Raw genomic sequence first — 288,358 nt, forward strand, 5'->3', positions numbered from 1 at the left:
GGTCCGGGTTAGCAAGTGCGTAGCTAGCAAGAACATCCCACACAAATACAAAAAATGGAAACTTGGTGCTTTCCTTCTCTCCCTAAATTTTGCACATCTTTGACACGACACAGGCACGTTTCACCAAGTCAGCACTTTCAGCGGATGCTGCCACACGGCTGCATTGGGCTCACTCCTCAGTCCCGCTTTTAATTCCCTGGCGCACCGCGTCCGGCAGCAACGGGCACGTGTCCTTCAACCACCCTTCACTAACGCCCTGCCCGGGTCCCCGCTGCCCTGGTACCTGCCTCTCTTCTGAGGACTGATTTTTTTTTTTTTTTTAATTAAAAATCCCCTTGCTTTTATCATCCCAAGCATGACCCAAAGCACCATCAAGCTCTTGCATCTGCTTTAGGGTGACACAGTCATGCCTGTAGGTCCCCCTCTTTACCTTCCGCTAAACCGTTTCGCTTTGGTTTTACGGAGACGGGGCAGGGTGGGAATCACACTGCCCACCCGAACGAGGCACCTATCCCAAACCTCTCGGTGCCGGCTCGCTCGACGCAATGTTTCCCACCCGGGGGGAGATGTGATGCTGTTCAAGCAGCAGTGGGTATTTGGTGGGAGCACTGCAAGGCTCCGGCTGCGCGCAGCCATGTTTTGGCACGTTACAGCTGTAGCCAAAATTGAAGCTGCCAGGGCAGGTTGTCGAGGAAGGGGATGGAAACACGAGCAAAGCAAAGCGCTGGAGATGGAGGAGGAGAAACTGAGCACACGCCGAGAGGCTGGTGAAGAAATGACTTTTGAGGGAAAAACAAAAGCAAAACAAACCACTATTTAGCTATTTCTGTTCACAGCATATTTGGAATTCCTCCTCCAATACTGCGTTTTCAAAAAGGCAAAAGCAGTTTTCAACTCTCATTTCATCATCAAATGAAAAACGCCCCACGCATCTGTCCCCATTCCACCCACGGCTCCGCGCCCCGAGCCACGTCCTCGTGCCCGCAGGGGACAGTGGGATGGGGCAGGGGACAGTGGGATGGGGCAGGGGACAGTGGGACGGGGCAGGTGAAGCCGACCCCGGACGGACGGTGCTGCCCGCGGCAGAAGCGGCCCTGTGCCGTAACGACGGGCTCAACTTCGGGAGAACCAGGATCCGCACATGGGAAGGGTTCAGAAGCCCCGAGTTTGGGTTCTCTCCTCCTCTCCCACGCGTTTGCTTTCCTATCGAGCTCTGCAGAGCTGCACCTGCCCAAAAACGCAGCGAGCACCGTGCAAGGGAGGGCCCGAGCATCCGCCGCCTGCGTAACACCGGCCGCGGCCGCATGCGACGTTTCTTCCCGAAACCTCAAAGCAGCAGGCAGCGGCGGTGTGTGCCAACAGTGCCACAACACCCGAGCATCTCCCTCCAGCTTCAGAGGGTGAGCTTCTCCTGAGCTGCTTGCGCTGGTGATTGAGCTCGTGTTGAACGCACAGAGCTCTGCTCGGGAGGGCGGGGTGCTCCGTAAATAACAACAGAAATTGTTATTTCAGAATATATCCACAGAGAGCAACCGCAATCCCAGTGCGCTGTTCATTTTCGGCGCGTATAACCCATATAAAGAAGACGTAACCCACCTCAGCAGACAAGCTAAACAGCAGGCTTCCAGATGTCCACCCCACTCACCCATCTCAGACTCCTAATCCCCTACTTTGTCTGAGCTCTAGCTCATTTCTGATGCATTCAGATTATCCAGCGAGCATAACTGCTAGTGAACATCTGAATATTTCCCCCCTCCATCTCACATTTCACCTTGGAGGAGAAGCACTTTACAGAGCCCGGGCCCTTCTTTATCAAGCCAATTAGTGTAACACAAAAGCAGGACCAGGCAAAGCTCAATGGCCTGTAAAATCCCCAATATTTCGAGACGAGCTGAGGCCAAATATGACTGTTTTTAAAAAAAAAAAAAAAAGGAAAAGCCAAGGGTGAGTAACTGGAGTGCTGGCCTTTCCAACTGCATTAAAAAGAAAACCCAGCAAATTTGTCTAACATACAAGCCAGTTCACGTATCGTAAAGGAAAGTTTACAAACAGAGTGGCTATAATTCCTTCTATAACATCGGAGGACCAAAGTTTGTGAGGAACAAAAGGAAATGATTAACAGGGGAAATATGCATGGTACAAAAAAGACTTTTTAGTCCAAAAAGGGATGTCCATATTTAGAAACACTTGATTCCTGTTGTCAGGGCCCTGCTTTTTCCTGAATGTGTTTCTCCCCTGCGAAAGAAGTCACAAAGGGAGTTTGTGCACAGCCATGTCACATGCACACAGGGCACCGCTGATTTTCCTCCAGGATTAAGGGAAAAATGCAAAGATTCCAGAGCAAGCAAAGAAATAAATAAAAATAATCACATCCATATTTAAGAGACGGCTTCTAGCAAACCAGCGGCTTCTCTGGCAGGATCCCCTCTCCCGCCACGGGCACCCCGAGCCCTTTTTGGGGTGGGCTTCCCCCACGGGACCCTCCCCGCGACCGAGCACCCGCGTGTCCGTGGCGAGAAGGTGGCTCTCGCTTCCCTTGGGCTGTGGGGCCGGAGGCAATCCCGCTCCGGCTCGCGGAGATTTGCGGCTCTGCTTTGGGAGAGGCTGTTGCCTGGCAGCTCTGCAACACGCTCCGGCACAGCCTCGCCACCTCCTGCGAGAGCCGGCGCCTGAGCACGGCCTGGAAGGGGGTAAACGGGGAAAAGATCCAGCCAGAGCACCGCCGAAGGGTGGGAAACTCTCGTTTAGCAGGATGAGAATATATACGAAGGTCCTTCCCATCCACACGTTAATTAACACCTTATCTCAGCCCACAGCAGCCTATTCCTGCTCCCTGCCACGAGAAGGTGTTCCCAGCCCAGCCCAGCCCAACAAGGAGGCGACAGAAACCCAGCACGGCCACGGAACAGCCTGATGTATTCCACTGGCCACAACCATCTCCACGAGAGACCCGAGCACCAGCAAGAGCAAACATTTTTGAGACCACCCGTTCTCTTTCATCCATACTAGCTGCCGAACCTTATCTCACAGGGCCAGCTGTGAAATACAGCACCATATGGTCCCCGACACAGAGAGAGACCCTGCGGGCTGGATACCGTCTGCTCAAGACCTGGAGACCCACATCCCTCAGCCGCCTCCCGCTCCCGCTTCCCACCTCCATCACGACCGCCCGGCTCCACGTGGGCCGGCCGGTCCGGCACGCTCCCGGCCAGCGGCGGCTTTTGCGTCGCCGTAGCCTCCACCCTCGCCCTGGCGCTGCCTTGAGCGCAAAATCTCAGGGGAACAGCACCAGTGGGTGCTCTGAGGTGGCACTGAGCAACAGCCCACGCTGCCTGAAGATCTTCCCTAAAGCATCTGACTAGAGGGAAAACGCGGGCCAGTCTGCTCCCGGAATTTAGGGGTAAGTTACGCCACCTCAAATAAGCCATTGGGTCCGATCTGCTGACCGTGGCTGCTTTGCTGGGCAGAGGGAGAGCTGGGGCAGGGAATGGGAGGAGAGGAGGAAAGGGAACAGGTGAAGAAAAGGGTCTTTAAAAGCTGACAGATCTGTGAAACAGCACCTGGAAGTAAGTGTTGGGGGGGGGGAACAGAGAGAAAAGGGCTCAAGGGGCTTCTTCCACGTCACACTTGGAAAGATCAGCCCGAACCGCTGTTGGGAGAGTTGGCTTTTTAAGATGTCGCCTTCCAGTAAATGAGGAGCGTCAAGGGCGATCTTCTCTGGGTCTGAAGGAGTATTTCTTGGTGCTCCCCACAGATGAGTAATCACACGTTAATGGAAAAGTTGAAGGGCTAAGCCTGTAAAGGAGACACCTTCGCTTTCTCCCCAGGCAAAGGGCTAAGAGGGGACAGCGATGTACTGCAGAGACGCACGAGGAATAGCAGAAAACAAACAAGGCCAAGTCCCCCTACATTCAAAATTGTTGAAGGCCTTCTGCAAGTTGCCCTCAGGGTTCTGGTCCAGCTGATTTTTTTGCTAGACAACTCTCTCTGGTGGGGAATCACCAACAAATGAGCAACAGTGAGGAGCAAGAGATCTTTAATTAGATAACCCTATTTGGTCAGGTTTTATTCCACTTCCAGGCAAGCCCTTGGAAGAAAGGGTTCTCTTTAAGACTTCTACTGACACCCTGATCTTTGAACCTGGTTTGAAAAGCCTCCCGGCAGCTTGCAAAAATTAAGTTACTATATGAAGCAACAAAATAAAGCAATAGAAGACCCAGCGCATGTTTCCTTTTGCTCTCCCTGTTACTGGGGAGCAACCTTTGCCAGGAGCTGCAGGTAGCAATACCTTTAACAACTGCAGAAGCCAAGCCCAGGGAAGATCCCCAGCCCGAGCTCTAAAGCTAAAGAGAACAAAATTGACCAACATATTTTTTAAGAAAACCGGAGACCAAATTGCCCCTGCTTCCACCTTTCTCGAGCCTCTTTTGCAAGACCATGAATTATTGCTGGTACATCCCAGGTAACACACAGTAAAAGAGCAATCACACAGTAATTAGCAGCGGGCAAGAGGCATTTGTCTCAAGCAATCCCTCAAACCACTTCGCCCTTCTACATGTATTAATTTTCTAAACTAACATAAAGCAAATCTTAAGCTCCAAAGAAGCAGTTAAAAACACTTACAAGTAATAAGTTCTTACAACAACAAAGCCAGGCCATGTTTGATTAATATTTTACAAAGAGCATTTTTCTGACTTGAAATACCAGAGGGAGCTTTACGAGGAGAGCGGCTGGGAAGAATAAGCAACTGTTATCACTTGTAGCATCCTACCTGCCTCTCTCCCTACACGGGCTTGGCTACAGCAGCACGCACAGGCGTGTGACACCCGTGCAGAGGGGCTGCTCCGGCACCTTGGGCATCTTGGCAGGGAGCTCCCAGCCAGAAGCAAGACGAGCTGGCAGGTACAGGGGCAGAGCAGCGGTACTCTGCACTTCAGGGGCTCAAAAGTCAGCTGCAAACACCATCAAAACACCCAGTCCCACAGCAAGGCTTGGTTCCCAGCTGTGATTTTCCTGGCTGCTGGATTCAGCCAGGGACATGAAGTCAGATGCGTCAGGGGACACAGTTACAGGACAGGCATCCCCTTACCATGGTTAATGCATTTTCATCTCTCAACATCAACAAGATAAAAATTTGCTTTTGTACATCCCAGCCTCCAAAGGTCTTAACCCCACCGCAGCAGCAGTTTGCTGCTCCACGCAACGCCCAGGCTCCCCAGTCCCAGGGAGGTCACTTGCCATCTCTGCTCCGCCTTAACAGAAAGACTAACCCTGATTTAGCTACTTCATAAGCATTTCTGGGAGGCTGTGTCACGTCCAGGAAGAAGAGAAGGAGGCACTCGCCACCTGGGAGACATAGCTGTCAGCTCAGGCAGGGCTGTGGCTGCTTCATCCTGCCTAATTTAGGGATCCAGGTGCAGGAGGGTGCTCAGGGAAGAGGTCTTAGCAGCAGGCAACTCCAATCAAGACCGTTAGCACAGGCGAGGAGCCACCCCTCATCCACAGCACCCTTTAGCATGTAATTATCAGACCTATCAGAAGGATGAGATGTTTGCAGAGCGCTTTGAACACAGGTCGCCAAGTGTTGCCCAGGCAGGGGCAGGCACACACCGCGCTCCCACCGGAGCCCAGCCTGCCAAACAGGGATAAAGACACCTCGCAGGGCACGAAGCCCCCCATCAGGCACACTGGTTATTCCATCCCTTCTCCACTGCAAGCTGAAACCTGTTTAGAGAGCAATCAGTTTGGTAACGGGGTCTCCAGCACACTTTGTTTTGCAGTGCAGCTGCGCTTTGTAATTCAGTTTATTGCATTAAAATGTGGTGCAGCCCTAGCAGAAAGAAATAAGTATGTCACTTGTCACAGTTCCTCACGTTATCTTTTACAGAGCGAGCTCGGGCTAACATTCGTAGAGGGGGGTGTGGGGCTTGTCAGAAAGCAAACGGCAGCGTGGCCGTAAATGCAGCGTCCTGCTCTCGCCCCAGTAAAGCCAGTGGGGAGGTTCCATCCCAGCCACTTCTCCTGGTCCAAGCCCTGCTTCCCAAAGCCCTCAGCAAAAGAGGGCTTACTTGGAGGATGTTTCTCTGCCCGTGGAACAACAGCCCGAGTGAGCAGAGGGAAAACATAAACTCGAGGCGGCTGCCAGAATTGTGCTGGAGGCTGGAAGCAAAAAGCCATTCACCTGCCACCGCCTGAGCCAGAGCCAACAGAAGCCCTCGCACCTCACTGCTGTTCCTGCAGGGTTTATTAGAAGTGAATAAACCTATATAAAAATCAGCCGTTCAAAGGGAGCAGATAAGAGAGATGTTTCGACTCTGCCTGTATCCCCAGTACGATCCCCAAAGCAGACTCTCACCTTCCTCTGTTAGAGCTGCAGCCGTTCGCTGCTAATTGATTCAATATGCATTTGGACTAGGATTTTTAATTAATTTTATTACAGAAAAATTAATGCACTGCTTCCCCACAGATGCATTAGGATACTGACACAAACGGTAGGAAACCATCCTGCAGCACAGTTTTCCTTGGGACTGCTTGTGGGGAGCTAACCCCACACCCACCGTGGGGCTTCCACCATGCAGTCCCTCCCCCGGAGCCCCCCACTCTAGTCTAAGGGCTCACACCAAATATTTACCATGTTTCAACTGAATTTAGAAATGTATACGCTACGGAGCGGCGGGACAACATCGCTCCTCTGCCTCCCCGGCTCCTGCTAATAGACCGCCGGGCTCGGTTTTGGCAGAGGCAGGCTCTGGCCCGTACGGAGCAGCTTGGCAGCCCCGTTCATCCCATCGCCCCCCCGGGTTGGTTTGATTTCAGAGGGATGCGGTGCATTTTGGTAGCAACTGTCTTCTCAAGACGACGTACAGTCCCAAGTGCAAATCAAACGGTACCAACCACGGGAAATGACCTGCACGACGTGGGTCAGTGCTGGCGGGCAGCACCCTGCCTGTCTCTGCCCCCCACCAGCACCGGCAGATGCCTTCCCTCGAGCAAAAGCTCTCACACCTCTGCCACTGTTTTAGGCATCCAGAGGGGTCACCCCATCCAATCGAGCCATCCTCTGCCTCCCCAGAGCAGCGAGCAGGCTTTAACAGCTCCAGTACCAGCACCGTCCCTTTTTCTTAGCTGAGCCCCTCGGGCGATGCAACAGATTACATTTCGCATTTTGGGAACGCAAGCGGTCGCAACAGATTACATTTCGCATTTTGGGAACGCAAGCGGTCTCGCAGTCAGCTCTGTCAAATTCAGGCAAGGAGAGTCTCTCTTCATCCCTCCCCTCCCTTTCCCCAAATCTATTTTATCATTACCCTTCTCTACATATAATGGAGTTAATAAGAGTCATATTTACTCTGCTTGGCTTGGGACTAAAGTCGAACTAGAAGTTTTAGCTGTACAGCAGCTCAAAGCAGAAACGTCTGCTCTGAAACACCACAAGCATTTCAAAGTAAAGAGAAAGAGCATGTGGAGGGTGTTCTGTCAAAAAAATGGAGCTGGGTGAAATTAGGCAGTTCCCAATATTTGAGATGACATCTCAGAACACAAACACCAGTGGTGGGGGCGGAAATCATGTGTTATTTATATACACTCGCACTACGCTATTATCAATGGCAGAGTACTGGGGGAAGAAACATCCTCACTACATCTGCAATATCCAAATTTGAGTCCCCAGAGTCCTGCACTAGCATTGTATTGAGCAGCATCCCCAAGGCATGCCGTATTTTAGAATTTGCAGAGCAGGAATAGGTAGTGCACCGTAAGATCCAAGACCTTAATCAAGCCCTGCAACTCGATAGATTTCCAATACAACAAAGACAAAGAGGTGTCAGCTCTAGTTCTTATTTGCTAATACTGTCAATAGGGGCTCAGCTCACTAGCAGTTAATTCAAAGCCAAGCTCGATTTGCACAGCAGTGATCTACACTAATTCCCATATGTGGCTAAGGGGAGATTTTGCCAACTAGACAATAGAAACAGTATTACAGCTCCTGAAACGATGCCATCACTTTTCTCTTCTGCTCTACCACTTCCCCATCAAACTTCCACGTGCTGGAATCTCCAGTCGTCTTCTCCCTCACATCAGAAGACGTGCGGAAAGGGTAGCAAATACAAAAGGTACCTATTTCTTTTCCAGATGCAGCTTTATTGAGGCTTTTAAAATGCCGCTTCCCATAAAATGGGGGCCAATTTCACACTTGGTTTTTTGCACACTAAAGTCACTCAGAACTGCCATAATTAAGCAATTATAGAAGTATGTCTAAGTGGTCCAACTGTACCTTCACCTTACAAAAAGTTGCTACGTGTTACTACGTTTCATAGAAGTTTATTAGCTTGCTTCATCTGACACCAAGTTTTGCTTGGTTCTGCTTTCAGGTTCTAGTCCATCTCCACACTAGATCAGACTGTTCTGCCAAGATACTACGGTTGTTGAGAAGTCACAGGAAGCCAGATGTGCTACCCAATTAGGCAACGAAGCAGTTTTATCCACATCAGAAGTAGTTACTGCCTGTAAGCCTGGCCCTCATTAATCTGCAGTCTGGCTCAAATGAAGCGGCAGCAGCGGCGGCCCGTACCCACAGTTTACACTAATGAGTTACCCGGTCCTCTTAAGTCAGCTGCACGCAGCAGCCCACAACTTTGACCTGCTATTAATGCAAGTATCCTCACACCCCCATCTCCTCCTCGCTGCCAGGCAAACACTGACTGCTAACTACAGCCAGCACAAGGAAAGAATTCAAGGGTAGAGAGGGGGTGCTATAGTTTTCCCAGTTCATGCAGTTTCCATGCTAAGGAAAAATGAGGTTAGAGTCGCCAGCTAGAGACCAGGTATTACCATTCCCTTCCAAAGGCTGCAAAACATCCCCGGCTTGGATTTGGAAAGACGGCAAGACTGCGACGCAGCCAGCTGGTCACCAAAGGGGAAAGAGACCTGCATTGCTCCCCCAACCCACCTCGCAGCACCCAATTCCTATTAAAACTTGCGTCATTAGAGAAAGGACACAGACTAAGTACCTGCGCCACGCTCCTACTTCAGCAGGGAGTTAGACTAGGCGCCCGGCTCCTGCCATGAACCAAGATGCTAGAAAAAACCACAAGTCTGAAACAGTTTAACACAGGACAAAAAAGGCACATTTTAATATGTACAGCAATGCATTTGGGCTATAAATTTACCCAACACAACTGAAAAAAAAAAATCCAAACTATGCTTTTATACTTATTCCATGGTGTCAGCCTCATTCCTAGCCACCTACCTTTCTCTGCATCTCTGAATGCTGCTATATACACACACAAACAAACAATTACGTCATGAATGTTCATTTAGGCTCCCAAGTTCAAGTAATAAAGTTCAAACTTGCATAGCATCTTATGCCACTCAGCCATAAACAGTTACGATTGCATATTAGCTGGAGCAGCCATCTCTTTCAATTCAGCCAGTTTTGGCTGGCCACCATTTATTTTTTTTTTTTATATTTTTTTTTTTTTAAATCCTTGAGTCAGAATGTTTCCTAAGTCACCAGCCCTGAGGGATGCCACAGACTTCAAAATGAACCTCTTGCTGTTGTTAAGATCCTTTTAAACCAGAAATTTAGAGTGTTGTCAAGAACAGTTTTAAAAATGTAATACTGTTTATTTTGCTTCAAAAACATTTCAGCATTCTAAACATACAAAAAAAACAGAACGTTGCAAATTCGTTTAAGTACAGAGTGTTTTTGAACTTCAGTTGCTGCACTGGCTCTTCACTTAGTTGACGATGAAGAGATGTCTACAGTTTTCAGTTTAAAAACTACCGCACTTAACTAAAAAAATCCATACACTTCTCATGCCAGCTGAACCCCCTTCCACAACTAAGAATGGCAGCAGAATGCTATTTCACTATATACAGAAAGACAACTTTAAGCTAAATGGACGCCCACTGTAGTGTAAATAGATCTACCCTCACAGTGCATGCTTTGGGCCATGGCACCCCGGGGAACGTACAGCCTTTCCAAGTAATCACTGCTCCTCTAAGGCATCATAACTCTAAGCATGTACCACAAGAATCTGTCTAGTTTTTACAAACTATAGATATGTACAGTTTATAACCCAGGATTTTCTAGCCAATAACCATATAGTAACACCACCTTACAAATTAAAAAAATGCTTGAAACATTTTTAAATGCTTTGTTACACCAACAGCAAAGTGCACAGAGTTAGGAGAACACTAGAGCGCCTTTTCATTTTAAAAATGTTTGGAAATATGTACAACTTTGATACAGTTTCAGGGTGCTCACTACACCCATGGCCACTTCATGTAAACCAGTTACAATTTCTAGAGCACTTTTAGAAACTACAACGCGATCGGAATCCAAATTTTTTTTTAATTAAGCCTAATAAGGGCAAGAGACACCATCTCAAATAAGAGGTGCTTCATTTATGGTGTTTCCCCTACTCTATGGTATTCACATGGAGACAAGTATTGTACAGTTTTATTCATCATCATCATCTTCATCCTCCTCTTCTTCATCCTCCTCCTCCTCTTCGTCTTCTTCCTCTACCTTTTTCCGAGCAGCTTTGGTTGCTGCTCCCTTTGCGCCATCAAACTTTCCTTTAGACTTGTAGTCTGCAACATCCTGCAAAGTCAAGGGGATGTCTTAATTTGCTCTAAGCAGCAAACACATACAGCATTTGTACAGCAGCGGGCGTTAACGTAAAGGGACCGGTCTTCCACAGCTGCACCCCAAAAGGGGCGACAGCCAGCGTTACAGCACACAGCTACGCAGACACCTAAGCGTACTCGACTGCCTCCAGACGACGGAGGCCTCGAACCCTGCACTCATGGTTATTTCTTTGAGGAGGAGAAGAGAACCCAGCCTCTCTTAAAAGTTTCCTGCTAACGGGACAAAGCTCCTTTAACAGCACAGCCAACCCTTTGCTGGAGCAACACGAGCAGCCGCTGCTGCGCATCACTGGGGGAAAGCTCTCCCTCCTCACCGGAATCCGCCTGCGGCTCTCTAACCTACTCTGTCCCGACGTACGCAAAGTTCAGCGAGATAGCACGCAGCGCGACGAGAACAGGTCTGTAAGCTGGAGATGCTCACTATGCTGGGGCCACCTTAGCTGGGTTTATGTTCCAGAAACACATCAACACAAGAGCCGGTATGGAAGAGGCACAAGTGAAAACTAGCCTTACCTTCTCGTACTTCTCCTTCAGTTTAGCTGCCTTATTATTATAAGGCTGCTTTTCACCATCACTGAGGTTGTTCCACATTTCGCCCAGTTTCTTTGCTACATCCCCGATGGATATGCCAGGGTTTGTGGACTTGATCTTGGGGCGGAACTCTGAACAGAAGAGGAAGAAGCCAGACCTTGGGGAGAAGCACCAGAGGACAGTCAGCACCGCAGCAGCATGCCGAGGGAGCACCCCCTTCCTCCGTCCCTCACCCACAACATTCACACATGCACTCACGCACTAACTAGAAATACTTTTAACTTAAAAAAACCACCCAGAAAAACAAAACCAAACAGAAAAAACCAAACCACAAAACCAAACACGTTTTGATTTTACTGAGGCCCAGACCTGCAGCCTTCACCCAATGCTGTTTTTAATCAAGTGTTGTCTATCCTCCCCCGCCCAATTTCATCTTAGATACACAAGTCTCACCGTGACCTGGTTATTTCCATGTCTTCCATCACTACGAGCTTAAGGGTACCAAGTACTGACAATTCCTGTTAGTGCTCTACATGCTCAAGATTACAAGCTGCCTAGAAGATTTACAAGACAGTATCAGTAAGCTATGAATATTACCAATACTGCTATACCAACAACATACCCCATCTACTTCCTTTACGGAAACCTATCAGCTGTGTTACAGGGCATGAAAACAAACCAAAATACTTGTGCATTTAAGGCCTCAAAGTTACTTACGGTGGTCGTTTTGGGGCATTGGGGTCCTTCTTCTTCTTGCCGCCCTTAGCTGGTCCATAGTCCTTCATTTCTCTATCATATCGTACCTTATCAGCCTTTGCCATTTCATCAAATTTAGCCTTCTCCTTGCTTGACATGGTCTAAAAAACCAAAAAACAAGACACCAAACCTGTGATTACCCAACTGTTCAATAGCTGGCAAACTTTAAGTAAACAAGCCAACACATACCGACTCGATAGGGGAGTTTCAGAATTTGTTTGTTTTCTAACTGGACCACCTTGGGGACGAAGGTCCTGTACCGGGGACCGCAGCCACGGCTGGCGTACTCAGCGAGAGGGAGGCAACGGGAATGGGACAAGCACAGCCAGAGTCCTCCTCGAGGACACAGGCCCGGAGGGAGGGAACTGCTGAAGGGCGCTGCTTGGGAACAGGAAAAAAGGCCAGGCTGCAGGGGAAGCACCTAAACGGGCAGATACACCGGGCTGAAGCCTTCACGATCATTACAGGAGTCAGCAGCACCCAATCAATGGCCGGGACGCCCTGCCAGGAACGGCCCACAGACGAAAACAGCACCGGCTCCCTTCACGTTCAGACACGTGCACGTCATCGTAGCAGATGCCGGAGGAAGTTATCCCTTCAGGAAGTCACAAATTAAGGTACCTTCCACCTCTCCGAGCACTTCTTGGAAAACTCTGCAAAGTTGACTGGAACCTCTGGGTTCTTTTTCTTATGTTCCTCACGGCACGTCTGCACAAAGAAGGCATAGGCAGACATCTTGCCCTTGGGCTTCTTCGGATCGCCTTTAGCCATCTTGACTCTGTAGGGAAGAGGGAAAAAGGGAAGAAAAAAAAAATAACAGGCGAATCCACGCATGGATGAATGTGTATGCGTACGTGTGTATACATATATGGTGCGCATGTATTTAAATATACACACACACCACCATCCCCTGAAGTCATGTCCCACCAGTAACACATCCCTTTCTTCCCCGCAACGCCTCTTGCCATCCCCAATACGGAGGCTTAAATTATTCTTCCTTGACACTTGGGTTGCAGGTTTGAGCCAAGTGAAATTGATGACTGAATTTAAGTTTTACACCGATATGTCTTTACATCACGTCCAAAGACCGGAGACAGGCTATTAAATACACATACTTCTGCCCATTAAGAGTTATATATGAACTAATATAAAGTATTTGTTTTGGTTGGCTACCACACTGGGGCTTGAGTGGCACGCACAGTACCAGGCTACGACTTCGCCCTTTAGTAGCTGGGAGTTCACATGTTAGCGGCTGCTCTCCAGGTAAAAAGGCAGGACGGATTATTCCCCCCGGTAAAAGTGCGATAACCTTTTATACAGAAGAAGAAGGTGTGCAAATAAAGGCTAGTTTTAAACACAATAGGACCCGTGGAGCTCCGAGAGGTGAGCAGCGCTTGCTCTTGCTCCACCAAGTGACACATGTTCAGAGGCGTAGTGGTCAGTGCAAAGATGTGATTAGCAAGTCACCGAGAGGACGATGCTAACTTTTGGGCTGTATTTCTTTCCTCCTCTTCCGTATTAATTTTTTTTCCCCCCCTCCAAAAAAAAAAAAAAATCCCGCAGCAATATTTCCTATTTACGGCTCCTCAAGCGTTTGAAAATTTAATTTTTATTAGCACGGCGTTAATATTTAATTGCGCCTATTAACCTCCCCCCCCCCCCCCCCGCCCCATGTGCGGCAAAAGCGGCTTTCAGCCGCCCTCTCCCGCCCCGGCCGCCCCCGGGGCCCGGCGGGACTGCCGCCGCCGGCCGAAGCCCCTCGGCGGGAAGAGAGGCGAACCCGCCTCAACCGGGGATAAAGCAGGAGCGCGGAGCGGGGCCGGGGCCGCCGCCTGCTCCCAAAGTTGGGGGCGAGCGGCCCGCCGCGGCCGGCCTGGCCTCCGCTCCGCTCCCGCCATCTTCTCCCCCCCCAAGGTCACCGCGGCGGCCGGGCTCGGCGGCGCGGGGGCGCGGGCACCTGCGGCGGGGCCGGGGCCGGCGGGCGGAGGGGGGCAGCGGCGGCTCCGCCAGACGCCAATAATTCATCTTCCATTTTGTGAAATGCCTCCTGATGAAAGAAACTGCCCCTGAAATGCGGCGGGGCGGCGGCCGGGGGGCGCCGGGGGGCCGGGCGGCGGCCGGGGGCGCGGGGCTCCGGCCCGGCCCCGGGCGGCCGGTGCGAGCGGCAGCGGGAGCGGCGGCGGCGGCGGCCGCGCTCCGCGCCCAGGGCCGGCCCCGCTCGCTAAGATGGCTTCTCCCGGCGCCGCCGCCGCGCCGCCGAACAAAGCCGCGCTCCCCCCCCCTCCGCCGCGCTCGGCCCCCCGCGCCCGCCGCCCCCGGCCGCCGGCCCCGCCAAAACGCCGCCCCCGCCGAGAAGGGGCTCCCCGCTCGGCCCCCCGCCGGGCGGCGGGGGCGGCGGGGCCGGGGCGCGGGCGGGAGGCGCTCCCCACCACCACCCCCCCCCCCCCCCGCCCCGGCCCCTGCCTAGCGCAGCGCTCTCTAACAAAGGCTCCCGTGCAGCCATTATCGCCGCCGCTACGCTCCTCCGCGCCGCCAGAAAAAAAGAGTGCGGAGAGCCCCGGGGCGGCCCCCCGGCGCCCGGCCGAGGGCGCGGGGCGGTGGGGAGAGAGGAGCCGGGGCGAAAGCGAAAGGTTTGAGCCCCCTGCGGGGCGCCGGGAAGGAGATTTCCCCCGCCGCGACCCCCCTCCCCATCCCTATGCCGCTTACACGTCTTTCTTCCCTTCGCCGGGGCTCTCCAGCGCCAGCCATATTAATGCCCACAGCACGGGCGGCGCGGCGCGGGGAAGAGGCGATGCGGGGCCCCGCCGCGGGCGCAGCCCCGCCGGAGACACCTTCCCGGGCAGGGGAAGAGCGGCGGAGGCAGAGGCGAAGGGATCGGGGGAGTTTGGAGGCGGCGGCGGCGAGAAAAAAACTGCTTCGCCGGGACAGACGGGCGCAGCGCGCAGGGTTTATCCCTGTCAGATGCTAAAGCGACAGCCATATTAATGCAGAATAAACAGCGGGCACGGCATTGCGCACGGCCAACAACTTTCCCACCGCCGCCAGCCCCACCGAGCCCACCCGGGGGAAGGGGGCAAATAAAAGCCGAGGGCGCCGCGCGTTTTGCCGTGCGACATTAGGAGGCGGCAGAGAAAAATCCCTGCCCATGCGGGGGAGAAGAGGAGTTAGTCCCGGTGTAGTTGCTGCACCAGCCATATTACTCTCGGCGGCACGGGAGCCCGGCGCGGAGAAACGGGGCTGCACCGGGGACAGGTAGCCCCTCCGCGCCGCGGGCGGGGGCCGGGGGGGGCTCCCGGCGGGGCAGGGGAAGGGGACGGGGGGCAAACGCTGCGCCTCGCCCGCCGCCCCGCCAGCTGCGCGCGGCATCTGCCCCGGCACCGCCGATCCCCTTGTGAGGGAGAGGGGGGGAAGAAAGTTTTGGGTGATTTTTCCGATTTTTTTTTTTTAATTAAAAAAAAAAAAAACTCGGAGGACGGAAGGAAAGGAAAACAAAAAAAAAATAATAATAATAATAAAAAAAAAAAAAGCCCGGGGCAGGCAGAGCAGAGGGGCGAAGGCGCGGGGGCAGGGCGGGGCGGCGGCGGGGCGGGCAGGGGGCAGCCGCCCCCCGAAAAGTTGCGGCGGGGCTGCACGTACCTGTATTGTTCGCGGTAGTGTGGACAGGAGCTGGAGCGCAGGGCACGACGCGGGGCTCGGCGCGGCGCGGCTCAGCCTCGCGTTGGCTGCCTACGAGAGCGGCCTGATTGGCTGCGGGGCTCTGCCGTTTAAAACAACCTCCTCGCCCGCTCATTGGCGCGGCGCCTCATGAATATTAAGCGAGGCAGCGCGGCGGTTGGCCGGCGCGGGTGAGGTCATTCATTCAAAACGAGCGCCCGCCGGGGAAAGGGGAGCTCGGCGGCGCGGGCTGGGGGGGGGGGGGGGGAAGGAAAGTTGGCGCGAGGGGGTCGCGCGCGCCGCTGCGCGCCCCGCGGAGCTCCGCGGATCCTCCGCCCCCGGGCGGGCGGGCGGGAGCCCCGCGGGCGCCGGCCGGGAAACTCTTCCTCGCCACGTGGTTGCGGCTGCTCGGCGGGGAACCGGTCGCCCCGTTCTCCGCGGAGCGGAGCGGGGCTGTGCGCGGAGTGGGTGCGCGGCGTGCGGCGCTGAGCCTCAGCCCCGCTTCCCAGCGGAGAGTCCGCGGTGATGGGCGGCGCGGGGTGCGGCGGCTCCGTACGGCTGCCCGCGTCGGTGCCCTGTCGGAGAGCCGCTGCGAGAGCCGGGGGGAGGAGGGGAGCCGCCTCCGCGAGGAGGCGCGGAGCCACGGGAAGGGACCGGGGACCGCTACGGCAGCATCCCGGGGTGAGGCGGGGGGGCAGCCCCCGGCCTACATCAGCCCTTCGTCGCTAACTTCTGCCCCGAAGTCGTAAGGGCCCGATTCCGATTTCAGGGACACCGTCGGCAGAGCCGGTGACTCCTGCGCATCACAGGGAGGGAACCGAGCCCCAGATAAACTCCGCTGACGGTCCCAACACGCGATGGATGGAAAAGGAACTACGGAGCAAGAACCTGCGTGTTTGCTGGGGGGTGGGGGGGGGGGATCAGAGAGTTTTACCCACTCATTCATGAAATAAAGTGCCAAAACAATTAACTCGAATTACCATTTCTAACCTACTTCCACCATTTGCCTGGTATTAACTTTCTAGGATTTGGTTGTTATTACAGAGGCTGGCTGTATACAAGGAAATCTGTAAACATGCCCTTCTGACTGAAACCAACCCAGCGTGGCTCTGGGGCCAAGGGGACGAGGGTTCCTTTGGCTCTCTTGAAAGAGCTATTTCCTATAGGGCAGCTGCCAAATGGTTAAACTGGTATTAGTGGCTGACCACAATTGTTGGTTGGCTCGGAAAAAAGAGCTGTTATTTTAAGGCTGGAGCGGTAAGACTCAGAAACCACCGCGTACTGTTATGGGCTGGGCGTAACTGCCACCCTTCTTTTACGATAGCCAGAAGAAACAGTTGCCCTCTTTAAGGAATAGATAGTGAAAAGAAGCCTCCACCCTGGGCTGAGACGCTGACAGGCAGCAGGGTTTGCCAGATACTGCCCTGTGGAAGCGCTTATGGCTATAACAACATATGGTCACAGGTTGCCTTTGCCGGAAGAGATCAAAACAAAACGACTGATGAGACATAGAGGAGTGCCAACCTCCTGCTGACAGATCCACTGGGAAGCATGCAGAATTTCACCCAGGATTTTAGCCAAAGTCCTGCCTGGATTTCTCCCTTAGGGTACACCTCAGCTGGTCTAGCGAGCACCCAAATCCAATTGTCATCCATACGCAGAACTGCCGAGGCTTATAGAGACCTTACACCCGTGTCCTTGGGCTTTCCAAAGCCTATAGGGTCAAAAACAGTCTTACTAGCCTCTCGCCCTATTTCTGCCTTCTAAAACCAAAAGCATAAAACAAGGAGTTCATTCATAAACATTAATGAGGCTACCTGAGGGACTGTATTCTGTAGCATCATCATAAAATAAGACAAGCAATACTACTGCAGGATAATCTCTTTGTAGCTGACAAACATCCCTCTCACCTATTTTTAGGGATACTTTAAAGTGTTTCAAACTAGTTGAATAATTAAGGCTTTTTTCTTGGCTCTGGAGTTGCACAATTTTTTGCTCTGAAACACTTTCTCCCTCGAACCACAGTCTCATCCTGCAGAGCACACCAAGCTGGGAGCATTACAAAGGCAAGGGGTGGCAGCCCCAGTGGACAGGCTTCCTTAGGACAGGCACCTGGCATCGAATGCACGGTCCTGCTAGTCATCTCCAGAGCATCCCTCCCATTTCTCATAGGCCAAGGAAAATATTCCCTAAGACGCTTGTTCTAGGAAGGCCAGGAAAGTTTTGACAGCTGGTCAAGGGGCAAAGGAGATATTTTGGTAGCTGAGAGACAGCTGGGTTGAAGGTTTTGTCTTAGCACTCGCAGCATGGTTTTGAAAGCAGCAGAGGACCAAGTAGCAAATGGGTGAATATAACCCCCATAGGGAAAGCTTCTACTCACCCCCAGAACTGCCACTGCTAAAAGAAATTCTCCTGCAGTGCCCTCTGCCCCACACATTGCACCTGGCCCCCGCATCTGAGCGCTTTCCTGCGGTGCACCAAGAAAACAGCCTAGAAAGTTGGCTGAGCAAATCCAACCTTTTGCTGCAACCTCTTCCAGGCCATGCAATCCCGCTTCCTCCCACACCCCAGCTCTGGCCTTCACCTGACCCCTCTGGGAGCCAAGGCAGTTCACTAACCTAACAAAAAATAAACAAACAAAGCCCAAAATTCAGCCTCCTTTTTTGCTGGGTAAGTATTCTGCTGCATTAGCGGACTGAACCAGCATACCACACAAGTACCAGAGCCGAGGCAAAGAAGGGCGCAGAAGGGTACAGCCAGGAACAGGGACACACTCCTAAGAAGTGTGGGTGTGCAAATTTTAGGGGTTTCGTTCGTTTGTTTTAATATTACAGATTACTGTGTATTTATGCTATGGGAAGCATGAGAAGAAAACCAAAACCAAAAGAAATTTCAGGATGCCTGGCTTTTGGCACAGAAGGCAACAAGGTCTGCAACGATGCTAGGAGAGCTCAATGCACAGTCTTGTACCTTCCCTTCAGAAAGTTCTGGCCTGATCCCCACCATGAATGCTACAGGCAGGATTTATTTTGCAAACACATGCTATGTTTTTAAGCAACTGTCAGCCATACCCTGCATCCCACAGCAGGGACCCAGGCCAGGCAGTATCTTGAATATAAGGACCAAGGCATACAATTTGGTTCAAGATCCCATAGCAAGCAGACAGCACCCAATACTTGCAGTAGCTTGTTGCTGAGAAGATTGACCGCAAAGTCCTGTCCCAGCTGGAGTTGCCAAACGCTGAAGGCTTCTGGCCCACGTACCTCATGTTGGTGCTGTCCAGGGAACGGCAGAGATGCAAACGGCTGAGGACACGTCATTACCCGCCACGATGGAATGACACCTCCTCTTCAGCTAGAGATGATAGAACAGGACGGCTGCTGTGAAAAAACCTGGAATCACCAAGAAGACCTCCAAGAAATCAACAGATCACATAAATACACTTAAAATTCAGCAAAGTCATCCACAGTTACAATGAAATGCCGCCTTCTGCTCCCTAGAATTGCCTGAGCTCTAGAGTAAGTTCACATCTTCTTCAGCCAACAGCCAGATCTCATCTGAACACTAGCGACAGCTTGGTGGGGTCAGCCTTCTCACGGCTCTGTCCTGCTCCAGTTGTGGCAGATGGCTAGCAAAATAAGGCCCACCATGTATTTGAAGCTGTTCAGAAATCAGAAGTGCTGAAAAGGACCAGAGCGATAACTGATCTTTGTGGAACACCATACAACGGCTGTAGTAAGGAAACTGCATCCTCATCACCACTGATCAGCTCCACAGCTCATCCAGCCATTCTTACAATATACCTCAACCATCTCGTTCCCATCGGTGAGACTATGAATGCCTCAGAGGGATCCTGGAGGACGACAACTGTATGTAGAAGATTAGTCCTCAAGACCTTTGACAAGCTTCCCAGTCAGAATCCAGATTGTCCTGATGTAGAAAGTTAGCCTGACATTAACTTGTACTTGACCTCTTGCTAGTTTCACTAGGCATTTGCTCAGCACTTGGGATGATTTCAGCCAGACAGTTGATTTGAATTGATGTCGTGTCCTTACTGGGTTTGTCCAATATTGGTCAGAGCGCGTTGTGCTTGTTGTGTTGGCCATCTTGATCATGGGTAGCATCACCTACTAATAGCTAGGAAGAAGCTGGTATGAATTCACACACTGAATTTTCAAAGCATCTCAGTGAATTAGAAATACACCAGTCACGGAAAAATGACTAGGGCCCTCGATGCAATGATATCCTTAAAATGAGCTACTGTGTCTGAAAAGCTTCACAAACATACATGATCATTTCCAGGAGGAATAAAACAGTTACCTGGTTCCCTTCTTGGAGGGGCAGCTCAAATACACAGTGCATTGTCAAAGCAGTTTCCTTACTGAGGAGCTGCTTGGGCTCAGATTTGGCAGCATCACTAGGAATAGCCACAAAAGTTCTTCTGGTCTGCAGCATACACGCTTGAAGATGTGCTATTTCACCCCATCAGTTTTTATTTTCCAGTGCTGATACCCAAGTTTCCACCTCTCTGTCCGCCAGCTGACGGAGGTATCAGAAAGCCAGGGAAGTCTGCGGGGGCAAATAACTGCAATGAGGTATTGGATGCCAATACAGCATCAGTCCTTTTGTCCTTTACCCAGCTTTGGAGTATGTTGAGCCCATGACTGTGTGGTTAAATTAGGAGCACCCATGTTGTCGTGCTCCTGACCACTGCACTGGGGAGTCTATTCGAGGCAAGGAGTACGGGAGGCATCAAGAAATCTCACTGGAAAGCCTGGGGCCATCTGCCTGCTGTCCTCCTGAGCTAAGAGGTCATTTTCTGAGGCCTTCTAGGCCACAGAACGCCATGGGTCACAGGAAAAATAGAAGTCTCCCAAAAAGAAACACTCTTGCTGTTCCCAGGGTGAGAAAGTTCAGGAAATCATTCAGTTCAGTTATCATTTCTGAAAAATATTCAGTCCTATCGGGTACGCAACTCAGTTCCCATGAAACGTTTTTTCAAGCAACCCGGACATCCAACGTCAGCACGCTGAAGATGTGCTCAAGGCCCTGGTGGGAACACCAGAGAGGGGGCTACCCACCTCTGTCACGAGGGGTTAGCTACAAGGCAGGTATCAGCAGAAGGGTCCATTGCACCAGCCCCATTCACAGCCCTTCCCCGAGGCTGGGACCGCACCGGGCTCGCACGGTTCGCAGGCGGCTGAACTCCAGCACGCCAGCTCTGTGAAATGGTCCTAGCGTAGACACGGCAATCCCAGCACATCGTCATGCGTTCCTCGCAGCGGCGTATCAAACCATCCTGCCCTTAGCAAAGCCAGTTATTCCATTGTGGTCGGTAAGCTGCAGTTTAAGCAGTATAATTACAATTGCATTTGGCGCTTCCACTTCTGTCTGGTTCGCATCTCTTCACAACCCTTACCCACTGGCAAAATTCTCTAGTGAAGACTTGACCCGAATGAAAAGGCTGATATAAATACATCCGTAGGGTTCTGCCAGCAATTAGGAATAAGGGCGGGGGGAAATCCCTCCTAGGAATCTAACAAAGCCAGGAAACCTTTTTAAGCAGAACCAGCCTATCAGAGTGACAGAGTTGACATTTAAGGTTGGATGGACAATAGCGACATGAAAAGTGTTAAATGACCTGTTCATCTCAACAGCATATTCATTAGGCTAGTTAGGGGGCTGTTTCAAAAGCCTTCAGTTTGGACCTAGCTTCTCCCATCACTGACCTTCTGTGTTAACATGCAACAGAGATGAAGAGGCTCAATTAACCCTTCTCTAACTGGTATAGTCGAAAGCTATTTGCAGAGGTTTGATTTACAAGTACAAGAACCTTTTTTTTTTTTTTTTTTTTTTAAATCAAGATTTTGACTTCACTAAAGATGGGGAGGAATCCCTCCATATGAAACCCTCCCGGTCTTACAACACGTGGGATTTCCATACATGGATTTTCTGATGCCCACGGCCTGAGGCTGAATTCCAAGTCCTGTAACTACAGTAAAATATTTGTAATTGCTCACTGGGATCTCAGCCAGTGAGAATATTTCCTCTTTAACCTATGAAACAAAAAGAGTTATCTTAAATACGTACTGAAAGTAGAAAATAAAATTAGCAATGGTGTTTAAGGAGCTTGCCAACATGTAGGTTCAGAGGGACAGAGGTTAATCTGATCCCAATTCAACTACGGGAAACCTAATGTTCCAACAATTAAAATATTAGTCCAGATGAACAGGTGACCCCCCCCAAATCCCTTAATGGGGTGGCACAGCCTGTTATCCCCTGTAGCCATATCCCATTAAGCTGACACCTCTGCAGGAGTAGGATACAATCCCAGTTGCACACACAAAATTAATTATTGTCAAATGCACTTCATGGGGACTGAGGTGAGAAATACAAGTTAAAATAATTGACAGTCATATTAGGCAGCAGTTCAAAACCTCCTTGCAGTATAACCGCAGGCAAGATAAACAGAAACTCACGGTTACCTTCACAGGTGGGCTCCCCCTGCTTCTTGTCACATTGTCCCCACTCCTGTTGGCTTTTTTCTTCCTTTCTCTCCCTTCTCCCCCTCCTGTTTTTGCTTCCCTTCACACCTCGGCCCTGGCTGCTTCCCAGCACACGCTGCCAAGCTGCCCAGGGGGTGGCAGGCAGGCAGTTTGCCCCTGCACACCTGCTCCGAGAGATTTGCCACCGCAGTATAGCACCTCCTACGCTACCAGACTCCTGGAAATTGCGTGCCCCCCGCATAATGCCTCCTTACATTCCCGGCTCGTCTCTGCTCCCTCATCTAACACATCCTTCCTGCCACAACACACTTTCTTCAGGCGTCTCCTTCCATGCTCAGCTACCGCAGGACCATCTGCTTCCACGTATCTTCTTTTTAAAGAGGCACTATCCCAAACTTTGTAAACCCCAAGCGACCCGGCGTATGAGCAACAAGCAAAATTCAGCTGCAGAAGGGTGTTTCTGCTTCTATTTTGCATGCAAAGAACCACACTCAAAAAAATTAAAGGCACTGAAAAAAAAGAAAAAAGCATTTCTCTACCTACCCCACCAAGCCAAATACTAAAAGTAAGAAGACAGGACAACTGGAAACAATCTTTGCAAGTATCCCATAGCCTTCAGAGGAGATGGAATCTAGCTGTAATTTTAAAGGAGAAGATTGTAAGTGTTTTCCTTGCACTTTAATTGGCAAGTAATCAAGACCACATTCAATGCAACACAAGTTCTTGCAATCACGCTGTGACAGCAGACCAAGAAACTCTATTACGAATCCAATGCAATTACAACCCAACAGCAGTCCAGCAAAGGACTAGATATAAAGGGAGGCATGACCCCACATTAGAAAGAAGCTGGTGATGATACAGCTAAGGTGTAGTTCAGACACCGCTGCAGTGACACTAACGGAAGCAATCAGAAGGGCTGGCGCTGGGACAAGAAAGCTGCCACTGGATAGTTATTTCACAGTCCTGAAATGTCGCTATAGTCAGAGTTGCTTTCAGATCATCAACTGTTTCCGAAACCGTGAATGTCCCCCCCGCGCTCACCAATACCTGTACACAAGTGCATATCCTTTTCTCTTTGGCCACCCTGCCACTGTCCACGCTTCAAAACAGGACTAGGGCAGCGTGTGGCATACAGACAAGGTGATACATTAAAACTACTCACATTCAAATGAATGAAAGAGGAGAATGTTCTGCAAGAAGCGTAATCTTGGTCGTACACTATCTCACAACACGTTTCTGAATGAAGCTTTGGGTCTGGCCATGGTTTGTAACTTTTAAAAGACAGGCTGCCTGTCTCCAGATGCCCATGTCACTGCTGAGACAGGGAGTGACATCCAAAGTCCTTGGCTAGAGAGAAGGAGGAACAAGTTTTCTCCGCAGGAACTGTGAACCAAGCGCTCGGTCTCTTCCCTGCCTGGTCAGGCTGCTGGGGCGATGAGCTGCGGGAGTGCATTGCGCAGACCAGCTGTTCCAGCTGGCATCTTAAGTAGGTTGAAGGTCTGGGTGTAAGAAAACAAGGAGAGTGTTGGGTGATTCCAGCCCAGTGGGGAAACATGCTGCTAGCACTACAGGGCTTTAAGAGGGGTTAAAAATCTAAATGTCAGAAAAGACAGTGCAGAGACTAAAGCAGGTTTTCTTGATCTGTGACCTGCGCTACACTGCTGGGACATAAGATCTTCAAAACTGGCTGTAAAGCTAGGAAACGAATACATTGCCCCTATGTACGTAGACTCACAAAAATCAAGGGAAAAAATGCAAATTGAAGTTATAAGTATTTACAGTTTAGGAGAACATTTAATTGGTTGTAAAAAAACCCCACCAGGGTGACACTGCACAAGATGATTCTTGGACTGTCTTCAGAGAGTTAGGTGGACCTTCAGTTAAAAAGGGAACGAGAAAAACTGGCTCAGGAAAGCCTTCAAAGTCCCTTCAGTTTCCCCCACTCTCCCCCATGACCTCTCTGTCCCCTATGCGTTTTTTCTTCTCATAAATCTGTTCGGAAAATATCATTTCCTTTTTGGTATCAGTTTGGTGCTATCACTTCACCATAGCAACAGCCAGCAAACAGCAGCTCGAACCACTGGAAGTTGTTGGCTGACTCAGGTAGGCTCTCCTGCGGCAGCAGGCTCGAGTGACTCTCTGCCTTTGGAAAAACAATCAGTTGCATAATTCTAGACGTAATTCCACTAAAAGAGAATATACACAATTAACTAAATTCCACCAATTAAACTATCAAGAAGGCAGGCATGTTTTCAGTCACTGCACTTTGTATGCAGCTACGCTGTAATCAAGGTATGACAGCAGCTCCTGTAGACACACCAAGCTACTTTTAAAGTAACTACCTCAAGTCCTGGAGACAGACATGGACCACAAACCCCACTGGGACAGCTGGGTCTATCTCAGGCAGTTCCTCTGCATACATCTCTGTGCTGGCGTGGGCCAAACTGCCAGCGGTGCCTGAGCTACAAGAGCCTGGGGATGAGATTTTGCGAAGACCAAAAGTCCTGGTCACTCCCAAGCAATGCCCAGCAGTGAGGATGGATCTGAGTTAAGACACCAGAGCACAAACTGAAGCAGGTAAGGCTCAATCCTGCTGCTAGACCACAGAGGGATAATGCTCAGCAGGACAGCAGGGAGATAAAGACATCAACGGGATGATGAAGCAGTGAAGGAGAGGAAGGGGAGTGTTGCAACGCGCCGTTGGGACTTACACAAATATCTTTACGTTACTGAACAGCATAGGAGAGTCGTAGACAGTGACATGGTATCCAGCTCAGGTTGCTACCACCAGGTGCTTACATCTGTCCTTGATGATGTGGAAGGAACAATTTATTTGGGGGGAAATTTAGTAATAAAGGGTGTAGATTTCTGCCAAGTGCTCCTGAATTCTTATTCTTGCTTTACATTCATCGAACATCTGCTTTGTTAACATATTTAATCCCTGTTTTGCATAGAAGTGTAGGAACATTACAATGAGTGAATAGCAAATATATTTACAGTGAAATTGTTTTTAAAATTGTATAATTTATGTGTGCACATATTCTTTATAGAGACACACATACATATACATACATGCATTAAGAATCGCTTTACAGTTAAAGGAAGATGAAATTCCCCCCCCCAAATTTGCAACTATTTCAATTTTCATTTAGGTTTGTTAACCTATTTCAGGTTTAAAAGACATTGTCTATCGAGATCAGTGTATGTATTATATACCTATCATCACAGATTCCACTGAAGTCAATTAACATTTTTTTTTTAATTACAACTTCTCATATCAAGACAATGGTGCTTGATAAAATTCTCCCAATATGTCTCAGCTTTGTGCTTTTCCCCAACTAAAAGTAGGTGCCTTTCAAAGAAAAACGCCTTCCATCACAAAAGACAGTCAAACACACTGAAAAGATTAAAACAAAATAAAAATCAAAAACCTGCCAAAGTTCCTTCCCTGTATCATCAGGGATGGCACATTTTCAGGATATCAGCAGCAGCCCAGTGTATCTGGCATTTAAAAACATCCAAATAGCTCAGACCCTGCACAGACCTTGCTGTTCTTTAATTTATAAACTAGTGTCCAAATACAGACCTCCAGTTACAAAACCCCACTGAATTCACTGGAATTTCATAGCTGAAATTCAGGACAGAATTCAACTTTGTGTTGCTTAAATATAATTGGCCCGTAGTATATTGGTTAGTGGGAGACGGTTTTTTCCCCACTGCTGCATAAACTGGTGAGATAAAAATTTAGTAACTAAAAATGTTTTTCAGAATCCTGTTTCCCTGGGGGGAAAAAAAAAGTGTAATTATATGGAAATGGCAAAGTTATTTGGTCTTACTGTGAACATGGTAACTGTGGTCTCTGGGTCATCTTGTGCTCCTTCTGTCCTTCCATCAGCTCATTTGGTTTCCATAGCTGCTTGTATATATACAATTGTCTCTGGTTAACATATGCTGAACATGATTGTTATGCGCTCAGATTTATTCCCAGCATGAAAATTATTTGAAAACGGGTGGAATGAGGGGGAGAAACACAGCCATCATTTGAGGAACTCACACAGTAGAGTGCTCAAGAGTTTCCTTTCAGATTTACCTTCCCTGCCAAGAAAAGGCATTGTTAGAGTGACAGCCAAGAGGCGTGTGTTCCAACAGGAAAATCATATGGGATACAAAATTAAAATCTCAATCACAGGTGAAAAATCAAGGCAGCGTATATACAGCATTGCTCTTTTCTCCCTGCCTCCTAGAAAAAGTTGCAAATACCTTGTCCTTACCGAGGTGATACTATAAGATGGCCAATGCCTAAAGCAAGGTAGCTAAGCACCCTCCCAGCACCGCATCCTTTCTCAGCACAGCGTAGCCTTGGGCTCCGTTTAGAGCAGGAGAGCAGTGACTCTCCGGTCACCGGTTGCCTTCAGCGCACCACTGCACTCCACCAGCCTGGGTCCCTGGTGCTGTCAGGTCTGCAGCTCCAGACCAGCTATCGCCCATCTGACCAACTGCTTGTCTCCCAGCTCTTCCGCACTGCTGGGAAGGAGCGGGGACTGCATCTGCAGCAAGGGCAGCAAGTGGAAAAGGTCACCCCTTCTGCCAGGGCAGCAGCCGACGGCCCCTTCCAGTCCCGAGCTCACAAAGACCTCCTCTGCCAGTGCAGCCGGACCTACGACAGGTCCTTACCAGTTGATCCCATCAAAGGAAGAGCGTGACTTTCTGATGCCCCAAGCCAGGGTAGCCACACTGGCAGGACTTAGCAGCATGGCTCGAGTGCCAGCGTGACTTGTACACCATGTTACGGTTTCCACAGAGGAGCACGGGGACAAACACCGCTCAGCCAAGGATACGAATCGCTCCTGATGACAATTTAAGACAAACTTGTCAAGCCCATGCAGATCCAGATAGAAATCAGGCGGGATTTCTCCATGCACAGACCACTGTATTTCTGAATGGCAGATAATGTTCCTCAGCTGCTTCTACTCCCTGCTACTCAGCATTTCTCCCCTATTGTAGTAATTCTGGCCGACAACGCTCACTACTACTTACCCTCTTTGGATAATCACACCCTTACAGTACCTCTTGCAGCCTAATGTTTTACAATGAAACCTGAGAAGGTCTGAATAATCCTAATAGCAGTTCGGCAGCGGCACTTGCACAATTATTATATAAAAGGTAAGTGTGCTCCTACCAGCTCTCCGTTTAAATTTATAGTGATTGGTTCCATACAGTAACATGGTAAATGAAAAAAATCCCCCAGCCTTCATTTAAGAGGTTTATAGTAAATAAAAAAATGCCGAGGGTTGTGTGTTGGCCCCCAGTCTGTCAGCTCTCAGTGCAGGAAGGGGATTCAGGCTCCCTTTCCTAGGCACGCATAAAATGCCGGGTGATATACGGCTCTGCTCCGCGAGGAGCGCGGCTGCAGTGAAAGCCAGAGGAACTCAGGCTGCCGGTCCTAAGAAAACCTTCTCTGCAAGCACAGGCTGGAAGGGCCGAGGCAGATATCACCTGTGCTCTTCTGCAGCCTGCTTTCCCAGTGACACTCCAGCATCTTTTCAGGGTTTGACGATGCACCGTTTCCCAGGTACAAGGCAGCATGGAGTTGAATCCCTGATTAATTCGGTACACAGTGCCCTTACCGTATTGAACAAAGGCTGGCAACTGTCAGATGTGGAGAGTATCATCTGAATTATTTTTTCCACAAGGAGCGCAGACCTTGAGAATGTTTTTAAACTATCTCCAGAGACTAAAGGCTGCTCTGTTGCTCTGAATTTAGACTGCAGGGAAGACAGGTCTTTGCTTGTGAGATTTTAATTTCAGTAGCCGCACAAGTAACTTTAGAATATACACCTTGGGTCTGATCCTGACTCTGACTGAAGTCAAAGGCCAAGATCCTGTGCAAGTTAGTGGAAAGAAAGGTGTGATTCTGCTACACAAAGCTAGGCATCTGGGGGATGCTCAGCCTTATCCTGCTGCAAAGGTCATCGCGCTTGGGTGAAAACGCCAAGGTGCATGCTCCTCTGTGCTCCTCCTAGCTGAAGCCACCCCGGCAGCCTGCAGGCCCCCATCTGCCCCTCACCAAGAGACCCCACACCACAGCCTCAGGAGGCAGAACAGCCAGTACAAGCCACACTGTCCCAAATTCGTTGCATATGTGGAAGGCTTTGGAAGTACTGCTCAGTGAGAAGTGCCCACGGCCGCTCCCCTCAGACCAGCTCCGAGAAGGGTCCTGCAGCTCAGTCAATCAGCACAGGCACCAGAGAGGTCTACATCACCTTTACACTCCCTACATCACCTCTACGTTACCTGCATTGCCTTTATGCTGCCCAGACCTTCTTCCCTTACCATGAGCCTGCCATCTCTGCTCCTGGTGAGGAAGAAAGGGCAGATCCTTCTAGTTTTTCACACCTTCATCAAGCTGTTCCTCCAACAGCCCTCAACACCTCTGCACTACCACGGTGTCTTGACCAAGCGCACTTCCCAGTGGGCTCCACCACCCAGACTGGCCGCAGGTCCTGGACGGGATGTCTCAGAAACTGCCCCTACGTGGAGCCTGGCCACCCGGACATGCTCGGCAGAGCCCCTGGTCCACATGCGAGCTCAGGAGCAGGTCAGCAGATGGTGGGATCAGCCAAGGGGAACTTGCTCATTGTCATCAGGGAAGACGTATCTCTCCCCCAAAACATTCTGTGCTGTTGCAGAGCGTCACATGGACCAACAAGGACTGACTCAGTGACAAGGAGCCAGAGGTGAGTTGAGGGTTCATAAGTACTGGCTGGGAGAGAGAACCAGCATGTCTGAACCTAAGGCACTCAGTTTTTCCACTAGTTTAGCAACTGCAGTAGGGCCCAAACCCCTTGTTTTTGTCTGAAGCTGCTCCTGACTGTGGCAGATCAGGGGAGATGCTGGCCTCACCTTCCTCCCTTCACCACATCTCTGAGATGGTGCAACCAAGAGGACTAAGAGCCATCATCCACCTGGGGGCCACTCTCTCCAGAGCAGCGGGGTTACTGGAGCACCCCCCAGGCTCTGCTGCACCCCTCCCATGATGGCTGGCACAATGAGTACACAAAACTGGATACCATTGCGTTGGTGTGAGATGAATCACTCCAGCCAAGAGTACGCATCCTAACAAGGAGGAAAGAGTCTCCCTTGTTTTCCCCATCTGTTTCCTCCTTAAAATAAATAAACAAACGAACACATTGCTGGCTGAGCCTTGATCCTACAAAGCCCATACTACGCACAGGTCCCTGTTGCTCCCTTGTGAGGCCCCTCTCCCCCAGAGCTGTCAGACACAGCACACTCCGACCTGCCTCCCTAGCCCTGGTGCAGCTTTCCCCTTGCACACCCACATAGGGGATATTGCCTGTCCCCTAATTTGCTGGGATTTCACAGCAAGAAACAAATGCCAGTGTTTCTATGAGGGGGGAGAGAGTCACCAGCCATGCAACATCCAGTGACAGATCCCAGCTCCTGGCGTAGCCAGCCATGGCTGGTGTCTACCTGGCAATCACTTTGTTAATGCATTTCAAGACTCACCCCATACTTAGAGAAATTCTCCCCTCCCTACAAGAGGACAAAAAGCAGAACCAGCTGGTTTGCATCTCTCAAGGCATACTGGGGGGTCAGTGGTGAATCCGAGCGCAGGAAGGGATCTGCAAAACTGCACTTGTAAATCCCTCAGTGGGAGAAGTTATAGTCCTCCCTCCCCCTGCTTACAGGATCTCTAGCGTCAGGGGCTTTACACTCCAGTGGCATGCTCCCAGTGTGCCTTGCACATCTGCTGAACTAAGGTAAAACCGGACACTGCAGAGCTGTGATTTATATCACCAGGGTAAGGCGCTGCTGGAGAGGTCCCTCCCTGCTGCAGGAGGAATACGCACTCACTTCTTTCTCTCCTCACTCATCCTGCCCTTGCGATCACTGTACGGTTGCAGAGGGGAAGCCTGTTATGAGATTGTCACCGCTCCTCCTCCTTTTGCAGCATCCAGAAATGCTAAAGCGTGTGGCTACTGTGCTACCCTGCAAAGGCACCGGGCAGAAGAAAGGCCCAGGCATCCCTGCCACATGGTAACTCAGACCCCAGTGCTTTGGAGCGGCACAGGCAGCTTTGCCGTTCACAAGTGCTAACTGGACGCTTGAAGAGCTCCACCAGAGCTGGCCAGCTAGCTTGGCTGCAAGAAGACTTAACTCGGTGGAAGAAGGCAGAAGCATAAAAGGCCTTCCTTTCTCCGTTTGTCAGGCAACAGGTCACACGTGCTTGCAGACAGATCCCAAAGCCTGTCTCTACTCTCACATTTCCTCTCTTCCTTTCCCTGACGCTTTCCTGACACATCTTCTTGTGCACTTTGCTCAGCTTTCGAAGTAACACTCCTCCCTGCTTGTTCTCCTTCCCACTCCTTGTCACTGGAGTCCTGCTGCTGTCATCACACTCCCATCAGACTTCTCCTTTCAACTGTGCGTTTCCACGCTGTCTCTCCCAACTGTCAAATACGCTTCTGGTTCAAACATCTGTTCCTCTCCCTCCCAGGGAAGTTACTCCAAAACATGCTGCTTTCTGTCTGAATGGCAGGAAGGATAGATTTGGTTGTACGCGTGGTGCTACACAACCATCCGTGTTGCCAAGCGAAAGGCTCCTCTTCTGCGATTTGGTCACATCAATTCCCAGGGCTACAGGCTCAGTCCCTCCTTATTCTGCCAGGACAAAGAGCGAGAAGCCTTCAGAAGTTTCTTGCATCCTACAGCCCGGTGGCTCTGGGCTAACAGCTTCTGCTGTGCAGGGAAGCAAAGGAAAGAGATATTCCCTACTCTGCACAGAAGGAAGGTCTGCACGATCATTTTCTGTAACAGGGTAAACGGATGCCCCTGCAAGAATGTCTCAACTCAGTGGTGGTACAGGGAGGCCACGCATTTCACAGTGCCACCAAGGGACCGACTATTTACAGGAGCAACGTGACCACCCAGCGCCTAATAGCTAGTGTTGCCCAATGGTTCCAAAGGGCTTGCGCTGTTGCATGGCGAGACTCAGGCCAGTGCTGAATGCAGACGTAGGGGTTTACTCAGGCAGTGTGCTGAGCAAGACGTCCTGCACACTCTGCGAGCATCTCAGGGCTCAGAGGCGGAGCGTGTTTCCAGGTCTCCGCAGCAGGCCGCAGCAGCCCCAGCGCCTGCATGCCCAGCTGTGCTAGTGGCCCTTGAACTGCCTAGCCTCGCTGATGCCATGGGGAGGTGGGGGAGTGATCATGGGGAGGGAAGAAAACTGGTCTCCAGCCTCCTCTTCGCTCTGTCCTCATGCACTGGCTGGAGGCAAGGCTGTCCTGCAGGAGCAGCATGGCTCAGCAGCCTTACTTTGTCTCCATGCTTACACAGACAGAAACTGAAAATCTAGTTCTGTGTAAAACCTCAGGGTAGAAAACAACATTCCAGTCTTCGGGTCCTTCCGTCTTTCTCCAAAGCATTTGGTGTCACTCAGCAGAGACAGCAACTGGAGCTGTGAGGGTTCTCTGGCCACGCTTCACGTAGTGATCCTCTGCTTCTAGGCAGAGGGAGGACTGCAAGTCCATGCTATACATCCACCATCACACCAGCAACAGCTCCTTCAACACCTCAGCTCAGCCATCCCTGTGGGCCGGGTATCAGTTGCCAGCACGTTCTCATTCACCAGGCACACCACGCGCGAGTGCCCGAGGCTGCTCCACGTCTGTGGCAAGCCTCTGAACAAACGGTGCAGCTGGTCACGAACCACTTGAGTTAACGCAGGTGAAGCGGTCATTTCCTCTACTAGTGCAGTCACTGAGAGTCCCTCCTTTCATAGGGAAAATTGGTCTTTCATGGGCTTCGGGCACATCCCCAAACCAGGTGTCAGAACTTAGAGAAGAAGGTTCAGATGGGTTTTGTTACTGGTGGTAAGTTCTGCCCATAGCTGCAACCCCAGTGAAGAAACTGAAATGTAGTTTCTATTCTATTCCCTTTTCAGCTGCTTGCAAGTTTCTCAAACAGATTCCTATTCAGGGTGAAATGTTCAGTGCTTGGTCTCAGCTCAGAGATGATTTCTTTTATTTCCCCCTGCAGGAACTGTGAGCAAAATACTAAATGCCGTAGATTTGGAGTTTGGGGAGCGCAAGCAATCAGATATTTCCCCCTTGTTCCCTCTGATACCATATGTTCCAGTTGGAAATTTTACACTTGCATACTGGTAACTCGTAAATGGTGGAGATGATAGACTTCAAATGTTCTCATTGAGAGGCAGAAAACAAACCCAGATTTAACAAAATAATTGGTTCAATACTGTTAAGATGAGTTTAAAGAATTCTGATAATGCTTTTCCCTTCCCCGGTGTCCCAGGAGGCACAAGTACACACGTTTTATTTTAATCTATGTGCTATAATTTTAAGGATAGCTGACACAAGGTGGTCTTTGTTAAGATGTATCTATTTGCTTTGAAATCCAAAGAAGTTCAGCGCTTACAGGCTGCCAGAAATCAGACCTATTATTCAAGGAACTTTTGAGCTCTGCTGTCAAAACCATCAGAAGACTGTAAGCTGAACAGCTCCCATTCAATGCATTTTTGTGCTCATTTGCAAACTCTACAGTGGGATTGCTTGGAGCTTTATTCTCCTCAACCCCAAACTCACTTAAAACTAAAGGCAGAGAACCCCGGTGTTCTTGTAATGGCATGTTTGGAAACCCAGCCTTCCAGAAGCAATGGCACCCTAATCATCCTCCTCCACAATGTCAGCTAGGTCACCTTACACGTCACACACTTGGGGTTTTGACTTCAAAGTCAGCGCTGCAAATCCCATGCAAGCTTTGGATAACCTATTCATACTCTACGTGTTGGTATAAATACATAAACCACAGTCAATGCACTTTAAGCACAGATACTTCCTGATCACAAGTGCTCAATCATTATCAAATTCATGTATGCACTTAGATGGCTATATAAATTATCTTTTCTAGGGGCAGGTTTACTAAGGGGATGTAGGGAGGCAATACCCCTCCGTCCCTTCTCCCATTACCACTGCATGGCATGGATGTCCTTTTGTATGCGGCTGGGGAATTACTGAACAGCTGCCCAGCCCATCTTGCTTCCCCCGCTCCATCCGTGGTCCTGTTTACGGCCAAGAGAGTCACTACTGACAGCTCGCACATATTTAACAACTTGGGCAGCAGATCACTACCAAAACAGACTAGCACATCGTGGCATAATAAAGCAGCATACAAAATCACCCTGTTTGGGCAAGGCAATCTCACGACCTGAAACTCACCAAACACAAGGGCTGGCAGACCATCGAGGAAGCAGATGATGGCTCTCTTCCAATCCCGCTGACCAAAGTGACCCAGCAGCCACCTGGAACACAGCAAGAGATGAAACCTCTTTGGCAAGCAGCTCCCAGCCTGTTCTGTGCCTCCACGGCATCTGGCACCAGCTAGTTTCACATCCAGAGCTCTTGATCACTTTGATCTCTCAGATAGTTCTGTACCTTAATGATTCATGATTGTTACTCAAGTCCCACCTGCAAGCAAGGAAGCCTCCACACCGGCCTGCTAATGTTACAGGATAGCTGTGGACTCACTTCCCCAACCTCCTGGGAGCTCCTTCGTTACACCAGTCTCACAGCATAGTGATTCTATTAAGTGCTATGGAATTAATCTTGATTTAAGCCAGTGGGAGGGAGAGAATAATCAAGTCCTGTGTCCTCACCTTCTGAGCTACTGGTACTGCTCTGATCTTCTTCATACTTTGAAGTGCTTTATTCCGGTCAGGTTGGTAAAATTGCTTTGCTTCTGTATCCTTAAGCTCCGGTCATTCTTTGCTGTAATTCCTTGCAGCGACTTCTGGAAAGGTGTTTTTCTCCCTCCACTCCCCACAATAAATGAGTTTGTCACTTGAAATATACTGCCAATGTGTTACATGTCCCACAGTGTTTGCGGTTATATCAGAAGTGTTTGTTTATAGCACCATAATTCAGCAATATCTTGATTACAGGAGAGATGGTGTTGTAACTCACTGTGGCTAGAGAGAATATTATTTTTCTTTTCCTTTAATATAAAATGTTGATTTTCAGTCAATGCACTGAAAGAAAAAAGTGCAGCTGTTGCCCTAGTAACCAGCTGCCTTGTAAACCATAAGATGTTAGGAGCACAAGGTGTTAATTGTTCCAAGTGCTGCTTGTGGTCAGGGATAAAAGCTAGAATGGGAGAGATCATAAGAAACATCTGGGAAGATAAAGTCAGCTGGTCTCTGCTTGGAGAAAGCCTAGACAACAGCAAGCAGAGAGACAAGACGAGGAGAAGTAACACTGCCACCAGAGGAGCAGAATGAACTGAATTGTGGCCATGTGTGACAGCATCCCCGAGCAAAGCCTCCAAGAGCACAACGCGCTGCTGGGAGCCTGACAGGTTTTTACCAGGCGCGCTCAGAGTTCAGCAGCTCCACCACCAGATGTAGCAGCTTTTCCTGCCACTGCTCATTCCCTCCTCCTGACCAGACCCGTCTCCCTTTCCCCTTCTGCTCCGTGTCCTGGGCTTTCTGTGTGCTGTGCTCCAGGAGGCTCTTTCCCATGTGCTATTCGGCACGAATCGAGGTCTGTCCTGCAGAAGGTACCACCGCCTCTCTGCAGAGCATTTCCTGCACTGGAGCAGGCCGGGAGAGAGCACCCTCCCTGTCGCATACCTACCTGCGTTGCAACACAACTTCATTGCCCCGCTGAGCAGCTCTTGCATTCAGGCTCCTTGCACGGCACCGCACGCAACATCTCCCTGCCTGCTCCCACCACGCGCTGGTCCCGGCTGCACTGTCTGCTGAGAAGTGGGAGCAGTTGATCGCCCGGAGGGCACGCTGCACTCCGCAAAGCATCTGTGTCTCTGCCCCGGCCTCCTCCGAGACAGAGCCCCTCAACTGCAGCAGGCTGAACGCTGGGGCTGGGAAAGCAGCACCAGAAGGGCTCCTTCTGCAAGAGGCCTCTGAGGGAGAAAGACTGCATGAGGGCTTCTCTCCCATATCTCTCTTCTCTCTAAGATGAAAGCAAGCTGGCGAGACAGCAGCCTCATGCTCTGCAGCATCTGCCACCTCTCCCTTCCCTCCCCTCCTCCCAGCCCCTGCAAACTGGAGAGCAAACATGAATACTGCTAGATCTGGAGGAAAGTTTTCTACTTTAGCCCTTTTTGGCCATTTACGTGCCCTGGATGCCCACTGAACCTGCCAGTATCTGCATTCCCTTAGGAAATAAAGGCAAGGAGCACAGAAAAAAGCAGAATATTTATAAGCTGAGCCCCTTGCAGGGGCAGGGTTATGCTAATCAGGGAGCCTCTGTCCCAGCATGGTACATGGATTACATATACATGATAGTAACATATGGAGAGGAGGGCTCACGTTCAGCACACTGCTGCCCTCCGCGGCACGCATGGCTGGAGGGTTTCATGCCACACGTTAGCCAAGGGCGCTCAAGAACAGAGGGGCAAGGCCAAGCTCCCGCTTTGACCTGAAGAAGAAAAGGACGGGACACCAGGACTGGTGCCCCCTTGGGCTCCAGTTTCCAGGGTTATATTGCTGACGTCTGGATTAACTTCTGCGGGGAGTTTTTCCCCCCTGTTGTTTTTATTTACTAACTGTTGGTGTTTGTACTTGGTAATAAAGCCATATATTGCAGTGAGCCACACCACAAAGCCCTGTATGCAATCTCATGATGCATCACACTGGTGATGAAGACTACATCTAGCTACACAACCTTCATATAAAAGTAGAGGTTTGTTTTCTTTCCTCTGCTCCCCTGGTACAGTTGCCTGTGATGATGCAGCCATCTCTGTCTCAGCACAGCCTAACATAGACCTCTGCCACTGACCGGGGCTGGGATTTCTGCCATGCATCCTTTACACTAAGAAAACACATTTTGAGCGAATAAAGCTGAGAAACCATGAATTTTTCCAAATGGAGAGTGCCTGGGCAGCACTTCACATAGCAGAGCTGCATTTAAACTGGGGTCTGTGGGTAAGCCTGAAAAATAAAGATGAATGAGTTTGGTTGGGTAATTAGATAATAAAATTGAAGGCTCTGGAGTTTAGCCCAGGAATATAAGCCAGTATATATGTGGCTGGCTAGCCTGCTCTCTCTCCTACTGCTAGCAGCACAGTCTTAACCTAGCAAGGAGATCTGCCCTTCACATGGAGTCCAAAGACAGAAATGCGTTTAGGTAGCACAGCTCGTGGACTAGCACAGGATCGGAAGCACAGGATCAATCCTGCCCTCTGTCAATCTGCAGCAGCTGGTTTTGTTCCTCATGTGCGAGGCAGGGCTGCAGAGGGGTGCCGCAGGGCTCGAGGTGGGCTTGCCTGCTGCTACGGCAGTACCCATAACTCTGCAGCGCAGAACAAACCCCGTCCCAGGGAGGGTTTGCAGGAGGCTCTGTGTTTGTTAGAAGCCCAGGGCAGGTGTTCAGGAGCCAGCAACCTGGCTGATAGCTTGGGGTCTTCACACAGCTCATTTGGGCACAGTGCAAGTTATGCCATGGGTGGGTGCAAGCGAGACCTCTGCTCAGGGGCCACCAGGGCAAAGCTGGCTCAGACTCAGGGATGTGTTTGGGCAGGGCCGGAGCTAATTCTCATGCATACCTCGTGCCAGTAAATACTAAAGTGGCTATGTAGAGGGTGGTGTTTAAGGGTGGAAAGGGCAGCACAGCCAATCTGAAAGGAAAACTGAGGTTGGTTTTGCTTTCTGGAGTGACTGCTTTCATACACCCGGCTTTCAAATTGCTGCAGAACTGAAAAGCAAAGCAGAGGCAAGTTCTCTTTGACTTGGGAAATCCTTCAAAAATAAAGCAAACCCATTTCAAAAGGCAGACTTTGTCAGCTGCCCTATTTTTAGGATTGACTCCTACAGGTCCTTCCTTCAATGATAGCAGTTTTGCCTGAGCAATGACTAGGGACTGCAGGATTTAGGCTTTTAATAAAGCAATTGTGTAATTAAAAATAAATGGGTCTCTAGTGTCACTATTTAAAAGAAAAGAAAACTTAGATCAAATAAGGCATTTCTTTCTTTTTGGTTTAGTCTGCTTGGATCATGCAGAGCTTTAATGACGCAGTCACAAATGTTGTATTTAAAAGGCCTCTTAGTTGCTGAGAGGAGCCCCAGGAGAGGGCTATTAACTGGCCAAATTAGGCTATTTATTTTTGTGAGTTTTGCAAGTTTGAAAAAGAGAGGCACATTTTCACTTAGGAGAGTGATATTTCAAATAGGTCACAGGAAACTCTGGCAGGCGGGGAGCAAAGCAGAGCGTCAGTAGGAAAACATTAACCAGAGACATTTTGCAAGTGCAAGTCGACATTTGGGTTCCTAATGGCTTCTGAAGTCCATTCAAAAATCTTTCCGTGGATGTAAAATAGGGGCAAGGCACCGCAGCTGTGCAGGAGCCCTGGCCTAATCCTGAAAGCCTTTAAAACGGCAGAGCTGTGTCTGCGGCTGCTGCTGCGAGAGAACCGGGTGCTGTCAGCACAGCCAACAAGCTCGGCAGTGTTTGAAGGAGATGGACTCTGCCTGTTGGTTAGGAGATAGCGATGCTTGCACAGATGACCCGTCAGTCCTGAAATTTCACTGCACCTTTCCCTCCTCCAGCTTTGATTTTGATTCTTCAGACAATCAATGAACTTCATTTTCCTCTCACATAATCACAGCCCGGAGCAAATCATGAACAACTTCAGTAAATCCCACAAAGCAAGCTGCATGCACATCTTAAGAATCAGGCCCAATACTTCTTACATGCGTGAGGCTGGTTGGAAAAGGTCCCTCCACACCACCTCAATGGGCATGGCACGTGCTCGCCAACAGCACACCATTTTCTCCTTTTCACCTTTGCAAACAGAATCAACTAACTTAAAGTCCACTCAGGAATAATTCATGTGAAGTTACTTTGAAGGGCTGGCCCATCTCCCATTGACTTCAGCAGCTCAGGATGAAGCTACTCAGGAGCTAAAGAAGCCTCTGGGGCAACATTGGGCTCTTGCTGGGTCCTGTCCCTGCTCCAGCAGGGCTGAGGTCCCTTGAGCACCACTGCATTTACACATGATGGAAAGGCTTTGCAGGATCAGGATCAAGATGAGAAAATAAATGATATAATAAGATAATAAAAAGCAGTGTCCCTAGAAAGTGATGTCTAATGGGTTCCTCTTGATGGATTGTAAATCCACCAGTCATACAAGTCCTAAAACAAAACCAAAGTTAAAGAAAAAGTAACTACACACCTATTAGAGCAATCTTTCTCTTCCTCAAGTTTTTTCCTGTATAAACCGGTTAATTGAGAACTCAGAGGACTGGTATGTCTGAGGCTGTGACTGTTTGTCACATCAGTGAATAACAAATCTCTATCTAAACACTTTTCCATGACTGTGGCAGGCCAGGCTGTCAGTACCACATTCTCCTCCTCTGGCTGGGTAACCATGCGGAGTTGCAGGCACTTTGTGCCCAGCATTTCCACGGGACTGCAGGTTTTTACAGCACAGACACACCAGCGTTTTATTGGATCAGAACGAGGGAGCTGGCACTGGAGCGAAGGGAGCCGAAAGGGAAACATGGAGCACGCAACTTCACCAAAAACCTCGTCAGTCAATACACAAAACATCAAACAGACCTGACCCCTGGCTTTATTATTCCAGTAACTGTACTCTGTCCTACTAATATAAAACAACCCATCCCACCCTGCACAAAACCTAACCAAAACCAGGAGGGATTTCTGGGGTGGTGAGGCCATAGGCTGGACTGTGAACACCACTGTATGCTCAGCAAGAGAAAACCAGGGGTAGAGAGAGTCCCTCCAGCCATGCCACAGGAGAAACCCCTGCTCCGACCCGTGTCACCAGTAATGTGTGACAGGACAGGCATTAAAGCACACGGTGTTTTGCAGAGGTGAGGCGGAAATTTATAGGGACAGGGAAAGGATAAACACATCGCTTGTCCATTTGGCATGAAAGGAGCTATAAATATTGTGATAATTGTCTCCAGGAACCCAGGACAACCTCTGCCCTGACTCGCAACCACACACTGTCCCTTTGGACTTTACTGAAGCTATTCAGGTTGCAAGTCACCAGCTCAGCTGGCTCAACTGCCTGTTATTCCCATTAAAAATACCCTAGCAAAAGCAGCCCTTTCAAGGAGATACGGAGGCCGGTTCTCTGTCTCAGACAAACCTGCTGAAGCTCCAGTTTCGCTCATCACCCAGTTGTACAGTGCTGTTCTCCAGCTGGACCTTGTGTCTGCTCCAGTGTGGTAATGCCTCCAGTTCTACTCTGCATATTAGCTTAGTCCAGCAGTATTTATTTAGCAGATAAAACTTTGATGCCGTTCCTGTAGAAATAGTTTGCAATATATTAACAAGACCATAATCTTAGTCAAAAGCATTTCTCATGTGCCCTCAAATGCTTGGCATAAAAGAACCAGCAGATGCCAAAGGTCACGAAGCAAATTGAGTCCTTATGGGAAGTTAACTGTTAGATAAAGACAAAGGATGACAACGATCTGGGGGTACCGTAAACCACTGTCTCCTCCAGGACCTTGCAGCTCACAGCGTGCTGTGTATAATACGTGCAAGGTTACCACTTAAAACAGCTAAATACGGGTCCAAGTCCATCGAGACACAAAGAAATAATTCATCCTTTTCCCATGGATGGACACAAGGCAAACCACGCCATAGTGCAGTCCCGGGACAAATAAGTGTTTCTCGATCGTTGGGCCTGCATAAACGCCCCACCGCCTGCCTGGCTGAGACGGGGCTTTCGGGAAGACCTGCAGGGATTTGGGTCGCTCTTGCTTTCCCTGAACCGCCAGCTCCCCGCCAAGGCGCCGGGACACCTCGTCCTGCCGCTCCCCCCCCGGGCACGGCCACGGGCAGCAGCCCCCGGCCAGCACCACTCACAAAATGGCGCCTCCCGGCCCCGCCGCCATGTTGGGGCTGAGAGGGGAGGCCCCGCCGGCAGCTGGGCTGCCTTGGCCGGGGAAGGGCAAAGACGTTCCTCGTGGCGGTGGGGGGCTGGCAGTGCCCACCACAGAAACCTCTCCTTGGCCTGTTTTCTTTTTGTCTCTGTTTCCCCATTCAGGAAAAAGCTTCTGTCACAACAGCTGCTGATTCATTTTCTGACTTGGTGCCGAGCGTGCCAGACATAACATTCGTTTGCTGCCAAAGTGGTAAAAACAATGACTTACCAGCTCATTTTTCTTCAGTTGATTATGTTGGGGGGGGAAGGGAGAAAGGAGCTTTAATTAAAATTAGATAAGGAGGAGAATAAATCCACTGAGATGCAAAGAGCAACGGTCTGCAAGGCAGGAAAGGGGAGAGCATCTGAGGCGGTGCGGGAATACCCATCGCCAAACAAAGAAAAACAGAGGGGTCCACGGTCAACGGCGAGGGACTCTGTGGTCACTTGCTGCCCTTCACCAACTTCTCCTTCTCTCTACGCTTTCCACCTTTCAGGTGTCAACAGCTTCCCAGGCCAGTAACTCTCAGATCTGACACGATGCCTTCCAGACTGGGAGGAGAGAAGCCGCCTGAAGGTGGCTCTGATGAGGGCAGACAAGTGTACTGGTCTTTGATCCTTCCCATCTCTCTTTCCTGAGTTCTTCCTGGGATGAAGGAGTCCCACCGACAACATTTATTTGCTTCTTAACACATTGACTAACGATTTGCTCGGTAGACAGAATCCACATCCAACCCACATTTTGGAGGTGCTGAGGACAGCGGTGATTGGACTGAGATTTTGGCTTGCCTGTTAGACATTAGAGACAAAAGAGCCAAGTCTGGACATGATGAGTGAAGTCTGACCTGCTAGACTCTCCAACATTTTTCTCAGTATTTGACAGGGTGCTCTGGACACGTGGGAATTAAGCTGATCCATACTCCCTGACCTCAGTCATATGCCACAGGTTTTATTTGGAAATAGCTCACCAGGTCACCATCTCTCATGGCAAACATCCAAGTGAAGCTTAGATGCCACGAAAACAATGGCGCACATAGCCTGACCACAGTATTGTCCTACTGATGTTTAGCAACAAATTTCCGAACAGACTGGGTCATCTGTAACCAACACAGAAAAAACAACACCCTGACCCAGTTTTGCTGGCCATAATGGACGGAGAACCCTATTAACTGACATATATAAGTTCTCTCATCTTTCTATTACGAGTTAGTGTAGAACATAGCACAGTGAAGTGCTGATCCCCCACCTGAAGTCTTTGGCTCCACTGTCTTCAAATAACAGCCAAAGGAAGCTGCTGTCCTTCTCCAAGTGATTCATTCTCATGGGGTTTGTTTCAGTTCTTATTTGGAAAGGAATGGGAGTCAATCAGTGCAAGGAAATGCAGAAGAGTCATGGTAACCAGCGCCAGGGTGAGGACCAGCTATGGAAGAACCATCCAAAGCCATTATCCCAACACTACCATTGTCATTGAGTCCGATGATAAAGAAGAGGCTAAGTCATTCAGAGCACCAGAAGCTACAAGAGAGATTTTTAAGAAGGCAACTGAAGAACAGTCATTCCACAGATCTCTGGCTAACTGTGTGGTGACATAATAAGACTCAAACCAAGGACACATCAAGGACTACTTATCTAATGCCCAATAACCACTCCAAATGCATGAGGAGGAAAAGCCTTACCTTTATACTTCGGAAGCTGTTGCATTCTTTGCTTTAAATGGTTGTTTCCTCTCTTTGCTTGAGGGGAATATGAAGAATGGCTATTTGGGAATGCAAACCCCAAGATCAAGAAGCCATTTTTATTCACCAGAGAAATGAAATAGTCACTAGGGAACCTCTTAGGCAGGAATGAAGGATTTTCAAGAATACCAAATGAGGCACCCAGTTACCACCAACAAGCCACTGAAAAAGCTGTCCACCCTCTTGGAATATTTTTGGAAATCCATCTCATTATGTCAACTTCTATTCAGAACCCGAAGGGAATATTTTCACCACCATCCTCTCACAGAACAGGGAAGAAGGAATTTAAGAGATGTCTCACATTCTCCGCTCTTCTCTCTGCTGCACAACTAAACTACTTTTTGCTTGACTTGATCTACCCACATCATTTCACGAGGGCTCGTACACACTGTCCCTTGGATGACATTGCTAAATTACTTTGCTATAGCAAAATATAAGTATTTAAGAAAATCTCCAACTCAACCAACCATGTTATGAGAACACCCACCAAGAAAGATTTCTCCCTCCCATTACCTTTTGCTGATTCAGATCCTACAGAATGCAATGCGGCACAACAGAGCAATGTTCATGCTGTGGATCAACACATCTGACCGTCCAGAGACTCCCTGCTCTTCTTGGCTTCGGTTGGACCTGTAGTTCCTCAGCACCTTTGCAAATTAAGCCTAGAAACTAACACATTAAATTGTATTGCTGCATAAGGACTTCCATTTCGAGGCTTTTATCTGCAGGAATGATATTGCCATTCTATACACTAGACCTGTTTTTGTAATACGATGGTTCATCAGAAGTTTTTATGTTAATACCGAATCAGAAATAATACACATGTGATTCATAATAATCTAACTGAATGGCTGCACTGAATGTATTGTAAGAAATTCTGGTTAGGAAAGAAACTCATTAAAGAAATAGTGACTACTATTATCCCACTGCATATATTGTTCTACTGGAAAGTTTCCTTGAGTAGTTTCTTTAATTAGCAATTTGATATTTTGAAATAGTGTGATCTCCACCACACACAATTTGTAGAACAGACTTGGCTGGCAATACGGAGGAAAACAAGCAATCTTTTCAGAGTTTGCATCTCTAGGGCATATCTTGTCATTTTCCAGCTATTCAGCTGCTGTATATATGTGTATAACACAGTGACACTGTTCTTGGGGGATTTTGATTCTTAAAAGTTACATAGATAAAGAGCTTTTTTATTGGAACAGAATATATTGTCTTTTTTTTTTTTTTTTTTTTGAGAAAATCCACATAAAAATATTTGCATAACTTTGGGCTATTCAAATAGAAGGTGTTGACCCCAGCTGTGTTCTAGTGAATGAATCATTTATGTAGGAGCTCACTGCACAGAACGTATGGTATTTTATCTTTGCTGGGTTTCTGCCAAATACAGTCTGTAACAATTTTTCCCCTTTGCCACATTTGCCGCTTGATATCCTTTAAAATATACCAGCTCCAAGTGTGAGAAAGCAAAACAGCTTCTGGGCCCGCTGTGGCTGAGAGCTCTTTGTATGGATACTCCTGTGCTGGCACCGAGGCGCCCTTGCTTTTGGAGAATATCCATTCCAGATCTGGGATCTCCTTGGGCTGAATGCTTTGAATCAACATTGATTTAAAGTTCATTTAAATCTGCAGGGAACTTGCAAAAGCCTAGGAGCAAGCACAGAAACAAGGATCCTCTTCATATACAAAACAGGAGCTGCCCCAAAGCAGAGGGACAAACTTCCACCACCTCAAACATCCTAAGCCCTGCACCTGCAGGGAAAGCCTGGAGGAAAGGTGGATGTTTCTGCCACAGCTCTACTCCCTTACGACTGTCCTCCAGGTATCACTTAAGTGGTATTTTGGCAAGACATATTTCTACCCGTGAGGGCAGGGAACAAGATTATTTCATTAAGTGATTGAGGCACTGCATGGCCAAAGCCACTATTACACTAGGTTTGATTTGAAATGGTAAGCGAGAGGTCAAACTCTCTCAACACTGATCTCCCGGGGGAGAAGAGATAAGGTGGAGTGCTAAGATTTCCACGCTCCCACATGAGTAGATAAGGTCTGAATGAGCAGCCTCATCAGTAGGCTGCTTCTCTAAGCAGTTTTTATAGCTTACACTGGAAACCCTCATACCTCTCTACCCTGAATCACATAATTACGGTTTCCACAAGAAATTCAGAGCAGGATCTCCTCCCACAAAATTTCCTCTCACCTGCACTCCTTTCATCACCGAAAATGACTGTTTGTCAGCACTACCTCTACTGCTGAGAGAGTTCACATGCAGCTGAATTTAGCAGCCAACGGAGGTGAGAATATTCCCCCACGTGTAAGTTTCTAAAGTGCTCGCCTGTGATTGTGTGTGGCATGAACATCTCCATGAGGAACCATTCGTTCAGGACACACTTGCAGTCTTGGTGTGTTCTCCCTGCTAAGCAAGGAACTGCTTTTACAACAGACAACCTCCATCATGGAGAGGTTGCCTTCCAGTTTCCCAGGAAAGCCTTGCTCAGATGGAGATATTGCAGACGGGATGCAGCCCCATTAATCTCCGCCATCCCAGCTTCCTCATGCCTGAGCTGTTCTCCGTCATCGGAGGCTCCCTCTTCATTACGCCCTTCCTCCCATGTGCAACAGAAACATAATAGCCCAGCTAAACCTGACCCTGGGTGAACACTGAACACAGACAAGACACCGCTCTGAGTCACCACTTAATTCGTCTTTCAGAAGCAGAGTATTTCTGATGTGAAATGCTTGCTCCCATCCCCTCAAATCAGCAAGCTGGGGTTTATATACAGCTCTGCAAGAAGGCTTTTCCTGAGAGAGTCACCCAAGAACTTACATTGACACATGTGCCAATGTTCTAGGCAGAGTTGAATTCACCACTGTAATTACAGTTGACTATTGTATAACTTCAGTTTTGGTTGCTCATAACTTCATCTATAATTAATTGTTTGGGCTGAGAATTTCTCCAGCTGGGTTTGGCCTCAGGCTAAACTTTATCATTTCAGCTGAAATGGCTCAAGTCTTTCCCAAGAATATATTTAAAGAAAAAGACTCTCTTTTGCCCTTGTTAAAAGGATCTTTTTCTCATTTACTGAAATGCTCTCACATCTCCATGCTTCTAAAAGCAGTACCTTGAAATACTGGCAGACTTGACTGCTGTGAGATACGTATCTTTTCATATTCTCAGGGGGAAAAAAGGATCATAATTTGACTTTATATATATATTTGCTGTTTACACATGTACAGCAGAGATCCAGTGGCTACTTTGACTATCCTCAGTGCTGAGCAAGCTTGGTGCCCCACTGTGCCAGATCACACCTGTGAGACAACACATGCAGCATCCAACCGTGACCAGGGATGCTCCTGCGGCTGCAGGGCTTGGTAGGGCTTTCATCGCAAATGTGCCCTTTGGTTGCAGGCCATCTGTGGTATACCAGGCCACAAGAGAGCTGGGAGACAGTTCAAGCAGAGCGAGGATACAGACACTACATCTCCATGAACACCAGGGAAGTAGCTACTAAAAAGAGCCTGTGATCAGCCTACGTCCAGAGCAAGATCTGGCCTGTAGACAACAAAGTTGACCCTGGGTGCACGTGGAGCAGCAAAGACAAGCCAAAATATTCAAGAGTTGTTCAGTAAACAGCTGCTGTCTACTCTGGTTACCCAAAGAGATGGAGGTGGAGAAAATGAGTACGTAATCACTCATTAAAAAGATCACCGCACAACTCAACGGGCCTGAACGCAATCGCATGAACAACCTTAACCTATCATTTCCTTCTTCTGGAATATCTGAACTTGAAACCTTATGACAGACTAAAGATGTTGTACCCACTTTCAGAGGGGGTACACATCCAGTGACTTCTGGTCATGCAGAAAACAGGCAGAAAGCACATCTTGCTACAGAGAACAAACCCCAGAAACACGGGAAGTCTTGAAAAAATCTCAATGAAAAAATGCAAGCTACTTCATTAAAATCTATATTAACCCAGAGATGGAGTCCAGAGATGTCATTAAGAAAAAAGAAAACCCAGTGCTCAACTGCCTAGGAGCTAACTGGAAAAGCAAAATGGGCCCACTCTAATGCAGAAATTAAAACGCTTAGAGACGGTTCTTACTACTCTGTGAACATGAGTCAGTAGAAGTGAAAATGGTGCACAGATGGGCCAGCACAGAAGCAACAGAAGTGCCGTGATATTTACAAGGGGGAAAAAAAAATCTTCCCTTACAAGTGTAAATATACCAGAGAAATCATCCGCTCGCAGCACAAACCAGGGCTTTGATGTAGCAAACACTCCCACCAGGGACAGCTCTGGCTCCGCCGGGAGGAGTAGGGATGGTAGATGTTGCATCTGGAAGACAGTAGGCTCACCGCACTGAGCTTTCCCAAGGAGTCACAAGAAACCCACCAGATGACATGGACCATTTTATAGCCTTTATGTAACCAGCAGCAAGGGGCCGAGCACTGTCCCAGGCCACAGAGAGACGCTAAGAAGGGAAGAACCGTGGTGAGTGTTGGCTCTAACACCTGGCAAGAGCAGGGCGAGAGTCCCACCAGCCTGGGCTCCAGACACACACAGCCTGTGTGCCTCAGCTCAAGGCAGACCACAGCCACTCGTGCCGCTGGCAAAGCAACAGCTTAAAGACATGTGAATCAAAGCTGGTGGTGTCCTGCATGGAGCCAAGCAGGTGGCATTTTGGGGTCCCCCAGCCTCTCCCGGAGCAGCAATAATGCATGGGATCTCTTTCCCCAGCCTCTCCCAGGTCGCCCCATCAGCGCAAGCTGCTCAGTTCACAGCATGGCCACGGGGCTGAGCGCTCTGTGCAAATCACGCTTCTCCTCACCCGTCTTCCCCTCACCTGTAAAGCAGTAACAGTAGTTACACTTCTGCAGTTGGCTCAAGATGGGGGAATGAAAACTTAATTATCATCAGTGCTGTTCGCCGAGGAACAGCTCACAGCCTGACCGTGGCAGGAACGGCAACAGAGTCCAAAGAGCAGGCTGAGCTCCCAGAGCAGAGCCGCAGGAGATAGCACAAACCTCATCCCAGCGGTGAAAAGGTCTGACAGCTTTGAATGGGAAAGAAACAGCTTCCCCATCACTTATGAACTTGCTTACAGTGAATTATCACAGAATTTCATACTGGGTTTCCAAGCAGGTCAACCAAACTCCTTCCCGTTCAGCTGCTCTGACCGCTGACTCCGCAGTGGTATACGCACTCGTGTTCTACAGGAAAACCATTTTTAAACAATAAAACCAACTTTCAGAACCTCTTACCTCCCCCAGGTCCCTCTAACAACTTTTGTGGGTTCGCACTACATTGTCTCACTCTCAAAGACTTTTTTTTTTCTCGGTGTGGTATGAAAGACCGGAGCACAGCAGGAGAAATTAATTAACTGAGCAGACAGCAATTCTGCCATCAAATGAACAAAATGAAAGAGTAACAGAGACTTACACTTATAGTCACCCCTAAGTGTTTCACATGACAACAGCAGGGAAAACACAGTCCAGACTGTTGTTTTAATGTTGATAATATTCCAAAATCTGCAGCGCTTACTAATTTCTCAGTGGAAATAAAACCTTTGACATCAGTGGGAATTCTGTCTGGGCATGGAAGTTGGTTGTTACATTACAGTCTAGCAATGAGAGTCTATTTTGATGGTAAGATCTTTAGCACAAAGAGTGTTCCTCTTTGTGCCCGCCCAGAGCACCTGGACTGACAAGCAGAGGACAAAACTTCGGCTGGATTGCGTTAGACCTGAATACATCCATGCCCACGCATGCTTTCTGCCAACGCCTGTGCTAGCAGACAGTCTATTCTGTTCTTCGCTACGGACAGCGTTTGTACTTTGCAATCACCTGCCGGCAGCCGGAGGTCTGCCTGACATGTCAGCCTGCTCTGCTGGATAGTGTTTGCTCTTTGCATCTCAGCGGGCTTGTTATTGCCGCATGCATCCCGCTCGAACACAGAGAGGGACTGGGCAAAATGGGGCTGTTAAATTCCCCCAAATCAGGAAGATGTCAAAGAACATAAGAGGTGAGGGGGGAGGGAAGAGGGGAAGGAAAGTGTTATGATCACAGCAACAGTAAGAGGGAAAGGAAAAGAGTTAAAATTAAGACAGGAAAAAAATTGAAAGCCGTACGAGCGTAAAACGGAATCACTTCAGGCATATGTCAAAATAGTGTCAGATCTTTTTCTGTTCATTAAGTCAGCAGTTAAACACCCACCAGCTCCGCTTTTTGCTAACCCTGGAGTTTTGCTACACCTGGAGATCCACACTATGGCATCAGCAGTAGAAACAACCGGGTTTGTAGGTAAATAACCTCATTTAAGAGCACGTTGAGTGAAGCCTTCCACACTGACTCGTGTTAACATGAGGTCCACCAGTAGAGGTCAGGTCACATACTCCGGAGGGTGGAGACCAGCCCAAGAGCCAGGACCAGAGAGCAACAAAACCCATGGAAAAACGGCCTGAATTTTACAGATTTTTCCTATTTTTAAGTCACACATAATAGCACTTAATATATGTCCCCAGGGTTTGATAAAAAGAAAATTAGCCCATAATACTAAGTTAAAAACATCAAATTCATATCTATCCAGCTAATGTGGTAGAGATTACCAGCCTGTAGCGAGCCTGAAACAGTCCCAACAAGGGAACAACTGTGCGCTGGTCTGAGAAGAACTTGTCCATCTCCAACACTTGGGGTTTTTAACTCTCTCTCACATTTACGGAAGAGTCACAGAAGAAAGTACCAGACACATGAGCGCTTTTCGATAGGGTTTTGAACCTGTAACAAAATTTAATATAAAATCACTGCCCAATTACAAAATTTTATGGCATGGTTAATAAAAAACCCCCAAAATGAACCCACACACAATAACTTAAGAACAATTCCAAACTTTCTGGATTTTATAAGCATTAGTTTCCTTTTTTGTACGTAACTGCTGTTACACTTGATGGAACTTTTCCATTACAGGTAGAATGATGAGTAAACAAGCAAACCCTTATTTACAAAAGAGGGATAACATTGTACAAGACAGAGTACATATTAGACTGAGATCATGGTAATTTCCTAGGACTGTATTTAGATGAAAGAGTCTGGGTTTTTTAGTGGTTTTGGCCTCAAAACCCTCCCCAAGGGACATGTACAATTTAGCTATGCTAAAGTCTCCTTTAGGTTCAGGAGCCAAGAAGATAGTCACCTCTCTTCTCCAAGGGCCAGCATCCAGGATTTGGCAACAAAAGTGCTTTTCTCCTGAGCAGTGTCAGCCCCAAGTCGTACCTGCTCTTTGCCAGTGCCCACCCCACCATTATACTAACCCAGCCACATAGATCACGCCTGTCCAATGTGAGGGAAAAAAAACCAAGCAGACACCTTGATTGCCTGACACTACCTGTTCTGCACTCAAATTTCCACACTTCTCAGTCTGAATAAGGCTGCTTTATGCACCATTTTATTACTGCCTGTAATACTGCACACTCTCAGCAACAGGAACAAAGATTTTGGTGAAAGCAAGTTTGTTTGTTTGAGGGTTTGGGGTTTTTTTTTCCCTTAAAAAAAATAAATTCTATCCGTTCGTAACTATGAACATTCCTCGCCAGTCCTCAGTCAGCCAAAAAACACATGAGGTCTTTCTGAAAAACTAAGTTCTGTGCAATGAAGTTATTAACTGCTGGGAAAGGCAGGAAAGCTCTTTTACAGCTGTTCATTGATCCATTGAACGTCACCTTACACTCTGTAGCCCCTTTTGGATTCTGCAGACTTCTGGAGTAGGCTGAGAAAAAAATAAAAACCTTGGCCAGAGCAGTTATGTTGCTTCTTGAGACATGTTTTCTTTGGGTTCAGGCCTCAGATTCTCAGCCAGCGATTTCTGTCCCTGGTGGAAAATTAAAAAAAAATGAAAACACCAAGTTTTTCTGCTTTTCAGGAATCTAGAGAACAAACACGAGTTCCTAACACGCTTGCGAAAGATGTGAATTGACCCCAGTGTCCTTCCATTTGAGATCACAGTTATTCCGAGAAAATGAAGTCCCAGACATCTCTGCCCACGAGTCCTGCCATCACAAGAGCAGCGTGGCACCCAGCGCTGGACCAGCACGCTCCCGGCGACACGATGCTGGGAAGCGGGAGAGAAGGCAGCCTAGCCACACCGGCTCCCGTTCAGCACTGGGGACCTCCAGGCACCCTGCAAGGCACAACCCTGTGCACGCTCCGGTTGTGGTCCCACGGAAGGGGAGAGCCTGGTCCACCCGATGCCGAAGTCCCCACTGCCGACACTTGAGCGTGTCCACACAACAGCTTTAATGACTCTCGGAAACCCTTTATGTAGGCACCGTGGCTTGTGCCAGTTACTCTGGTTTCAAACAGGTGCACATAAGCCTTGTTTTAAGCAACTGGCTATCGTCCCAGAGTAGACGAGGCCAGAATTAATTTTCTCTATTTAATTTACGATTCAATATTTTTATTCCAAAACTGTACACTGATGCTTGGGGACTGGCAGGTGCATTTAATCAGTACATAAACCATACCCAAGCAGTCCTGTTTCTTCTCATTCCTGCGCTCTCTAGCACAGGCACACCATTCCTCACACCCAATCTGCTGCTTAGCTTTCTTTCCTCTTTCCCTTTTAAATGGCACAGACAGCTGATGAAGAGCCAGGCACTCACCTTGACCCAGACTTGAAGCTCCATCAGACTTTCTCAGCAGGAACAGCCAGGCTTGAAATGAGAGGCAATGCTTGGCAGGTGCTCCCAGGGGACTGGCCAAAAATAAATGCACTCTCCAGTTAATTTCCATCCGAGTACTACTAACATTTCTCCTTTAAGAGTGCAGCTAAAGCATTTGATTTACGGAGGGCAAGGAGGTTCTGTATTTGTTTGCAGTAGCAGTGGCAGACCCGGCACACCACAGGGAATATTTAGACCCATTTTAAGCACCTTCGTAAGGTGCCCGTGCTCCCCATACAGACAAGGGATCTTTTAGGGTGCGATTCAGAGCACTGTAATTAGGAACCTGCCTCTCACCTTTGATTACAGCAGGAGTCTAGACATCTAATTTAGGCAGAGAAATGACAAAATTAGCTTGTACAAATATCTCCCAATGCATCAGTTCTGCAAGGAACCAGTCTGGAGGCTCTTTGGGAAGACGGTTACGGCGAGTAGTACTCGGCACTTGGCAGGCGGCGAGAAGCAGAGCAAGTCTGTTTACGGGGAGCTCTGCTCAGCCGTGACTTCCACCAGGCAGGCCACAGCACGTCGCGGGCTGGGGGCGAACGGAGCCCTGAAGACCCCCAGCCGTTTCCCTCAGCTCAGCTCAGCTGCTGGCGTTGAAGGAGGAAAGTCCGTGGGATCTCAGCTCTGGCACAGGACCAGAGCCGGCAACACAGCGACCTGCCAGCCCATTGCCCAGGGAAACCTACTCCTTCCTTCTCCACAGTGATGCAGCTGTGACGGAAGAGACTGGGAATATCCCCGAGTCCTTTAACTGCAGGGCTGCTGGGGTGGTGCAGGCTAAGAGCTATTTGTAGTATTGCCATCTCACACTACTGCTTGCTTTTTTTTTTTTTTTAAAGGAACCACTTGGATCATAACTTTAATCAAGACTTTAGAAAACAAGGCATTTAGAAAATTTGACCAGATGCATTCCAGCTTCATCAGGGAATTTAAAAGACCCCCAAATAAACAACAATACCTCAGGCAGGAGATGGACACAGGTGGAAATGTAATTCAGCCTCTGAAATTGCTCATTTTAAATTGTGTATAGTATTTTCATTTTCCACCACAGATTACTCTGTGGCAAGGCTATGCATTGCTACATGACAGCTCATTCTGCTTTTAAAACAGCAGCACTTCAGTAGCAGCTAAATTGATGCTTTTTATGTGTCCATCACTTATCAAGGGTAATTGATTAGTGCCTGCAAGGGGCTCTGAGACCTAACAGACTACGTGTTCTGAGCCTCCTAAATTATTTGAATAGATTGAGGAAGAAAAAGATTCTAAATCAGATTTTTGTCTGACCCAGCATTACCTTTCCTGATCAGCGTTTCCCCTTCCCTTTAAACATATTTTTGCTCAGAGAGACAAAAGCATGCTAAGCCCAGGGAGCAGATTTTCAAAGGCAGCAAGAAGAATTAATCATGCTACCTATTAAAACATAATGAAAAGCAAGTATACTTTCCCACTGAAAGTTTCTCCGATGGCTGTTTATTCCGCTATTTAAAGACTACAGCTTTAATCTAGCTCAAGAGAAGAAAATGAAAAGGTCACAGCTCCCTCAAGCTTGGAGGAAAGCAATCCAATGGGAAGACGGCACCGCACTCCCGGTCAACATAATGTGTGCGAGGCTCCAGCCTCCATACAGCGGAGCAACTGGCAGTGTTTAAGCCTCGGCTGCCTGCCTTAAACACACCCCGAACCAAGAATAGCCTCGACTCTCGGGCACAGGTCAGGCGATGCTGAGTCACTTGCTGGCCAGTCCCCAGGCTCTCCAGCTGCCTTGGGCTCGGCCTCCCCTTACAGACACAATTTGTGCCCGCCGCACACAGCCCCAGCGCTGGCTGGGCATCACCGGCCAGCGACGGCATCCTCCGGTCTCGGGGGCTTTGGCCAAATGAGTGGTTCCAACATGAATTCCCAGTTCGTACCGCCCCGTTTCCCTCCAGCTTCGGAGCACAGCGTTGCTGCTGCCGTCCTGCCAATTAAATGCTACATTCATACATGTCTTTGTAATTATGAATCAACTCACAAGCATTGGTGCACACCCCAGGCTCACACAGAACGGCAAACAATATACTGTCACGGGTTGCATCAGCTGCTGCGATGCTCTCTCATGCCTTCAGGCTTGCTAAAGCTGATCTAACTCTAATATAATAGCCTTTTTACCCGCCTCCTCCCCCAACAATTACCAGAGGCTTGGAAAGCCATTGAAATGCAAATAGCTGATGGAGAGGTTATTGGGGAACCGGGCTGGGAAGGTACCAATGTTCTGCTAGTTTCCTTTAGTTTGACTCCAACGGGACTGTAATCCTGAATTTCTCTTTGTATAAATAGGAAGAGAGGCAATATCGCGAATGCACGGATGGCCTTGTATAGCAGCTGAACTGCATCTTCTCCAGTTTAGCTTCTCTGTGATCCGGGACCCCTGTTACTCCCATGAGTTGCTCCAGCAGCAGAGAGAATTGCACAGCACAGAAGCGTCTGCAACTCCGACGGCATGACACCAGCGCACTGAACTACGCTAACTTACTGAAACCCGCTCTGGTGTGTGTTTTAGAAACCTTCCCCCTGGAAGGTTTGTGGAAGGCAAGGCACTGGGAGCTGTGGAGCCTGCAATCTTCTGTGTGGCTATAGATGGAAGTCGGCAATAGAGCATCCCTCCCCTGCTATCCCACCACATCCTTCAACCCGGGCACTTCTACAGAGGACTGTAACCCCTCCACAGCCTGTTTGCTCACTATCTTTTCAAATAATGTTCCCACCAAGGACAAAAAGCCCTGGCTGGTCCCGAGGCAGTCCCGACACTTGGCTGGAGCAGCCGGGGACGGTAGTATCTCCCAACTGCTGTAAGGTGGGGTGGGACTAGGATAACCCAGACACTTCTTCAGGCTTTCAGTCCCCACTAGGGCTTTAGGAATTCCTTCTAAATATAGGCTGCCTCCTCACCCCTTTTTCTGTAGTGAAAAAACCTATAAATATCAACAAAGAAGATATTTACTGTATTATTAACAATTCCTTCCCCCCATGTAAAAGAGGTGTAGAGAAGAGGGTCCAGCACCTGGTGCACATGAACTACAAGGGGCAGCGTGTTTGCTTTGGCAAGAAGGCGGCTGAGGGCAGACCTAATCGCAGCTTCCAGCTACTTCAGGGCAGTTATTAAGACGACAGAGCCAAACTCTTCTTGGCAGTGGCAGGCAACGCAACAGGGGGTGATGGCCAAAGAAGCGGTCAGGGTCAGTGGGAGGGTCAGACTGGACCCAGGAGAATCTCCTTCACTGGGCAGTGGGGCAGCACTGCCGTAGGTCACGCAGCGAGGTGGGGGAGCCTCCATCCCTGGAGGTTTTCAACTCCTCACCAGACAAGGCTGTGGGTGATGTGCCCTGCTGTCCGTGGGTCCCGCTCCGAGGGGGCGTTTGGGCTAGAGACCTCCAGAGGTCGCTTCCAGCCAACATTTCTATGGCTCCGCAACCTCCACATCAAAAACTTGGCATTAAAGGGTGAAATTGCAGCAGCTCCCTCCCCTGCACTTCTGCGGAGCCCCTTCCCGGGAGCGGGGCAGAGCACCCACCCCTGCACCATCGCCCCATCCCGGCACCACTGCTGTCCCCCCGCCGGCACCCACGGCTCCCACCGCCCCGGGGGTCCTGCCCGCCGGCACCCACGGCTCCCGGGGGTCCTGCCCGCCGGCACCCACGGCTCCCACCGCCCCGGGGGTCCTGCCCGCCGGCACCCACAGTCCCCGGGGGTCCTGCCCGCCAGCACTCACGGCTCCCACCGCCCCGGGGGTCTTGCCCTCCGGCACCCACGGCTCCCGGGGGTCCTGCCCGCCACTGCCTAGGAGGTCCTGCCCGCCGGCACCCACGGCTCCCACCGCCCCGGGGGTCCTGCCCGCCGGGCCCTCCCCACCCTCCCGCCGTTACAGCGCATCACATCCAGGCGGTCGGCAACCCAAACCCCCGCACAGGTTTCCTGCGCATCTCCTCATCGCTATCTGCAGCGCGGATTCTCCCTCACTTCGGTGAGTAAATACGGGGCTGAGCCCGGCGGGAGGGGCCGGGGCCGGGGCCGGGGCCGGCAGAAACGCGTTTTGGCGGCGGGCAGAGCACGGAGCCGCCCGGCGCGGCAGCCTCCGGTGCCGGGGCTCCGCCGCTTCCCGGACGCGCCCCCCCTCCCCGGTACGGGGCGGGGGGGATGCGGGGGGCGGTGGCAGCTCCGTGCGCCCGCCCCGGCCCGCTCCGCCCCGGCCCGCCCCGGCGGAAGGCAGGCGGCCATGCCCGCGGCAGACGAGCAGCCCCGCCGCGACATGGCCGGCCGCCGCCTCCTGGGGCTCCTCCTCGCCTTCGCCGCGCTGCTGGGCGCAGGTAGGGCGGCCCGGCCGCCGGCATCGCGGGGCGCTAGCGGGAGGGGGCGGCCTGGGGCGGGAGGGGAAGGAGGGGGGGGGGGTCCCCGGGAGGTCGCGGCGCGGTTTGCGCATGATCGCGGCGCTGGGCCCGGCCCCAGGCGCGGCTGAAACCCCCCTCCCCGGCCGGCCGGGGTCACCCCGCGGGATGCCCCCCCCCCCCCCCCCTCCCCGAGGGGAAACCCCGCAGAGGTTGCAGCTTCCCCGCCCCCGCCGTGGGGGGGGGGGGCTCCTCGGGTTGGATGCGTCCCCCGGTAGCATGCAGCCTTCCCCCGGGAAAAGAGGGGGGGGGGGGGCTCACGGGGCCGGGGAGATGCACCCCCCGAGGAGGGTCCCTAGCAAGGCACCCCACCTAGGAGGATGCACCGCCCGGGGGATCGCACTTGGAGGGGGGGGCTGCACCCACCCCCCCCCCCGGGGCCCCACCCTGCGCAGATCACCCCGACACTGCAGCAGATGGCGGAACGCCAGCCTGTGCGCACCAGGGCCGGGCCCGGCCAAAGGCATTCATTCCCTGGTCACCCCCTCCTGCCCCGGCCCCCCATAGCGCCTGTCCCTTCTCCCCACCGCGGCTCGGTGGCGGGGGATGCTCCTGCACAGGTATCTGACAGCTGTGATGGCTCTAAACCCGTCATTAGATGACAATACTGGTGATTAAAGCATCTCAGAATGCAGCGTATCCCTCTTTGTGAGAAAGTGTCACAACAATGTTTAAGCAAAATCTGCGATGCTGCAGGTAGAAAGGTCTGTAGCAGCCTGTGTCTCAGATAATCCAAAACAGAGGGAGTCGCGGAGTCGTCATGGAAGGAGTTTGGTTTTGTCTCTCTGCTTACTGAGCTGTTGGATTAGCGGATCCTCCGTGTGACCCAAATTTCTCGGGCTGCTGGTTGTACTCTCCCTCCTTTTTAGTCCCACTGCTATTTTGGCAGATCAGAATAGTCTAACCTAGAAATCGGTCCCAGCTGGACAGTAACTAGGAGGATAGGGAAAAAACCCCATGCCTTGGGGGAGGGGGAGCGGGGAGGGCAATGAAAATCGATGCAAAGCTTACCACAACTCTTTGTTTCCTTTAAAAAAAAAAAATACTGTTAAAAAGCTGTTTGTTTCTTTGAATAGGAAAAAAAGTCCTCCTGAAGGTTGCACAGAGGAAGGAAATAGACAGCAATTATGTAAAAGGCCTTGGGAAAGTTTTTCTAAAAAAATCTGCTATTAGCTAGGAGGCACCCATCAAACACAAACTCTAACAGATTGATTAGAGGATATTAGCATCAAAACGAAGAGTGAGCTGGGTTGCGAGCAGCTTTTGCTGTTGGAAGAGATTAGGTTTACCATGAGTCAGCCTGGAATTAGTCTCCGTTTGTGTTGGGTACTTACCTGCTTGTGCACCTGGAAGGGTAACAGCGTGGCACAGGGTTGCTTATGCTCACCAGTTTAGCGGCTACATTTTTAATTGGTGGATATCAGTTTGACAGGCTGAGCTAAGAAACTGTGCGTAAAGTCCTGATTTTAGATCAAAATTTAAAAAAAATATGATTAGTCAGCAGAAAAGCTATTTGCATTCTGTGTTGCTTGCAGCGTGGGCAAAGAAAAATGCTGTTCTCTTTCATTTTGGAGCGCTGGGCTGCAGGGTCCAGCTCTTAAATATCCTTGGCTGTGTTTGTATCAAAATGAATTTCACTGAAACGTTCATAAATCATTCCTGCCAGCGCGAGGCTTCACAGGTAATTGAACAACATTAAGTTCAGCTCCTGTCTGAGCTGCTTTAAATTGCCTCGCCGTGGAAATAACTATATAAAGGTAAGCGGACTCTGCACTTGCAACCTCTTCTGCGTAGAGCCCTGCCGACACCGGCCGCGTAGGGACGAGGTACTGGTGCGTGGCTTCAGCCTTTCCCTGTGGCCTCCGGTTCCTCCTCTGGTGTTTTGGTATTTCAGTCGTGCCTCTCCTGACCCACAGGTGGGTGCCTGCCTCCTCCCTCTGTCCCTCCCAAACCTTTTGGAGCAGCTTTGCAGCACCCTGACGGAGGCTCAGAGAGCCCTTCCCCACCTGAGCACTCAACTGGCCTTTGGGGTACCAGGGCAGCCTCCCCACCGTCATCCCATGCCCACGGGAAAATATCGGGTGGAAGGGAGTAGGTTTCCGAGGCAGGGCTTTCTACCCCAGCTCCTCAGTACAGCAGCAATAGAAATCAAATTTCTTCATTGCCTCTACTCGCTGGCTTTTTTTTGGCTTCTTGTTCTGAAACAGTCTTTCCAGCGCTGCCGACGGTGGGTCGCAGACAGTCCAGTCTCTTGCAAGCTCAGAGGTTTACAAATTACCAAGAACCAAGGATAGCAAACTAGACAACAAAGTCGGTACTTAGTGTGATTCCTGCAGCTGAGGTTTGGATCCACCATTGACCAAGAATAATGTGCATCTTGGCTGCGGCCCAGTAAAGCAGGAACAAACCCTCTCTTTTTAATTGAAAAAATATGGTAGGGTTTGGGTTTCTCTTTGGTCAAATTCCGCTGCGTTTCCCTTCATATGTGACTGTGCGCTTCAGCGCCCGGTCGGCTACTGGACACAGCCGTGCCGCATCCGTCTGTGCCTCCGAGCTGCCGTGCTCCCTCGGCCCTCACCACCCCTCTGGCTGTGGGTGTGATGCTGGAAATTGGAATTGCTCGCAGGGCACCAAGCCGTTTTCCAGTGCCGCTAAACTCCAGTGTATTCCCACAGTGCGGTGGTGGGCAGAAGCATTAAAGTATTCTGAGGCGGTGGAGGAAACCAAACACCCTGCCAAGCCTTTTCGCTGCAGCTGGAGCAGCAGCCAAAGGTGAGCGCTCCCCATGCTAGCATGTTGCATGATGTTTTAAACGCACGGATCCATGGCTTTTCCAGAAAGTAGTTATGTTTGAGTCATCCAGGGTTAGCCACATGTTTCTGCAAAGTGGTAAGGAAAACAGTCAAATAAAGAACTTTCCACAGTCATTTTTTTCCCTCTCCTGTCCTCACTCTCGTGGTAAGCCAGTACAGAAAAGCACTGATGTGTTTTCATGGAAAGACAGCAAATTTGGCATCTGAGGTCAGTGTTCTTGCAGGGAGCGGAGGTTACCTCTGACAGGCCAGGCGGAAGGGGTACGTCCAGATTTTATGCTTTACGTTGCGTAAGAAAAGCTTGAAGAAAAACTTTTATGATTACAAACCAGCAATACGAATAGTTGGGCATGTCCTCCAAAGTTGCAATATCAGCAGCGACGGGCGACTCTGTGTTGTCATCCCGTGTCTTAATAGGCAGCATCTCACAGATCACCTCTCCTCTCGAGTGTGAGTACAGTATCCCACCAGCAATTACAATAATTACTTAAAAGTGAAAGTAATATTAGACGGTATTATTAGCTATTTATAACTGTTGCACAGATGGCTACAGTCACTGCAGGCGGCTCCTCTGCACAGTCTCCGCCCAACAGTGCCCAACCGAGAGTGCAGAGAAAGCAGAAGAGAGCCAGCTCTTTTCCAGATGTTTTTCCAGGTGTCCAGGCTCCGCTTTGCAGCAGGCAGTGGTGGATACAGCTGGCAGAAAAGGGGGTGCCAGCGCCAGGTGACCCGCCGGCTCCGCGCCCATCGCTTGCCAGGGCCGCTCGCCACGGTTGTGCCGGGGCAGTTGCAGGAGGAATTATTTAGAGTAGAAGCGAAAGCCTTGGTTTGGCATTGCTGTCGAAACTGAAGGAGATAGCAGTGTCGTGTAAAACATTTACCTGCGCTAAAAATCTTAGTTATAATACATTATTATGTTATTAAATTTATAATTACTAGGTATCAGCAGCAAGTCAAATAATACATTTAAAGAATAATTTTTACTTTGATAGTGTCTTTAGCGCATATGACAAAGCAGGAGAAGCTAAATTGGTTTTCTTACAAATTATCTCTGATCTTTGAACAAATATGCATTAATTAAATGTGCCATGCCCAGATATTTATGTACGTAGCTTTGGAAATAATTAATTTCCATACTTCTGCTTATATTTCGGAACTTTTTCTTCTACCAGCCTAGTGATATTTATGCTTGGAAATGGCCATTTAACTCGGGGGTTTTCCCCTCTACAAAAATGTAGTTTTTTCCTTACATCTGTTGCAACCGTTTCAGCCCTTAAAGCACATAAAACAGAAGAGTCTATTGATCTCCAGTGTTGACTAGAATAAACTTTTAGGACTGCACGGCTTAAAAACATCCTTGGAAAAATATCTCCTGGAGGTTTAAGGCATTGACTTTACAATTAACTAAAGGAAAAAACAGGGTTTTATTAGAACAGTGCTTCTGAAGCCACTCCAATAACAAAACATATGTTTAATAAACTACATAACACTCATGGCAAAGAGAAAACCTTTGCAATAATTCCTTTGTAATCTGATTGATATAATTCACAACTGGTGGAAGAACTTAAATAGAGGAAAACAGGAGAAGATGAACATGGCATATCAAAACACAGAACATGAAAGGACTTTCTTTGAAAAGGCAACTTCAAAGTTGGGGATCCAGATGCTGGAGTCACTAGCTGTGATGTGGGATGCGAGCACAAGGACACGTTTGCTGAGTGAACGACGCTTTCGAGAAGAAAACGGAGAGCGCCAATACAAGCCCGTTAGCTGTTGCAAAGCGAGAGGCAAAGGCGTTCTGTACACTTGCAGGGATTTCAGTGGAGCTGCACAGGCTCAGGTTCGGTTTCGATCTTCTGAAAGCTCAGCCTACTGGTGTGATGCAGATAAACTTAATGCTAATACATATTTACAAAACTGTCGTGTAGTCACTCCAAAATCCTTTTTCATTGCTTTCCAACCTTGTCTAGGAAACACAGAAAATTATTGCGGTAGGAGTACCAGGGCCAGAAAGCTGATGCTGAACGCAAGCTCCTCTTCCCTGAGATACCCAACCACGTGAGCAGCATCTTCAGGGAAGGAGCGGGCCAGGTCTGCTGTAGGGATTCAGTGCTGGCACGGCATATACGTGTAGAAAAGCCACAGAAAGCAAAACCAGAGGCATTGGCAAGATTTTGGAGGTGCCGGCTCAGACGGGGAGGCGGGAGGCTGTGAACAGCATCGTTCTGCTGTTGGAAGGCTCCGCAGGCTGGCACGGGGTTGTCTCCAGCAAACAAGGGGCTGGGAAAAGAGAATTGCTCAGCGTTTTGCTTGCCCTTTGAAATGCTCTCATTGCCCGTGCACAAAGAAACCTGGGTAGAAAGAACTTGTCAAAGTTGGAAGAATCTTACTGAAATCCTGCTTCAGAAGGATGCGCTCCTGGTTGGGTGTTAAGGGGTAACTGCAGCATGGGCTCCAGGAGGGTAGGAGGCAAAAGCTAAACAAGCAGAAGAGGTTTCCAGCCCCAGCTGTGGGTGACAAAGGAGGTGCTTGTGCTGCAGAAGGGACGTTAGATACGTAATAAGATTTTTGAACAGCACATTAATCTGTGACCATAAAGCGTTGTCTGCTGACAAATGTGTGCTTTTGAGGGTAGGAGCTTAGGGAAAAGTCTCTGTATCAGATCTCTGTATGACCTATATGGGATGAAAGCAAGCAGCTTGGTGGAGCACGCGTCTCCGTGATGACCAGCCACTTCCATTCAGGTGTCCCTACAACTGCAGGACTTGGGTCGCCTTTTCAGACAATATGATCTGAGCAAAACTCATGCCAGACCCCATCTACCTCATTTGAAGCAAAAGCCTCCCCAGGTCCTGTCCTGCCACCCGGTACATAGCATTCCTCTCAGAGATTTGCATAATTTCCACTTACAGAGCCTGGGCATACCCAGGGGTACGCTCTCATGCCACGAAGAGGTAGAAAGACCAAGAATTGGCGAAACTTCTCCCTTGCCCAGCACATTTTCCCACCCTGGAAATTCTTTTGGCCAGAGAAATCCCCATGCAACCTGGTGCCAAGGCAACGCCGGGCTGAAGAGGTTGCAGCCCCGCAAAGTCAAACCATTCCAGGGCAATACTTCCAGCTGGTGCAAGCCTGCCCTGAGCATCCCCCTCACCTCCAGGCAAACCCCTGCTTTCTGACCCAGAACCAGGCTGCTTCAGCTGGGGTGGGTGTTCAGCCAGGCCCTGCTCGCCGGGCATCAGCTAGTGCTGCTGGTGACAGACTGTCTCACGCACTGTCAAGAGACACTGAGCGGATGCCATGCAGTTTGTGTGTCATTATTTGCCAGAAAACCAGAATTTGTTATTTCCAAAAATCCATAGGACGGCACTAAGCTTTGTGCCCGTGTGTGTGTGTTTAAAAATGCACACAGATCCTAATACACGTCTTTAGCCTCATGCAGAAAATAGAGCATTTTTAAGTGAGGTTAAACATATGTTTGAAAAAAAAGGTATATTCCTTCTTTCTCTTTTGTAATGATGGTCTTAACTGAGGGAATGATTTAGGTCCTTTTGCAGAGGAAATCTCAGAGCCATAACACTTGAATTGAAGTAACAGTTTACAAACAGTTGGTTTTGTAAATGTTGGTGCTATTTCCTCCACAAGTAGGGTCAGAGAGAGCGAGAAACCTGTTGGTGGATTTCTCTTTGAACTCAGCGAGCTCCTATTTTTATGTTTCAATTATTTCATGCCACATCAATAGCAAATGGTGCTCTGGTTATAAGGCAACTGTTCCCCTGGTGATGGGAGGCAAAACCAGGTAGCTGTACGCCTCCTTCATCTAGAAAAGTGTTTTATCTCCGGATTAAACAGCTGTCTTTCATGACTTAAAAAAATGACATTTTAAATGATAGTCATGAAATAATTTTTTAAAAAACCCATGAAAGTCTGTAGCAAAAATTTTCAGAATTTGCCTTGATAAGTTGTCATTGACTTAACAGAAACACTTTTTTCCCCTGGCAGAAGTATTTCAGCAGACCTTTCCCACCTGCATAACAGAGGACTCTGCTTTTGCCTCCTAGTAGCGCATTTGGGAGGTGATGGGAACACAGCGGGTGCTCACCGGGCAGATGCAGGCAGCAGGCTCTGGGTGAAGCTGCCTTTACTTCCCCAGTCGCAGACGCAGCCTGTGCTGGGCATGGAGAACACCAGGGAGTGGATGCACCCACCAAACTCCACTTCCCAGGGGACTTCTCCAAACCTCTCTATGAAAGCAAAGAGCCAAACCCACCTTATTGGAAAAGAGCTGGTGCAAAAGGCTGAGGGACGTGGCACGGCTGCACGCCGCAGGTTTGGCCAGCAGCTTCCCTGGCCGTGGGCGAGCCTAGAGGGGCGGTCTTGGAGCTGCGGGGCTGCGCAGGGGTGGTTAAAAATCACTGCCAGTTCCTGCACCACCTGCTCAAAATTACCTCCAGCAGATCTCCACTGCTGCTTTCTACTTGGGAGGGGGGTGCAGCCCCCCACCCTGTTGTCTGCCCATGCTGGAATCCCCTTCCCGTGGCGGGACGGCGTGGTCCCTCGGCAGCACCGCCGGGGTCTGCGATGGAGCCGCCTTCGCCCAAAGCAGGGGCGAGCGGGAGCGCGGCCGGGCGAGATGCGCACCTGATGCGAGGAGGGCGCAGACAGCGAGCGGCAGAGGCTGGATCCTAAACAACTCCCCACCGCGCTCCGAATACCCAATATTTGCACGGTGAGGCGCCGTGGAAAGGCAAGCAGGCGGTTGCAGGCGCTGCGCCGCAGCAGCGGCCAGGCGGGAGCCCTGCATTGCAGGCTGCCGTGACAGGGGACAGACAAATGCCTTCAGCCAGAGGAGAGGGCTGCAACCCCCCACGCTCTCCCAGGGCCTCCCTCCATCCGTCAGCATCGCCCAAGTCTTCATTTCCACTACCGCTCCGCTTCCGATATTAAATAGCATGGTACGACAGGAGCAGCACATCCCAAGTGATGAACCAGCATTTTTACCGTGTAATTCCCTATTTACCTACTTTTAACTACAGCATCTTCTCTTGATCTTTATCTGATGAGAGCAATCTCTTTCCATCGGGAATCAGGTGATAAGCATTTAATCTCCCGTTTCAGTTTTCTTTGGGCTCCTGCATCACTGGCTTTGTCATCAGTTGTTCCATGCTGGGTTATGAACAAAATGCTTTCATGCCGCAATTTGTTGTCTGGTTGATAAACAGGCGTCGTTGGCCCTAGGCAAATTCGTAGTCATTACTTAGTGTGTAAGCAGAAATCAAGTGGCTAATGTGAATGTACCTCGTAATGTTTCTGGGTGGACAGCATGGAGGCAAACGTGAAAGAACCCCAATTTGGAGCCCTCCCCCCACAGTCACAGGAGGAAAAGGAACTTGCTGTGTTTTCTGACCTTCACTAGGGATCACGAACCGAGTTGAGGTCCGTGTTTCCCACCCTACGCCTGGTGAGGCTGGGCTGGGCGAAGGCCAGGAGCAGCACACCTGGACACAGGCGGTGCCAAGGCTGTCCCCAAAGTGGTTGCAGCTCGGATCCTGCCTCCTGCTCCCGGCATGCCTTTCCCTGGCAGGGCTGGCTCTTGGCGTTGCCGCAGTGGGCCGTGGCCGACTGCCCTCCGCTGCCGGGAAGCCAGGCTGGAACCTGCTCGGGAGCGGGGTCACGGCAGCCCCGTGTCTCCCCTTCCCTTGCTGCAGGAGCAGTAATCCAGTTCTCCAGCAGAGCCCTGCACACTGCTTCTGGAGGAGGACAAACCCGGGTCCTGGATGACACTGTTGGTTCTTCCATGACCTGAGAAAGTCACCTTTAGCCATTTCCTAACCTGGATAGTGGGGTCAGTGCTAATTCCCCTCTGCCACTTGCAAAGTGGTTGGGGTCTGGGAATAAAAAAATGATGCTGTCCTCATCCTTTCTCCCTTTAGGTATAACAAATTGTTCTTCCTTAAAAAAACCCAAGCCAAACAAACAGCAAAAGAGTGAAAAGATGCAGCAACTCCCTTTCCCATCAGATGCACCTTTGAATTATTAAGAGTTACCTAGGGCATTTTCCCAGAGTCGGTCAGAGATTCGCTTTCTAGGCTCAGCAGCAGAGCTCCTGGGAGGGCTGGGACTCCCCCAGCCGCCGAGCTCCCCCTGCCCTTGTTAGCCTTTGGCCACAATGTCCCTGTACCCAACCCAGGCACAGAAAGCTGGGCATCATCACATCTTCACCACAAGCACAACTGAGCTCAGGCACTCCCCAGAAGGGGAGGAACCTTAAATACTTGTGCTCAAAACCTTCCAGCCTTTTGCTCCTGATGCAATTGATCTGGGACTAATTGAAAGCAGGTTTTGGCAATGCTGTGGCAGAGACCTCTTTGACATAAACCTCAAAGAACGATTATCTTATTAAAGTTGCTTAGAAAATGTCACCTGCTCTACGCACAGAGATGTCAGAGCGCCTTGGAAACCTTGAAAGCTTTGAGTGCTGATACTGAAGAAGACCGTTTCAATTGACACCTTGTATTGCCTGAACAAGGCTACCCACTTTCCAACCACACTGGGGTGGAAGAAGACCTGGTGAAATGTTTGTTTCGCATGGGGTCAGAGAGAGGATGATGCTGTGGAGCCAGAGATGGGGCAGACCTGGGCAGCGGCCGCCGGTCCAAGGCATCCTTGGGAAACCCTGACGGAAAGCCTCTCCTAGCTCCGGTAGTGCTGCCCTTGACAGGGCTTTGCTTTTCACTCCGAGCTGTCGAGGGTTGCTGCCAGCACCCGGAGGTGTTTGTCTGTCCGTGGTGTGGGGTACCTCTCTGGCCGGTGCTTTTGGGGAGCCTGAGGTGCATCCTGCAGGGACAGGGTGGTCCCCCGGGCACCGGGGCTCCTCCACGGCCTCGCTGCTGTCACACCAACTTCTGTCGCATTGCCTGGCAGCGATCGATGCGACGTGGTGCATGGCGCGGACCCCTCGCTCCCCCCCAGCCTTGCGCGCAGTCCTGGGCTGGGCATCCCCCCCGAAACAGATGTTGTGTGGGTGCCCATGGGTGGCCGGTACGTCACCCCCTGGCACTCGCAGCCCCCTCCTGCTCGCTGCTTTAACACGGCAACGCACCGACACCAGCAGAGCAGCAAAACACGTGGAAACTCTTCGTTTCCCTCCGACAGCAAATTTGCTCCTTCGCGTCTCAGTCCCCAAGCGTGCCTTGAAAGACCTCTTTGCCATGCTCCTGCAGCCTCTGAGCTGGCAGACCCACACCGGTTTGAAAAGCAAAATCAACTGGCAGCAACTGAGCCACTCCGCTAATAGCCTTTCTCGTCTCATTTTTTTAATAAAACGTGGAAATTCAGTAATCACTACCGGTTTGAGTCAGTGAGACTGAGAGCAGGTGAAAGAGAAACGTCGGGAAGAAGGAGAAAGTTGGGATGAGGGTTTAGCACGAACAAATGCCTCTGGATTTGAGGGTGCTTTCTGCCCCTTCGGGAGCCGACTGGGTGGTTGTGGAGGCTGGTGGGTTTGGCAGTGGAGGCTGGTGGATTTGACGGTGGAGGCTGGGTGGTGATGGAGGCTGGTGGGTTTGGTGATGGGAGCTGCCATTGCTCCATGAAAGACAGTGCTGGGGGAAGAGCAACCTGGTGGCAAAGCTCATCCTCCTGCGGACAGGTCTGGAGCAGGGGCTCTTCTCACATGCCAAAATTCAGGAGGAAGAGGCCAGCACCTATCCTGAGCCCTCAGCTTTTGAAGTTTCCTTGCAGCCTCCATGCAGGCGCACCTGGTAAATACCGCGGGCTCTCTGCGTGCCCCTTACAGATGTGGCTGTTGGGAAAGAGGAGACGAGGGCGCTTCCCTCCGGGGTTTTAAATCTTGCTGTGGAGGAAAGGCTGCATGAGATGGCAGCAGATGAGAAACTCCTCCCCGCTGTGTTTTTTGTCTGGTCTCTGCAGATCGACCTTCCGGCAGCTCCCGGTGCGGCCACGGCCGCAGAGGCTGAGCCACCGGCTGCTCCCCGGGGCTGTGGGACACCGCGGGGTGTGCGGGGCGGCGCTGCTTCTTCGGGTGTTTTGGGAGCAACCTGGAGGTCTGTGCTTCCACCCGAGGTGGGGAGAAGATGCGTTCGGACCGTCGGGCAGCCCTCAGCATGGTGCAAGGCAGATGGACACCGGTGTCCCTCGAGCATTCAGTGCCTGGCGGGGGAGCTCCCAGCGAGGGCTTGCCTTCTCCTGCCCACGGGGACGGTGGCCTTTCTGGCCTGTCCCCACATCGTGGTGCTAACAGTGTCTGCTGAGAAGGAGCCTGGGGCCCACCAGATGCAGGCTGGTTTTGCTGGTCACGTTTTCCTGGCCACCTCCATCACTCTTGCTAGGTGCCAAGCATATTGGGTGCTGCCACCGAATAATTTAAATTATTCCTAGTAAACCTTGAAATCAAATTGCAACAGATACCTGCTTCTCATCCAGCTGCCCCAGCACACGGAAACGCAGAATTTTCCCGTGGTTTAAAAACCCACACCAGGCGCGTTGCCCCGAGCTGCAGACAGCAGCGTTTGCGCAAGGGGCCGTGCTGCCTCTCCTGCCCCATCCGGCTCAGCCCGCCGCTCGTGTGGACCAAGGAGAGGGCAGAACTGGGGTGTTGTGGCGCTGAGGTTCCCGGCGGGGACCCGGCAGCGCCGAGGGCAGCGCAGGGAGACGGAGCTCGTGTGGGTCACGGTGGCCTGGCAACAGTGCGCTGACTTTAGCGGAGGCTTTTAGGCATTTCCGTTAATAGGTTTCAAACATAACCACCATTAGTTCCTCCACAAAGAGAAAGTCTTCATTATGCAAATTCTCATCTTAAAGCTTTATTCATGTGCTTCCTGGCAGGCTTTCCTTTAATCTCAAGAGCAAGATTGCTTGGAATTACCATATACCCTTGTTAATTGCATAAAAAAAAAAAAATATTCAGCAGAGGTTGTTTTTGCCATAATCAAGAGTGATTTTGATTAGTACTTCTAGAAATCAAAATGTTTCACTGGGAATGGAGAAGAAGGACGGCAGTGTTACCTCATCCCCCGCGAGGAGCAGGGGCCATCCCAGCCAGGGGGCTGTGTCCCACCGCTCTCAGCTGGCCGTGCCCCGGACTGGGGCGATGTACCCCCAGCGTCAGCCGCCGGTCCCGCTGCGGCGGCGGGTGCACGGGGCTGAGTTTCTCCCCCGCTTCGCTCCCGGCAGAGCCCTGCATCCCCTCGCCCCGGCTGGCTGCCCGCAGGGATGTTTGCGCAGGGGCATGTCCTTGGGCAGTCTGTCTTCCCTGGCAGCAGCCGAGGAGCTGGCGAAGTTCAGAGTCTGCTTTGCAAGGCACAACTAACTTCAGGAGGAAGTTTGTGGCCAGGAGACGGCCTGGGCACGTCTCCGGAGAGAAATGCAGCTGCGGTGAAGCTCTTCTTACCCGCCTGGCCTGCCAGCACTGCCCCATAGACCATCCATAATGCCCCAGCTCCTAGGGGCTCTGCTCTCGCTATGTGCATAGGATTGTTCTTTGGTCTTAGTAGTCAGCAAGAACTCGAGATTTGCAAGCAACTTGGCATGTGGAAGTAAATTTCCCACGTGTTTGGCAGGCGGCTGGGGCCGGCACCCGGGCAGCGGTGGTGGAGAGCATCAGTGAGTCTGAAGCTCTGGTCCGTGCTGACCGGGATCACTGCTCTGGCTGGCAGCGGCATGCTGTCGTCTGCTCCAGGAGAGGTCCCTGGGGACCCCTGGTGCTGCCGGAGGCACCCCAGCTGCTGCAGAGCAGACCTGCACCCGTGGAGGAGCAGCCATTTGGGCTCCCCGCAGACCTTTGGGGCTGTATCTTTGCTGAGACATTGGGAAACGCCGCTGTGAGGATGCAGTCCGGCACCGGCAGCATGACACGGCCCTGCACCCAAAACCCCTCCGTCCCCAGCACCCTGCCCAGAGGTGCCAGCGCAGCCATGGGTGCCCTGCGCAGGGAACTGCCTGCGTGTGCCGACACCGTAACTCGGAGCCAAAAAGACGAGGTTGGTACCTGGGGAGACCTTGGTGCTTTTGGTTACCTCGGCACACTTTTCCTCCTGCTCTCCCACCCGCTGCATCACTCCTAAGGTAGATGCATAAAAGTCAGGCAGTTTGAATTACTTTCTGCTGCCCTTGTACCTGCTTTGCATTCTCCCGTAATCTCCCGGGCTGTCAATCTCGTACCGTCGCGGGCTCTCAATTCCCAGGGAAGCTAAACACATATATATTGCACAAAGAGATCCGTGGGCTGGCGCTAAAAATGGAATACACCTCGCTCCAAGTGCTGCAGACGGCCCAGCAATATACTGGGTGTGAATTATGATACTGTAATTCAAGCTTTGTCAAACAGTGGGGCTTAATTAGAATATATATATAATTGTAAAAACTAAAAAGCTGACGAGTACAATTGCGCGTTTGAGCTGCCTGCTACAGAAAATAATGAGGGAGAATACATTAAGGCACAAAACCCTTCTACCTTCAAAGAGCAGCTAGCTCTGATTAAAAATACCCCCGGCAAAGCGAGGGGACTCGGTGAGAGGCAGGGGAGCCTGCAGTGCAGGCTTGGCCATAACTCTCACCTCTGTTTTACAGCCTCCACCCAGCACAGCTGCAGCTTTGGGGCCCCCCCACCTCCCCGCTCTGGTGTTGGGGCTTTCGTATTAGGTACCATGAGATGTCCTGGCTCGATTTCTTTTGATTGTCATATTAAAGAAAAATATGGAAAACACATCTCCTTTGTCCATTTTCCCCCCTGCCATAGACCTGCAGTCCTGCAGATGCTCCAGTGCCCTTGGCCAGCTGGCATGCAGGGCTTGAATCGCCTCCCAGCTGCCCCCGGGGATGTGCGTTTTCTCCCAGCAGCCAGAGACAAGAGTTCTTCCAAGGACCCAGTGCAAGGGTGGGAAAAAAAACCACCCCAGACTAGCCTAATCATCAACCCTGGCGAAGATCCCGTACTGCTCCCCAACACTGAGCAACCAGCGGAGGATGATTTTGTACGTCAGTGGGTTTATAGTCCTGTAACAGGTTGCAGGCAGCGTGGGTATGTCCTACGGGGAGGTGAAACGTCAGGGTGTGCAGGACCCCGACCGCTGAGCACGCGTTACAGGCAAACGCCTCTGTAACTCAGCAGCTTGTGAGCTCTAGTATGTAGGATCGTGCCCCAGCTTCTCCCGGAGCGTATAAATCCGTAATATAAAGATACTCTGTGCTGTGTGTGGGTTCCCATCAGAGGATGGGCTTTGGGAGCCCGGGAGACCCACTCCTCCAGTAATCGCGGAGCAGGACCGGGGCCCTGGGAGCAAAGGGATTTGCACGAGACAGCGTGGGGAGCAGCAGCGCTGGCTCCCAAAAAACTGCATTTGCAAGGTAAACACGCGCACCGAATGCTGGTTGGGTTTTAAGCATCTGGCTGTGAAGTGCCGGGTTTGTTACTGCTTAATAACTGAATAAAAGAATAAGGAGGAGAGCGTTCAGCTCTTATCTGTTGGAGCAAGCAGGCAAGTTTGCGTGCCTTTGACGGCGGCGCTCGGTTATTGATCCATAAAAGGTGTAATACGTCTCTATAACACCCATTGCATGAAATAAAGATGTTGTCAGCTTCAATTAACTGGCAATCTATTATTAATCCTTGCCAACGCCTAGGGGATTCCTGGGTTTAAATTGTACTGGAAAAGGATCTCAGTTTGCCATGGGCAGCGGTGGGAAAGCCGTGGGAAACGGGCAGCTCCCAGGGAAGGTTTTGCCGGGTGATTCAGAACGTTGACAGTTTTCCTAACCTTCAGGCGGGCTGCGCGCACGTGGAGCTGGGGGGATTCCCCTGGGATGCAGCTGCGGCCCAGGACACGTCAGCGGTTGCTGTTTTTTACATCAGCCCCATGAGGATGGAGGGCCCTGAGCACCTTTCGTGCCCCTGGACCCAGCCGTGTGCCAGCTGGCTCTTTGGAGAGTGATTTTGGAAGTGGCACCTCCTCTTGTCCTGCGGGGAGAGATGCCAAGGGGAGCTGTCACCAAACCCAGAGAGGTGGAAGTGCTGCTCAGCCGGCGGGTCTGGTGAGCCCCCCCAAAGCCAGGCAGGGGGGGAGCCCATTTCTCGGGGCACTCACGTTCCCTGCAGGGCCCGCAGACCTGCCGGGGGGGTGTCTCCGTGCAGCCCCACGACCCCCATAGCCCTTCAGCAGAAGAACGGGCGAGCCGCACGCACCCCCACGGCTGCCCGCTCCCCCTCACTTTGTATTTGGGCTCCTACATCAAAGGTGAAGCACAGGGAGGATGCGCTAACGGCAGGGCTTGGCGTGCAGCAAATCGGCGCCCTTAACATTTGCTTAATCACGGAGAGCAGAGAGAGCAGGGGGAGAGGGAAGGGACGGCTCCTGCCATATCAATGCGAGTCTCGGTGCCACCACCGCATCCCTCCTGCCAGCTCGCCCTGCCTGCCGCGGAGGCAGGGGGAACCGAAATGAAAGTCGGCGACGGCACATTTCCCCCAGTCAGATTTGTAGCGCTTCTCATCCTGCCAGAGACGCGCCGCGGTTTTCCCCTTCCGCTTTTTGTTAAACACAGTTTAAAATAGAAAGACAAGAATGACGGAGTCCTGCCGATTCCTGAAAATCCAGTAAAAGCTGGGGAAAAAGCCATGCTGGGAAAGGGAGCCTGCATGAAATTGCCAGAGTAGCAAGCTTGGGACACTCAGCCACAGCAGTAATGAGCTTGTGGGGTCTGAGCAGGGACGTGCTGGTGGTTCGGCAGGACCCCATGCAAGCACTGGAGCTGGGCAGGTGTTTTTTCGGCACCGTGGAGAGTCTTGCATGTTCCTTACTTTGCTCCCTTGCACCGACAGACCACTTGATAATCCCGCGGCTTCATCCGGGCTGTCGGAGCGGGAGAGCATCGCCTGTCTCACGGTGCTAATATTTCGCCAGCAGTAAGGCCCGAGAGGCAAATATTTTGGCAAGGGAGCGGAGGGGCATGCGGGGAGGCTGAGGGTGCCAAGCGCAGCCCTGCCGCGCTGCTGTGCTGAGCAAGGGGCTCGTCGACGTGCCTCGCTCCGCGGATTTCACACGGTGGTAACTGGGCTCCACCTGCAACGGGGCATCGCCCGCTGCCGCCGTTCCTCCAGGCTCCCAGGGGAAGCGTTGGCATCCTTCATCTCGACGAGAAACGCAGCCGTGGGCTGGGACATGTATTACTTACGCACGCACCTCCAGCAGTAGCTTAACGCGGAGCGCTTTGCCAGGGGAGAGAAGCCCATAGCAACTTCCCAGCCATAGACCCTGCATTTAAATCACCCTCAGGTTTGCTGAGTGTACATTTAAATAGACGGCACATGAAATGAGATGTGATGTGTGAGTAAGTGAAACTGGAGCTGGAGGTGTTGCAGTACTTAGTGACCACTCTCGGTAGAAGTTTTTCACTGAAATGCTGATATCTGCTTTCTGATGGACTGGTGCCTTCCCGTTGTTATTGTCCTTGTCAGTAAAGCTTTAAATTTATTCATGAAGCACGCTGGAGCTCAGGTGGCAATAGCTAAATCCATTTAGCAGTAGGAATAAGAGGAAAGCCATTTTAATGTTCTCTTGCAGTGCTGCAGTACTTAGCAAACCCAAAGGATATTAATTACTCAGCATGCTCTGAGATGTAAAAGCATGAATTTATCAAGACAAATACATTCAGAACTAGGGTAAGTCAACAGTAATTAACGCGGTGCAAAAAAAGACGGAGAAAGGAAGGATTAGCTGGCCCTATCGCAGGAGAACACGGCGTAGTGCCGAGTTATCCCTGGGATATTATAAAGTGACTGGAGTTGTGGGGAGGCATCTCTAACAAAAAAATCTGCCTGTGCCTGTCAGGTGTATCCCTGGGATGGGGGTTTGGTCCTGGTTTGCATTACCAAGGCAGAATGATGCAGGCGGTCTCTGAAATGCTAAGTTGCGCTTGGCAGCCAGCGGCAGTATTTTCATACAAAGCCTTTGATGTTGGAAGGCACTTGCGAAGAAGAGGTGCATAGGGCTGCTTTGTTTTTCACCGAATTTGTCTGCGCTGTCCCAGTGTTTTCACGGTGTTTAGCAAACGTATCATCGTGAGCACAGCCACGAATGAGTGGCAGCTCGAGAGTTGAATTGGTAGGCTCTCCTTGACAAATTTAAGCGTAGCATGTGTTTTTATACCGCATCCATTAGGGCAGACAAATGGAAAATCCAGAGATGACTGCTCTGCAATTTAACAGTCACAGCATTCGGAGGAGGCTGATGTCTTCCTCATCACCAATGACGGGTCAGGCTTGGAAAAAAACAGAAAGCCCTCTAAAAACTAAAGCAATTTGAGCAAACGAGTCTAGCCACGCCATATTTAAAGGCAGTTTACTTCATGCGGAGCGAGTACAACCAGTGCTGATTCTTTGTCTCCAGGTCATGGGGACAGCCCAGGTGAATTCAGCCTAGAAGATGCCCTGTATGACTTCAGCACCAAGCGACGTAAGTCCCATTTATTTGTTCTTTTAAAGAGGAGAAAACAAATAGTCATTAATAGATGCGATTTGTTCTTTGGGATCTGATGCTGGTGGGAGGGCGGCGGAGGACACGGGCTACCTCATCGTCTCTTTCCCCGGGGAGACGCAGCGTCCGGGCTTGCCCACGGGTGGGACTGGGGATAGTCCTGGAGAAGGTGGTTGCTGACCACGTGCCCTTCGCTTTCCGATTCCCGTGAGCAAACCACAGAGGCACACGCCAGTGCTTTGACATAGCGACGACACTGACCGAGCACGTCTTTTTGGCTTCCTCGCATTCGTTGGTAACACCTACCGTCAAGCACGACCCTGTTCGCCTGGAAGCTAACGCGTTAACCGCTCTCCTTCTCCGGCCGGTGAGGGCTACCCGCGGAGCCCGGGGCAGCGCCGGCTCCTTCCCCGGTCCCGCTGCACCGCGGCACCCGGGGAAAGCGAACGGCGCTTTGGGTCGCTGCTTTGCTTCGCTTAATTTCAAGTGTAACCCGTCAGTCAAAGGAAACTAATTTCTGAAGGGGGTGCCTTGCTGCTGGCATGCTGATATTTAATATTTGGCTTTGAAGTACATAATTGTCACGTAAGTCGGGGCCGGGCTGTGTCGCTGAGGGGACAGCAGCGCCCGGCAGAGCTCAGCCTCGGGCCTGGCAGAAACAGCAGGGTCAGGGGGCTGGCAGGGGGCTTGCACCACCCTGGGGGGAGGAAATTCAACGGAGCAGCTCTCATTTTACACCCAAAAGAGAGAACCTAACCGCCAGCGCAGCAGCTGATGGGAGAAGCCCGTCTCCCTCCCCGGGGCATGTCGCACGCCTCCCCCCCGGTGCGGAGGGCTGATCCCCACAGCGGTCCACATCCAGACGCGATGCCGGCTCCCCTCAGCTGCCCGGCCACGGAGACGCCGTGGTGGGGTTGCGAGCACCAGTGCCCAGGACCCCTCGCTGCCCGTCCCTCCCCATGCGGTTTATGGTGACCGTCCCCAGACCCAGCGCCTGGCCAGGCGGTAGCGGGGAGCGCTCTGCGAGCGATGCCGGTCTCTGTGGTCACACAAAATACACCTAGAAGTATTTAAGCGAAAGCTCTAACAGGGTTTGAAACCTCTTATTTTATAGTCTAACAACACACAGACGCTTGTGCTGTGTTACGTTGGAGTTTACGTGGAATAAAGAGTTGGGATGCTCCGTGCATCTCTCCTGCGGCGTGCCAGGTTCAGCAGGAGGGGGATAGGATAGACCATGGGTATCAGGCTTGGTCACGGGTCTGAGGGATCTCATCTAGGATTTTGCAAGCCCTTTAATACAGTATGTGGGGAGACCTGGTTGGAAACGCCTAACGGCCACCTTGTGCAGGGGGAAAGCAGCGTTTCCCCAGGCTGGAGTCCCAGCTGCGAGCGGGGGGGAGAGGCAGCGCTGTCCCTGCAGCCTCCCCGGCTGCTGCATCCTGCTCTGGACTTCATTGCATCAGCCCTGGTATAAAAGCAAATGAAGGGTCTGCAGTCGGGTCGCATCAAACCATACCGGCACGCTGGAAATGAAGCCCAGCAGAAGTGCTCCGGCATTCAGAGGCACAAATGGAAATGAATGGTAATAGAGCAGCCGCAAGTCTTGCTCATAATTTATTCATATACTTGGTAATGCTAGCCACTATTAATAGATAGTGGTTTACGGGGGGTGAAAAATAAAAAAAAAAATCAACCCCCCCCCGAAGGTTGGCTGTAGCTTGTTTTAGCCCAGGAGCGGCCAGGGGATCTGAGCATCAGAATGTCACCAAAATTCCTCCAGCTGACAGGGAACCTCCCGTACATAATGCAGCGCTGGAAATCATCTGTCATTTAACTGACCGACCGGGTAGGGGACAAAAAAAACATTGGCAGCTTATTCTTGTTTTCCACACTGTTCTGTACAGTATCTGTCCTCGCTCTGTTTGCTGCTGTCTCCAGGAGTCTTAATTCGGAGCGGTTTATTACAGCTCTCTGCTTTCTGCTTGGCAGGATGCTGGCCTGCACGAAGCAGCGTTCAGCCTCGGATGCAGCCGTGCCCCGCAGAGCTCCGGGCTCGATCCCGCACGGGGCTGCAGCCGCTCGCCCTCGCGCACAGGCGGTCCCCGCTCCCTGTGCCCACGCGCCGTGTGGCTCTGGGCTCCGAGTTTACAAACGCAGACCGACGCTGGTCAGCTGGAAAGCTCGTGGCGAAGTCTCTGCCGTTTGTTCTCAAACCAGAAGCGACGCGTTTTCGGTGATGCCCGTGACTAACATTTGCCTCCCCGTCTGTTTTGTCGCAGCCACTCCCAAGGGTCCCGGAAAGCCGGCAGGTGAGACAGGTGAGACCTTCTTGCGCGCACGTCGTTCAAGCACGGCGCGGGGTTTGCTTCCCATGGGGGTTTGAGCCGTGCGAGCCCTGCCGCGGGCTGCGCACGTGCAGCTGGGTGCTGCTGCCTTAGCAGAGGCTCTGGGACACCTTCGCTCGCCCCTAAGAAAGCTGGTGCCGGCGTGCATGTGTGCACTCCTCCTGTATGGCCAAAGTAAATGCAATATTGATATTTCTGTCCACGCTGAAGGCGACTGGCAGCGGAGCATTTATGGCCAAGGCTGAATTTTGCACACTTTGCACTATCCTAATGGAAAAGACACAAATCACCGCTCAGCTACACAAGGGCTTTTGTTTCTGGCTGCATGGCACCTGCTAGCTTTCCTTCTAGGAGGGAGCCCAGAGAATACTTTCCTTCCATTTTTTTACTCCAAGATATATATCCCTGACCGCCACAGAAAGGCCCAGCCTGGTGACATTTCCCCATTCAGGAACAAATGTCTGTCCGACTGTACCCATGAGATGTGCTGGCTGGCCTGCTCCACAGCATCTGCCCTAATTGAGGAAGCTCCCTTAAATTCACTCAAGTTTCATTGCCGGCAGCTCCTCTGGCTCAGTTCTGGCCAAACATAGGTAGTTAAATATAGCGTGGTCACAAGAGCCGAGGGTTGCTCAACCCCGCCAGAGGAGCCTGAAATAAACTGCAGCTGGGGAGCGCTCAGAAGTGAATCCACTCGCCCCTGTGCGAGGATCTTGGCACAAATTAAAGCAAATCCGACTGTCTAGCTCCTTGGTCATCATGGTCTTTGCTAGGGCCAAGAAAAGCCAAGTGCCAGAAGCACGCGCAGGGCTTCGGCGTTTGGACTGCAGCCCGAACGAGAGGCCGTTTGATCCCATCGACTCTCCCCGGGAAATGGACGCGTGCCAAGGCCGAGGCTTCGTCTCGGCGAGTTTCTTCTTCCCCGGGGAGAGCTTTTTGGATGAGTGATAGCACCAAGGGGCTCCCGCGGTGGGTTCCTATGCCCTGGCCCCTCTCCCGTGCGTTCTCTGCTCAGCCCAGGGTCACGGGCAGCCATGCAGGGAGCAGAGCGGGTCCCAGCCACCGGCGTGATCCCCACGGCACCTTCTCATCTGCACCGTCTCTCGGGAGATGCCGCAGGACACCGGCAGGTCTCCCCCCAAACCCGACTTATTTTGGGGTTGCTCAGGCTGGGGGTGGGTGGCAGGCAGAGCTCGGATGGGGAGAGTTAACCGATGGCCAGGCTGATCTGCAGGCTCTGCGATACAGCCGCGGGCGAGCAGCGGAGCGGCTGGACGCCCTTCTCAGCTCCACGCTGACGGGGGTGCTGGTGGCTTCTAGCAACGGTGCAACGTGGCTTGCACAGCACCCGCAGAGCTGGCGTGCGGGGGACGCGTGCCGAAAGCCTCGCACCGTCCCCGCAAACAATGGGGGTTTCGACCATCCCTTCTCTCCTGCAACAGGCTTTGATTTGGCTGATTACTTTGACACCTCTCCGGAGACTACCACCAAGCCAGCCAAGCCGACTCCGAAGCCCTTCCCCAGGCCAGGGAAGCCAGGTACCGCCGAGCTCCCCGCGCCCCGGGGAGGGTGTATGCGTGCTCACCTTCGGAGCTCCAGATGGGGGAAAACGCTCCCCAACGTAACCGGGAGCCATCCCGGCAGCCGGGAGGCTGGGATCGGGCATTGACAGATGAGCTCCGGCAAGTTTTGGTGGCCACCAACAGGTGACTTCAAAAGATGACCACCTCCTCCTCCTCCGCTGTCGTAGCGCAGCCAGCAGAGGAGATGCTCCAGGCTCTTGCTGACGTGCCAGGAGGGTCAGCACCAGCGTTTTGCCGTCCCTTCTCCCTTATTGCCCATGCACCCTTGACTGGGCTGTATCGGGGGGCTTCGCCGAGCAGCATTTCTAAAAGTTTTTAACCGGGACGGAGCCGTTAGCTGTTGCTCGGTGGGAGATTTCATCGACAAAGTAGCACATCCTTAAGTATCTTTTTGGCAGCATCCTGCGTGCCGCGGGTAGCCGGCGGGGGTGGCGTGGGGCTGCCCTCGCGGTGGCAGAGCTCTCATCAGCGGGTGGCAGCATGTGTCCCGCCGGCAGTGTATTTGGAGGGTTTTTCCTGGCAGCCCTGCTTGTTCCCTTCTCACATTCAAGCCCCACTGAGATGTGCCCTGGCGCAGGAGGTCCCTGCGAAGGTGCCCACCACCCGCACCGAGGGCTCGAGCATCCCTGGGGCACCTGAAGCTGTGGAGAGACCAGAGCACCAAACCGTCTCAGGGCTTGTCTGAATGCAGGTTTCAGAGGGTAACGTCATTTTGGTCTCTTTTTTTTTTCCCGCCCCCTCCCTTCAGACAACAGCTTTTGGGATGTCATCCGCACCACCACGACCAAGCAGCCAAAAACTACGAGGGCCCCCCCCAAGCATAACCCAGGTGAGCTGCCGGCGCAGGCAGACGCTTCGGGATGTGCTGCGATGGCGGTGCTTCCCCTCACCCCGGTATTTCCAGCCTCTAGTCTGTTTGTTCACATGAGACACGTAAGAAAAAAAAACCACAAACAAAACCACATGGCAGACGGGGTATCTCGGCATTCCCCTGCGTGTCCCTGGGGGTCTCAGCGGCTCCTGGACCATTTTGCATTCCCCCACCTGTCTTAAGGCAGTGGGCTTGCTGTCCTCCCCGGCACGGCACGGTGTGGCACAGCACACCCGTCCCACAGGCTCAGGGCACCCCGTCAGCTTTGCTGCCTGCTCAGGCAGAGTTTTGGCAAAAGGCACTCCCAGGCTTAAAAAAAAAAAAAAAAAAAAGCAATTTCAGATCGGAATAAACTAAGGTGCGAGCTGGCGGGAGGGCTGAGGAGCTCAGGCTGGCTCTGTGCCGTGGTTTTAGCTGCCATTTAGCGAAGGCAATAGCTGCTCTGTCAGAGCCAGGCTGCTCAGGGTACCAACCGGGCGGTTCACGGAGGAAAATAACACCAAGCAATCAAGTCGCGGGCTGCTCCAGCCGGCACGCCAGCGCGGCACAGCCGCCTCCTTCCCCTCCGCTGGCTGGGCCCTTGGGAGTGCCTGTTTGGCTCTGACCTTTTCTACCCAGCTTGATTTATCCGATTGCCTGGCGCTCGAGCCACGGCGCGAGGCTGTTTCTGCGGGAAGAACGTGACATTTCTCGCCACAGCGGCACGGAACGGGATGGGTTTGGAAGATCTGCCACGATGCTGCGTAGCAAAACCAGGAGATGCTTGCGTCAGGGTCGTCATCTCCTTCACCGGCACTTTTCCCTGGCAAAGCCGAGCATTTCCTTGATTAATTTATTAATTGCAGAGTTCCCCAGCCTGTGGCCAGCACTGCTAACCCCCGTGTTGTTTTCTAGCAAAGGATCCTATGGATATTGACTTGGCTGATGCCCTTGATGATAAGAACGATGGGAAAGATGCTGGGAGGCCGGGCGTAAGGCCGGGTGAAGGTACGTTGACTTCCCCTCTCCGTCCTGCTTGCCACCGGCCCCGCTGTCCCCCGGGACCCGCGGGAGATCCTCCGCGGCCCCTCCCGGGAACAGGCATCTCGCTGCCCGACACCGTCCCCACCAAACGGCGGGGTGAGGAGGAACGGAGGCGCTGCCTTGCCCGAGGCCCCTGCCCTGCCCGCGCGGAGGAGGGGGATGTTTCCGCAGGCAGCGCAGCCCCTTCCTCCGGGACCGCGGGGAAGGAAGGAGCCCCCGCCTCGGGGGTCCTTGGCAGAGAGGGGCTCTGCCTAACGACCTGTTGCCTGTCTGCAGGTTTCTTTCCCAGGGTCTCTTCTGACCCGTTAAATTGCGGTGATTGTGTTAAGTTCCCCCTCGTCCCCGTACCTGACAGCTCTTTAACCGAGGGCATGTGCTCTTGGGGTTTGCAGTCGTTGCCAAGACATAAATCTAGAGCAGGCTTAAGTTCTGGCATAACATACGCTACGGGCTGGGAGATTTTTTTTCCATCTCTAAAATACTCCGGTGAATGAATCATTTGTCTACAAGGATCGTTCCCTTGAGCACTTGAGCTAGAAAACAGACTTTGCACGGCTAGTTTATTGATGCCGAGATGGCCGTATACCCTGCTTACACGTGTAATTAATAGTCAGTATTTTATTAGATTGTATTAACTAGGTGACTTGTCTGCACTTTGATATTCTGGGCTTGTTGAGGTTCAGACTCCTGCAGGAAAGGTTGAGGCGTTGAACCGCTGGAACGTGGCACCGGTCACAAACCAGCACACGCATTCCCCCGGCATTGCTGCACCCTGGACTGCCTGGGACCTCTCCAGGTTCTGGCATAGGCAGGGTTTGTTTTTTTTTCTTTTTCTTTCTACGCTCATTACTAAGCCCATAAATCTGTTTTTTGTAGTAAGCGAGTGCATAAGGCAGAGGTAACCCTTCCCAAGGCGCAGCATCAGAGAAGGAGCCTTTTGCTGGCTCGGCTCGGGTCTCTCCTCCCCGCACATGCCTTGCTGTGCCCCGAGGCTCCTCTGGGACCGAGCCCAGGGGTTCAACAGCTCCGCTCATTCAGCTGCTGATTCCCAGACCGTGTTTCTCTGCACCTATCCTGCACAAATTAAACATTCCCACTACAACTGTGTCCAAGATAACTTTTTCACCTGTACCGAGATGTGCTGGTGCTCAGTTCTTCCACTGGAGCTGCTCTGTCCCTCTGGGAAGGATGAAGAGTCAGCTCCCTGCCGGCAGGACCCCGGGCCAGGCTGGTGCTGCCAGGGGCTCGGCGGTCCCCGGCCGCACGGCGAGCGCACACACAAACCACTTCTTTCTTCTTTCCTCCTCCCCTGCCAGCTGAGGCTGAGCAGCCAAAACACTTCATGAACTCGCAAATACATTAGTCATTTCAGTTAAAAAAAATAATAACACAGTAGTATTTAAACTTTGATTCAGGGGTATTTCTTTCAAGCTAGACTTAAAGTCAATTATTACCTCTTTTATGAGCTTAAAGTAATTGGGGGTTAAACATTTTGTTAACATGTGGTAATTGCAAGAGAAGCAGCACTGCTTATTGACCGGTCCCTGCTCTCACTGGGGATGGAGTAGTCAGCTGACTGGGAGCCGCTGGTTTAAATGGGCGTTCAAACTCCTGCTCTGGTCCCTGTTGCACAGAAAGCCCCACACGGCTCTTCAAAACAGCCAGAGAGTTTTAGAGAAAATACTCAAATGAATAGAGCAGCCTCCGTCTGCCCAGCAGAGAAACATTTCCCCAGGAGCGGGGTTTTGCAGGAGGCCAGTCCCACCCTGGGTGCGTGATGCTCGCAGGTGACCCCCACCCAGAATCCCCCAAAAGTCCCATTTCCAGGCCCTGCCCATCCAAAGGCACTCGGTTTTGGGGATCCCTCTCATCCCAAGCAAGCCACGTGCTATTTTTCCTTCCCGTTATCTTGTTTTCTAGGCAGCTCTGGCTGCGTTTGCCCTCCCAGGAGGGTGGCTTCAGTGTTTTGCTGGGTGAATTTGGCTTTGTGCAGGTCGAGAGGGTGAGCTCCCTGGCTGCCGCGGAGCACACGGAGCCTGTCTCCCTTCTGGTGCCAGCCACCATTTGTTCCTGTTATTTTTAAAGCATTTTCAGACGACGACCTGGCCAGCATTGTGGACGGCGGCTACAGCCCAGACAAGAAGAAAGGTAAGCGGTGACCTACGTACATTTGTTTGCTTTAGCAGTCGCAGCTCAGGCAATAATCACCAGATCAGCCAAACCCCTAGAAACCGCCTTGCACAGAGGGGTGCTCGCCTTCTCGATGGGGGCACGCACGTGGGGAAAGGGGGTCCCAGCCGAGGAGCCAGGGGAACACGTAGTTTTTGGCCTCCATGGTCACACCTTGTGCCAGCGGTTGGAGGTGCTTATTTTTGATCCCGCGGAGGCTCTGCAGCTCCGGCTGCCGCCAGGGCAGACGGGACCTGCATCTCCCCATCCACCTCGGAAGCAGATGCCCACCCCTGTGCCGTGAGAGGGCACAAGCCTTCGTTTGCCTTCCGCCACGCGACCACTGACGGGTGAAGCAAGGAGCAAACCCAGCAACAGTCAGATAATCCTGCACGTTTGCGAGGATCCACAGCATTAAATATTAAAAGTAGTAGAGTAACGAGATGAATACCACAAGCCCGATCAACATTTAATGAATCCCTGTGCCAAGGACAAACCGCATGGGCGGCATTAATACAATGCTGACCTGCTTCCATAAATTCAGGATGTAAGTGACTTGGTAAGGACTGCAGCTTCCAGCAGGAGTGGCTTCTCCTCCCAGCCCAGTTTCTCCAGGGAAGGCGATTTTAAAATAGACTTCAAGTGAAGATGCCCTGACTTTACGGAGCTTAGCCAGTCACCTCCCTGTGACGGCACAAGCATGCTGTGTAACTATCTTGACGACCTTTCATTTATCCGCTCTTTACACCGCGAGCAGCCTGGAGCGGAGGTGAGGTTAACTGTCGTGCAGGCAGAGGTGTCCCCCGCAGAGGCTCCCCCCAAAACTCCCCCCCCCCCCAGCACGCAGGGTGGGAGACGGGAGCAGCTTCCCACCCCTCGGAGAGACGACAAGCCGCCCCGGGGAAGCCAAGCAGAAGCGTGGGGCAGCGGAGACGCTGTGCCCCACGGGGGGATACGCTCACCCCCCCCGGCCAGGGGTGCCCCTGGGGCCACGCTGCCGCCCTTTTCTCCGTGCCCGCTCCCTCCCGGCCTGCCCGGCACGGTGGCGGGGGGAGCGGAGGGGCACGGGACCGCTGATGGGCTCGCGTCTCTTGCAGGTGCCGGGGGCAGCACCGACAGCGACTACGGCGGAGGTGGGTGCCAGCGCGGTACCGCCGCGGGGTCAGCGGTGGGGCGGGAGGGGTGGCGCGTGTGCCCCCGCAGCACAGCACCCCGCTCTCTCTGCGCCCCGCAGGCACGGTGGCGGAGACGGGGACGATCGCCGGCATCGCCAGCGCCCTGGCCATGGCGCTCATCGGGGCCGTCTCCAGCTACATCTCCTACCAGCAGAAGAAGTTCTGCTTCAGCATCCAGCGTAAGCGTGTGTCCCCCCCCGCACCCGAGCGCCTCAAGGGCGCCGAGCAAGCACCCACCTATTGGCCCCCCGAACCCCGCTGCCATTTTCCAGCCTGGAGACGGGAGGGGGTGTCAGGTATCCGGTGACCCGGAGCTGGCAGAGCAAAGCCCCAGCCGTGGGTTATTGAGCCCCCCCACCCGTCAGGCGTTGCGCAGGCAGGAACCCACCAGCAGCGACGGCCCCAGGACCCGCTGCCGCCCCAGAGCCTCCACACAGCCCCCTCGCACGCACCCACAGTCACAGCCAAAGACCAAACCACCGACACCAAACAGGGTAAATATGGAAAAAACCCCACCCCAAACCGTACGAACCAAAAAACCCCCCAAAATCTCAGCGAGAGGTAAAAACTCGCCGAGCAGCAGCGAAGGAAGCGCTGTGAGCATCTGCAACTATGGCAGCTGTGGGTGGTACAACCCACCCCACCCTCCTGCAGGTGTGCAGCAATCACTGCAATTAAGTGCAAATTAAGTAGCAAAGCTTCCTATTCCTAGAAAGCGCCTTTTGCGTGAGCTGCCCCTTAAAGTTGCTCGGTGTAAGCATCGCAGGAGGTGTCCCGACAGCCTCACCCCGTGGCACTGGCCTGGCCATGGTGGGCTCTTGCAGCCCGTTACAGGGTGGTTGCAAACAGCTGGAAAAAGCTCTTTTTAAATTAATCAAATGAAATCTCTTGTGAGTCTCCTTTGCTCTGGGGGAAGGGTGTTTGGGGTTGGAAATTTCTGCTGGAATCGTGCTATTTTCCCAGTTGTGCCTGAAACAAACAGGAGCATTTTGGTAAATTAGATCAGCAGGAAAAGTCAAATGAATGTGATGGAATGAAACACCCTTGCATGTTCCCCCCACTTAAATGATATTTTGGCAAGAATAAATAATTAAAAAAAAAAGAGTAAAGGCTTTGATGAGGGGGAAGCTGAGAGACACAAAGCCCCAGAAAGGCGGCAGGAAATTAAAGTTAATTATAAAGGAGGATTAATTTAAGCCATCAGACATGGCATGCTGGGCTAATGTCAGGCCTTAGATGCATTGCAAAGCATGACAGAAATCTGAGAGCCGTCAGCCACCGCAAAAGTGGCTTTTTATTGAAAAACATAAATTGCATTTGGTGTTATCCCAGCAAAACACATGTCTTGGGGAAGGCAGCGGCGGTGTGTAATGACCACTAGCTTGAAGCACGGAGGAACAGGCTCGGCTCTTTTCCTTGCCCAGCCGTCCTTCTCCGGTGGCGAGGCTGCGGCTCCGTTTCTCATTTTTGAGCCTCTTCTGACGAGCATTTGCCGATTCCTCTGAAGGAGGCGTACAAGGCTGCCTAGTATGCTTTACCCTACTTTCTTTTCTTACACCGCGTCTCCCGCTCACTGGCCGTGCCCTGGGCTGTGGCTCAGCCTCTCGGTGCCCCTCTGCCCCGAGCCGCTCGCTGTCTCCTGCCTCCGCGGCTTGGCCAGCCGCAGACTGCGGTGTCTGTGCTGGCATGGGGGTTTATGGGGGTTTTTTAGCTAGCTGCAGAAACTTTTCTTCTCTCCTGCGCCTTGGAGGCAGCAGCTGCCCCGTTGCTGCGCGAGGGCTCCCATCGCGTTGCCTTGGCCCCAGCGCTGTCCCCTGCCTCCCCCTTTCCCCGTGAGATACGAATGAGCCCCATCAAAACGTGGTGCTGAGGCGTAGCGGGTCCCTGCCACGCTCCGCGCTGCATTTAGCTGTGCAAACAAGTTTAGATGCCTAGAAAGCGCGCGTTGCGTGGCCGCAGCGTGGATTGCCTCGACCTTCCTTCGCAAACCAGCACGGCCCCCACCCTATGCCTGGTCCCTCCCTAAGGGGACACAGCGGTCCGCACAGCGCTCCTGTCTCTGCCTCTCCACAGAGGTCCTTTAGAGAAGCCGTAGAGCGTGGCTGAGGTCTGTGGCGTACCCGAGAGGGGCTGAACTCAATCTTCTGCAGCTCTGAGCTGGACCGGGGCGAGCGGAGCCATCCCCTTCCCCTTGCGTGCCCTCTCGCTGCCGCCTTGCAGCCACCCGGCAGTGCCCAGCCTTGCCCCTTCGCCTGGGCTGCACTTGTTGCAAAGATTGAAAACTTCTTTGCATTTAAATAAGGGACTTCTGCGGGATTTGACACCCCACTGGGATCCCGCTTCATCGCCACAGCCCTGCTCTAAACTGCTTCTTGCAGCTCTGCATAACTTAGCTTTTAATGAGAATTATACCGCCTATCGACGCTTAGACGCAGCCCCCGCTGCACAGCAGTCCCGTCTAGAAGACATACCTACTCCATGCACTTCTCCTGGCTGAGCGCCTTAGCACGGTAATTAGCCTTGCTGCCTCGCATGATAAAGATGAAGCAAGAGACTCAGAAAAAAGGGCTGCTGCCTTCTAGGCAAGCCTCTGTGGTCACTTTAAAATCCAGCAACGCTTTCTCAGCACTGTTTATGGTTTACTGATGTTTCAATACCGCTGTTAATGCAGAGGAGGTTGCAAAAAGGCATCTTAGCTTTTACAGCAGATAGGCCCATTACCAGAGTTTTTAAGGCATCAAAGCAAATCATTTTTACTCTCTACCCTCCCATCTCACTCTCTTTATTGTTACTTCTCAGAGGGACTTAACGCGGAATATGTGAAAGGGGAAAACATGGAAGCTGTCGTAAGCGAGGAACCCCAAGGTGAGACCCTTGCATTCCTTACCCTGTCTGCATCGGGCCACAAAAGCAGCTTTACTGAGGGACTTTCTTAAAGTCCCTCATGCTGTACTGAGCTGCCGTGTCTCTTTGATGAAGACACCACTTAGGTGATGCTGCAGCTTTTTGTGAAACACCCACCACAGTGTTTTTCCCCCTTTACTGCACACAAAGGAAAGCCGTGGTAAGAGACCAAGGGGCTTGTGCTGCAAACGATGGCAGTTAATATTTAGCTTTCATGTTTTCAGCCATAGAGAGTGTCTTAGGAGGAAAGCATGATCCTTCTTTCAGTGACAGATAATCAAGGCTGCCGCAAAGGCTTTTCAAATGTCACATACAACCAACCAGTACTGGGCACCCGTTGTTCGCGCTCTGGTTCCATCATGTGCTATTGTACTCCTCATGATTTTTTTTTCTTTCTCCCTAGTTAAATATTCAGTAGTGGAAACACAGTCAGCAGAACCACCAAAACAAGACAGTGCGAAGATATAAAGCATGACCTGGGGCTAGAAAAGAATCAGTCGGCAGCAAACGGAGATCTTACATGCTTGTAATTTAGCTTTTTATTTAATTTGACTCCAAAGCTATTTAATGTGTACTTAGGCTTGAACTGGCTTCGTATTGCTCTAGGCTTTAGGGTTAGAGTGGTAGTATGTGTTTGTTTATTTTTTGTAAAGAGGTATATGTTTACATTGAAGTAATATTGTAGGTTTGATGTCCCGTTGTATGCAAACCAACAGAAGGTGCTTCAGTAGCGGTCAATTTTCAGTTAAGGGACAAGGTCTTTTTCAAGGAGCAGAAGAGCTTACAGGTATGAGGGCAGTGAAGTGCCTGTACATAGCAATCCAAAGCAAACCATTCAAAGCCCTTTGTAAAGCACCTCCAGCCAACTTCTGCCATCAGCTATGGGCTTGTCACTTCCAACGGCGGTGATGAAAACTGCACATTTCCCGAGGGTAGATTGCGGTCCTTAGCGTAGCTACACCTAAAAATGAAGTGCCTGTGGGTAGGTCCTCGGGCTGAGGCAGGTGACTCCCTGCTCAAAAGCCAGGAGCTGAGGATGCTTCACCACCACGCAGCGCTGGGCTTCTAACCAAATAAAAGGACCTGATTTTCACACCAAGTCATAAATCCAGGTAATGGCAGTGCGTGCAGTGTTCACTTTTAGCAAATACCATTTGAATGCTTGGCTATGCTAGAGATCAGAATGGAGCTGAAGGTGTCAAGCGATACGGTTTGTCTGTGTGACATGAGATACCTGCATTGTCACCGCAATGAAGACTGCGTGTGTTTGGATGCTTTCAAGGAGAGGTTCAGATCTCATTCACACTAGAACAAATTGCGGATTTAACCCAAAAGAAAATAAACAAAGTAGGAATCCATTAAGACCTGTAACACTCACTACAAGAGAAGTCAAGCTTAGCAAGATGCAGTCCCCCCCCCTTGTCCTTGTATCAGCAACTATTGAGAGCACTCCCTGGCACCCGAGGCAGAAAAAGGATGTAAAGCTTTGTCCTTTGTGTCACCGACTCACCTGTATAGGAGGCAGAATCTCCTGCGAGGATGGGTCCTCCATCGCTGTCCTGCGTGGGGTTCCTGCAGCCTTCTGGGAAGCACCAGGCTGCGAGCGGTGCTCAGCAGGACACTGGGCTGCCGCCACGACAGCACCCCGATCCCACGCGAGTGCTCACGCAACCTTCTTCAACAGCGCGGAACCGGTGTCAAGACCCGACCATCACTATCTTGCAAGAATTTGTGTTTATGTTTCTAACCCCTCCCCTCCCAACCCTTTTTTATTGCTGCTAAAACGTGAATACTGCCACTTTCCAATACGTTTATCCAAATTGGTGATGGCTTAAAAAGCATGCTCTCAAGTGGAGGAAAATTCACTTTATGTGGTGTAAGAAGTACTCACTATTTTTATATATAAACCTGAAACGTGTGCATTTTGTACTGTTTTGCAAATCCCATATTTTGTGAATGTGTATTTAAAAAAGCGCCTTTCGGTTTGATGTACAAATTCACAGCTTTCAGGTAGACACGACTTACAGAAGGCCTTGCCAGGAGGTGAATCAGCCTAGGAGCATTGCTGCCTAACAGCTCCATTTGAAAGGAAATTGCCTAGTAACATGGTTAAGTATTTTGCAATAGCTGCACAATTCTTTACGCTCTTTTTAACACTTGCATTTTAAAGCCTTACACTAGCTCTAGCAGAACAGCTACAGTGTTTTATAAGGGAGACAAGTTCTAGGGATATATGGTGCCTCACGTGTACTCAGAATACTTAGGCTACAACAATACTGCTACAACTACTGCTGCTTTGTTTTATGAATGCGTTTGGATTAGAAAACAAAAATATTTAATTATTGGCTGCGCAGAGAGTGGAAGCAGAGGCGATAGACATGGGATGCACTCTGTGTTTGCTTACTCCCAGAGAAGGGTTTTCACGGAGGAAGCGTGGTCTGCAGGATTGGGATCATCACGTGCAGGAGCACAGATGCCGACAAAGCCATGCAGCTGAGTTTGTGTGTCTCCATTCCCAAGCACCGTCGCCTGTTTTTCTTTGTTAGCCGAACACATTTGAAAGCTGTAGCATGAAAAATGTTTTTAGGAAGTTACTGTAGATGAAGTGTTACAACGTGGCACTGATGATCACTAGGAGCCCTTTTCCTAGCTTAGATCAAGTGCCCGTAATTCCACTTCTCCTTTTGCCAATGACCGTATTTTCTGTAGATGCAGATCATCGGTTTTATTGCATTTCTATTACCGTGCCCTCCCTGTTTGTCTAGTGGACAGTGCAATGGAGTGTCCAGCATTGCTTAAAGAATATAGCACCTACCCCTCCTTAGGGAAACTCTTACACTAGAACGTAGGAGAAACACGTGTCTAATTCACAAGTACTGCAGTTAAAAGAAAGAAATAAAAAAAAGCTGTTTCACTGAAAAAAACCACCCAGTTTTTAGAACTCAGAAGTTGCTCCTTTCCCCAGGGCCTTTTCTACGACTTTGGTGAATATTATGCCTTAGTATAATTTCTAGGTATGTGGAAAACCATAAATGCACAGTGAAAGGCAGCACTTTTTCAAAAATTTACAGTAACAATTCAAGATTTCTTTCTCTAGGATTTCAAATAGGAAAATATTGACAAATACTGCAGTAAAGAAATTAAACTTGGTGGTCTCTTCAAAACTGGACAAAAGTCAAAGTCTTAATGTGCTAAATGTCAGTAAAGGCTCAAATTGCTTTTTATTGCAGTCTGTCTCCTTCTCCATCAGAACTGTCAGACCAGTCTCTGATAAATAGGGAATTTATACATCATCTATATTTTAGGCATTATAGCAACTGAGAGGATTCCTCTGTATTTTGCTAGTAGTGATCCAAGTTCTCAAACAACTGACCCAGCACCGACCTCTCTAACTACTTTCATTTAATTAGTATCTATTCTCTTTAAATCTGGATATCGAATTTTTAAAAATCCTGCACTTACGTTTTGTATACGTGGTACGAACATTATTATCCTTTATAAAAAAAGGCCATAAAACACCGGAAAACTGGGATTTTTTTTTTTCATGAGTACAAAACCTACATATACAGCTGTCCTGAGAGTTTATGTACTACCTGTGCTGTGAGCTCTTTTTCTTATTACACCTCACTTCAGCTTAATTAAAGCTATTTTTAATAAAATGATTTGGAAAAGGTTTCTCAATTACAGAAAAACAGCAAACTGAAAGAATTGAACTAGCTCTTTTCCTGTTGTTTATTCTATCAATTACTTGCATTTTCCTTTGGCAATACTGTAGTAGTTTCTTCATTTGAGATTTGGCAATACTGTAGTACTTTCTTCATTTTAGATTCTTCAGTTGAGAATACTCTGACATGAATTTCAGATTTTTTTGGCACTATAAACTCAGTCATTTTCATGCAACCCCACTAATGAACCCTTACAAGTGCTATATTGTCATTCTTAACTACTCATTTGTTGTGATAAAAGTGGAATTAGTCCATAATACCATTTCAAATTCTGAAAAAGTAAGATGAGTCGACAGGCTTCGGCTTTAAAAATCTGCTTCTGCAACAAAGGAGGTTCAGGAACAAATGAAGCTCAGAAACAATGGAATTGTGAAATTAGAGAATCCTTTCGTTTGAGTCCTTACTTAAAAGCAAGGCATACTGTTTGCTGATGCAGAAGCTATCTATACCAAATGAAGGTTGAATGTTACGCTGTAAGAAAATAAGATTCATTTTGCTAATGTGCATGTAAGGATCATGGGGGTAACAATCAGAATTTGACTACCATTGGAAAACACCGAATAAAACAAGTTGACTTATAAGACATTTTAGACTTGATTTTTTGTGATTTTTTTCATGTTGGAAGTAAACTGCAAATGGTGGGCTATATGCTTACTGTACATCACCTCTTCTATAAGCACGCTACAGACTTCATTTAAAAAAACAAAACTAACTGGACTTTGTGAGAAAACAAGTATCATTATGAAGACTTTAATTTAATGGTAAAAATTAAGTATTTGCGCGTGCGCGCGCACGCACACACACACTCTCCTCAGGTCACCCAGGAACTAAACTCTAGGTAGTGCCCTATGTCCCTGGTTTTTGGGACGGCTGGTTTTTGGTCCTTTTCGCTGCCCTAGGTTTCCTGCAGTTTTCTTTGGATTTTTCACATCCAGTAGATGAATCTCCCATGCAATGCAAACTAAGCTTTTGACCTTTGTATAATGATGCAGTGCTTAGTCTCACAGTCAAAAAAGGAGGTTTGTATTTTAAACTAGCTACTTCTGACTCATATTTCTTGTAGAAATAAAATTCTTTCTTCCCAGCTGCACAAGATCTGGCAGTCAAAAGATCTCTAATATGATACGCACTTAGTTCAGCAGATGTGATCTCTCAGCAAATGGACATTCCTTTTTGCTTTTTAACATAAATGCTTCACCTGGGGAATACTCTAAATTGCCCATTTTACTTTGTCCTCTGCCATGGGGCTCAATGCACATGAACGGGAGCTGTTGATTCTTTATTTCCAGCTTTTAGAGAACCAGCCGTTCCTGGTGTTACTACATACAGCATATGAATTAGTACAGCTTTTCTCATAAAATAAGAAAAATTAAACACTTCTTGTTTAAAGCTTTAACTCCTTGAGAGGAAGGCTGCCTATGCAGGGAACAAAACCAGGCAGACAGGAGTGTTTACCAGCTTGAAAAGCCTTCTTGCATTTTAATGAAACAACAAAAAAATTGCTTTTATCTACAAAGGAGGAAAAAGTGTAATTCAGCTCTGAAGCAGGACTAAAACGGCAGAGTGTCTGATGCTGATGATTCACTTAATTTACAAGCAAAAAATGTTTCAGTTGGTCACCAAGGCTTCATCCCGTTCTGGGACACTGGATTCAGGTTCTTCCCCCTCTCACATGTCATTGGTAATAGGAAAATCCTACAGGTCAAATTTAACTGCTTGCTGTCTTTGCACATTCCCTTTATACTCACCAGAGTCAAAAACAAAAACAAAAACAAAAGCAAAACAAGATTCAGCTTTTGAATTGGAAGTTAATAGTTCTGTCCAAGGTGCATCAGACAGGGAACAGGGTTCTGCTCTTTCCTCAACCAGTTCAATACTGCCTTATTAAAAAATAAAAAATAATGACAAAATTAGTTGTTAAATCAATAGGAAAAAATCTGATTATCAGGAAGCAGACTGGCTACAAAGACAGTCACCTCTTCGATATAAAACTATGCTTTAACTAGCATATACAAGCTATACAATACCTTTGAAAATTTCCATGCTAGGTACATACAAAAACATCTGTTGTGCTCACCCATGTAACAGCAGGACCCCTCCCCCGTGCTCTCCCTGCAGATCAGACTCGCTGAGCTATGCTGAAACTTGTGGATAAACAGCCAGTCAGTTGAAACAACTGGTATTCTTCTATGCAAAACCAAATTCTCCAATTTTAGCTCTAGGAATATCTCAGAATGCCCAAGCTAATCCAGTCACCACTTTTACAATAATTACAGAGGAAATGTTGTGATTATTAGCACCAATAAAGAGAAAAACTTCAAAAGATTCTCTTTAGCACTGCATTTTAGAGATAATGTGCTTTACTTTAATATACAGTTAAAAAGTCAAGGATATCCCAAGTATGGAAGAGTTTAATTCAATACCAGCTCAACATATTTTGGCAATGTAAAATTCACTGCTGGCATACTGTCCAGCAGAACCATTTCTACAGGAAAACATCTTTCATATAGTTATAAAAAGCCTGAGGTTGCTTAAGAGATGCCAAATTGCAAGCCTTCCTGAACTTTGTTCTTGTAGGTGAGTATCTATTATAAAAAGCATTCACTGTAATAAAAAGGACATGTTGAAATACCCTGCACTGCACAGTAAACTTTAAGACTGGATACAGCACATTAGCCTTTCCAGGTGAAGTTGCAAAAGTGCTCAGCAGCTCACCTTACTCATTAACTATATGCTACACATCTGAATGCAGAGAAACAGAAAAGCGCCATCGCATATTAAGAACAAATGCGCAGTAATAAACGAATACTCACACACAGTAAAAACCACAGTCAGCATATAGAATCAATTGGCTCTTGAGAATGGGGCTTAATTCCCACCAGCAGAACTTGGAGCAATACAAGCACGAGTCAAAAAGCAGAGCTGCAGTGTCTGACTGCCCTAAGAACCAGATTCTCATGAAACATAGCAAGGAAAACAATCCAGGGAAAACTTTCAGCATGTACCATTTCTGGGCCTTCCAAGACGGCCGCTGAATAATTTTTTAAAAGGTTGGATGTTCTAGTAATTAAATCTCTCCGATATGAATATTTGGGGGGGGAGATGAAAGAAAGTTGGGAATGTATATTTTATACAAAAACACAGTTAAAATATTCAATTACAGAAAAAAATGCTAGCAGCAATTTAAAAAACAAAAAGCCAAGAGGCTTTATTTCAAGAAACCAATTAAGATCATATTATTTAAAAACTTTGTCAAACAAAGTCATTACAAGTTAAGGTCTTCAAAAGAGTTTGGACAGGCAGGATCCATTTTCTGAACTTACAGCTTAAAACCACGGGAGTATGCATATGTTTAACATCATCACATACACATGTGTATAAATGGACACAGCTTTGCATTTTGTGTGCACACTTTAAAACAAAACAGGCTTAACAAAATGTGGAGCTATACAGACTATACAATTTACACAGCTGGGTGTCATTCCAACCCCAAATATTACCATTTGCTAGAAAACAAACTTTTACTTTGTACAAGACCTTGACATGAGTAAGTTTACCCCTCACTCAGGAGGCTGAAACTGAACAATAAGCTAAACAGTCAAAAGACTTTATTTCAACTTGTACAAAAGGCATTAAAAAACCTAAAATACATGCTTTACCAAATATATTACATCATACAAGTCAGTGTGGTGTACTTGATAAATCCAGCTTAACTTCATCCACTTTTAATGGCATATTTCGTCGAAATGTAAAACCGACTACACTGGAAAACATTTATTTTAAAATCAATTTCCAAGTGCATTAATTACCTAAAAAAAATAAATTGCTCTAGCCAAAAAAAAATATATATATATATTACTGAGTGAAATAAGGAGCTCCCATTCAGAAAAACGTTCTGTGTAAGCATCATGTGGCATTTCATCTGATTCTCCCAACCAGGCATGGTACCCTAGGCAGCGTGAGAGGCATTTTTCTGTCTGCTTGGCAGATGGATTCCTTTTTAGGATGGTTAAATTGTTAGTTGCTCAAAACAAAGTTTAATTTCACAATTGGTGATTTATCTAGAGATGTCAAAACACATGTGGGAACTGCCAACAAGAAAATACATCACATCTATTGAAGCTCTTTTTGGCCTCATCATGATAATATCAGACACAGAGTAAGGCATGTAGATCATAGCAATTACAAGTCACTCACAATCTTTTTGTGATGGGAAAAGCATTTCACCCTCCTCTCTGTATTACCTGACAAATTTTTTCACATGGCTTTTGTTACACATCACACAGAGGTGTGCACCGGCGTGGCTGAATGGGAAGGAGATGAACCTCTATCAGAGGAGGAAGAAATAGATCGTGTAGCAGCTTCCCGCTGCAAATCTTCAACCTTCTTCTGAAGCTCCGTCCGGATGGCAAGGAGCTCTTTAAGATTTTGATGGATTGGAACCTGCCGGGTAAAGAAAGAAAAGGCTTACTTTGACTCTCACAGTGAGTTATCTTCTCAAGCAATGCTTCCACTGTTTCCTTCTGTAACATAAGGAATCCAACACCTATGAATTTCAGTATATCAATATTTAGGGAAAGTGTTTCTTTAGTCATTTGAAATGAAACATCTCAGCAAACTGTCCCTTTCTAACAACACAGTTGGCAGGAAACCGATTCAAAAGACTGTTTGCAAATGGTCTTGATGGGATACCAAACATATTCCAATAAATGTACCCCTATTCCTTATCAATACCACTTTCAGCTGAACTTAAAATGCCTTTCCTGGGAACTAGTTCCCCTGCCTGTTGGGACAGAACTTACTACGTAGAGTTCACAAAGCTGGCTCCGTATGGAGCATCTTGTTACTCTTCTAACCAGGCATCTTTCCAAGAGTCTGACCCTTTCCAGCTTGTCAGTGAGAAAAGTGCAGCAGCCAAGTGAATTGTGCTTGTGGTGGACATCCCGGAGTCACACTCCAATAAACCTTTCATAGAAGTGGGTCGTACAAGTTTCTGTCTCTGCTTCTGACAGTACCCAAAAAACACCAGAGATGCACCAGTCTGCATCAGAGTTCTAGGCATTTTTCACACTTATCTGGAACATTCAACTGTATCATGGCCAAAGGAAGATGCAAGCCACACTGGTTTTTGCAGCTGGATCTGTTATCTCAGACAAGCAGAGAGAGACCTCCCCTTCTTCCAAATGCCACAGAAAGGCCAAAAAAGTTTGACTGTAAATTGCTTTTAATTTATTTTATCCTGTATAAACTCTAATCGTTTATAGCTTTTGGAAAGAGCAAGATGGGAAAAGAATTTAATTGGGCTGGCGAGACAATCATGGGGAAATGCAGGAGTGGGAAACCTACAGATTGCTAGACGTTGTAAGTATTTTATACTCTGGGCTTCTGGAATGCCAGGCTCCAGGGAATTGCATTCACTCACGATCGCTTTCTACTGCTTGAAAGTGATTGCAGGGCTCGGACGCGCACCTGAGCAAGAAATTTTCACATGGTGCTATGTGAAGAAGACATCAAAAACCAGAAAAGGTTTCTCTTCTTGCCATCAACACACAACTGAGTCACAATTTATGTTTTCATGAATTCTGACTTTCTAAAGAAAGTACATCAAAAATCCACAGATTTTATTTTGGTATTTTCAAAACCTAACACTCGCGTTTCTGAAACAGGAAAATACCATTTCATTTCTAATTTTAGTTCTAACTTAAAAGAATAAAATAGGATCAAACAGTCTGTTTTAGGTCAACGTTTTTTTAGCCATATACTTTTTTCTTATTTGTGGCTTAGCCCATGAACAGAAACTTCCGTGCATTCACAAAGTGCTGCTCCCAGTACCCTGGGAGTCATCAATTCATCCAGCATGTCATCTACAGCAATTTTAAATGTGTAACTTTCTGAGTCTTCAGCAGAATAATCGCTGTACACCACCAAGCTCCAAATGACCCTGGAGTCCTGCCTTCGCTATGCAATGAATTCCTTCTCTTCTTGCAATCTTCTCCTGCATCCACCATACAAACTCTTTAGCAAGTGAGGCCACAAGTCTACAGACAACAGCCTCCTTCACTAATCAGACACAAGGCACAGCCTCCAAAATCTCATTTTTCTGAGGCGGTCTACAGAAAATGTGTATACCTAAAAATACGGCAAAACTGAGTCTGGTGATGAAGTTTGTCCAAGATGCTGTAATACACACTATGGAAAATTCAAATTTCAGTGAAGATCAAGACTTCCTGGAATTAGCACCCCACCCCATTTTTTTTTTTCTTTCCTCAAGTAAAAGACCCCTTCCTCATACACTCCCACTTCAGATTTCTCTTTATGAAGACATTTTCCTGAAACACTTGGGTCTGTAACAGAGTGATTTACCATTGGTATCATTAGTCACGCAAGCCCTGGGTCACAGGAGATTTGTACACCTGATTTCTGCACAGCTTAATCATGATTCAGCATAACAGGCCAATTTCTCTTAGACACCTTTCACACGGGCATTAGCTGGTGTGTTCTACTGCACAATGCTCAAACACTTATAAGAAGCAGTTCCATACAACTGGCTTTTGGGGAACCTACTACAAATCCTTTCGGGATACACTACACAAAAGCCACTGCAGAACTTGGCATGCTGTATAAAGTGCTTAGAGGAGGAAAAGTGTGGCTGCATGTCTCAATCCTTCTTCTGCATTCCCCCAGAACCTAATTCAGCAAGACACATGCTCAAAGTTTGACACAAGTGCTGTTGCCCCATGTATCCATCTCAAAGAACAGGACTATTGTTATTTAGCTACTTATTTAAAGACAATGACATTTAGAAAGTCTGTGTATATTCAAGTCACCCAAAAAACTCTTCAACATTAAGATTGCAAAATTATGCTCTCAAAAAATGAGGAGGTGTCAGAATGAAGATTACTTCTCCAAACTCAATTCAGCCTTCCTGTACATCTGTATAAAATCATTGGTTAAATAAACATTAAAATACTAGCTTCCGCCTTGTATTCCTCATTTATTCAGTGCACAGTTTGATGCTACTCAGTTAGTGAGCAGTTATTCAATATTTAGTTTTCTTTGCAGTGTTTGACCCCATCCCTTATTTATTCTTCTGAACTTAAAATGCTTAAGTTTCCTTTTCCTTTACTTTCATCTCATGTCAAGAAACAAATTTATTTCTGCAGCACCCTAATGAGGTATGGGAGTACTAACACTCCACTTCCACAGACAAGGATCTGAAGCAAGCACCTCCTAATTTTGCATACCTTGGATCTCAAATTGGTTTAGCAGAGAACTTAGGAATTCTGCAGTTTGGCCGCGTTGGTATCAAGCAGGACACCCAGTAAATAAGGAGCACATGCACGGTGACCGCTCTGTTCCAGGTGATCTCCCTTACAACAGAGGAATCCTGTGTCAAAGGCAGGGAGAAACCTCCTTTCTCCAGAGCAGCATCCTGCTCCCTCACCCACAGGACAATTCTTCCTTTGTCTGCAGCCGTGCCCCCTCCAGCCTACTTTCCCAAACTGTATTCCATGAGTTGAACAGAAAGCAAAGACCTCCAACACTTGGAGCATTATTCACTCCTAGTTCCTATTCCCAGTTAGTCACAACTCTCTCATAGACTCTGTATCAAATCCATCTCTCAGTCCTTTCACTCTCGTTTATTCTCAGTCCTCAAGAATTCGCTGAGAGTGTTCCAGCATCAGACCTCCAAATTGGATGAATTTCTTCCAGGATATGAGCAGACACATTTCTGAAACATAATCGCTCTTACTAAAATCTCATGTTTGCCCTAGAGATGGAATATTTACAGAAAAACAGCCCCTCGCCCCAACAAAAGAAGTCTAAAATACCAATATTTTCATATGGGAAAACATTTTTCTTAGTCACATTCTCATAAGCAACTGAGCCTTCTTGGATGAAGTTTTACAAAACAATTCAGTCAGACACACATACTTGGTGACTCAATACAAATCATTAGCGTCCAGCAAAGCTGTAAGCAAGGCAGAGTAGGGTCTTATAATGGGGGAAAAAAAGGGGGGGGGGCACCTTTAAAATGTTGGCCATCTTTTAATAAGTGCATGTTAGATGTAAACACTGCAAGACAGTTCTACGTAAATATCATCATGTCATTTCATATGGTAGTGTAAACACAAATGGTTTTCTAATGTCAAGTCTTTCCCAGAAAAAGATTGTTGCTTGCCATTTAATACAGCATCATGTAGACACACAGTGATGTAAAACAGTAAAATTCCAAAAACAGATTTCATACACTAAACTTCTGATACATACCCAGTTTCACGAAATAAACATGTCAAATTCAGTCTAGAGAAACCTTTAGCACTTTCAGAGTATTTTCAAGCAGCTGACAATAACTGATCTATTAGTCATAAAGGTCCATGTTAGAATTACATGCTCATGGGGTAAGAAAAAGGTGGTATAGGCAACTGAAAGATATAAAAAAAAATATTATAAAGTTCTTATCAAAAGACCTGAAAAGCAGCCTGGCTTGAGGAGCTGTGTTTTCCCCCAGACGTCTTCAATTCTGCTACTGTAACTTCCTTTTGAAAAAAAGCAGCAAATTCAAATGTGAAAGAATGAAAAGATAGACAACGGTGCTAGATGGAAAGAGGGGGAAAATGCCCAAAACAAAGCCTCAACCTCAAGTCATGTGTATTTATTTTTTTTTTTAAATGAAACTGTTAAGAGAACCAAATAGAACTGGAATTATGCAGCTTTCTGGAAGCCTCCTTCCATCTTGGAAGGAGGAGGAAGAGTACCAGGACAAAGCATATTCAAATGAATTCTGTCACAAAAAACATTAAAATAATAATAAAAAAGAAGTTTAGTTCATTTCCACATTTTCTAAAGACTTATTCACAGGCAGACCTGTTGCTGCCAGTGCTTCCTCATACCATCCTGTGCAAACCCTTACAGATAACTATGTCCATCTTTGTCACTTTGCACCATTATATTTCAGAGTGCAATTCCTCTCTCAAACAAAGCCTTTTTCAGAAGGAAATGGGTCCAACAACCTTCACAATAATGCCCGTAATGGCTTGCTGTGAACAAAGTTCTCCTTTACTTTGCCACTATTTAGAATAAAAGGAAGTGGAAGAGTGACAGATTCTGTAAGAACAAGAAGTTTGGAGAAGATTGTTTATTAAAAGATCTTGTTACCACCTTAACCCTAGAAGTGTATACTTGCACAGCACAAGTAGTGTCTCCATGGCAAGCTTTTATTACAGTCTTGTTAAGAAATCATATAACTGATTTACTGAGATGAATTTGTTGGGAGTCTGACAGCTGGTGTACTGTTTTCCACTCTCTCATCCTGCCTCTCAAATTAGGAGTGGAAGCTCAAAAGATGACTCTGGACCCACCACCCAGTCGCATTCAAGTTATTTTTTGCAGCTCTACTCCACTGTACTGACACCAGATTTTCAGAAGAGTGTGCATCCTTGCCTTTGTAACACCAGCTTCCCAGTGTGTTGCCGCAGTAATGCTGCTAGGCAACACCCGGCCACTACAGCCAGGTCCCCATCATTTCTGTCCATACTCCAGGGGAAAGCAAAGACCTACTTCTGCTGCACAGGAGGAGCCCACACAGATGAAACCTAACCCAGCAGCGCATCTGTGGTTTTGCTGGGCTGGAAAATTGGCTGGGCCATTGCTCAGTAGGTCTTCAGGATGTTTTTCACATGTTATTTAAACTATCACCTCAATGTGCTGAAAAACAGTAAATTTCATTTCTGTTATTTGACAAAATATTCCAGTAAAAAATAAAGTAGAAACATAAAGGTGAATGTACGACATTTTAACAGATTTTGGTGGGTTAACCTCATAAAAAAATTCTGTCGTTTGACTATAAGAACTAAAATTAGATTTGTCTAATCACATAGAATTTACTAAAAACAGATTAGAAGTTGATCAGGCCAAAACAAAATTGGCATTTACATCTAATATAGCTAGCAATACAATCCAAGCAGGGACAGGAGTAAGGAGTTTGCCAGCAGCACTAAGTAGCGGGGAAAAGGGCCTGGATCCTCGGGAAGTCTGACCTTGCTCCAGGCATTGACCGAAAAACTGGCCCTGTAAAAGCTGGAAAAGAATTTACTTGCAACACTTCAAGAAGACTTTTCAGTGTTGGGTTGTTTTTTTTTTTCTTTAATTGCTACTGTAATATTGACTGAGGAACTGAGAAGAATATGACTGAGATTGCATGTTGTTCCCCTCCCTAACTCATAACCAACTTTTTCCAGCCACTTACCCAAACCCTGTGTCCCTAGTCCTTTTACCTGTCCTGAGCAATATCCTTAGCTGTAAATATAAGCTTTATAGACTTATCCCAGTTGTCCATGATTCTAGCATCTTTTTGTTTGGTTTTAAGCTCTCATCAAGTTTTGTAGTCCCTTCCCATTCAAATCCCTATTTTTATTCCATTACCTCTCTCTCACTGAGTTATCTTAAGGAACCGATTTTTTGTAAATAAATTAAAAAAAAATTCAACTCATCAGGAAGATTTTATTTAGTGAAGTCCTTAGGTTTCTCTAGCTTTTTAACAATACACATTTTTGCCCATTTTAATATTCTTTTAAGTTTCCAGTCCAACTTTTCTGCATCAAGCCATGATTAAACTTAGGACCTGATCCCCCTCCTCATGCAACCTGTTCACCTGTATCTACCTTCTACCCTTGCACTTCTTCCCTGCTACTTGCTGCTTCTCCCTTCCCTTCCTTAGCTATGATATTGCCAGTTGCCTTGCCTCTCCAGAGAGTTTCTTCTCCCTGGCACGAGCAGTCTCTTTTCCCTGTAGGACTATATGATTCTCCCACTGCTGGTGATACTTGCAATATTTGAAACCCTGCTCCCGACCAGTAAAAAACAGCAAAATGCTGCAAAATTGAGTGAGAGAAGTAATGTTCTTCACTCAGAAAGAACCAATTGCAGGTTCCTGCAAATTAACCAGTTAAAATGGGTGGGGGAGTATTTTCCTGATTAAGCTAGTTTTGCTGCCAATTTCATTCAAAAGCAGATACTTCTACACTTTAAAGATAAGGTACCTACTGCCTATAATGAGCTGAAAAATACTTAGAACACTGCTAAAGAAACATCCTTTATTGCTCAAAATAACATTGATATGAAACCATTTTTTAAACTGAATTATCCACATGTACATAGAAAGCAGAACCTGGTATACTGTAACTCCGGAACATGCCACTTCACAGTTATAATAAATTATTCCTGCTGGGTGAGGACTTGAGGAAAGATAAAATTGGGGTTTTTAAATTATACCCACACAGAAACTACAATTATGCTATACAATATACATATTACAACACATATAAAAAACATCTAGACATAAGACAACTTCATTTCCTAAATTCAAACCTTCCTCTTCACAGAATTACTACAGTTCACTTTCAGTATTGATTTTCAGGTTTTCATTCCCAAGTAATCCTTCAGGATCCTGAAGTGCTTTTGGATAGCAAAATTTGTCAACACAAGGATAGGTATAAAAGAAATTATAATAGCTACTCACTTATAGTACCGCCAAGTCTTAATTGGATGGATATCTACTGTGTATTACTGTACTAGCTCAAGGACAGTCATTCACATGAAAATTGTTCAACAGTGAATGCATTTTGTCTTGTTCAGAGAGTATACTTTATCTATTTTAGCAACAGGGAAGAAAGGCTGCAGAGGAAAATGGCTATTTTAAATTCATTGCTTGACTTAAGACTGTCGGTTTTTCAAAAACCTACTCTGTGCATTGGAAAGACAATATCTTTCACTTGAGCTTTTTGTTCCTCTTCACGAAGAGCTGAAACTCTGACAGACTTGCTTTTAAAACCTAGTTAACAGTATACTCATAGAAAAAGGCAATCTCAAATAATGAAAACAGCAGTGTTCAATAATAATCAATACTCCACACTTATTGTAGAGGTATGCTCCTGGGAAACGAAGCAAAACCCCCTGGCCTTCTGGAAAAGCAACAACTAGCAAACAGAAATTATGAATCCTACCATGTGGGAACTGGAACAGAGATTTTTGCAAACAACTGCATAGATTTCCAGACTCAGGAAACTCTACACGCTACAAGCTGATGCCATTGCTTGTTAAAACCTACAGCCCATTCAGATTTAGACATCTGATAGATTAGAGCAATGCTTTGAGTGCTTGCTCTTCCAAATATGCTAGAAACTCCCCAAAATGAAGACGATTTGTACAGTACTAGTTTCTCCCTTTCGGTGCATGTTCTGATGCTGTGCTCATTTCAGGATACCAATTTTTTTTTCTTAAATAACTACAGATTCTTTCAGCACACAGCATAAGCAGTTAGTCTGTATTTTATTCCGTATCAATTGAATGCTGAGAGTTTTATCTGCAGATATAAGTTACCTGCAGTAAATCAGACTCTGGAAATCTTGACTTAAGACACCCAGATAGAGAGAAACTATCAGGTACTGTAAGAAACTTGCCTTGTCTCACAAGAAACTCTGTGGTAAATGCAGGGATGAAATCTCCTTAGTTAGGACAACACTCAGCTATCTAACCCACAAGGTGATTCCTTCTCCTGACATCTCCTGCCTCATTCTTTCAAGCAAAAAGATGGACTCAAGACCATGAATTGCGGACCAGCAATGCCAAGCATTTCCAGAGCCATATGACGGCTTTGTCCTGCCACTAAATGGCATTAAATCAAATGTATGAACTCTGAAAATATTACAACCAAAGTCAACATGCTTAGAGAGGACAATGCTGGGCCACATGACTGAAGGCAGGTATAAATAATATGAACACCCCATGTGCCAGACAGCAAGTCACATCCTGCTATGTGCAGGATAAAGCATCTCAGTAACTATGTTTTCCATTTTATTCTCCACAATTGTTCCAGTGACACTTAGGATCTTACTTGTTCTTTTAAATATGCAATATTTTGTGTTTATTGACACTGAAGTTCAGCTGACATCTAATCACTCAACTGCTCAACCCATCAAATCCTTCTGCAATTCTATACACAGCATAAAAAAAAAGCAGCAGTCATCGTAACCTATGTATATGCTTTCCAGTCATTTCTGTATATACTGAACAAACAGCTATTTATTCCTACATTTTCCGTTCCTTTTTTTAAGCCAGCTGGTAACCTACAAACAGATTTTCCCTGGCTTTTCATGGAAGCTCCGAAGACTGGCTTTAGCAGATGATCCCATTCTAGTAGCTGAATTGAATTTCTAGGTTATAGATGGTGCTCAAGCCTTATATTCTGGGTGAAAGTCCACACACACACAAAGAAAAGAATGAATTTGAAAAACTTACAGGGATTCCTATTATATTATCTCTAGCACAGTAGCCAAATTTTCAGAACAGAGCTTGAAGAAAAATTAGCAGACATAGAAAAATTAAAACCCCCTCCCCCAATTAAAACAAAACAAGTTTAAGCCCCATACTCCAAGGGTTAAAATGTCATTTCCCAGAAGGCATAAAAAACCCTAAACATATCCTAATGGCCTATGCAAATTTTGTGACTAAAATACATTCTTTTCCTTGCTTCTCACATAGCAAGACACAGCTTGAATTGAAAGGACCAGAACTTTTACTCATGCTCTGCATGTATGAATTATAAGAGTATATTAGTTCAAAAATACTGCCCCTGCAGAAGTCATGTTCAGGAACATCATTTGCTGTGTTCTCCCCATCTTCCAGAGTTGCCCAAGCAGATAACTGACTGACATCTGGCTGCCAGAACTCTTTAAACCAGTGTAAAGAAGAGGTCTGAATGACTACATAGAAAAGGCAAGATAAATATATGATATCAACAGAAAAAAATTCAAAAGCATTATACTATCTTATCTATTTCAGACTAGTAGGGTCATCTCTAAGTCCAGTAGCAGGTACCCACAGAGCACACACATCTGTATTAAAGAACGAAAGAGCTTATCTTCCACATGTCACGTACAAATACACATTTCTCCAACCCAAGGAAAGGGCAAGTCTGAAAAAAAAATCTTCTCAGTCAATGAACTTAAATAAGATAGGACTAGAATCTATCTAATTTTCTTGGGACAAGAAGTCAATAATGATGTAACACCTCCAAACTGAAACCAAGGAACATTTTATTTCACTTAAGAATTAGAATGACCTTGTTGAAGCGCAGTTTAGCAAAAAGGGAATCTACAAGAGATGTCCACATTTAACCTAGAATTTTCTACAGCGTTCACTTCTCAGACACTTGAGCTTTGAACCCTAAGGAAGGAGGCTGTGTGTCACCTATTTGCACAGATCTATTGCAATACAGCTGTAATCCTAAAATGGGGCTCTTGATGCAAACAAACACCATCAAAACCACCAATTCAGCCTTCCACAAAACTTAGACAGAACTGAAAACATATCATTACAAGCAATCTTTTCTTTACAGAACATAAGAATAACGCTAAACTCTGTATGACCTAGTGCAATGAGGAATATGCTCAGACCTCATTGTACTGTTAAAGGTCTGATGAGACACAGATATTCAAAGACAAGAGTAAGAACAATGCAAAAATAAATGGTTATATCCAGTTAGCATTCAGTAATTTTCAAATTAAAAAAATTAAGGGTGATGTACGCTCATTTCCAATAGAAAAGTCAGTGAAGTGCAATGATTAACTTCTCTCAGTCCATTTAAAAATTCAAGCCTCACTCACTAATCAAGCTGAACTTAGAAAACCTAAAATACTGCCTCAAACCAAAACCTGCCCTTCTGCTCTTGCAAGTTTCCTCTCCCATAATATAAAGTTGGTTGAAAATGGGTATCAAACATCCATTTTGATTATAGTAAAGGGACTATTATTCATCTTCCCTTAAATTCACCTATTAGGCATTTCTCCTTTTTGGTGAGCTCCTAGAAAACAATAAACATTTTCTAGTTTCCTGAAGATGTTTTTGCAGTTGACAGATAAAACAGCATGTGAGGTTGACTTGAACTGCTCTTCATCAGAGCGCTCTTCATTCACGTTAAATATTTCATTTTCTCTTATTCCAGTTGAAAACCAAAAGAACCACATTAAAAGGTATTCAACAAAATCACCTTTTATCAGTAGGCAGAGATGCCCATTGGTTTAATAAATCCACTGATTAAGAAATTTCTTCACTGAAGATAAGTGAAGACCTGCTGGGCGTCACAATGGTCATTATCTTTTTTTCTGTCACTGAATGGGTCTGAATGTGAATCGGCTAACAGGGTGTGAAACTAGACAATGCAAATACAGAAGAAAGCAAACTTAGCATATTGTGATTACAAAGACTGTTTATTTACTTGTTTGCATGAGTTTGCACTTCCATTATCAGACTGGAGAACGCAATTCTGCAACAAAAATTGTAATTTCTGCAGCAAATTTATCCAAGTAGATGTGAAATACTTCCACATTTGTCACAAATATCACAGAAATTCAGGCCAGAGACAAGAGGAAAGGCATGACGTATCTTCACAAAACAAAGCTAATGTGGTAGAACTAAAAAGTCGAAACAGTTGTATTAGTTCTTCAAGAAAAGAAGGTGATAGTAAAGGTAAGGCAGTTACCAGGATCATCAAATTTTGTTACCTTCAGCCTGCTGATTTGAGGGACCTGTTCTCAAAGACAAATGAAGATCAACGATTTACACATGCTAGAGTGCCTGCAGAATGCTCTCCACAAGAAGTGGGCAGAGCACTCTCCAGCAGAGAGGCAGTGAGCAGAGCTTGCCACTAAGTATATGATAGTTCTGATATCTTCTCATTATGTCATCTCTTCCCCACCCTCATCTCTTTTGGACCGGGACTAGCTTTCATGTGTGTTTACAAAGCCTGATTGCTTTCGGGGCCTGTAGATCTCAGCTAAATACAAATAATAAACTGACACTGCTGCAGGTCATTATACTAAAACGTGCATAAACCACGCAAATGTTTTTCAGCAAATAGGCTAAGGGAAAGATGATACTTTGATAAAAAGCATTTGAAAATTTTACTTTAAAACCATAAAGATTAAAATAAACCATCTTTCAAGTTTTAACACATGCTAACAGGTACCTAACAGCCATAGGACTACATCAACCGCAAGAGAACACGTGAGGGAAACAAAGCAGCTCAGAGGAAACATCTCAGTGAGAAAGCAAGCAATCCAGACTTTTCCAGGACCTTAAAAGGTCTTTCTCAGATGCCTGGACTTCTACCAGTGTATTGTCCTTGAAACTTACCTTGGAACACCACCTTTTACAACAGCCTCTGACTTGTGGGTGTCTTAATGAATTTGAAACTCACATCTCATTCTAACTGCTAGAAGATGAAAGCAGCTTTCGAGCAGTCACTTAATACAGGTAATTTATCATAATATGCTTGGGAGTACCTTGGAATGTTACCTTAATAAAGAGATGGTGTAGCACCCTCAGATATATTACGGTTGTGACGCAAACTGAATGTTCTTTCTTCAGACTTCTAAGCATGAGAGCATATGGAGTATTTGTCTGACGAGATTTAGAGATTTATCTGAATAGCAGACATTACTTATAAGAACAAATACTGGATGAATCAAGGAGCATGTATAGGGAGTGTTTAATCTTTAGCATGCCAGTTTGAGACCAGAAAGGTCAATTGAAAACAAACATCTATGTGATGCTAAGTTTAGAGAGCCTACAAAATGAGTCAGTACATAGTCCAATTCTTTCAGAAACTGCTGCTATATTTTATATCATTGTTGGTAAAGGGCAAAATATGATTAAAACCAAAGGTACACTAAACTCTACATGAAGGTTAAGGCAATAAAAGTATTAAAAAGTGTTACAAAGTATTGTAGAAGTGTTATAAAAGTAATCTTCTGACAACAAAGCCTGTTAATCTGTTCCCTTCACAAGCCAATAAAGTGATACTGTAACTGCCTATGCTACTGGTGACTTCAATGAAAACATCCTTTTACCAAGTTTGAACACATCCTGCATCTTCTTCAATAACACCACCTTTTTCCCTATCAGCTGAAATATGTGCAACAGATGAGCAATTTTGAAATTAAATGCTGCATTCAACACTATGAAAAATTACAATTTTTTTTAATCTCCGTGTTCTTCACTAAAACATAGAAGTCATGTGAAAGCTCATACCTGAGGCCGCATCCTTGGGTTCCATCTGACGTAGTAGTTCACCCATAGTTCCAAATGGTTCAGACTGGCAACAGGATACAGGACATGGTTTTCATAGTTTACGTAGAAAGGATTTGTGAACTCATCTATCTGGCTGTTTATATACGACCACAGCGATATGGTCTTTGTGCTTACCTCCTGATTGAAAAAAAAAAAAAAATTATATGGACTGCAAAACCTTAAAATATGAGGTGAATATCTACATATCAGTAATTCTCTCTGTGAAATTTACCCTATCTACCAGAAAACTGCAAGCACTCTGAGAACACTTCCAGTAGCTCATCATTAAACAGCCTTAAAACTTTAGCAAAACATTTGAACACTTACTCTGGTCTAAGGCTAACCTAGAAAGGAGATTCAGGCATATTATTTTCAGAGATACTAAGGTCAAGTTGAGCAAAAGCAAGCTGTATTGCTCGTAATGTACAGCAATTTTTACAGCTACTTAAATATATGGTTGCACACTGACCAACTAAAGAAAAGATAAAATTAAATTAGCTTTGACAAGAAAATCAGTGTAGAGATATGTAGTTTGGAAGATCCAAAACAGCATCTGTGAAAAATAATTATACAGTTCTCCCACTCATGCTATTTACTCCTATCCGTTGGATATTATGCTTTAACATGCCTATTTTATCTTTATTTGCACTTCTGAAAGTTGTATTATACTAAATGTAATCAGCATAATCATGGTTAGATCAAAGATTGGAAATCTGAACTTACATCAGATTCATCTTCCAATTTTACACTCCTTCAGTGTTGTAAAGCATGTGTTTCTACTACCACTGTGTCTTAAATTGCATTTCTTTATTGAGAATTGCATCTGACTATCCATTTATGAAAGCAAGCTGTCTGGAAACCCTGCATTTGCTGAGAACATGTTATTCAGCTCCATCTTGTGGTATTTACATGCAACTTTTTCCCTACAGAAGCAGTAGAGACAAACCAAAAAAATAGCAAGGCTAAATATGGCAAGGAATTGTTACTTGCTTTAAAAAATATGAAGTATTAAAAACAACAAAGCCAAAAGTAAGCAAAAGTGTACTTGGAATATTAACAAACTTGGGGGTTTTTTTTCCCAAACTCAAGTATTTCATTGAGTCCTAACTTCATTCATCTAGGTATTTTAAATTTCCATAGTCTTCTACCATAAGTTCCATCTAATATGTCCTGAAGTGACCTGCAAAGTCATCCATAGGAGTTCTTTTGGAAATAGTGAAAGAAATGCTAATATAATTTGATAATGATTATTTAAAATTGTGTATGTTGTCTAGAAATATCTGAAAGAGGACTTCCTAAAAGCCTCAAACCCCTGAACAGGTAATAACTAAAGAAAAGTAAGTGCCACCTCATTTATTAGCAGGGCATTCAGTATACATTTCTCATACCGTGAAATTTCATTTCCACATTGTCTTTTAAGACTGTGACAAATGTATCCAAAAACACAGCTCTGATGTTCCTAGGTCTTATATTCTAAGCATGTATTACACTAAACACTTACCTCTTTTAATTTCTCTTTTTCACAGTTGCACAAGAAAGTCCCAAAGAGACAACTGTAAAGGTGATCCAGAATGGTGATCAAAAATAACTCGTTGAATTCAAAGGCTGCAGGAAACTGAAATAAAAAAATGGTAAAATTACTTTAAACTTTGTTTTAAGCAGTGTAGAAAGGAAGAAACCCAGACGTAAGAAATAACCAAAAGATTGGGATACGATTTTTTTTTCTTATTTAGTGATTATTTTCAGGAAAACTCAGCAATTTCAGTAACTCCCATTGCAATAATACATTTCACCTACATACTTCTTTATAAATACTCCTCCGAGACAAACCTCACATTCATTGTGCAAGTATACTAGAATACAAACATAGAAACATTAGCTAACGTGAAACTGGTGACACAAAGCAATCCATTTTAAGGAGCTGTAACAGTGTTCTGTTCTAACCCACCCCAAACTGTCTTCAACGTATGCTTTATTTCTTTTGTTACAGGTCAATAAATCATTGGGGGGGGGGGGGGGGGGGGGGAGAAAAAAGATGATGATGATATTTAAGAGTTTTATTTCCTATTCTAACATGCAATGAATTGGATAATAAAGACTACTGCACGTACAATGTGCTTAACATACATTTATAATGTTTCTTTCACTTTCTACCCAAGTTGAGTTTACCATCAGCTATGTACAATAAGCCTCTAATCGCTCTTCTTTTATACTGGAAAGTAAATCCTGTACATCTGAAATGAAAGAACTGTCATTCCACTGAGCACCACTAGGTATTTTATTCACAAGCAGAGGTTACCTGACACATTCTAGGAAAAAGAGTTAGAAATTTGAAACCACTCAAAATGTTTAAGATATATCTTAATCTGTAGTGCTCTAAAAATCATAAAGAAGGAAATTAATGCAAACTGCATGGGCTGCTACCTATTCAGATGGAAAAGGTCCTTCTTCGATCAAATTTTATGATAGGACTACATACGGGAACTGCTTGATGTGTCAAAATAACTTTGCATTCAGTATGACAAGGGTCTCAAACACAGATACGGAATGATAAACGTGTAGGAAAAAAAAATTTAGAACACTAAAGGAAAATTTTAGAAGTAGCATTTCTCTCGTTACCATCAAAGAGAATGTTATAAGAGACTAATTTTCAGGACAAATGAAACAAATTTTGTTCATTTCTACTAAAAGAGTAAATCTTTACAGAAGCCTAAAATGCAAAGTTATAGATTCATAAGGATGAATTTCCTGCTATATGGAGAAATCTCAAGTCAATATTCAGATCCGAAGAAAGCAGCAGACTGGTTTCTGTTATGTGCCACTGAAGAATACTGAACACCTTGGCATGAGCGACTCAAGAGCTACTTTAAAGGAAAAAAAAAAAGACGACAAGTATAGCTAGGAGGAAAAATGCAGCAATTGGGACTGCAGATGAGCTAGCTCATCCAGAAACCCCTCTTCAGTGTCATCTGTGATTTATGAAGGGCAAATGTTTATTCACGTTGAAAGTAAAGAGTTGAATAACACACAATGGGTGTGCTTGTATTAAACCCAGAAAGATCCAAGTTTAAAGCAAAGTTCTTTTAAAAGAAGATTGATTTAAGTCAAACATTGCAAAAACATTCTCTTTCCAAGACTTCTCAAGCTAAGATATATCAACTTTCAACTGAAAATTTTGAGTAAGGAAATTATCAATATCATGGCTCACAATATGAATGGGAGCCTTCCTTCTTCTGATTCTGCTACAGATTACGCACTGTTCAACAGCACGGCGTGCTCACACTGGGGCTTCTCTCTCAAATCACTGGTTTGTTTTCAGTTACCTAGCCATTTGTTTTCATGAAATATATAGGAACTCAAGATGATCAAGTTCTCTTTTTCAGTCATGTTCAAAAGTTATCACTTCCAGCACTTCCTTCTCTCTAGGAAATCATGCCAAAACTCAGTTACAATACAGTGATGTTAACAACACAGCTATGATTTTAAAACAGTATGAACGGAACTCGATAAACAGGTGTGCTGAACCTAGTCAGGAGAAAATTCAGTGGGTCTCAGATCTTGATCTCCTGCCTCCAGCCCAAAGCAGCAATCAGATACAGGGAGCAAAAATAATTTGCAAAGGATCAAAATTGTATTTGGAAATAACTTTGAAGACAAAGCCTCTCCTAAAGGGACTCTCTTTAACTGAAAGCACTTAATGAGCCTTGTCACATTAGAGTTCTGTGTTGTGACGGGTCCATACTAATCAGATGAATGCCGACATGGCCGCTATTCCAATCCAGTGAAGCATATTCAAAATTCCATACATCAGTGGTTGCACTCCAACTAATTTATTAATAAGTGATAGCACTTTATTGAAACCCTGTCTTTGGATACAAGAGTTGTACTGTTGGAGCTGATGTATCAAGACTGTAAAGCTTCTATTACTGCTGCTGAAAAATCGCTGACCTAAAAATGCTTTCCTCTGTAGTTCCAAGCCCATTAGCGTCTGTTTGAAGATTCAGGTGGAAAAATTCCCCAAATGAAAATTTACTTCTTGTCAAATCCACTAATTGTGAGAGAACACATGGGTCATTAAAATCTCGCACTTGATGCTACTGGAGTTGTTGGGGGGTTTTGTAAAGGAGGTATTTAAAAGAAGAATTCTCTTGTTTAAAAGCCTGATGATGCCAAGTGGCATCTGATTCAGAGACACGCTAAATAAACTTGCTTTTTAATCAATGAACTCGTTCTGTACTACAGTAACATTTAAAGTTGAAACACTTTGCAGAATAGTTCTTATGATTGTGGAACTGGACTGAATGAGTTTAACTGAACACTAGATATCATAACAGAGTACACTACTCAAACTAGTGAAAAACGCATCTCTGGCAACAGATGACAACCGGTAACAAATAGGATGCAACTTTCTACCAGCTTTAAACATACCTTCCTCCTATCCAGGTACTGTGCATGAAAGGTAGAAAGCTACTATTTGAGCTGCAATGCTACATGCAAATCTTAGTTTTGTTTCATTTTTAACAGGGCATCAGTATTTCATCAGATCACATGTGGCCTTTCCAATTTGACATCTGCTATTCAAAATCACCAGAATTTACTAACAGAGGACGGAAATTACTTCACCGTATGTTTTTTATTAAAATCTGATATCAATGTACTTCTCTCAAGTTCTCTATTACTGTATTTGTGTGTCATGAAGACCATAAAAAACAAGGGAAAATATAAGGCTGTCAACGATTAAGTTTCATTGTCTGAAGCTATCTGGAAATCTGTATCTTAGTGGGAAGTTAGAGATTCTCTCACTGTATTAAGTCGACTGTTTTAAGAATGTAATTCTCAGAACCCAAAAGAGAAAATTTGCTGGCTTTCAGCCCATGCCCAAACCCAAGCCCTGACACCCTCCTGCAGTCATTAACACTTATTTGAGCTTTGGAACATTTCACATATGTTTACCATGGATTCTAAAGCACGAAATTAGCACTGTTTTATGAGCAAGTGATCTATACAATGATAAAATAGAACCCTGGTTTTCATACGTCCATGTCAAGGTAATCACAATCTTCAAATCTATTCTCTAGGTGTTGAAGTCAACTAAAAAATAAAAATAAGTAGGCAAGAACTCTCCAAGAACGACATTTTCAATTTTTTTTCCTGCTATAACATTAATGATTTTTCAATGCCACTGCTGCTCATGAATTTCAGAACAGTTTCTGGACCCAGGTTTTGAACAGATGTGGTACTGGCAAAATGCTTCACAGATTCCCCCTACCACCACCCATCCCTTTTTTTTTTTTTTTTTTTTAAACTAGAGGGAACTAAACTGTTTATAGCAAGAAATAGGAGGCAGCAAGGGAGATCACAAAAATAGAAGAGGCTGCTCTCAATTAAGGATCTCCCCAGAGGACTTTTGTTCCTACCAGGTGTTTAGAACTGCTTCTCTTTGCTATTGTTACTAGCTTTCCTCTAAGAGAGGGACAGAATTTTTCATTTTTTTTTTCTCCAGCCATACTAAACAGCACATTAATGCTGAAATACAGATACACAGAGTCTTCAAGGGACTCTGGACGAGGGCCCAGTATTACAGCAGGGAACTTTCATAAAGCACCAAAGACGACTGTTTTGAATACAAGTTTGGAAACTATGATGTAAGTTTTTAAGAACCATGTTCAGAACAAGAAGACTAAGGTAAGAGATCTGGGAGTGCTAGCACCATATGGAACCACACTGTTACCCTTCTCTCTTCAAAGCAAATCACATACTATACAGACTTCAGTACAATAGCTTTTACCGTAACAGCACAGATCTATGTTAGGCTTCAAGGACAAAAAAAAAGGAAAAAGGAGTCAAGCACTTCTAATTTACTTGGAAATAAAGTCTTCATGTGGACAATCTATTTCAGTAACCCCATTAAAGAACAGTAATATAAAAGCTCAGAAAAATCTTAAGTTTATGCTCATGGAGATACAAATAAGGAAAATGAAGGCTAAAGCCATTCTATAATTTAACATATTCAGAAAAAAAAATTGAGAATTTTAATATTTTTATATCTTAAATATCACTAATTTCAAAGATGTCCCCTGATCCAGAGGTAAAAGTGTGTTGGAAGTAAGAAAACTTACCTGAGAATAGGCTTGTATGTTAGAAATGCTGTCCTATATGCATAATGATGCAACATTAACTGACATTTCACATTTGAGACATACATAGAAGAACTCTCTCCTCCCTTCAGTTCACAATCAGCCTGGATTTTTGCTGTTTCTTAAGGACAATATAAATCCATACGAACATTTATTCCACCAGTGAATATGCAATACAAATCATTTATCTCATCAATAACCCTCATTTAGGTAATCAGAGAATCCTTTGAAAGCCTATTTTAAACAAAAAGGAATCCTGGTATTTTGGTTGCAAGTCAATACTTCTACTCTAGCTCCTTGCACCTCACTGAGCAAAAAGTTTCCCTACGCGTGCATGGTGCAGCCACAGCACAACCAACTTCAGGAAAACATGCTACTGCTCTGCAAAGGAATGTGCTCTCCTACATGAATTACATTTCCAAGATAAAGACTAAGACCTCACAGAAATATACTCTTAAGCATCTTACCTGCTTTGTCATTTGCCAAACACAGTCAATGAACTGAAGGAAAATGGGAGATCTGTCTGCATCAGCATGATCATCATCTCCATGTCCTACTCGCTGAAAGTCAAAACAAACTTCATTTCAGTCTAGTGTATTTACAGTACCATCCCAACACTTTAAAATTGAGTGCCTCTTAAATAGGTTCCAAAGGTGAACAATACAAGCAGATCTTCCCTAATGCTAACCTGTATTTTTCAACTACTAAAAATGCACCCCAATATTCACTTATGGACATGCCTTTGCTGTTGAGCAGAGCTGGAAAGACACTTGGTCAACAAAGCTGTGCCTGTTGTTTGCCCATCTTTCATTGCATGGCCATTTATTTCTACCAGTTGGTCAAACTGGTAGGTATTTACAAAGGCTGTACTGAAACAATTATTCCATATCTACCTGCCATAACTACATGTCATTTCTCCTAAACCATCTTAGAGTCAGACCCCACAAAATGCCCTAATAGTTTATGTCCTAATTCCCCACTAGCCCATGTGTTAAATAAACACTTCAACCTTAAATCAGAGTAACGGTTCCAGCAATTTTACCTTCTAGACACCTTAATTGTTTTCTTTGTTTCTCCATTCATAAGATTGTTAAAGATGAAGCAATGTGTTACAATCCCTCTTCCTCATAAAAAAGCCATGTGATTTTTTTTAACCCTTATGTTCAAGCCACTTAATTCTTATTTACTTTATATTATACCTCACACACAGATTTCCTGTCAAAAATGAACAGGTCACAATTCTCTGACACACTCACACCATTAAAAGAAGGACACCAGAGATAATAACTAAAATGCAGCAGAGTACTGTGAGAAAACATGCTATTCAAAATAAAAGCCTTGAAGGTGACCATTGCAAATGCTTACCATTGCAAACCGGTGTCCAAAACTTATCCATTCCTTCTCTATAAGAACTTCAAATCCCTTGACAGTTCTGTAATAGCTGTCCAGCATAAGCATAGCTAGTGCAGTAAGCTGTGCAGTTCGATCCCAACCATCACTGCAATGTACAACTACAGATGTTTTACCAGATTCAATTTTATCTGCAATTCTTACTGCTCCGGCAAGAAGCATCTTAAATAAACAAAAATAAACAAACAAGCGTATTAAATACTAACCAAAACTCTATCAAAAGAAAAAGAGTTATAATTTTACACTCTTAAGGTTAATATATTTTCAATTTTCAGATTAATTACATAATCATCTGGACGACATTGCTTTGAATTAGAGATTCCCAAATGGTGGTATGCATACTCCTAGAGGTACAAAAACTGCATGCACTCTGTTGACCAGGAGAGAGTTCTTACCGGCTCTCCATTATTAGTAGCGCATAGCAAAAGAACCTGGGAATCCCTTCTCTAAATTAAATCTGAAATTCTGTGTCATGAGGAAAAGACACAAATACTGTAACCTATTCCGAAGGCTGAAGGTTCAATGTTTTCAAAGTTCATTTTCACAGTAATCAATCGCTCTTTCTTCCTCAGCTTTCAGTTCTCAATTACTAAGTTTACAGAAAGGGACAAACTATCTAGCTAATCTAAATCAAAACACAACCCAAACACACCCAGAAACCCCTGGCTGGGAGCCTGTGTTGATTTGCTGGTGCATGAAGTATACACTGTACTCAACTCATGAGCAGACCCTTAATAGTGTGGATTCAGAAGCATGCTGGAGAGCAAAAAGATGGAGATGCCACAGGACTGGTATCACCTGTATGAACTTCTTAATTCTTCTCCCCCACAAAAAAACCTCTCTTGTTCTCTTATGCCACTCCAGCTTTTTAAAAAACTTGAATAATCTCTCTCCTGTGAAGATTTGTCTCTGTCTTTGTAACATGACCTATCATGGCACTGAAAAATACACGAAAAAAAACAACCACTAGAATAGAACCACAGGAGAAATTCCTATTCTGCATTCCAACACCAGAAAATGGAATCTTGCAAAATACTTGCATTTTCCCCTTCCCAGACATGTAAAAACACCTTCTGGGAAGTAGGAAAGCCAGCAACCACTGCAGAAGCTGTGCACAAGACCAGTCTTCAAAGTTACTTCAATAACCATGCTTTAGAGGCAATTCTCATTGATCGTATCTTTTATGGTAAAACTAAAGGGTGCCAGGATGGAAATATCAGGAAACAATACAAAAGCGTCTATGGGAGAATGGAGCTTGTGGTCTGAACTAGTTAATTGCCAATTTCTTAAGTTACAAAGCTCTACTTTGTAAATATTAAATATTAAAACAGTTCGGTCTTCAATAAAAGCAGAAAACTTATCTATATAACATACAGGTATGCAATAGCTTGCTCTAAATTGTCCTAAAGAGAACACAGATGCCTCTGAAGGAGTATAGCTGAAAATAAAAAGCCAGAACAGATACAGGCAATAAGCAGAGAATAGGAGACAGAAAACAGAGTTACTATTAATTCAGTAAATATCTGTGGAGTAGGTGAAGCATTTTATTCTACTTTGGACAAAAGCCTTTAGAAAACAGCTTCCTCCACAAACTATTTTTTTTTTTTTATAGATGTTTCAAAACTTAGCAATCATCAGTATTTCAGTTAGGGCTCCTAATGAATAACTGGCTTTAGATTGGCTTAGAAAATGAGAACTGGTTTAGAAATAATTAATAGCACAAGTTCTATCCTGAAAGGCAGAAAATACCCTGGAGGGCATGAGGAAATATCCTGGGTGTACAAAAATCACTAAGTGACCCTACTCCTGTTGTTACTACTGTCTTCACACACACAGAACGTTAGTGGTGCCTCTCCAGACACTTCTGGATCATCTTCAAAGTGCTGTGGCTGCCCAGGGCTAGGAAGGTGAATTTCCAGTAAAGCATCACATTAAACTGGGACACAATCACACTGGTCTAAGCCCGGAAAAAACAGAAGATGCGTTAGAGTAAAGCTGTGGATTTGTTAATTGCTGTTACAAGCCAAATCAAATAGGTAGGAAGCCAAGCAATTCTTGGATAAAAGCAACAGGAGATACTATCAACATTGTTAACACAGTAATGGCAGCTTTTAAGAAATCAGGCTGCAGCTTGTGCTGTTAATACCGTAACGTGAAGTATCATGTAAGGGACAGGTTCATGAAGAATATTACATGTGTGTCAACTCTATAAAATAATTTAAATGAAATTTCACATTGCTGTGCTATTGTCATCTGTGCAACAGTGATATCAAGGTCCGCTTCTGACATGGAAGTCAACGTCAATGAAAGGTGACCACTGGCTCAAACAACGCCACTTTTAAAAATAGACTATTGTATTTAATGCCAGGCTGATAAGAAAAGGTTTCCAGATACTCAGATTCCCAACGCTGTTTGACATAGTCCAACTTCAAGAGAACAAGAAAATTAAACTATTCCCAAAAGATCATTAAATTTGTTTAATTCTTAATTTAAGCATTTGCTCCCTCTACCGGTTCTCCTGCAGCAGTTAGCAAGCACTAGTTAACAGAAAAGTAAAACTAATGAACAATCCCAAACACGTTTTGCATGAGTGACATTTGAGCCAGTTGCTAATAAACCAAATTCCACTCCATCCATATTCATCATAAACAGGGGAGTGAATGTGGTAATGAAATAATCTATTCTAAAAGCATTTCAGAGGTTAGTGAAACAGACTGTAAAACTGAGTATGGTAGTGATTTATTTTAATATTATGTTAAATAATAGAGCAGATTATGACCCAGTAGAGCACTGACTATAAACAGCCCGTGAAAACGTAGGTGTCTGACACATGAACACTAACATTGCATTGAAGGAGGGAAGGATGAGAAAGACTGCAGAATTTACAGTCAAGTCCTTTTGGCAGTTGTTCAAATATAATCTGAAGTTCCCAGGGCATTCTTCCAAAAAGCAGGGATAACCCTGGACTGCTCACAAACATTCCCTCTCAAGAAAATAAAACATTGTCCAACACTAAATATGATACTGTGCTATCAGGAATTAACTCATTACCTACCAATACATAAAACAGGAACTACAAAGTTATTATGGAATGCTTAAAATGCTATGTTCTAAGTGACCATTCAAAAATTAAGCTTTTTTACAAGATTATCCTGATCAAAGCAACGCGCTTAAATCTAGTCATTATTTTAGTAATATTTTCAGAAATGCAATTTAAAAACATGGTTTAAAAAAACAATTGATTTTTCACATCAAAAGTATTTTACCCTTATATATTCCAGCCAATGCGTGGAGTCCACATTTGATAACCACCGAGTCTCATCAATAGTAGGATAAACTATTTCTTTAAGTTTACGCAGGGATTCTCTCATTACGTGTATATTATGAATTTCCAGAAATACCAGCTCTGCATTTGGGTAGGCACTTTCACTTTCATACCCTCCACCTTTTGCCTGTCATTCAAAAAGTAAAAACAGATGAAAAAAAGAACATGTACAGGACTTCAGTATAAGGTTGAGTTATTTTGGTCAGGGTTCAGGATTTTCTGAGAGAAAGGATTATTTTAGCACTAATAAAAATGTATTTTTGGCTTTTGTTTTTCTAAGAAGCACTAGGGTATTTTTTTTAGGTGAAAGAAATTCTAAGTGTAATAGGCTACATTTGATAATACATCCATATACCTTCCCCTTTTTACTACTGAAACCTTTGGTCTTCTGTGGGCTTTACTGCGTGATTTCTCAGCTACATCTTCATGCTGCCTTCAATTCCTGCCAGCCTTTCCAAAATGCTACAAGCAATTTATGTTCATTCTCATGCCCTCTTTAGAGACCCTTTTTTATCACTTTTTGACATCAAGTTCTCCTCATCCTCATCTCTTACTCAACCTTCAGCCTTGTAATGAAGATAGAACTATTAATGCCAGTTATGATACCAGCCTACCTTGTTTGTATCTGCAACACTATTCTGTCTGGCATCAAAGATGATAAGTTTATGTGACTGAGCATTGGCATCCATTATTGTCTGCAAATATTTTTCATCTTCTTTGCAACGCTTATCATTTGGGCCTACAGATGGCTGACTGCATCGTGTTATCGTTGCTTGGCTCTCAGGATGAATCCAGGATAACACCTGGAATAAAAGAAAATTATTTTAGTTTACTACACTAGTATTAAAGCAGCAGGCCAGAGTGCAATTAGACAATCACACTGCCTACATAGCATTATTTCCTGGCAAATCAGCAAATGCAAATTTAAGGACGAGCTGATGCAAAACCATATTGACAGCACACTAGCACTGCTCATCCCAAATCTGAGCTTGAAATACAAACTGATTCTAAACACCTTAGCTTTTATTTCTAATAAAAACTAAGGCTGGTACTGCATCTTACTAATTACAAAAAAAAAGAACAATGGAGGAAGAAAAACTGCTTCCATGTGGAAGTCTATGGACCTGTATACTACCCTGCTAAGCAGATCTATAGCACGAAAACTGTCACGACCTAACATATTTAAAGGGGTTCTTATGCTACCTGCAAAACTTGTCTATTCTCAAGAAAACTGCTAAGGCTGTAGCACATTCCACACCAAATCAGAACACAAGCTAATATGTGAATTAGCATCAGATACCATTATGGCTTAGAAGTGTTAACTTCAAAGAAAATTTTATTACATGGCACACTAACCAAGCAATTAAGACTCACAGTTGAATTGCTCTCTTCAGTTCTAAACCCATCAAGCCTAATTCTTCTTTCTTTGCCCCCCACCCCTTTCAGGAAGGAAGCCAGCCCACTGTTATTTAAAAAAAAAAGCCTAAAAGAACTCTGATAATTTCTTATAAGCTACAATTTGTAGAGCACTTATATCTCCTTGTAAAAGTTTCACTTACTGGAACTCTGCCTTTTGCTCTAAATGCTGCCACTTTTGAGAGGTCATCATCCTTCACGCTGGTTGGCACAACAAGAACAGCAGGATATGTATCACAAAGCTCATAGCTGCTGTTAATTTTGGATATTTTCCAACTCTCATTGGGCAAGCCCTGTATGAAAGCAAAATATTACATATCTTAGTTTGGAGCGTTGAAAATTTTTATATGCTACTTACTTTTTAAAAAAAAAAGTGTGCCCACATATTTAAATAAGCTATAAACTTTAGGTCTTCATATCGAACCATAAACCAAAACACTGAAAGTCTTTTCTATTTATTTTCTTTAAAACTGATATATAAAATAAACATTTGAATAGGCTGCACACTCAGGTAAAAAGTGATCATACAGTAAAATAAAAATACTTTTGCAACTAGAAAACTGTAGATTTACAACAACAAACTACAGTTACTCTTCTGTTTAACGCTGCTTATTCAAAACCAAATTTTTATAAAGCCTGTATTTTCTAGAAACAGCACTTGGAAAATGTGGATTTAAGAATGCATGTTAAGATAGAACAGTTTGCTCAAGTACTCAGCACCTGTTATCTCCATCAACTTTAGCCAGTGCTCAACACTCTCAAAGTCAGGCCACTTGCATTTTATTATCTAAACATGAGATCTAGACAGTCTCTGTATGTAGCTAGAGCTGAAAATTTCTAGTTTTAATATTTTTTTCTTCTTTAAATGGCTCGGGGGGGTGGAGAAAAAAATAATACACCAAGTGCTTAGGTAACTTACCTGCCTCTTATATTCTGCCATTGGATCATACACTTTCCAGCCATTAACAGCAAACTTTTCTTTATAGCTGAATGCAAAAAGAGGCTAAAGACAACAAAGCAAAGGCATAAATTACTGTCTAATGGGCTGTATGCACAATAAGCTCCAAAACAGTGAACCTTCTAGTATTTCAAATGTAACACTTCTAAAACTCTTTAACAGCAGACATAAAACGTTCAGTCAAGACTGGACAACACTGTGCTAGAAAGAAAATGAAAGACAGTTTCCTCCTTCAAGTACATGCTATATAATTAACAAAATCAAGATAGGAAACAGTTAGAGACAGTTGAAGTTACTTGCCTGTGATCATACAACACATCAATGGCAAAGCCAGGATGACGAAATTGGTCTCCTACCCCCCAACCAGCTCCTTACCCATACAAGCAAATGAAATAGCATTCTGCAGCTAACTAATAAGACTAATTGTACCTATTTGTTGTTTTCGACAGAACTTCTAGATGGAATTATCTACTGCAGAAAATAAGAGTCAAACCTAGATCTCAAGAGTTATGTAAAAATTAACTAACTTCACTGATAGCAGGACATGGCATGAAGTTTTACAAATTAACACAAGAAAGAAACAGGGTCAGAGTAGCTTGCCTGGTCTGTAACAGATTTTATGCATCAACATTTCAATGTTTGTTATACAGTCCTTGTATTTCCCCACCTACACTTTCCAAAAAGAGAAGAGCCAGTGACAGCCTTCTCTACATCTTAAGACTTACCAGCCCATTAGAAACAGGAAATGCACGTGTTACAAGATTTTCAAAAATCTCCAATCTGTTCTGCTCTTCCTGTTTATAGGCCAGCCGCAAATTTCTCATATCCTGTCAAAAATAAGTTACACTATTTTACTCTATGATAAATTTAAAAAAAAAAAAAAAAGCCATTACAAGAAATTTGATTGAAGGAAGGCATATATGTAGCACTAAATCACTGACATCACCTAACCCACATTAGAACAGAGTTCTGTAAGGGTTCGTATCAGATGGCTAGGATTGTCATTAGAGTTGCTAGATATAAAACCAGCCATTTTTTCTTTGAATTCACTCTTGAGACAAAAAGCGGAAGTGTTTAAGACTGCAAGTATCATAAGAGGAATTGAAATATATTATTTAAATGAAGCAGCACTCAAATACAGGGAACTGATCAGACAGAAAAACAGCACATGTGCATGCAGATTCCTCTTACAGAAAAATGAAATGAAAATACTTTAATATGAATAAAACTTTACCATGCCCTACCTTGCAAACTATTTCTATACCACATGAGTTGTCTCCATGGCTCTGTACTCCAATTTTTTCAACTCTACTTATGACTCCAAGGGGAACATCAACAACAAAAGGTGGATCCTGAAATTTGTTTATAAAACAAATGAATTTTGTTACATTAGGAGGAACACAGAACTAATATTATTCATGTATGTTTCATTAGAGTCAAATATAATTCCTGTTTAATAGGCTGCTGTGGAACATCATACTCCACTTACAACAAATTTGTCACTTTCTGAAATTTACTTCAGCAACATTCCCACCCGAAACAATATGCAGACAGATAGCGGTCTTACCCTTTCAACACTTTTGATATACATTCTGAAGTCCGTCACTGTTAGTGTACCACTGACTGCTCCCATAAATGGACAGATATACATAACATCTTTAGCTGGAAAACAGACCAATTAAAGCTTTGTTTTACTCTTAGGGACATTTGTTCCAAAAAAATCTATTTCCATTTAAAAACAGCAAGATTTTTGCACTTCCATGAGATTTTGATGCTTGATCTCTATAGAAAAGCCTACTCTTCAGATGCTGTCAGGACTGAAAGAGCTGTCTTTATCTCAACAATGAAAACAATCAAATTCCTCAGTCCCACTGCTGCTGAGCAACTGGGGCTGGGCTCAGCTAGCATGGGCTGCGGTAAGGGCAGGCAGGTAACAAAGCAGCACCCTGCTGGTATTCATAGCTGCAAGTGGCTCTGGTCCCTGCCCTGAGGTGTAAAGCACCCACAGGCACCTCAGAGAGCGAGCATCCAAATGGACAATTACTGATATGTACGCAATTGACCTCCGAGTAATTCAGTTCTATGCCTACCTCTTCATTTTCACTCTTTAGCTAGTATTCTTTTCTAGCCAAGTACTGTACTGCTAACACAGAGCTTGCCATCACAGGCCAAAGTGAAATAAATCTCATTAAGAACTGGAAACTAAGTTTTCCATAACTTCATCTTCTTTGCTATCACAGTTCTAAGGCTTTTGAATCTATTAAGTATCCTTGGCATCCCCAGGAAGAAATACAACCCATACACCTATATGGAACAAACTACCCTTTGAAAAAAAAAGATTTATCTATATGGAGCAAGTCATCCTCTAAAACTGATTTCTCCTTCCTACATTTAGATTTAAAAGACAAAGAAAAGAAATCCACATCAAATCAGCTAATCTAAAGTGGCATTAAATTAAAATAGCAAAAGTCAAAAGGAAATAATATTCTGTTTTTAAATAAATAAACTAGTGATTTAATAGTATTCAGTGTAGTACTCAATAGTACGCTTACCAATAACTTTGATTGATTCTCCAGGAAAAAGTGGAGCCTCTTCCATCTGTGCTAGTTTGTTTCCATCCCGCAGTGCCTGGCAGAAATCCAAAACCATGAGTAAATCTCACTTTCCATCTGTACCACATCGATACATTTTGATGCAAAGTGCTTTTACTACCAGATTACTGGAACACAAGTGTATCTTTTTTTACAAGGCACAACTGCATTAACCAGTACCACAGTAAAAAAAACCCACAACACAGAACTTGGTATTATAAATATTACAGAGACATACATGTTAGTAACATATTAGTAATAAAGCATTTTAATTAGTTTCACATGCTAGCTACATATAGCATACAAAAATATGAACAATAAGATCAGCCCAAATTTGTAATTAATAATTTGTTAGTCTTTTGCTAAATGCAGGTATTATTTTGGGTATTTTATCTACTTAGGAACGTTTTAAAGCTCATATTAAATTTTTTTCTATTCTTAATGTTGCTTATTTGAGTATTTTCATGTGAGAGAATTATATATGGCAGAAGCTTTACTTATTTAACATTTTAACTTTGTATTTTTGATAGCAAGAAGTCAGAAGCACCCCACAATGCTCTGTTTCAATCAATACCCTACTGAGAGTGCCACAAGTTGTGGAAGAGGTCCATTATAGGAATTTTGGATCCAGAAGGTCAGATTAAGAATGAAGTAATAATGAAATATAGAAGAACAATTAGCAATTTTAAAATAAGGGCTAGTTCCATAAATTTTCATTTAAGTAAATGGCTTCATTCCTGAATGATACAAGATTGATCCTTTGGGTCCTTCGCTGGCGGCTAAGATTTATAATGTACTAAAGATTCTAATTAAGAATAAAAGGGTTTGCAGGACTTTTAAGGACCACGTGAGAAAGTGGTCTCTCTCGGGTCAACATGATGAGATATTAAGGTTTCAATTTTTTACATCCTAAAGTGAGAATAAATATAATGGGCTATGTTACAGTAAACAACTCTTCCCTTGTATTACAGCTCTGATGCACATACAAATAATTGGTAGAATCTGTCTGTCTCCAAACAAACTACCCTAAACTCTCAATAATAAATAATTTCCAAAGATATTTCAATTGATCTCTGGCTTTAGATTTTCTTGGAAACTAACAGAATTTTATATTCAGCACCCAATCACAAAAGATGGGTGTGTAGAGAATTAGCCATGACTTAAAAACTTACAAGGGCAGATGTGCTCTGTCAGACAGGGGCTTACGTGCAGTATTACATTCTAGACTACAGGACATTACACGAAAACCCTACCTAGCACATAACCAGTTAACACACTAAATGCTTTCTATGGATTCTCTTGCATGAGAAATACAAGATTTGTATGTACTGTACAAGTACTAATATATAGTACCTTGCTACACAGTTAATGAATGAAAGATGAGTAAAACTTGCCACCTGATCAGGTTCTGCTTCAGAATGATAGCCATTGTGTCCATCCTGAATCTCCTGCATTGCATGAGGCAGCAGTAGGGCAAGGGAGAAGTAACAGGAAAAAACATGCAGACAACAGGTGAAAGGATAGAATCTTTTCTTGTTTGTTTCCCTTTTTTATTTTCTTTCCTTAAAAAGACAGCATATACTTTAACTCCAGTCAAGCTAGTCAAAATTTTCCGCTCCTGGCACAAACTACTTTCCACAGAAAGGAATCCAAGCTATTAGCACTATCCCTTTAATGTTTTTGGCACCACACAAAATGAAAAATTTACTCCCTTTTTCACAAAAGAGTCAGTGCTGGTAGATAAGAACATAAAAGTATGTACTGTCTTTTTAAGACAAGCAACCTTATATTGAAAAAAATTAATTCAAAGTATGCCACATGCTTATCAATAGAAGAAATTGAGTACAGCTTGCAATGGTAGCATTAGGGGAAAACTCATGCAAGCTTTCAAGGAAAAAATAGGTCAACATCAAATAGAAGTATCTAGACAATTTAAAAAATGCTTTACTGTGTAAAACATGTTTTAATCGAACTTTCAGTTTTATGGTTTCACATATTTTTCCAGCAACTTCTGTGCTGCTGCTGGAAACCTAGTCAGTAACTTTACAGAACCTAAAATTACTCCTCATAACAAAATATGCAAAAAATTCACATTTTTATGTTAATTTATTTTTGCATCATATTGGCAGCAAATCCTGAATATTAATTAAATCTCTTTAATAAACATAAGGTCCCTATGCACTCCAGAGAGAAGCACAAATGTCATAGGGTCATATAAAGTAATTGTTTCAATACGTTCAGCCAAAATTTTCTTCCATCTTCTTTCTTTCTTTATTAACTGGAGAGAAGTTGTCTGACAGTCTATTATTCCCAGTTCAGATGCAAAGAACTTCTCACCTGACAGACTGTAAAACCTGCCTCAGTCTAAATTTACAAATGTTTGCTAAAGTCAATTTTTCTTTTTAGAGTACTTCTACAGAAACCTCAAAAAAGAAAAACTTAGAAGAACTTCAGATATCTTCAGATAATTTGAACTCTACAAGAGTTTAAAGTTATAATTAATTAAAAAACCCCTTTCAAATTATAAAGGACTCCTAACATTTATGTATTGGTGGAATTCTGTTAAACAGAAATTACTTAAATTTCAGACCATAAAAATGTTGTTTCTGAAATTAAAGCAAAATAGATATTGTGATCTCTGGAAGAAAACCAGAAGGACAACCAGCAAATACACCAGAAGATTTTAAATAAATGAAAGAGAAAGAAGCACAGCAGATCATTCAAAGATGAAAGCCTTTACAAAGAACTATGAAAAACTGAACAAAAACAATCAATTTTTTGTTACTCAACCCAGACGGATTATTTCAAGAGCTATCTATTTCAAAAAAAAAAAAAAAAAAGATCAACTTGTGGATTTGTATGATTGGACTAAACACATCATTTTCAAATATGTAAACAACAGATGAGAAAAAGAAATCATTCAGACTTCATCTCTTGGTCTGAGACTGAACAAGAGGTCTTTGTTTGAATAAAAGTGTTAGACACATTTCATGAACAATGTCAGAACACTATCCAGATCATTTCTCACTCCATAAATGTTACTAAGAGAGAGGGACAAGAAAACAAGGCATGCCCTTTTTATATCTCCAATGAACAACGGGCAAGACCTAGTCTCAAAATTATCATTAAAAAGATGCAGGTCATTGCACTAGTGTCTAACTTCAAACTTAACTTTCAATCCTACTACAGGGTAGTAACAATGAAAGTAAAACATGTACAAAGGCAAGCATGAATTGGTATCTTTTTTAAATAGGACAGACAAAGACGTAACGCTGTTACTACTAATATTCTTCAGCATAGATAACATGTTAGAGCTGCTAATACAGTACTCTGTAGTCCAAAGCATGTAAGCCTCAGTTGCAAGCATCCATTTTGTCAAAATTAATGCAATAAAACTGAAGTTAGTATTGCACATTCATAACATAATTTAAAAATACTGCTCTCTTACACATTGACTTTTATTGCTCATGAAAACATTGTAATGTATATAAAGCATTTCTATGGCAAAGAAGCTGTTGCACTGCATAGCAAAATGGTCTGACTGGTACATAAAACCATTAATGAAGTAAAGAAGAACGCTTGACACACCAAGATCTCACACAGCACAAAAGACAAACAGGTAGGAGGCCGTTTTACTGCTAGGCAAAGGTAATCTTACCCGTATAACAGGCCTCCTGTACACCTGTTAGTTAAAATATAAAATGTTATCCAACAAAACACACAATTTGATTTGTTAAAGATATCTTACTTCATCAGATTTTCAGAAGAACTTTACTTCCAAACATTTTAATTATAGCTGGATTTTGAAAGAACAAAACAAAACTATGCAGATCTAGTAGCTCTCATTTGTAGAATTGTTTTGGTCTAAAAACAATCTAGCCACTTCATTTTAGTGATGTAACAAATGTCAAGCTCTTTTGAAACATTCATTCCTAATCACCCTTTTATCCAGCTACAATGTGCTATTGTGAAAAGAGAAGAAAGAGCCTGGTAATCCTTCTAGGTGGAAGACAGTAAGACTGCAATAACAGCCATGAAGTATAACCACCATATCTTTTAGATTCAAATGGCAAAACAAGGATAGCAACAACTCTTCTCAACTTATTTCTGAAGGTGTCTATATTCAGCTACTATAATCTAAGCAATTGTCATTTATATGAACACCTCATTCAAGAATACTCTCCAGGCAGAAAGTATGTCAGAGAAGACAGACACAGCAGAGTTCAAACTCAGAGTGAGATCATGTTGCTGTAGGGTTTAGCAAGCAAGAGCTCGCTCAGTATTTTCGTTTTCATGATCTCATTTGCAGCCCCTTTGCTTCCGTTTGATTCCCCCCTCCCCGAAATTACATTCTGGTAAGGTAAGTTACACAGAGTAACATGAGTAACACCATTAGATACAAGAATCGACATATTTACCTGTTTTTTACAAACATATTGATTGAAACATTAAAAAAAGGATGAAAGAAAGAATAAAGCAGTGAGTTCCTGGTAAATCCAGCAGAAAGCAACAGAACTGCCTGACTAGTTCCAGAAGCGCACACACACGTCTGGCCCTACCTGAAGTTTCTGAGTTGTTGTAAAATAGTCTCTAAATGCAGCAACTCGAGGTAACCAAATGTAACAAAGACACAGAAAATTGCTCAGCGTGCATCAAGAGGGAAAGATGTCTCAAAGGAAAATGGAGTTGTAAATGGGCATTATCTTTTTACATGTAATGATGAATAAACCCAGCCTAAGCAACTAGTCGTACCACTGAACTTCAGCAGAAGCTACGTGCAAAGAAAACCCTCTCCTGAAACATAGACACCGCTTCACAAGATACTGGTCCTGAACGTAACTACAGATATTCTAGGATAAAAAATTCCATGATGTTATACACAAATACAGGATTTCAGATCACAGCAATGCAATGATGCCAAATACAATTTATACACAAAAATTCTTAATATCACCAGGCTTAAATTTTTTTCTTTCATTTCTAAGAAACAGAGAATGAAGCAGAATTTTAATTAAGCCTTAAAAGACTTGTTCCTGTTAAATAATATCCAAGATGAATTTGGTATAGAGAAGGAGGTTATTTACAATTAAAAAGTGCTCTTTATTCCAGAGGAATGCGTTCTAACTCAGTGATAAACTGAACACCAAGCTTACATACTTGGATTTTACTAAAATGAAGTCCTTGATCTACAGGGCAAATAAAACATCGACAGCTGTAATGCAAGGTTTCCCACAATGTTTTATCAAAGATGTTAGCCTTGACCTGAAATAAGCATTTGCAATTCAGCTGCCATAGTATGGAAGAGCTACACTTTTTTATGAGTATAAGCTGCTGACTGTGCCAATAGTGTGAAACTCTGTGAGGTGAATTTTTAAGTAGAGTACGGTCAAAAACATTTTGTGGATTCATCTTCAGGCTTGTGCTGAATCTGACCTGCTGTCACAGAATCTAAAATACGCTGTTTCTGGACAACGAACTTTTTAATCACAGAGTGTATTAGAAAATAAATTAAAATCTAGTTAAAACCAAAACAAGATAAAATCTTCATTTGGCCATTTTGCATGAAGACCATGAAACTGTTTCAAATCTAGGAAGAAAAAGGATCTAGATAGCAGCAGCCTGGGTTTCTTAAAGGGACTTGAAACACAGGTGACTTTTGTCAATTTGTAAGAGAAGGAAAGCTGCATATGCTCCACTCTTGATAGTTCAGTTTGCTGGCTGAACAGCATATAGGAAACACGCAAATGAGCACGAGTGAATAGGGGTAAAAAAGCATAATGGAACCTACCAGGTGAACCATACTGTGCAATCATTACCTTAATGACAAAAATGTTGCTGGGAGGGAATGAAAAAGGTGATTTGTTTGTTTGCTTGTTTGATGTTAAATTCTCTGCCTCTGGTGAAACCCCATGAAAAATGATAGTCGTTTATGTTCTTTGCACGGTAACAAAGACACATGCATTTATGTTTTGTGAGATCTGGAGACCTCAACTCTGTACTCTGAATGACACACACTAGAAACAATTTCAACCTGTAACTATTAATCTACCGATTTTTTTTAATGCAGTAATCAAAAGAAAAGACAACTCACTTTTAGCATTCTATTCAAAACATTGACTTTTAATTTTCCTTTCACCTGTCTCTTAATTTTTATTCTGTAGACTTCAATGCCACTATTCTAAATATGGAGGAAAACACAGAACAGATTCAAGACTCCTACGCATAATAAGATGTTTCTAGTTCTGAAACATTCAGCCATCACTTAAGTACTTACCATCTGATAATCAAGGTAGCAAGGACTTTCCTGATCATTCACTCTTTTATCTTAAACAAATCAATGCATTCCTCAAGTCACTTACCCTGTAGTCTCTGGACACACCTTCTGATGGGACAGACCCTGAAATCTGACTAGAAATGGTTGCAGCTATCAGCTGTTTACACCATTCCACATGGGATCCAGTCGGGCTACAAAAACAATATTTCAAATTATTTAGCAGTAATTCAAAATGCATACTGAGAATAGCATAGGAACTGAGCACATCCAGAAAACAAGACCATAAATGATCACTAACATCATAAAAATTAGCTTGCTTTGTGGGCAGAATGCAACTGTTTTGCTGATCAAATTAGGGAAAAGAATTTTACTAGATCTTACCAGAGATGTAGAGCTGTCAGTAGGTTAAAAGCAAGGTTCAGGTCCTAGGAACTTATAAAAATGTTGGTTTCCTTATCCAGTATAATTTTTTTCATCATTCACACATTTTTTTCTTAAAGCCATCCATGGAATTAATTTGGTCAAGTAATAGGAAACTCCTTACGCTTTCCTTATTATTATTTCCTGATTATTCAGTACATCCTCAAAATCAAATTACCTGTATGCCAGCATTTAAAAATTTAAGATACGCTAGTGTTGTATTCTACATTAATATTAAATGTAGAAAATACATGTTTTCTAAAGGGTAACTTCTAGTTAGCCATATCTTTTTCCTATTCATAAAATAATCTCTGAATAATCTTTAGGACAGGCCTTCCCATGCCACAGCTAGGAATTCTGCAGTGTAAGGTGTTTATAAGAACCCTAAAGACAAAGCACCTGAACAGCAGAATTGCACTAAATCCCAGATGATGCATTTTGAGAACAGTTGCCTGAAATAGTGCTGCTTACAAATAACGTAGTATTGAGTGTGAGAAACAATTACACAGATTGTTGCCAGCTACTTTGAAGAGCGCTAGGTGTGCTTCAAAACATGCCAGTATCTAATGAAAAACTGGGAATGCCAGAGGGAGCTGTTCCCTGAGTGCCACAGCAGCCTCAGCCGATGCCTTCAAACAGTTTAGTTGGGCTCTTCTACAGATTTAATGCTTATTTGGAAGTCAAATACAGAAAGAAAATTTTAATTCATTTTTAGAATTCATTCATAAACTAGCTTTGGATTCTGTGAGTATCCCATGACATTGAAGTGAATAACTACATACGCATACCCGGCACTCAACAGGTGCACCACACCTTGGCCATTAAGAGGGTGGGATAATGGCATAAGATGACCATTTACTACTTAACTAGAGGTCTTTTCTTATATTAACTCTGCTAGGATAGGTAGATCTAAGGTGAAGATGCATCCAACAACTTCATACCTGAAATAAAAGCTCTTTCAGAATTTTTCTGATAAAGTTTAGTAGCTTTCTCCCCACCGGCAAAGTTCTACACAGTACTAGATCACAAAATGTTGTTTTGCAGCTAAAACACATCTGTGATATTCCCGCTTGAACAACGAAGATACTTCTCAGGTTAGTGCTGAACTCGAGTCCAGATTCACTTAGAGAAACTTTTGACTTAAGTTTTGCAAAAGAGTGCATGAGCTAAACCCTACAGTAATCCTCTTCTGATCTCATTTATTTCTCCTTCTCTTACATCTCTTAATTTCTAGTGCACCTCTTTAGGGTTCGCCTGTTTCCCAGTAAGCATTTACTTGTTAATTAAGAAAAGGATTTATTTTTCTATGACTTATCTTCACCGGGAATCACTACATCAACAAAGTTAATAGCAGCAGGAAAACAAATATGAATGCAGGTCCATCTCCTAGGATCACTGTCTCAGGACGTATCAGTGTACCACAGGATGCTGATCAGTGTACCACGGGATGCTGATCATGCCGATGTGACTTATCACCATCTATCAAGTGGGACATATACCAGTACACGTCTTTTCATTCTGTCTCATCTGAGGTCACGCACATTAGTGTAGCCTGGCACAACCGTACTGGCAAATAAATAAGTTGCGTGACAAACGGATATTACAACTTTTCCAGGGTAGAACAAGATTAGAAGGAGAAAGAAAGATGAAAATTAAGGTAAGAAAGTGCATTAATAAGGAATAGAAAGATGTAGGGTTTGGTGATAGAAAAGGGACGTTTGATTTCCACCTTCATTAGAATGATGTAGAACTCCAGGTTTCTCCTAACAGAACAGAGAGAGAATATGGAGACTGGAACTTGGCCCTGATTTTTAAATACAGTCTTTATTTTTTAATCTGGGTGAAATTTCCATTAGTTTCTACTCCTTATTTAAGGATTTTAAAATTCAGCTCCAAAGTCTGCCTCCACCTGGAAACTTCTAAAGGAAGGAATGACTCTGCCAGCAACTGCTGGACTAGATGCGGTAACACCTGGTGTCAAACTCCTGCGTCCCCACCCCAGCGAAGCCCCCCCAGCCTGCAGCCAGCCGAGCATCTGCCACCGAGACACGCACCCACAGACAAACTGACACACCGGGGGGGGGGACACAAGGCTGCTCTGGGACAGTTACAGCTCTGCAGATGAAACACACGCTCACATGAGGGAGGAAAAAAAAAAAAAAAAAGCCTTAAAATCTGAGACCGGTCTCACTTGAGTTTGCAAAGATGAGAAGCTACGCGCTGCCCAAAAAACCCCGGGCCAAAATCCCGCAGGCAGCCTCAGCCTTCGCACCGACGACGACGTGACTGACGAAAAACACACGACCGCAAGCAGGAAACTTTGACAACAGCCAGTTCCCCCGCCGAGGAAAATCCGCCGCCAGCCCGCGCGGTTACACAAAAATAAACGCCCAGATTGAAGTTACTCGGCCCGGCTGGGCTCCGCGCCGGCGGGCAGGCCGCCCCAAGGCCGGGGGGGGGTGGGCCCAGCTGCCCGGAGGCGCGGGCCGAGGGGCGCCCGCCGCCTCCCGCCGCCCGGCCCCGCGGGGAGGGCAGGCCGCGGCGCCCCCTTCTCCCGCCGCCCCCGGCCGGGGCGCGCCTCTTCGCCGCCGAGCTCCGCTCACCTGTCCAGCGTCTCCGTGCTGGCCTGCCGCGACCCCGTTCCCGCCGCCGCGGCGGCCCCCGCCCGCACGGCTCGCCGGCTCACGCCGCCGCCCTCCACCGCCGGCCCAGCCGCCGCCGCCGCCGCCCGCTCCATGTTGCCGGCCGCCGGCGGGACTCGCTGCGCCGCCGGGATGGCGGACTCCCGCCCCCTCCGCGGCGCGGCCCCCCGGCCCGGCCCGGCGCGGCGCGGCCCGGCCCTGCCGCCTCAGCGCGGCCCGCTCGGGCCCCGGCGGCGGCCGAGAGCTGTCACCTGGCGGCGGGGCTTACCCACAGGCCTCCGCGCCGCCGCGAGGGCGGGCAGCGGCCCCGCGCGGCGGGGGAAGGGCCGGCTGCTGCCGCCCCGCCGGCTCCGCGGGGCCCGGCCCGGCCCGGCGGCCGAGGGGAGGGCAGGGCCGGCGGGCACCCCCTCAGGCCTCCAGCCCCCGCGGCGGTGACGGAAACGCGCGACCCCTCTCCGTGTTCCATTACAACGTCTGCCAGAGGCAAAGGGTTTAACACTGACATTTTTATTTTTTCTTTCCTTCACACACATACATGGCAGACGGACGTTGAGCTCGCTCTCCCCCCGACCCCACAGTCGCTTGGCAAGTGACGCCCAGCTCCGGAGCAGTCCTGCGGGGTCGGACGAGGGCGGCCGACACTGTTGCTTCAGGAGCAGCAAGGAGCGAGTACACGAGGAGATGCCTGGTCAGTTACAAAACCCTGTTTTCTCAAGCATGATACAAAACGCTCACCGAGAGACAAAAAAACTGAACTCAAGGCAGAGTTTAAAAATACATTAAAAGGAGGTAGTATGCAAATCGTTTCTAGGGTACACCCATAACAGTGATGCTGGGGTGGATAAGGCATAAGCAAATAAAGAAGGCATTCAACAAATAAACTTTCTAAATAAGTAACTGAAGCCCCCCACAAAAACTAGGTTATCTTCTCAGGTCCACGGAAGTAAGAGTACAGAAAGGAAAAAAACTAAAACAGCGTTCCAAGATGGATAGTTCATGTTGGATATCGGGCATTTACAGCTGTTGAAGTTCCCATCCCAGCCCCGCTTTTTTACCCCTCCTGGAAAAGGCACTCGGCGCCTGGAACTCTCTCATTCACCGCCTCGAAAGCTTCCCTGGGTTTGTTCTTGGCTGCGACAGCTACCACAGGGAACCGACTGCAGTTAACAACGGGCCAGCTGCTGCACCTGCCCCTGCGCCCAGGGGACTGGCTGTGCCCTACAGATACAGCATCGCAGAACGACAGCCCCCAGCACACGTTTAAGTGGAAAGGAGAAAAGCTTTCTGTTAACATCGATCAGTTTGTATGCCTACATTCACAACTTCAAAGCAGTATCTTCCAGAAAGTATTGGATTAAAAACACCCCTATGTTTGCCTAGTATCGCCATGTAAAAATAGAATTAAAACAAGTATCGTATCTGTTGACTTGAAAAAAATCCAAGCCCGCACAGAGCTATGTTAGAGAGCTTCAAAGACTGAAATTCAACTGAACCAGTAATATGAAGAATGGGATATATGTAATGAAGTAAGTGCAAAAAGATCCTTTCCATTATATTACACTTTCCCAAATGCAATAGGTTATCATGTAGTGTTTACACAGTAAAAACGATTAGATTTTCTGAACTTCTCCACGCTGCTCAGAGATGTCACCAATACATCCAACTCAAATACAGAAACTTTAAATATTCTAATAAAAATAGCTTTTTTTATAAACCACAAGTAGAAGGCAAATATACCAGAGTATGCATAGCTTTCAAAACGTAAAGTATACCATGAACAATTCAGTATCCTTCTTCATTTATCTGATGTAATGCATCTTATTTACCTTAACAAGTCAAGATTTGGGGACAATGTTGTTATTCTGAAGAACATTGATGGGAGAATGAAATTTAGAGGACAAAAATAAGTCTTATAAATTGTGTATTTAGAACACACATGCCGTATGCTCCGAGCTTCCCTGAAAAAAATAGTGCAATTCAGTGTATATACTGAATTAAATCAAGAGGTGGTATACTTTTATTCCTTTGAAAAAATACTGTTCTAAAAATATTCAGATGTCCTCTAAACTTTGACTTATTTTATGGAACTATAGCTTTAAATTTAGTTTTCATATGCAAAATATTTACACTGTATAAACTTGCAGAATTTCTAACAAACTATATTATATATACTTACACAAAACTTCATTTATATATAATCCTATTATATCTTGCAGATCAAAACTCACCACATGTACAATAATTTACAATGACAGAAGCCTCAAGCATCAAAATATCTCCTTTAAAATAACAATATTAGATAAAAGTCCTCTACAGATTCTGAATTGCAATATTTCCTGGCTTGCCTGAATATCATTAAACTTCTGAGAATATGCAAAATTTTAATTAAATATCAAGTAGCAAGGTTTGTGCTGTCATAAGAAATGCTTGCAACTGTTTAAAATATACCTGAAAAGGAACAAATTGAAGGTTTACAAGAAGCCTCTGAAATGAAGGCTTGAAACTAGAATTCACTGGAAGGTTCAATATAAGTGCATACATTATACGTAAATCTTGTATACTTAAGTCCCTTAAATACTTAAGAATAAATTCATTGAACAAAAGTTAAATTAAACAGTAAGCTATAAATGTACAAGTTTTCAACAGTATTTGTAACTGAAAATTTTTTCCTACTTTGGTATAAAAAGCTCCTTTAAACAGGCACATTTACTTTTAGAAGACAAACACAAGCTTTAATACTATGGCTATTGCTGGATATTTAAGCAATGTCTCTGTGGGTCTGGTTTTAATTCTATAAACCTTCTTTAGAACCATTTTATTTTGCATTAATCCAAAGAACCAATATTGCCAACAGCGATAATTTGTAATATACTTTAGTGCTGAACAGTTAGCCAAAACAGGACTTCTCAGAATCCACTACAATTGTCATTTGTTTAAAAAATAAATTAAAAAAAAAATCAATTTACAGTAAAAAATAGCTTTTTCTTTTCTTTTGATATCTACTGAGCTATTTGAATTTTTTTACTTAGAAGCCTATCAGTGAAATCCCTTCCATAGTTTTGTTTATTTCAAAAAAGGAAAATTTGGAATTCTCAGGTAACCGGAAAATTTCAACACTTTTCTCTGAAATCTTAGAATAGAATTTATTTCCACAAACGTATTCCTAACAGGAATACACACATATCTAATTTTTTACACAATGTGAATATTCCTATTGCCATTAATGCATTTATTCACAACACGTAAGACTGAGCATGAATTTCCTCACAGGAACATGACCTACAATGTAATAAATTAAAGCATTCTTATGAAAACAATAAATCCATTTCATTTCAATTATACCAGACTTTCCAAAATCACTCTTAAAGCCCTCCATAACTAGAAGATGATTAATAACGTTCCCAGTCCACAGGTTCTGAAAGGCACGTAATTGAAGAGTTGGTTTTGTTTGTTTTGAAGTCCTCCTCAAATGAAGGCAGTCTAAAATAATTTGTGTTAGAACAGTCTAATGTAAGGCATTAAAATATTCCTCTCTATGCTATGTTAAGCACCACTTGCTATTAACAGTATAGAACAAAGCCAACATTTTCTTCAAAAATGTGTTTGTACTTGGGACATCATTTGTGAGGGAGATGCTGATGAGGCTGATGAATTGGGTATCTTAGAATTATTTGTGATCTGTAGTTCTTCAAGTCTCCTTATATAATCATCACGTAACGCAAGGAGCTCCATGTAACGCTGCTCCACTGGATTTGTCTGCTAGAAAGAGATCTATATTAGTCTTATTACTTCAGTCCAACTACTTCTATACAGTTAGGCTGCTGTAGTATTTGTTTTCCTGGCATTACTCAGTATTTGTAGTTTCCAACATATGTAACAAGTTGTAGCTAAACAGAAATATTTATTTCTATAATGCAAGAGCCCTCTGCCTTCCAGTTGTTCTCATCCAAAGAAAATCTTTACACAAAACAGTTCTTCCTACCTCAATAAAATCAGCCAGCACTTCCTGCAGCATATGGATTTTATTTTCTTATTATTTAATATTGTGTGGAAGATAGGTGTGAATACCTTGTCTGAAGCTTTTCTCTTCTTGACTTATTAAAAGGCTTTAGATTCCAGAGGTCAGATGTCTCATCATCTTCCCTAAAAACAGTGTTTAGCCAGACTATTTTAGCTACACTGATGAGATTAAGATGAAATCCATGTCTTCAGATTAAATAATTTCCCTTACTGATGAAATTTACTTCAGTTTTTAATAGTAGTGAATTCTGTAAGTAAACCTGAATGTGTTTAAAATCAACTGCCCTAGCATTCAAGAGATTACTCACAGAAAGAGCATCTTAACTGTTTCCATTTTAAGCTTAGCTTCCTTTTTCAGATCAAGTAATGAAACAAATGGAAAAGTATTACAAATGTCCAAGGCAGATACAGAGCCTAAAGTTACCTCCAGCTGTATATCCCTGTCAAGAAGTTGCTGCTGTTTCACAGTTAATTAAATTAAGCTTGTAATTAAAAGCTATTAGCAGTACAGTAGGAGCAAATGTAAACGCCTCACCAGTTGAAAAACAGCTGAATTGGCACTCTTAGGTGCACCACTCACTATGCACCCCAGAAGAGGACAGCGATGAATGCTGAAGCAACTGTGGAAGTTGGATCAATGACTGAATCTAGTTACTAAGATGATAAGAAAGGTCATCAAAAAACTGGTTCAGGCCACATGCCCACTGTTCAGTTGCTTAAGTCAAGATGAAGCATAAATTTCAAGTCCAGCACAGAAAAATTGTCGCATTTTATATATAAAAATGGCGAAAATGAGGGACCAGTAGTAGCAGCATAGAAGATTATCACATGGGTTTGCATTTCTAATAAAAAACTCCTGCCAAAAACCTTTCCTGAATAATGGCAAAGCGCATTTTTAAGTAGATTTACAGCTAATTTGCATGCCCTACAATCCTTCACTTTCTAAAATAAATCTTTGGATTCATCTTTTGCAAAATGGCCTCATCTTTCACAGCAAGCAACAAAAGCTCTAAAACTAGAACTTCAAATTAAAACTGGCAACATACTTGTAAGAAAATATATAAAACTGTCTGGCTTTCTTGCAGCCTCTGAAGTGTTGTAAATAAATACAGGAGATCAGCTGCAGAAAAGGAAGTGCATTGCTTGAAAACTCCTGATTCATTCTAGGGGCTGGACTGTGAAGACTGCTTCTGTCAAAGAAATTGCTCCTCTATCTTCTCCTACTCACAACTCCACAACTTGTTAGGAAGGACAAGTAAGACTCTGTACGCTGTCTTTACATGCCACATTGCTAAGGTTTCTACAAGATTGTAACAAACATTGAGTGTCCATATATTAAACATTAAAAGCACAGAACTGAACTATATGTAATTTGATAAACGCTTTTCTGGGCTTCCAATCTGATCCGCTTGTATGATTTTCAGTAACAGCTTTCATCCAACAGTTACACAGTCTAAACAATGTTGGGTCATCAAAGTTACATAAGAAAAGAAAAAAGAATCTTACCGTAAGCCATCAATACAGATAGCAGTTTTGAAAAAGAAAGGACCGAATAGATCATCTTAATTTGTAAAAGACTTCATACACTCTCTCAGAAAAAGAATAAAGACTAAGCAAATGCAACTAAGCGTGTTTGTGATGCTAATGCCCTAACTCTTCAGGGATCAGTAAGCCCTGTTTCTAAGTGTTGTCATTCACCCTTTAGTAGCATGAAATGCCCTTAAAAAATGCTCCCCCAGGCCAGTCCACAAGAAAAGGGACTAGAAAGAGCTTGAAGATGACTTGATACTAAGCAGTGAAATAAGGTCAGTGTTCTGAGAAGTAAAAAAAAAACAAAAAAAAAACCAAAAAACAAAAAACCCCAAACCCCAAACCAAACTGAATAATCATTTTCACTTTTTTCTCTGCATCTTTACAAAAACCTGAAAAACGTGAACAGATTACAGGTACTATTCTACAAGTCAGTTACGACACAAAATCCTATTTCTGAAGTCTACAAGCATTTTGTACATTATAGAGAATTTACTTACTTGTTGCCGAATTCTTGGGTTCCACCTGATGTAGTAATTGACCCAGAGCTCTAAATGACGCATACTGGCTACCGGATAGAGTGCTCGATTTAGCTCTTTAGTATAAAAAGGATTGGTGTATTTAGATTTTTCACTGTTTATTAAAGACCATAACGATAATGTTTTCTCAGTCACTTTCTAAAATGAAATTGAAATAAGAACAGTAAATATTTGTACAAAATCAGGAAATCCATCATAGAAGCCATGGTTACATTCTAAAATTAATACACTTCTGATTTACTTAGAAGCATAGTAAGTTTCTGTATTAGAAATATTCCAAAACCAGAGCTTAGCAAGTATTTTAGTGACTGAATAGTCTTTAAGCTACCAAAACTAAGGAACTTACCATGCAACTATTCTTTAACGAGAATAAAGCCAGTTCAAAACCATTGTCATACAAGGAATATAACCAAATATGATACAACGAAAACTTTTTGTAATCATCTAGAGTCAAGATAGCAATACAATTAAACAATCAGTGGTTTGACTAACCTCTTTTTCTCTAACAGACTCACTGTTATACAAGAAAGTACCAAACCGGCAGCTGTACAAGTGATCCAGGATTGTAATCAAGAACTGCTCATTGAATTCAAAGGCTGTAGGAAACTAAAAACAGAAAAGATAAATTTGTTCTTTACATCATAAAAGGAGGGAGAGATGCACATGCCCTGGTTAAGAAGCTAAAGGTGGCATTTAGAAGCCTGAATACATCTACAAATAATTTTTAAGATAATACTTTCATATACTTTATAGCACAGTAAATGTTCAGATGACATGAAGTGTTCAACTTTCTCAAACTAGTCACTGAAAAGAACTCTTCTCAAAATGTTCTTAACTGCCTTTAATTTCTAAATAGAAGAATAAAATACAGAATGGTTACAGTTACATTTTTACTAGCAAGACAGAGTAAGATATCCATAGTGCACTCTAAACAGTGCAGCACCAAACCAGAAAATAAGAGTTTAGCTCCTAATCCTTGGCCCTAAACAGACTTAAGTTTGCTGCTTTGTTCGTTACTTATTGAAAATACAACGTTTAAATCACAGCACTCAATAGCTCCCAAACTTGCTTTTGAAGCTTTGACAAAACAACATTTGTTCCTGTAGTTCAAGGGACAGCCTCACAAAAATGGTGAAACGAAACAACAGACCCTATTAAGATAGTTGGATGCAATTCCTGTAAAAGCATTCTGCTGGGTCACATCTCAATATGTTTCCAAGAAGCCCATACCCAAGACACACCAGCCTTGCATGCATAGCCAATGCCATATTAAGCAACATAACTACAGCTTGTATACCACTTTTAGAAATCGGGTAGAGAGATGGTACTGTTTACAAGTAAATACACTCTTTTTGGTTACAGTGTCAGAGGAGTATGCTGTCCTCTTCAAATACTTGGTTTTTTTTTTTAAATAAAGATCTAGGTTTTTAATTCAGTAATATCTTAATCATGTTACCTTCTGAAGAATGATATAACATACCTGTTTAGACATCTGCCACACACAATCAATAAACTGGAGAAAGATGGGTGATCTGTCTGCATCAGCATGATTTTTATCACCATGGCCTATTCTCTGAAATGAAGCAATACAGCCTCCTGTTAACCAACACAGTCTTTTATGGCCAACAGACATTGTTTCTTATTTTGCAATAGAATATTAATGCTTCTGTAACAGAGTAACCTGTTCGTATGATTTCAGAATTAGTTATTGCACCAAGGAGGAGAGATTCAGATATACAGAAACACTGCAAAGCTGTTCTGAAGATGTCTGACAAAAATTCCAAAGTGATAATTGGTCCTGTTATAAAAACCTGCTAGTTATTGTACAAGCAGAACGGTTAAAGCATCCATTAATTTGCAAATAATCAAGACATATTTTGAACTATATTTACCTAATAAGTTTGTCAAAAGCCAAGTTATATACTTTGTCTTTTGTAATTTAAGCCACTGGAGAAACTAGATCATCAAACTATCCATATAGATTCTCCTCTTCCCCCTCCACACTTGAACCTAAAGATTCATCCTGAGGTAGACAGTGAACATAAGCGAGCTCAAAGAAACGTTCATGTTCTTCACAGAAAATTAATGCTAATTTTTAAAGTTTGGGTGAGCCACTTATTCTGAGGAGTCCAAAGTAACAACCAAAGGAATTGTCCCCACAGACAAAAGTTGGTTCGGTCACCAACTGTTTCCTTCCTTTTCACATTTGATAGCTGAGAACACATAAGAGATTCAGGGAAAAGAGATTCTATTAACTCCATAATTCTGCTTGAATATACTTGCCTGGAGGAGACAAAAGAAGCATGTATGTTGAACTAAGATGTTGCCTATCTGCCTGTAAGATAGCAGGCTTAATGTCTTAAGGACATGAAAAATGATAAAACCAGTACACTACTGTGTACAATGATTTGCAAGATAGTTTAAAATAATAGAACTGAATGGCAGGATATAGAGAGAGATGAGGGATTGTAGTTTAACGCAGTCAACAGTAGCAAATTACTAGAAAAGCACTATAGGGAAGACAAACAAATTGGCCACCTTGCTCTCCAGTTTTCCTGGTTTAAAATACACGGTACCTGTTAACAGAGTCATATGTATTTTCAGGAAGGAGTGAAAGTCCTTCCACTTTCACTATGGTTAGTTTTAGGATGTCTGAGTATTTTCCATCTATAATTATGTCTATGCCTCATATTTCTTATATTAGAATGCATTATTAGAACGACATTCCACATAGAAAGCAATTTTATCACCTGGATAGTATGCCAAGTTTAACAGTTGGACTCAATGATCTTAAAGGTCTTTTCCAACCTAACCAATTCTATGACTCTATGATTATAAGTTCACTATACATAAAAAAGCTGGGGTAGGGAATTCCTTTTCAACAAGGAAACTTACTGTGCGCTTCATTAGATAGAAAATACAGAGAGAAACTATTAAGTAGTCTACTATTTAGTTATTTGTTATTAAAACATCCAAATTGCAACCCCAGTAACATGAAAATAGAAAGTTTGCTCTAACCCAGACAATATAAGAAACACCCTACTCTTCTCCAACTCCCCACCTGAGGGAAGGTGTAACAATAATAGTTTCAGAGATGAGGTTCAGGAAATGCTAACTGCACTGAAGTGCCTAGTCCTCACTATTAAAACTCACAGCTCTATCAAGTAATTACCAAACTAAAACAGAGCATGTATGATCAAAGTATTTTCTGCTTACATTATCAGTTTTTATCATAGAATCATTTAGGCTGGAAAAGACCTTTAAGATCATCGAGTCCAACCATTAACCTAGCACTGCCAAGTCCACCACTTAAACCACATCCCTAAGTGCCACATCTACATGTCTTTTAAATACCTCCAGGGATAGTGACTCAACACTTCTACAGAACACTCCAAAAAAGGACTACCTTCACTATAAGCTAAACAACCCATCAAATCAAAATACATGGTACTCTCAGAAAACAACAGATGGCTAAAGGAGAGTGGCTTCAGCCATTTCCAAAGATTACTACTTGAGTGAGCAAGTTGGGAAAATAAAATAGCAGTTTAAGCAAAAGCAAGCTATTTAAATCACCCTTATTGCTGCTACATTGGAAGAGATGAACCAGTGGACTGAGCTAGTCATCTGGAAGGGGTGTAAAAGTCCTACCTCACTAATAGCAGAAAAACATTATCTGTTGAGACAGAACAAACTCCTTCGATTCCTCAAACTAAAATTAATGGTGTAAAAAAAAGAATCATAGATCATTCAAATTTATTCATAATAGTGAAGGACACACAGATCTCTCTTTTTAAGCTTTGTGTTAAACCATAACATATGTGCTAGGCTACAAGTCTCCTAGTTATACAATCTAATTTTATCTGTGTCATGACTATAACATTTTTTAAAAATACAAAATAAAATATGACAATAAAAAGGCAAGCCAGTGTTTTCCTGTGGCTGTACCAAGACAGAATACTTCAAAGGTTTATGTAACACATCACTACTAGAAGACTACAGGTAAGCACACAAAAGAACTGGTCTACAGCAGATATCACTCCCAACAATCAAAATGCAAATCTCCTAAGCCTCAAAGCACCTTTAGAATGTCAGATCAAACACTGAGGCAGCCTACAAGCACACTTAAATGGTGAAGTGATTCATGCTGAGTAGCTATACATGAATTTCCAAATGACTGAGACACTCTTGCAAATGTAAAATGGGCATGAAATACACACCTAGGTATATTTTTCCATTTCTTGATTTTTCCAGATTGCCTATTTTCCCAATTTTAGCAATATTAAGGAATATCTTTGAAATATTCTACCAGGGACAAATTGTGCAAATAACTTCTACTGAAGGTGTGGAAACCTCTTACTGTGAATTATAAGGTTCAGTATCAACAAGTAACACTGTTGTAAAGCTCCCAACTTGTTTTATGTTTACATATCCCAGCACACAGTCCCTGGCAACCTATTCTGCTTCTCCAGGTTCCTCATATACGTTTCCTGGTTAAACGGTTAGCTGCCAAGTGTAAGAGAAGTTCCACTAAGACTCTGAAAAGTTTCCTAACACAAAACCCCTTGACTTTGCATTACACATGGGTAGGATATTAAGGACTTGCTATAGACAATTTCTACTTAACCTTTTAACCATCCAGATGACAGCTGAACAGACCTAGAGTCAGCATTACCAGTGACAGCCTCTTGAGAGCTATTAGGACGAGTTTAGAGCATTTGGGAAGAAGCATTCAAAACATCACTTAAAAGACATGGGCCAGACTCCATCATCTGCCTCTCATGACATTATCAGTAATCCAAAGAGAGGGTGAGGGAAAAGCCTCATGTCCCAGCCTTATTTGATCTTCTGAAAAGTTTGGGAGGACACCATTTTTCTGCTTTCTCATTTTCTTTGCTCATTAACGACAGTAACCCTAGCAATTCTGTATTTTTAAAAGGGTGTAAAGGACAAAATAGGAGTTCTCAGAGAAAGAATAGCAAAAAAACATTAACCAAACAGGTCCAAAATCAAAAGCTCTGCTCAGATTTACCTGGAAGTGTTTTAAACCAGAATTCCAAAATAACAAAAAGAATTATCAAACCTTGACACAATGAGTAGTTTAACATTAAAAGCTTTTTAGAATGTTAATGTTGCATAGTCCTTGCAATTAACTTCTAATTCTTACCGATGCAAATTTGTGTCCAAAGCTTATCCACTCTTTTTGCACCAGAACTTCAAAGCCTTCAATTGTCCTGTAGTAGCTGTCTAGCATCAACATGGCCAGCGATGTTAGCTGTGCTGTCCGGTCCCAGCCATCACTGCAGTGAACCACCACAGAGCTCCTTCCTGAGGATACCTTGTCTGCCACTTGAATAGCTCCTGTCAAGACAAGCTAGCAAAGAGGAACAGACGCCAAAACACACAGATTAGTGTTATCATTCTAACAAAAATAAATTGATTTCTTTGTATCTACACAGCATCTAAATCAATACTGTTTCCATTAAAAGACCTAAAGAGCATGGTGTAATTAATTGGAAAAGAATTTCCTAGGAGATCAAGTAAATTTCTTGTATAAAAATAGAGAAACAGATTGGTTCCCTAATCCCTTAGTAAGATCTAATTCATCTCAGCAAATTCTTAAAAAATGGGGCAGAAAACAGTAACCTTGATAAACTGAAGAACATAAGCTTCTTTTTTAAAGAAAGAGAGGATTTACCATAGGATATACTCTCTAAAAATTCTGTATTTCATTTGGCTCCTTGCTTTGAGCTAAATTACTGAAATACCTCAATTGTTGGAAAAAGGAACTTGTACCCTTCTAATATGCTTATTTTCCAAATATTAACTTAAAATAAAAATTTTATTAAGTAGGATTCATTACATAATATACTAAATACTTTTGCACAGCTGCACTTGAGGCAAAAGGTTCGAAGGTCAACTAGTAAGAACACTGGTAAATTTAAGTATTTTATTTGTGCTACAAGATGACAATTACAAAATTTACAAATAAATTTACAAGATTTATTTACAAAGCCATAATTCACAAAATAGAGTCACATACATACTGACAACTAAATTAATTACTAGTCGTTCACAATGACAGTTATCTATAGTCTGTATTGCTAGAAACCAAAATAAATCAGTTCTCACACACATAAAGACAATCAGACTAGCAATGCATTCCTCTATTAAAGACTGACATTTGACTTAAGGCAGACAAACGTTGAATTTCACCTACTGTTGCTTAGTAATGAGATCTCATAACATACTCAAAGACTAGTTGGCAAAAAGCCAACACTCAGTGATGCTGGTTTTGTAGTCCAAGTAGTTTGATGTGTTCCATATAAGGACTATATCAAAGTCTAGCGAAGAAAGCAAGTCTGATACAACAGATTTGGACAACTGTTATTTCAAACAAACAGCAAAAAGTTACCTTTATATGTTCTAACCAATGGGTTGATTCCAGACTTGACAACCAGTGTGATTCTTCCACATTAGGATAAACAATGTCCTTCAGCTTCTTCAAAGACTCCCGCATGACGTGAATATTATGAATGTCCAAGAAGAAAAGTTCTGCATTGGGATACGCATCTTCACCTTCATATCCTCCCCCAGTTGCCTACAAACAAGAGACCTAAAATTAACTTTACTCATATATACACTGTTGAAGCAGCTTTTCAACAGAGCAGGAAGGGACTGAATTTTATTTATACTTTATTTTGTAGTTGAGCAATATATAATTTCAGTTGCTTGTTTAAAACATCAGTCTCAGACACAAGCTTTGGAGGGGCAAATGCTGGAGAATACTGGGAGGCTTTCCTTTGTCCAAAAGGACAAAATGTATTAAGCATAGCACATGGCCAAAAAGACATTCAAGTTGCTCCAGCTAGCCTAGTTCCTTTCAAAACCTCAAGGGAGTAACCCTAAAAGAGAAAATTAATTATTTTAGATTAACACTAAAAGGTTGTTTGTACTGTTGGGCCTGGAGACCTTTGAATAGGATTGAAACAGCCAGGTAAGGGACAGTGGGCCAGCATCACATCAGTCAGGACTCAGACTGCTTTGAGAATAAAGACACTTGTACCTTCCTCATTACTTTTGAGATTCATGGTGGAAACAGCTTTTTCCTGACCAACTGACATTACGATGTCAATATTTTTTTCTTCATTTATGTTCACTTTTCCTACCAAGGATTAAACAAACTTGTGATTCTGAATACAAAAAAATCAACTTACTTCCTAGACAGATTATTAAGGTTAAGTTAAAATGTAAAGTACATCACACAAAACAGCAATTACTCATAACATACACTAGATCACCACCTCCGGGGAATAAAATTGCTCATTTCTTTGTTTCTGTACCAAGTGGAAAGAAATTCAGTCAAAAGGATTTGTCTGTTTCTTTACAGCACTAATTTAAGAGTGCAAATCTCAGGTTTACAAGTGCAAACTTGCTACAAAAAAACCCCAAAACAACAACAACAAAAAACCAAACCCACCAAAAGACTTCCCTGCTTAAACAGCCTAGTTATTTACTACTAAAATTGAACTGATAATTGAAATAGATTAAAAAAATATTAAATTTAATGATTAAAGAGGTCCATTAAGAATAAGCTGTTTTGTTTAAGAATTAAGTTCAAGAATCTGAGATTCTGCCTCTAAGAAGTAAATTAATAATAACATTAAAGTTTAAAGTAACTTTTCTAACATTAAATTTTATTGCTAAAGGCTAAACATGTATTTAGATCGTTAAGAAATTAAAGAGCCACGTAAGTAGAAGGGCTATTCTACTGCTGCTCTCTCAAAACATTTAATTACCACCACAGCAGAGGATGTGCCTGGTCACAAAAGGAAGTGGAAAAACCACACGTAATTTAGGACACAGTACCGCTGATGAGATTTTCTGAAGATAGCTGCAAAAATCGCAGCATTTCCTGCAGACAGCAAAAACATGCCATGCCATGAATTGCGATAAATAAATTTTGCCTTTATAAGCCATTACGGCCACCAACTACACATCAGACAATAACCTGAAGTACGGCATAGCCTTTCCCCATTAGTACCACCTACATTTCTGTATAGTAGCACAGTCTCTCTATTCTGTGCTCTCTATCTCCTTCCTCAGATGTGGGGGTATTTCTCAGAGCTGCCAGGCTCTGTGCTAGAAGTAGTAATGCTTGTATTTTTCTCTTTCCTTTGGGTATTATGAAGGCCTGGTGAGGAATGATTGTAATTTTAGCATCAGGGCTGCTGCAGCTCCTACTGACTGTGTGGTCTTGACCTATGTACAAAGAACACAGGAATGCATGAGTAGCATAGCCCAAGATTTTGCTTACACTAATCTTCACAGCTGTTCAAGGAAACTTTTTTCAGTGCTGATCAATGCTGGCTTGGACTCTGTATGTCATTGTCCCTCAGACCCAGAAATGCACTCTACTGCTTTCACTGTTATGACTATTTCATATTTAGACATATCAGGAGTTAATTAAAACACATGGGTGAAATACATAGACCATTTTAAAAAGCTGAAAACTGTGCTTCATACTTCAATAAGTATGTGTGTATAAAAGTTTGGCCATAATACATCTTTGAAACAAATGGGGTAAAAATTTTAGTTTGTCCAAGAACTGGGGAAAAAATTTAAGTTCATGTAAGAACTGACATTCCTTCCTCAAGGCAAACAGAAGGATTACATGTTTTGTTCACCCATTAAAATTCAGTGTGCAGAGGATAATGTGATTTGTAGAGCAAAATGCAAGCAATTGAAGCAGACCCTCAAAATACAAAACATCAGATTAAAACCCAGCCAAACAGCCTCTAGGATAGAGTGTCTGAACAAATGCGTGCTATACAAAAAGCCTTATTTCTTGCTTAATAAATTATATTCTCTATTATAGAGAAGAGGGCTGTAAAGGTACAGATGCGTGCGTTTAAGTTGCACAGAGCAAAACACTAACATTATTGTCCCTCTTGAATTCTGAAGCAACTTAACATGTTACATATAAACCTCCTAGAAGCAAACAAGTTTTACCACTTCATATTCCTTTCAGCACAAACATTGAAGAGGGCTCATTCCACTAGTGTTCATTTAAACAAAAAACTATTCAGAAGCTAGAATTCCTTCTCTCCCAGATAAGCACACTCATCATTTCAGCAAGATCTCAAACCATCTTGAGCTCGTATCTGTCATGCATTTTGCTGTGCAGACACACAACTTCACTAGTAAGTACTGAAGAGCATGTCCACTCCATTTGTGCTTGAATTTCAGTGGGTAAGGGACTATCCTAGACTGGAAGGAGTGAAGTTGTTACATTCTTATATGAAGAAAGCATTAAACTTGTGTCCTTCACTGCCTCTCCCTAACTAGACTCTCCATATAAACATGGAGCACATCCATGTCTGCTGTGCTCTATGTCAAATACAACACTGATGCACTGTGACTGGCATTATCTGAGTATGCCTGAACAATCTGGTCCTCACCAGAGTTGAGGGGGGCAGAAGGGAAATCAAGGCACAGGGACACCTTTTCTTCTTGAAAGGTTGGACCAGATCATCTTCCGAGGTCCCTTCCAACCTGGGCTGTTCTACGATTCTGATCCCATTTAGGCTTTGACTGCAGATTAGCAAAGAAATGGTCACTTTGTCATACATAAAACACTATTTCTGTTACCGCACTTACCAACTACAGGCACCTAGGGAAGAATAGGTATCTAGGTATCCAAGATCATACCCATACTGCTGTTTAGAATGCAAACCCCCAGACTAACTTATCACTTTCTCTTTATTTGCTGGATGCCTGGATAGGTTTGAACTGGTTCATGTAATGGTTAGGAAGAACCAACCAAAGGATGCCTATCAGTGGGCTTGGCTTTATGCACACAGCCTTTCCAGGATAGAATTTTCCCAGAGAATATGAAGCAGAGCTGTGTCTTGCACAGAGGTGGCATGTCATTCCAACAGAGGACATGCTCTACAGCTCAGCCTACATCTACCTCACAGTGCAAAGGGTAGTCATACCTGACTTCAGTCCCATGCCAAGATCTGTGCTTGACCGATAACAGACAGGGTAAAGCGTGTCTGGAAATCCACATATGGTCCTGAAACCCTGCTTATGACCTACTTTAGGCATTCGTGTCATTTCATGGCCTTGAGCCTCAGCATTTGGTTTTGTAAATATGTATTTGGTTATATAAAGTTAGCTACATTAAGATTACTGTTTCCAAAAACCTCCTCACAGAAAACTGCAAACTAAGTCTCCTCCCCACCCCCTTCACAAATAAGACTATTAAGCATCTGTTTACCTTGTTTGCGACTGCATTGACATTGGGCCTAGCATCATAGATGGTCAGTTTTGAGATTTGCCCATTAGCCTCCCTGATGATATCAAGATATCTTTCATCATCTTTATTCCGCTTGCCACCCATTCCAACAAGGGGTTGACTGCAGCGCATAATAACAGCTTGAGTCTCTGGATGAATCCATGACAGAACCTAGTCACATGTCAAACACATTAGAAGAAATACATTTTATTAAAAAATCATAACTTAAATTTTAAGTTACATTCTTTAAAATAGATAAAAAATATTAATTTTCGTATTATTTTATTTCTTCAATAGATAATCCCCAGACATCTCAACTGCTTCCACTTTAGTCTCATAAAATTTAATTGATAATAATCTTTAAGAGTTCATTCTCTTACATATTTAACTCTTATTGAAATTATGCTTACTTATATAATCCAGTACAAAAGTCTTAGGTTGCACAAATAATTCTGAAAAGCAAACTGGAAACAAACATAGCAATGCCTGCCGAAACTAAGAAACAATTCAGAAGAATGAACTCATTGTAGAAACAGTGACTAAGATGCTCCAATTCTACAAGAACAACTTTTCCCTTTTTTTGGATAAGGAAGGAAAGTTGAACCTTTCTGCAGTATCTTGAATGCTTCCCCTTCTCTTTAAAGTACATTTTGTTCCTCAGCCCTCATCACAAAGAGGAGGCACTGGAGCAGTACATGCTGCCTTTGTTGTTCTTCTGAGCCAGAGGGGACTTACCACAAACCAGAGATAGTGAGCTGCCCAGGGAACAGATTGCAGTGTAAGAGATTAAAGATAAGCACTGCAAGAAGCAGGCAAAAACTCCAACTTCATCGTTGAAGAATATTAAGAAACAGTATTCTCACCCAGTCTGAAAGTTGTGGGTTACAGAGTGAAAGAACATCAGAGTTAAAAAAAAAAAAGCCTCAAAGTATTCACTCCTGAAATACAACCCTTAGTTGTATATCTAGAAATGAGACCTGTCAGTGTGTGTGTGGGCGAGTATGATTGGTTATTTCCTGACAAGAATAAAATTACTATTACCAAGACAATGACTCTCACTGTACAGGCATACAAAAGCCCTGTCATGAATTTTGAGATGACAGAGAAGATACATCTAGGTTATAAGAACTATATGCACACATTATATATATGCAACATATATATCTTATACACATTATATATTATACATATAGATACGTGTGTACATATAGTAAACTTATAATTAATTATAGGCCTAGCCTGTCAGTAAATACCATATCTAATAATTATTTATCATATTGAGTTTTGCATCTGTTTGAAATTAACTGAGATTCAAGGCAGCTTTCTGATACTGGCTAAGAATCTAGCACCTCTTCTGAGTTTGCCAAATTGAAATATTAGTTAAAACAGATTGTATTGTGACAGAAATTAATATATTCTATAGTGCTGTAAAAGCTGTTACATAAAAATTCTCTTGCCTCAGAGAATTTTAGTTACAGAAATATACCCCAAAAGTCAAATGGGTTTATCTTAAATTCCACAGCCCAATTTAAAGGACTAAAAAGCCCAAGAATTCGCTACAGACAGTATGCATGAGGTCTTATTTTAGGACTGACCATTGGAACTATGTTTAAATGCCATGTGGTTTGCTTACAGGAGGGTAACATTTGCTAGCACTTTTTATGTGCATCCAACAATAGTCAACGAACTAGTACAGATGGCAGTCTAAGGCTCATACTTCATTAAGAAAAGGGAATCTGCAATGCTGGCAGTTGTTACTAGAAAAGTCAAGTCAAAACCAAAGTTGGAATGAGTGATTGTTGTGGGGGAAAAACGGAAATGTGGCTTGGCCAAGACACTAGTTTCAAGCAGTAAAAAAACACCAGCCAATCAAAACTATTTTGCTGTAACCATTTCCAAAAAAAGCATCCTCTGTGTTGTGTTCAGCAAAAAGTTGTTTGGATGCATACTTAAACTAGCTACACTATAAGGTAACTTTCATCACATAATACTCACCGGGATTCTATTTCGGGACCTAAAGGCAGCAACTTTCTTGAGATCATCATCTGTTGCATTATATGGCACTACTAAAAGCGATGGATATGTGTCACACAGTCCATAATGTTCATTAATAAAAGTTACTCGCCACCGTTCATTAGGCAGTCCCTAAAACGTAACACAAAGTTTTCAACGGATTTTTGACTGTACAAATAATAATTCTGCTCTTGAATTTTACATGACATTATGGCCACATGGTGGCAACAACCTACCAATTTAACATAACTACAGTACTATTTCAAAACAATAGAAGAAAAAAAAAAAAGAGTACAAGACCACACAAAACAGCTCATTGCTGATGGACTCACAGCCTTAAACAACTGCATAGCTATCCCATATACTCTTACATACACAATCCTATTCTTACAACAAGTTTCAAAACAATGAATAAAACTAGTAGATGTATTTCTTTAACTGTGGGATTGAGGAAAGAAAATTGCCTTCTCTCCTCCCTCAAAGTTCTGGTTTTCCATTTTGCCTGCTGAAAAGAGACTATGGTCCCGAGAAGGCAGCGGGAGGAAGTCTCATCTCAACCTTTCTTCCCTGTAGCCTGATACTACCTTCAGGTAAAAATAAGATTCAGGGTAGCTTTCCTATTGAGAAACAACAACTTTTAGTTGCAGTCTGCTCAGTAAGGCATTTCAGAAACAGCAGCCAGGAAATTGAGAAAGACTGATAAGCCCTCCACACACACAGAGTGGGGTTTGTGTGGGTGTTTGTATTTTACCATTTTTGGATCTTACGCCTCTAAACCTTGAACCAAAAACTATGGAGGAGGTGTGGGGGGGAAATCTAAGTCCTTATTGTCTGCCATTTAAATTTAAAAAAAAAAAAATGTCCTATTTAAAGCAAAAATAAATTGTCTAAAAGACATTTTAAAATTAAACATATCATCCTCTTTAATTGACATTTTTCCACAGTCACCTAAAGAGCAAGATAGAATACTGATAGACACAAATAACTTCTGTAAAGCGACGCTGTTTCTAAAATAAGCTGCTTTTTTTTTTTTCCTTCTCTTCAGGAACAAGTAGACCAAATCAAAGATCAAATCAAATCTACATTTAAGACACTGTAGTTATGTATTTGGCACATTCTCCCTGCCTGTGCTCACTTAACAGTGGCACATTGTAAGAAGTATCAATAACTTCCTTCGAAGAGCAAAGACTACCTTCCTGTGACATTCTAATTTTTTTAAAGGTTCCAGTGTTTTATTTCTTTTCTTTACTTTTTTGCAAGTTGTATTTCCACCTTCTCCCATTCTCAGCTCCCCCCCACAAAAGAGCTGATAAGAGAAATGTACAAACAATAAGTCCTCTATGTAAGTTGTCAGATATGAAAGCACCAAGCAATTGCAACTTTAATAACTCACTTGTCTCCTGTATTCGGACATTGGATTGTACACCATCCATCCATTTTCAGAAAACTTTTCTTCATTTGCAAATGCAAAACAAAGCTGTAGGACGTAAAAGAAGCTTATTACACCAAACTTTGACTGAAAGTGGCAATTATAAGGGCTCATCATCAGTTACACCCTAATGCCCACCACAAAATAGGACTGACTTTTCCATGCCAGCCCCATTCTCTCCATTTAAATCTGATATTTATAAGACTGTAAAGCAAAGAGCAAGAAGTAACAAACAATACAGATCTGCTAATGAAATAATGAAAATGTGACAATAGTTAAAACAAGAAGTAACAAACTATTAAAAATTATAAAGCTTAAGCTGTTGGATTTTTTTACTGTCAGGAGGTTGAAATGTTTTAAAATAGTTTATATCAGTTTATTTCCTGTATTTCACATCCTCACCAAATAAACTACTGTCTTCTCATCAAAATTTCTCCAATAGGTACAGCTGCAATTACTACATAAAATATTAGATGCTAAATTGAAAGTGTAAAAAGGTTTTAATTGCTATTCATTGCCATTAGGAAGCACCCTTCTTTCTGCATCTCCTCCCCAATTGATCCTTACTAACAGAAATCCAGTTTACTGTAAAACTCCATGAAAATTAAAAAGCTGTCATTGAAAATGAAACGAAGTATGTTGTTAGCAGGTTACACTGTCTACTTTTCTTTTGCTTTGTTGCTCATTCTCAAGACTCATTTATACAACACAGCATCCTCAACCAGGATTCTGACAACTTCCTTATACCTTTTAGCTTCCTTCTCCTTTCAACCAATTTCAAGTGGGCTGTATTACCTAACTGCGTTTTTCCTTGGTTTGATTTTACAGTTTATGATGAAAGCAAAAGTAATGTTTATTTTAAGAATCTTGTTCATTGAGAAAATTGATTTTGGTGGCTTACAAATTCTTCAGATGCCAACTGAGGCATGAAACTAGTTGTTTTGAAAAAAAGAAAACACAGAAGAGAATGTGTTCTCCTGAGCTAACTGAGCAACAGCAGCCAGAGCAGAAAGCATTCAAGTGCCCATCATAGCTCATTTGTAACAAAAAAAAGCTGAAAGTCTCCTAGCTATTCAAAGACGTTAAAAGAAGAAATTGAATGCTAAACTGAACATCCCAAATCTACATCATTCTCATAGACCTGAACTAAGCAGAAATGCAGAAAACCGGGCAAACAAGAAAAAAAAATTGTAATTCTAAGGTGCCACAATTACTTCTACAGCGATAAGGCAATGCTTCAGAAGTGCACCATAGGCCCAGACGGAGGTTTCTTTAAATCTTACGAAGGCAGGCCCTAATGGCTCAAGGCAATTCAGTTTAGCCTAATATGTTAAAATGGCTTAAACAGTAAACAGGTCTAACTGAAACACAAAACTGAATCTCTCCAAAAGGAGTTTTTTCCTCATGTATTTCAAATCAGCAAGTATTTTAAAATGATATTACTGCTCACACAGGATACTTCATCCCACTAGTTTTAGAAACTGGAATTTTAAATTAAATCAGTATTTTAGAGCAAGTACATTCATTGGCAAGTTTGCAGAAGTAAACAATGCATTCCCAAGTTGTGCTTTCTGAATGTCTTCACCATTTTTAAAGGTGTAGGCCTTCAGTGTAAGTAAACATTACGGATTCTTCTAAGTAAACTGCTATCAAGTGGGATGGAGGGAGAGATGAAGAAAGGAAAAGGAAAGCAGTAGACATCAACTGTATTAGAAAAAAAAAATTCCATTAGAAGTAGATGCAAATATCAGAAGTTAAGCAGAAAAACTGAAAAAGGTTGGTTGGTTGTTTCAATTGCAAACTAGGAATATAGCAGAAGAGGAATATCACCATCTAAAGCAGTAGATGCAACTGATTTGCTGAACTATTAATAGCTAGCTACACGCAAGAACCATCCCCTCCTCCCCAAAGGAATTTGCTATACCCCAAAGAGCAACTATGCTAAGAATTCACTAAGGAACCAGAGACAAAGGCAAATCTCGTAACAGTAGGAAAGAGAAACACTGGAATCCTAACAGATCACTTAAAAGATGTCTCAAAGGCAGGAATACGTTATTTATTTAAGTTGCAACTTACAGCAAGTTTCCTGGTGAGAACTTAAAAATTACCCAGGTTAAGCCCTGATAAGTAAAATACACAAGTTTATTACAGTGCACTGTGATAGCTGTTACATAGAAGATTTTACTGATAAAAAAAAAAGAAGGTGCTGCTCCAAACTAGAAATAAACAAATGGCAGCTATGCTGCTCGTGTCATCCACAAGAAATTACATGGAAAAGTGTATTTTGTTTTCACCTTTTAAAAAACAGGGTTAAATTTACTATGCATGAAGAGGGGATGGACAGAATCCTTTCTGAAAGAATAATGTCCCACTATCTACAGCACATTTTCATGTAAAGTGCTTAGCTACAGCAGCTTTACCACACCTGCTCCAAAAGCTTTCAGTCACACAACCCACAGCTATTAAAGTTCAGTGACAATTAAGCTTCATCAGTTCTGTTGACATTCCAGGTAGTGCAAATTTTTCCTATATTGCTCAAGAAAAAAAATCATTAGTAGCATGGATCAACCAGCAAAAATCTTAAGTCTAACAAATAACACAACACTACAATGAATGCAAAGGTGTATGGAGCAAAGTTTGGACATAGATTTTTATAGGAGCAATTCAGAGAAAACTCTTGAAGTATACTCCAACAAGAACAGTATTTAAAAATGAACAGTAGCTAAAAACCTGAAGACTAAAAATTATTTTTCTTCTGCAAGAGTTGACTGAATTATAACAAAAATTTATATACACACATTTATATGTGCACATTGTGTACAGACTGTACAGTTAATCTGGTTACTACTGAAAGTCTTACTTATTGTATAAAAGAGATTAAAGATCTGAATCCCACCCCCACTACCCCCAACTGCCTCTCATTTAAGACTTGATATTTCGAGTCTTGAAATATTCTGTGAAGATAGCCTGAACTTTAGTCCAGGCTAAATGCTAGAGTCTGAAAAACAGCAATGTTCCCACTCTACCTTAGGCCCATCTCTCACAACAAAATATACAAAGCAATATATAAAGCAGTTTCAAAGAGTAAAAATGCTTCCTTTTCCACTCTGACAATCATAGCATGGTTCCATTCAACAATATACAGTTTAAAGTAATTTCTCAACCTAAGATTTTTGTACATTCACAGCCACTTAAGCAGCTCATTAGGTGAAAGTAAAATTTGCATCCCTCTATGTATTCCAACATGATACAGCAGAAAAGTCAGAGTATGAAAACATGCATTTAAAAATCTGCGTACGTTTATACTCATTTTGTATAGTTCTATTTAATTTCAAACTATAGTTTAACTTCAGTGTAACAAGCAACCCACACTTACAACCATTTGAATACTAAGAATCATATACTTAAGCAAACATAAGATATATGCTTGGATACAATTGCATTTTCTTACTTGTATGAGTACAAGCCATATTTAGCACACATTTGTACATTACTTTTATTTATTAGAAACAAAATGTGATTGTGAGCAACGTGAAGTAATTTCTATTGAATAACATTTTTTGTTAAATTGGACCTTTCATTATTCTGATGTGCCAAATTGACGAACCCCATTATAGTGAACAAATCAATGTGATAAATACATATTTAGATCCCAGAAGCATTTGTTATAGTTCAGGTAAGCTTCCCATCTGCACTAACAACCCGCATATTTCCACTTTTGTCCTAAATAACCCAAGCTTACAGATTAAATGCAGTATGTTTGTATATGTCTTGATTAACTTTAACATTGCTGAAGCTTTCACATCACAGTGCACATAATCTGAATGGAATTCTACAGCGCAGCAGGCAAATGGAACAGAAAGAAATTACGGGAGGAAGAAATTACACCGTTTACAATATATTCTGCATAGGTTCTCATATGACTTGACATAAGATTTGAGAAGTGCTATCTTAGTAAAAATACATGACTTAGCTTTTTGTGGATACAGGTGCCTTCATATTAGTGCCCCTCATACACACACCTCTCGTGTCAGGATGAAAACCGGGAAGTCACTTCACTGCCCATAGGCATTTAGTATGGACGAGCTGGGTATATATTTATATCCTCCAGAGTGTGGATGGCAGAGGAAGGTTGGAGAAGCAAACTAAATGACTAGCTATAGGAATTGCATGACTCCACAAAGCAGAGAAGCGCTGCCAACCTCTGTCAGTGCATCATTATGCACACAGGCAAGCCTTTCAAATACCAGAGTATAATAAAAAGTTGGCCAGTTCCATTCCATGCCTTCTTCACACATCTGTCCTTCCCTCCACATCTATGGTACATCCCTGCTAAACCCTCCTTCTCCCCAAACAATACTTTAGGTACTCTAAGCCTCCACCCTACCTCCACTCATTTCTTTCTTCCCTCCACACACAAAATTCCATTCCTTTCTCTCATTGTTAATCCTGCCTCTCCAACAAAAAGCACTTCTCCACAGCTCCTATTGCACCCCACCTATTTTCCCAGGAATTAAATCAACTGTAGCTTCATCAGATGTGTCTAAATTCAACAAACATGGTTAGAAATTTAAAAAAATCAAGCCTACACACAAGAGACATTCAGGTTCAGAACAATATTGCAGTAAAATCAGTGTGTGTTGGGTTTTTTTTAGATCATGAACAGGCTTTTTAAAAATCACGAACATATAATCAGAAAGTGTAACTGTGGTCTGTACAGGTATACCTGAGCCAACCCTAGATTAGTTTGGGTGGATACTAACTACGTACAAGCAACAGTAGAAGTGTCACGTTGACTACCTGCTCAAAAAATCAGTGTTTCAGGCAGCGAGGCTGAGCTGGCCTCCTTCCTCTCAGCACTGAGACCAGCTAGCTGATAACCACTTGAATAAAGCATAGATTTACCTTAAGTTATACTGATTACTGGTTTTATCTCACATCTTGGGTTCAAAGCGAGATAGTTTGCAATCACTTCCAATGTACTGACCATATTGGTTCTAAGTTTGATGGAGATTAGGGCTACATGTCTGATGGAAGCCCATCAATTCCTATTAGTCTATCAACTAATTAAAAATCAGTTTCAAATTCTTTTCAGCTGCCATGGGAAATAGAAATAAGAAATAAAGGAAGCATTAGAGGTAAGAAATAATAATAAAATATAGTAAATCACCACTCAGAAAACTTATGGGGTGCAAGACTTGTGACTTATCAATACCTGTAGTTGGTAAAAACAAGTAAGACTTCTAATACATCAGTTAAGATTTTCGCAAAAACAAATTAAAGCCTCTTTGCACAGAATAGAAGTAGGGATTTCATTGCAGACCCATAGTCTAAAAGCAGAAGGCTACTGCTTCACTTCAAGCAGAAGGTTACTACTGCACTTTAAAAGAGACTTTCAAGTCTTGTAACATTTTTCATAAGCTACTTTTCATGCTTCACTGTGCAAATAATTCTGTTTACTTCCTTACAGGTGCTAACCCGCAATTTCAACACACACAGTCTCTTTTTCAGTCCTCCTACAGACTAAGTGCTTGCCTCCAACATTGAATTTATCATTACCATTTTGCACACAAAAATAGTATGCGACACACTGGTTGCTCACAACACAATGTAGTTCTGTGAGATAAAGGAGAGAGCAGCTGCAATCTGACAATACAGTTTGGCAAGCAGTCTATTTACAAATAGTTATACATTTACTCTATTTATGGAATCATAGTACATAAATACATGTTCTACTTGTACATGAGCATAAAACTTATATACAATTTATTAAATATTTGACCAATCTTTATGTATTAGAAAAGAAGAAAGCAGCAAAACTAGAACAAGAAGGTGTTAGACATGCAGAGAAAGTAAATTGTTGTTTGTTTCTAACTTACTGGTTTATGCTTTTCATATATTATAAATCACTAAGCTTTTACTCAGTTAAAAGGCTGTCAGTTTCTCAGTGTATTTAAAAATAAAGATATCACTATCCTTGCCTTTAATATGCCATTACTACAGTTCAGCCAGTTACGCCTTACCCATTCATCTAAAAACTAATCTCAGCATTGTAGTATTTACATAATTAATTTCTGATCATTTCCAAATATGGTGACCTTACACCTTTATTGCACTGAGACTGACATAAGTCATTCAGAATGAAGCCTAAAGTCAAGATGTTTTTTGCAAAACCAAGTGCTCCATCAGATAGGTTCCTATGCCAGAACTCACTGCCATCTAAAATCATCTTTGTAGGTCCAATAGCAACATTGGCATGATCTGACTCTCAGACATTTTCAATTACCAGGATAACTAGCTACATTGGGAGTGGAAGAAGTCAGTCAGACAGCATGACTGCCAGTGTCTCTCATCAAAACTGTCATTCCCACAGAGCTACCATGTTTAGAAATAAATATGTATTATGCAGGTATTATGGTGGCAAATAATCTTATAAAAGTGATGATGTGTAGTTTCAAGATAAGATCAGGAAGTGAAGCAGCTGCTATGCAGAAACTAAACTACAGAGACTAAATATATCTCACCTTCTGTGGAGTACTACAAACACTTAATTTGGGGGGGGTTGGGTTTTTGGCTTTTTGCATTTTTTTTTTTTTAATTTTTTTTTAAACTCTTTAAAAAACACTTTCAGCAACTATTTTTTTTCAATTAGCACAAGTTTGCAAACGCAACAGAGGAATATGGATAGCAGCTGGTTTTTTCCATATCAACTAAGCTGTCAGTCAGATGAGCTATCAGATTTTACATTATGTACTGATTCAAGGAGCTCTGAACCCAACCTATGCTCAAACTGGACAGAGACAAGAATTAGCTTCTGCAAGTAAGCACACAGGTCAATGTTGAGACACTGACAAACAGTTGCAAACAGACCTGTGATTTATTATAGCTCTCATACACTGCTGTTAGGATGGTGATGGAGAAAAATCTTGAAAACAATAAGTACACTGCACTCAGAAATAATGTTTCGGGCTGTATTTACCATCCATTTGTCCAAGAATGGTATAGCATGAAGAAAACAGAAGCAAGGCATCTCTAAAAGTTCTCGTTTAGGATCAGCTCTAGGGATATGGTTCCACTACAGATAAAAATCAGTCAGATAAAAGTCTGACATAAAATATAAAAATACAGATAAAAATCAGGACAGTAAAGGTTTAGACCTTTATTGTCCTGATGACGCCTTCTTTCCAGTGCAAAGCTGCACAAGCATCAGTGCTGCTGAACCAGCTGAAGATCAAGGATGCAGTTCCACAAGGTGGTCTGACCAAAATTACCAGTTTAACACTGCTAAAAATAGGTCATCCCTCTCTTTTGTCTCCTGCCTGCTCCCTGTTCCACTCACATGCCCTCTCTTTGCACTGGTTCTGGTGCATACCGATTTCAAATCGGGTCTCCTCGAATTATTAAAAGTGGCACAAGACTAACTCAGAAAACAGAATATTTTGGGCTGGATAAGTGAGCTACATTGGCTTAGTGATTATAAAAGTGTCAGTTTGGTATAAGAGGAATAATCAATGGCTAGAAGGTAGAGAGAAGGAGACCAGAGAAAAGCAAGAACTCAGCATTTGAGTAGCAGAGGGCTGCCATCTTCACCCAGCTGTCACGTGAAGCCACAGCGCGTTCTTTATAAAAGATCTCCCTGATTGAGCGGGCTGCATGGTCAGAGTGTTAGTGTACGTTCAAAGGAGAAGGCAGGCATGCACAGCCCAGACATACTGTCATATTCAGACAGTGAAACCTTGTTCTAAACCAGCCACTGAAAGAGGCAGTCCCCTCATTCCTCTTAATTCACATCCACCCATAGATGCCCCGACCCCATTCTCACATTGGGCTAACAACACTGAGGAAATGACTCAGGGTAAAGCTTTTATTTTTTTTCCTCCTTATTTAGCTTTAGTCCCTTTCAGTTCCCTATTTGGTTCATCATGCAGCCTCAAACTCATGCAGGGAAAACCAAGGCAGGAATGAACCACCAGGAAGAAATGCCCACCTTTGGCAGGATCAATTTAAACTGCTTGCTGAAATGCAGTGAAAGTACACCAAAAATATCACACACCTGCTTAGCTCATTTTAAAGCTAAGGGCTCATCCATATTGTGACATTAGAAAATAAGGACAGGTGCAATGTCACAATATAACATAGGCTCACTTTATTTCACTCCAAAGTAATCATAGTTTCTAATGGTTATATACCCTGCTCCAGACATACCTACAGGCATCCTCCATATTGTCACTATCTTCAAGTTTTGTGCTTTACTGAATCCAGAGGCAAAATTACCTCTGCCTTGACCAAGCCTTTTGTTATTGAGCATAACTTTTATTGGCAAGTTACATTCAAAATGGGCCAGGCAATGTAATGATGAGCTTTACTAGGTTCAACAGGTGCAATAAATAAAGCAGGAAGTGTACTACTCCGCACATTACTCACTACCATCACTAGACAGGAACACTGGGTCTATTTGGATGACAAAACCTAATACAAGTCCACATCTCACCACCATGTTATTCAAGCCCTGTAGTTGGATTGGACACCATAAAAAAAAAAAAAAAAAATCCCACAAGGAACTCTCCTAAGTCAGTTACAACTTAATTTATCCACATTTACTACATGCAAATCCACACAGGTCCTCAATGTCAGGGGAAAAAAAAAAAAAAAAAATCACCACCACCACGAGAACAATTAAATATTGGATGACATTGCCCAGAGACATGATGGACTATACCTTGCAGGAAATACTCAAGACTAGGCTTGACCATGCCCTGGATAACCTAATCTAAGGCCCTACTTGCAGCAGAAGCCTGGACCAGATGATGTCCAGAAGCTCCTTTTGACCTAAACTTCTCTGTAAATTGGTATTTCTGCATGCAGCTTTCTCTCTCTTTTCCATCATCCTTTTGAAGTCCACATATCCTTTCTCTATTGTAAGATGCATAAAATGCCAGCAGTAGAGATATATTCACTTCTTCTACAACAGTTTTCTCTGCGAGTACATCTCCTCACACCTACCCAAATGTAGAAATCTCAGTTTCATCTCTTAAGACCTATTCATCAACACTACAAAATATTCTAAGCAAAAGCTTTTATTTTTCCTTATGCTTTCATTCCACAGACTGTTTGCATACAGAATGCAAAATTTCTGCAAAAAAGTTTTAAAGAATTAAATGTTTATAGAGTATAGCCCATTGATTGACATATGTATCTTTGGAGAAGGAAATAAGATTCTTGCTGCAGCCTCATATACTCAACAATTCTCTGGACAAAGTTCTTAAAAATTCACAGCAGAACCCTCCAACATTTTGTGAAGAGAGCTCTTATAAAATTATCCTAAATGAAAGCACCCCAATAAAATGTAAACTGAATTTTACAAAAGACAAAATAAAGCATTTACTAAAAAGATGTCAAAATGATCCACACCAAGCACAGTACGCAGATTTTGGCAAAAAAAATGGAAGATAATGGTTAGTTAACAACATTGTCACTCAATTCCTTCCATAAGATGGATTTTTTTTTTACCTGAAATAAATCTGTGTAAATTCATTACTGTATTAGCTGCCTGTTACATTTTTCATCAGTTTCATCAGTAAAACAAGTGTTGTCTTACCATGTCTTCTTTTCCTGAAGTAAAGCTCTTGGTGATTCATATTTATCATTGCCTTGGAGACTGTCCAATAGTTTAACATTTTCAAGAAATCAAGTAAGGCATGTAGTACTGCATTTCCTAATTAGGGAGGATAACCTGCAGTCTCTAAGCAATGAAATCTGTATGGATCAGAGGTGCTCAGTAGTTTACCTGAAGTTTAGCACATAGCATCCATAATTTTACAAATACATAGATGTAAGTGTTGTAAATGTACAAAATAAAAACATTAATGCTCTTTAGTTTATGCTGACACCAGATTCTGTGGTTATTCTTTTTAAGCAGCCATGATGTCCATTAGTAGGTCAAACAGTTAAAGTTAATTGGCAAGAATTCTGTATTAAGACAACTCAATAGCATAAATGATAGAACTTACCAAGTTATGTGACTGGGGAAAAGCATATTTTGTAAGAACTTCAAATATATCTCTTCTACTGTGCCCTTCTTGTTTTAATGCAAACCGTAAATTTCTCATATCCTAAAACAAAGGCATTATCTTTTAAGTGAGCCAAAGCAGTAAGATACTTTTATCTGATGTACAAATGCTATATTATACACTAAACATGATTTAGAATCTGCTTGCAATGCACCTCAAACCATTGTGAATGTTCAGTTTTATTTCTTGTCCATAAAATAGAAAAGAGCATAAGAACTCTACAAATAAAGCAGTACCACACTCTGTGTAGTGCAAACGCTGCTTTGGCATAAAGCCATCAGAAATGACTGTATCTGATTCACTAAAAATTCTCATGGGTTACTGAATGTTTGCAGGATGGGAGTTACTCTCTGTTTTCGAAATGAAAATTTGCCAATAATCTGTCTAGAGTACATTGTCCCTAGCTATTTTCTCATCACTAACATCAAAAATAAGCAATATGCGCATTAACTACTAAGAATCAAATGTGTATACATACTCCATTAATGAGTCAAATAAAGTATCCTGAATTATCCACTGGGAACTCCCCTAGGACCATATTTTTTTATGGCAACATAATTTTTTTGTGAGACTAAGAAAACAGAGATAGCTGTTACATAAGCTTTTCATTGCCTTTACAGCTTACAAAGCCCCTGTTTGAGGTGTTCTTTGAAGATTTTAGGATTATAAAAAAATTACTTTTAGAGCAAATGAAGTAATGAAGCAATGCAGGAATAATGCCCTAAAACAAGACTACTGTGCAAAGCCTCTTGTCAATTAGTGATTTGAAAGGAAGACCAATCCCTCTCCTCACATGCAGAGAGGACAGTTAAATAGCCCTTTATACAAAATGTATTTCCCCATCCAGTTCCAAAAAGCTCTTTTTAAATTCAGCTGTGAGGAACATATGTTTTTTCATTCCTATAAATAGGTAAGCAGTAAGAAAAGGAACCTCTAGATTTCATTTCCTGTTGAATTATTGGAAAGTCTTACTTTACAGGTTATATCTAATCCATAAGAGTTCTCTCCTCTGCTTGAAGCTCCTCCCATTTTTTCAATCCTTGAAATTACGCCCAATGGAACATTCAGTACCAGAACTGGGTCCTGCAAGGAAAGTTTAAGTATGGAAAAGATTAAACTGAAAAGACGACTCAAGCAAAATGTTCTTATGCATTCTAGAATAGAAAGCAGACGTGAAATACATACAGGAAGCAAAAGTGTGTTTCTGTGTTTGAGTCTCCCCTCCCAACATGTTATGAAGGCTGTACAGTCACTCTACAGCCTTGAACATCATCCAATTTAACATGCAACAAAAACACTTCATGCCTAATACAGTATGCAGAGAAAAAAGGTGGCAACACCCTAAAAGATGCCTTCTGCTTGATAAGACTGCTTTATTGATATACTGAATAAGTAGAACAAAATGAAAAAGAGATTACTAGTAGAATTAGCTGCAACCAGAAAGACGTCAGTTCAGCAGTCCTAAAACCTTGTTTTTAAAACAAAAAATATCATGAAACAGATAACAAGTGCATTTTATTCTCTTTCATGTTCCTGCTTATCGAACACACTACTACTCCCCCCACCCATGTAAGGTTCTATTGATCAAAGTATTTTTCTTTTCCAACAGCAAGGACAATCAAAATCTTGGTTTACTGATTGCCATTTTAAGAACTATTGCACATCATTAGTCGCTGCCCTTGATCTATCACAGAATAAGTGTAAAGGGAACAGCTATCAAAAAAACTCCAACAGATAAAGATAAAGGTATCAGTTCAGTGTAAGTGATTAAACTGTAATTTTACCAGGCAAAAGTCACACTTTCACAACACATTTAACTTTAAAGAACTTCCATTTTTAGATGGATTTCTCAGTGGCACAAAGGCAATTACTGTTTAGTCATTACACAATTAAGATATGGTTATTACAAACATTACAGAGCATTTCAAGTAAAAAGCCTCCCATGCAATTCCATAAGCATACGTGTGCCAAAACTAGAACAAATGAACTGGCCACAAAACAAATCAAAGGCAGTGGGGGTGAAAGGAAGGGGGTTTAAAGCCAACTCATCATCTGACGGAAGTAATTGTGGCGTATTACTCACATTTTCCACACTTCTTAGGTACAGCCTGTAGTTTGTGATGTACACTCTTCCTTTAACGGGGCCATTAAATGGACACATATAAATAACATCCTTGTCTGTAAGAAATGCAGCATTTCTTAAAGATTGCTAAAAGAAAAAAATCAGAGCTATGGACAGCATCAGTTAAGTAGCAGTAAAATAAAGAGTGCTGCACTCAGCCACTGTGAGAGATGAATGAATTTAAAAAGTAATAAATCTGAATTTTGTCCACTTGAATTATTAAGAAAATGTGAAAGTTTCATACACTAAACTTGTCCAAATTAAATCAGCAGATTTCAGTAGCCTTCCCTAGTTACATCTGTGTTCTTCTCTTTCTTGGCACTACGTGGGAGAGGGCAGGACATAGAACAGTGAGTAGATTTAAGCCCTCTCTGTGATTACTGAACCAGTCTATTAACTATCCCAGCACAAATATATTCTTCTGTTGATACTATTACATCTTTCAGTGCTCTGTAACCAATTCTGCATTGAAGTACGTAGTTCAAGTTGTAAAGTGTTTAGGGAACTCACCATCCTGAAGAGAAACATTACATTTCAATTTGAGGCAATCAAATACAGCAGAGCCATCAGTAGTGTTTCAGCAAGGACAGTAACAAAATGAGTACTAACACATACTACTCAAAAAAGAAAGATTTAACTGAAGCAATGCCATTAAAGACTTACGTGAAGCACTACAAATACCTCTCTCTCCCTGTCCACTCATTTCTTTAGCCCAATCTATTTATCTGCCTTCCACAACAAGCACTCTCCTTCCAGCGTGCTGCCCCAAAGCACAAATGATTGTCATAGGGATCATACCAAACATTCATCTTAGTCCCACACCCTCTCCCTCATGCCCTCCCTACAACTTTCCTCATTAAAAACATAACTACTTCCTCTGAATCACCATTTTTGGTTTCACCTCAGCCAATCTTGTTTACAAACCCACCTAACAAATGCCCAGGCCAGAGGAAGGTGAAGCTTCACAAATAAAAGACAGAGCACTTTCAGTTGCATTCTGATACCTCAACGCAAAATTCCATGAGTGGAAGACTCCATTCCAGGAAGAGCCTCCATCAAGTAAGAAATCACTGTACACAATACATTAATCTCCCTTATGCTACAACATTACTGTTTGTAGAGGCTAACAAGTGCATAGTAGCTATGTGCATGCCATGTCCCGTCAAGGAAGCATATGACTCTACTTAGGGTAGTCACAGTTTGGGCTAAGGTTCCACACTACGGTACACGCTATCAGTACGTAGTGGGTGGCATGTAGAATTCTCTTGACTTCGGAAAGCTTGCAGGGGCTCTCATCACTGGACACCTACTACTTAGTCTGTAGATACAATGACGACACATCTTGACTTGCAATTTCTTTTTACTGGAGGATCTGCCACGTGTGGAAACCAAGATTTTAAAGAATTAAGAAGTTATTTGTGATAAGTGATAAAAAGTCCCTATCGCAATTACTTTAAAAAATTCATGGCATTTTAGTATGACTTACCCCTGCCACCAGCCCAAACCCAGTCCAAATTATGAAACAATCCAGTAAGATACATGTATATGCCAGACTGCTAAACGTACACTGCATTAGACAGCTGTATAGCTTCATACCTGTAACTCTAGTCTCTCCTGGCAGACGAGGTATTTCTTCATTTTGTTCCCAGTTAGTTCCATCTTTTAGAGTCTACAGAAAGCAAAGTACAACAGCACATCGTATTTTATTTACAGTTCCTTCATGTTCCAGATTAAAAATCTTAAAGGTAATTTCTGCATGGGAAAGAACAGGTTTTTCCACAGTAGAAATTGACAGGCTGAACCAAAACAGGAACACACACTACTATACTAAACTGCAACTATTAAACATTTAAAGGTTGAACAGATCTGAAACATAAGCCTGTTTTAGTCTTTCTCCTTCTAAAAGAACACTTAACTACATTTCCATTAAATTGGAATTAAATTTCTACACTGTAAGTTCTCTGAAAGTTTTGTGCATTTAATTTTCAAAGTACGCTAGGCTTGGAAGAAGAACTGAAATCACTTAAGCAAACTACTCAACAACTACTACACACAACCTACTCATTTGTGACTTTCCCACGTTCAGTCGTTTTTAAGAATGATTAATAGAAGATAATCTTTGTTTTTGAAGAAATGTTTAAAAAGCTAAATAAAACTTTAGTTTCTGTTTTCTTGCACACAGGTTACATTTTCTTCAGCCATGCAACATCAAAAAGAAGAGGGGAACACCATTCCGATAGTTTTAATGTATTTCCCACTGGAGAGAAACATTTTAAAACTGAGCCAGCCAAACATAACTAGGTATAACTTATCAATTGCAGTACAGAATCTTTCTACAGCATCAAAATGCCAAAACTTTCAAGAACGCCACAGAATATTTCAATGTAGAAAGCAAGGATAAGTGTAAGTATATTAGAATTGATTTTAAGGAAGCTCTCATAACTTCTGATACAGAGAATATTTCGCCCATCCACTCTGAAAGATATTTAAATCAACTCAGTTAACTGCATTAGAATTTTAGCAATAAAAGTAAGTATATACATTCAAGAAGGAAGTCATTCAAATACTCATTTTTCTACCCAAATATAGATGATAATGATCTCTGGGATCTCAGATGTGAAAACCGTGAAAAAAGTTACACTCACCCTTTTACTTGAGGAACTCTCCAAGGAGTTTGAATTATATTTAGGTGTTGATGATGAGGCCATACCGGGTATCTGATGAGAAAGCACAAATTGGAGACTTAAACTTCCTCTTGGACTATATACTATTTACAAGAGAGATTTTAGACTTTGGAGGTCCACAGGTAGACATCAAGAGCTTCCAAGAATGTTTTGCAAGTTACAATTCATTTTAAAAAATTACACAATGCCTTGTAATTGAAGGTCACTATTTAAAAGCATCCAAATCTAACAAGAAATTCATTACTAGCTCTGGGATTGGTTCTTATTATAATGAATATTCTGACTCAAGCTGTATTTTGGAATTCAGTTGTTTGAATACTATTATTAGTTCAGTTAACAGACATTAGAGTGCTTGTTTTAAGCAACAGAATACACATACTATGAAATGCAAGCTACTTGGAGCATTTGTATTAAGACTTTTCATTTAGGAAAACAGGGAGGAACTATAAAGTTATTGCACAGCTCTTGAGATCACAAGCATGTCAATACACTCCAGTGTTTCAAGTTTAAAAAAAAAAAAAAGAGAGAGAGAGAGAGAAGGAAAAAGCAGGAGTTCCACAGTACTACATTTAAAAACAATCCCCCATTTCCTAAACTGAAACTTCAGTTAACACACCAGAAGGGGGAGCGTCCAGCCTTCTGGTCTGAATAGCCTTGATACGTTTAAAGGAAAAGGATTTTTTTTTTTCAAATGGTATTGATTAAATATAGAATCGCATGATACAGGATTCATCTTAATCATTTCCTGACATTGCACAAGGGATCTCTAGAACAAACACTGGGAAAACGCTCATACTTGAAGTTACTCCAAACAGTAACTTTGTACCAAATTATATTTCCCTTTCACTAGTCACACGCCCTCCATCAAGCAGATTTGACATCACACATCAATCCTGAAGAGTTTTTGGTTGGTTGGTTGGTTGGGGGGGGGGGGAATTACAGACTAGCAATCTTTGTTTCTATTCCAGAAATGAAACATGTAGCCTTAAATAAGCACTTTCTCTCCCCTCTCAACACTGAAAAAAATGTGCACAGATCTCTGCACCATGACAAATCAGCCCATAACAGTGGGCTCACAGTGACACTGCAACAGTCCTACACAAGCAATAGCACAATAGCGACAGATTAAACTGCAAGATCCAAAATGCTTTGAAGTTACTATAAGGATACAGGAATGTGTCTGTGCAGGAAGAAGAGGGAAAGCCACAACCTGAAGTTCTACAGCTTTCTTACCTCCTTACAGTGCCCAAGTCTTCCACATCTCATAAAGAAAACATAGGAAACCTGACATTGTATTTAAAACTGTAATATTCAGTGATATGGCTTATCAGTATAAAAATCACACCCCTCCACAAAAAAAAAAAAAAAAAAAAAGAACAACCAGACATAAAGTTGGAAAATGAAGAAAAATGCTTTTGAATATCGCAGAGCCTGTGTGACCCTGTCATGTGGAGGTATTTCTTCCTTTCTGGGTCTCCAGCAGTCTCAGCCTTCTCCAAACACTGAAACAGAGGGGTCCTGAACTAATTCTAGTGCACACCAACAATTTACATGAAAAGCTATTAGCAATCAACATTAAATCATTGTTCTTTCAAACTACCCTCCACAGAAAAACTATTGCAACACTGGAGACTAATGTTTTGACTATAAAATTTAGAAGATTAAGAGAAGATATCTTCACAGTTTTTCCTTCCTTGCAATATCTTACATACTATAAAACTTAAGGTAAAACTTTTTCTATACTGCTTTGTTAACTTGTGAACATCCAATATTGGGTCAGATGACTCTGCTTAATTTATAGAAGCTTAAGTTTCCTAATAACCAGATATTTATAAAGGTAAAAGGTAGATTTACTCAGAAGCTTCTTTTAAAATGTTTTCCATATGAAGTGGGTTTTGTTCATATTTTAAGTGAGAATTACCAGCCGAGACAAAGGCACAGCAGCCCCAGTTTTTCTATGTCAGCATAGAAAGTGGTTTTAACTAGAGCTCACATAAATTTAAATTAAGGCTGCACCAACCCTGAGAGACAAGTGAGCATAAACAAGCCCTAGAAAAGTGACTTTTAAAAGATGTGGCAACCCTGAATAGATCTGCCCTGCAAAATGGAAATTTTGACTGCAGCAGGTACAGGCACACCCAAGCTAGCTGTTGATCTTAAAACCGCAGCTACTCCACCAGCAAAGCCACAGAAAGACAAGCTTCAGCAGAGGTCACACAAGCCCACCCAGTATCCTGGACACTCACCTCTGTGCCAACCCACTGCCTAAGCTCCTAAGAACAAAAGCTTGTTTGGACATTCCTTATGCCTTTCAATACTACCTCCAATCGTAGCATACTTCTGCTGCTCACAGAGGGAAGAGTAAGAAGTGTTTTAAAAGCCTTCTGTTTCTTTCTTTGCTTTCTATATGATTTCCTCCCTTACTGCACATTCACTAAGCTTTGGCTGAAGTATAGCATTACATAAGGTGAGTTATGATTCTGAAATAATCATCTGACTCCAGAACACTGACTACAACTTTTCCAAACCTCAGTGTAAATTAAAAGGACTTAGCAGAGATCCCTTCAGATTCTCAGAAAAATTTCTCTTTATAGAACCTGACAATACAGCAGCCCAGAGCTTGTCTCCCCTCCACGCTGCCACCCCACTAGGCCACTTCAAACAAACAAGATGTCTGTGGAGCTCTCGCAGCAGACCTTTGTGCGTGTGTTTCTGTGTATGTAAGTTTACTTTGTGTAAAATTCCCCCAACTCTCCACGAGACCGATTTCTTTAAACATACTGAGAATTAATTCACTCACTGACTTCAATTTCTACAGAATATTTCATTATAGAATTACAACCAACTACCGTTTCACTTCCAACATTTTAATGATGCAAACTAGACTTATTCAGAGCTAATTAAGTTGAGTAAGTATGTATTGAAGGTAAGGTGTTATCTGTCAGATTTTTTTTTTTAAACCATCAAATATTTTCACTAAAATCAATGCACATTATTTCATCAGTATGTAAGTGGAAGAATTCTTTTAATGCTACCTGAATTTTGCTTTGAAATCCAATCACACTTTAAAAACACAAATACTAATAAGCACATTTATAACCACCCACATTTCCCCAATTTCTGTAAGTAAACAGTGGTCAAGTAATTAAACTTTACATTATAGAACACCCATTAGCATTTAGAACAATGTCCACTTTTGGACCCCAGTACAAGACAGGCATTGATAAACTGCAGGGAGTTCAGCAGAGGGTCACCAAGAAGACCAGGACCTGGAATGCCTGCCCTATAATGAGAGGCTGAGGAAGCTGGGAATTGTTCAGCCTGAAGAACAGACAGCTTCAGCGGGACTCTCAGCTGCCCACCACTACCTTTGAGGTGGTTACTGAGAAGACAGAGACAGGGTACTCAAAGTGATGAGAGGACAACACACAACAGAAACCAAAACAAACTAGATTCCAGCTTGATTTAAGGAAATAAAAAAAAACAACCCACCCTACTTTTGTACCGTAAAGGCAATCAGGCAGTGAAAACAGGGCCCAGGGAGGTTGCAGTCTCCATTCTCAGAGGTTTTTAAGACCCAACTGAACAAAGCTTTGAGCAACTGGGTCTGATCCTGCTTTAAGCAAGAGGTTGAACTAGAGACCTCCTGAAGTCCCTTTCAACCTGAATTACTCTATGCTTCTGTGATCTTCAGGCAACAGACAAGATTAAGTTCTCATTTAAAAGTACCCATCAAACAAGGACACACCCTTAAAGAAGTGGACTCCTCTGTATCAAAACAGCAAACAAGTTTTCAAAAACATTTAAAATGAACACGAAATATTTCCCTTTATAATATTATTTCTTTTTCTGTCAACTGTAGAAGCAGCTTCTGGCAACCTCCCAAAGTAATATTGCCATGAACAATTCAAAAACATACTCCATCATAGTCTTAAAATAGCTACAACTTTCTCATTATCACAGAGCAGCAGTAGTCCTTCCACACAGGGAAAAATCTTGCAAGTAGTTTTCCACTGCAAACACATTTTATTCCCCAGTATCACCCATATGTACTTCTAGACTCGCACAAAAATTGAAAAACATACAAACCTCACGCTTGTCAGCAGCTGAACAGAAGTACAATTACTCTGCAAATTTAAAACAAATCAGACACCTTTGTGATATTCTGCAGTTACACACAGCTGAACATTCTTCCCTGAATCTAGAACAGCAAGGAGACAAAGCTATTTTACTGGATTTAACTTGAACTAATAAACAAAGCTTTGTTAAGGTTACCAGAACTTAATATAGTAACACTACCAAGAAACGCAGGCTCCAATGATCTTACAATAACAATTAAACTACTTGGGATCTGTATTTTCATTAAAGATTATATTTATACTTGAGTTTCCTAGGATTCATGGGGATGGAGGTACAACAACATTTGAAAGGGTAGGCACTGAAGGCCAGATTTTAAGAAGTCAGCTCAAGGATCCTGTCTGCTCTTTATGAATAAATGCCAACAGACACAAGTATATGCCCACACAGAAAATCTAAATAAACTTTAAAACATGTACATAGGCTTTTGAGGGTTAAGAAACCTGAAAAGACCAGCTACTCTTTCCTTAAGCTTCTTCACTGCCAACAGGTTAGGGCATGTGTGCAGTGCAGCTTGGAAAGACGACCAAGACTCTTGTAAACCATGTTTAGATTGACAACAGCCTGGTGAAAGTAGTTCTCACCGTTTAATGATCCAGGAACAAATTAAAGCTCATTTGACATTTTGCTGGTCCTTTTAAGGCTTCATTTTCACACCAGAATCACGCCAATTAATTTGTAGCTATTGTGTAACTGAGCCAGGCTTGCATCAACCTAAAATCTTTATACATTTAAAGAACTAGTTTGTGCCCAAACACAACATAATCTGCATCTACCAAAGGATTACTACCACAAACATCTGAGATCAAGTAAACTGCATCAAGTAAATTGTGAGCACCACTTTCCAGGTATTTAATATTTTTGACCCTCCATCACCAGATTAAAACTTTGGAGGAGAAAAAAAAAAAAAAGGCTTTCAAATTTGTACCTATATTAATAATTTAGAGCAACAACAATTTTGACACCACTTCATTTTACATTAAGCTTTTAACTTTGTATAGTCTGTAATGTTCAATATGTTAATCTGGAAAAGTTGAGGAAATTAAACTGCTAAATTACCATACACAAGATATTTACAGAATATACTGAGTAAGAGGTAAACATCATGTGAAGAAACATTAGTGACACATATTACTATAGTTGAAACAGTTTGGTTTGGGTTAGGGTTTTTTTGTGTGTATATACATATATATATACACACACACACATATATATAAAAATAAGGGTAACAGGATAAGCATGAGAATTATTTTCTTTTACCAGAATCAGATTTGTCAATACAGTAAAAATGAACAACAAAAAGTTTTACTGAGTATATTCTAGAAGCATTCCAATTTCTGTCACACATCAATAACCATGACACAGGATAACACCAAAGTTCGCATAATCCTGCTCCAGATAATGATTTGTTCAAGAATTAAAAGTCTGTGCATCTCCAAGGCCTCTCCTAACAATATAGTTACAAAATTTACTAAGCCCCTTCATTTGCTATCATAGTAATTCAGAAAACAATTAGAGCACTTCTAAAAAGAGTTACAGTTACAATTGAACAATTATATGACACTTGAAAGCAATCAGTGTGCTGGGTTAATCATTCAAGATCTGCACGGCATCTGCCAGTCTAGATATAAATGAAGTTATTTTCATAGTTAGACCTGATACCAAACAAGGAATTATTTCAAAGAGAAGAAAAATAGTACTGTATTAGTAAACAATTTTTCACTGTTTGAGAGGTAAATGTAAGTTAGTGCAGGTATATAGAAAAAGCTGCTTGTACCCTCATTTAAACAGAGGATGCAAAAAATGAAAAAGCAGGTTTATAATGACAAGGTATGCTGGTATTACAAAAAGACTGTAGAGTTTTATTTGGTACAGTAACAACCTACAGAGCCAGTATGAATATAATGTCTTGTGCTTCCCATAATAAAATTAAAAGCATAAAATACAAAGTCCTAAAAACAAAACCACATCTGTCAGCACCACGACTGCACAGAAGAGATAACACCTAATACACAGGTTTTCAGAAATAACATATAGAATAGAGCAGAAGTCTAGGAATTTCTAAGACAGTACCAAAATTAAGCTAAGACAACCATGAAGGGAGAAGAAAAAAGAAAAAAAAAAAAAGTATTTCCCTCCAAGTACCAAGCAGAAAGGAGCACAAATCCTTTAAAAAAAATAAATATGAAAAAGTAACAGTCCTGAAGGGTCAAGCCAACAACAGCATCTAAGTTATCATATCAGAGAGTCACCAAAATAAGCATCAGCATCTTTAACACTAGTAAATGAGCATTTAATCTAATGAAGTCAAGAGTAGTCATTCATCTCATTAAAGGTTAATAAAATTTTAGAATTAGAAATAAAGATATACAGGAATACAAAACAAGTCACAACAAAGATCTACAGTAATGAAGGCAGTTTTCCAGACTTCAGCTGTCCCTAACCAAATAGCACCAATCAACCAAAAAGAAACATAGTGAGACCGAAGTCCTACAGCCAACTAATCAAGTCCATAGAAATAAATACATCTCTTTCACACTCATTTAACTAGTTATAATTTAGCACAAAGGAACTATATTCGACAACGGAAGCAAAAATAAGGTAGCAGAAGTCTCCAAAGTTTAACGAAGCTACAAAAAAAGTAAGTAACATAAGGCAGAGCATTCCAGCTTCAAACAGTCATGTAGTACTGACATCAAAAACATGCCTAGAGCAATGCCAATTCAGACAACACAGTTACATGTATTTACTTGTGGCCAGTATCAATTACCTGTCACTCATTATGCAACTGATGGCAAACAGAAAGAAAGGAAAACTGACTTACCTGTGAGATGTAAATATCATCAAAACAGGAAAAGGAAGAGGTTCTATTAAACCACTTAAGAGAGCACTTAGGATTTCTTACCATCAGTTTAAGGGCAAATCATACCTATGATGCACACCAACAAACCACCTTTGCGTATCAAGTCATGAGCTTCTACCTGCACTTATTCCAGAGTGGATCTTTGGAGTCAACATGGACTGCTAGGTCACAGAATCTCCTATTTCTTCTTTGCCATCACAGTAACAGGGTGTAAAACCCTTCCAAGTGTAACCTCTTGGTAATGGAGTCTGCAGCCCTTACCTTTCCCTCAGGTGAATCCTCATGATTCTACTGATCTGAGACTGGATTATGCCACTAGTGGGTCTTGTCCCTTAATGTCTAAATGCTAGCTCCCATTCGCATGTACTTACTAAACCTACATTTTCCAGGGAAACCATACGAATTTTCAAGTCTCTTTGAAAGCCTTCTCAATTCAAGCCCTAACTAGAACACAAAAAGCATGCTAGCAGTACAAGTCTCCATGGGATACTGCGCATACAGAATGCACACTAGTATTTGCCCTTCTGCACAGAAGTTTGAGTCAGTTAATCAAATTCATCAGTAATGCATTATAAAAAATTTCTGTATCCTACAAAAAAAGTATCACTTACAAAAAAAACTTGCGATCTGGAGCTACCTGTTTGGTCAATGCAATTCTCCACCAGGCTTCCTGTCTTTAAGAAAAATGCACTCCACAATCCCTCATGTTGCCAATTCTCTACTAGACTGGGAATGGCAAGCTTTACAACTCAACACGGACTGCTGAATTTTTTTGTGAAGAATCAGAAACACTCCCTCTCCCAGAAAAAGCGTTCTCTTGTTCCCTAATGTGCCCTGTATTTGAAAGGGCAAGTCATTGTCCTCAAAGGACTCAACATGAACAAGTGCAAACGAACAAAAGTTCACAACAGTCAAGTGACTGCTAATTCAGCAAACAAATTAGAAGCATGCCAGTTGCCTGCTGGCTGCTATTTTACAGGCTCACTATACCAGGTAGTTTTGAAGATATTAGAAGGAAGACCTTGCACTAACAAAAAATAATATCCTGACAATGAAGTTCTACAAATGGCAGCAAGTAGCAACAGCTTGGTAGAAAGTCTGGCAAACATTTTCTCAGTGCCACCAGATCCTATGCACTTCTGTGTATATGTTTCTTCAAAAAAAAAAAAAGAAAAAACAACTTGTAGCTTGTACATGGTAGCCACATGTTTTATAAATAATAGCCAGAGGAAGTAAAAAATCTTCAGTTCTGTCTTGATTGGTATTTCTCCTGTCTCCATATGAAGGTCTTCTTTCACTGTCTTAACTTCTCATGGAATTTGACTCCTACCCTATTTTCAAAGTAAATTACAACTTCCAACAAGAGCTAACATAAAAGTTTGTAACATTACTTTCTCTAATTATCAACTCAATTGCTTCCTCCTTTCAAATTATATTGAAAATGTAGCTTAGGGTGATATCCCTGGCTTTTATCCTGGCAAGCTTTCTTTTAAGAGAATTACAAGCTCTCTCACAAAAAGATGATACAGTAGGATGCATGCCATCATGGACACTGAGTAACTCATCTGCTGAACGGCTCTGATCTGTTAGTTAAGAGATTTCTCATGCTTTATATCACAGTAACAAGGAAAAGCAGCACCTACTTCAGTGGTAATAAACATAACTATTTGCTAAGGCTTGTTTTCTAGCAACTGTCAGAGGTCTATTCCTTGTAATTTATGCTAACAATTATTTCTGTCCACTTGTACTCGCTTATTGCTTCTCCTGTATTTGTTCTATGCATAATATCTTTCTCTTGTCATGATTATCTTCTTTCCTGACTTTTTCTTAATATTTACTCTGGTAACTGAGTTCTAAAGCGGAAGTTCAGTCATGCGAGCGGATCAAAGAAAGTAGTAGTTTTCCCTCTATGCATGTAGCCCTGCACAGCAAGTAGCTGTTAAATCTAGCCATATTAGGTGGCATGACAGAAGTGAGTGGGTTTTTTTAGGAACCATTTGTCACATTACCTCTAGAATCAGCATTACATCTGTAGGAAACCTATGCCTGAAGGCTGATCTGTGGCTTTCTAAACCCACCCAGTCTATTTTCTCTACTCTGCACCCCCTGCAGGGAATGTATACCTCCCACATTGTCAAAAGCTGATGTGGTTGACAGGAAAGCCTATGGGATAGCAAATACAGCTTCAAAGTTTTCTATTAAGAAAGCCTTCAGTTGCTCTCTGCTCATTCTTCTTGAAAGATATCCCCTTAGGCCACTGTAGTTCTATTGCTAAAGATTTAACTGATGATTCCACCAGAGAAATGGAAATTCTATCTGTTATATAATGATATACTGTATAAAAAAAATGACACTGTAATGGTTAAAATGACATCCCCTACGCAGGCTTTCCTCCAACTTTCCTTTGAGAACTTGTATAACCGATGCATCAGACTCATCCTCTTTCATCTGCTGTGTTTAGTTCCTTCTTCCACTACATGAATTGCTTCTCTGAATACACATAATACCACGGAGAAAGTACCATTCTGAGTTTGTCTCTGTTTAAAAAGAAGTAGACTAAGGACTACGATGAAATCATCCACAAACCATTCTTTGCTTCAATCCCTAAGAAAGGGGAGATTGGGACTATCCCACCTAAATCATTCATGGGGCAGCACCATACTTTTGGGTATGCTCTCTTTGAAGTAACAAGCAGGTACTTTGCTGGGCACAGGAAGTTTAATACTTCTGTATTCCACATCTGCCTATGTATATTAATGCATTAATGGGTCCAGTCACATCACACAGTCTCTGGCATACAGCCTTTCCATTCATTACATGCAACAACCCAGCAAAGAGGCTGCACACCAATTACTTAAATTTTGTTGAAAAACACACATACCCTCTTACACAGAAGTGTAACCCAGTCTACTTGAAAAGTCTACTTACTTTAGTTTTCTCTTGCTCAGAAGCCTCCAGGTTTAATAAGTCATTTCAGTTGTAGAAAATAGAGACGCGACACGAGAAGACAACAGTGTGTTCATTCCTTCAACTTTCAAACAACATCTGACTTTCGTGCTGTAGCTGGCCCCTGACAGGAATGGAACAGGTAGGAAGACATTGTTAGCGCTGCCAGAATATTTCAATTGACATTACTTTTTTAAAAACTTCAGAAAGGAAGCAAAACCCCAGAATAGTTGCTACTAAAAACATTCTGGAGAAAGGAAACAAACAGTACTAGTTCTTTTTATGGTTTATCTTGATGCCAAGCCTCCTGATACAAGTAGTTGGAACTGAGGAGAACTTTCTCTTCTAAAACTTCAAGATACGGTTTTGAAATGTTTCTAATGTGTAACTCTTACACAGACTTTTAACCATGCTTATGTTCCCCATACATATTTGGGCATCTTTCTGCACACAATTAAGCATTTCCTCTCTCATCCCTTCCCAAAGAATACTGCCATTTCTTTGTTTCTTTTCCCAAATACATTCAGGAATGACTTTCATATGAAAGCTGCTGTGTAACTCAGCAAAGTCAGAAGGAATAGACCATGAAACAAAACTTATTTTACCTGATTCAAGTTCTTAGAAAAATTAGTATGTTGTCTCCTTTAAAAGAACACACACAATATCAAAGATTTACAGTTACTTCTCATTAAATTAGTCTTGCATTCTAAATTAACTATTGTTAGTTAACACTGTAACTCTACATATCAGGAATACATTAACACTAGAGTTTGCTCAACCCCAGTGATGCTACAAGCTCGTCTCTTCAGCAAGTGCGTCTTTTGGAAGTTTCCTTCTGACCAAGCATAGAATGATAAACAGCACAAAAAGGGAAAATTCTGCGTTTATTGAAAACACTTCTATATCTCACCTCGTGACGTTTGCCACACCATGAAGCTACATACAGCCCCAAAAGTTCTGTGTGTTAAGGCTTGTTGTGCTTACCAGCTTTGTTAATAACTGCGCAGCCTAACTTTTTTAACCACCTAAACCACAAATTAACATTAAAAAGAAAACTATAGCAGGGAAGAGGTTCTGGTTTTGCACAGTGCGAATCCTGTACCATGAGATATCTGCCCTTCACATCTGGTTAATGATAAACAAATATATGACTACTAGCAAGCAATGAGCACAATAATGTCCCAAAACAGGTATTATGCAGTAGAGCCAAGGTACTTTTTAAACATATATAGTTTTGATTAGCGCCTATCATGACAAGTCAATCTACAGGCCAACTGCAAAAGACCTAACATCTACACAATTTTAAAACTGAATTTGCCTATGTTGCTTTCTATAGCACCAAGAAAAATGGGGCTTTCTGTGAAAAGAAAAAAAGCTAATGCCCTTCTTATGCTCTTAGTTACATGTACATCTGGGAAAAAAAAAAAAAAAAACCACAGAAGCAAACAAACCAAAAACCACCCATCACGCAAAGTAGGAATTACGCTTTTTGACTGCACAAAGACTAGCAAGCAGAAACAATCTATCATCTTCAAATCATTCCTTGGTTTAACTCAACTAAAAACGTTTGCTCTGAAATGGAAGGTTTCAGCTTTTCAGCCGCGAACACTGGAAGAAGTCACATGCTTCAGAACAAAATTTAAGCCAGTCAGAAATGAATACGGCAGCGGCTTAAAAGTCTGAAAGCGAATCAAGAGCACTCGAAGTATTTTCGCCTCGCAGGAGAGGATTTCTTTTTACAGGGAAGGTAAAAAATTACAGTTCAAAGGTGTCCCTGCTAAGCCGTGACGCTGGGCTATGCACTTCAGCAACGTCTCGCTTCCAGATCGATCCAGCGCATCAGGGCGTGAGTCAGGAGAAGCCGGAGCCCAACAGCAACACGCAGCCGAGTCCCGCCAGCCGCAGGGCCCGGCCACAGGTGACTGCCGGCAGGCGGCCCGGCACCGCGGCCCGCCGGCGATGGAGGTGGCGGCAGGGTGGGGGGGTCCCAGAGCGCTCAGGGCGGCAAGGGGGGCCCTCGCGAAAGCCTCCAGTGACCCCCAGACCACCCCGGGAGGCGAAGAGGCGAGCGACGGGGGACGCGAGGTGTGCCGTGCCCTGAGGGAAGGCCCGGGCCGGCAGCAGCCCCCCCCCCCGCCGCCCCGGGCATACTTGAGGGAAAGGGGGACGGGAGGAAAGGATCCCCGGCGCGGGGAGGGGCTGGGGGTGCGGGGACAGGGGCGAAGGCCGCCGGGGGTAGCCCCGCTGCCCAGCCCGGGCCCCACGGAGACTCACCGCAACGCGGCCGCCCTCACCGTCGCGGGCCCGAGTGCGGCGCCGAGCGCTGCCCGCCCCGCGCGGGCCCACCCCGCCCGCTCACGTGACGGCCCGGCGCCTGCCGGGAGGCGTAGTCCGCGGGGCCGCGGGGGCTGCCGGGAGTTGTAGTCCTAGAGGGCGGCGCTGGCGGCCGAGGGGCGGTGGCGGGAAGGAGCCGGCCGAGGCCGTGAGGGGAGCGGGTCCGCCGCGGGGCCCTGGGCAGCTCGGGGTGCTGCCAGCACCCCCCCCCTTGCCAAGCAGAGCGCTCCTAAATGAAACAGCCAGGGGAAAAGGAGGAGAAGGAAAGGAAAACACGGGAGAGGCGTCCGGTATAAAGCAGGTCGAGTCAACCGGCCGATGGCCGTTAACGACCAGAGGCACCCCAGCGGCCCAAGCCTTCTGGATGCTCCTTGACTACAAATAATCACAGAATCATTTAGGTTGGAAAAGACCTTCAAGATCATCGAGTCCAACCATCAACCATGCCCACTAAACCATGTCCTGAAGTGCCACGTCTACGCGTTTTTTGAACACCTCCAGGGATGGTGACTCCGCCACTTCCCTGGGCAGCCTGTTCCAATGCCCGACAACCCTTTCAGTAAAGAAATTTTTCCTAATATCCAGCCTAAACCTCCCCTGCCACAACTTGAGGCCATTTCCTCTCGTCCTATCACTAGCTACTTGATAGAAGAGACCAACACCCACCTCGCTACATCCCCCTTTCAGGCAGTTGTAGAGAGCGATAAGGTCTCCCCTCAGCCTCCTTTTCTCCAGGCTAAACAACCCCAGTTCCCTCAGCCGCTCCTCATAAGACTTGTGCTCTAGACCCTCCACCAGCTCCGTTGCTCTCCTCTGGACACGCTCCAGCACCTCAATGTCTTTCCTGCAGTGAGGGGCCCAAAACTGAACACAGGACTCGAGGTGCGGCCTCACCAGTGCTGAGTACAGGGGAGCAATCACTGCCCTGCTCCTGCTGGCCACACTATTTCTGATACAGGCCAGGATGCCGTTGGCATAAATACTGGTAAGAAGTAAAAGAATTGGTGATGCAGATGCCAGGAGCATTATTCATGTAAGTTTAAAAAAACAAAAAAATCCTTTGTAAAATGGACCATTGCCAACGCACAAAGAGCAGCTGCGTACATCTAGAGGGCAAGGTGGTGATTCGGGGACCCTTTGCTGTCTGATGCTATCTGCTCTCAGGAAAGGGGGATTTGCGATATTATAAAACATTTTGATGTTATAAAACATATTTTTCAGTTACAAAACAACTGTGTCCAGTTTCTCCGGTGGTGTGGCTGGCCCTAACTTGTTCCCCTATCAGTGGAGGGACAATGCCTCTCCCTGCTCTCAGGACTGGATACCACAGAAGAGCTGATCAAAGGAAAAAAAGAAAGAAAACAATATAAAACGAAATAACCTTTGGACTCCTTCATGATCCCAAGTGATTAGGAGCTTCATACTGGGTTTAACCCAGATCTCGCAGCTCCAACGGTGCCCACCTCACACCAGCGCGGTGCCGGCGCCAGCTCCTTTGGGAGGAAGATCGTCACCTGCCAGTTTGCAAGCATCATACCAACAATCATCGCCTCTGCTTTTCCATATCTTCCTGAAAAAGTCTTTCTCTGGTTTAATATTGCCAGTCATTTGTTGTCTATGAACAAGCAGTTACACCCTCTGAAGAGCTGACTGAGCTAAAGGCACTTTGAGGTGAACCATGCATTTGTGCCAGACAAGAAGTACTTTCAGCAGGAGCCACAAGACAATCATTTTTAAATTAATTTTATTCATTACTTTTAGGTGTCTCCTTTACTATCAACAATTTACATCTGGAATTCCAAAAACTTTAGAAAATCAAAACCAAAAAACCACAAGGGAATTGGGCTGGTGCCTCTTATATGGAAAAAAATGTTTCTGGAGTAAAAAACATTTTTCTACAATAAGCATGGAACTCTGTGTTTTACATTAATAAGCAGCAGAAGCAAGCAGCAAGCAAAAGGAGATGCAATGTTGGTTCACCTCCCTCACACAGGCAATCTTGTCTGTTGTCTTCGAGCATGATACACTTTTGCTTCTGACATCATCCTTTCAGTAAAGACTAGCTAGAAAATTCACGGATGCAATTTTGAAGTCTTGCTTTGATTGATTCCAGTGTGGTATTTCCAACTGTAAATCATAAATCAATGTATTGGTTTATATGTAGACATTTATATGTAAAGGTATACGTTTATTGGTCTACGTATATGTCTGTGTATACACACAGAGGATCCTTCTTATTTGATGATTCACTCAAGGTGTCATTCAGATCACATTTTAAAGCTTTTCTCTGACATCATGAAAACTAGAAAGATTTTTTTTTTTTGCCTTACTCATTTCTGACACTTCATGGCTCAGATCACTAAGAGTGCTCTCCACAAATGCTCTCATAAATTTCCTTCCATCAATTTTGTCCTAGATCTTTTCCAACCTGGCTTATGCCCCTTGCATTTCTTTAAAAAGACAAAGTCTCAGACAGCCTCTTCCTCATATGACCTTTAATGATCGCAACTATTATTCCACCCTAATCTGTCAAGTGAAATACTCTCCACCCTTGTTTGGTGACTGTCCTCTCCCTTTTTTTCCTCCTACATTTCTAACCCACCTACTGGCACATTTTTGAGGGGCTTTTTCCTACATGCCTTCCAGCTTCCAGTAGATATTAACCAGGCCTTTCACCTTGCATTGTTCCTATAGTCACTCTACATTTTATCCCCAGATAATGTGTACTACAACCACAGTTCAAACAACAATTTCCACTCAGATTTTTCACAGCTATGCCTCTTCACTGCAGATTGCCATGCTTTCCTAACTAAACTCCTGGCTTGTGTCTGTATTACCTTCTTATGACTGTTCAGTGGGACTTCACCTTCTGCTGCACGCAGTCACAAACGCCCCGTGAGTCCCACAACTGCATGGTCAGATGCCCAAAGATGATGCGAACTGGAAGAAACGTGCTTTGAGTCACCTGATTGATGACTCACCCGATGGCTATTTGGATCTGCGAGAGCGTACGTTATTAAAGTTTTCTATGCGAGTAGGGTTGTGGGATGTTTAGGCTGTCTCTGCATTTCTGAGCCTGGTCCTTGTTCTTTTGTATTGCAGCATATGGTGCCTGGGTCAGACGGCACACAAACGCTCCAGCCTCCAATCCCTGGACCATCTGGATAAAAACTGGTTAATTGACAACCCTAATGTCACTTTAAGCTCAGTACAGTTAAAATAGTGTCAAGTCTTCTCCCACAAGTACTCTCTACTTTATCTATTACACTATTATCTGCCTGTACGTAATCATCTTTGACTCAGACCTTTCCCTAGCCCTTTATGTTCAGACTATGTCTAAATCTGTCCATATAGCTAAAACTCCCATCTTCTCAAATCTCAATTACTGCAACATCCTTTCCTTTGGCCTTGGAAAATATAACCTTGTCTTGCTTATACTTATTGAGAACGCTGCTACAAAGACCATTTTTTTTAGTCTGTCATTTTCGCCGTGTTATTCCTCTCTTTTCATCCCTGTGCTGGCTCAGCCTACTCTATCATGTTGATCCTTACCTACATGTCTTTACTTTGGGAGGCCCCGGTAGCCTGTCTTCACCTTACTTGCCATTTCCATTCACTGCTGAGATCTAACCGCAGCTCCAGTCAGCCCACAATGCCAGTTTTCACAACCCACTTGTAATGCGTTTAAACAGGTTCTTTTGTGCATTCTTTTGGCTGCCTTTTATTTCTGAGGATCCTATAAACAGCCCAAAAATTACTGATAATTTTGCTTCAGAGCTCTGCTTAAAACGTTTCTTTCCTGTAATGTCTACAATACAGTGTCACATTTCTTTATGCTGCCTCTCCTGCCTGTATTTCTCAGTTCTCTCATTTCATACTTTGTAAAGCTGTCAGGGCAGGACCATCCTTTGTGTCAATTCTGATCCGTAACAGGGTCTTGTAGCGCTATGGTAATACAAATAATAAATACACATGTGGAACTGAGATGCCAGGGAGAACCTAGGTATTATCAGATTGATGACAACAAAGTGCAATTTGGGAGCATAACCATACCTGATAATAATATTAACTTGTTTTTCTACTATTCTGGAGAGTAAGGGGACAAAACTATGTGCAGGTGGGGAGTCCGCATCTTTAAATCAAGCCCATAGGTCAAGTTAAAGATGATTTATATCCATCTACCTCGCAACAATCTTCACTTGGTTATAGTTGCTGTTGTGACAGATAAAATGGAAAAGACAATGTAGTGTTAAACATATCATAAATACACAGGTATGTCTGTATTTTCACATATGTACATTTTTTTTCCTTTTATGCATTAGCTATTAGAAAAAATAAGGCATATCAGTGGTTCCTTTGCTTTTCTAGCACTGTGCCACTTACACACTTTGTTTCCGGTTATTGTCCTTTGTTTGCTAACTTGATGTTTATTTTTGTCTCTGCTAAATAAAGACTGCCAGATTTAATTCTTATAAGCTGTACTTTAAGACCTCTTTAACCTATTTCTATCTAGCTTTTCCCTCAATTAGCCTAATCATTTCTTTATCGAGTAACATGTTACCAAATAAAACACTTATAGCACCCTAAAAAAAAAATTGCCCCTTGATGCTTGACTCACAATAGCAATAAGGTGAGTTATATAAGAGTCTAGTTGTATTTCTGGATCCTGCGACTCCTGAGGGCTGGAAATAGCAATTGTATTTTGGGAACCATTTTCAGAAACACTGACTGAATGTACATACTTGTTATTGTGAAATCAGGCAGATGTTAGCTTTCAGATACCTAGGTTTTGCATGCATAGTACTGCTGTCATCAAAACCTGGCCCATGGCAACTGAAGCATACATACACATATACATATATATATATGTGTGTATATATATGTGCATATATATACACACATCTGCTGTGACTAGTAGACAGACACCTCCTATTAGATGCTGATTCTTTGTCTTCAGGAGAAAATTAATATCAGGTACTTGCTGATTCTATATTTAGGTAGAAAAAAAAATATTTTCTCCATGCAAATATTAGAAGCAGTTAGTATGTTTTATTTGAGAAATAGCTGCATTTCACAGGAAGGCAAACTCATTCTCACATGTATCATACCTAATTTGCATAGTAAGTAAAAGGTTTTAAGAGAACTGGAATGAATTGGATGAAAAGAACCAAACAAATGGAAGTTAGTAATATCCACTGAATTACCAGAATTGTTAGTGGAATCAATTTTAGTACCATCAGAACAATGCCCCAAATTAAGAGAAATAGAAGAAAATCCTCTTAAATAGCACACAAAGGAATAAGCTTCTAGTATACTTAAATGTAAATTGCAATAAAAAGTTACCTGTTAAATGTGTAAATATAGCTCATAAAACAGAAGGACCTTTTAGACTAATACCTGTTAGTATTAGCTAATAAAACAGCTTCTGCTCTGTGCTCTGAAGTTCTCTGAAGGGCTGAGGTTTCATTCAAATCCCAAAAGAACTCTAGTGACCCAGGGCAGCTGAGACTGCAGCAGTGAAGAGGTTAAAAGCATAGCACCTTGGTATCAAACAGTTCTATCGGCATAAAAAAACCTGTGTACGATGGACCCCCCAGCACCCTTCTTCTATTGTCAAGGTCCACGCATGTACAACTTAAACCACAGTAGTGTCTGAATCACTTAAAATGCAGCATGTAAGAGTTATTTTAGGCATCATTTTAAGTATGCCAATGAGCACAACCGAGATGGGCTGTCAAAACAGAGTTAATACACGCCCTATGCAGAAATACTCTTTGGTTTATAGTACAAGAGTCACGGCAGCTGATAGGACAGGAAGGGAAACATTTTCACCAGCATTTACTACTCACAGTGGAATATTTGTGCATTTTGAAAACACAGCACAGCCCCTCTCAGCTGTCATCCCCCAACGAAGAGGAGTTAGCTTTAAAATTCGGACAAGCTCCAGGCAGCAGACTGTGGTTGCCGAACGGCGAAGAGCCCCAAGGTCACAGGACCCGCCGGAGAGCCTGCAGAAAGATAGCACTGGGAGATCCCTTCCTCTTTCCTCTTTAGGAATGTGCATCTATTTAGATCACAACATATTTTTGCTTGATTTCCATGATAGTACTTGCTGTCATATTGTCAACAGAAGTGACTGCTTAGGCAGGATAGGCAATCAAAGAGCTGGCAAGCTGTTCCAGGCACTGGTACCCACCAGATCTTTACTGATTTCTCTCTCTAAAGCCCAGCTGATCCATTAATTTGGAAGAAAATCTGCACTCTCAGATGTTGGTGATGAATTCAGGTTGGATTCAAGCCTGTGTCAGCAGAGGCTGCCAGTGCATAGCTAGAGGAATTGAGAATATAGTTTCTTTTGGGTTCTCCAAAGCTCATACTTTATTGATTTTGGTTTAATTCAAATTTCCTCTGACTATGTTTTGTAGGGAAAATGGCTCTAATCTTGTTATTCTAAGGTGTTATTCTTTATAATAAAAAAGAAAACCCACCACCATAGTAAGTTTACCTAAATACATCATGGTGGGGAGAAGAGAAACTGGGTTTCAGATGCAATTTTCTTTCCCATTGTTAGAGAAAATTGCCATTTATTGCCAGGATTAAAAACAACTGGCATTCATGGTGTTAGCAGGAATCTCCATTGCAGCAGTCAATAAAGGTTTTTCTCTTAACTCCCATGGGACCAAGGATCATTCCCGTGGGACTGAAAGAGCCATGCTGCTGTGGATCAGCTAGCCTGGCTCATCTTTGCACTCTGGTGAGTAAGAGAAAATCATTTTATTATGAAGCAGAATTTCTTTAGTTGATCTAATGAGTGAAACAAAACCTCTCTCAGCTCTGCAAAATCACTGAGACAAGTGGAGTCTTCAGAAGCCCTGAATATCACATCAGATGCTGATACAGGTTTCTTCAGACAATTAGCAAAGCTTCAAGCAGCCACCTGAAAGAAATAATGGCTTTATTGGAGCTAATGCAGTCATTTCTTCCATGAAGCTTCTTGTGAATAATTCTTGCTGGAAAAATTGTACATGATTTCTTTTCATTTATATTTTAATGCAATTTATTATACAACAGCGACCTCCATTCAGGGTTCAGAAGATCAGAGTACTTACAGTAATCTTCACAGCACTTTGTATCTCCAGCTACAGCTTACATTCACAGCATGAAAAGAGTAAGAAGTTAATGTACCAAATCAGAAATCTGTGTGGCAGTGTTAATCTCAGTGTTGAGTTATTATTTATTAGTAGTATTATGGTAGCATCTGGAGACCAGGGCCTCATTGTGTTGGGCCCTGCATAAAATACACAAATAATATATTTGTTCTCTAGAATAGCTCACAGTTTAAGTTTGAGGATGACTTGAGGATGTAGACAAGAGCTACTACGGCTATCATTACTGCCACAGCCAGAGGCAAAACTCTTTTCATGCTTATTGTGGATGCTGACACCAGGAATAAAATTACCTACTGACAGACAATTAAAATGAAAACATTATTCTGGGATCAGACCTCAAGGTGCAAGAAGATGAAAAGAGCCTCCCTCTGTCTGATTTCATGCCAGGCCAAGCACGGTTGCAGATGGTGTCTTGCTACACTCTTGGGTACATTAGCCACCCTTAAGAAGCTCAAGATGTGTCAGGCGTTTGATTTTCTAAACCAGTCGATCATGGAGATGTCTGCCAGATGAAACAGTGGGTAAAATGGTGAAGCAGTTACATATCCCCATGAGTTAGAGAGTGCTAGAAAAGCGTGCGCCTGTGATGGTAGATCTACACACGGCTTAGCATGTTAGCTTTTGGCATAGCAGCTGGAAATGTGGGCATGTTTTCTGGCTTACACACTGGTAACCATTCCAGGATGCAATGACCTTTTTTTGCTACCTCTAGCAAACAATGTTTGGCTCCTCTCTGTTGAATGCTGTATTCATATCACAACTCACTTCTAGCCAGTTTCCTCTGAGAAAGAGTCTGATGCAATCATTTCTCTGTGTGTCTAGGCACACCCCCCCACACTAGATGTTTTTGAGCTGTTGGTTAATTGTACCAAATTCAAAATACATTAGGGGTCTCAAGATAATTAAGTTTCACAGAGTAGACAGCCAGGGAGAAGGGGGTCACTTTCCAAATACTCACCAGTTCACCTGTTACAGCCTTGGATTTCCACCTACCATTCTTTACAGCTAGATACGGCATTCCACAGGTTATCATCATGTATGTGAAGGACGATGTGAAGAAAATAAAGGAAATGTACAGGTGTGTGAGGAGATACAAAAAAAAAAAAAACCAAACCCAAACAAAACCCAAAAAAGCATACCTTAGTTAAAAAGTCAGAACAGCTATAAATGGCAGATATGTAAGAAATCACTTCCACTGTTCAGGGAAAAACTGGTCAAGTAACACGTTAACGCTGAGTTGCGAATCCAAGAGCAGATACCCTCTTGGAGTGCTCATGTAGCTGAACCGTATGAACTCAGTCTCTGAGCGGCTGCAAATAACTACAGATGCACAATTGCCCCCACAAATTGTGAAACACCACCAAAACACTAATTTTGCAGGTAGGTTCAGAGTATGGCCTGAAATTCGTCGGTGTAAAATCTCATTTGCCTTTTCAACAAGGGATTGGGTTCTCAGTCACTCAAGCAGCAAAACTTAGCCTGTTGCAGCCAAGCATTTACAAGTATTTAGTTTAAATTTTTCTTTGGATACTCTGTCACCCACCGCAGGCAGCGGGATCTGCTGCTTTTGGCCTGAAAAGGCCAGCTGTAGGCTAATCTGCTTTGTGTGGCCTGTGCTGTGTGGGGAGCGGGTGCCGCAGGAGGCTGCTACGGTACCAGGAGGCTCTTTGATCCGGTTGACACAGTAAAGCAAAGACATGGGACTAATAATAATACTTGGCACTTTTACAGTCCTAGCTGCTCAAAGCACTTTATCAGTGTTAACCAATTACCCCTCAAACTATCTCTGTGGAAGAGGGACTATCTCAATTTTATGGGTAGGTAAACTGAGGTGCAGAGCTTGGCTGGGACATTAGCAGCCTCTGATTTTACAGTGGCGAGCACGCCACCGGGCTAGAAAGCCTCACCAAACGAAGGAAAGGGTTCTGCAGAGCCGTGAAGGAGCATCCCATGGCAATCGGCTGTGCAAGCCCACCCAGCCACGCTCCCAGCTCTCCACTAACAGACACCATTACATTTCTGTATGTTCTGGTCTGAGCGCTGGCTCTGGGGGAGGTGACCATGCCACAGGGTTTGGGGAAAGGTCGTCCCTGTGCAGAGGAGTCACTTGAGGCTCTAAGTGAAGTCCTAGCCGTGAAATCTGTCTCCAGCGCATTTGTGTGCCCTCTCTCCCTCCCTCTCCTTCCACCCTTCATTTCAGGTTGGCCCCAGGTGATGCTGCATTCACAGCAGTCCCACTTCGGCAACGCGGCCACGGCCAGCCTGGCATTGGAGTGGTAAGGCTGCACCCTGCTACCCAGAGCAGCAACAGTCCCCCAGCCCACGCAGGAGAAGTTGTGCTGCTCTGAGGCTAAAGCCAGGCTGCTCCCCATCTGAATGCACGTCCGTTGTCCCCGCTGCGAACGGGAACCTCCTGCCTCCTCCGGAGATGGAGCAAAACCCAGATCTGTCCCCACAGGTCATCTTTCCCCTGCTAGCTGTCTGGGTACTTGCTGCATTAGTATTAGTAGTACATTGGTACGTTATCTCAACCACAGGGCATAAACCAAAAACCTTAGCAGAGTAAAGATCTGTAGGTTTGAAGCAGAAGTAGGACTCCACCTGCCCTTCAAGATGCACAGGTGGCACTTTCAAAGAGTTTGTTGGCAGGAATACCGGCCAAGAAGAGTGAACCGCTCACGTTTTCACCGTGAGCCCAACCCCTCTGGCAGGGCGAGGTGTGCTGCGTCCCAGAGCGGGGAACGAGGCGCTGAGTAAAGCGAAGAGCTCGCACGGAGGATAGGTGAAATCGGTGGCTCATCCTCCACTGCCTACCTGCCGGGCTGCATGCTCTCCCCGGCCGGAATGAGCCAACTGGCTCTTGAGGTTGGAAAATTAAGACACCCAGGGGCCTGACTCACAGTCCCATTTTGCCCACAACAGGCCATACAGAAACAACCAGCTTATCCTCCCAGATCAGTAAAACAAAGTCCAACCTGGTGCACAGCTACCGACAGTAATACACATCCCACTGGCTGCCAGACCTGCTTAACTACACTTGAAAAATCCTACTGGTGTCTGCCTGCCTCATTAGGCACTTAAATATCTTTGGGATTCGAGTCCTGAGCCTTTTGTGCCTCACGGTCCCCTGCTGCTAATGGACATCATCAACTATCCTGAAAGGTCACAGGAAAATATGTATTTATTAAAGATTGTGAGGCTCAAACAGGGGGTTAATGGGAACCGCTTAGGCAAATAGTGTAGCCAGCTAATAGGTGAAAGAGAATAATAATTTATGGGCTGAGAAGAGGAAAGGAACACAGGTCCCAGTCTGCCAGGTAATTCTGTTTCCCCGGCTGCCATACAAAGCCGGCAGGGCTGACAAGGAGCAGTCTGTAAACTTGAAACAAAGCATGTTTCTGCAGCTGGATGGAGTCAAGCGCAGCTCTATATTAGCAAAGAAAAAAAAGAGATTTCACAACTTTATAGCTTCGGGCTGGTTTCCCCTCAGGGAGTGAAAATAGGCTGGTCTCACCACCTCCTGCCACTGCCCCGGCTCTTGTCTGTCCCAGCCGTTCATCAAACACAGCACAGCTCCAGGATGTGAAACCAAGCAGGGTCAGCGCTCGGGTCCTTTTGCTCCTTGAAAAGGGATTAAGACAACATCAGAACAATTAAAATGTCCTTTTTTGATACAAATCCGACTTTGAGCTTAAAATGGCATTTTTTTTTCTTCTCCAACCAAATTGTTTAAATCTCAGACATTAAATGGCAGCATCATAAACCTTGATAAGGACAAAAACAACACGATGCACAAAATCCAGGAGCTTCTCACTGGTTTCTGGCTCTGACACGTGAGACTGGCAGCAGGGTTCAGCCGTGCAGCAAAGGGCCCTTTGGGCTGTGGGGACAAATCATTGCTGTAGCTGTGGGTTGTTTTAATTGACACATAGCCGTGATGCAACCCAGACCACTGTCATGCCAACCTTGAGAAAAAGAAAAAAAATCTAACCGTCTCTACTTCCTGAGCTCAGGAAAGCAAAGAAACCGGGCTCCGTGTCCCCACCATGTGCACGGTCATGTGTGCTTGGCTACACAGAGGGCACACAGCCCGACACACACAGCCCAACACAGACACACACAGCCCGACGCAGACAGCGCGAGCCCTTGTTAGGCAAATGGCTGCCTCGGGCAGAGCGAGGACGAAAGCCAAGTCCCAGGCCTGCCACGTAATGGGAAATGGATCAAGACGTGTATAAAACAGCATATTTGTTCTGCACAGTGCTACAAAACCATCGAGTGAGCGGGGAGGGAGCAAAGAAAATGGCTGTGATTAACTACAGCTCTACTGGTTTCAGCCTGGCTGCTTTAATAAGGCGCCTTTCCCCAGTTTTATGCGGGATTGTACACAGGAGGCCTCTTGACCAGCCAGAGCCTTAAGTTCTCAGTACCTCCTGCAGCTGCCAACCGGTACTTCTTTTTTAGCTTGCCCAGGAGAGACCCTTATTGGTATTTAAAACACCTCACTCTCTTCCAGACTCTATTTTTTTTTTTTTTTAATTTGCTATATATACAGCAGGGAATAGAAGGTGAAACAAGCATTAAGCACCAAAACCTGAGCTCAGCCTGAATAGATGGCTGGGCAGATGTGCCAGGGCCAAGCGTCCCCCCGGGACCGTGTGCCACCTGCCCTTCAGCGCAGACACGTGGCAGGAGAAGAGGCAGAGCCGGCGCAGCGGCCGGCCGCTCGCCCTCACGCCTTCCCTCGCCCTTGCCTGCCCTGCAGCCAGGTGCCAGCACGGAGCGGGTCCTCTCCCGGGACCACCCTGCACATCTGCGGTGCCTGTCCCACAGTGCGGGGCCATCAGAGCAGGACCACGAGGCACGCGCCAGCCTCTCGCCAGGTGCTCGCTTCTGCTCCCAGACTGGTGTAAATCAGGGGTTACCCTGCTGCAGGCAGCGGAATAGCTCCTGATTTACAACATCCTACACAAGAGGAGAACTTGACCTTACACTTCAACATCAGCGCAGCTTCCTTTGTTGAAAGCTTCTTAAGACAGACGTGTAATCAATCCTGGAGAGCCACTGAGCAGCAGAGCTCAGGTTCTGCATAAGTCAGGGCTAGGCTGCCCAGGGAAATTGCCTGATCCAGGCTCCCATGACATCTATTCCTAGGTGCTCCCTGTGTGCTTTCTGATAGGAATGAGCGTGTTTTACTGTTTTGCCTTTGTCAAAAATGGGTCGCTTTAGATTAATACAATCCACAAAGAGAATTTTTCTGTAATAAGTCCGACTTACCTGTGCTACTAACCTTTCAGACAGACGGGCTTTTAGTGAGCTCAGGTCTTTGGAAATTCTGGCCTTTATAGGCACTTGATGTTATTTTAGAATCCAGGAGGAAAAAGCTTACTGCCTTGCCTCTGTTTTCACGGCCATAATTATGAGGGCAGTCTGGTGACGTAACTTGTTTGGGAAATAAATGATAGCTTTCAACAGCGAGCGCTGTCAGACACTTCATTCCTTGTAACTATTTTAGAAATCCAAATTCATTTTGCACTTCCACAGCACCAGATGCTGCTCTTATTTATGCTTGTGTAAATCCCATGCTACGCCACTGCCTTCAGGAGACCTATTCTGTGTTTATGCTGCGCGCAAAGCAGCAGAATGTGGCTCGCGGCGTAAGTCTACGTACGCCTTGTGGTGTGATCTGCTAGTCCAGTAAATGCAACTGGAGAACCGTGCAGACGTGTTTAGTCTTATGCCCTTGCTAGCTGTAACTATGCGCCTTAGTGATATGGACCATGAAAGCGAAGGTAGGATCAGACTTCGGGCATTTTCACACTTCAAACGGAGAGAAGACAAGGGGAAGGCAAAGTACAAAGGTATTTTTTGCAGAACAAAACGGACAATTTATTGTGATCGAGGCATTACCTGTTACAGCCTGACACCGACCTGCAGTGCTAGTGCTCCAGTTGCCGAAACCCGCGATCATCACGCCTTCACCCTGCACATCCCCGCGCTTTCTGCCCCAGTCCGGGCTGCCTGCCGGCCTAAGGGAGAGGCAGCGGCCCAGCTGTCAGGCTACAACCCAAGCAGAACACTGGCCGTTGCGGTTATGTGCCAACCCCCGAAAAGATATGTTTGAGAATCAGCAGTTACAACCAGAGACAGCAAGATAATACTGCTACTTCGTCCTGTTCTTCTTCCAAGCTTGATACAGTCCTGACTCCTGACAGCACCTCTGCGGCAAGGAAGGATCATCATTCCCTCTTGAGACGTGAGGAACTGGGATACAGAGGGGTGAAAAGCTTTACCAGCTCAAAAGCTAGAAAAAGAAACCAGAGTGAAAACCAGTGGGTACGCCACGCAGGTACAAGATAAACCATTTTCCATAAATTCTGTGGGAAACAGTTGGCTTTTGAAGACGTCCCCCCACCGTGTTTGTAACCCAAGTTCTGCAGAACGGCAAAGCCATAAGGTGCATTGACACAAACAAAAAGAAGAATGAAAAGAGGGCATTTTTGTTACTTTTATTAATGTCCTAAAGCAGAGCGCATGGGCAGTAGCCTTCTCTGCCATCTGTGACTGCTGTGCTGCTGACCCGGAGGGGGTCGGGCGCTGCTGGCTCCCAGACCTGTGGTCAGACCCGCTGCTCCATAAAGCAGCGAGGGCCCGGCCGCAGCCAGCGCTGCTCCCTGGCAGGACACAGCTCACGACAGAAAAGCTGCTGAAACGGTGCCAGTTTTCACAGCCAAACAAACTCACCTTTGTCCTCGCCACAGACGTACTCACAGGCATTTCTCCCCCTCTCCGCTGTCTGGAGGCGAGTCGGCATGTCTGTCTCATTCAGACACTTGCCGCGTTTTACAGCCTGTTTTGGGCAATTGTTTGGTGGGGCTGATTTCCTTTGCTGGAAAAACTGGCTTCTTTCCTCCTCGCCCTGGTTTCACGCAAGTATGTGCCATTCCCAAGATGAAGCCAGTTAGGGGTCATTCCCCTCGGAGCCTCCTGCACGGCGAGGACCTACCTTTGGCATCACGAAGCCAGACGGATCTCCGACAAGGCCTGGGGTGGTTGCGCTTGGGAGAGGTCTCCTGCCCACCCGAGCACCGGCAGCAGAGCTGGTACCCGACTGCTTTAAACCCTGACTGGCCCCTCTCACTTTTGACTTCGGGAGCTGTTTTCTGCCATCCATCTCCGGAGAACGGGCTTCCAGAAGGGCCCGCTCCAGGGTGGGGATGACCTTGCCAAAGCCCTCCCTCCAGCATGGACCAGTTCAAGGGAGATCCCCCCCAGGAGATATCCTCAGGCTTGCCCTGCCCACAGTGTGCCTGGGACAAAGGAGAGCACTGACACGTCTTCTCCACCAGCCCTAGGAAGCTGGGGTGGCGTCTGGCTCTGTGTTTAAACGAGGCAATTTTAGCTACAGATTCTATTTGTGCATTTATTTAAGATTACTAAAACTTTCCTGTTCCTTCCTACCCCTCCTCCCAGCCTCGCCTCCCCCAGGGCAGGCACCAGCTCTCCCGTCAGACGATTTCTGTGTCGAAGGAGTGAGATGCCGTACCCACCGCCGCCCTCGCAGGCGTCACTGAACGAGCAAGGTGGGACTGTGCCGCAGCCCCCCCAGCCCTCCTCACCGCCTCACGCTGGGCACGGCTTTATTTTCTGATGGGCCAACTGATACAAGAACTGTCACTTCAATAAACATGGTGCTACGTAAAAAAAAACCAAAACAACAGAGATTAATTTCACACTCACCTATAATTACACTGGAAAAGGAGAGCGGGCCTAAGAAATCCCATCTTAAAATAAAATTAAAGCCTGCTTCAATTCTTCGTCTAGCCCGTTTCTTCTACCGACAGCACACATGCATTTGTACATGTTATTAGATTGACGTTGTAGCATCCTGGACAAATCGAATTAATTCAAATATCTGCAGGTATGAAACGTTGTAGCTGAGAAATGAGCACATAAAGTATATGCAATTTTCCCCTGGCAGTTTATTATGGTATGAAGAAAAAAACATTCTGTGCTTGAAGCTGACGTTATATTACAAATGTATTGCGAAGTATGACGTGACTATTAAAATATGATTACACAAAGTATGAACATTTTAAGAAGTTTACAGTACAGTGAATCTTTTATAAACAGACTCTTAAATATACATAGGACAATAGTAGCCGACAGAAAAACATCAAAAATTAACTATTAATGTTTATAGACTTTTCCCCTGAAAAAAGTCTCACATTAAAACAGAAATTATGAAAAGCCTTAAAACCAGGAACAAATCACCTGTACACTACAAATATACATGGCAGAGGTGCGCAAACCAGAGCTACCTTTTCGCTGAAGGGTACGGTCGCCAGGGAGGCTTGGCAGGGTCTGCCCAGCACCTCCTCTCCAGTGTAACCCAGTTTGGGCAGCGCAGCGCCTCGCCTGCCTGCGATGCCCCAACACACACGCACACACACGCCGGTCAGCAGCTGTAACGTCGCAAGCACACGCTTACTTACCGCGGGACAACGGACGGCGCGTTGGCAGTGTTGACTCGACCTACTGGAGTGTATCAAGTTGAGAACGTGCCTGGGATCTTGCAAATGGATCTCTGCGGTCAGACCCCTGAATGCACTGGGAGCCCGGATGGGACCTACATACCAGAATCGGGCTGCAAGACTGAGCTACGAGGGAATCGGCAGCTCCTTTTGTGGAATCTATTTTTTTTAAAGCAACTTTTCAACCTTTCCTCTTGGTACGGGAGAACAGATGCCACGTTTGATTTCTGCTTAGTCTGGTTGCAAAGACACCCCTAGTTCATGTGTTAAGTTATGTCAAAAACATAAGTATTTTATGCTGTAATACACAGTATTACTGAAACTAACAATATTATTTGCATATTTATAACAAGGTATAATGAAATCCCTATAATAAAACCAAAAGTTATGCTATAGATTTATTTACAAACAGTCCAGCAAAGAAGTATAAATACTTCTACATTTAAGGTTTAGGAAAACATAATTTACAAAATATTCAAATATATACAGTCATCTGAAAAACTGCCAATATTAAACTTTGATGCAGGCAAAGAATTGGCTGAGTCTATTCATTCTGTATTGAAAGAGGCGGTGGCTTTCACGGGTCGTCTGTTCTGTTCAAAAGCCATACCTACGTTATTTACAACGAGACGGCTTCTCTCCGAGCTAAACATGTCCGGAGCTTTGAGCGTGCTGTCCCAAAATGTCGTCTATCATTGTCAGATTGTTCAACCACTCTTCGTCGTTGCTGCTGCTGTTCTTCATGAGGGAGTCGAGGAAGTCAGTGTCACTGCAGTTCGCGGGCATGATCGAATTGCCGTGCTGGGACACAAAGTCATACTGCGGCAGCTCGGCAGCGGCGCTCATCCTGTTGAAGGCGTCGGGCGGCTGGCCCGTGGAAGGGTAGCTTGGCGGGCCAAGGCCCGAGGCAGGATTGAGCTGGTTAAAACCGGACACTCCTTGTGGCATTGATTTCATAACATTCATAGCTGGCAACGGTCCTCTGGTTAAATTGTGTCTCAAGTTCTGATTACTCATTGAGCTCAAGCCCTGGCCAGACTGTCCCATGCTCAGTTTTTGCATCTGTCTGACCTGGACGCCGGGAGCGATCTGATTAGGCGGCACTACAGCCTGCTGGGAGAACTGCTGACCCGGTGCACTTGGTCTCACGTTCTGCTTGGAGAAGAGAGCGTTACCGGAGAACTGCTGCATGCCAGTATCCATTTGGCTTTGATTTGGCATTCTTGGCACTGCAGTTGGCGTCCACATCTGGGCAGATGAGGTGGGGTAGACGTTAGGGATTCTTGGCATACTCGGCTGCCGCAAGTGTTGCTGTGTTGCAGAGTGATTTGTTAAGGAACCAGAGCTGAAGCCTGCCATCGGCATTCCCGGCCGCACGGCAGAGTGGCTATGTACTGTTTGGCACCCCGAGTTCATGCCCAGCGAGTTCTGGCTCGGCCGCAGCGGGATGTTAAAGTCAGAATTAGGCGGAAAAATCCCCTGCTGCTTGCCAGGGTTGTGTGGAATCATCACCATCGTCCCGCTGCTCTGGCTGGCGGTGGCTGGGGCCATGCCAGAGCCCAAGGTGCTCTGGAGCATGGCTGGGTTAGACGGCAGCATGCGGTGGTTGGGCGGAGGAGCTGGCATCACCTGGCTGCAGTCAGCGGGAATGGGCTGCTGCACGGCTGCATACAAAGAGACACATTAGCTGGTGAGCGCGTGTTCACCCTGGAAACATGGCAGAGCCTTGAAAGGCTGCTGCTCCATCTTTCTCTTTCACTACACAGGCCTCTCCTCTGTGTTCGTCGTAACAGAGTTATTACTGGAGTGATAAGGAAATGGGCGAATCTCATGATACACGATAAAATGTGAAATGCTTTTATTTCAGGGCAGAGAATCATTAAGCACCCTGTATTTAATCAGACCCCAGGCCCTGGCTCCTCGAGGCTTTTCATAGCACACCGTTTCCCTCCTTACCTTGAAACTGATTTATCTGCTGAGCTGCAAACAAACTCCTCTGCTCAGATGTTACTCCCAGCATGTTTTGTCTCTGCTTTTCCTGGAAAACAAGGAGCATAATAGTCAAGTTGCAGTCTCCTGTCAAGCAAGCATAGCAGCAGACACTTGAAGTGTAGCCACTGTCATCATTAACAACCTCTCCCGTACACACACACACACCTCTGATGAGACTCAGCCCAGACAGTTCATTTCAGACCGCATCTTAATTGCTCACACGCCCCTTCTTGCAAAGATGTCCTGACACCAGCCCAGCATTAGGAAGTGCAGCCCTCAGCAGACGCTGTGCAGGCAGCCCAAGGCCCAAGGAGGGCTGGACGAACATGGAGACCCTCGTGTTCACCAGCTTATGAGTGAAGTGCAGCACAGCCGAAGGCTGCAGGAATCCTGGCGTCTCCCCAGCGCCTCTCCTGCTGACTATGAGGACGCGTTCTCTGAAGTACCAGATCCGGGGACAAAAGGTGCTCAAAAGTCTCTTAGTGAACAGAATCTGTGGCAGCATTGCACAGACACGCTGACAAACAGGAGACTGCTGGTGGCCATTACCCTGTCTGGAGGACGGCTCTGCTCGTGCGTACCATCACCTTTTGTGCTGGTTGCCACTTCTAACCAGAACACAGCAGTAAACCACAGGAAGCCAGAGATCCTTAGGAGGTGCTCTCTGAGCAAGGCGTTGCTGGCTTTCTCCAAGTGACCTGCTTTGCGTCTCCCACCATTAACCCCAGAACCCACCACCGCCCTCGCATCCCTGCTGTGGACAGCAGCTGTGACCCGGGGAACTCTCCGTGGATGGCAGAAGCTGAGGCTTGGCTCCCGCTGGGTTAGAGCAGCACAGATAATCTTGAAGCCAGCTGATGACAAGGAGGCAGAGTTGGTTTTGAAAGGGAGTTTGATCAATGAGCAGGACAATGCTTTGTTGAGGGTTTTACGGAGCTACTTCTCATCTCATTTCCCATTCAAACAAATGAGCCTCCTTGACCCAAGTCTAGCAGCACGCTCAGAAAGAGGCACAGGTTCAGTGCTGCCTCGCCTAACTTCTCTGTGGGATTCCCCCATCCCTGCTCCTTCACACAGCATGTTACAAACCTCGTACAGGGGCTTCTGTTGCTAGAGTCCAGCCAAGCCCAGGACAAACTGGAGTCTAACGTCGGCTCTAGTAAATCCCCAGGGAACCACAGAGAAAGGCAAGCATGGAGAACATCTCTCCTGGGCCTGACTCACTCTCCAAGCCTCCCTTCTCTGTATCCTCCCTCCCAACGCTGTGGCTGACCAAGGATGACAGCAATGATATGGAGGTGACTGAATCCTTCCCTTGCATACGAGTGGGCAGATCTGCACTTGGACTGGCTGAGCAGCACTTGGCCTTGGCCTCTCTTGGGCATGACATCCTGGACTCGCCACAGCCCTAGTCTGACTCAACCCCGCAATTCCAGGGTCACTCCTTAGTGTTCGCTGACTGGTGATTTCCCCATACCAGTTAGTCCTGTCCCTCCCAGTGAGGTGGACAGCACAGCAACCCACAGAGGCACTCGGCATCGTACCTGCATCAGCTGTCGTTTCATTATTTGCTGCTTCAGTAAATGGTTCCTCATCGTGTACCCGTTCACCGTGGCTGGTGCCGGCACAGAGCCTCCGCTTGGGATGGAGCCCGGCTCCTGAAGTCTGGCAACAATTCCAGGATTTTGATCCTGCCAAGAAAGATGAAAAAAGAAAATTAATCTCATCAGGGAGGTAACAACAGAAGCCTTTATCCTCTCTGCCGATGCCCTCTCTCGAGTCTTTGGCTCTCCCAAGGCCAAAACACCTTGTGGATTCACAGGGACCCACATGTCACGGTGAGGACAGTGAGGGGCAGGGGACTGCTCTGATTTTTGAGGATAAGCACAAGAAGTGAGAGAAGCAAAAGGTTAATCCAAAATTCTTTGTGACTAGCCCAGGGCTACGGGACTGATTCACTACCATTACTGAAGTCACATGGCTGCCTGGCTGGCAGAAGGGATGTGAGTAAAGCATCACATTTCCCACCAGTTCCCCAACTGTTACACTGAAAGACATAAGGAAAGAAAAGTTGCATCAGGATAGGATTTGTCAACTGAAAGTAAAGGAGAAGCCTACAGTAGAAGAAAACAGCAAACTAAAGGCAGAAAAGGGGAAAAGGTGCCATCAGACCAGGGACCCAGAAAGATGAGAAGACGTGGGCCTGTGACTGAAGTGATTCTTGTGGGTTCCACGATCAGACAAACAAGGAGAGCTAACTGTGAAAGGAGAGGAGAACATGCAAAAATGCAGGGTCAGGTCATGGCTGGGCACAAATCAGTAATGCACTGGGCTTGATTCCTGGCTGGTGCAAACTGGCCTCGCTGTAAGTCCCCAATGCAAGATCTGAGTTGACTTCCACCAGCTGAGGACTTGCCTCCAAAGAAAGAGCATTGTGTGGAGAAGAGAAAAAAAAAATTCACAAGAACACCATGAAGACACAACCCAAAAGGGAAAAAAAAAATTAAAAAATACTGAAGCTTAAGCATCTTAGGAGCTGGCAGGTAGTCAGGGAAATCCAGAAAAACGAGGAAAGAAGTCAAGGCCTCACTGAGGACAAGAAGGGAAGTGATCCTGTAAGTGCTGTACCCAGGCACAGCAGTACCCGTGTATTCCCCCTTCTCCATTTTCACATCCAGCTTCTATATTACTTATGATGTTTTGTTATTATTGGCACGGAGAAGTATGTATATTATATCCAGTATCCTTAGCTGGGCCATGCTTCCTTTGTTTTCAGAATGGAAGCCCACATCCTTTGTTTGAGAATCAATGTTATCAGGAGATAAGCAAGAAGAAAATGGTTGTTGCCTTTTGACATCTGACAATTAGAAGCATGCTCAGATGGAGAAAACAGGATACGAGCCATGTTTCAGAGTGGCCAGAAGAAAGCCTTGAAAGGCATTTGTCACCGGGCAGGCTCCTCAGGCCTGGGGCGCCTTTCCGCAGCAGCTTCTCCATGAGGAATCACCCAACTCCTTCCAGGATATTCTTTATAAGAGCGGTTACCAAGAAGGTCACTGAAATTACTAGTTTTTATGGTGCCTCCTTTTGTTGTAGCACTTTAGTCTATTATGCAAAAGCACAATTGATGAAATGTAAATGCCTGCTAGATAATTTACTAAAAGACACAAACCTGCAGCTCATCACTGCTCTCATTATCATTCCTATTCATGGGCAGTCTCATAAGACTAGACTTTATTACTGGTGCTTCGCTTACAATTCTGCCGGACATCTCTCCTCCTCCCCCTTCCCTCCTACCCATTTTACTCCCTCTCTCCCACAGAAAAAGAGGGAGGGGAGGAAAAAAGTAAATATGATTTACTACACATGTAAATATGAAAGTTCATGTAAAGCTAGCACTCTGCTTTCATGTCAGACGGGATTCTGCAGCCATAGTTAAGCTTTCAACAATGCAGATTGCCTCTAGGGGAATATTTGAAAGTGGAGGGATTCAGTTTGTGTATTCTGCACATGAAAGACACTGAAATGTTCATACCACCAAAATCCCTGCCATCTATCCAATTTCCTCCAAACTTGTCTTGTTGCGTGCAGAGGGTCTGTGCTTACTGAAGCAAATGAGTTTAGTGCAAGGACAATCATTCTGATGTCTTGCTCAGGGCTATTGCATTAACAAGTCATAACATTAAAGTCTCTTTTCCTAATCATGTCCACCTCATTCTAATTTCTTCTAAACATCATCAAGAAAATAACGTTGATTTTTCCATATTATTAATGGTAAAGAAGTGTAAATCACATTACTAATTGCTCCTCTTGTGCAGTAGCAGTACAACAGCTTAATTATATGGGATTTTCTGCAGGCACCCTATAGCAATAATGGCAATCAGCGAAGTTCATTTGCAAATACACAGAAAGGGTTGCTGAGTTTTTCAGAGCAAAGTTGGATAACACTTAATTAGCCAGTAAAGAAACAATCTATAGATATAAATTTTGCTTTTGGGGAAATTAGGACAAAACAGCATAGATGGGAAGACAAAGAATGAATTCAAAATCTGGCCTTCTACAGTTCACATTTAGGTTAAGCCAAAAAAGAAAAAAAAAAAAAAAAGAAAAAGTTCTCTCTTTTCACCACTAGTGGGAACTACTGTATTCCCTTACAATAAAAAATAACCACTTAAACGTCATGACTAAGAATAGCTCTGGTGTAGTCTAAAGGACACTGCTATCTGTACCAAAGGTTAATGAACTTCAAACATTTTTCCTTTTCATCACTCCCCAAGAAAAATCACTTTCCTTCCCACAGTAAGGCCAAGCCAAACAAGCCATAATCTTAACTTGTCTATAGTTTGGACCATCCCATTTTAAAATCCAGGAAGACAGCAAAGAGAGGAGGATTCTATTGTCAAAGTCGGGAACGATGGAAGCTGGTGTTCACACCCAGAGGGGCGTGTGGCTGAGCCAGCCGTAAGCTACACTGGAGGGTACAGATGGCTACGGGGGATTTGTATTCTTCAACTTTAAAAAAAACGTGTTTGCATGTAGGTATCAGGTTTTTTTCCATTTTTTCCTCCAAAACCTCATACTAAAACATCAAATGGGCAGAATCCCTAACCAAACGGCACATCACACAGACCTGGAATTGGAGAGCATGTGTTTGAGAGCATGTGTTTCTGTTGCTAGGCAAACTGTCGCACAGCAGGTCCGGAGCTCCTGCAGCACTCCCTGGGCTTTCCAATGTGGCAATTTCTGTTCAAAAAGGCACTGGGGCTAACTTCACGGTTTCGACTTAGTACCTCGTGCACTAGTTTCGAGAGCAAGGAGAAAAGAATCTGGTTCCAGGTTTGCAGGAATGTATACTGTTTGTGTCAGTATTCCGCCACTGACAGTAATTGTAAAAGCCGTTGCAGAGCCCAGTGAAACCAGTTCCTCCCAGCCGCCCAGCCGGTGCACAATGGCAGGCTGTTTAGGCTGGGCAAATGCATCTGCAGATTACTGTGTCCAATTGTAGTGAGTGTGGGTCTGGTCCAACAAAACATTCGGGCTCACACTTAATGCAAAGTGTGCGAACAGTCCCACTGAGACCTACCACGCATATTTATGAATCTACATCCTTCTAAAAATCCACTGATGAGCTCGACCTGCCCAGCCCCATCATCTGATTACGTACAAGATGTACAACTGAAGTAAATAAGCACGGAGATTAATTGTTCTGTGTGAACGCGGTTGATAAACTCCAGTCCTCAGCACTTAGTTACATATCCAGTAATCACTTTGTGGCTTCACTTAAGCGAGAATGAAGAAATTTATGGCCCCTAATTCCTCTGAATCCTCATTAACAAACAGTCCAAAAAGAATTTAAAAGCAAGACTTTCTGAGGATCTGAGCTAGAGCTTTAATCGCTCTTTGGCAAATATGTAAAAATCCCTCTAATCTTTAATAAAGAGCATTCATTGTTTTTTAGGACTATGTGAAAACACTAAACTCATTTATCATTATTAGACTTTCCCATCTGCTCTTACGGTGTAACTCCAAAGAATATAACAAAGAAATGTACATGTTAAATTGTATTGACTTAAGCCCAGAGCTATTGGAGATGTACAATTTATTTCAGTGAGGGCATGAAGGGGACTGCAGGCTGCTAGACAGAGTCATTTGTCCAATGCTGAAAAGACAGTTATCTGCACCAAAATGGCTCTTGGAAAGGCACATTTGCTTTATAAGAAATAAGCTGCCAGGTGAGACCATTCAGCATTATGTTACAGACCCAGACAATAAAACTAAGCCATGAATTTCAATAGTTAACAGATGGACTAATTAGAGGCTGAATTCTTTGTGGTTCTAACAGATAACCAGGTCACAGCAAGGTTACTGAGAGAGAGACAGGCAGCTTTGCAAATTTCGGTAGATATTTGCAGAGTCGGGGAAGAACTTCACTTCCTAACTGAAAGCATTAGCAGCAGTGGAAGAACAGAAACGTGTCTAATTAAAAATGCATATAGTACCTGCACTTTAAAAGTTTACTCCATTTCAAAAGACACTGCTGATTTGAGAAATATTCCCTCCACTTTCAATGGGGCATCCAGCCGAATCCAGTAATTACAGAGCTTAAAACAGAAGGGTTGTTGAAATGAGCCCCAGCACCCCAGCATAGAAGGGAAAGACCAAAGGAAATGGGTTGCTCAGGGTAGATGTTTGCTGTAAATATGAGAAAGGGACAAACTGCTTTTTCCACCAGGTTTTTTTTGTAACCAGAGATAACTTATCTTGAAGTATTTACTGAGACATCACACAGTAAAAAAAAAAACCCAGCACGGCTACAGGACTTGACAGGAGGCCATGCTACTGATCCGCTCCGAGGCCCCGGCTGCTCGGCCGGGACTCTAGGTGGATCCGTATTCACAGCAGGGACAGCTATTCTCTAGGGGTGGGGTGAAGTTTCATTAACCGAGTTTTGTTCTGTATTTTAAGAACATCTGTTACGTATGGGGAGTTCTGTACTCTGCTGAGGAAATGCAAATACTAGTTTCAAACTAATGCCCCTGCATTTCCCTGTGCTCCCCGCCTGCCTGCCGGTGCACCGTCTCCTGTCTTGGAGGTGTGCTGCTTCTCCTCGGGGGGCTTTCATGCCTGGGCAGCACTTCACGCTCTGAAGTCCAGGACTAAGACTCCCAGGCATGACGACTCTACCAATACTACAAATTAAGCAATTAAAACACGAATAGTATTGAAGTTGCCTCACCCACAGAATTTCATGGCATGTTTAGATCCCACAGAGAAGCCACACATAGACTCCCAGTGTCTAGTAACCTTGTGTGGCCCCACAGAAAACCTTGATGCCACCTCTACAAAGGAGGATCATTGCCTCCGCAGCTGTTAATCCATGTAGATACTAAGATGGTGAATCTGTTTGGCCAATGCATACAAACAAAGCAAACAAAATCCAGGGTCATGGTTTGGCAGAATGATCGTGTCAGCCCACTCAAGAGTGTGATGTCTGTGAGATGCCGTGATCATTTGCTTCAGGCAGAAGTCAGGGGTTACGTATGCTTCTTGCCTCTGCTTCTTGCCTCTAACAAAACTCTCCATTTGCTCTTTGGACGTTTTCTGTCTTTTTTCTCTCCTCTATTCTGCTCACAATTCAGAGATGCTCTTCAAGATAAAACAGTTCAGAAATGCTCCAAAGTTTTTTGTTTGTTTGCGTGTTTGTTTTAACACAATGTATGAACATTGATAAAACAAACTGTGCAGCTCGGTGGATCTTTTTTTTACCCATCTTTCACCCATTTACTTGATATACAAGCAGTGAAATACTACCAGACTCAAGTTTCTAAGCTTATCTTGGGGGCTGTCAGTCAGGAAAAGGCTTTGTTTGAAGACTGTAAGTGATCCGTGGGTATACGGTTTTGTTTAAAAAAAAAGTTCTTTCAAGCTTTTCTTTCTTTTCATACGGCACGAGCATGCACAGCTTCCTTCAAAGGTAGTCCTCCTTCTTTGCTAGGAGCAATGACAAGATCACCACACCTGGCTAGCAATTGTATCAGGGTCTCCTCCCTTCAAGCAAAGCAGATGAAACACTAATTTCCCTATAGCTGCTCTTATACTGCATGCTGTTCAAAACAAAACAAAATCCTATCAAAGTATCCAAAGTGCTTTTAAAAATGCACCCAGAATTTTAATAAGATGAAAACTGAATCCACTTCCCCTCTTAAAAAAATTAATCGAATTAGTTAAAGCTTTTGTGCAAAGACTCTACCACTGTTTTCAGAGCTGGTTTCATCCATCAAAACATGCTGTTGAAGAGCAGCAGCAATCAGAGCAACAGAAAGACACAAAATCCAGACTGAATTATTGCAACAGCGATTTTTCCCTTAGATGGAAATGCATCCTTTAGCAGGCAAGTTGAAATCAAGCTGTGATGCTGTTACCAGCACCATGTTGTTAGAAAGAACATGGGAAACGGCTTTGGGAGCAGCCAAGAGCCCGAGGCACAACACGGATGGGAGAGTTGGTGTATCACAGACACATACAACCTCCCAGGGACTGCAGTGCTTGTAAGGAGGCACGATCGAGACTCCAGCAACAGCAGCTCCCCTGCAAACAGATCCTTTGGTCCAGGCGAACTCCCAGGCCACGGGTGAAGGCAGCCCAGAGAACAGCTTTGCTCCACCACCCCGAGTGAAAAGCAAACCTTTCAGGAGGACTACAGACCCACAGAGGTTCTGGCAGACCCCTGATGGAAATGGCACCTGGGTACCTGCAGTGTTAACACACTTTTCTTCCACCCGAGAGCAACGCTCTGGGGCTGGACTCATCCCCACCAGTCTTTGTACCACCATACTTTAACAGAAACTGTATCTCTTACTGTTTTTATGTGTATACACCCACAGATGCAGAGAGGGGTGTTTTGTACCTGCCTATATAACATAGAGTCAAGATCCAAAATTGAATTCTCTGCAAAGAACAAAATATTTCTATTTGGCTTGTACAGCTATCATGATTCCCCAACCCTTGACACCACGCTCTCGTTCCCATCGAGGGCAGCTTGCCTATAAATTCAATGAGATAATCTAAAACTGTATTTATCTCACCCAATTTCGGCTGGTAGTCCTTCTGCCTGTCTCTACAAGGTTGCGCTAGCTGTGATGACAAACTACAACATCTCCTATCTATAAAGTGGTTTGACTCAAGTAATCCTTGTGTTATGTCAAGGCATGCTCTCAGAGGTGTCGATGAGATTCAAAAGGAGCTGGGTTAGCTCAACACCCGGCAAAAGCCGCTACAGAGAAATGCAATGACTGGCTGGTGAATTTATGTAGTAGGGAGAGCAGAAAAGATCTGACAAAAAAAAAAGTGAAGATATCACTCTAACAAAGTGAAAGTCAGGAAATCTTGAGCTAATGGGAGAAATTGGTTCTCTACCTGCCCATTTCTGAAAAGCTCTGCGAACTGCAGTGAGGCGGTCTGGATCACAGAGATCTGTGAATCCCTTTATTTCTCTAACTTAATGTTTCCATGAATTTCTTTTTCCTTTTCATGCAAAGTTCCATTTGCAGAGGCAGATGCCCAAGTCTTGTTAACTTTCAATAGCTGTTGGCTGTCTAACCGCTTCTGAGAAGCCCTTTGCATGAAAACCTGCCCACATGCAAAACCCAACAGTATATACCCCTCATTTCTCATGTAAGTGCACAAACAAAGCATGCTCTGGCACCAACTATCGCATCACTTTTTCAGTATTAAACCTCTCACAAGCTTACTCTTTCCTATCAGACGAAACTATTCAAACACCTAAAATGGTTGTATCAAATCGTCCACCCAATCAGGTGCCAAAAATCACCACCACGACTTACAAAAAACGTAGTGATAAATAATATGCTAAAATAATGGATACAAAGTAGGCTGTAACTAGGTATTCCTCATGATCAAATTTTTAAAACCAAGATATTGACATGTTAAAAAGAAAAATGTATTAAGGTGACCTTGAGTATAGGGAATAAGGAGCGATTCCATTATTTTGTTAAATGGAAATTATTATTAAAACACCCGAAGCTGAACTGCTGTAACCAAGTCAACTCAATCTCCCCTTAAAAATTCCTTTTCTCCCCTTCCATTCAGATTGTATTTACAAACTGTAGATGTCTCATTTTTTTCTTGTGTCATTTCATTATTACAGAGTTGAGATCACTAGCCATCTGCAGCTTCATTTCATCAAGCTCTGATTTGTCCTTGGAGCAAGGTCATCCGGGACAAGAACATAAAATGCTGCTTTCCTCAACTGACAGTTCTTTATGCCTTCCTGTAAATATTCCCCGCTAATTTTAAATAATTTTACCACTTCATACTCCCCCTCACACACACTGAAAAAGCTGATATACACGCATATTAATAAGGATCTTGTCATTTAACCACTGCATAACATATTAGAAGCAATTAATGGTGTTTATTTGCTGATAACATAGGCATTTCGAACTCCAGCTCAAGAATCCTTGGTAGCTTCATGTGACTTGCAGGATATTAGCTATGGGTCAGAAGTTGGGACCCCCCCATTCAGCATTAGCATATGCTTGGAGCGACTCTGTTTTCCATCAAGCAGAAAAAAAATGCAGTCAATGCACAAAAATTACCAGCTGCTATACACCCTATGGTGGGTGAGTGATAATAAAACATCACTAGGTGTATGTGGGTTCATTCATTGAAATCAATAGACCGGTAAGGAAAGATTTTCAGGCACATCACACAATGTTCCAAGCTAAAAACAAAGAAAAAGGAACATGGAATTTCTACTTGGATCACATTTGACTTGCCATAAATTCTGGAGCATCTTCTCTGAAGCAGAGACTGCTGCTCTGGATTATGGCAAAACCAAATCAACCAAAAAAAAAGCAGGGTAAATTAATTTGAGAGTCTTCATTAGCACACCTATAAAGCAACAGGGAATAACTTGGCGATTGAGAATAATCAGCACTAGCTCTGGGGGTCAGTCTCCTTCCCAGTCTCTGGCTGCAGATGCTGGCAACAGCAGACTGAAGGTCCCGGTTCTTATCTCCAACTCAAGGTGCATATCTTTTGGCACCTGGAAAATTCACTACTGGGCTGATGCAGTGGATTCTGAGATATGCTCTGCTGTACACAGCCATCTGGCTGACAAATAACCGTGTGAGACTTTTTACCTGGGTGCCTTTAATAGCCCCAATAGTGCTAGACATGAAGGCGTGCACATCATAGAGATCTGTTTGCAAACACACCGGGATACATGCCATGCAGATAGGCACAAGAGCCTCCGATGACTGTACTTGCACAAGCAAGTGTCCCTTTGGACACACAGCGGAAGGTTAGCTCATGAGACTGTGAGCAAGCAATTTGTCAGAAGGAGATGTAGAAAATGGGATCATTATAGGTGAACTCCCAAGCCACCTCTAAAGGAGATGATCTTGAACGGTGAGTTTGTTTTGTGATTGAGTCACAGGATAAAAGCTGGCCGTATGGACTCGGGCTTACACAACCAGGTTCAGTTTCCCGTTCCATCACACGTACGTAGTTTCTTCACATGCCTATGGACAACTTGCTTCATTTCTCCCTCCATCTCAGCTTCCCCCCAAAAGGAATTAAAAGTTACTCCCTGAATAGGAGGATGAGGGTCAGTTCCCGGGGCAGCGTGGGGGTTACGTCTTCAGCCTCCTGAAACGATGCCTCTCCTGTGCCCGCAGGTTACGACCCCAAAGACCTGCTGCAGAACTGTGCTCCGTGCCACTCACCGGCGAGAGGTGGAAGGGCTTTTTGTGCTTCACTCTGCATACGAGATTTTGTTGTGTCCTCCTCTCCGCATCTCTCCTCCGGGTCCAGCCACAGCTGGTTGCATCCCAGAACAGCACTAAACTACACCAAATTGTAATGGTCCCCCAGGGCCACTAACCTGGCTGCACAGACCAGCGGAGCGCAGCATGTCCCGGCCACACGCCCTGTGATCCCATGACTCGCCCCTCGTGCCAGCAAAAGAAGCCGCTGCAACAACTATGGACATCACGGTACCTGCAGAATCCCTCGGTGCCCAGCTGGGAGCTGTGTCAAGAGGGCTGTGTGCTAGGAGAAGTCAGCCCCATGTTTTGGCTGGTGCGAAAAGAAGAGCCTGGCTGAGGTAGTTCTGAGCGAGAATCCTAGAATTTTCCTGCAAGTCCCACTTGATATTTTATTGTGAGAGCTTTTACTGCGGTGAGAAGTCCTGCTTCACTCCACATCCTCTCCCGCATCCCTGGCTTCTGCCCCCTTCCATCCCCACCGTATATCCTTCTCTGTCATTTACACGGCAGGAGATGCTTTTCATTCAAAATTCATCCACGATGAAAAAACCATCCAAGTACCTCCAAATACCATCTTCTCAAGTCAGCCAACATTCCCCTGAAATTCTGTGGGATTTTGGTGCCTCTGTCACTTAAGATAATAGGAGTCTAGGAAACGTGCCTTTGAACATTTGGCCAGCCACACGTTTGCCGTAAGGAAGGAGGGAAGCGTACAAAAGAAGCGAGGAGGCTGGAGCTAGGCCACGTTCCCTGCGAGGCAGAGATGTGGCAGAGCACTCGCAAGTGTTTCTTCCGGGGAGACACCGCATGTCAACAGTTAACTTCCCTTTGTTCCCATCCAAATGATTAAGGTTAGAAGCTTGCCTGGTGACATCACCAGAGTTTAAACATGCTGGATATGGTCCAGGGAGCCAAAGTTATTGCTGACCCCATGGTTACTGATCCGCTCCGCAAGTAGCTGATGTCTGCTCTCACTTTATGAATTATTTAATGGGTTAAAGATTGGTCAGATCTTCTTTATGCAATGTACAGCTATACAGTGGGCAGGAGGACATAAACATGCATTAACAAGGTTAAAGTCATATACTGTAACTACACTGTTTTCAGCTTGCAGCTTTATTGACTTAATCATGCCGGCACCGCAGCCAACAAATCATTAAATCCATTCCATTCTTTTGCTGGTTACCAACCACAAAAACAGAGGCAGGCAAACACGGAGCAAATCTCGGAGGGGGTGGGGAGCGGCGGCGGGGTGCGGGGCAGAGGGAGAACAGTGGGATCACTATGGAGCTCCGCGCTGGCCTGTCACTGCCAGCACAAAGACGCCAAATCTGTCTTTACGGACTAAGTGGTTTCATGGTTTAAAGTGACACACTCATTTGTTCCTGTTTTGCAATGATTATAGAAAAGAAGAAGGGGGGGAGGAATAAAAAGCAAACTGAGCTTCTTCATACCGTAACAGCGTGCGTGTGTGCGTGCATACTCGCAGAGCCACAGATCTCGTCCGTACACACACCCCAGGGCCAGTGCAGAGGAGATCTGGGCGCTCACTGCACCCCAAGGGTCTCGGGCTCTGCACCGCACTCCCTGCTAATCTGCAGTGAAATGCAGGCATAATTAAGAGTTCAGCGTAAAAGAAAAAAAGACATGGAGCATTAAATCAGTCCTTCTGTTGCCCTCCAGGAGCAACTCTGACCACAGCGAGCGATGCGAGAAGTCCCTGTTTTCAGACCGAAGTAACAACTTCACTTTCAGACAAAGGCTTTAATTTTTGACCTGCACTTACAGTAACTTTTCATATCCGCATCCCCTAGAAGCTACCTGATTGTCAGGGAGTGCCTACTGCAGTCAGCAGATTACCAAAATACCGTTTCTAGGTGGTTAGTTCAAGACATCCAGGTTTGAAAACAGCTGTCAGCTTATCGGTTTTGAACCCATAAGATCTTTATTTGCCACTGCTGTTGTCCCCATTAGTTTCTTGATGGAAATCATCCTCTCTATCACCATAAAATACAAGTGGCTTGCTCTGCGCTAGGGGAGCATCACGTCAGGGCACGGCTCCTCTGCGTTACAAGCAGGCTACAGAGGAAGGATTCGGCATGAACTCTTGGAAACTTTCACACATCCATCAGGATGTTTCACTTCTTTTAGAGATGCTAGACACAGCCTATTTGCAAGGTTTCCTCCACTGAGAGAACAAGAAATAAGCTCCCCCTTTCTGGGGAAGACTCAGCTACACCAGGAGAGATTCCTGGCCCATTTCTATCTATTATGAAAAGAAGGAGCAGCCAACAAGCTCCCTTTTCTCCACCTTCTGGGTACAGGCTGCTTAGAGCTCCCTGTAAGAATAAGCCAGATTTTGGCATCCTACTAGCGCAGGGGCTTGACAGATAGATTTGCACCTTGTCCTGAGACACACCGCTGCAGACCTTTTTGAACACCATCATGATTTGGTTTTATAGTTGTTTTCTTTAGACCCAAACAAGCCTTCTTAAGAGTTTCAGTTCCAACCTTGCCTTCTTTTGTTTACTAGTCTCCAGATTCCTATCACCAGAGATGTCTCCTGGCTCCATATATTGTGAACAAACATATCATTACTCGGTGCAGGAGTCGGCCAGAATTCCTCATGGAAACAGCCACCAGAGAAGAGCCTGTCCCCCAGCCGCTCGCCCGCGGTACTGAGGCAGTAAAAAACCATCAAAGGTACTTCTTTCCAGCCACCACACTGGAAAAACAGACAGAAATGAAAATGCTTTGTGAGGCAGAAGTTGACTATTTAAGGCACCTATACGACTTTCAACTTCACAGACTTTTGTGTATTGGATCACCACAGCTGCCGCTGCTTCCAAAGATGGAGAATAAAGGTACCTCCAGCAGACAAGGGCCAAGCCCAAGCGTGTTGTCCAGGCTTCCCTCACCGCAGACCACCCATCACATCTCGGAGGTGCACATTAGGGTGAGGTGAAATTACCCTCTAAACACCTTTTCCTCCACCAGGCACAGGAGGAGCCTAAACGATGGGAGCAGGAAGATGAATCCCAACCAGTCACAGAAGGCGGCTGACAACGGAGAGCGCTAAACCCACATCTCCCAAGTCCCAAACCAGTGCTTAACCACGCAGCTATTTTGCCTTTTGTCCGGGGTTCAGCAGCCCTGGCTCCACAGCTTGCGCTCAGCAGAGCGAGCTCCGCTTCACCCTGCTAACGCTGCTACCTCCCACCAGTGAATCCCAGCTCCGCAGCGCTCCCTCCCCATCAGCATGCACCCACCTCTCCATTTGTGCGTGCTCGCGGCCCCCAGCCAGCAACGCGAGGGCTTGTGCGATGGACGCATCAGCCTGGAGAGCATCTTATCATTGACCTGTGCTTATCGAGAGAACATGGAAAGGCAGAGGAGGCTCCACTGCCGCGGTCATTAGCCGACAAGCTGCTTCAAAGGGAAGCGACAGTTGTGGTGATGTTTTAGGACCGACACACCCAGCCAGGAGTAAGGCACCAGTTGGGCTATTTATAATCCCTGATTCGAGAGTCTTAAAATAGCGCTCCTTTTATTTTTACATTTTTCGGCACACTTCTATATTTAAGCAACTCCATTCGCAGGCTCCACATCAAACACATCACTGCCAGTCTCGGAAATGAGAGACGGCGCTCCGTGCCTCCCCACTGAAAGCGGAGGTGAATTCCCCTCTCCCCATGGCCCCTATCTCCTTGGCCAATGTGATTCGAGCCCCCAGGCCTATTCCCATGTATTTTTACATATAGGCTGGGTCTTCCAAATGCACAAAGTAAGGGACATGCAGCACCTGCCTGCGAACTCCCAAAGGTAGTAGAGCGGCAGAGGTGTTTCACAGACTGCAGTACATGGCCGCATGTGTGCTGCTCTTATCGACAGACACCACAAAGTCTCTGAAGGAGTTAATGGGTCCTACAATAAAGCAATCCTGATTGTTTGTGTTTTTCTTAAAAACAAAGGTCAATATACAGAAGTAGTCAAACGAACCATGGCTGCAGGTCCAAAAGGAGAGCCCTCTACGGCCTCGGCACAGGTGTAGCTATTTGTTCTCTGCTCCCTGGTGCCACAATGTACCTTGGTTGGCATTTCTTAATGACTGGAGAATCCATGTGCTCTTTGTAAAACAATTATAAAATATCCAGGGCAGGAGAAAAAAATTCCTTGCACAGCCAAGGTTCCAGCAGACTGCATAGGTGTCAAATGGTAAATCGTTAGGCATTTTGTTTTAATTGCAGTTATTTATACCCTGGAACTTGTTATTAACGTTACCCATAATTAAAGGGACTAATATGGGACGGCAAAAGCACGGATGGCCCCAGCCAGACCACTCCTCCTTTGGCAGCGGAGACTGGCATAGTGAGGAACATTAAATAGAGGCCCCGTCTTAAGATACTTCAGCCAAGAGCTTCAGAGGGGTTGGTCCCAACACGTGAACCCCAATTTCTGTGCTCAGCCTCACCCCCCAGCACCCCTCCTCCTGCCTCTGTCCACAAACCTGGCATAAAGCAGGGGTGCTTTGGGGAGAGGGTACTGCAGGGCTGCAATCCCACCCTTCCCGATCAGCAAATCCTTTCTGACCAAGGGGCGCACGGATAGGACACATCCTGGATTTGGCCTAGAGTTGCATAACCATCCTTGTTAAAATTCAGGATTAACAGGTTATATTTTCATTTACGAGATTGTTATCTGCCCCGAGAAAGGTTTCCGATTTCACCAGCACTAATCAGGATGCCACAATGGATTTCCGGTCTCGGCGGTGAGGCTCGAGAGCTTTTGTACCTTGTGGAGCCGGTTTTAATTCAAATCTAACTGGCAAAGCTATTGTAGGCTGCATGTTGAACAGAAAAAAAAAATAAACCCCCCTCACTTACATGCTACTGTACCTTATTTCTAAATCCATTTCATACGGACACAAATCCCTCTGACCACCAAAGCATCTGGTAGCTGCGCTGCCTCTCTGGTGGCCCTGAGCAAAGATCCCCATTACAGTTCTGTGCCTTAAAAGAAATGTGCCAGAAACCTGCACTGGTGCCCACCTCAAGTTCTGATTTATGCTGTTAAGGATATCATAAAAAATAAGCAGCAAATATGTCCCATATGAAGAGATTAGCGTGCCCTGACAGCCCGTCCTCCCGAACAACACGGGGCTCCATGCCCTGCGTCGTACTGTCGGCTCACCGGGCATTTCACGTTTTAATGCTATCACCCAGACACGACACCCCGGCAGAGGAGATGCAGTCGGCCTAGGAGGACAGTCAAGTACGAAACTACTGATGCCATAATTATAACTGGGAGGCCAAACAGACTCCCGGGAGGGACTATCTTTGTGGACAGAGAGGGAAAAGGCTTGTTGATGACTGGCTTTACCAGATGAGTAAATCAGACCTGGGTTATAGCCTTCTTGTTCTCCCCCTGCCTCCGCCCCCAAGGACTGTGTGAGTCAGTGGAACTGGAGGGAAAATATACACTAAATTCTACAAGTGCAGGAATTAAAGAGACATCTACAAAGCTTGCCTCTGGCACTTGATACCAGCTGCAAAATTGGGTTAGCTTGACATTGCTGCTGGAGGTGAACAGACCCAGGAAGGCTGGCTGAGCAGCAGACGAGCAAACCCCCTCTCTGCAAAGCAGGTGAGCTGAAAGCTGACTGCAGTCTTGTTGCTAAAGCACAGAAACACGTTTTTAAATTTTTAAATCTGGGAGTGGAGTGAGAGCAATTAAGAAAACAAACTCTGTTTCCTGCACAAACATGAGGCTCGGGCAGTTTGCGATTATGAGATACATGCAAATCCGCAAGTCTGGTCTGAGCCAATTTTTGAGGGCTGGAGACCCCTGCAAGTGCTCCACGGTTCAAAAAACCTTTTCCTTTAATAGTCAGGTCAAGCACATTTTGGCGTCGAGGCTCTTTTACCGGTGAGAGCACCACCAAATCAACCCCAGCTGACATTCACGCTGCCAGGCAGCAGTCTGGGAGATCTCCGTAAAGGGTATTGCAGCTCCGGAGAGGAAATCTCAAATGTCTCGTAAATCCTGCTGCGGGGAGTGCCACATTGCAGGGGGCTCGTTCCAAGGCTCTCCCGGTTTGTCCACTCGGACGGGACGCCAGGCCCTGCCGGCGATGACACCCGGCTGCCTCTCCCGAAAGGATGCCACCCGAGACATCTGCCCGTCGCTGGCCTGTCCCCTGTCCCAGCCTGCCCCTTGCCACTAGCAGCGTTCAGAAACCAGTCGACAAACTAACCCAGAAAAGAAGCGACAAATCACTAGGTTACACCAGAGAGTCCTTTTTTTTTTTTTCCTTAGCACTTTCCTTTCTCTTCCCTTCCGCTGCTGGACCTGAGGGAAGGGTATAAAGGCTGGTAAAAATGAGTCCAGAAACCTTTGGTACTTCTCCCCAGGTTGGGGAGGCTTCCTCGGGGCTAGAGCTGCGGCTGCCGCTGGGGTCAGCTGGGAGGAGGGAGAGGAGGGCAGGGGAGGGAGAAGGGGAAAAAATGAACAGCTGCAAAGCAATTAAGCCTGCCTCCCTGCCTTACTGTCCAAAGCAGGAGGCAATCTAATTCAGCCTGGTGCCTCTCTTCCTTCAGCCGTCTGGTGCCTGCCTGGGATTCAGGAAAGGGGCTGTCTGACTGCCCACTTTGTCTGCTGAGCCAAAGGGGCCCTTCCCAGCCACAATTTCCAAAGGAAAGAGATCTTGGCTGGCAGTGTCTCTTCTTTTCTGAGAAAAACATGTGCTGAATGTAGTGGCAGCAGCTTTATAACCCTCTCCTGCCCTTCCTCAGCAAACAAGCGAAGTGGAGTTGGAGCAAGAAAATGACCCCGCTGGCTCCTCCGCTCAGCACTTGTCTCCCGGCACAATGAATCAATTAGCATCCGATCATTATTGTGGTAACTGTATCTTTCACAAGCAAGATTCTATATAGAGATAGAATAGGATGTTTTCTGCTCATTTCCTTCCTGTCATTCCAATCACGAACTACTGTTAAAAATACAATGCATTTAAAGTCTGTCATATTTGCAAGCATGTGTTCCAGTTTCCCAGCTGAATGGCTGGTCTTTTGTTTTCTGCACAGTAAAGGTATGGAGGAACAGCGATAAAGGGGAGCCTATAGTGCAACTGCGTTAGAAACTCACCCAGGGCGTATACAGAAGGTCATCTCATTTTCACGTTCCTAATATCAGGGATTACTTTAATTCCTTATTCTGGCCAACTGTTTCAGTTTATAATCCATGGCGCAGGACTCCTTCCAGCATGTCTAAGGTGGTACTTGTTCTGCTATTTCTTCAGAAATTGGCAAAAACGTTTTTATTTGGAAAATGTTAGTGCAGCAGTAAAAGCCTTTTAGTACACAGTCAGAAGGAGAAAATAGGCTCGGTTAGGAGAACAGACTAAAATTCAACTTTACTTTCGGTTAAGTTTGACAGTAATCTAGACAGCAGGTAGGTACCCTCCCTCTAGCTTAATCAAGACAGAAACAGGCAAAAATGTGTATTTTAACTCCAGCATTTCATCTTATGAAAAGCCTCAATACTGCTATCATAAGCAGGAAAAATAAGAAATCACAGAAAGAGCACTATTTTAGCCTACCATACTGACAAATGCTTTATAAAGTACGAAATTTGAGGAAACCTCCGTAAGCTAAAGCACAGTAGTTTTATATATCGTGTCAACCTAGAATGGAGCAGCACACCCAAGCCAGGAGCTCCTTTCTAATCTTATTCCACGTAGGGTCCCTGATGAAGGTCACAGTTCTTTTTAAAATGAAAATTTGTAGACATATAGATATATGCCACCTATGCAGGAAGAAGCTCAGACTCTGGACTGGGCACGAAATGGATTTGTCCATCTCCCCCCTCACTGCCAAAATTTTTTCTTAATAAAAAAAGTTCTTATTAAATGGTCAGGTTTTATTTTCTTTTATTTTTTCAAAGTAAAATACAACATAAATAAACGTTGGGGATTTTAGACAGTCCTAAACTATGGGAAAACACTGATATGTCTAGCAAAACTTTTTTCGGTTAAAGATTTACTCACATTTCAGGACCATCACACAGTCTATGGTGATGTTATCAGCATTTCTCTGTTCTTGCTGACCTTAAGCACTCTTAAAACATTAAATACAGAATATTTTCTGATTGCCATTCACATTTCAGTGAGAATAATTCACTTTAATGAGATAAGAACTTACGTATCAAGTGAGCCTACCTCTGTTTGAGAAATATTAGCACACTTTGGGGAACTGTAGAATCACAAATAATGACATCAAGAGTCCGACACTATTCCTGGAGAACTTGTAACTCCCGGTTACATCAATGGGAATTTGAGATGCGTAAGGATTGCAAAATCAGATGTTAATCTGCAGCAAACAACACAGGTATGGGCAGTCTGCATTTTTGCCTTAAGCAAACAAGAACCAACAAGACTACTAATGAGAGAAAACAGCACCAGTTTGTAACTGCATATATAAATAGGCATTAGAAACAACTGTATTCCTTAAGTGAGTCATTACATCGTAAAGAAAACTTTTACAAGAAACTTGATCTTGTTTATAAATTTCCCGCTTACATTTTTTTTTTTTAATTCTTTCCTTCCCACTCATAACACGCGCACCAACCTCGATAAAGAGACCTGCAAGAGATGGAAACCTGATGCTTCGATTAAAGACCACAGAATCATCACTATCGACTCCGGCACCTTCAGTTAACAGGTTCTCCACTTTTTCCGCAGCCGAATAACTAATGCAATCTAAACACAGACCTTCTTATCAAGCTAAGACAAGCTTACTCAGCTTTCTCCTGGCACAGGGAGATTCAGCTCTTTGGCTCCTGGCGGCTGCTCTCCGGTGCAGGCTGGGTCCGGGCTGTGGGAACCACCACGCTGCCTTCAGCGTTCCCCTGTGCGGCACTAGGCACAGCACTACTGCCGAGCCAAGGACGAAAAATACAGCAGGAATAGCTTAATTCCAGCTCTAAATGAGCTCAGCGGGGAATCTAAACAGTCAAGTCAATTGCCAGAATCTGCACTTTTCAACCTCGTTCTGCTCCTTTGATCAGACTGAATTTTGAGCTACGGCGATTAATGGACTAATAGAGGAAGTCACAGGGTATCTCTTGGGAGAAGAGGGAAAGGAGAAAAAAGTCTCTCATCCTTGTTATGCATCTATTCTGCTAAACGCCACATTTCCACGTAGGAAATGAAAAGGCCGCTGCAGAAAGTCTGCTGACTGAGCTGGAAAGGAGGAGAAAAAGGGGGTTGTACGAAACAAAAAAATAATGCTCAAACGATCATTCATTCATTGCTTAAACACGCCCTTCGGAGCGATGGTAAAAGAAAACAGACTATCCGAATACAAGTGCCATGTAAACTACCCTTCAATCCAGTACAGTAACAGTTTATACTTAATAATACCAGAGAGTAAAGGAAATATTAAACACATTTATTATGCAAAGAGAAGCTTCCAAAAGCCCTGAGAATTTAAGTAGTGAGAGAAATGGATTTGTTTATGACGGGGATACATACTACTGGTATCCCAGGACAGTATGTCCTCGTCTTTCTGGAAAAGGAAGAAACACATTAACGTTAGCAGTCTGCAATCACAAAAGAAAAAGAGAGGGAAAAAGTCTTTATTAAGAATTTTTTTTCCTCATTTGCTTTTGTTATTGCTGTGCCCAAGAGGAGGGGGCAATTTTTCTTCCTGCAAGGAGCAAATTTTGCTTCTGCAATTCATGACTGTAAAAAACAAACCCGAGAGGACTACAAATAATCACTGGACTGATTAAAACATAAACTTATTCAAAGTTTGGCATGTTTACAAAACGCTGGCACTAACCCCCAGAAAAAAAACCAAAACCAGAAAAGCCCCAAATAATTCAAATGTAAACTTGAGCTGAGGTAGGAGCAAGTGCATCAAAGCTTCCAACTCTCCCTCTCTTTTTGTTGTAGCACTAATAACGCCATTGCGAATGATTACTGTGCCCTTTGCTGCATCCTTGTCCTCCACCTTTAGTCTTTCTTGAGCATACAAAGACTATATACATACATGATTCACTCTGCTCTCAGCAATAATCCTGTAGTCGTCCTGGAATGACCTACCACTGCGTAAATTTAGGTGTGTGTGTTTGAATCTTTACAAGATCAAGCTGTTAATGTGATGTCTTAGAGCAGGATATCATACTATTTTGTCTACGTTACAGGGCTTACCCTCCTTGTGGGTCTCTCATTAATTCTGTAATGGGGAAAAATAGCTCAGCACAGCTTGTCCGTAACCTACATTCACATCTGCATCTGTCTGACACTGATCTAAGGTATCACGTTTTCATTACTTCCATGAGAAATGTTAAATAATTTTGCTGGTTATATAGAGAATATTATTTGTGCTAACGTAATGTATCTCCTATCTCCTTCTTTTAACATTCCCATATACAAAGGGTTAAATTGTAATATAGGATTACTTTTTGTTAACAGTAGTGCTTTATAGAATCACGTACTGATGATAATATTTGCCTTTAAATATGCTATAAAAATTTAACTTTAAAACGTACATGTAATAGAGTGATTAGCCTTCAAAGCCCTAAGAAGAGCTGCCACATTCCGATTGTGGGTTTCTATCAATTATTAGTGCCGGCTGCTTGAAATAGTCCAAAGTGCTCGAGACAGAAATATTACACAGCCAACACAGCAGACTGATATGCTTCCTAAATGTACAGGTTTTGAACACAGCTCATAATAGTGTTTGGCTTTCAAACCTTAATGTTAACAGCTTTGATGGGACTGCTTCTAATTTGTATTTAAGACCCATTACCTCTTCCTCTAAGCAATCTTCGTGAAACATCATTTGTTCTAGGGGGATATTTGCCATCCAGCACGGCTCTGTAATGGCCGTTAATTCACACCATTTTGCTTGCTCCTGTATTAATCAGCAAACTGTGAATCATCCCAGTGTTTCCAGACTTGCAGATGTACGAGAGAACCACCGAGGCCAGTTCAGTTTCTCTCCCCATTCAGACCCGGAGACAATATCAGTTCCTGTTTACAGCCACGGCTTTGTTTTCCCCCACCCACACACTGAAATTTCTCCAAAATGCCCAGAGAAAAAGAAAAAAAGAGACTGAGTTCATTTTACCAGGAAAGTTATTTCTAGGTATTGCATCTGAGACAAAACATGTTTGTACTTTTATTTTGTGTGCAGCGTTTACTGCAGCAAGGCAGAAATGACAGAGGAGCAGAGCAGAAGGACGAAGTAGGCTGCTCCAGTCACCCCACCCTGCTGAACCGCCGTCCGGCGCCAGGCACATGATTTAACTGCATCTGAGGGACTCCCTTATTTATTTGTTTGCTTTTTATTCTAATTGTTACATTAGACTTTGGTTCTGTAAGTATTTCTGCCTTGTGGAATATAGATGTAATTTTAGACTACTACGAGACAATACTAGGTAGAAACCCCCTCAAAAATCAAGGGTACAAACCATGTTCTCACAGTATCACTGCAAAAAGTATTAAAATTCATTATTAATTTAGGCATCAAATTTGAGGTAGTAAGAAGGGCACGGTTTTAGGGAAGTGAGCACATTTTCTGAAAGCCAGGCTGCTTTTAGTTCAAAATAAGCTGCCCAAACTGCCATTTACTAAGAAAGGTAGAGAAAACACAGACAGCAAACAAACCTATCTTCCACAAATGTGGAAAAAAAATGGGATTAAGATGTTCTGATATTAATGGGAATTTACAGCACAGATGAAACGAGTTGGGTGTACAACAGGGTCATGGAAACCAGTTCCTCATTGCTATTCATCAGCACACCGTGCCATGAACACACCTTTTCAATATAAGAATTATGGCTGTACTGACTTGTAAGTGAAGATGCAAGTAGTGTGTCTTACCCATTGCTAACCACTATTCATGTTGTTATTTTTGAGAATGATACACAGAAGGAAGTTACGGCATTCATTATGAAGCCAAACAGCAAGAAGGTTGCCGAGTCTTTCCCTAGATTCCTAGGATGTTTGTAACTTCATTGCATCTAAGGGCACAGTTGAGAAAAAATCTATGTTCAAAACCTTTCGCTCAACCGCTTATAAATTAAAGATTTCTGTATATGGATGGGGTTTTTTTGTGGTAATAAAGCAAGCAAAGTGGGTTACTTAAAAAAAAAAAAAGGCAAGAAAATCTGCACTTGGGGCCTGATTCAGCCAATGTTTAGCCCAGGAAAACTTGTGAATATTGCTACCAAGCTGCCTAGAGAACCCGATAGAAACTGCCCACCTAGGCTGGCAGGATCAGAGTGGTTTTGGTACAAATAGCTGTCAGAATATGGTTTCACATCAAATGAATCAGACACTTTTTAGCATGATACCACCACTGTCCCTACACCTTTGAGAGAAGAGGTTCTCTCCCACCCCGCGCTGCAGAGCAGAAGGAAACAACTGTCTGTTGCTTAAAGCTCAAAACCACAAAAGCGAGTTTTGGGGTTTTTTTTAGAGTTAATGCAGAACCTCTGTGCGATAGCTCACTCTCCTCCACTCCCCCCGCGGCGGTGCGGCCCTGCCGGGAACAGAGGGGGGGACACAGAGCACTGACACACAGCCGGTGTCCTGGGCACCAGGAACCTCACTAGAAGCAGCCTGTCAGGCTGAAATTCAGCGCCTTGTCCTAAATTTCTCCGGGATAAGTCACATTTCCATCTGCACGTTCACGGTACATGAGTACTACTTCCTCTTGTCTTTCTCCACCAAAACCCTGGACAATACCACGTCAGCCCGCACACACAACGCTCCATCGTCCTGCAGGTAACAAAGACTTTCTTGAACATCTCCCAGCACCCCTCACTGGTGTTTCTAGTACCTCCCGAGTCTCTTTTTTCTTTCCAAGTGGATTTTAATTTGTCCAGCGTGAGATTCCCATAGAGTTGTCTGTGTCCTAAGTGCTAAATTGCTGGCAGAACCTCTTCCATTTTATTAAACAGGTCATAACTAAGGGAAAGACCCGGCTGGATTGAGGGAAGTGCTACAGCTTTGATGTAGTGTCTGCATTAATTTCAGATCCAAAAGGAGGGCAATGGTGAGGGTGGGGGAGGATGCTCCCCACATGGTGTTCAGAAGGATTTGGTCTATTTACAAGCTTCTCCTCTGCAGATTGCTTCCCCTAATGATGTGCTATGTGGTGTCCAAAAGTGCTTTCAGCGCGACAGATAGCTAAACTGGAAGGAATGATGAGTGCATTAGGCAGAGCTGCTAGAAGTATCAATGCCTGTAAACATCTTAAAATACAAGCCAAAGAACTGGAAAGGTTAAGATACAGCTACAAGGGCTCCACTACAACAGGGAAATGCTTTGAAATACCTGTAATGTAACAGAAGACGACAACACACACGATTTAAAAAACACTGCAAAAGAAGAATGGGGTAAGAAGATCAAATGTGAACTAAGTTTTTTGCCTTGATTACTGCACTTCTGAAAATGTTGTATTACTGTTGGCAAGTTGAGGCCAAACACCCCATTTCTTTCCACAAGTTTACTCCTTACTTTCCAAAATTTATCTGACATTATTTATTCGCAGGGGAGGGAGGGGAAGGGAGAAAGTGGCAGTCCGATAGTTTCAGTCAAGCTCCTTTCAGACTTGACGGAAGGGAGGGGAGAATCTCCAAGTTTGAAAAAAAAATACCAACTCAGTTGCAAGTGCATGGATAAATACAAATTTAGAAATGACCATTCAAGAAGGTGTTTTTACATCTGTGGAGAGGTCAGACTCCAGGCTCAGCCTTATTGCTCCCTGTAATCCAGATTCATCACCAGCTTCCTTTATTCGCCTATTCAAAGGCACTTAATTAGCTGAAGGGCTTGTTGCTTTGCCATCAAAAGCTCTCCAATCCCTCGAAGGCTTTGCTTCAGTATTGTGCTACCATTGGCCTTTGAAATCAAATCTATTTTTCTTCTCCACAGCATTAGTAAAAGAAAAAAATAAGTAATATTTTAAAAATTTTTTCCAGAGAAAAAAAGAAAAGAGAAGGGAAAAGAGAGGAAAAGAAAAGAAGAGAGAGGAAGAGAAGAGAAGAGAGGAGAAGAGAAAAAAGAAAAGAAGAAAGAAAAAGAAGAAAATGAGGGGGAAATACCAACGGAACTTCATTCAAAGTGGCTTTAAAGATAAGTTTCACACTTAAAGAAAAAGGGGGGGGGTGGTGCAACTGCAGATGAAATCTGGCCAGTACTTTTGGTCTTATTAATAATAAACGATACCATAGTTGTTTTATGTGTTAGGAAGACTCCTTGTGACATCTTGGAAATCCCAAATAAAACATGATTTTTCCCTGTACTTACGAGAGGACTGTATGTACTCGGATGCTGTGGGCTGTGTTCTCTGCCTTTCCAAACTCTTAATCAATCTGCATCAGAGCTTATAAACAAAGTGCTGCTGAATCAGAACAGTCTCACCTAACAGTCATGGTGTGCTGACTTTTCACGGGGAGAAATAACTTCACATAACATAGGACACCCAGGAATCAGTCCATGGTATTAACATTTCTGTTTATATTAATAAAGGCTGGTTTTTGTATTCCATTATATTTATTTAACCTTTGACATCTAAGCTCTGGGTCAGTTTGCTCTTTATAACAGTGCATTTCTTCTTCAGTTTTGTTTCTATATTTAGAGAACTCATGCTCAGAAACAAGATTTTTTGTTTAATTTTTTTCCCCCTAGTATATTTAATCTCGCTCAGGGTTTTTGGTGTTTCTCTGCAACCTATAATTTACTCTACCAACTCAGATACTGTATTGCTGCTTTTACCACAGTTAAAGAAACACTGTCAAGTCCTTTTCAAAGGTTTTTTTTTTTAGTCTTCAGCACGTTCTTCACTATCTCATATGCAGTCCACATGTAGTAAAATATAGCCTTTTCTACTGCAAATAATATTATTTTTCTCTTTGTCTCTTCTATCATTTTTCTTCTACCATCATTTTTGGCAATGTAGCTGAAACAAATATACCCTTCACTGACAATCCAGTATACAACTATCTGGGTGTCAGCAGGAACGTGGAGAGCTCTAAGAATAGCACATTTGGTTCCTACAGCGCAAGTGGAGCTCAGAAATGCACAGTGTGTCCCACCCAAACAATGGCTATTTATTAGCTACCTTCCCCCAACAAAACAACCTTTTAAGCTGTGTTTTGGTTTTCAACATTATACACACAGAGCAGTGGGCGATACTGCCCTCCTGCCTGAGACTCTCAAATTTTAACTCAGACAAACTTGGGCTTGGAAAAGTAATGGCCACTCAAAGAGTTTCTTTTATTCCAGCCTGACTTAAACTGCAAAGATCACCGGCTCATTTTCCTGCCTTCAGGGGAACCCTCCTTTCCGTTTGCAAAGACCTGTGTCTGTTCTTATACTGGCGGGAGTAAAAGAAGAGCTCTTCTGGAAGAGCATTGCTGAAGGCAGAATTGGGCCCAATATATCCGACATGCCAGAATAGGAGATCTGCAAGTACAAACTGTATTTAGACATGAAATCACGGAGATGCCCAACTATTCGACCTGCCTGGGCAAATGCAGCTTTTCATGTGCCCAGAAACAGCCAATAAAGTCAAGTGGCTAAGCTTAAGCCCAGAAAACAGTGTGTGATAGTTTTGGAGACTATCTTTGACTCTCTGGCATTTACTACCGTCTTTATATTGTGGATTTATGAGTCCAGACCTTTGAGTATAATTTCACTCAGCAAGCATCCGTCCTACATGAGTAAAATGAAAACCTGCACATATCCACAAGAGCAATGTTAGCACCACCAGGCTTTGCAATATCGCACAATGCAAACTGTCAGTGCCTCAATCAATATCTGTCAATGCTCAACAATAAAGACATAGTGCTTCAGATGGGAAAAGATTAGCCCTTATCAGATTTACCAGTTGTCCAGGCAATACAGGATCTGGGATGCAGACTGATTACACTTAAGAGATATACCATGAAGTACAAAAATGGCTGTGAGGTGCCAGTAGTAACCCAGCTTTTGGAATGTGGAGTCTTTGCTTTAATACGCATTAAAACAACAGCAAAAAGCTCACTCTGGGTCTATGTCCCAGCCGCTGCTCTCTTCCCCATGTTGCTCTGCCTGCTACAAGGATCAAATTTCATGGTTTATTGTTCTCCCTCCAACTGGCCACCATCCACATTCTTCTCCTGTACAAAGCTGCACCTCTTGCTCAAAAGAAGAGAATACTATGCCTTCTTTTTATAAATTTTAGTCACATTTACAAACACACACACAGAATAAGGGGATAACTTTTAAACACTAAACAACATTCCAGGGAATGCTGTTATTTTTCTTGGAGCAAATTTCTGTGAATGAGGCTAAACCCAGCAATTTTTCACCAGGTTACTAATTTTTGAAGATGCAGAAGTTGTCTCCCCTGTCTTCTGAATCTTTAACATTTTGCCTTTTAATGAAACAACTGCCCTATGCTTGAAAAATCCTATTCATCACCTGCTTCAGGAGAGAATTAGCACCAAGATTCTGCAAAGCTCAAATTCCGCTTCGGGTACACTGCTGGAAATCAAAACCACAGTCACTGGAGCTACTTTGCTATAATGAAGTAAAATTGGTACACAGCAGGTCGGGTCCAAAATTTCAGTATCAATGTCCCAATGTAAATAAGAAATCTATTGCAGACAAATAACAGGTCTACATGCTAGATTCAAAGAAACGTAGCAAGTATCCCAGAATTTTAAGGTTTCCTACCTATTTTTTCCATGTCATTTTTCTTCTAATTCAGCACTCAGGATCCATTTTCTTCTATGAGATTTGCAGTAAAGTTATCAAAACCTAACAAAATGTTCCACTCCTGAACATCCACCGTCTTTCTTCGGCAGCTCAACAGACTGTAAAACTGAAGCACTGTCATCTGGTGTATAATTATTGTAATAAGTCTTACCTGTAAAATGAGGGAGGCACCATAAGCTTACCTAACTAGTCTGAAAATATAAAATGCTTATCACCTGTAATCATTGTCTTAACTGTCCTTGATCTTTACTGATAGCTGCCAAATTATAACTCTCCCTCTGACAGTGAGAGTCAGCTAAAAATGCAGCACAGGCAGAGCCCTAGGAAAGTTGCTGGAAGAGGGGCTATTTTGGCCAATTAAAGAGACTCACTGCAGGAATTTGTCTCCTTTTTTTTTTTTTTGGCTAATCAATGATATAGGGGGTTCAGAGGTGTAAGACAAAAATGCAAAGCAGGAAAAACTAGGGCACAGGAAACCTCAGGAATCCAACAGGGACGTGGCAATTCTACACACCCAGCAGTGGAGCCAGAAAAAAAAAATGCTCAAAGGTTATGGACATATGATCAAAAGCAATCACGTTACTGCAGTTAACAACTTACTAGCCATCATCCGAGATGCAGCAGAACACTGTGAAAGTATTCTTCACCTACACTCCCTCCAGAGTAAAACATCTGATGGGCAGTAATTCCTGAAGCTGCAGCGACTCACTCGCTTTCAACCATATGTCCATCCATACCCCTAGATCCCAAGCCAGCGAGACCCTCCACTTTGTGTTTAACTTGGGTCCCACCGAACACAAACAGGGTCCTCACATGCTTAAAGCAACATAATTGCTTCAGGCCTTTGTTGAATTTGGGGCCTTATATTGATAACCCTTTAAAGTGAACTATATATGCTATACCGTTACATGTTGTATATTTGGATAAGCAAATTCAGCGAGTCACCAGTCCTTCCCAGCAGTCTGTTTTAAGCTGCTGTATCAAAGCAAGGGAGTACTGAGCATGCACAACTTGGAAAAGAGTGAGTTGATCCTGAAGTGGCACAGTGGAAATGCACCTCATTGATATACCACTAAGAAGCTGACATTTAGTAACTAACCCCTTACTTCTCATCGCTATCATAGGACAAGGTTACACCAAGTCACTTACATTGAAGAAATCCACCTCTATAAGAACCAGTCACTTAGCAGGGAAGAAGAGCAAAGAATCCCAGGCTCTGGAGTGTATTCCCCAGCTAAGCACCACACTCTCAAGTAGATCCTAGCAGAGCTTCAGAGATCAATCTCTGGTTTGCTGGGTGAGAAGTGTTTCATTCCTTCACAAGGAGTTTATGGAGTGCCTGTGTGCGCAGCTAAACAGCTTGAAGGATTCTGCTTCTTAAGTGTTGGTTCAGCCTAACAAAGTACTTGGCTTTGGTGGTGAGATTCAGTGTCTCCTACTATTCTTCCTGACAAAAAGATAGCTATTTATTCCTCACCCCCAGGCTGCTCTCAGACTGAGTCCCCAAGCCCTTTCTTGCTCTGAAGTCCCTGTTCACAGTAAATCTCTCTTATCTGGGGTAGTAGTGGATAGTGCTTCGCATCTCCCCTCGAGTCTTAGGGAGAAGGTTGCTGGAGAGACATCAGGGCTGTGTCTCACTCCTGCCAGCTGCATTTTTGCATTTACCGGCTCAGTTGGTATCGCAGATCAACAAAGGGTGGGGAATGGCCCTCATCCAAAGCAGGGCATTGCTTCTGGCAAATGCTAGTAACAGGTATTTCAAGTCTGCCTCTTTGCTGTTCGGGAGATGTACTGTTTGACCTGCTGTCCATGAAGGAGTCATATTTTAACTTCACTTCTCACCCCACCTGATCTTTTCTACCCTCAGAAGCATAACACAGAGATGAATTTGTTGAAGGGCACCAAGAAAAAAAAAGATATTCCCACTAAAAGGATGATGGGAAACATGTTACCGGAACATCTCTACAGCTTACAATATAAGCTAAATACAAATTCCACCTATACACATAAAAATAATTTATTTTAGTGGTACGAAATGTGTTTTGCCTAATAGCACAAAGTTCTCCACTGGGCTAGAAGAGACAATGCATGGTGCAATTACAGTACATTTCAGTTGAAGAACTGCATTCGGCTCTGGGGCCCCCAGCATAAGAAGGACATGGACCTGCTGGAGTGAGTCCAGGGGAGGGCCACGCAGATGATCAGAGGGCAGGAGCACCTCTCCTAAGAAGACAGGCTGAGAGAGTTGAGGTTGTTCAGCCTGGAGAAGAGAAGCTCCAGGGAGACCTTACAGCAGCCTTCCAGTACCTAAAGGGGGCCTACGAGAAAGCTGGAGAGGGACTTGTTACAAAGGCATGTAATGATAGGACAAGGGGTAATGGCTTTAAACTGAAAGAGGGTAGATTTAGATTGGATGTAAGGAAGTTCTTCACTGTGAGGATGGTGAGGCACTGGAACAGGTTGCCCAGAGAGGCTGTGGATGCCCCATCCCTGGCAGTGTTCAAGGCCAGGTTGGATGGGGCTTTGAGCAACCTGGTCTGGTGGAATGTGTCCCTGCCCACGGCAGGGGGGTTAAGAACTAGATGATCTTTAAGGTCCCTTCCAATCCAAACCATTCTATGATTCCGTGATTCTATGAAATAAATGAAGTTACTCTGATAACACCAGAATGTTGTTATTGCCTTGTCCATGTACGCACCGTGCACATCCCAGAAGTTCAGCAACATCACATGTGAAACACAAACGGAAGTAAAAATAAGAAAATAAACTACTCAATATTTTCACATAAGCCCTGTAAGACAGAAGAGACATTCTCACCTGTCTGCTTTGAGATGGCAGTGTGGCGGGCTGCATGTGTCTCTGCATCCGATGTGGCTGTATCAGCTGTCGAAACTGCTGCTGGAGGAACTGGCTATTGTTAGCCTGCTGGGACTGCTGCGTGGCTGGAGACTGCTGCTGCTGCTGCTGCTGGAGATAGTGAATGAGAGACTGCTGCCCTTGTGCTGCTGTCAGAGGTGACATCTTTTGAGTAGCTGACTCTGAGGCAAAGTGAGACAGTGGTTTGGTGTTATTGAAAGAAAACTGGTCTTGGCTAACAGGGCTCTCATTCACCAGACCTGGCTGTAAGCTACCGGATGGCTGCTGCATAATTATATTCATATTTTTGGACTGGCTTGTAGTCATTGATTTAAAAAGCGAGCTCTGCATACTTGTGGGGTTGCTGGTGGGAGTGATGTTAGAGATTAATGTACCTTGAGGACTGAAGGGCTGCTGATGCAGAGCTGGGCTTGACAGCTTTTCTGGCCTGTATGGTGGAGAAGGTCCAGTATTTGTGGAGGCCATGCTGGCAACCAAGTTGTTCTGTGGACTTTTAATGTTGTTGGCTGGTAAGCTGGCTGCTGTCAGGGTGGGCAGCATGGAGCTCTGCGGGCTGAAGGGCTGTTGGTTCAGAGCCGGACTGGAGAGCTTCTCTGACCCATAAGGAGGAGAGGGGCCATTGGATGGGGTGCTGCTGGAAGTCATGCTTGAAAGCAGAGTGTTTTGAGGACTCTGAATGTTGTTTCCTGGTAAATTATTAGCAGGCATGCCAGACACCATAACATTCTGAGGACTGAAAGGTTGATGGTGTGGGGATGATCCTGCCCTGTACGGCGGAGAGAGACCAGGAGGAGACATAGTCGGCCAGCTGGGAGCCTGTACTTGTTGCTTAGTAGTAGACACCTGCTTGCTAGCTGCCAGCTGCTTTAGCTGCTGAGCGTGCCAGTTGGAGCCAGGTATGTTGGGTAAGGGTACCGGCAGCATAGGTGGTGGCTGGTTCTTGCTCTGAGCTGCTGTAGAGATGGGCGATGCAGCAGGTTTGTTTGAGGGAGGAACTTGGAAGTTAGCTCCAGCAGACGATGGTCTCATCTGAGGAGATCCTCCACTGGTTGGATTGCAGCCCGGAGAAAAGTCTTTGTTAGCAACATGGTTCTCCAAGTGGGAAGTCTGTGGGGAGGACTTTGGAGTGGTACTTATGCTTGGTTGAGAATGACTCAGCCCAAGTGGCTCTTCAGCCTTGCTGCACAAAATCTTCTCCAGATCCAGGTCATTGGGAGAAGGATCAGGCATTTTCGTCAGCTCTTCCAACAGATCTTGCAGCTCTTGGTCCACAGACTGTAAGCTGTTTCCTTTCTCATCATAGTGGACAATGGTATTGTTTTGCCCTCCTATCGACCCCTTCTGATTTATTTCCGTGTTGGGTGGCACTGAAAACGGGGAACCAATGCCACCGCCATTCATGTGATTGCTTTCAAGGAGCACTGAATGACCTGCGACTCCCAGGGAAGAAGCACTGTGACTGGTGGAGAACGGAGAACTTTGCATTTCTGGACATGCCACATTGGGATTGGCACCTTGGCCCATGGCAAGGTTTACGTCATCAAGACAAAGTCTTTTACTGTCATTTGGGAAAATGACATCAGGCACGCCACTGGAGGCAGGAGAGCTATCATCTTCCAGTTTTCTTTTAATGGATCCCTGTAACTGTGAAAATAAAAAAGGAAGAAGAAAGGATCCGTTATTGACCTTATTCCAACATGCTCTGAAGCTCCGTACTGTAACACTGGGTTGGAGATAAAGAAAATTAAATCATACAATTAAAAAAACAATCGTGAGACAAATTCAATCAGGATTTAAGTGGGTGCAACTTCACTGAAATCAAAAGACTTACAGTCAGAAAAAGGCTAAATCTCACATGTTGGCCTTAAAACAGATGTTAAAGCTATAAAATACTGTCATGTGAACTGTAATAGAAGTTTTAAAAATAGTTTCTGGTACCATTTCAATTAAGACATTATACTCCCTGCATAACAAACATGCCAACAGTTTTATGGTAACATTTTTTAGGTCTAAATGGCAGATCTGAATGAAACCCTGGACTGAATTTAGTGACCTTCTGCCAGTGACTCGGATTAAACTCAGACCTGAGACAACTAAATTGTTTTACATTCCTTATAGGCAGAACATCTGAAATAACTGGCATACTTTCTAAACAAACCAAAACAAAACAAATTCTCAACTATCTATCTAAACAGACTTTCAAGCTTCCTAATCACAGATGTTTTAGATTTCAGAAACAGTAAAAAACAGCTAAACCTCTTAATTCTTGCTCATGCTTCTACGTCTAAGGCAGTATGAGCTTTGTTCTTTTGAAGGATTGCAACTCATTCATAAAAACGGAAGTGTTTTCAAAATACAATTATATAAATATCTTGATCTACAAGAAATGGTAAAGTTGTATATCCACAAATCTTAAGGAAAAAAACCTGCCTTCTACATACAAAGCAAGTGAAACTGAAAACAATGCTTCTAATACTAATTCAGCGTGATAGGGCAATCTCTTCCAAATATAATAATCTGTGGCTTTCAATTTTAACAAGCATGACCTGTATGTCATAGGATTAATCAGACATTAACATTGCTGCTTCAAGTTAAGGGAAATAAGCGTTATGTCCTTGTTTATCAATAGAGGGAGGTAGCATTTAAAAAAGTATCTAATCAGCAATGGGAAACCCATAGAAAGTCACTGTTCCTCTAAGCCGGCTCACAGCACAGCCTCTCCCGGCTCTGGCCTACAATTACAAGTGCTGCCAGTCATCTAGTACCATGAAAAAAATTCTCATCTAATAACAGCTCATATCACCAGGAAAGCCCCACTACCTAAACCCAGTGTAACCAGATCCACTCAAGGGCTGTGGTGGGTATAAGTAACTTCTAAATTTTACACTGATTATTAAGCACATCACAGTTTTGCCCAAGAGTCACTACGCGACAGCCAGCAACTTTGGTGCTCTCAGACAACGGTGTCACAGGACCATCACCGTAGGTTGTGCGGAGGCTGCAGGGCACAAGGTGGGCACGCCTCGTGCGGCTCCTTCTGCAATGTGCACATGAAGGTCACTGTGCAAACGGCCAACGTCCACCCCTAAATTCAGCCTGTCTTCAGGCAACGGACCACAAATGCGCATTGTCCTGACATGGGAACGTGGGAGAGCTGCCTGGTGGCTCACTCAGCTGGACTCACACGAGTGCTCTCTCATCACTTATTTCCAAATTGGTGGGCAGAGAGAAGATTGCAGGTTTGCGCCTACAGTTGCTTAGGCTATAGATGCAGTTTAGGATTAGTATTGCACATTGCCATGCTAGCATCCAGCTTACAGAGACATTTGGAGGAGAGTGAGAGGATACAAGTTAATTGTACATGATCATCACGGCAGATGGAAAAGCAGGTCTGCATACTACGGAGAGCTGCTGATCAGGTTTTAGGAGGAGCTCACCTACTCTCCATCAACAGACACAGCAGTTTGGAATGACATTGTGGTGAAGAGACCTTTTTACACAGGTATTTTCCCCTTACTAGAGCAATCAGTGCTTCTCTCCTCTTTCCTCCAGTTGCATTGCTTTAACATGGGTTGCACTCAAAAACCACTGGCAAGTGAGAACTGACGCTGAACGGGGAGAGTTGCTTTCAGTGCACCATTCACTGGTTACCTGACAGCCCTCTTTGGTCAGCAGTGCTACGCGTGGTTTGAGTCGTTGCTCTGCGAGAGACTGCCTTTACATCACAGCCAGAGACAGCTGAAGCATCAGCTATTTGATTATTCCTCTGGGCTGATGAGGCCAAAATTTGCTTAGCTTTAGGAAATGGAACAAGGCCTAAATCTTCTCCCAAGTGTTGGTCTAATGATGGATGAAATTGTTTTCCTTCATTTTCTTTGCTAAAACTAAGCCAGAGTTGCATGTTTCAACAGATGTTGCCCTGTGTAGGCTGAAACATGTTGGTAGAGCATAACTACATACATTTAAACCCAGACATGTATAGAGAATCTTTACAGGGGCTTCACACATCCAAAATAAACACAGTGTGTTCCCAAGTTGCACCCTGGGAACCTTCAGGCAGGAAGCGGTGGGGGATCTCCCATACTTGGCCAGCTGACATGCTGGCATGCATGTCCTTGCCAGTGCTTCTTTTGCCATAGGACATTCCTATGCTCTGAGTTACTGGGGAAAAATTTGGGCTTTCTAAACACTCTGAAAAATAGTTTTTTAACTGTTGCACTGGGGAGTAAATGTGATGGGAAAACAAAACTCCATTTCCCCAAGACTATTACTAGATATAAACAGATAAAATACGGCCATAGCTTTCAGATGGCACGGGCATTCCAAAACTGGGACAGGATTTTTAAATAGGATGCTGTTGCTTAGCCCTCGTGAGAAGCCTGGCTGTAAGAGAGGCAGTGAAATTAGCTGGGTGTCATGTTCGCTCAAAAAGCAAGACGCCTGCTTCCCAGGTGAATATTTGCACAAGGACCATAAAACCCAGAAGACCAATTTCCCCCAGTGCAGACAGGTATAACTCCACACAATTTAGTAGCATTGCTTTTGCTGAAGATAGGTTTGACTACAGCCCCAAATTTGAGAAAGATACCATCCTTTAAGCAACTAAACAAATCATAGAATAATTTTGGTTAGAAGGGACGCCTGGGTATCATCAGCCCTCTGCTTCAAGCACATCACAAATGAAAAAAATAGATGACGGTATTTCACCAGGCACTCAAGTATGAAGTATTAGCTACATACAGAAATCCCTTCTTGGGCTGGACGGGCTAGCTGAGAGGTTTGTTTCAGTATTCCCCGCTGAAACACAGGTGGTTGTAATTCCCGTACAGCATGGAGTATGTGCTGGTGCTGTCTGTGAGGAGCCAGCATTCTTCTCTGCAGCTCCCAGTGACTGCTCTCCATGAACGTGCCACTGTCGCAGCCCTGACCAGTGCAGGGGACAGTAATGCAGTTTCATATTACGAGGACACTGGCTGGCTTGGACATGCTAACAACAACAGTGGCAGGAGCTCATCACCAAGGCACCACAACTTTTAGGACCAGGAGCTCCTCACCTAACTAATTCAAGAAGCTGCTTGTTGCAGATCATTCATCTAGTACTCTCAGACATCTCAAGACCATCTCTTTAAAGCGTATCTATTCTTTTCTAGACTCTTCCCTTTCTAAAAACATTTTTACTGCCCATTTCCTTCATCTGCCCCTGGATTCCCCAGAACAGAGCTGATTTATTCCAACTCTTTCTCCTCTTCTTCAAGACAGCTTACGCTATTTGACAAAATCAACAGAAAAGAGAAGAGCACCAAAATATGCTCTGCCCTCTTCTCTGCTGATTAGTATATTGGGCAGCTCTGTTTTAAACTGAATACCTGAGAAGAGAATAGAAATATTTTAGAAACATGTAACACACACACACACACACACTTAAGCTGGCTGGAGGCTGTCTATGGCTAAGTATGGGAAAGCTTCAGTCATATGTGCAAGCAAGGATGAAGCAGACAAGCAACAAAGGGGCTCTTGCAACCTTGTCAAAATTCATTAAAATGCATTAGCATGCACAGGCTGACTTCTGTTTGGGAATACCTGGGAAACAAAGGCAGGCCCTCCGATTTGGGGAATATCCAATTATGAGTTCTCCATTATCTCAGGTTTGCTTTTAGAAGTGAGAATGCCATGACCCCAGCACTACTATCCTCTCAAAAGCAACAGGCTGTCTTTCTGGGAAAGACCCAAGTTACAAACGAGTATCGCTGCTAGCTTGCAATGGCAGTATAACAAGAATAAATAATAACTGTTTACCCTGCTCCGTCCAAGGAAGCTATACAGCTGCAGTTACAAACACTAATTTGTCACACGCTACCTCTTCGCACAGAACCGATTCCCTACGTGTGGGCAGAGCGCTCCGCAGGCTTCTCTTGTGCAAGTAAGAAAAGGTGGACATGGCAAGCGAAACTAGTCCTCAGCTGCACCCTCTCCTAGACGGAGCTCTCTGAAGTTGCCCGCTTGGGTGACTTTTGGCGTCAGGCACTTTCCAAACTCAGGAGGCGGTGCTGGCCTTGAGTAACTTACTATTTCCCAACGAAGGGAGAAAGGAAGGCTGAAGTGGCAAAAACTGAAGCAGAGAGATCAAGTTGTTAATAAATATACACTGTGGTGGTTCCACTGGATTTTAATAACCAACTAAATGGGCACCTCTGAACTGGCTCCCTGCCTCGGTGTCACTCAGCCTTCCTCCTTTCTTTAATACATCAGCTGTCCTCAGTTGCCACTCCAGCTCTCCACGTGAGCCAGGCTGCCCCATGGCACTGCTGCCAGCCCCTGTTAATTCTCCACCCGTCACTTGCTCCTTCGCCTGCACGGTCAGTATCTGGGAAGAAAGAGCTACCGTGGCCCGCTTGGGAGAGCCTCGTTTCTCCAGCCTTGCGACGATCCCCCTTCTGCCAGAAATAAGCCAAATTTAACCAGAGATTCCTATTTAGATCAATGTAATGCAGAAACGAGAGAGAGGAAAAACGTTAGGCGAGGTATTTCTGTGCCTCTTCCTGGCTTCTGCAGCCTGTCAGAGATTCAAGCCTTGATTTACAGCAACCGCAGGGTGCTGATTATTGATCTGCAACACCCCACCCCACTCACTGCCATTGAGAGATCCAACCTACAGCAGCGATTCCCACACCTGCGCAGCTTCTTCAGGCGAGAACCGAGCCCGATAGGACGCTGCCATTTTGAACCGATGTCTGTAGAGTCTGCCGCGTTCTCCTTCAGCGGCTAGTCCACCTCCCCCTGTCTCCAGCGTGCACCATCATTGCTGGAGACTCTCTTGATTTAATGGCATGAAACCTACAGATCCATGACCGGGATATCCAGAATGGGAGTCAGATAACCTTCTCTCACTGGGAATCTCAAGACCCTTGTAACTCTTGGGAAATCCCAGGTGTTGGCTTTTCTGTTTGCTTGATTGAAGAAAAGAGAGAAATTATGGTAAAAGGAGAGGGGGCAGGTGGGGAAAATTTCAGTCTCACCACAGATACTGGAATTTGCTAGTGCTGTGGCAGCTTTGCACAAAGCCTTTCAGAGCAAGGCACCAGTGCCTCAGAAACCTGGGGAATCCAGGTCACCAACAGGCTGCTAAGATCTGGCATATCTGAATTATTTTGACACAGAGCACGTTTAATTTTTGGTGGAAGGACTGAGCAACCCATCAGCCTGAAATGAGTAGAAGTCTTTTTTCCAGTATTTTGTCAAGGTATATTGCAAACTCTTTTTTCCCCTCTGCAAAGTATAGAACCTGAGTCTAAGTTTTGCTCAACTGAGCTGACCAGAGAATCTATCACTCTCTGTCTCTTTCAAACACTAGACACTGCCAAAACTGGAAGTATGTATTTGCCAGAGGCAAACTGTTTGCAGCATTCAGCGATCAAGCCTTCAGTCTCTGTGGCTTCAACAAGCTTCAGCGAGAGCTATCTGCCCATCAGCCCAAAATGTTTCTATCTGTTCTGACAAAAACAGTCATGTAATGAGAAAATGAAACTGGCAATTTTCCATATAAAACAAGAAAACTTCATAAATTTTTCTCTTGTGCCTTAAATACACAATTTGGAAAGGTTTGTGCTCTCTATCGCTCATTTACCCACACTCTAGACAGATTTTTTTTGTCCTACTAATCTTTGAGGACAGTTCATGAAAAAGAGGTGAGAATTTAACTGTGTGTTTCAAGGCTGGAAAGGGGACCTGATATATTACCTCTTAAATGGCAGCACTTACTTGCAGCCCTGCTTGAACTATCAGATGTGCTGCTTTTGGTAGCAGGCTGGCTTGCACATGAGCAACAAAACCCAAATGCTCATGGGCAAAGATCCCACTTAACTACAGCAGAACCTGGCACTGCATTAAGTGCATTTAGCACATCTGCAAGTTTCCATTCGTGCATGCTGGCTGCAGTCTGGTAACAGAAACTCACATTACATATCTGAATCCAAGAAAAAATGCCTCCTGCTGACCAGTGAGTAGCCAAAGCAGTCCATCAGGGTACAAGGAGAACTCAAGGAGGCTTAAGCAATTAAAACTACTATTCACTTTCTCCATACTAAGATTAAACATAAGCTAAAATCACATTCTTCCTACTGCTTTAGGCTGTTTGACCCTTCTGATTTCAAGCAATTTCAGCATGGATGGATGTAGAGTTGTCATTTCACATTGTCAGGAGAGAGATCACATTGCGATTCCAAGCTACCAAAAGACATGTTTCACTCTGCTTAAAAATAGCAATACCCCAACTCCTCAGCTAAAGAGTACCAGAGTAAAGTCTGCTTTGGGGTCTGTTAGGTATTTGTAGGCTGGAAAGGTGGCAGACCCATTTGTAATGAGGTGTGGTAGTGGAGAAAGGATTATGAATAGAGAAAATTTACAGGGTGGATTTCCTTCTATTCATCACGCTCATGGAAACAGGCAACTGGAAGGGAGGATATAGGAAGAGGAACCAGGGATCTAAGCAGTCGTTTTAACCATGAAAGGACATTGGTTATTAGCTAGCTTGTACGCATTATGTGGATTATTTTTACCTGGAACTACAGCTCCTCCCAATTTATAATTTACAGTGGCAATATGAAATCTGCCATCTTTAAAACAAGTGTATTAACATAGATTGGAAGTTGCTACTTAGGCTATGCACATTTAAAATGCCTCCTAAACACCACTGCTACATTTGTAGAATTTGATGTCCCATCAGTACAACAAACATCAGTTGACTTGACGGGAGCGTGCTGTGATCCTTTGCCCCATTACTGTCACCACTCATTGCGATCTTCCCCAGTTATTCCCCCAGTAAATCAGGAACCTCAAGCTGTGTTAAAAGAGAAAGAAGAAAACAAGGCGTGTGCTTTCCCTTAATAAAGATGGCAACGCTCCCCGTTGTGAGTGCAAAAATATAGGAACTACCCAGGCAGTTGCTCCCATGCCTGTATGCATCACCTGGACCTGGGCAGACAGACACACCTCGTGTATGTCACCAGAGCCCACGGCAAGAGGTTTTGCTTGCTTGCACTGTTGCTCCAGAGCTACGATCAATTCCCCTTCCCTGTTACATTGCTGCAGTACAACAGGTCTCTTGTGTGACTGCTGAATATATATGAACTTTTAAATGGTGACTGCCGACCTGGCACTTTCTTTCCTCTACGTGGCCTTCTTCCCCAAGTCACCATGCAGCGTAGGAAGTAATCCTGGCTGCAAATACTCAGAACTGCACCGTTTAGCTGGTAAGCACAAAAATCCAAAACATCATGACTATACAAAACCGGAAAGATGTGATGTTACAATAAGCTTAAACCACAAAAACTAACAGGAAATTGAACCTGGACTACCAAGAGCCTCAGGTATTAGGGTTTTTTTCTAAATCTTAACCAAAAATTAAAGGGAAGGAAATACTACAAATATTATTTTCTCATACTGATTTGTGTGCATGCAGTTACGCACATAATGACAGAAATACATGTGATCTGTATCCTGCTTTAAACTGGAACATCTTACAGGCTACACAGCAGCAAGTTTGTGAACAAGGTTTTTCTAATTACCCTTGTGTAAAATTAACAGGCAACATCACTAATGTCCACGTGAAGATATTAATGTAGGATCAGTTCCAAGGAGAGAAAAAACATAGCCAAGAATGTACCTATTTTGCCATCCCACACAAGCCAGCCGCATGCAAGAGACCAAGTAATATTCACTGTAAAGAAAAAAGGAAAAAAAAAACCCTACTTTTCAGGTCAGACAGAATTACCAATCTCATTTAGAAGGCACCAACAGAGATCTGCCCTATCAAAACAAATGTTCAGAGCCTTCCCATCTTGTCTTTCCTTAGCAATTCATCTGCTTTCGATATTACCGGCACTGTTAAAATGGAAATTTTTCCAGAAGAAAAATTGCTGTTGACAAATGGATCTGGAGGAACAGGACTACTGCTCGCTCCTGTGTTGTACTGCTAGCAGGAGATCTCTGTACAGATGCCTCTTAATTAGTCATCTGAAGACTTACAGCAATCACGTCACGCATATTGTTTGGCTGTAACTTCCACATTCCATTTAATGACAAGTGTTATTAACTAGACAGCTGAAGACAGAACAAGTTCTCTGCCTCTCGGTTTTTAAGCTGTAGTACAAAAGCATTTCTTTCATATCTGGCCGTAAATCAAGATCAATCTTAGACTCAACGCCTTTCCATCAGTATTACCTCATCTTACCTCAGTTTTAATACCAGCAGTATTGTTTTATCTCTTTTTTTATAGTCCATTAATTTCAAAGTCCTATGGAACACTTCGCAGTAATTTTGTAGACTACATTAATTTCTCACGGCAATAGCTAGGCTGGAGAATTGCAGATCTTCTCCACTGAGCAAAAAGTGATGGTTTTGCTACTTGGGTCTACTGGGATTTGAAAGATACTTTTCTCTCTTCTTTTTCAGCCCCTAACACTGGCACAGTTATGCAATGACCACAAGTTAACAGGAGCTAAGTATAAAAACCAGGCTGTATACGTTCCTAAATTATGAGGTAGGTTTACCATTTACTAGATAAACAGATAAAACCCAGTCAGCCTGACACTTCTTTTCTGCTACATATTGCATTATTTTTTAAAATCCCGGAAGACTTACTCCTGCAGTTTTATCAAACTACAGGTTTCATTTTGTCAAAAGGTATGGTTGGGGAATTAACAGCCTGGAGGCAAAGCCTTCAATTAGGTCAAACCTGGGGCCAAAAAGCTCTCAAATTCTCAGATCAATAAGAAACAATGGGATTTTAGTCTGATAAAAAGGCATTTCTGTTTCAACAGCTGAAGTACTCACTCCCCTGAAGACTAATAGCTCCAACCTCACCTGTGTGGCTGCACCCGAACGCTAACACTGTGCAGCCTTACGTCCAACTGCTGAGCAGCCTTCTGCTTACTTTCTGTATCGGAAAGCAATGCATTACTGCATCCAGAGCTCTTCTCTAGGCTTGGCGGGGGACGAAACATTTAAAAGAGCAGTTTGAAGTTTCTCCTAAGCGGTAGCAGAAACTAGAGCACAACTCTAAGAAGGATGCAACAAATGGGCAAGGAAAGGAAACATCCTGAACGGCTCCTCTCCTGCACATTCATCCAGGGCCTTTGTTAGCCTCCTGGATATTCCTCTGCCTTTCAAAAAATGAAACAATAAACAGGATATTGATTAATACAGAACCATAAAAACAAGCCTCACTTAGGGTAAAAAAATCATGACTCTAGTGAGTCTCTCACTGAATGTGAATGTAGAGAGAAGTCTTGATACAGCCAGAAGCAGAACAGTTTTGTAAAGCAGAAGAGTCTGGTAGTGAACATTTAATTTGTTTCTGACTACTCCATTTTATCCTACCACTTTCATCTTTACCTACGCAGCAACTCCACTATTCTCAGCGTGCATTAACTGGAATAGGAACACGGTTCATTGGCAACATGTTATTTGTAGGCTTCCTTCCTCCTGGACCAGCGAGATGACTGGACCAGCGTGCAGCTCTGGCTCCTACAACACACACTCTTCGCACAGTATCTGTTACTTACCCAGGGACCTTTAAAGGGATTCTGCAAAACAGTGATAGTAAAAACCCCAAACCAAACACAGACCATCGCCCCGCCCCTGTATAAAGCCGTTGAAATCCTGGCCTCAGTGAAATAAATATTTTGGGACACTGACTTCAGCAGGGATGGGATTTCACTCTTTGCTCTTTCATTATTATTAACTCAAGGAGTGAATCAAAAATACACAGGATTTGGAGAAATTCTCTCCAGCAGAAAACGCAATGCTTAAGTTACTTGGTTTTTAACCAGAGGACCTCTCGACTTGCTATAGATACCAGTTCCCCTCTGTCCTAGAAGCAATGTTAATCACACATTCATCACTGCAAATTGACAACATAAATGCTGACTTGTGCAAACAATGTTAGAGAAAATGGTGTTCTTGCTGCAGAAGTGAATTACACAGCCTTTCAAGCTTTCTACCCTTCTCAGTTTTATGTAAACTCTAATTTCCAAGCCTTTGTTCTGCCTTTAAAGGTCACACAGTTGAAAGCTATGAAGCATAGCATGTGTTCCCACTGATATTAAAATACTGTTTACTAAATCATGCATATAAATATAAAGAAGAAACTGTTTGCAACCTACTGCGTTAATAAGAGATGATTTATCAGACAACACGGTTCCAAGTATCAACATGTGGAATGTAAAAATCTGATCTTAATCATGCAACGTGATTTTTTTTGGTTGTTTTTTGAAGTAAAGTCTCCACACAGTGCCATGCAATCACACTAACTTCTGATGACACCATATTTGACTGATTAAACTCTTAATCTTGCCAATGCTTAACTTCAGGAATACAAGCGGTCTTTTTAGATACGAGCATATGATTGCACATTTGCAAGATCAGGATTTCATTTGCATATTCAAATTGCAAAACTGCATCTTCCCTTTGTCTGCGTTAGGCCAACTATAGCGCTCCAAATGCTAAACAACCACCGTAGAGTTGGACAGTATTTTTAGCATCTCTATGGTGCACTTCTATCTTTAGCTGCTGTGTTCACAAACAATCCCACAGGACACTGCATAGCTAACATAGCTCGGGCTCTTCACCACATTCAACTTTTCTCCGAAAACACGGTGAAAGCAGATTATACAACAGGCCAGTTCAGGACCTGCCAAAGTTTCCTTAGATGCATTGTCCTGGGACAGAACTATATCAAAGTACTAAAACACTAAAACATCAGAGCATTCTGCTCTGGAGTGGCGATGGAGGTTGCCGTGACTTCCTCCGGGGAAAATACAGCTCTGCACTCCGAGTTTGCACTGCGCAGATAAATCAAGGAGGACAGTGAAGGATTTCTGCACGTTGTTTCCTAGCAGGATGTGCCCATGGGTTCATGGCAAATTTCTGGTCAAAGCTTAACCCTGCAAGAGAAGTTAATAATTGAACTTGCCAAATCATCACAATTTCTAAATCCAACTGCGTCTTGTTTTTACAAAGAGGCATATTAAACCAGTGAGCCATTTTATTAGACTCATGCTCATGTAGCAAAAACATGTGTTAGCTCTTGAGTGCCAAGTATCATCCTGGAGGGTTACCAATCCCTGTTACGGATTTTGTAGCCAGACTGCAGTTATCTGTCATAACAGAGGAGGTAGTTTTGAATACACAGAACGAAGCATCCTGCTCGGTTCGGGAATACTTTACGTGGTCCTGGTCTCTTTGTAAAAATCTAGGAAGGAGATGTACTGCGGGGGGTGGAAAGAGCTTGAAAACTTATGGCTGACTGGAGTGGGACTGTCTCACGGAAGCTACCTGGATGGCTGGGGCATGGCCCCAAGCTTGCTCCTTCATTCCCTAGAGGAACTTCTGAAAATGGCTGCAGCACCACTAGTTCCAACACACAGCTATAGCAGCTGGGTCAAGTCTCAGTGCATAGGAAACATTTTTAGAGTCATCTGTTTGAGGTGTTTCAAAACTACAGGTTTACCACAAAGAGAGAAAAAACTCATCACGGGAATGGCAGTATTAATCAGATGATTGACCTCTGAAGCTTCGAATCTGAAATGCTTTCCACACTGAGCTGGAGCCGCATATGGAGACAATAGCCTCCGATATCTTGATTTAGAGAGGAAGCACTGATGGAATCCCATATATCCTGTTAATGGTGAAGGGAAGGGAATTATGTAAAGGAACTATTTTTTTCATTAAGTGCCTTAGCTGAGGTTTGCAGATCAGCCTAGACACTTGGCTCCAATTTAATTTCAAGGGGAACAAGATAACCTGAAAACCCTTAGAAAACCTTAGACCTTGTGACTGCTTCACACATGGGCTCCTCATTTCCCCATTTACACTTATCTTCTCTCCCATTACTGCATGCTATCAAACAGTCTGTTATTAAAATGCTTTAAATGATAACGGGACTTCCCAAACAAACTGTGTTCATTAGCTTCCCCTATCCTACCACAGGTATGGCCGTATGTCTGGGAGGTGTGAGAACTGGGGAAACAGCATCAGGGCTAGGAAGGTGTCCCTTGGCTCCACAGCAGCACCAGAGCAAGGCCGAGATGCACAGGAGGCAGTGGCCAGGCAGCAGCACGTACTGTGCACTTCATGTACAATACACACCTGCAGTTTTTCTTCTTTTTTTTTTTTTTTGGTCAGAGTTATTTTTTCCTTTTAAGCATAGCACGTGTTCAATCAAGAATATCACAGTTATTCATTCAAACTGTTCACATTATGTAACATGAGCATCAGGTTAAGGAGAAAAATAAAAAAAACCCGCAGGTACTTTGTTTTTTCTGAGTCCTTTCTTACAGGACTTAATTTTTAAATGAGTACAGGCTTCCCCTCTGTGGTGGGTTGACCCTGGCTGGACACCAGGTGCCCACCAAAGCTGCTCTATCACTCCCCTCCTCAGCTGGACAGGGGAGAGAAAATATAACAAAAGGCTTGTGGGTCAAGATAAGGACGGGGAGATCACTCAGCAATTACTGTCACAGGCAAAAACCAGACTCGATGTGGGGAAATTAGCTTAATTTATTACCAATCAAATCAGAGTTGGGTAATGAGTAATAAAAACTAAATCTTATAACACCTTCCCCCCACCCCTCCCATCCTCCTGGACTCAACTTCCCCCCTGATTTTCTCTCCCTCCTCCCCCCCAGCAGCACAGGGGGATGGGGAATGGGCGTTGGGGTCAGTTCATCACACGTTGTCTCTGCCGCTCCTTCCTCCTCAGAGGGAGGACTCCTCACTCGTCCCCTGCTCCAGCGTGGAGTCCCTTCCACGGGAGACAGTCCTCCACAAACTTCCCCAATGTAGGTCCTTCCCACGGGCTGCAGTCCTTCAGGCACAGACTGCTCCAGCGTGGGTCCCCCACGGGGTCACAAGTCCTGCCAGCAAACCTGCTCCAGCGTGGGCTCCTCTCTCCACGGGGCCACAGGTCCTGCCAGGAGCCTGCTCCAGCACAGGCTTCCCACGGGGTCACAGCCTCCTTTGGGCGCATTCACCTGCTCCGGGGTGGGGTCCTCCCCGGGCTGCAGGTGGATATCTGCTCCACCGTGGACCTCCCTGGGCTGCAGGGGGACAGCCTGCCTCACCATGGTCTTCCCCACGGGCTGCAGGGGAATCTCTGCTCCAGTGCCTGGAGCACCTCCTCCCCCTCCTTCTGCACTGACCTGGGGGTCTGCAGGGCTGTTTCTCTCACATCTTCTCACTCCTCTCTCTGGCTGCAGTTTCTGTGCTGCAGCAACTTTTTTTTTCCTTCTTAAATATGTTAGCCCAGAGGCACTACCACTGTCGCTGATGGGCTTGGCCTTGGCCAGTGGTGGGTCCATCTTGGAGCCGGCTGGCATCAGCTCTGTTGGACATAGGGGAAGCTTCCAGCAGCTTCTCACAGGAGCCACCCCTGCAGCCACCCCACTACCGAAACCTTGCCACGCAAACCCAATACACCCTCCACCTCAGATGCGAGGCTGACATCCTGGGGTATGGTCCTCATCCTACTAAGGGCTCCTCAAGTGAAAACTGTGGGTTTCAAGACTTGGCCTTTACTAAGAAACAATGGTATTACAGGAAAACTCACTGCATACTTTCAAGCATCAACAGTGAATTACTCTCCCATTTACTAATACAGACACAATGTCTGGAGTTGAGAAAACACATTCTTGAAAGGTCAGAACACTTAAACTGTATGTACCTAGTTTAGGATGAAAAAGAACTGTTGTTGCCTTTTAGTTATGACATTTCAGTTTACCCACAAGAATTACACTACTTCCCCTAAAGGTTTTCAAGCCCAAGAACGTACTTTTCTCTCAGTGTTGGAAAGTGAAGGTAGAACTCTTTTTTTGCATTAAGTTATCACAGCTGTCACTGAATCCAGTGATTTGTCAAGAATACAGCCATTTCTCCCCAAAGGGCTTCAGCCACCAGCAGACACACGCGTGGGGACGCCCTGTTTGCCTTCGAGGAGAAAGAGCTGGAGGAACCCGACTTGCCCGAATAGCAGCCGATGGCGAGTTGCTGCCCAGGCAAGCCACGTGTGACCATTCGCACCAAACTTTGCAAACCTGAAAGAACTATGAAATCTCCTAAAATACAGAGCTGGAGGGTGGGTAGCTCTTCATTTTTTCTGAAAGAATGGGAGGAACTTCCTCTTTCAGTTACAGTTACACGGTCTAGTGAGGATATAACTGCTGTAACGATCAGGAAACAACTGTCATGTCCGGATGGCACTACGGAGCATTAGTGGGGAACTGCAAGGACCTTGCAAACTGGGAACAAAAGTTTGGATTTGCTGGAAGTGCTCTGATCTGTCACTAAACCCAGTGTTGTGTCCACCTTCAAGTTTCAGGGCGTTATGGGAACTGAAGGAGCACCAGTTTAACCCTAGCCCAAAGACGTGAAGTTCACTTCATTTCAACAGAGCTGCTTGAGATCACTTCATCACTTTACACCGTATTCCTTCCCTGGGGCTCAGACATCCCAAAGCCAAGGCTGCACTGCACTAGCTCTGGGACTAATTAGGGTGGGTGAGCACTGTGTTAATGCGACCCACCACGCTGGGCCACACTGGGACCTCAGCAGGACATTGCATGCGCTGTGCCCAGGTAGTCTTAGCAATCTCAAGCTGAATTGCACCAAGAGAAAGTCCCCTTAGCTTATTCAGTGTTGGTGAACAGGGACATCCTAGGCGTGGTAAGATGACTGTCCTCTATAAGAAATGACAGCCTCTCAGGTGGAAGTTGCTGAACTCCAGCTGAGAAGTGCTGACTGACTGCAAATGCAACCACTAAAAAGTGGTTAAGGGTAACCATTTTATTTCATATTGGCACAGAGGCTGTCAGGTCCTACTTTGTAGAAGGGAATGCAGCTTCTTCAAATGGACTAACTTGAGCACTTCCAAGTGCTTATCACAGCTGCAACCCCTCAACGCCGATCCTTACCGCTATGCAAAGCTCCTGCCAGCTTAGCTTTGGTCCTTGACGGTATTTCCAGCATGCATCGTGAGCTTCAATACGCATTTCACAAGTCTCCCATTCCCAAGTTCCTAACAGAAAGCCAACTTCTCTTCTGAACCAAATTTTCAGTAGAGTCCCTCCTAGTGCCCACCAACGCCATTGACAGCACACCGTGGTGCCACGCATACCCAGCCCAGTACACCTCATCCTACCGCTGTGGTTGCTTTGGAGGAAGAGAGCTCCAGTTCTTCAAAACAAACCTATTTCCTATTGAAGTTGCTTGTGGGGACTGCAAAGAAACTGTACCTGGTTTCCTGTGCTTCAGTCACTAGATTTGCCAGATGTGATATAGGAAATGGGCAGGAAACGTCAACCTTACGTATCACAGCAATTCTTCCCCATCCCTCCATGCCACAACTGAGCAGCACACCAAGACCTGACCTTGCACTTTTTAGTGCAGCCTTTCTTACACAAATGTTTGAGTCAGACCTGGAGCCAAAAACAAATAAAAAGACAAACACATTGCCTAATTCTATTTTTTTTTAATGAAAAAGGCTGACACACTGCTTCATACCTATTTGTACTCAAATCTAAAACAAACTGCGCATTTTTAACTGCATGAATTTTGTAAGATCAGCAAAAATAAAAAAAACCTCAGCCTATTTTTTATTCCTTCTGGTACCAGTGTAAAGACTGTTAGAGAACTGATATTCCTGGAGCTCTGTACAGACGTGAGAGGTGCTGATGCACAAAAAAGATGGGCTATGATTAAGCACATGAGTTAGGAGGTTTCAGCTGTTATATTTCTCCCTCTCCCTTTTACAGTCATCTTAATTTTGCTTCCATTAAAAAATCCAAGGCAGAAAACCAACAAAGACCTAGTTTGTCACCTTGCTTCTTTGCACAATTATTTGGACAATGGATGTAAAATAGTACTTTTCTAACCCGGCAGCATTTTATATTCACTTTATCCAGGTGTAAATGACAGCATGAGTAAGAAAGTGGAATCAGATATAGCATGTATTTCTCTAATAAAACTACCCCTCTTTTCCTCTTGAACACCTTAAGTTGAAATACAATTTTCCTCTTTTGTTTCCCCATTAATTATATATGAACAGGGAAAGATAAACGTCAAGCGTATCTTTAAAGGAAAAATGCACCACAATTTATCACTCCTCCAATTAAAAAAAAAAAAATCTCCTTCTTCCTGGATTAGTCCTTTCTTTTACAATTGTTGTCTTACCTTTTTGTAGTTTCTATTTACTGCCAAGAAAACATGCCTTACTGTACCATTGGAGTATATACAGGTCCTAACTGATAATCCAGTGTCTTCCAGATCATGACATTTGTACTGCTGATCATTTTTGAAAAAACAAGTCTGTATTATATTTGGTCACGACCAATTAAGAATTAATGCACAATACTGAACCCAATTTGAAGTACTTTGTGTTAGTACACAACAAGATACCAAAAATAATGCATGTGAGAAATGAGGTGACATTGGGGTAGACTTTTGGTTTAAGGAAGTTTTTTCTCCAGCAGCACAATGCGTGTTCCCTTACATGGCATTTCCTGATTTTTGCAAGACAAATCTGTTCTGTAACAAAGACAGACACTAGGCAGAAGTGTCAATATGAGTAACTCCCTGAAAATAAACTTTGCTCATTTACGATACAGCGTTTCTAATGTGAGACATGAAACTGAACTGCGGGGAAAGAGTTATTGGGCTGCCTGCAAGAGCGCTGCACTGACGGCAAAGCGCAAGGCCCGATCCCTCAACCCGGCAAAGCAAACGTGATTCCCAGCAAGAACTGCAGTGCGAGCCTATCAGACGCCGTGTCACTACGTTTGTTCACCAAGCGGTTGTGCAAGATGAGATTTTGCTCGTCGATAAGTACCTCCTGCTGCCAGGGTGGCACGGGTGCCACGGCACCCAGCAGGACGGGGCTCTGCCAGGAGGGTGCCTCTGGCAGCTCTTGCACAACGCCTCTGAAAACCACCAGCTCATCGGGACTGCCCATTTAATTATGCTAAAACGGAGCTGCGACAGGATTCCTAGACAGCTCTTGCATTGCCATGGTCTGGATCTCTCATTGCCACGTACTAGTTTTGGATTTCTGAAAGAGGTTGAACCCTTTTTTTCCCCTAAAACGTGTAGAAGCTTATGGATTGAATGGGAGGCAAGGAGAATTAACTTCAGGTATACCTCCTTTACTTGCTAATGGTTTGTGCTTAACTCTAAGGGTAATCCGAGAACAAGGAGGAATTTTTGTTACCTCTTAAAAATGTGTTTATCTCCATATGAGAAAGCAGCAGCAGCCTTCACCAGCATGTAATACGTTCCTGGCTTCTGAAGCACCCGGCTGTCAAACAACTAAATACTTTTAATAGAAACCTGGTCCATTAATGAGCTGAACCATCACATAGTCACACGAGAACACCAAACCACCCCAGGAAGAGCTGCTGTCTTTCCATGCTGAACAAAAAGCTATTTACAGTAGGAGAAAAATAATGCAACCTCTAATGCTGTTTTGCCTCCCTCTCCAACACATCTGCACACAACTTTCCCTTTTAAAGAAGCAAAATTCGCCTTTTTCTATGCTCACTTGTTCCGGGGTGCTCCTTTGTGCAGATGTCCTCCCAGGACCCATTTTGCCACATTCCATTGCCAGCTGCAGATCTCATTGGGTCCAGGCTCTCCACTGTCTCATGCATGAAACACATTTCTGTTTGGGTATCTCAGTGCTTGTCAATATTTTTTAAAATAAAAGCAGAACTTGAGCTTTTCCTCTCTGAAATCTTGTCTTTGTGATATGCTATATTCAGAATAATCTCTGTTCTGTTTTATAACTGGACCTGAGCTGCTAAAACAACTGGAAACTTTTCTGCTGATTTCAGTGGGCCTTTCACTGCTTATCTACTCACAGTTAGCTCTTTTGAGAATGAAATGATCGCCACATCTTTCCTAACGATACCAGCGCCTTCCGCATACCTGTGCATATAAAGAGATTTTATTGTTTCTGCACTCACCATATTTGACTTGTTTCAAACCCCATGTGCAATACAAATAACTGCACTACAAGGAAGAGAAAGTATGTGTCTAACACAAACATTTATAATTCCAAAGCCTTAGACAACAATTGAGATAAACCTAGCATCAACTGCAGTGCAAGCTGTGCTGTGCGATTCAAAGGGGGCCCTGAAGGTGCAATTTACATTAAATGTTTTTGCTGTTAGCTCAAGCTTTAGGTGAAACATCCCCCCCCCCCCCATTAGACAGGTGGAATAAACTGAAGGTGAAGTCTGCGGCACTCCTACTTGGTGCGGGAAGAACCACGATCACTTGACAGGCAAGGTGATGCTACATCCTGTGATGAAGATTGAATTTCTGTGATTTTTATTTCTGAAAAAGGATCAATCCCCCCCATTTTATGTTCATGAAGGAATTCCTAACAACAGTAAATCTGCGTGCAATGCTTTCCTCCAATCTTTTGCCTTCCACATATAGGACAGCTGCCTTCCAGCCAAAGCACTGGGCTATAGAAACGGGCTGCTCTGATTTATAACTGAGGTGTTTAAAATCAGGCAATCTAATTATCGACCTGATAGTCCACAACATCTGCAGTCAGCAAAATTTAAAAAATGCAAAATATTGACAAGATCAGACAAATACATAATAAGGGAGTTATTAAAATGCAAATTGCCTGCCTTCTGGTACTCCTGTGGTGTACAGCACAGGACCCCAGAGTCTGCATCTAGCCCCAGCCTCCCTCTAACTCCGTGCTGGTTCTGAGGGAGCTGGGGAAAGTGAATGGGCAGAGCTATCACAGGACAGGCAGATGGGCCCCCACATCACAGGGGCCCCCAAAGACAGACAGTGACTGCATGGGAACGGGAGGCAGCCCCACACACACTCGACCCCAGACCTTCACGGGATTTCAGAAAGGCCCTGGCCACAGAGGGAAGCCCGACAACAGCAGTTCAGGGCCACGTCTGTTTTCAGAGAACAGCCAGAAGTGGAAACTTTTTGCAAGTTGGTGAAACTTGTCATCAAAATTCATGAAAGCCATTGCATTAAGATTTAGTCAAAAAAAAAAAAAAGTCCAAAGAAAGGATGTGATGGAAATCCTCTCTATCCAACCTGCTCCAAGATGCTTGGACCTGTCTTCAAGAAGAGAAAGCCCAGTGCCCTGATCCGGTTTGAGAAGTCCTAGCTGGATGGTGAAAGAGGGTATCATTACAAGCCATATAATTCCCTCCTTTCTGATCTCTGCCCCCAACTTTTTCTTCTCATTTAAATAGCCTTATAATCCTGTGGACTGTCTAGTATATCCTTATTATTGCACCTTGCAGACACATTCTTTTAAGTCTGAGGGCTGCATATGTGTCTGGATGTCTATAATAGAACAAGTACAATAATACCATTCCCAGCTGTGGGCTGGATGATCTAAGCCCCCACCAGGAGAAAACTTTGACAGATATTATAATTTTATGCAATGCATTTCAAACGTGTTAATATTGCCGTAACAATCTCTAAAAACTACGCCAATATAGACAGTGACACCCAATTAACAGGCAAATACTAAGGGGGAGGTTAAATGCTAATTTTACGTTGGCATTTAGCCTAAGAACTTCATTATGCTGTCTTCTATTTTAAACTGTAGCCATCCCACCTTGTGCTGTGTTGCCATCCGTTCTTAGTCAGTATTACGTGAATCACAGTAATTCCTTGCAAGACAGACAGGGGCACAACCGTTGGTGCTAGATACCTGCCCAAAACCAGAAGAAAAGATGGTCCCTGCCCCCAAGAGCTTGCAGTAACTCTGAAGCTAAGCTTTATCGACACTGGAAGGGAGATCAGGTGCAGGGCGTTAAAGTGATGGTTCAGACAGACAGATGTAGTTATTCGGTGCTCCTGAAAACACATCAAGAGGAAAAGGACACTGCAGCGATACAATCTCCACTGAATATTGGCCCTTTTCAGTATCTGGTTAGGAGTGTCCATAGGCAGTTTGGAGTCAGGCAGTCAAAAGGTTGCTGAGCCTCCCTGGCCGTTAGTGAGCAGCATTGATACAAAGCCAGTTCTTTATCTCATCTTTCAGATAAATAAAATCCGAAATAGATGGAGCTTAACACACACAGATAACAGCAAAGGTATCGAAACAAATTGAAAAATACTACAGCATACTTGAAGCTACAGCCAGGACTGTGGTAAAGCTGTATTGAATTTGCAGAGAAATTAGATGCCTCGTTAACTGTGGATAGATGCACAACTGCCCAAATTTAAACTTCCTCCTTTCCCTAGCTCACCACAGTCATTACAAATCATGCAGCTGAATGGAAGCTGAAAAAGCACTTGGAGCTCGGCAATTTTGCTGCGGTGAGTCTAATAATAAATGAGGGAAGAGGGGTGGCAGCACTGATAATCTTTATATCAAAAACACATTTTCTGCAAAGCAACCTAGTATTGTTCATATGTAAAATACATCATGCTGCTAGTAGGGAACAAACTGTCCTGCATTTCATAGATAGTCATTTTATTACAGATTCCCCCTGATTGTGACTCAAAAAACAAACGCTTCATGCATCCTTTCTTTTTAATAAATGCACAAGATATACAACATGGCTGGATTATATGTCATGCTGCTCTAGACAGTGGTTTAAAATGCAGTGTTGGAGGGATATTTCTACTGTGCAGCATCACACATAAATTATTAACAGAAGTTAAGGAATGAAAGCAGAGCAAATCTTCGTCTGCCCAACTAAAGTCAGCTCCTGAAACATGCTGAGCATCATCCCCCTGTTCCCAAGTCAAATGGGCCGGAGGCAGCACGGTACCCAGGAGCCCTGGTCCCTACAGTATCTCTTCCTGGTCTTCCCATCTTTCTCCCTGAAGCAATTAAAAAATCCTGAAGGCTTCTTGGCAAGCCAATTTTTTTCTCTTCTCTCACTACCTCCAAAGAGACAATGGCTAGGTGGGGTTTAGTTTAGTAAGTGCTAGGTCTTTTTCCTAAAGCTAAAAATGTTTGGATAGATGTGAGCAGCCTTGACCACATGCAGGAAAATCTAGTCCATTGCTTATCAGTTGATTTGGCTTCACACCAAGAGTAACACACTGCTATAAAGGGCCAACACAGTGTGAAAAAGGAGCTGTTCTACTAGAATACACTCCGTTAATTCTGGTTGAACTGACATTCTCCTAGGACGACGGCTTAAAACACGTTTAGACTATTGTACTAAGCGTGGCAGGGAACGGAGCAGCAGGCTGGTTTCCCTCTGATGTCACTAAACAAGAAGCAGACCAAAAATTAAAAAAAAAAAAATCTCCTGAAAATCAAATGCGAGACAAACTCTCACAGCATCATCTTTCACCAAAATAATAGACCAGGTTTTAAACAAAAATCCCCACCACCGTAGCAGGAAAAAAACACTGAAAAGTCAAAAATTCCAGACTCGCTACACTTACTGTAATTGTCCTTTATAAGAAGAGCCCTCTAGTTATGTGAAATGACATTACCTCACAGCCCCAGGCTCCCCGTGCTATGCACAGGAAGGAAGCAGACACACATCTCTTTAAGAGCCGTTTCCTCTCTGCTCTATTAATTTCGGAGATTAAGCAAGCCACTCCTTTGTGGCATAATAGAGCAAGATAGAGCCATTGTGTTTGCGGAGAGTCCTGCTCACTGTTTTTCCACCTTTGAGCAGGGGGATGGCCTTAGCACTTTATTCTCAGATGAAAAGCCAGAAAAGTTCTAGCAGCCCTAAAGCCCCTCTTATTCTTAAATTACGATTTCAGCACACAAGAAGCCAGCAGCCCCATTCCTCTCCCCCATCACTGATCAGGATTTCAGTGTCTCAGTGACACAGTTCAGGATGGGAAAAAAAACCCAGTCACATCAGATGAGGAACTCTCTTTTCAAGGGCCCTGAATCAACAGGACTTATTTAATGAGGATTTTTTTGCCTGGACACACACGTATCACCTTCCTGTCTCTCCCCTCAGTGTGGAAGCTGAGGCACTAAATTTACCATCATATTTTTCTTTTCTTCTTTTAAAAATTTATACATCCTTTTTGCTCTTTTGCCTTCACAGCACAAAATCCCTTCAGCTTGTACCAAATGCCTGATGACCTTTAATAATACGGAGGCCATCGCCTCTCTGTTTCAAAGACTATCAACACATCTGATGTTGGAGCCTGGGATTACACGGGCTACCGAAGTGACCACCAGCCGACCAGAGCCTCAGCTATTCCTAAAGTTTTTTTTGAAGGAAGAAGAGAGAAGCAGGAGAAGATTCAGCCAATGCCAGAGCAAGTTGGGATCCCCACTCCAAGCCTGGGCTTTCAAATTTCCTTCTGAAACTCACACAGGTAATTCATCCTCAACTTCCCAGATTTCTTTCCAGACTGTTAAGCAAACGAGGTCGGAAACACAGGACCTTTTTGGAGTCAACTGCCATAAGGAAATACCACTTTGCGGGGGCGCATAAAGCTGCAGAATCCTCAAGACTAGTTCACATTTTTTACAGTGTGTAAACACGGCTGTTACTAAATAGAAACGCCACCAGCAGTAAATGGATTTCTTTAGGGGGAGGAGGAAAAAGATAACACACGCTCAGAGCTTTTGAGCATCAGAAGCAGCAGGAGAAAGAGCGATCTCCTGGCTGGAGCAGGAGCGCATGAGCCAGAACACTGTTTCTACTGTACCTTCCCTTGCAACACAGAGTCAGGAACACAAACCCCATCCAGATAAAACAATTTGCCTATTCAGCAGCTTTCTTTCATGAGCTGCTTCATCTTTGCAGGCTGCCCCCCACCCCACCCCCTCCGCCTTCCTAGTCGCCAACTGAAAACTTCAGAAAGAAAAGAAAAGGAGAAAGGAGTTGTTCAGACAAAGGCCTGATTCTCTGCAAGAGGAGGGCATGCACACCAGAAAACACGGTCACGGTGTTTTGGGCACGGTGCTGGCAAGTTACTCCGCCGGTAGTTGTAGGAGTCTGCTCCCCAGGCTCCGCTTCAGGTTTCGGGACCATGTGTGATAATGCAAAAGGAGGGAGCTGTAGCTCCTGCACCTTCAGCGCTGGCCTCCTGGATGTGTTTCTGGCCAATGCTGCCAGCTGGGTATTTGCGATCTCCGCACCTTCTCCCAGCAGCTACATGGGGCAGGTTCCTCGCAAAGTTTTCCCTGCCTGTTGCCAATGGAAATCTTGAACCCTTCCAGAGATTTTTCTTCTGGGGCAGCCCCTTGTAAAAGTCGTTTTTTAATGGCAATTTTTTTTTTTTTTTTACTATTAAGCAGAGATACTTTTCTGATGCATGAACGTAAATCACCAGTTCATATTGCAGAGGTGACTCAACAGCATTTAGATGCCAACATGTAGTTAGTTCTGGATGGAGCAGGATGTGATTCAGCAACTACAGGCAAGTAGCAGTGTATCCCTTGCATCCTCTAGACTCCTTTTTTCTTAATAAATTAAATTAAAATTCAGTTTAGTAATTGTTACTTCGGTCTTTTTTTTTATTACAGTCACTATTGATCTAATATAATACACACCTCTTATCCCTCTCCTCCAGTATTCAGAAGACCTATGAGGAATCATAGTATTGCCACACATCAATAACACTAAATAAATCCTGCGCTCGGCATCACATTAGTCTTAGCCTCTGAAAAGCTTTCTTCCCCATATTATCAAAATTTGATCCAAAATGCAGCTCCCACCACAGCTGTCTTACACCAACAGCTGGAAGTGGCCTCTCTGTTGCTCTGCCCTGTTACGACCGCGCCAGAGCAGGGCGCAGCAGCTGCCCCCGGCCGATGGACCCTGCTCCATGGGGAGAGCTTGGAAGAATACTATCATCTCCACCCACATACATGGGCTGCTGGGGAAGAGCAGAGATAAGGTGATTGCAAAAGACAGGTGAAACATTTATTTTGTACTGTGTTCCCTGTGGGGTACGGAAGGTAACTGACTGCATTTGAAACCTCAACCTATAAAGTTGACCAAGCAGAAGCCCTGGATGGCAGTGATGATGCAGAGGGTGCAAAGGATGCTGGCGGGGATGTGCCCGGTGCCTGGACGTGCTCCTTAGCATCTTCTCTAGAGCAGTTTTGAGTGTCTTCATGGAACTGCATGAAAGCAGAAGTGTTCATCTTTACATAGTGCTTTGCATCAAGGCTGGCAGGGGGGAATCAAACTACCTGAGCAGTCTTGGAAGATCTAACAGGCAGGATTTATTAGTTTTAATATTAAAATATTAAAAAATCTACCCTGATCATAAACTCAGGGGCTCTGAGTCACTGGAGAAAGAGACATGGATTTTTTTTAAATGTAATTTTGGAGTTTAGAAGCCCAGAATAAGTGACAATATTAAAATCATCAGTCAAAGCAACCCTGTCTCCAACATACAAACCTTTTCTCACATCTTCTATAAAGGCAAATCTTATTCTCATATTACCTTTATGCCAAACCCGACAAAGGAAAGAAGCATGCCCTTTGCCACCCACTTCACCAAGGGATTGCCAGAGGTGTCCACAAGGTTATCCTTGTGTCTGGGTGTAGTTCCCTGTACTGAAGAGACTCTGCACCACTTCCAGGGATTAAGTGGAATTTGGTGACAGGGAAAGTCTCAACCAGGACTTTGCCTTAGAGAAAATATCATGCCTATTGGAAGGTGTTTAGGCTCCCAACTCTGGAAAACAGCTAGCCATCTACTTACACCTTACCTGCACAATAAATCTGCATCAGATTAGTTAAAAGTGTGAACCTAAACTGTTTGCATAAGAACACTTTTTCTAAAGTATAATAATGGCCTATTAGCTTTCATTTAAATTGGTTCCTAATGGAGGTAAATAAAATGAAAAGGAGTGGTTTTACCCAGCCTGTCTAAACCACAGCATACACCAGCCGATACATCGGTGTAACTGCCTTGTTCAGACAAGCCTTGAGTCCTCCTGATTTAAATTCTGTCCTGAATATAAACAGTTTACCTTTCAGATGTGTTAAATCTCAGCTCTGCTGTGCAATAGTTACCTTCAAATAGGGTAAAAGCAAAACACAATAGAAATAAATTGCATAAACAGTGCTCAGCACTCTATAGGCACTTTATGAAAAAAAGGAAAAAAAAATTAATCAGAGCATAATCGCTTCAAAATTTGGTAGTCCAGAAAAAATTACCAGCCTTTCTTTGCACAAAGAAATATCCTTCTAATGCTTTGCAAGAAACAAAAGCAGGCACAAGGAATTACAGTGATAAGCTAAAAATTGTTCAACTCTAAAAACAGATTGTAAAGCAAAGGGGAAAACTCCTAGGGAAAGCTGAGAATAATCTTACACTGAAGGGTTGTAAATGTGCAAGCTCAATACCTCACAACCCTTTTTGAGTAAATAAAGGTTTAAAATGTTCTTTCTTTAGCGTGACTGAATTCCTTTCCAATGTGACCTCAACATGCCATTCCTCTATCTTTATCTGCCGACACAGCAGAGCTGTTGACCTTTCACCAATGACCTGCGCAATCAATAAACAGCCGACAAACTATCTCAACAGAAATGCTCCACGGACAAGTTTCTCCCTCGCTCTCTATGCCATCAAGCTCTGCCGCTCCTGAACTTTTCCTTGGGCCCTTGGTTGTGCGTCAGTGTGACTTAACAAACAACGCGGGGCTCGGAAACACATTTTCTTGGGCATTCCCTATCCAAACATATTAAACCTGTAAGTGGTTTTGCTGTCGATTGTAGTCCCACGAACTGCTTTTATGTTACGTGTAGGACTTACAAGATCTCTACCTCATGCTAAGCACTTTATGTTGACTTCCAAGGGCAGAATCCAAACTCACATAACTCAAATATACACACACTGTTGGAGAGTAAGACAGTAACTTTAGAAAATAAAAAATCTTATTAAAGACTTCCCCAAACATCAATTGGCAAAGTCTCTCCTTAAAGAGCTTCATTAAACAAAAAGATTAACACAGTCAGTTACAGATGCCTGGAACAAGAAAAGAAATTAAGGCAGGTCAGAAAATACTAGCGTTACTATGGATGTCTTTCAGATGACTTCCAATGCCATAAATTCTGTTGTACTGTTACACTACATGAAAAAGGATCTAATGCAACGTTTCTATCAATATGATTTAAGAAAGCGCTGTATGCATTTTGACTCAAAACAGATCCATATTTTAAAGGTGTTACAGAATGGGGAACCAGTAAAGTGCTGCCATGTGTTTCACTGGGGTACAGAAAAGAGAACAATCATTCCCTGCAGTGCTTACAGCAAACATACTGAAGCATTGATCAAGATCTGAGAAGCCAAAAGAATGAAAACTATTAGAGACCAGCCATAAGCAGAAATGAAACTAATTAGTCCATAGAGTCTTTATCAAATTGAGTGAACACAAAGGTAAAGCAGAGGTGCAAGTGCTGAAAAGGAACTTAAGATTATTAAAACTGAAAGAATAACAGTTTAAAGAACTTATTCCCATGACATCTAAAATGCTTAACAGAGATGAAGTTTCTCTCTAGATATATACATACACACATATATATATAAACTTTTCTTAGTGTGTATATATATTTTTATGTATATAAAATCTAAGGAACACTTGCAATGGCTCTTAAAATGTTAATAATATTTGCTGATGCAAGATAGCTTAAATTTCAAAACCCAATAAGCCTGCTAAAATTGTTTCGAAATACTACTTTCTCATATGCTTCACATTCTCCAGGAGACTGATTTATTGTTTCTCTCCCCACCATTTAAAAAAAATTGGTAGCATGATTACAACTGTGTTTTGAATTGTTCTGTTAAATTAATAATGTAAATCAGCACTAAGTGGAGCATAACATGACATTCTTTTATACAGATTTTTTTTCAGTCTAACTTGAAAGTATGTTCACTGTGCATTTTTAGGACCTGCTAATGACAAAGATTAGCTCTTTAAAGGGCAGTGGCAGCAAAATTTTAGTAAAAGCGATCAAGTGATTAACCTGCTCATTACAGAAGTGAGAGTGTTTGCATTATTATCTGCACAGCAGAGAACTGAAATGCACGTAGCTGCTCTGATTTATTTATTCTTAATATAAGCAAGAAAGCATGGTTCAAATTGCAGTATTTAACAGATTGCACTGATGGATCAATAAATATTCCACTGAACTTAAACTTCAAGCAGACAAGAGCTATCAAAACCTTTGACTAAAAAACCCTTGGTCTTTCTCATTTGAGTCCAGACCTTGCAGCCTGATCCTCCAAGCAGGATTTCATAGGCAGGAGCCCCCACATTTCACCAGCACTTGGGCTGCTTTCAGCCACGGTCAGGGTGCCTGCAAGAGCCACCAAGGCCCCCTGCAAGCACAAGAGAGTCACCTGCACCCAGCCCCTGGTGTTTCTGAGGCGTTTGCTAATAACTTGGTGAAGTGAAAGAATACACGCTTCAGATTTCTACGTGTTACAGATATTTCTCCGTGTGAGAGTGGGAGTCAAACCTCCTGTTTGGGATCGCTTAAATAAACTCGCACAGATTGCCAGCCATGGGTGTCTGCAGCCCAGGACCAGTAAACACAGCTTCCAGAAAAGCCAGGCATCCCTCTTGGCTGGTTTGTAAGTGCAGGACACAGGCGTCAAGGCAGGATGCCGGGTCAAGAAAGGATGTGGTGTGACTCCGCTGGACGAGGCAGAGATGCAACCAGAAGCCCTTGGCTACCAGCCATGGTCCTCACCTGACTCACGCAGTGACCGAAGCCGCATCACCCCACCGTGCTGCGTGGTCACGGTGCTCTGACGAGGGGGACAAGCTGTGACTCATAGGTGGAAGAAAAGGCAAGCCCACCTCCCCTCCCTTTTTTTTTCCCCTCCCAGAATGTGCAAAAAGCCCTTGAGATCCCGGCACACTCCAGGTCAAAGCTGTGTGGGAATATCTGAGCTGTGCTGAGGTTTTGGGTTTGGGCTTTGGTTTTTTTTTCCCCCTCCTTTTTTTTTTTCATTTAATCTAGATGGAATGAATTGAAAGTGCTGCTTAAGAAGAAAATAAGAATGCAAAACTGGAGAAGCACCGTAAGTAGGTATATTAATAAACAGGCTCCTAATTTCTTATCTTTGATGGTATTCAGTACTATTTTGAATATTCTCAAAAGAATCACAAACATGCAGAAGGTCATATATAAAATCCCCGATGAAGCAATTTAATGCTAAATTAAAGCTGAAACTAGGTAAGCCCAACTCTTGGGATCTTGGGTATTTTCAAAGACTAGAATAGAATCAACACTACCCAAGAACACCGTGTGTTTTTCAGATTTTTAAATATTTATTTCCTAAATTAAATAGAGCAGGTTTAGCTGGTTCTTACAGCTTAGCAGGAAACAATTTAATTTCCAAGCCAATTGTATATTGACAGTTGGCAACAATGGTTTTAATTTATAAAAAGAGAATGGGAAAATAGTTGTGCATTTTTGAAATGCTTCCAGAAAATTTCCTTTGAGAACACGTTCAGTGAAAAGTATACAAACAGGCATTAAACATGAATGTAATTTAATAAACATCCACTCAGCTATATGGTGTGATAAATAGGTAATAAGAATGTAATACAGGCATTTAGCTTTCAGCTTCCAAAGGAGCTGGAAGCTAAAACAATAATACTTTCATTAGACTCTCCTGCCTGGCATCAAGAGCCAATTTCCACCTATTAATATGGATTTCTATTACCTGCCTTGTGAATACTGTTAACCCATTTATCAAGCAAGAAGCCGTACTTTTGCCACTTATTACAAGCAGAAGGGGAGCAGAAGGATTGCTAAACCATGTAACATTAGAGCATCAGATTAAATCATTTGACCTAGAAGATAAAAACATTCCACTTACATTTAAAATGGAAAAAAAAAAACACCCAGCCCTGCTCGTATTACAGCTAATAAGACCTCTTGCAGGATCAAATCTTTCCTTGCTGCGTCAGAAGAAAAAAAAAAAAAAACAAACCAAAAATCACTGTCTGCAGACTAATTGTAAACTCAGTGCATGTGTAATTAAACATGCCTCATTGGTTCTCTTGATATGTCAATAGTGGGTAGGAGGAGGTTGATTTAAGTTAAATGACTCAAGTCTTACTGAACATTTGCCCCTTTCTGTGTCCTCTAAGCAAAGCATCATTTAACAGAACAACCTCAGCCAAATATGAGGAGCTCGGAATTAAGTGTTTATTATTCAGATTACAGCGGTGCCCGAAACACGCCAGGCACTTTTCTAAGCACAGAGGGAGGCGCCGGGACAGATCCCTTTCTTGGCTCCTGATTTACACCAAGAGCAAACGTGCCCTCTGAGCACGGAGCCGCTTTCCCGCTCCCCTCCCCCAGCAGCCGGGAGATGAATGGAGGGACTATGGTGCTATCGCAGAGATGACAGGCACGCATCTATTAATCACATGTTTGTTGCTAAACACACCAAATTCCCACTTTCCCACAGCGCCAAAGTCTCCTTGTCCTCACACCCGGTTCTCAGCTGCAGCGAGCTGCACTCAGCAGCTAATGGGTCCAAATGAGCATTTAGCTTTAGCCCCCTTGTTATCTCACTGTTCCACCACTCATCTTCCTGCTAGGGTATTAAGACCATAAAATTTTTCTTGCTGTTCACACTGGATCAGATTATAAAACTTGTCTGCTTCCATGCCTATGATAAAAGCTCCACAATATCCACCTCACCCACTTTCTCTGGAGCGATGACCCAGGAGAAGTACTTGCATTCCTCCCACCCTACACGTTGGCTACGGATGCCAAAAATACTTAAGACCTCAATCCACAAGGGAGACACAGGACCCAGTAAAGCAGCAGAATGTGAGCAAAGTTTCTGAAGTTACACTACTTCAAATTTTCTGGTCTCCATTCAGAAGAAGATATCTTCAGTCACTGAAGATATGCAAATCCTTCAGCTGGGATGTCTCAGCTTTCCTTGCCTCATTTCTCACTGCTGTAACTCAGCAAACGTAGTTCACTTGACTTCAACAGCTTAGTGCTGGTTTAGTCCACTCGCCTGGCTATTTTTGTTTTGATTCAATTTTGTCAAACCACTGAAGTCTCCCAATGTGTTTCTTTTGGTAGGACTTCCATATGACTTCCACCCCTGGCATGGCAGAGAGCTTCCCGCTCCATGCACTCCAGCGGAGCCAAGGCACCTCCAAAACTACTACTGAGGAAGGAACATTTCTCTTTTCCTTCTCTGAAACCTCGCAGTGATCACTAAGTTAGCAAGTTACTCAGAAGTCATTGAGCAATGAGGCTGCTCACTATACTCCTCAATGAAATTATTACCACACGTAATTGTCAGTGCAGTACTACAGGTTGGCCAATCTTACACCCTTTTCAAAGGACTGGAAGAAGTAGCGCAGCTTTGTGAAACAGATTTTGAATTCCTCTCATACTCTTGGACAGTCATTTTATCCTGTATTTTACCTTTTTGTACACTGCAAGTTCATCCATAGCCATTTCTTTCTCAGTGGTCCTTTAATCCTTTCCTGTTCATGCTGCAGCTCAGCGCAAGGACGGGTCTATTTCTATAAGCCATGTACTCAGGAGGCTCTATCAATATGCATGCATGGTGCAAGGAAGAAGCATATTTCTGCTGAAGAAGAATCAGAAGTTGGGGTCAGACATTTTATATTTTAGCCAGATTTTGATAAGACATATTAGGAATTCATAGGGCTTTTATCATTTTCAACAGCAAGAGGATTAGACCCTATGCTGACAAGAGCAAGAACATCAATTGTTAAAAGAAATATGCGCCACACTGAAATACAGTAAAGCACCTGAAAGACATAACATACTGTCTGATAAAACACTGTAAGCACTTTCAAATTCAACCCAGTGATGACTTGCCGAGTCAGTGCTTCATTTGTCTGGCAGAGCCAAAATTACAGTGACTTCTGTTCTAATGCTCAAAAATGTAACAGAAGTGCAAAGAGAAGCCATGATTTAAACCACGGTGTCACACAAAAGCAGGGATTCAAATTATGGATAATATACTGATGCTTAGGCCACAGGACAGAAAGAAACACTAAGAAACTTTATTTGGATTCAAAAATTTTATCCAGCAAGCTTGCAAAATTGATGAAAAGACTCAAGTCTTAATTAAAAAAACCCCAGTGATTCCCCCCCAAATTCAAGGAAAAGTAAAGATACTGACTCAATAAGAATCTCTCTCCTGTCTGAAGAAAGACCCCCAAACCAAAAAGCATCTCAAATTCATCCTTCTTCCTCCTAAAACATTCAGAGTGCTGCAAATGTGTTACCAACTAAATGACTTTTTGTACTGAACTTCTAAAACCCTTGACTTTTAATAAGGTCGTGCATCATTTGATTTTAATTACAGATTTTTTTATCCTTTAAATTTGACTAAAAATGATGTGATTTACAAAGCAAACAAGCCAGTTAAACAAAGCTAATTAAATTCACTAGAGACAGCCTTGCTTTTCCCCTCAGTGAGTGTTTATTTCAGCTCCCAGTGCTCTGATAGCTCCTGACAGCTTGCTGGGACACAAGAAAGAAGTAGGTCAGGGTAAGCCAGAATCAGCAACAGAGGATCCCATTAGACAGGCTTGTAGGGTAATACGGAGATCGAGGAAGTGTGTGATGTAGTGACAGTGTTAGAGACACATAACAAACAGCCTGAGGACAGCCTCCAGCAGAACCGGTACATTTATCTTCTCTGTGTTATAATGACCCCTCATACAGCTTATCCAGTTTGTGATTTCTCGTACAAGAGGTGCCGTATAAACCTAATGACAAAAACGCGCTCACGGTTTGCAAGATGATGCCGAGCCAGAGGCAGCACTAGCAGAGGCTCTCCTCCCACCGAGCCCTTGCCCTTCGCCTTACGGAGCCTGCCGGCTGCCAGGGGCAGGCAGCTATTCACACAAGCAGAATACGTCCCCCTCGCTTAGCTGGGAATGCAGTGAGGAATCTCGCTGCTCACAGATATCAAAGGAGAATAAGACTGGTTTCTCCTAACCAGCTTCTAAAACATTATACTGATGATTATGGTTGCGGTGCCTATGCCGGATCTGAACCTATCAAGCACCCCATAGCAAGAAAAGCCGCCGTGGCAGCTAGGGAGCACAGCAAAATCGCGTTACGGGGCACAAAAGACACCTGCTTCTTACTGAGCTGTTGTCTGGGGGCTCCCGGCGAACCACCACCCAGGTTCCTACGTGCCATTTGAACTGGCAGGAGGGCTTGGGTACGTCTTCTCATACCACAGCACCACTGCCTTTGGGAGCAGCGACTGGCAGACAAGAGAGGCTGAGAAACCTGCGGTTTCTGCTGGCTTTCCCAGCTGGGATCGCTGTGTAATGAAGAAACATCAGCGGAACCAGGGAGGAGAACAAAAACAAAAAGACCAAAGTGATCAATGTAAATATAAAATGCTTTACGTTTTTACCACTGTATTAGGTTATTTATTGTAAAGTGTATTTTCACTGCATATGTGTGTATACCTGGTCACTTGCTAATGCAACTCTTCCCTCCTGAAGAAAAGGGTAAGAGTATTTTTTTTTTAAGTGCCTTGGCAATAGCAGCAGCAAACACAGTGCCATAAACTCTGCACTGTAATATTAAGTCAGAGGCAAGTGGAAAAGCAGAGCTCTAACTCTCCTTGTTCTCATGACTACTGCTCACACCATTAAAAGTTCAAAGCCTCTCCCACCATCTCCGGCAGTACTGTACATACCCCAAACATTTCAGTTATGAGAGTCAATTTCTCAGCTTACACACAGAGCCAGAGAGATTCTCCTCAACTCCAAACTGTGTAGCTTACATTAAAAAGAGAGCGCGACCATGTGCTATCTCAGAAAAATAGGTACGTTTGACAGGAACAATTTAAATCGCCATGGGCATAAACAAACACAAATGGAGAATGTTGTTTTATTTTGTTCTGAGCTCAATACATTCACTCTGCTTAGAGATGTCTCCAGCATCCACTTTACTTGAAGTGCCTGAGTGACTTGGTTTTCAGAAACGATGGAGGCCATACTGATAAAGCGGCTCGCGTTATTTCAAGAGTTTAATTTTTGTCGCCCCGACTTCATTTTCATGTTTATTCAACAAGAGTGCGTCATGTTCAGCATTTATCCCCTTCTTTGTTTCTAGCCACAATCTTTGCGCAACACAATTCGCCTCCTGCGTTAGCAGTGCTTCCTGCTCTTCAGGGGGTCACACTATATGGGCACTTGCACCCACCCATTTTACAACACAACACATCCCTTTCCTCCAATTTTTACTTAAGCAGACAGTTCCATTGAGTTCACAGAGGTTTTGTCCGAGTGACGCCTATTTGCTCCAACGCTGAGCATCTAGGTAAAATCCCTACCCGATTAAATGTCCTAAAGAAAAACATGCATGTCCTATGAAAATATGCATTAAGATAAAAGCATTAAAATAAAGGAAGACAATGAGAATGATCAGAGCAGCACTGCCTGCAAGGAAGGAAGGAAGCTTTTAAGACCACTAAAATATAAAATTGATTTGTACACATATTTGATAAAAATCAATACAATTAGCAAGTAACTGAATACTAGAAAGGGGAATTGATTGCTCGAGGGCCCAGAGGACTCAGGGCAATCAGTCCATTCTTCTAGCTCCTCCACTCTTAATAAAAATTTACTTTTTCATAATCCTGCCTGAACTCTTTGCCCATTAATAATGCCGCTAAATAGCTCTTCTTTTAGCACTATTATTGCAGACCTGCTTGAATTACATTTAGAGGCAGTTTCGAGTGGCATGTCCTGGCCATTTTGCTATCTGCAGCACAAACCTCCAAGCAGTAGCATAAAAGAATACCAGCTAATGAACAGGAGCACAGGAACACTTGAGAAGAGCTTATAAAATTAAGCACCAAAGTTTAAATAAACGGATTACCATAGAATTGATTTGCTACATCAATTTGGTCAGCTTTTGCTGATACATCATTCCTTCCTCAAAGGAGAAGAGCCACCGTTTCGAAACAACTAATTAAACATTTTGAACCATGGCCTTACAAGGAGAGCAGGGCTGCATTGCTCTGCTCTCCTGTCTCCCTTCGCTCGCCGAGTGATTCCTCACTGCGGTGTAAAAATCGTTACTGCACGTGAAACAGGAGACTGAATTTATAGTCAAATCTAGACTAAATGAAGTGGCTTTTACAGCCACCACCTCTGAGCAGATTCCCGTTTCAGGCAAGGGCATCTTCTCTTCCTTCATTAAAGTGGGATTGGAGGAACTGAAATGCAATTGCTTTTCCCCACGCAGAGGGAGGGAGGCTCCTGGCTCGGCCAGCACGGTCTCCCCAGGTGAGGATTTCCATTACAGTCAACTGGCTGTACAATCTGATAGAGGGTGCACACAACTCGTATGCATCTACTAAGGAGGTTTCTCTTTCAAAAGGTCAGATGCCTTCTCAGATAAGAACTTTCTCAGATGTTAAGCCCTGTCCACTGACTCATCTTGATAGGAAGCTCTTTAAACCAAAAACTACCTTTGGGCCCCCAACAACTTCTCTGCCAGCCTGCAGTTCAGGGTGACACAGCCTTTGCTGTTAACTAGGGCCCTGATTCAGCAATGCACTTGAGCATAACCTCAAATGGAGCTGTGAGTAGCCTTATCCAAGCCAAAGGTAAACAAATAATTCTTCCATATTAATGAGACCACTTGCATGCTTAAAATTCAACAACATAATTTAAGCGCTTTCCAGTGCGCCTCCAAAGGAACATCTCAAGAAGTCATTGAGCTGAATAAAATCACGTATGCACCTCATCATATTCACTCCAGCAGAAACTCAGAAATCTCAACACATGCTTATGTCTCCAATGGTCCAGCCAGACCAGAAACTAAACTGAGCCATTATATCAGCCTAAGAAAAGGTCTACAGATGCTTTGCAACTCAAGCAGCAGTCTGTGGTGATGCCTCCATAAGGGTGGATAAGAGACTGCAGTGCCAAGGGAGGAGAACAGCACATCACTCAGCAGGGCACCAGTGTAAGTGCCACAGGTGCAGCTGCAACATCTGCTAAGTTGCCTCACTAAATTCATATGATGTTCTTACTCAAAAGTTTGTTCTGCTGCTTCTACTTACAAAGAAGAGACGTTAGTCTGGACACAGAAATGGAAACCAGAAATTACACAGTTTCAGCGCTGGCCTTCTTTGTAACCAAGAGCAAACTACTTTAATCTCTTTGCTTCAGTTTCCCTGCCTTTATTAATAAAGCAGAGACAGTAAAACTTATTTCACCTAACTCATACATCTTTTGTGAAGATGAAATGCTTGTTCTGTGTAAAGTACTTGGAAGATGAAAGGCATCAAGTAAATATTAATCATAGTCACCACACCTACCAACAGGATCTCCAGTACACTGATTTGGATCCGTGTTTGAAGAGTCTTTCTTTGTGCAATTCAGGAACTATGCTTTCCTGGAGTAGTAAAGGTGAATTAAAGCTAATCAAGAATTCCCATGTTAATCGGCCTTCTAGCTTTCAGAAGATCATAAGAAGGATGATGCTTCCATTTCAAAAGACAACACACTGCCTCAAAATGAATTACATCAAACTGGCTGAAGCCCATTTACAGCACGGTCATGGAAGAAACTATGGGAGTTCATCCACCAACATTCATCTTAGAGCATACACACTTGTAAATCAGCTCCTATTCAATAATGAAATGTCGAGTGACTCATTCTTTCTACGTGTGAAAAAGCTCTCAGAGAGAACCAAAGAATCTTTTACTTCCCCATCTGAACACTGAATTACATCTCCTTACTTTGGAGAAAGCTACAAGGCTTCAGAGCCAGCTGTAAAAGAGAACATTACCATCTTAGGTTGACAGAATCCAAGGCCACCTTAAGATCTCAAATTTCTGTTGCAGGAGATCTGGGAAGATGGTTCGTTAGCAGCTCAGCTGATCTTCTGAACCAGCTTCCCGGGCATAGCAAGGTGCACCGATCTCACACAGACGTGCCCACGAGGCTGGCCCGGGGAAGGCTAGCGACGCTGCTCCGGGCTTTTTTGCTGTTCCATGTGCGTCATGTGCCAGATTATTTACTTAATGTCTTAAGCAACTTCTGCCACTCAAACAGCTCATGCAACCCTAGCTGTCCTGCTGGCAGTAACCAGCAGGTTTCCCAGGTGAAAGCGGTCTTCACTATTTCTGCCTGAACCAGTGAATTTACACAACAAGGACGGCAGCGCAGCCATACCTTGACTCTTGTCCCTGTGTTAGCCCTGTCTGAAAGCCATCCAACACCTACTGCAGCTGCACACTGAATAGCAGTTGCGTGCTTTGGTCAGCTGTTCAGTAGCCAGGCTGCCCAAGCACTGAGCTCACCCAAAGAAAAATCCTGCTAACAAAATAAACCAAACCAACACATGCCAAAGATCACAGGGCAATCAAAGGTGTGCAGCCCCGGCACTGTGCCTGCTCCCTGCCGCAGTTCTGCCTGCCTCTGAAGAGGTGACACAGGGTTAGCTCCCTGGAGCATCTCTTCACTGCTGCTAAGAGAGTCCAATTTCTCCAGCAGAGCAATCACAACAAAGGTATGAATGCAAGAGTACAAGGAACAAAACAAGAGTCGCAAACTTAAAAAAGACAACGGCGATAAAGAAAAGCACTGCCTGTTAGTCGGTGTTGAAGGAACACGGAACGAGTTTCCACACAGGAAACACTTACTGCCTGAATGGAAGCCATAGGAGATGCTGGACCTGGCGGACCAGGCACGTGAGGGATCCCAGTCCTCCCAAGGTGGGCCTGGACCTGCTGTGCCTCCATCCTCCCCCCCCGACACCCACCCGCCTTCCTCAGCTCTCCGTCTCCTCGGCTTTGCCCTCCCAGCCCGCCCCAGCCCATCCCTGCTCTCCCTCCCCTACCATTGCCTCCTCGTACTTTGGACCTCTTCACCTCTACACCCCGAGGTCTCTGGCTCTCCATCGGCAGCTTGGGCAGCACCAGCCCGCGCAGCCGGGCCAGCCGGTGCCGCAGAGCAGCTCAGCTCGCGCCTGCAGCGCTGGTCCACCTCCTCGCTGGGATCCAGCAGTATGCATAAACAAACAAATTACGCTACAGACACGGAGCTACGCTCCAAAAGGAAATGACCACTGGATGTTATTGCTTAACCTTTCCTAATAATGAGCATGTATTTCTTGAAAATATATGCCACCTAATCCCCTCAGCATTGCAAACACGTACAACAGGAGGGTAATTTAAGTTAATCAAGCCCTAAGCTCTACGTGAAGTTTAACAGTTTGCTTCACTACGTTTTGGGTAGCAGATGGCAAAGCACTCGATGGTACATTTTCTGCAGTCCTTGTACAAAGGCCTATACCTGTTTCTGTTCCGGGTGTGAATGCTAACAAAGGGACGTTTGCTGGACTAGCTAAAGGCTGCAAAGTGGGTGAGCATTTTAAATCCTGAAATAATAGACATGTAGTTACCAATATAGATGTTCCAAAGGGAGGACTCGTGGGCAGCCAGAATCGGTCATTTACCCGCTAGTTTGCCATTACTGCCCTTCTTAGATATGATAAAATTAAAGCTACAGGCTGGCATAAGACTTCAGGTAATTAATCCACGCCTTGTCTGCACAAGTACCAACATCCAAAATCAGTTCCATGGAGGCGAGTAGTAGGGGTTTTGTTGCACAACAGCACTTGACACTGTTGCTGTAGCTCACAATATTTCTATGCACGCTGTCCTTACAAATGACTCCAGACTGTAAGTAGCCTGGCACGTGGGCATCAGAAACCAGTCTGAGTGGATAATTTGGATTTCAAACTACCTCTGTGGACAGTCACTCAAATGCTCTATTTCTGGCTAGATCGGGGGGGGCTAGGGTAGGGGGAGAGAAGAGCTGACAAGGGGAAAAAAAGAATTTGTAGATGACATGTAGAGCCAGAACGATTTTAAAGAAAGGGCAATTAAGACTGCCTAAGTCAAGCTTTTCCCAGATCTGTTAGAGTGACTGGGAAGCAAGGGGGTGAGCAATAAACAGTTCAGCCTGCGACATTCAAGATTTCATAATTTATGACCAATAGAAGACGCACAGTTCTCCTTCAAAACACAAAGCGCACCCCCCAGCATCCAATTAATGGTGGTGTGTACAGTGAACATACTTACCCTAATTGACTGGTCCAATAGTCATGACTGCCCCCAAGCATTTCTGGAAGTAGCATTTCTGCAGCAGCACCATGCAGAAATGCTTCACATTTATTAACTTGTTTGATTGTTGGATTGGTTCCCCGTTCCCAAGGCACTTAGATTTATTCTTTTAGCTTAACACTACAAAGTAATCAAATCACTCTGTTACAGCTGACAGACTGTAGGAGCCCTGAAGGGGAGGGGAGAGTGGCATCAGAAGAAACATCTACATTTTCTCTTACATCCTTCACACTTGCCCTAAACTTTAGATTTGACTCATCTATGTCTCTGGAATTCAAGAACATTGAACTTTTACTGACACAGGAAGTTATCTGAAGATGCACTTTCACTTGAAATTAAGGCTGATCCACCTTCTGGGATCAGGGACCAAGATTCACTTCTCACGAAGACTGAAAAGCCCAAACACACCCTCCCTCTGCTTCGAGTCAAACACAAGTGTTGCTGCAACCAAGAAAACATCCTTCCAATGCTATGTAAAGTTCAAACCAACCAATCCGTAAATAAGAAGAGGAGATGAGATGGAGGATTCAAACATGCCTTTGTGCCCTTCCATCAAATGTGTAGAATAGGTAAGAACAGAAGGACAAAGGAGATGGCTCGGACAGTCAAGATTAATATGGAAACAGAAAAAGGGCATGGCTTTTGGTTGGATTTTGACTGTGCCTCTTCAGTACAATTTTTTTTTAGCTTTATGCAATCAATATTAGAAAATGCTTAGCACCAACCCTTGATGTGGAAGACAGAGAGAATTTTTTTTTTTATTTAGACAAATTCCAATGACCTTGTCTAATGCTACCCAATGCAAAATCAGAAAGAAATTAGTGCTTGCATGGTCCTGTGTGTTTAAAAATAATTTGAATGACCCACTGCTTAAAGTATGGAAAGGGTCCTCTGTTATTAAAATTCAAACATATTTCATTTTAGACTGTACTCAAACTGACAGGGTAAAACTTCAAGAAAATCCCCCAACAGGTTTTTTTAATCAAGAAAAACAACAAAACAAAACTTCATGGAGCCTGTGATCAAATAATCTTACAGAGTTTGGATTTAATACACCAACAATGTCAGGCATTTCGATGCAGTAGCATCAAAACTAGATATTTACTGCTTGGTAGTGAGTAACCCTTTGAAAAGGGAGGAACACGAATTCCTTTTTAATGAGTCACCATTTGGCAGTCAGAGATCAAAACCTTTTGCCTGTATTTCTGACTGCAAGATTGTATATACTTGGGTTTTTTCAGTCTGTGTGACTTTATTTAAATCAACACAGTTAATTAAGAAAATAAGTAAGTTGAAGGAACAGGAAAAGCAAAGTCCTTAAAAGTACCTGACGATCAGCATGATCTACTGGGTTACTGAAAATACCAGATGAATTCAGAAATTATTTCCGTATATAAATTTGGAATTGTGAAAATCCTAGTAAGATTTAAAGTAACTAGTCAAAGCAAAATGAAATTATACTCAGTATCTATTCTGATAACCACATGAAATGTGTTGTATAATTATTCTTAAACTAACGAAAATGTTTACATACTGTTACATACTAATGTACAGGGAAAAAGCTTCTTGTATGTGAGTGGAACTGTGTATGACAAATGTCTTCGTAAAATATTCATTTGTTTACCTTTGCCCAAAACTTAACCTATGAAGATCTGTGACAGAGAATGAAACATTAAAATACATGCCTGAGAGTAGATGGCAGTTTTGCCTTTAAATATTTTCTTTTCCCCTATATCAAATTCTGAAGTTTCATCAAAACGGAAGATACTATGATGTGATGTCGGGGGGGGGGGGGGGGGTGTAAAAAAAAGAAAAAAAAAAATCCACCTGTGTTGGCATTATAGCCAAAGCAAAGAAATAAAAATATCATTCACACTGAGGGGGTCTCAGAGTAAGATGTACCTGCCTTTATTTTGAATGTAATTTCCACCTATGTGAAAAGTCCCTAAAGCACTCAGCTAGTAACAAGCACTTACGATTTACAAAATGTTTAACTAGTTAAGGATGCTTAGTGTGAAGGTTAAGGTAAAGCACCATTATTCCCATTTTACAATGGACAAGAACGAACCTGGGAACTATTTACTCCAAAAATTGCCTCTACCTCTGGAGGCCTGTGGGGCTACAGATACTCAGACCCTTTGAGAAAAAAAAAAATCTCGACAGTATTGAAATTAAGAGTAGGCATTATTCAGGCTTGACTTCCACCTTAGGAAATCTCCAAATTGTTATATGAAAACTCATATCCACAAAAATTGGAGCAGGGACTTACCACTCACTCCACACAGCTATCAAACAGCCATCCCGTGTAACTACTGATCAGCAAAAGCATCTCCATACCTTGCTGTCAGCTCACTGAACCATCCCATCCCTTACATCAGTTGATCTTAATTTATGTTCAATTTACTTGTAGATTGGAAGTAATTAGAGTAAATAATTACAGTAACTGGCTACAGTTTGGGAATTGAGAAAACTGAAGAAAGAATTCAGAGAAATAACCTGATCTACTACTGTAAAGAGAATCAATCATCCATCTCCTTCCATTAGTCTTTTTGGCAATCCTGTGCCACTGTTGTCACAAGCCTGGATAACGATGCCACATTAATTCTCCTTCTGAGAAAGGGACTACAAGATTTGACTCCGTAACTGTGTCCTATCTGACCTTGGGGAATCTTTGGGGGAAATTTCCCATCAAATGCTGTTACAGTTCTTACTGAAGGAGAATTACTGAGTTGGACCCGTGCTTTATAACTCAAATGCATGACACAAAAATATACAACCAATCTTCTGTTTCCACTAGAAATAAATCGTCACTACACAACCAACGATTCTGCAGATCCAACCCTATGTGAGAAATTACATTTTCAAAGTCATTTCAACAGGCCTGCTCAGAGGTGATGGACATGGGGCAGAACGAAGAGACAGCTACCGTGAATTTCTCATGTAACAACAGTTCTTTTAAGTACATTTACCTAAACTGGAGATAGGCTGCATTTCCCAATCCAAACCTTCCCAAAGGAAAAAAAAAAGCTTTGTTGTAAATATTACAGAACACAGAACCGGAAAAAAAGGAAGTCATCCTATGTTTCATAACAGAAATGGACTCCCTTCCTTCAAGACTATATACTGCTCTCTGCAACGTGAACTGTAGCATCGCTGATGTCAGTGTGAGCAGGCAGAAGAGGACATATGGCCTTTTGTCCTGCTCCCAAGATGCTGCATGTTAAAAAAAAAAAAAAAAAAAAAAAAAATTCAAAAATCATTATCCAGGCTGGAAGAAACCCAAGCCATCATAAATGTTTGTTTATTGCAATTTGGAAGACTTTTTTAGAAAAAACAAACTACTCTTAGATATGTAATCCTAAACCCAAATGGTGGATTGGAATCAAGTACAAACCATGCATTATTTTGGGGAAACTTTTGCTGCCATGCTTATTTGAGTATTTCTTTGTAACTAGATATCATTTCTATTACTGTGGCTATGGCTAACGAGTTAACAACTCTATTTACACTAGTACTGTTGTATCATTAGAAACAACAAGATTATGTACTTTAATTCTAATGCCAGCGCAATTATTTTAACACCAAGTGTGTCAGATCTGACTCTATACCCCCTAAATTAATTTCAGAGTAGTGGCTAAATAAAATGACATACTTCTTTGTGCTTTTGTTATAACATGCTCATGTGCAGCAAACTGTGAAGAAAATGTAGTAATTAGAGGTTAAATTAATCCCTGACAGACAGGCAGCTTAGTAAAGCTGGGCCCTCTTCAGAAAAACGTAGCATAAAGCTTGCCAGTCTTCCAGAATTAGGCACAAAGAACAGGCAAGATTGGCAAGTCCCTCACGGCTGCAATCCAACCAAAGGGTAACACTGAAAAGTCGGAGCAAGTCTTCAAGCAGCCAATACTACCAGGCAGATCTTGTGACAAATGTGATTTAGAGCTCCGAGCAATTGTTGCTGCAGCCGCTCTAACTGCCTGATCAGGATCAACCACTTGAAATTAAAGACAGCCTTTTGCACAGCAGAACAGACTTCTAACCACCGTATAATCAACCTCAAGACGTTAATAAAAGTGAACAATGGCATTATATTTCACAACATAACTAGAAAGTTACCTTGCTGCTTCTGATTTTAATGCAGGTAATGGATTTCATTGCCCACAACAGAGTAAACGCGCTGTGTTATTCTGAAAACAATAAATAGGTATGTCTTGGGTAGGTGTAACTCTCGAACCTGCCTGGAGTTCTGAGATACTTAATTCTAGAGAAAAAGAAACTTCCACAGAAATGCACAAGCAAAACAACGCAAGACAAAAGAGGCAGCCAGATCGTGTTGATGATATCCAGAAAGTATTTATTTTTTGTGCATGTCAGCAGAAGTAAATGTTTTTTTCCAATCTCTCTAGCTGTGGCATGACAGAAGTAGCCGGTTTTTAAATCCATGCAAATACAGCCTGTTATCAGAAGGGGAGAAACCGAAGGGTGCTTGCTCTGTGCTGAGGAAAAAGCGTCCTGGCTTCCCCGCGCTGACAAATCCTGGCGCAGGAATGGCAGGCGTACCACCGCGTCCATCCTACTTGACTTACACCTTACCTCCAAAGGTGGAAGGTGCAGAAAACTGGCTTCCCCCTGGGCTAACGCTGATGCCACTCAATAGATTGCCTGACATGGGGTGAAACAATAACGTAGTTAACACCTTCCCCTGCAGAGGTAATCTATATCATGTCTGCGACAGGCTGAGCCCCCAGCTGTCCCTGCCTGAATGGGAAAGCACAACAGGCACCTGAGGTCGGATCACCAGGTAAATTCAAAAGAAAAATTAAAAAAGGGAAAAGCTTGTATTACAATTAAAGTAAAAGGAAAACAGGGGGCTTGCGGAGACTGCAGATCAGTGTGGGAGTGCATTAACACCACTGGTATTTCTGTACTACCCAGATCATCAATTATTAACAAATTAGGACATGCCTGATGGGGGTACTTATGTAACACTTCTTTATCAATAAAACTGCCAAGTCCTTGCAGGGAAAAGCAGAGCAGTTTTCAACAAGTCATAATACAACGCCTCCCTTTGGACAGGGTACGACGATGAATTCTGGTTTCCCTCTCCTCAGCCTGTCCACCCATTCCCAAAGAACAATTTTGGTCAGTCCGGCAGAGCCCCTGCTCGAAGCCTGGGGCGCACCCCAGCCTCCCGTGAGCAGCAGCCCTTTAATCAGGTCAGCGCTTATCAATGGCTCATTGTAGCGATGAGGCAGCTCTGGGAGTAAAGGGCCGTATGAAATCCCGCATCCCCCTGCAACTCCCACGCCTGGGCCCCACTGGCACTTCACTGGCCCCACGGAAACAGCCACTGGCCGTGCGGTCCCTGGGCACAGCCTACGTCCCCCAGCCAGTCCAGCTGGCTGGGCTGCGTGGTAGGGAGGGGAGGAAGGGAACCCACAACTCTTTCCCCTGCTCTCTACCCTTTGGGCACAACTGCTCCTCCGCAGGAGCAAAGGGCCAGCTAAAATTCAGCCTGCAGAGACAATATCCTTCGCCCTGCTTCGTTTCCAACTCGCTTCCTCCAACAGGCGAGAGTGAGCAGGGTGGGGGGCACATAACAATCCCCCTTCCCTACTCAAGGGCCTGATCCTTGAGCCCTTAATTCTAGGATCAAATCTGAGTCTTATCTACTCCAGAATGAAAAAGGACTGCTAGGTCAGGCAGTAGGAGAGTACACCAGTCTTTCTCTAATCAGGGCCCAGCCCAGCAGAACCTTTCGGTTCATCCGAGACGCACAGCCAAGGAAACAGCTCTAAGAAGAGCTACTGCAACTTTGCAAGCAAATGCTGCACAAACTAAGTATATTCCTCTTGAAGGAAAGTAATGACGTAGTAATACGTTTTCTTCCATGTAAAAAATGAAAATTATCATCAGTGAGGAGGCTTCCCAAGAGGAATAAAGACTCTTCACAGCTCATTTGCACTTGCTAGTCATCCCTCTCTGACTGCATCACTCTCTGGTAGCGCAACTGGTGACTTCGAAAACGATGGAGTCGTATCCCAAGAGCCATGAGCCCTGCTTACGCTGTCACCCTGAGATATACTTTCATTTTGAACAGAGCTAACAGGCCAGTCCATAGCAACTGCAATGAAAAATATCTACCAGAAGACAAGGACATAAAGTGAAACCTTTAACTGACAAAGACTTCAATTTTCTGTGCAAAGTGCTAGCAGTAATAATAAAGAACACGGGAAAGAGACGTGATGCAAGCACAGACTGTTTTGCAAAGTTTCCCTTCAGCTGCTGGCAGCCCTGAAATGGGTTGCAGAAAGTTAAAACTGTGTTATTGATCACTGCCTATTCTGCAGGGCTGGTTTGGGGTTTTTGTTTGGGGTTTTTTTGGTTTTTTGGTTTGTTTTTTTTTAAATAAAACAGCATTGTTCTTTTACTATTTTCACTTAAAACAATACTCCAGTATCTTCCAATATCCAGTCCAATCTGAAACGACACTAATGAGGGTAGTACTAAATGCCTAAACAGTTTCTTCACATATTTGTTAAGTAATTGCCTTTTCGAGTGCACCCCTTTTACGGGTGCACAAAACAAAACTTACTATGACTACACAACGGTATCGTGCACATTTGGCATTTTTCAGCAATGCTCTAAAGTTCCCCTTCAAAATTACTGCCAAGGAAGGAAGTTCTGCATAATTTTAGCACTCAACATCTGAAAAAATTAGAACAGTCCCAACTGTTCTTTGAGATGTATAAAAGAACAGTTGAAAAACTTACAGTTGACTGGTGCTACCTAGGTTACCCGTCAATGGCATTGAAACTGGTATATTATTAAGAGAGGTGTATGATGGGAATTGGTTTATTGTGCTGATCCATAGTAACCAACTCCTGTTCGTCCATCATTTATCTCTCTCACCAGCGACATATGGGTTTGTCTATTCACACTCTCAGCATTCTCTCTGCTCCAACAAACAGTCAGCCTTTTCTGCTGGGATAAGGAGATTTTTTAGTTACATCCATTATGTGCGTATCAACATTTATGGCAGGAAGATAATTGCCAAAGAGCTCAGGGGGATAAAAGCTCCCTCTTTATAACACAAACCCCCTTAAAAAAATCAATATTGATATAAAACAGTTCAACGCAAAGCCTTGGCGTGTCTTCTGCTTCCTTCAGTTCAAAATACTTTTTTTTTTTTTTTTTAACATAGCAAGTCAAACTGGAACATCAGGTAGAAAGCCTTCGTAATGAGTTACACTACTGCTCTTCCCATAGAGGAAAAAATAGCAGTGTACAGTATTAATTGTTCCTTAAAGAAGTGAGTGGCAAATGTGTCAGATATAAAGAAGGTTCCTTGGAGAGGCGCCAGCATCATTTAAATTGATGTAGCTATCTTTATTTGGAGACCATACCGATTACTAATGAATCGTAACTTATAGTCACCTTTGCCTAAATGTTGAAAAATGCCGACACCAGGAAACAGCCAGCACGGGGGGTACAATGAAAACCTGGGGATCCTGCCTTTTTCCCTACTGAAGGAGCTCAGACAGCTTTCTACTACTCCATCCCCCAGTTTGCATAAATCCATTTGTCACAGCTTCTGCAAGATTTACTTCACTTTCCCATAGCTACGTACTCATAAAAGTTATTTTAAGGCAACTTTCATCAGAGTAGCAAGTAACATAGAACATTTATTGATTAAATGACTGGGAACCAGTGAGTTGCACCGTACTTAACCTACAGGACGACTCAGGGATTTTACTTACTGTTACCCTTGCCCTTGTGTTACCTTCTGCCTTCCTAACTTTTGTCTCTCTCATGAAACCAGTTCCTACGTCGATCCTTGTCCTACAGTTGCATCCTGGCAGGTTAGCGACCATTTAGGTCAGGGCAAGAGTGTCAGCCTGACACCTTGGATCATGAACTCTTGCAGTAAATCTTCCTGTATGTTCGGAAAGCATCTAGCACAATAGCTCCTTAATCCCGTTTTAAATCTGAGATTACTACCACATTGTAACATTTGTAACAAGGTCAGTAAAAACCCAAACACACTGTATTTATAAAACACTTCAACCTGTGTAACAGGAAGCCATACAAAAGAATTTAAAGAAATGTAACTGCCTCCTGTAATTACTAATCCCCCCCCCTCCCCAACCCTTTAACAACTACCTTGGCTTTAAAAAAAATCCAAGACACTTTGCAGGTTTGAACTACTTAGTTACAAGGGACTAAAAGCGAAGCCCTGTCAATATTTGCTTTTCTGATTCTGAAGTATTAGTTAAAAGGATTAAAAATAGAGATGAAAAACCTCAAGTTAAAAAAAAAACAACCTCTGAAAATAAAAAGCTAAATTAAATTTGAACTGCTCAATTCTAAACATTAAACAGCTTTTCACTCACTCGAGAGGAGCTGTTAACTGCATGTTACCTGCCTTACAATATATACTATTTGTTTTTTATCCCTGAGCAACAGACTATTTCCTGGTTGAGTTTAAAAACTCAGTGACGTTCCAATTTCAACCCACACATGTGTGTCACTGTCAACGTCAGTGGCAGGAAAACATTAGAAGTCACCCCTTGCTAATGCTTTCCTAACATGGAATTTCCTCGTATCTCGCTCCCTCAGCCCACCTCCTCCCTTCAGCTGAGAGCATCTTTCCCAAATTGCTTTTTTTTCCCCCTTCCAAACATATGGCAGGGAGAGAGAACTGAAAATGGTCAGTGCCAGAACTAGATCGCTGCTTTTTTAGGCGCTAGCGTATAACTTAACTCAAACTGCTCTTGCCTGCCTTTAACTTGGGAGAGCGCGGCCGTGGGCAAGCAGCCCCCCCCCGGTGCGAGGGACCTTCTCCCACCGCTGCGGATGTTTGTCTCCCGGGCACCTGGCACCCCCACCGCACTAGCACTGCCTCCCACCCCCGCTGTTATTCTACTTGCACTCAAGCTTCTCGCACGGTAATACACAAAAATATGTGCCGGCGGGTAGCCCGGTTTGGGGGTGGCGGGGAAAAGCCGCTACCGGCGCAGAGGGGGGGCGCAAGGCCCCCGCTTATCCGGGGGATGCCCGTGCGCCTGCCGCCGAGCCGGGGTAAGGGGGGGGGGGGGCGATCAGCTGCCGGGGGCGGGGGCAGCAAACAGCTGCTGGGTCCGGCAGGTTCAAGGCCGTTCCGGCTCCCTCTCTCCTGGAGGCACCATATGGTCCATCTCGCACATCAGCAGCTTTATTTCCCTCCATCAGCTCGGCCCAGAGGGGGAGCTCCGGGAGGGGCAGCCCCCTCTGCCCCCCGCCCCCCAGGGCACGGGCGTTAGGCATTACCCGGGGATTACAGGGCTAAGCAGGGAAACACTCACGTTATATAACAGGGGGGAGTATTTCCACCCACCCACCCCCCCGGCGCTCCCGCACCCCTCCTTCCCTCCCTCCCTCCCAAGCCGGGGCGGCCGCACGGCAGCGGGGGGAGCCCGGCGCCTCCGCCCCCGGCGCGGGGAAGGGGCCAGACGCAGTTAATCTCCCCGCTGGCGGGTCGGGGGAGGGACTGCGGGGTCCCCGTGTCCCAGTCCCCCCCCCCCCCCCGGTGCCGGAGGAGGAGGAGGAGGCAGGGTCTTCGTGCAACGCCCGTGCCAGGAGACTCCCCGCAAGCGGCCGGTGCCCGACAGGCTCTCCTGCTTCCGACGGGAAGAGGCGAGGCGATCACGCTGCACCGGGGAAACTGCCCGGCCGATCGCGGCGGGCAGCGGCCGCGGCTCCGCGGCGCCGCCCGGCCCCCGCTCCCCAGCCCCGGGCTCCGGCTCCGCCGCCGCCCCCCCGCCGCCCTGCCGGGAGCACCGTGGAAAACAAAAGCGGCCTTTTAATTTATTGTCCGGGGGGGGGAGGAGAGGGAGGGGCGGGCGGTGTGAAAGGAAAGCAAAGCCCGTTTTCTTCCAAGAAACGGCCGTTCTCCCCGGGATCCCTCCGAGTCACCCTGGTGACAACCCCCCGCCAGCCAAAGCCGAACAAAAGCCGCGGTGCCCTCGGCCCCGCCGCTCCCCCGGGCCGAGCAACAGGCCGGGGAAGGCGGCGGAGGAGGGACCGGGAGGAGGGCTCGCCTACCGACTGGGGGAGAGGGGCAGCCCCTGCCTTAGAAGGAGACGTGGGACCGAGTCAGCGAGCGCCTTGTTTACCCTGCAATTGCTCTAAAGCCCGATCTTAATCACAGGATGAGAAACCAAAGCAGTTTAAATCGTGAGTCAGCATGCATTTTATTTCAAATACACGTATAGCCTCGGCGAGAGTGGCGAACACGCCGCGTTTGCACCGTCTCCCTCACTTTTGGGCTATTGCCGTTTCGAGACCCGCACACGCACACACGCAACCTCGCCAAAAAGGAGGCTGAATGTCGGGCTCCGCACTCTTTTCAGGAATAACCGAGGGCTCCCTTCTGGGCTCGGCGGAGCCTTTTGTTCAAAAGCCTGCCTATAGAACGTGCGCTTCAGACTCCCAAAATAACCAGGCACGCCGCTGCCAACGCAAATACCAGGAGTTCTTTAAAAAAAAAAAAAAAAAAAAAATAGAGAGCAGGACTAGCCCCTCTACGCGTGACACCTTGCCGGAGGAGTCCCCTCGCGATGACGGGTCTGTCCTTCCCTGCCCGTTTGGTCCAAGTTGAAATGAAAATCCCCCAGCGCCGGGCTGAGCCAGCCTGGCCGCACGGCTGTGTTTACACAGGGATACCCGGAGCTCGCTACGCTGGGCGCACCGGCAGTTCCCTAACCCCGCTCGCCCCCGGGCCGCCGGCGTTTCAGCCCGGCCGAGACCGGCAGCATCCACCGCCTCTTCCCCGCGCGTCGCCACAGGAGCAATGACACGAAGAGCCAGGGAGCGTGGCCCGCGGACGGGGCTCGCCGCCGCGGCTGCCCCCTCTCCCCGCCGGCCCCGGGCGCTGCCCGCCCCGCCGCCCGGAGCCGGCCTCTCCGCCGCCGCGCACCGGCTGCCCCGCCGCCGTGCCGGAGACCGCACCGCCCCGGGGATCACCTTGTTCACCACCATCTTAAAGCCCACGGACCCCCTCCGTCCCTCCCTCCCGCCGCAAGCGCTAGCCTCCCTCCTCTCCCCGGACTGACATCAGCTCTCGGCAGAGAGCAGGGCGAAATTTTTACCCCAAGTTTCTGGTTTCTTCTCTTTCAGAGCCCCGGCGCAGCCCCCACGAACCCCAGCGAGGCGGGCAGAGCCAGCACAAGGTGGGCACTTTCTTCAGCCGCCTCTGCAAACTTTCCTCCAGCCCCGGCCGAGAGCGGCTCCGGCTGCAGCCGCGCCGCGTCTGGGCGAGCAACTGTTCCGAGGGTGTTTAAGTCCTTTTAAATCAACTCCTACTTTTCCAGTCCGTATCGATTTCAAATGCTACTTACTGGAATATGTGGCTCCATGCGTGGTGCTTCTACCCGCTGGGAAACCAGCAGCATCTTGGACTGGGGATCAGCCGGCTTTTAGATCCACTTTGGCTGTATTTAGCAAAACCCAGCACCGCAAAGGACTCGCAGACTGTTTTCTCCTTTTAGGTTCCAGACAAGTTCATCCTGGCGTTGCAGTTTGCTAATGATTCACTGTCTGTCTCAATCTGCTCACTACATTTCCATCAACCCACAGCTTCCTCACTTAGAAGGTGGAGTTTGTGGGGTTTAAGTTACTGATAGGCATATCTAAGTGCTGTGTCACTCAAAGAGGAGGAGACACACACACACACTCACACACACATACACACACACACGCTCTCACACACGAACGGCTCCAGGCTTAAAGGGGAAGTAACACTTTCTTCAGAAACTGGAAACCTCACACATCCAAGGATTTTTTTTTTTTTTCTTCTGTGCATGAAAGCGAAAATCATGCTGCTGCCTATGGAGAGTATAAGAACACGCGAAAAGCTGCTTCGCATGTTTAGCACCTTCTTTGTAGAGCTTCAAGTTCATTTAGTACAAAAGTAGGGTAGCTCAGAAAGGTATGGGCAATTAATGTGTTTTTTGTTTTGTTTTTTTTTTTTTTTTGTCCAAATCAAAGTGTACAAATCACTCAAAAGAGAGCTCGAGGCCTAAAGTGGAAAGGTTTGAGTTACTCCTAAAAACTGTAGTTTGCTGTGTCTTTATGCCATTACGATAGGATATTCAGCACTCTTAACACTCATAAAAGGGTTAAACTCATCTCACACAGGTGAACCCAGGTTACCAAGAAGGAAACAGTAGAGTTGTTTCGTTTTCACCCTTTGTGCTATGTACATGTATTTTTGAAGACAAATACAATTCTGAATAGAGAGCTCCCATAAAACCATGCACTTCTCATATGACTATAAATGTGCTTGTTACAAGCTGCCATCTCTGAATATTAATTTTGACAGACCATCAAGTGAAAGCTGAGAACCTATTCAGACCTCCTCTTGGATTGTGCAGAAAGGACTGGGAAGAACAAGTTGCAGGCAGCTAGGAGAGCACACTGGGTCCACAAATAATTGCTGGTATAATTTCATTTCGTTACCTTGCTGCATCAGTATGACCGTCACTCCTCTCCTGATACAGTGGAGATGCTAGAAACCCTGTCCCAGTACACCGACTCAATGGATGAGACGCAGAAGACATGGCACCATTTCTAATAAAATGTCTAATTTTTTTAATCCTTCCTAAAATAGTAATATTAGTAAATTATGCTCTATAAAATTAAGAAGTTAGTTAAGTTAAACTCAATTACTGCGGCCCAATACATACAAGTGGAGCCAGAACCTGGCCTCACTTTCCTGAAAGTTTTCCACACAGCAACCATCTTCGACTTGCAGTTAACTTAGAGGCCAAATCCATCTTTGTAACGCGAGTTAATAAATATCAGGAATATTAGTTCATCAACAAAGAAAAAAAATTGTTTTCACCTTTGCTGAAGCCTCTAGCTTTCCTGTGAGTGCTCTAACAACAGGCCCACTCCCCTGAGCTGTATTTGTGTTACTTCGGTTTGGATTGGTTGGAAGTTTATTGGTTTTCTCATGATTTTGCCTTCTGTATTATTTAAAATTACTTCAATGTATTTTTGTCTATTGAAAAAAAGAAGCACAAAAATAATAAACTTGTGTGGGTGTCAGTACCCTGAATTCTACAGACTCTGAGGGCCAGATCTCAAAAGATTTCGGTGTCTAAGGGGAGGCGTATCGACAGCTGATGTTTGGGTTTGTTGGGCTGCCCAGATCAAATCTACAACCCTGCCTGAGGTGCCAGGGCTCAAACCCAGCATTAGGGCACCAGCATGGGATCTGAAAGAGCCAACATGCTAAGCAGGAGTCACCTAAAATGAGCGAGCTCAGTGGAGACACACATTCATCATGCATGAATTAAGCTCCACCTGCAAGGAGGTGCCGCTGTCTGCCCAGTATGCAATGTCTGCAACACTCCCCTGAAGGTATATGTGTGTGTAAGGGCTCCCATCTATCTGCCTGGAGTTTTTTTGCCTAAAATATGCATGTATGGAATGTATGGGGGCCACGGGGATTCCCACTTTCTGTGGATGTACCGGACCTACTGACAACAACATGCTCAGGTGACGAATGTGTGGTAGGTCCATGTCAGTTTTTCTATGCAGCACCTGCAGTGCACACTAGTCATTTGTCCAGAAGTTTTGGACAAACCATGTCATTCATGACTCTTGCCAGACATCTGAAGTTCCTGACAAGTGGCAAAAGTCCTAAGGACTGTCATTTGCTTTGTTCATTTCATAAAACTAGACCAAAGGACTTCCCCAAAAGAGAGAAGACATGAGTAGGGTGTATAGGACTCCTGCCTGTTCCATGCAGAAGGAATGATGCTGCTGTCTTTAGTTGTCAGGGGGATCTGCTTGCCAGATAGTGGTTTGTGTTCTCTGTAAAGTGGGATACGGTCTCAGATGGAAATAAAATTGAACCAAGTACTTTTATCAATTGGTTAGTCCACAACAGAATTGTGGCAACATTTTCTGTTTTTGAACCTACTGGCTCAAGCTGCACAAGGTCTGAAGGTCTGGATTTCACTCTGGCAGCCTGGTGCCAAGTGTCCCCATGCTGCCAAGCACGATGCTCTGGACAGATCAGGCAAAGCTGTAAGATAAGTGCTGGGATGCTCAACAGTGTCACAACAAGGACAGGTTGTACAACAAGGGTGTATGCAGAAGCCTGATTCCAGGCAGTGTGTGAGCATTTAACAAAAAAGTAACTCCCTTGCAGAGATCACTCATTTTCAGTGAAGGGTAATGGCTAAGCAGGGGATTTCAGGGTTGCAATTTTGGTCTTCAGTGATTAAGTTATGAGCCCTTTCTTTAGGCATATTTACTATAGCTGACCTGGGGGAATCCCTGGCTGCTCTGGAATCAACGGCAAAACTTTCACTGGCTTCTTCAGGGCAGCATTTTATCTTCCTAGGTGAGGCCTACCCTAAGCAAATTGCAGACTATCTTATTATTGTGCTTCTGTCTTATTTCGAAAAGGTGAGCTGTGGGATTCTGCAGAAGAGAGGCAATTCTAAGGGCATCAAGGCTGTTGTTATGGCCACAGGCTGAGGCTTGCCAAAATGTATCCTAGTTCCTCAAATGCTTCCTTCCAGGCTGGGCATTGAACCCAGGCCTGACTGGCTAGGATTAATCCTGTTATTTATCAATTTTACAGTATTTTGCCATATTTTACTTAGCATCTTTAATATCCATAGAAAACACAATTTTCTTTGTTCACTTATTAAAACTAGCACCATTTCTTTCCAGAGATGTCTTATTCAAAAGCCAGAGTCTGAGAGCTGAGAAATCTTTTCTGAAAACAAACAAACAAAAAACCCCAAACAGGACCAATGCTTGTCCTGTATTCCATAGATTTTGAAAGAGCAGTATCTTTTTACCTAAGGAGAACTGTTAGTTGGAAAGCTGTAATGTGTTAAATAACTGCCCAAGGTTACGTTCACCAAGTGAAAGGATCACGCACTCAGGAACAATCTTGATAAGTTGTGTGAGCAACAGGCACTGCCAATACAAGATCGCCAAGAGCTAGAGAAAAGATTTGCATCTTGCAGGTTGGTGTGAACTAAACATGCTAAAACTGAGCACCCAGGTAACCTTAATGCTGGGACTCTGTTCTCCCAGGAGAACTGTGCCTGACTCCCAGCTGGCCTCTGGGTGTTCCTGACATCAGTAAGGACAACAGAAGTCCAGGCAGACAAGGGCTGCTCCGCGGACACATCTTGTACACTGAAGGGAAGAAGCAACTGAGCAGTGCAAGGATTCACTACAAACTCACTGAAGGATTCACAAATTTGCCAGTGACCCAGAATCAGACAGATGAAATCATGTGATGCTTCCTACTTGCATGTTTTTGACCTGAAATCAAGTAAAATCAATGGCTTTGGCTGAAATACACTTTGAGTGTGTTTATTGGGAGCTAAAACGCAAAGCAAAGCTCCCAGGGAGTAAAATCACATGAACTGCAACAGATATACAGAAGTCTTCATAAGCTAAAACAAGAGTTTGTCCTAATTCTACTCAAAACACAAACCCCTAGCATGTGAGGGTGAGGTGCAAAATTCAACAGCAAAGATAGTTATTAGGCCGAACACAAACAGGGTGATAAGGACAAATATAAAAAAAGATGAAATTATTCCTCTGACAGAAAATTACAGAAAACCCTCACAAATCCCACTGTATTTGCTTTCAAAGAACGAAGACAAGTGTGGCATCATCGCAAGTCAGCGTAATATAAATAAGAACATAAGAATTCCCATCAGATCAAAGGTGCACCTAGCCAGTATTTTACTTCTGGATATCAGTGATATCCATTTTCAAAAAGTACTTCATTAAACTGTGGAGATCATTACCATGGATGGACATTTTAGAATAAATGGGTTCAAAAAGGATTGGAAGTACTTATGGAGGGCAAATTCATCAGCGGCCATTTAACACAAAGGTCTGGATGAGACCTCTGGTTCCGAACCACTAAATGCTGGAAGCTGGCAGGCGATAGGAGGAGAGGAAGGACTCTCTCTGTCCATGCCTTGTGTACAAAGCAGGTTCTTTCCTAAGAGTCTAGTAGCAGTCACTTCAAGGCACAGATAATGGGCCTGATGAACCTTCGGTTTGACTGGTCAGTATTGCATTTCTTATGCTAGATTAGATCAGTGATCCAGCTAATTTGGTATCTTGTCTCTGACCATGGGCAATAGCTGATGCTTCAGAAGACAGAAAAAAAACCTTTACTGAACAATTGCAGGACAAATTGCATGTAGCAGTGAAAGTTTCCTAGCAAGTTTCTTCCTAAGGGTAGACAATCTGTAACTGCCCAGTGCTCAGAACTGGGAGGGCTTGTGTCCTTTGTGTACTTCCCCCATAGTACAGTATAATATATTGGGGATGAGATTTCTAATAATGCATGCAAAATTTCATTTCTGAAACCCATTATACTATTAACATCAGTAACATCACGAGTTGAGTAAAACAGCAGCTCAGGTGATTTCTGAATGTGTTTAATTGGATGTCCTTTTTTTCCTAGTAAAAGTATATGGGAAATACATGAAAATAGATAAATTGCATCAATAGACAATTTTGATTTCCTCACTAATGCTTGCTACATTAAGTAATTTTATAAGTCATGTTGAAAAATATAATCATCAATACATCAATTCTAATTTTTTAAAGAAACATTACTTTTAGGAAAATAGGAAGCTTCAAGGAAAAAGTTTTTGTTTGTGAGCAGTTAACTAAAGGGTTTCAGCACAGCTTTCGTTGGTTTGGACACGAAAGAAGAACACAGCTGATCAACTTTTCCTTCAGTAGATCATTATTTACATGAGTGTCCATGGAAGAGTGTATAGGTAAAGTCATTAAAGGATGGACTGGCATGTTAACATTTCAGTGGGTACTTGAACTAGTTTAGGACATTATATAAATCAAAGTGAATGCTGATTTTTTCTTTTGTACAGAAAAATAGACACAGATCTAACAGGAATCTCTGTGCTTAGGAGTTAAGAGATGACAATGCTATTAGTAATTTCTTCATATATTCTATGAAAGGTACATAGCATAAAGTATGTAGCTTCTACTAAAGCATAGGTCAAAATCATGTTGTTAATATCTGCTTGGTTGCCAAATGCTTGTTCCAAATTGATCTACTTTGAACTTATATTTTAAATACAGAAATCAATTATTTGCATAGCTCAAAGATACACTTAAGCACATGCTTAATGTTATGTATGACTCTCTCAGAAATTGAAGGGATTACTTGAGTGCTTAGGTAAGCACATAGATATGTCTGCACCATCAGCACTGGTGCGATCAAGTCTTGCTTGCATGAGACAAAATCCCAGCTCTACTGACATCCCAAACATAAGACCACTTCTCAAAATCTTTTCATGTAAACAAAAGTCTGTTGATCTCATCAGGCATTTCATTTTCACTTGAGTGAAACCTGGCCTGCAGGATTTAGCTCTGCAATATTTTACCTCTCTTCATCTCTACTTGCAATCAGGCCATACAAAGCTGCAAAACGCTCTCAGTGTGGATCTCCACCATGACTGAGGCTAGGAAGCAGTGCTAGAAGAATATCAAATACCTGATGCACCTTCATCAAGGCCAAAATACTCTATAGAAAGGCTGAATTATGACCAACATGTTTAACTGTCTTTGTACAGGTCATTTCAATTCTGATCATCTTGCAGCTAATAAGATTTTCCACTAAAAATATAGAAGATGATACAAGTGAACATAGTGTCACATTTAATAGCTGTATTGTTAGCAACAATACATTGAAAAAGTTTGCTAATTAATGACATTTCTCCAGTTCTGACTTGCGCATAAAACGTCTTCCCCCTTGATTTACGACACGTGCTCCCCGTGCAGCTGCTGCTGGCTTTGCCCGGTGAGCACAGACTGCGCGCTGGCCTTTCTCACTGAAGGCGTTGGGCTGTAGGGGCGTGGGATGGCAGCGCTGAGGCCGCTGCACATTTCACCTGCAGCCTCAGCGATCCAAGAATAAAAGCTATCATACGCTCAACCAAAAGCGTACATGCAAATGCACAGGCATCAGTAAAACGAGCCTGCGTTTGCAATGCCTGTCACTACCCAAGAGATGCCTTTTCTCCAAGCGTTACATTCGGTAGCATTCTCACATTTGTCAGTTGCTGCAGAGCTCCAGCAGCCGAGTGGGCACAAAAGCAGCTTCCAGCCCGTGGAAGGGGTATCGGATCAGGAGCAATCAGTGACAGGTGTCACTTGCCAGATTTCCAAGTTAACAGTAGGCCTGGGCAATGGGACACGCTTATTTGACTCCTGTACCTGACTGCAAGTAAGGCACCACTCAGAAGATATAATAATGCAAAAAAGGCTTAGTAATAATTCTAGCTTTGCTGTTTTCTCATTGCTGGATCACACAGTTCATGTACACATGCAATGATCAGGAACATATGGACCTGCCTCAACTCCTCTAGAAGTCAACAGAAAGGCAGATTCTGGCCCACACCTGACACAAGGGATTCCAAATTGCTTTAAATATCTAAGTCTGCAAAAATAGTTCTATATTCATTGTTTTTGAGACAGGATCACATAATTTTCCTTCCCTCAGGAAACACGCACCTTTCTTCCTTAATTTTCCCTTTCGTTCCTAGAGTCGTCCTCTCTTTGCTAGAGCTGACACTATTTTTTAAAGCATTCTCTATTTCATGACTGTCAAACTATCCTTTCCATGCCAGATACATGGCAAAGTTACATATTCTTCAACTCAAAACAATTTACATGAATATTCATAAACTACCTGATGGCAGAATTGGCCCTGAGATTTAAAAGCATAAAGCCCACAGAAACAAATGTTACCCTCTTCCCTTTGTCAGAGATCCCTTGGATCAAGCATAGAAATTATACTTTTATGCAGTTGTCAAGAAAATGCAAAACCAATGCATGAAACATCTTATGTTCTGTTTATTAAAGAAGAGTGTCTGTGACGATACAGATATTCAGCCAGACTAGGATGTTGCCAATGTCAGTTTGTGATTTACTAGAAATTATTGATTTCAAATCTTGGTTTCCCAGGGCTACTGAGCATATCCCGTCATATAAATATGCATCCATTTGCTAGCGGCTGCAGCCTTGTGTCTCAACTAGTGTCAGATTTCTTGAGCCAAAAAATAAAGCTCTGCTACCCTTCAGTGCAGGAATGAATACCAGCTATTAAGATACATTTCTCTGTCCAATACTGTATCCGCACGACTTGCACAACTATGGCATCCATCCAGAATTATATATTTTGTTATTAAAATTAATATGGCACTGTCCTGAGAAATTGCACCACCCTCCCCCTCCCCAAAAGGAAATCACTCAAAAGATTTCACAGAGCATCTTTAAATTACAAGACAGGTACAGCCTCAGACTTCTCATATAGCTCAAGAAACAGCTTGAATTTGACTACTTTTTGGTACAGATCTGTCATGAGCAAGTTACGCAACACGCAAGTGCAAAAGGATGGTGGGATAGTAACTCTCTGTTCATTAGGGCCAAGAGTGATAGTTGAATTGCCAGCATTTGTCAAGATGGGAAAGAAAGGAGAATACCACTGTGAGCCACTGAGAATTGGGGCACGTGTGTCCTCTCAGCCTGTCCCCCTAGGTCCTGCTGTTCTCCTGCCCGTCTTCTGCTCCTGGTCACCCGACACATTCCTGCACAGCGTTTTTTTCCATTTGGCCCTACTACTCCTTAAGACTTTCTTTTGGTCATTCTGCTGTGCTCGCACCTCTAATCCCAGCTACTCACTCCGCTGCCTTCCCTTCCCCAAGGGAAACGCTCCTGGGTGGAGACGGGTCTGTCTCTGACCTACTGCTTGCTGAATGCCACTGCTGCCAGAACATGCCATACCATACTGTGGACTCATCAGCAGACTACCTCCTCCAAAGACAGTGGGCTTTACAGACCAACAAAAGAATCCATGAGGTTTTGGACCTTTATCGCTCAGTTGTTAGCTGCTTATGAAAGTTCCATGGCATTTGTGGGATTTGGTGAAAGATGCTGACAATTCTGCTGCGTGCTCTCTCTGGTGCATACCCATCTCAGCGTTCAGAGCATGTTTTTGTTTTTATATTTTTCTCCAAAAAAGAAATCTCTGTTTTACCATCACACTTCTCAAGTCACTTGCATGTCATAATGAGTTCTCTGTTTACTAAAATACAAAACCTTCAGGGCTGACAGCAGTGGCAGAAATGACAGAATCAACAGGATTGCTTTTTGTTTTGTCTTGTCACTTCACCCTCACTTGTTTTTGTACGGTGCAGAACAGATTAACTTTAGGAACAGCACAAAAGGGTGCAGCCCTCACATGACCAGCCAGTCTAACCTTTGCAAGAGGTACATGAGCCAGCTTCCCTCCCTACCTTCTGCCATGGCTAGTGCAGCCGGGGCTGGGACAAGGAAAGCACTTCCCCTGTCCAAAAGGTAATGGTGATCACCCTGCTCTGCAAGTCTTTGGCACCCATTGCTATTCGGAGCAGCATCAAGTGCAGCTTACATATTAAATTGAGGGAAGTTGCGTTTTGCCATGGGAGGATGGAAAAGGTGGGTAAATGACTTCCAGTCGTATGGGATGATGCCTGGCTGATGCCTACTTCATGTAAACAGTATAGCCCCATGGAAGTGTGGTCATTTACACCAGTGAAGGTTCAGGCCTGCTCATTCAAAGACAACTTTCAGCTGGCTTGGAAATGAAACTCTAAATTCCTTTTAAGCACTCTGGCTCTTCCTAAAGCATTTGAAAACAACTTATTCCCAGATTATGGTGAGATCTTGCTCTTGCAGGAAAAAGAGAGTGAGAGAGAAAAGGAAGCACTGCAACTTCCCAAGCCACTTCAATGCTAATAGCAGTATGATCCTGAATCAATGCAGAGGGGCTGACAGCAACAATAAGCATTAACTGCTGCAGTGAAGGGGGCTGTTTAACCTGGCTACTAAAAGTTATTATTTCTGCCACAGCTATCTGAACAAAACATTTGGCAATTAAATTAATTCAAGCATATCCTCTCTCTTCATGGGAAAAAATGCGGGAAAAATCCAGGCAGAGAATGAATGGCATCTAGATTAACGAGGAACTGCACAAAAAGAGAAGAATAATGGTTTTCTAAAACGTATTAGTATTACATTCTGCGGCAGCACCATATGCTAGTTTCCTAGATGCTGGTAATCCCAATGTATTTTTATCTTGGCTAGTACCAAGGAGGCAGCTATACAAGGCCAAGTTCTTCCCACATATCTATGTTGAATGCAGTTTACCTTCGCTCCATGTTGTGAATCTGAACCAAGACAGCCATGCAACTGCTTAAGATCACGCCTTTATTTTCTGGCTGTATCTGACTTTGGCTTTTAAATGTCATAATACTCCATCTCTCGAGTCCTTGATGAAGCCTTTTTTTCCCAGTGACAGAGCCTGGAAATATTGGACTTAAAAATCACAAGCCTCTACCACTTCAATTTAAGGATCAGCTCCACTAATTAGATGCAGCAGCAGACTATAAATTGCTCACGTTCCAGACAGAGGAGAACAACAAAAAGCCATTCTGTGTTAGTGGGGATGTATTAACATATATGTAGAACTTCATTCTTCTCTAAGTTGAACAAATATTCCTTAATCAGTCCTTAGAAATCACTTTTGAAGCTGGTGGCATTCTTCCATTATTAGACAGGAAAGAACAGCTATGACTATTCTAGAAAAAAGAACCACCGCTAATTAACATTGTTTAATTGGATGGATTTGAAATACCTATAGCACAGGTGACCCTAACCCTAGCATGCTAGCCAAATTATTGTACTCCCTTCCCTGTATGCAGCAGTCATGCCACACTGCTCTAGCTGCATTGCCCTCTGGACACTTATTGCAGATCTTGATAGGATTTCTGGTGCAACGATTCTGAGGCTTTTGGGTAGTTAGCAGTCCTAGGATGAAAGCAATCCCACCTTCAGAATTCACCAGGATTCACACTATTTTGAAGGCTTTTGTAAGATGCTAGAATGAACATGTATCACAGTTTCTGTAGGGGCTATGGGAAAGTGTTTTCAAGACAGCTGAATTGAAGTCAATGGCAATGAAACAGAGCAGCATGGAGCTAAGAGCAGTTTTCTCAGTTGGGGCTCACCTCTGATACAGAGATGATGCCAGCTAAGCTGTGATACAAACACGGTGGGTGCAACGTTCAATTATCACATTTCATTCCAGAAAGTTCTTCTGTCTTTGAATATGGCAGTTCACATCTTCAGTGTTAATGATCCCTGTTTGACAGCCATT

At 44.2% G+C, this 288,358-nt stretch overlaps 5 protein-coding genes and 2 long non-coding RNA genes across 18 annotated transcripts; 3 read left to right on the forward strand and 4 right to left on the reverse strand.

Annotated features, from left to right (window-relative positions):
- Positions 1-9,600: 9,600 nt before the first annotated feature.
- HMGB3 (high mobility group box 3) lies at positions 9,601-15,711 on the reverse strand. The gene is made up of 5 exons (XM_052813835.1): positions 15,577-15,711; positions 12,562-12,718; positions 11,902-12,041; positions 11,167-11,341; positions 9,601-10,606 (listed from the first exon to the last, which is right to left on the reverse strand). The coding sequence occupies exons 2-5, from the start codon at positions 12,709-12,711 to the stop codon at positions 10,463-10,465; spliced, it is 609 nt and encodes a 202-aa protein (XP_052669795.1). The 5' UTR covers positions 12,712-12,718; positions 15,577-15,711; the 3' UTR covers positions 9,601-10,462.
- Positions 14,866-16,564, forward strand: LOC128153908 (uncharacterized). The gene is made up of 2 exons (XR_008239149.1): positions 14,866-15,192; positions 16,364-16,564. It is a non-coding gene; the product is annotated as an uncharacterized LOC128153908 (long non-coding RNA).
- Positions 16,565-54,723: 38,159 nt separating this feature from the next.
- On the forward strand, positions 54,724-88,620 carry CD99L2 (CD99 molecule like 2). Of its 2 annotated transcripts, none has more exons than XM_052814119.1 (11): positions 54,724-54,858; positions 72,155-72,220; positions 74,524-74,562; positions 76,032-76,127; positions 76,921-77,001; positions 77,938-78,030; positions 80,152-80,214; positions 81,333-81,368; positions 81,470-81,589; positions 84,210-84,275; positions 84,718-88,620. In XM_052814119.1, the coding sequence occupies exons 1-11, from the start codon at positions 54,768-54,770 to the stop codon at positions 84,780-84,782; spliced, it is 816 nt and encodes a 271-aa protein (XP_052670079.1). In that variant the 5' UTR covers positions 54,724-54,767; the 3' UTR covers positions 84,783-88,620. The 2 variants fall into 2 exon arrangements, with proteins under 2 accessions (XP_052670079.1, XP_052670080.1); XM_052814120.1 differs by having other exon boundaries at positions 84,730-88,620.
- Positions 88,621-91,221: 2,601 nt separating this feature from the next.
- MTMR1 (myotubularin related protein 1) lies at positions 91,222-130,606 on the reverse strand. Of its 5 annotated transcripts, XM_052814114.1 has the most exons (17): positions 130,304-130,606; positions 127,366-127,471; positions 124,665-124,688; positions 122,404-122,454; positions 120,968-121,043; positions 119,983-120,077; positions 119,660-119,767; positions 119,141-119,242; positions 118,377-118,460; positions 117,601-117,750; positions 116,656-116,844; positions 115,983-116,168; positions 112,672-112,878; positions 111,774-111,866; positions 106,671-106,784; positions 105,131-105,307; positions 91,222-92,482 (listed from the first exon to the last, which is right to left on the reverse strand). In XM_052814114.1, exons 1-17 carry the CDS (start codon positions 130,435-130,437, stop codon positions 92,318-92,320), a joined length of 2,061 nt encoding a protein of 686 aa, XP_052670074.1. In that variant the 5' UTR covers positions 130,438-130,606; the 3' UTR covers positions 91,222-92,317. The 5 variants fall into 5 exon arrangements, with proteins under 5 accessions (XP_052670074.1, XP_052670075.1, XP_052670076.1 ...); XM_052814115.1 differs by lacking the exon at positions 124,665-124,688; XM_052814116.1 differs by lacking the exon at positions 122,404-122,454.
- A 1,235-nt stretch (positions 130,607-131,841) lies between these two features.
- MTM1 (myotubularin 1) lies at positions 131,842-177,357 on the reverse strand. 6 transcript variants are annotated; one of them, XM_052813316.1, is made up of 17 exons: positions 176,454-176,473; positions 174,975-175,116; positions 169,136-169,247; positions 165,008-165,079; positions 163,959-164,031; positions 162,324-162,418; positions 161,213-161,323; positions 160,181-160,282; positions 150,135-150,218; positions 148,724-148,873; positions 146,711-146,899; positions 142,844-143,029; positions 141,596-141,802; positions 137,912-138,004; positions 136,924-137,037; positions 136,393-136,569; positions 131,842-134,101 (listed from the first exon to the last, which is right to left on the reverse strand). In XM_052813316.1, the coding sequence occupies exons 4-17, from the start codon at positions 165,068-165,070 to the stop codon at positions 133,934-133,936; spliced, it is 1,812 nt and encodes a 603-aa protein (XP_052669276.1). In that variant the 5' UTR covers positions 165,071-165,079; positions 169,136-169,247; positions 174,975-175,116; positions 176,454-176,473; the 3' UTR covers positions 131,842-133,933. The 6 variants fall into 6 exon arrangements, with proteins under 6 accessions (XP_052669276.1, XP_052669275.1, XP_052669279.1 ...); XM_052813315.1 differs by lacking the exons at positions 169,136-169,247; positions 176,454-176,473 and adding an exon at positions 177,267-177,357; XM_052813319.1 differs by lacking the exons at positions 169,136-169,247; positions 176,454-176,473 and adding an exon at positions 177,267-177,357 and having other exon boundaries at positions 162,324-162,449.
- Positions 177,358-192,457: 15,100 nt separating this feature from the next.
- Positions 192,458-277,730, reverse strand: MAMLD1 (mastermind like domain containing 1). 2 transcript variants are annotated; one of them, XM_052813155.1, is made up of 6 exons: positions 277,473-277,730; positions 226,338-227,607; positions 225,904-226,124; positions 196,566-196,712; positions 194,986-195,067; positions 192,458-194,693 (listed from the first exon to the last, which is right to left on the reverse strand). In XM_052813155.1, the coding sequence occupies exons 1-6, from the start codon at positions 277,524-277,526 to the stop codon at positions 193,675-193,677; spliced, it is 2,793 nt and encodes a 930-aa protein (XP_052669115.1). In that variant the 5' UTR covers positions 277,527-277,730; the 3' UTR covers positions 192,458-193,674. The 2 variants fall into 2 exon arrangements, with proteins under 2 accessions (XP_052669115.1, XP_052669114.1); XM_052813154.1 differs by having other exon boundaries at positions 225,904-227,607.
- Positions 275,683-279,193, forward strand: LOC128153656 (uncharacterized). The gene is made up of 2 exons (XR_008239050.1): positions 275,683-276,309; positions 277,252-279,193. It is a non-coding gene; the product is annotated as an uncharacterized LOC128153656 (long non-coding RNA).
- Positions 279,194-288,358: the final 9,165 nt, after the last annotated feature.

The sequence above is a fragment of the Harpia harpyja genome, chromosome 18, assembly GCF_026419915.1.
Source record: "Harpia harpyja isolate bHarHar1 chromosome 18, bHarHar1 primary haplotype, whole genome shotgun sequence".
NCBI lineage: Eukaryota > Metazoa > Chordata > Aves > Accipitriformes > Accipitridae > Harpia > Harpia harpyja.

What these genes read in the sequence shown, in the direction of transcription:
- HMGB3 (XM_052813835.1), bottom strand. Translation starts at nt 12,711, where the DNA reads ATGGCTAAAGGCGATCCGAAGAAGCCCAAGGGCAAGATGTCTGCCTAT. An exon ending in AGTGCTCGGAGAGGTGGAAG is followed by an intron (nt 12,042 to 12,561) that starts GTACCTTAATTT and finishes TTGGTTTTTTAG; the next exon opens with ACCATGTCAAGCAAGGAGAA. An exon ending in AATGCCCCAAAACGACCACC is followed by an intron (nt 11,342 to 11,901) that starts GTAAGTAACTTT and finishes CTTCTCCCCAAG; the next exon opens with GTCTGGCTTCTTCCTCTTCT.
- CD99L2 (XM_052814119.1), top strand. Translation starts at nt 54,768, where the DNA reads ATGCCCGCGGCAGACGAGCAGCCCCGCCGCGACATGGCCGGCCGCCGC. An exon ending in CCCCAGGCCAGGGAAGCCAG is followed by an intron (nt 76,128 to 76,920) that starts GTACCGCCGAGC and finishes CCCTCCCTTCAG; the next exon opens with ACAACAGCTTTTGGGATGTC. An exon ending in CAGCCCAGACAAGAAGAAAG is followed by an intron (nt 80,215 to 81,332) that starts GTAAGCGGTGAC and finishes CGTCTCTTGCAG; the next exon opens with GTGCCGGGGGCAGCACCGAC.
- MTMR1 (XM_052814114.1), bottom strand. Translation starts at nt 130,437, where the DNA reads ATGGAGCGGGCGGCGGCGGCGGCGGCTGGGCCGGCGGTGGAGGGCGGC. An exon ending in ATTGGCTGGAATATATAAGG is followed by an intron (nt 112,879 to 115,982) that starts GTAAAATACTTT and finishes TGTTTATTTAAG; the next exon opens with ATGCTTCTTGCCGGAGCAGT. An exon ending in ACCCAAGGATGCGGCCTCAG is followed by an intron (nt 92,483 to 105,130) that starts GTATGAGCTTTC and finishes TTTACCCGGCAG; the next exon opens with GTTCCAATCCATCAAAATCT.
- MTM1 (XM_052813315.1), bottom strand. Translation starts at nt 165,070, where the DNA reads ATGGCCTCATCATCAACACCTAAATATAATTCAAACTCCTTGGAGAGT. An exon ending in AGGAGAGACTAGAGTTACAG is followed by an intron (nt 162,419 to 163,958) that starts GTATGAAGCTAT and finishes CATTTCTTACAG; the next exon opens with ACAAGGATGTTATTTATATG. An exon ending in TGTCCGAATACAGGAGACAA is followed by an intron (nt 148,874 to 150,134) that starts GTGAGTTATTAA and finishes GTTACGTTTTAG; the next exon opens with GGACTGCCTAATGAACGGTG.
- MAMLD1 (XM_052813154.1), bottom strand. Translation starts at nt 277,526, where the DNA reads ATGCTGCTGGTTTCCCAGCGGGTAGAAGCACCACGCATGGAGCCACAT. An exon ending in TGCCATCTCAAAGCAGACAG is followed by an intron (nt 196,713 to 225,903) that starts GTGAGAATGTCT and finishes CTTTCTTGGCAG; the next exon opens with GATCAAAATCCTGGAATTGT. An exon ending in GCAGATAAATCAGTTTCAAG is followed by an intron (nt 194,694 to 194,985) that starts GTAAGGAGGGAA and finishes CTTTGTATGCAG; the next exon opens with CCGTGCAGCAGCCCATTCCC.